We start from the raw sequence: 288,358 nt of genomic DNA, 5'->3' as shown, positions 1-288,358 counted from the left end.
CTCATTTTGGTTGTTCTATAATGATGAGGGAAAGGAAACATTTGCCTGTGTAATCACATTGTAGAATCTAGAACATTAGGATGCATAGTTTATGTTAACTTAGGAATCTGTCTGGATGCCGTTTGGCTATCTATTCAGGATGTAAAAGAACATTTCAAGGCTGTAAATGTATAATGAGGCATTAACTCACTGCCTCCTAAATATATTAAAAAAGAAATGTATTATAACTTAACTCATGTAAGTCCTTATCACCAGCACTGAGGTAGTATGAAACTAGGTAAAGGTTCAACAGAAGTAGAAGAAAATTCTACTTCCTCTCATCAGAAGATCTCACTTTAACTCCATTGTCCCTCCAAATGGACATATGGAAATAAGTTGTAAGGCTGAATTTTAAAAACATGTTAGAATTCTAATATCAAAATTCCTATTTTTTTCTCTAAAGAAGTCACTTTGGTATCCCAAAGTGCTTATTTCACAAGGCTACCCAGATTGTCCGAGTCAACAATTCCTTTTGTGTTCCCAAGCCCGACTCTGAGTACTGTGTCACATAGATGCAGGGGGCTTGCAGCCTTATTTGATGTGGGTTTATGTAGATTATTGGCTCTCTAGACCGTCATTGCAAAAGTCTGACACTGAAGTTAGATTAAGCAAGAACAAACTTCTCTATCTCAGAATCTCTGAGTCAACTGAGAACCCAAACTGTGGCATTATTTAGAAATAGATGGAACTTAGCCATGTAAATCAACAACAACTTAATCAACAACTTAAAAGTTGTTTTTTGCTCCAGATTTGAACCTAGGATAGAAGGACACTCTTATTTTTCTATAATAGAACTTGAAAATAGCAAAGAACAGTTCAATTAGAAGCAGGAGTCTAGGTCTAGGATGTCTTATTTTTTATCTTACAAAAATAATCTCAGTTTTGCATTGTATAAATATATAGATATTTGTTTAACATTATAGAAATAGTTTAAATATTACTATTTAAATTACCTTTGTGTGCTAATACTGGGGCTTGAACTCAGGACCTGGGCTCTGTCTCTTAGCTTTTCCACCAAAACCTAGTCCTCTACCATTTTGGCCAGAGGTCTACTTCTGGCTTTTTTGCTGGTTTATTGGAGACTCATAGACTTTCCTTTATGAGCTGGTTTCAAAACATGATCCTCAGATCCCCCAACCTCCTGAGTATCTAGGATTACAGATATGAACCCCTAGCACTTAACCAAAGATCTTCAAGTAAAACAGGACTGAGAAGGTGGCCCAGTGGTAGAGTGTTTGCCTTGCACGCATGAGGCCCTGGGTTTGATTCCTCAGCACTACATAGCAGAAAAAGCCAGAAATGGTGCTGTGGCTCAAGCACTAGTTATGAGCTGAAGAGCTGAGGGACAGCACCCAGGCTTAGAATCAGAGTTCAGGCACATGACCCCCACCACCAACAATAAAAGAACCTGATAGGAAATGGACTCATTACCTTACTCATGTAACTGTAACCTCTCTTTAAAGTATCTTTACAAGAAAAATATATATTAAGAACAAAATAGCACCTACCACACCTTAAGGAAAACTTGCCCTATGGTTTTGTGTTCCTTCTCATCACCTTTGCTACTCAGAAATATTCTTTGATGCTTAGGGTAACATTGGAGGCAAAGGGGAAGGGGAACATAGAATATGAGAGGCAGACGGTAAACCATTACACACAGGGAAGTTTCCATTCATAATATCAGCCACTCAGCTTTCATTTTCTGATATGTTCTTTTTTGTTTGTTTGTGTTTGTGTTTTTGCCAGTCCTGGGGCTTGAACGCAGGGCTCAAGCATTGTCCCTGAGCTTCTCTTTGCTCAAGGCTAACACCACTTCTGGACTTTTCTGTTTATATGGTGCTGAGGCCTCGAACCCAGGGCTTCATGCATGCTAGGCAAGCACTCTACTGCTAATCTACATTCCCTGCCCCTGATTTGTTCTTAAGTCGGGCAGAAACCACATAAACCCAAAGTAAAAAGAAGAAATCCTGTCTTTGTACCTTGTTTCCTTCATATTCCCTGCTTGCCATAGGTCAAAGGAAGTCAACATCATCCATCTCAGGAGAATCATACCTTAATAATCAAAAAAGCTCAAAACTCACTTATTAGGATCAGATCAAATCAATCCACATAAGGTAATTCTATTCTTTTGGTGAAGAATACCCCGCATCAAAAGGCAATTGAGATAAAGCCTACCATGAAAAAAGGAAAGAAAACTAGAATAATCCTACAGGGAGGGTCATGTCAAGATTTTAAAAGAAGCAAAAAGTAGTAATGCTTCTGGTTTTTTTTCTTTCATAACCTTAACATTTTGTATCAGAGGATGCTATAAAGAAACTGACAACTCCTGGAGTTGTTCTTAAAAAGTGTATCACTTTAGAAACAATCTGTCAATCACCTGACTCTTGTTTAATGAAATATTTGAGTAAGATTTTCCCCAAACTCTCTTCTGTCTCTAGTATTGATCTCATTTGCAACAATGTTGAAGATTCATAAAAAACTAAAGCAATGCTAGATTATCCCAAAGTTTCCTACGTGACCCTTAAATCGGGCAGGAAGAAAATGTACTATAACTTAGATTGATGAGGTTTCCCTCGTTTGTAATAATTAGTTTATGCCTAGGATAGTCCTGGCAAAGAATCATAGCTCAAAAGCTATGTGCATATGACCATACAAAATGATGCTAACTGAAATGAACTCCAAGACATGGAAACAACGGGTCTTTTTTTTTTTTTTCAGATGTCAACCTTGATGTCGCCAATGTACTGTATCGGGTTCTTTCTTCTTATTTTATTTCATTTTTCTTTTTCCATTGGTTTATCCCTGGCCATCTCTGTCTTTGATTCTGGTGCCCTCCATCTTGTATATACAATCTGATTTGGGGAAGGGAAGGGAAATAACAAAATGATAAAAGAAGTACAACAAATGACCCATTGCAACAATGATACTCACAAGACACTATGTGGGAAATGAACTTTATAACTTCAGGGGGGCTGGGGGAGGAAGAGGAGTGGAAGGAGGGAAGGGATAGTGGGAGAACAACAATGGAGTGGGTAACAATGTTCAACAAGACATGTATCTTAGTCATGTGACTGTAAACCCTCTGTACAGAATCTCTTACAATAAAATAGAATGTTTAAAAAAACTAACTACAGCAAAAAGTAGTAGAAATTGTTAGGTTTTTAAAAAGAGGTAATCGAGTAAGAACAGCACCAGCACGCACATGGTATTCAGGTAAGGGGTAGGTTTATTCAGTAGACCTGCTGGGACCAGGCAAGGTTTGCACTCCATGTGGCTGGGAAAGAGAGAAAAGAGAGAGGAAAGAGCTAGAGCAGAGAGAGAGCAGAGAGAGCTAGAAAAGAAGAGCAAGAGCAAGAGCTAGAAAAGAAGAGCAAGAGAGCTAGAAGAGCAAGAGCTAGAAACGAACAGAGAGAGAAAGAGAGAGAGTCTGGGCCTGGGCTAGGCCTTATGTAGGGTATGGGCGGGGAAAGGTGTGGCCACATCAAATTCAGATGTGACCTCAGCGGATGCAGATGTGACCTCTTCCAGGTGTCCCAGTTGCCTAGGTAACGCAGGTAATGGGTGGAGACTTTGCTGCGAGGAGGGTGGAGTCTGCTAGCCATCCAGGAGCGGACCTTACAGAAATAATGATAAGATTCTTTGAAATATTTAAAAAGATAGTACAGCGTTGACATACTCAGGTACACTAGCCAATTATTCACTGACTTTCTTATATTGCATATCAGTATTTATCATTTTATACTTTTAGCTTTATTTAATACTAGTAAATTCTGGATGTTTTCACTGGTCAGACTATCATCTTTCACTGAAACTATTGGCTTACTACAGAAGTCTTACAGAAGTCTGTAGTAATTTGATAATTGTATAATATTTAGCAGCTGATAAATCCTCACAATTCTGGCTCCTAGACATCAGCCCTTGCCCCATGCAATCTGATCTGAATGTCTCTTGGGAAATCTATTGATACAGACATCTTCCAAAGCAATCTTCAGCCTTGAAGAATAAATCAACTCCCTCCCCTCTGCATGAACATCTCAAATCATATATTTTTAAAAAAATTTCTTATGGTGATACTCTACATGAGCAGAACAGACTCTACCTTGCTGGTTTTCAACACAAAGGTAAGAAAAGGAAAAAATCATCACAATCACTCTAGAAGGTTTTTTAAGTACCTGTGCCATGGCAACTAAATGCAATGAGTGATCTTGTTAAACATATTTATAGAAAAGATTTAGAGATGAAATGGAAAATTTGGGAATTTACCGTGTATCAGAAAACATGAACTGTTATGTTGACAAACGAACTTTACAACTTTGGTGGGGGGGGGGGGGGAATGTAGTCATGGAGATGGGAGGGCAGACATGGTAGAGGAAAAACAAAGGAGGAGGCAACAATGCTTGATAAGAAATGTACTTATTACCTTGCTTGTGTAATTGTAACCCCTCTGTATGGTATTTTCACAATAAAAATACTTAAGAAAAAGAAAACATGAAAATATAAATACTAAAATTCTTAGTGTTTAAATAGTATTTGAATAATATGTGGTATTATTCTTATGTAATACATGCTTAATTGTTAAGAGGCATTTAACTGCTGTTGATAATTTACATTGAAATGAATTTGTTTACACTTTCTGTTCAATAGAAATCAGATGTTTTGATCTTTTAAAAGAAACTGAGATTGGATGTCAAGAGCAGCAGAAAAATAGAACAGATATTTAAGTGTTATATTTATAATATAAAGAAGAATCTTTGCACTAATGTTTCCAATTTCTGACAGAAGGAACAAGATGGAAGGGGAGAGGCCTAGCAAAATCTGTAACACAATCTTTATGAGATGCTTTAAAATCGATACTAAACTCCCTGAACTTTGATTATGAAGAATCTAAATGACTCTGAAACATCAGGAAAGAGGAGGTGAAACCCAATGATCCGTACATTTATGTTGAAAGGAAAATAGAAAGCTCAGAGAGGTTCCTGAGACAGTTAGAAAATGACTAAGGAAGTAAGCCTGAAGTAAAAATAAAGTGCAGCAATTTTTGCCATCTGTAAAAATGAACTAGCTCGCTTTTTGTTACAAGAAACTGGCCTCAAATACTTAGAGTTCTTTAATTCATAAAAAAGATAAATAAGCGTGGAACCCACCAAGCTTCATCCATATGTGCCAGACATTAGTAACCCCTTTCAAGATGTCTAACAACATGCCACATCCAGCTCAATTCCTATTCCCTGCCTACCTCTTACATTCATGTTGAATAATAATAATAACTCATAATAAATTCATCATGTCAGACATACTCCTGAGCATCTTCTGTGTTACCCATCTTCCCAGAAACCCAACAACCATCCTACAAAGTAGTAAATACTGTCCCACATCTTTTCTTTTATTGTCAAGATGATGTACAGAGGGGTTACAGTTACATAAATAAGGTATAAGTACATTTCTCATCAAACTTGTTACCCCTGCCCTCATTTTTCTCCAACTTTCCCTGCCCCTCCTAACCTTCCCCCACCCCTGCCTCTGAGTTATACAGATATATGTGCAAAATATGGTCTAGTGGATATTGCTGTTGCATTGGTTCTCCCTTTATCGTTTGTCCACCATTCTGCGTGCCCCACATCTCACAGCTGAGGATTTTACAATTTACGTACTAGTTTGCTCTCTGTGCTTAAGTCCACTAAACTGTCTCCTGTATAAAAATTTAGACTCCCATATCTTCCAACTTCCTGGCTTTCAGGTAACAGATAGAAAACTTGCTTGACATCCCTCATTTGCCCTGCTGCCCACAATCTTTCACTGATAGCACTCTACAGAGACCCTTAGCTTCTCATAGGTAAGGATTCAGGTAATAGAAGGGACTCCCTGCCCCTCAGACAGCAGAGAGCCTATCTTTGGAGGACATAGGCAGCAAGGAAAATCAATGTTTTAGCATGCCCTTCTCCAAATATGCTTGACCACAACTGTTTCTATTAATCTTCCCTACATAATCATATCTGATATGCTGTTTTACTGTTTCAGAAAGGAGACTTAATCGATGATAACTATAATTTTCCAATTAGTTTCTTAATAGCATTTAATAGCATTTTAATAGACAAGGATAATGCCATGGTCATACTTTTCAATAGTTAGGAACATTTTTCCAAATAAACTCAAAATGCCTCACTTGCCCTCATAAATCCCTACAAGGCATTATTTTAGTATTAAATGAACTATCAGATCAAGTTTATCTACACTTTCCAACTCTTCTTAAATTTTATTAATTACCTCCCTATAGGATGCATTTCTTTGCCAATGCCATATACCTGGTTAAACTCAGTCACTTATCTTTAAATATTTAACGCTCCTCTTACCACTTTGTAGTAGTTTGCTTTTTTAAAATACTATTGACCTACCCATGCCTAGAAGTGGTTAATTTCCAGCCAGATTTTCAGAGCTAATTGTATTAGACATGCTTGGAGAACATGCTCACTCCCTGCCATTTTCTTGGGAAGTCTTTCTTACTTATGGCTTTCGGTGAAGTGGAAAGCTGTGTTTTGCTCTTGCTTTAGCCATCTATGGTTGAATCAAAACTGAACACTTGTGGGAAACAACCATAGGCTTAGCAGTGGGCCCACCAAAGTTACGAAAGAAAACTTGAAGAGGCTTCTAAAAGAACAAGAACGGTGCAGATCTACAGAGAGAAGCAAACTGATAGAGACAGAGATGGTGTCTACTCATTTCTCTTGTTTCAAGAGGCTTGGCTCCGCTTTTAGCAGACCGACATTTGTTTCTTCTGTTGTTTTTAGTAGCTTTCCCACTCATTACATACATAAACAGAGTAACAAACATCTGTGCCATGTATGAAGAATACTTGCAGGGTTAGATGGCAAGAATAAAAACCAATGTGGCTGCAAAAATCTGATGATGGTCACAGTCAGGAAATCAGTCATTATAAGGAAAGAGGTGTTCTAAATTTAAGAATAGAAAGAAGTACTAGAATATAATCTTAATAATAACAATGAATAGAAAGCAGAGACCACATAAAAAATAAACAATAAAAATATTAAAAAAGAAAGTAGAGACTATAGTTGAGGAATCAGCATGGATATAAAGGAAATGTGTAGTAGGTGTGTGTAATGGAATCATATGTGTATTATAGAAGGAACATGTAAGCCATGCCAAGAAATTGGTTAGCAAGGGTTAGGCTCTAGGCCAAAAGTACAAGAAACACAAAACACTAAAAAAAATCTAATTAAGCATCAGATATTAAACATAGAATGGAAGAATTGGAGGGATAATGAAAATTATAATTGAGGCAACTGTTCCAGAAAGTTGTTAGAATTATCTTTAAAATAAGAGATCATTTGCTAAGGCCAAAAAAACACAATTAGAACAAAATGAGGAAAAAGACCTGTGGTTAGGAGTCAAAGCAACTTTGTGTGTGTGTGTGTGTGTGTGTGTGTGTGTGTGTGTGTGTGTGTGTGTGTGTGTGAGTGAGTGTGTTGGCAGAACGGGGCTGGGAGGGCGAAGAATGCTCTCTATTAGTTAATGAGAGATAACTGGCTGATTCGAGCAAAGTTCTATGGCACCAGCCAACAGTCAGAAGAGTGGAGTCCATCTAAGAATGATCAGGGTTAACATTGAAGAGACAAATCAGACAATATCACCAATGTGATTCATACAGAGGAAGTGGGAAAAGAGAAGGGCTGGTAGATCTCAAAGCTTATATGGGAACCAAGTAGACTCTGTCTCTCTGAAGGAATACACGCCTTCCCTGTTCCATGCACCGGGACCCCCTCTCTCCATCTTCTAAGTTTGCTGAAGCCAGAACAAACTTAGTTCCCATGTTAGCTCTGAGACCTAGCATTTTGCCTTGGTTATCCCATCAACACTAACTCTGACAGATTTCCCGGCTTTCATCTCTTGTCAAGGAGCAACTGTTCAGAAATACGTTGAGCAGATAGAAAGAGAACATATATTCCAGACAATTAAGATACAGCCTCTTTCTGTCCGCTTTGACACATGAATCAGGATTGTCACAAACTGGAAAGTGAGAGCCATCAGGGAACTCAAGTTCTAGGGGGGAGAAGTTAGAGACAGAGAAACACAAGCAGGAGGTGACAGCAACTCCCTGACCGCATCACCTCTTACTACCAACCATACCAGAATAAGAAGTATCAAAATTGATGATTGGGAGGAAGTGGTAGGAGCTGGAGACTTCTGGTGTATATATTATAAGTTAGTAAGCAGAAAGAACCCTAAGTTCATCATATTACCTTGCTCTTTGAGGTAAATGGTGCCCAGACCTATTTTCTCCAATGATCTTCAAGCTCAAGGATATCCTACTTTCCCAAGTATAATAAAGCACACTACAAGTTTCAGTGCTGACATTCAGTTTTCCCAGAGGCAGTTTTGACCATCTCTCAGATTTTCACTGCAAATTAATTCAGCTGGGTTGCAGATAGGCAGTTATTTATGGTGCATTCACACCTATGCAAACCACTCTACTCCTCTAGCTAATAAAGGCAATTGGTCCCACAGGCTTTTTGTACTTTGTCATTTTCAATTAACATCAAATTCTTCCATGAAATGATGCCAGTGGTCTCTGACTCAAATTTTATGCCAATGGCTCAGGCTGCACTGTATTGTCTTTCACAGTAGGTTGTATAAAATCACTCAAGGAAGCCTTCCTGAAGTCTTTGGCAAAAAGTAAGGATGTCTTCCTGATCTATTTTCTCTTAGCTTCTAATCACACACACACACACACACACACACACACACACACACACAAATGTATATACTATCACCGCCAAAATCAATACCACTTAGAAGCATCTGGTGGGAAATTATCTTGCCTGCATTTTCCTCACTTTGCATTGATAGCCTATATATCATGAAGTGACTCATTTCAGGGAAGTATTTTTAGTCGTAACTAAACAGCAACAATATTATCTATCTTTGGACAGAAACCTGGCATCTCAATGTGGGTTCTTAGGAGCTTTGTTGAAAATCAGTTTCCTTACTTACAGGTTCTTTATATTGTTCCATTAATCTCCATGTCTACTTTTATGCCAATCACATTGTGTTTTAAGTACTATAGCTTTGCAGTATATTTTTTTCAAGAAGTATAAAGATTCTCTGGTTGTTTTTATTTTCTCCCACAAGGTGCTTTGGCCAACCCAAGTTCTGTCTTTCTTTTTTCTCTTTCTTTCTTTCTTCCTTCCTTTCTTTCTTTCTTTCTTTTTTGTGTCAGTTATGGGGCTTGAACTCTGGGCCTGGGCACTGTCCCTCAGCTCTTCAGCTCAAGACTAGCATTCTACCACTCTACCACTCTACCATTCTACCCACAGCACCACTTCTGTTTTTCTGATGGTTTATTGGAGATAAGAGTCTTATGGAATTTCCTGCCTGGGCTGGCTTTCAATCGTGATCCTCAGATCTCAGCCTCCTAAGTAGCTAGGATTACAGGCATGTGCCACCAGTGCCCAGCTTCCAACTCAAGTTCAGTACCTACAGTAGCCTTGGTTCCAGAAAGAAAACATGAAGAATGAAAAAGGAAAATAGCCACAACAGAGAGCAGTAATAGTTAAAGGCTAAGTGGACTGTCTTTACAGTTCATGTTATAAGGAGTCAGAAATCCTCTTAAGCTGACGTTATGAGATCAGTTGTGCTGATTCTCACCTCTGATTTTTGCCTAAACCCTGCTAAACTACTCCTCAAGACCATTGCTCAAGAATGTACCAGTTGATTTAATTGATCATGAATTACTGTACTGTTAATCTCAATAACAGTATTTGACTTCTATTATGCTTCTTTTGATAGTTGGTCTCATAGCCAAAGAACCAGAAATGGTGCAAGAATTGCTGGTGAAAGTTTGAGCCTGTCCTTCGAATTTTTATTGCTGAGGTCTCATAAACTGAACAATATTGCCCATGCACCAAATCCACTATACTTGAGAGTACCCCCGGTCCAGCCCTTCACTAGCTACGTTACTCTCCACCAATCAAGGATTCTGTGGTACTAAGTGGTTCTTCCACATATATTATGGACATAAAAATTCCTGGTCAAAATATCCAAGTTCATTTCCAGGGCATACAAACAAACCATGCTTTTGATATGTGCAATCCCTAAATCAAATACACCACACTTGGGTTGAGATGTGTCTGCCTATTGGATGTTGCTTAGTGATTGGGGTTGAAATGGGACCAGAGATTGGATGTGGGACAGGGTATTCCCCCACTCACCCACATACATTTGAGGTACCACTAGGTTTTAAACAAAGAGGCAGTGAGAAGAATGGTAGAAAGCCTCATTAAACAAAGTGTTTATTTTGGACAAGCATCTTATAGTAACTATCAAGATACAAGACCCAGCCCACTGTTGAGATTTTCTGAAAACAAGTTCATAGCAACCAATCTCTGCCTGAGTCTGTGTGATAAGGAGACCCCTTCTGCAGTACATATTATTCATACAGACAAACTCAAAAGAAGAATTATATTAGTCTGCTTCTTTTAGGCTGAGAAGAGAAAATAGCATTAGTACTAATAGATACTGTTTACTGATTAACAAGAAAGAGGTGAGGACATGAATACAAAATGGTCTGTGCTTCTTACTGCTTGTTTTGTCAACCACCCTGATGTCAATCTCTCAGCTTTTCTTCTTGTTCTATTTATTGACCCTTCTTTACAAAACAAAAAATCACCATTATAGATGACATTTGCTGAATACTCATTCTGTTTGATAGAATTGTGTGTTGCCTGATTCTAGAGCCACAAACAAAACTCAATTATATCTTTATATTAAATTTATTATAACTTTGTCTTTTGATACCCCCCATATGAATTCTTTCTACCGGCTTCTTGAGGTTTTAAAATGCAAGCTCCCTTTTATCATATCTTCTTTTTCATAATACCATTCTATGGCATCTGACTAATAGGTACACACTCCCTTAAATTCATGGACAATCTACTTCCATTTCGTAATTTTCCTTCGTCCAATAAATAACTGTATAATATAGGTATGTTTCTTTAGAGAGGACATTAACTCAGCTTGAGCCATTTTCTTTTCCTCTGTTGGTTCAATTAGGTTACAGGGAGCTAACTTATATTTAGTATAGTTCAATGAGATTGGTTTTGTCCTTCTATCTGCCTCCTTCACCTAACCCATACATGTAAATGCTTCCTTGTGCCAAGCTAAGAGAGCTTAGATGAGAGGAAAAGCAATAGACTGGGTTTCTTTTATTCAAGTTGGACTGTATTTTCTACATTCTAGTTGTTCTCCACAGACAGACTTAAGTAACCCATGACTGAAAATGCATCAAATGAATCTAATGAGCTATTACTGTGCATATCATCAACATTGTCTGCACTATACTCACATCATGAAGAAGCAGAATGGTCGAATATGTAGGGTGTGCATACTGTCCATGTACAGGAAGCCTAGAAAAAGAAGTATTCTTGTCTGCTTCCTTCCAGCTGTCAGGCTAAAGTAGTATTAATGCTAGTAGATACCTTTTGTTGATCAACAAGAAAGAAATGAAGAAATAAGTAGGAGATTATTTGTGCTTCTTAGGGCTTCTAATGAGAAGAAAAAGTAAAGTAAGGAAAGCTCTGTGGTAAGATAGAATAGATAGTAAAGTATGTAAAGAAAACCATAAAGAAGGAGGCAAATGAACACAAGGACAAATTGGGGAAACCTCAACCATCACGTAGCATTATTTTTTTTTTCCAACATGAAAACATTTGCTGCATGTTGAATCATTGTCTACAGAGATGGGACCCATGCCATGTAGGTCAATAAAAATGCTTGGAAAGAAAAAGAATTACAAGCATCTCATCAGATTCAGAGGAGAGCTGTGTGTGGTATAACTGTAGGGATTTTATCATTGTCCATAGTGTAACAAGGTTGCCTGGAATCAGAGCACAGGCAGATACAACATATGTCTTCATCAAACAGCTTCTCCATGACACTAAAGGAAAACAATATGACCAGGTGTTGTTTGCTCACGCCTATAATCCTAACTATACTCATGTTCAAAGCCAGTCTAGGCAGAAAAGCCCATGACGAGCTTATCTCCAATTAACAAGCAAAAAGTTAGAAGTCAAAGTATGACTCAAGTGGTAGAGTGCCCTCCTTAATCAACAAAGCTAAGAGAGTATATCCTGACCCTGAGTTCAAGTCCCTTACCATAAAAAAGGGCAACATCAAAAATTATATTTACAAGTAACAGATAATACATAACAAAATGTATACTGTTGCTTTTTAAGAATCTGAGTAAAGTTCTTTTATAATTCTTTTTTTTATTGTGAAAATACTGTACAGAGGGGTTACAATTACATGGGCAAGATAATGAGTACATTTCTTATCAAGCATTGTAGCCTCCTCCTTTGTTTCTCCTTCCCATCCCATCTTCCCCCCCCCGCACCCCCCCCAACCCTACTCCCCCCCACCACCAAAGTTGTAAAGTTCATTTTCAACATAACGACTTGTACGTCTCATTGTTGCAATGGGTCCACCTGTATCCCTATTTAAATGACTTGTTTTTTTCTCTTCCCCTCCACAAATACACCTCAAACATTTATATTCAGCAAGTGGAGAATGTTACCTGTCTGGTGACAGAAGGTACAGTAGGGAAATTTAAATGAATTTCTCTAAGTCACAGTCTACACTAAAATCTAGCCTTAAGATTTCCTTACCTGCCAACTCTAACTGCAGATCCATAATAGATTCTAACATGTAGTGATTTTTGAAAACCCTACAAGTGAACCTACCTGATTCTTTTTACCTGAAGTTTGTGGCTCCTACACTCCAATAACAGATTCAGCCCTTTAGATTCTGTTCCTCAAAGCTTCAGAGGCATTCTTACTTTCTGAGATGAAGGAATTAGGCCGTTCTGTATAACAAACCCTGTGGAAATCGAATGATCAAATTAATTTAAATTAGTTCAACTGTGAGAAGTATCCTGAATGTTAAAGAGCGCCCTAAGTATTAGGAGGAAAAAAATTCCAAAATGGAAATAATTGAATTACAAAGAGGACTTTAATGAGCTACCATTGCAATCTTATTTAACAACTTCATTAAAGAACAATATGCAAGAATCAAAAGTAACATTGCAAAATTTGCACTAGACAAACTAAATTTGAAGCCACTAAATTAAAAATGTATAGAGAAACAAATGTAGAAGGAAAGATTCAGAAACGATAAACAGAACTTAGAGCATGAAAAAAGTAAGAGGCAGTTATTTTTCAGCAATAGCACAACACTTTATTTTGCACTGGTTCACACCATTTCTCGTCACTGAGTAACAGTTCTTTTTGAGATATTTGTGACAGGAATGGCCCAGAATGCCTCATTTCTATCATTCCACCCTTTTATCCCCTTTATGGCCTGGCTGAGAATAAAGCATAAAATCAGCACAGCTCATTGCTCAGGCTAAGATGGTTCGATCGTGTTTGCAGATGTATGATAGAATTTTGCTAAGTCTTGTGATCCTAAGGTCAGCTCACTCCCTGCAAGAGACATACCACAGAGTTTCTAAACTAGTCCAATAGGCTGACCTCAAAGAGAACAAGGTCAAGCCAACACTGTGTACACAAAAAAGTAGATGACTACTAGCTCCTTAAGAGCCTTAAGAACTGAATCTCCCTTCCCTACCAGGCCTGCTCAGTACCTGCAGTGGCATCATTACAGTGACCTATTTCAGCTAGTTACATTGCACATCCTGCACACTGCCTAAAAGAGGTGACACTTTTCATAGCTCAATAAATGTATTAAACAGGAAAGGTAGTCCCAGAAGAAACCAGATGAAAAGAGACACAACTCTCTCAGGCTGATCTAACCCTTGCATAAGTTGATTACCCTAACCTGTAACTCAAGTTCCCTCACCTAGAAAGAATGGCCCTTTTTAGAATAACAGGTTTGGCAGCATTTCCAAATGATTTACAATCTAATAGCAGCAAAAAGAGAACTGACTCCTAAAATGAATGCATTTCTACTTTTCTTCTCTACATTGGTTTCCTCTTCTTTCTATGTTCTAAGTTAAGTCATCAAACTTTAGGGGACATCAGTTTCACCTAGAGCGTTTGTCAGAATATAGATAGCTGGACCCCAAGGCTTTGGATCAAAAGCTGGTCTGAAGTGAAGCCCAACAGCCTGCACTTCTGGTTAAGTTTCCAGAAGTTGATGCCATGAGTTCAGTGACAATATTGGAAAATCACCACATTAAAAGATGGGAATGGGTTTCTTGGGTCATACCTCACATAAAACATGCAACTGAAGTAAACCATTATTCCAGACATTTGCATCCATCCTGATTCTTACAAAACCATTCTTTTCTTTGTATATTTTGTTGTAAAGATACTGTACAGAGGGGTTACCTTTACATGAGTAAGGTAATGAGTACATTTCTTATCGAGCATTGTTACCCCTCCTTTGGTTTTTCCCCCATCATCCCTTCCCGTCCCACCTTCCCAACTCCTCCCCCCCCAAGTCGTAAAGTTCATTTTCAACATAGTGTCTTGTACATGTCATTGTTACAATGGGTCAATCTCTATCCTTGTTTCATCATTTTGTTATTTCCCTTCCCCTCCCCAAATTAGAAAAATGTATATACAAGATGCAGGGCACAGGAATCAAATACAGTGAAAACAGGGGTTATACCATAAGGGAAGAACATACAAAAGAAACAAAAAAGAAATCACATAGTACATTAAAAACAAAGGTGACAAAGATAAAAAATCTGTGCTTACAAATTTGCAAAACCAAGCATAATTTATCAGCAGTTATGGTACCCAGTCCTGAAACCTAACTGAAGAAATCTAGTGGGGCTGGGGTACAGATTAGTGGGAAAGCACTTGCCTAGCAAATGCAATGGCCTAGGTTCAAGCCCCAGCACCAAATTAAAAAAAATCTAGACAAAAACTGTTATAACGGGTGCTCACTTTTAAAATCTCTTCTAAACAATTTAATTTATAGTCCTCTGGGTTCTCCTGTCATTCAAATAGGAAAATTACATAATTGGAAGAGAGCCTTCAAAATACATTCATTTTTTATACATATATTAATGCATTATTTTAAGAAAACCTACCAAACACATTTTTTGCACCAAGTATTATGACAAATGTTTGTCAAAAGGCCTAGAAACAATTAATGCCCAGTATTAATATAGAAACTAGAGAAAACTAAAGAAAAAAATCGGTACCTCAAGAAACTTTCAGTCTAGTATGAAAAGACAATTTCAAAAAAGTCATTATAATAGCTACCATTTGTTTAAATAATAAGTCAAATAAAGTACTTGCATATTTTTATCTCCTTTGATCCTCATGAACTGCCTAGAGGATTTATTACAAAATGAAGAACCTATAGATCTGAGACAGTAACTGACTTTGCTATTGTCATTCACCTGATAAGTGATTGGGTCAAGGTGAAATGCAAGCCTAAGATGCCAAAGCACGGGCTTTTGGCCTGACTCTGAGTTCAGTTCTCACCTTGCATGACATGTAAAGCTACCAAGAACTGACGGTAAAGAGGGTTCTCAGGCTGGACTCGAAGCCTGAGGGAGAAGTGAAAGCAAATGACTATGGGAAGTGATGGAAGCAAGTTGTCTTAGCCAGGGGAAATAAGGCAGAAATATTCCTCTCCAAAAAGCTTTGAACCATATTTCTTTTTAAATTAGTTATTTATTTTATTATAAAGGTGATGTACGGAAGTGTTACAATTACATAAGTAAGGAAATAGGTATAATTCTTGTCAAACATTGTTACCGGCTCCCTCAATGTCTCCCGCTTTCCCTCCCCCAGCTCTCCTCCCCGTCAAGTTGTGAACTTCATTTCACTGTCTTATATCACTGTTGCATTGGTTCATCCATTGTCCTTTGTCACACCCTTTCTGTGATTCCCCTTCAGATAAATTTACTATACACAGGGTACCAAAATCAAAAACAGTGACAACAGCAGGTAAACCAGAGAAAAAAGAGACAACTGCATACACACACACACACACACACACACACACACACACACACTCGTTTCTATATCTTGGGGTTCGTTTCAATTTGCATCATTTTATATATACATAGCTGTTGAGCTATTATGATCCTATGCTAGGACTATCCTAGATATATAATAATTATTACAAAGGAGGGAACCATGGAGCTTATGTTTCTTTGGGTCTGGTTTACCTCAGTTAATATGATTTTTTCCAAGTCTTTTCATTTCCTTAAGAATGGGGCAATGTTATGCTTTCTGACGTATATATCTTCTTTCCATTGTGTGTGTGTGTGTGTGTGTGTGTGTGTGTGTATGTATATATATATATATATATATATATATATATATGTACCGCATTTTTAAAAATCTGTTCATCCACTTAGGGGCATCTGGATTGATTCTATATCTTGGCTGTGGTAACGAACTGTTGTACAGGTAGCTTTAGTGTAGCCTTATTTGTGATCGTTTGGGTAAATCCTCAGGAGTGAGATTGCTGAGTCACAGGGGAGCTCCATGTTTAGCCTTTTGAGGAACCTCCATACTGCTTACAAGAGTGGTTGAACAAGTTTATATTTTTACCTACAGTGTGGTAAAGTTCCCTTTTGGCCACATCCCTGCCAGCATCTGTTAATAGTTTTGTTAATGGCCATTCTATCTGGGGTGAAGTGGAATCTCAATGTTGTTTTGATTGCATTTCTTTTATGGCCAGGGATGTTGAACATTTCTTCATGTGTCTATCTGTCCTTCTTATTTCCTCCTGAGAGAACTCTCTTTTTAAGACTTTAGCCCACTTATTAATGGGGTGGTTGTTTCATTGAGGATTTGTTTTAGGGAGGGTTAATTTTTTGAGCCCTAAGTATTTTAGATATGAGGCCCTTGTCTGTTTTACAGCTAGGTAAGATCTTCTCCCAATTTGTGGGCTTTCCATTTATCTTGCTAGTTATGTCCTTTGCCATGCAGAAGCTGTACAGTTTAATGCAATCTCCCATTTGTCCAACCTTTCCTTGTTTTGTTGTGTTTCTGGGTCATTATTAATTAAGTTTCAACTTGTGCCAAGGAGCACTGGTGTTTCCCCTATTTATTCTTACAGTATTTTCAGGGTATCTGATCTTACATTGAGGTCTTTGATCCTTGTGGAGTTGGTTCTGTTGCAGGGTGATATATAAGGATCCATTTTTTCAATATTCTGCACAGGTATGGCCAATTCTGCTAGCACCATTTGTTGAAAAGGCTGTCTTTCTTCCATCTAGTGTTTTTGGTTCCTTTATCAAAGATTAGGTGGCCATAGGTCTGTGGATTCATTTCTGGGTCTTCAATTCTATTCCATTGGTCCTCAGGCTTGTTCATGTGTCAGTACCAAGCTGTTTTTATAGCTATTGCTTTATAATAGAGTTTGAAATTTGGTATTGATATTCCCTCGGCACTGTTCTTCTTGCTAAGGGTTGTTTTTGCTATTCAGAGTCTTCTATTATTCCATATGAATGTTTGTATTGCTTCTTCTATTTCATTAAAGAATGTAGTGAGATATTGGTGGGTAGTGCATTGAATTTGTAAATCGCTTTTGGCAGTATTGCCATCTTAACAATGTTAATCTTCCCAATCCAAGCATGGGAGGTGTTTCTACTCCTTAAATCTGCTTTAATTTCCTTTCTCAAGTTTTTAAAGTTTCCATTATAGAGGTCCTTCACATCTTTGGTTAAGTTAATTAGTAGGTATCTTTGTGAGGCTATTACAAAGGAATTGCTTTCCTGATTTCAGCCTTGCTCCCCTCATTGTTGGCACACAGAAAAACTATTGATTTTTGTGGGTTAATTTTATACCCTGCCTCTTTGCCAAAGTTTTGTATCAGCTCAAGTAACTTGGAAAAGGAATCTATGGGCTTCTTTAAATACAGGATCATGTCATCTGCAGAGAGAGAGAGTTCTACTTCTTTCCCTGTTTGGATCTCCTTTATGTTTGCTTCTTACCTTATTGCTCTGGCTAGGAATTTCAGTATTATATTGAAGAGGAGTGGAGAGGGTAGGCCTCGTTCCTGAGTTTAGAAGAAATGTTTTTAACTTTCACCATTAAGTATAATGCTAGCTGTAGTTTTGTCATATACAGCCTTTATTATATTTTAGAATGTTCCGGATTCCTAGTTTCACCAGAGCTTTCATTATAAAGGGGTTTTGGGTCTTGTCAGATGCTTTTTCTGCACCTATTGAGATGACCATGTGGTTATTGCCCTTGCTACTATTGGTGTGTTGAATTACGTTAGTTGGCTTGAATATATTGAATCAGCTTTGCATGCCTGAAATGAATCCTGATTGATCACAGTACACGTTTTTGTTTGTTTGTTTGTTTCATTGTTGAAGTAAGCTGGCCAGAATTTTATTAAGAAGTTTTGCATCAATGTTCATTAAAGAAATGGGTCTATAATTCTCTTTTTGGTTTTGGAATGAGGGTTATCCTGACCATCAAGAATGAGTTTGGTATTGATCTTTCCCTTTCAATTTCATTGAAGAGTTTCAGGAGTAGTGGAGTGAGTTCCCCTTTGAAGGACTTATAGAATTCAGAAGTAAATCCATCTGGTCCTGGGCTTTCTTTGGATGAGAGATCTTTTATTGCCATTTCTATTCCAATACTTGATATTGGCTTATTTAGTTGGCTTGGATCTTAGTTTAGTTTGGGTATACCAATATTTGCTGGAAATTCTTCCATTCTTCCAGATTCTTGAATTTGTTAGCTTAGGTTTGCAAAATATTCCCTTTTAATTTTCTGAATCTTGTTGAACCATATTTCTTGATCAGATATTATTAAAAGCTGATGTTTACAAATTCCCTGTGTGTTAACCCATAACATTTCATTCAACTGTCTCACTGATCTTTGGGGGACCAGTTGTAACTTTTCCAGAAAAACTGGCAAAGAGGACATAGTTTAAATCCACAGTTGAAGAAGATTCTGTAAAAGACCCATGTCCTGAAAAATGTAACATGTATTTCACAGGTTATATACCAGGTATCCTCCCTCCTTCTTTGATGTTCTAGTTCATTTCTATCAAAAGAATTACATCATCTGGCTTATCTCCTTATTTAATACTTCTGAGAATGGAAAAAATAATGTCGTTCTCAAGTGATCATTGAAAAGAAATGCCTCCATGGAGTTCCAAGCCTGATCTTTCTTAGGCATCACGAAGGACAAAAATAAGTATATCTCTCAATATGGAGGTGTTTAGGAAGAAACCTCAGGACAAAAGCCACTCTGCTGTTTTCATGCTGCTTTAGTAATTTTTTTCAGCACCACTTAGGAAGCAAGAAGATCTGCAAAAGTGATCCTGAGCTTTAAGTCCAGGCCTTCAAACCTATCTGGTGGAGTAACCATCCCCCAACAAATCATACTCCTATTTAAATCCCAAAGTACAAGATATTACTGTATTTGAGATCAATGTCACAGATGTATGAATTAGTTATTGAACCAAGAACAAACTAATAATGCAAATAAAAGGGAATACTGTACTTTTTCATTTTATAGATGAGTAAAATGAGTAAAATTTAGGAGTTTCACACAAGGTTAAAGAGGCTTTGGCTAAGGAAGAAAAGGAAAGAAAGAAGGGGATGATAAGAAAACAGAGCAAGCAGTCTTTTAGTAAATTCACTGCTGTGTGCTGTGCTCTAAAATCTTTTAAGACATTACCATTCCCAAGCGGGAGAAATCATTTGAAATAACCAGAGTTGCTCTTTGTGAATGCTTTTAGCAAATTCACTTTAATTAATTCAGCATTGGTACACCTTGAAATGAAATACAAATTCTCAGTACAGGTTGGCAGGTCTGCTTTTATTGTTTTCCTTAGACTTGCAGCTAGTCCATCACAGGAGAGATTCAAAATTGTTTGGCAAATATGGCTTCTTGGAATCAGAAACAGGATCTCATTTTTCATGTCATTCTGAAGAGGAAATTTGGAATGTTTCCATTTTTACAAATTAGGATCTTTTCACAACTTTGCAGAACTGTAAACCATGGTTTCTCATTAAAAGAACATGGTGAAAAGTCAGAAGTAAAAGCAGCACTCAGTGCTCAGAACTGGGTAGACTCATCTGCATTATTTTCCCAGAAGAATGTCTTGTATTAATGTCTGTTCTATAAAGCAGAAGTTTCAGCTGAGGTTATTTGAAAGAAGGATGGGAGGGAGGGAGGGAGAGAGGGAGGGGAGGGAGGAAGGGAGGGAGGGACGGAAGGAGGGCAGGGAGGAAGAAAAAAGGAAGGAAGGAAGGAAGGAAGGATGAAAGGAAGGAGGAAAGGAGGGAGGGAGGGAAGGAGAAAGGAAGGAAGGAAGGAAGGAAGGAAGGAAGGAGGGAGGGAGGGAGGGAGGGAGGGAGGGAGGGAGGGAGGGAGGGAGGGAAGGAAGGAAGGGGCTTCTCTGTTTCTCTCTAGGTCTCTTTTCATGATCTCTTTGGGATAGCAGCTCCCAGATAATCAAGATTCTTAAATGACAGCTGAGAGATCCAAAAGTTTGTGTCCCAAGAAAGACCCAGATGGAAGCAAATAACAATCTATACATGAACATCAGCGATCAAGCAGCAAATCATCACATGTTTCTGGTGAGAGGGGAAGAAAATAGTGTTCAAGATAAAAGGGAAGGAACATGGATTCTAAAGTTAATCTGTGAGATTTTCCTTCTTCATCAAGAAGAAGCACAAATAATAATTCTTAGAACATCTGCAGTGAGTGACTTAGTTACAATTTACAAATTAAATCCTCTCAGGCTTCAGGAGAAAAGTTGGTGCTGTAATCTATGACTGTGGTACCTCAGAGCATCTGATATAGAACTTAATCAGAGTATTTGCTTGGCAAGGGTCTGTGGTCTGTGTTCTAGTGAGAAAATGAACTAAGCCAGAGCTGGGCTCTTTCTAGCTCTTCCCTAGCCCATGTCATATGAAAAAAAAATCTTATCCTCTCTGTGCTTTCAGTCAATTTGTAAAATGAAGACACACCGACTCTTCTTACCAATTACATGATACTTTTAAAAATTAACCTACATATTCATAAGTCACACAGATTTCAGACTACAGGAAGAGACCTAAATTGGCAGTAGACCTCAATTCCCTCTGTTCTACTGGTCCCATCTGTACAGTTTCAGAAATTCAAGCCCCATTCAAATTAGTCTTAATAAGTTTGGAAAGGTCCAGGGACACCGATTGCCATATGCTATACCATTTCTTTCTCTATGTTCCTGAATGTGATAGATTAAGATGAGTGCTACTTGGCCTCACGTGGGAACACCACTAAAATCTCCATTAGTGCAAATTATTCATAAGGAATGTTGCCTTGTGGCTCCCAAGGACTCAGTCCAAGGGTTAGACCAAAGAGAAACTTAGGCTAGCCGATACCCCATTCTGATTTTTAAACCATGTTTGTCCTTTTAAAACCGCAACCTGCGCTGCAATCAAGCTCTTGTGCACTGAACCCTCTTTCTTCTCCTAATAAACCTTTTACTCTTCTGTGTGACATAGAACGCCAGCATCTCTGCCCTCAACAGGCTCCCCCAAACATGGCCCAGAATCTCAATCTCTAGATTAGTTTCATGTTCCAGTGCTATTCCAACTGATCAGGAAGTGTTCACTTAGCGGTGACCTAGCAAAGGTGACGTCAGAGTGAGGAAGAACACGACTGTCTTGATTAGTTAATGTTTTCTACCAGAGGTGTAGGAGGAAGCAAATAGAATCAAGAACTCTCAGTGCTTTAAATTGATACAGCACTGATGCTCATCTTGAAGTCCTCAGCTCTCAGGAGATGACTCACACCATTCTGGAAGCTATGTCCTATATTTTAAGAAGTATTATGTAAATACCTGTGAGAAATATTCATGGTTAACTACAACCCATTTTTCTTTTTACTTTTACATGATTTAAATGTGGTAATACTAATTGTATAATACTAAAATTGCTTTTGGCGATTATATACTTTTGAAAGGTTAAAAGTAGAGAAACGTTGTTTGCTATAATAGATAATCATGTACAAGCGTGCAAAAATTCAAGGGCCAGGCTGGGTGGCTCAGTGGTAGAATTGCTGGCCTTGCATGCATGAGGCCCTTATTCTGATTCCTCAGCACCACATAAGCAGAAAACGCTGGGAAGTGGCACTGTGGCTCAAGTGGTAGAGCACTAACACTTGAATTGAAGAGCTGAGGGACAGGAGCCCAATCCCAGAGTTCAGGTCCCAAGAATGATTTTTTAAAAAATTCAAAGGGCCTAGATGGTGAGAGAGTCAAGGGCAGGAATTAGAAGCCATGTCAATAAGCATCTCTCTCTCAAGTTGCCTCAGGGATTAGAATTACAGATATTAGTACATAGCTTCTTTATTGTGATTGGCTCTATAAAACTAATTGTAAAAGTCATTATTATACTAATTAAAATATATTAAAATAAATACTTTTGTATCTGAAAGTGAACTTAGAGATTCCTATTTAGTTGTTATTTCTGTGAGGAAAACAATAAAATAAGCTTATTCAAAATAGTGAAGCATATTGGTATCAGTCTAGATAGCTTTAATACGATAATATAGAAAATAAACACACATAGAGGAAACGGATTATCTTGAAGCAACACACACACACACACACACACACACACACACACACAGAGCAAAAGCAATATCATTTACAAAAAATGAAACTCATATGAAGCGAAAATAGAAACAGATTTGGGTAAAATACATTCTCTCTCATATGTGGCATCTAGGCTTTTGAAAAACACACGACAGTAGAAAAGGAATTATTGGTGATGTGGCAAATCCTTCAAATACCAGTATCTGAGCTTAAAGGATTCATAACCTATCAACAGTAAATATAGAAGCAAATCTTACTGATAGAATTATTGGAAGTTTCGCTAGGAAATTTGCACAGACATCTCTGTTCTTCATGATGAAAAACTCAAATCTGAACATGAATCATTGGTCCTTCTATCTCCTCACTTGTGTACCACTAATAGTTCCTCATATTTTATGTCTGCCCAAGTAGTTTACATATATACAAATTCCCTAAAAATAAGAGCTTGAATTCTTTAAACTTCCCAATGTATTCTTTTATAGCTTTCTAGTTGTAATGTAAAGCCCAATATCAATCTGAGAACTCTAGAACTGAGCACTGACTTGTTTCCTTTTTTTTGCTTCTACCATACAGAAATAGTATATCTTTAGCATAAATTTGTATCATCTGATAAGTCTAGAGTAGCTTTTCTCTCAAAACATTGTTAGAAGCAAATAACGATGACATAAAAATGAAAAAGGCATCCATGTTCATGAATCAGATTATTTAATATAGTTAAACGTCAATACTCTACAACTTTTTCTAAAGATTCCAGTGCAAACTCTACCCAAATCATACTGAATCCTTAAAATATAGTATATATTTTGCAAACTACCAAAAATTATAACTGGATCCTTATAATATAGTGTACAATCTCTCTCTCTCTCTCTCTCTCCTCTCTCTCTTGCTCTCTCTATCTATCTATCTTCACTATCCCCTCTTAAGAAAAGAAGAAGCCAGCCTAGAAAGAAATCATCTCTATCACATTGTGTAGTCAAATGATTTTCCAAGTGATGTTAAGACAATTTTCTGCAAAGAAAAGTCCATAATAAAGGATTCTGGGATAGCTTGTTATCTATATGGAAGAGATTGAAGCGCAGATTCTAACTCATACCAAAAGCAAAAATGAACTTGAAAGGGTTTAAACCTAAATTAAAAATGTTAAATTATTGGAAGAAAACTGGATTAATTTCCAAGGCTTTGCATTAGGCACTAGCTACTTAAACTTTCACATCAAAATTGCAAGTCAGTTGGGGCACTGGTGACTCACACCCTGTAATCCTAGCTACTCAGGAGGCTGAGAGCTGAGGATTGTGGGTTGAGAGCCAAGCCCTGGCAGAAAAGTCCATGAGACTCTTCCATAAACTACAAAAAATAATAATAAATAAAGGCTAGGTAGTGAAGTTGTAGCTCAAGTGTAGAGCACTAGTCCTGAGCAAAAGCATAGCTCAAGGACAGTACCCAGGCTTTGAGTTCAAGCTCTAGGACCTGCCTAAAGAAAAAAAAAGAAGTACAAGACATTAAAGAAAATAGACAAATGCTTCTGACCTAACTTAAAACTTTTATATTCGAAATACATCCAAAAACCTCAATGAAAAACCAAGAATGAGAAAACTATTTGGAATCATGCATGTAAAAACTTACATACAACATGGATGAACTTTGGGAACATTATGCTAAGTTGAAGAAGTCAATCACAAAGAACACTTAGTATATGATTCCATTTAGACGTAATTTTCACAATAAGCAAATCTATATATAAAAGGGAGTAGGTTATTGGTTTCTAGGTGTGTTAAGGGTACTGTATTTCTTTGGGGAGTGGGGTAAAAATGTTCTAAACTGGATTGTGGTGATGGTTGTAAGACCGTTCTGTAAATATGTCCCTCCCTAGCTATTGACTTGCTCATTTGCAATGAGTGAATTGAGTGGGATGTGAACTGTATCTTAAGAGGGCTATTATTAAAAATTAGGAATGTAACTTTAAACAACAATGTAGCTTTAAACACAAAGAAAAAAACAAAATGTAGGTCATTTTAATGTTGTAAAAATTGTATATATACTATTTTTATTTAAAAAATTAAAACTCTTCACACCTCCAGCAGACCAGCAAGCTATCATTTAAAAACAATACCAACAACAACAACAATAACAGCCATGGTCTTAACTTGTTACATCCTTTGACAGTCTGGATTCTGCTTTTTGACCCAACTGCTAGCTGTTGCTGTGATAGAATGAGATTATATTTTCCTCAAAATGAATGATTTATGCTATACCCTTGTCAGAACACCTGAAAGGACCTTGCTAAGTATGCAGGAAAGATATCTCAATGTTTTGTGATTGCTAGTTTAAAAAGGAAAAAAAAAATCTATGTGGCAGCTATTTGTTCATCAGGCCATTTTCAACAATTCATGTAGTAGCAGTGTTGTAGATCAGGACACAGAGTTCCTATCTTGGCCCTAATTGCCAGAGGCTTCTGTTTTTGCCCTAGTAACTGACAGTTGTGAACAGTTAATTTTCCAACTAAATTTACAAGCCAAATATGGCACAAGATAACTGCTGACTACAACTCAATGCAGAATCTGTCTCTATAATACTGATACTTTATAAAGTGACAGGTCTGACTAATGAGGAAACCTTCTTACAGTGTTCAGAGATAAACATCTGGCTTGGTACAACTACTTCTCAAACAGTGTTTGAGGTATTAAAATGATTTACAATACTCAAGTACCAGTACTTCTGCCAGTATTGGTGTCACACCTGCAATCCTAGTTCCCCAGGGGGTTGAGATCTGAGCTCTAATCTGTGATCTGCTCAGGCAGAAAGTCCATGAGACTCTTATCTCTAATTAACCACCAAAAAGCCAAAAGTGCAGCTATGGTTCATTTCTTATTCTACTAATTTTAATAAATATGTACATACACCAATAGTTCTTCCCCTCCTCCTTTCTGTACTTTCTTGGTGATTTTATACGGAATTACAAACCTTCTAGTCCTATTTTCTCATGGCTAACAAGAAGAATTAAACCAAATGATTTCTACATTATATACTGGTTTTAACTACTCTGTTTTTTTAATTTTTTAAGCAGGATCTCACAATGTAGCCTCAAACTCTAAAATGCTAGGATTACAGGAAACCACTAATCTGTCATTTGTAAGGAGTAACAACCCTCTTGAACTAAGACACTAAGAAGGAAATAAAGTATAATATGAAGGGTAATTATAAGACTAAAGACTAAAGTGAGAGAATTTGTCTTCTCGAAATCTACAATGTAGAATATGAGGATCCTGCAAGAGATGTGACTGATTTGAGAAAATAGTGTATACTGATCTATTGTAATAGGGACTTTCAATAATTTAATAAAGAAAATGACAGTTGAAGAAATTTGGAGAGAGATAAGCATTTTGGCAGGCAGGAAAAAATGGCATGTGAAGACTGGAAATGAGTGATTAAAAAATAATGGACTGCAGCTTTATTCCTGGAATTTTTAATTCATATAATTTTTTTATGTTTACTGCCAAGCTGTTTGCAAATTTTCTACAGTTTTCCTATTTTAGGTATGTCACTGAAAAGGTTCAACATTGAACGCTGACAAAAGCTCTTGAAGAATGATGGACAAAAAATGTACTTATTACCTTACTCATGTAACTGTAAACCCTCTGTACAGAATCTTTACAATAAAATAAATTTATTTTATTTTATTTTATTTTTATTGTGAAAATACCATACAGAGGGGTTACAGTTACATGAGCAAGGTAATGAGTACATTGTTTATCAAGCATTGTTGCCTCCTCCTTTGTTTCCCCTTCCCATCCCTGCCCTCCCATCCTCCCCTTCCCCACTCCAAAGCTGTAAAAAAGTGAAGAGGGAGGAAAGGAGTTGCTCCTTGCTTTATATAAAGATTACTGCTTTCTACTCACAAAGGAAAAACTAAGAACAAGCCAAACTTGTCTGCTGGATCATAGTAGTTAACTGTAATTCAAGAATGGTAAGAATGTTAGCAGCCATTACTATTTGCGGGTCTATAAATCTAAGATAAGTGAATTTCAAGTAAAACTTTGTTAGAATGTTCTCTGTAGAGATAGAGTGTGTTGTGTGTGTGTGTGTGTGTGTGTGTGTGTGTGTGTGTGTGTATAAATGTATATATTGTGAATTTGTTTACTCATTTAATCCTACTGCTGAATGAGTGCTATTATCCCCACTTTATTGACAAGGAAATAATTTGTATAAAATTATTAATAACAAAAGACAGGGCCAAGTTTCCAGTCTGTGTCTGTCTGCTTCTAGAACATATTCTTAGAACACCTGCCTGCCTCTGTTTTCCTAATTATCAGAGACAGATGCAGTTTTTTTTCTTAATATATATTTTTATTGTAAAGATACTGTACAGTTATATGAGCAAGGTAGTGAGTCCATTTCTTATTGAGCATTGTAACCCCTTCCTTTATTTTTCCCTTACCATCCCTTTCCTCCCCACCTCCCCAATCCCCCACACCCCTATTCCCCCACCCCGACAAAGTTGTAAAGTTCGTTTTCAACATACTGTATTGTACATTTCATTGTTACACTGTGTCATCCTATATCCTTATCTCAGCATTTTGTCATTTCCCTTCCCCTCCCCAAATTAGAAAAATGTATATACAAGATGCAGGACACGGGAATCAAATACAGTGACAACAGGGGTTGCACCATGGGGGAAGAATATACAAAGAAAAATATTTGTACTCTGTTGTAAATTCAGAACTTGTTGGATTTATTTTACCTATTGGAGTGTCTATTTTGAATTAAAAATTATTACACCACTGCAAAAAAAAAGAAAAAAATCGCATAGTACATTATAAGTATGTTAAAAGGAACAGCAAGAAAGATAAAAATCTCTTGTGTCCCTATCTTGGGGTTCATTTAGCTTAGCATCAGGTTATATGGTCATATGTACATAACCTTTGACCTCTTCTGCTTATCCTAGACATATACTAGTTATTGCAGATAAGGGAAACCACGGGACTTATGTTTCTTTGACTCTGGCTTACTTCATTTAATATAATTTTTTCCAAGTCTTTCCATTTCCTATCAAATGGGGTGGTGTCATTCTTTCTGATGGAGGCATAGAATTCCATTGTATATCTATATATACCACATTAAAGAGAGACTTCTTTGAAGAGGAAATAAGAATGGCCAATAGACACATGAAGAAATGCTCAACTTCTCCAGCCATAAAAGAAATGCAAATCAAAACAACATTGAGATTCCACCTCACCCCAGTTAGAATGGCTATAATCAAGAAGTCTAATAACAACATATTCTGGAGGGGATGTGGCCAAAAGAGAACCATTCTGCATTGTTGGTGGGAATGTAAACGTGTTCAATTGCTTTGGAAAGCACTATGGAGGTTCCTCAAAAGATTCCACATACAGCCTGGCACTGGTGGCTCACTCTGGTAATTCTAACTACTCAGGAAGCTGAGATCTGAGGATCACAGTTCAAAGCAGCCTGGTCAAGAAAGTCCATGAGACTCTTATCTCCAATTAACCACAAGAAAACCAGAAGTGGCACTGTGGCTCAAGTGGTAGAGCTCTGGCCTTGAGCTGAAGAGCTGAGGGACAGCACCCAGGCCCAGAGTTCAAGACACACAACCGACAAAAACAAACAAACAAAAAACTTCACCAAAACAACAACAAAAGACTCCACATAGAACTCCCTATGACCCAGCAATCCCACTTTTGGTCATTTACCCAAATGATCACAAACAAGGTCATACCAAAACTACCAGCACAACTGTTTATCGCAGCATTATTCCCCATAACCTGGATGCCCCTCAGTAGATGAATGGATCAAGAAAATGTGATATATATAGATAGATAGATAGATAGATAGATAGATAGATAGATAGATAGATAGATAGATAGATAGATATACACACACACACATGCACACACACACACACACACACACACACATACAACAGATGCAGAGTTTTGCACCTGTTCTACCATATGTATAAAATCAACATCAAACAAACTGAAGGATGAGGTAACTCATAATTGTGTCTCCTGAGACTCAGTTCTCCAGGTGTAAATAATCAAAAAGCTGCAGGTACAAACCAGATGAAATCTGGTGTTTAAAGAGCCATGTAAGTATTTATAAATTTGAAGATGAAAATTCTAGAAAAGGGATTGAGACAAATGAGATGGCAATTTAAAACATATCTCAAGGAGATTAGTTATGAAAAATGAAAGTTGGTATTTTGTAAAATATGCAAATATACACACAGCATATATGTAGAGATAAGGTAGAGAACTGAACTTAGTTTTCAAAAATTATTTATTGAACATATTAAATAAAAGGATGTGGGGTAATCAGAAAGTACTTTTAGCAAAAACACTTAAGTATCTGAAAAGTGATAATGGCTGTGACATCTTCCAAGAATTCAACAATTAAGTACCCCTGATAAAGAACGGCTATTATAGGCCCTAATGGTGCATGCCCATAATCCTAGCTACTTAGGAGGCTGGGGATCAAGATTCCAAGCTAACCTGGAGAGAAAAGCTCACCAGAGTGGATTTCTAAAATAAACAGCATAAAGAAAGTCTGGATGTATGATTCAAGTGGGCAGAGTACCAATCTAAGAATCATAAAGCTCTGAGTTCAAACTCCAGTGTCTAAAATAAATTAGCTAGAAGCTATTCAAATTAATACATTTTTATGACTAGAATTAAAATGTTAAACCAGTTGATTAGCATGTTTATGAATTCACATAAATCATCCATGAAAGAAAATAAGATTAATAATTTTGATATATAAATATTTATGTATTTTAATAAAAAACTAGTTTCATGGATATATTAGACAATAAAAATATAATTTACTTTCTAACCCTCTGTGAAAATTATTTCCTGTGATAGTTCATACAAATAGCATTCTCAAGGTATTTTTCTATTTCCACTTCTAGAAGTATGCTAATAGCAAGCAAAAAAATAAATAGATGGTTTTGTGTATACTTATGAGCAGGATGGTCACAAAAGAAGTCCTATGAAGATTTTTGGGAAACTTGTTGTTCATATCAGTATATAATTGTCATTCAATTTTAAATTTTAAGATAAACTATACAATCAACTAAAGTTGACATCAAAATTATATGCAAAGCAGAAAAGCACCTATCTGACGTACTAAAAAGGGAAGGCTGTAGAATTTCTAAGACACGCTTTTAAGACACAAGCAGGCTGATGCTTAAATATTATGTTTGACAGCTGGGTTGGAGCCTTACAAGCTCAGTTAGTTAGTTAAAACCCCAAATTTCAATTTATTCATTTGCATCAGGGATATAACATCATGCAGAAATAAAATAAGGTATCAAGATGTCTCATGTGCCTAGACATAGTAGCTCTAAGCAAATAAATTTCTTTCCTCTGAAAAATTTTAAAAATGTTAAGAACTATAACCTTCGAGAGACTTGTCAACAGAGTGATGGCACATATAACATATATATAATATGTATGCATGTGTACACAGACATGCACCAGAGAAGACTATAAATGTTAAGTGCCCATCAAAGAAACTGAGGAAAGGCATAAAACATGCTACCTGTGTGGGTTCAAGGAAGAGGTCAAACCTAAAGAGGCTCCTGCTACACAAGTAGGATTAAATGTGTGAAAAAGCAGGAGAAGCCTTTGTAAAACTATTGGAGCAATATGATTTGATAATTAGTCCTATATCTTGATGACATAGGAAGTACCCAACCAAAAGCTTAACCTGAGAAAGGGGAAAGCACCCTCAAGACTCATCTCCTGGTCAAAGTTACTTCCTTCAAAGGACTTAGAGTGTTTTGTCTTTCTCATTCCACTACCAAATTCCCCTTATTTTCCAGCCAAGAACCTTTTACTCTCTTAAACAATGAAATGATAGCATAAGCTGCCCTCCATCAAAAGGTTGAGGGTATATCAGAATGCCCGGTGGACAGGGGAGCATGCACTGGAGAACTGGTATGAGTAACTCTGATATCCTGTACTCCAGCGGATGGCAACTCGTGTCTGTTATATACCATTCTAAAGAAATCAATAAGGAAGTGGTGCTGTGGCTCAAGTGGTAGAGTGCTCACCTTGAGCTGAAGAGCTCAAGGACAACACCCAGGCCCAGAGTTCAAGCCCCATGACCGACCAAACAAAGAAAGAAGAAAGAAAGAAAGTGAAATCGACAAGAGCCAAACATTTGGATTATATCAACAGAATAATGGATAAACACTGAAAGAAGAATAAATAGATCTGGAAAGTAGGACCATAGAGCAGAGATGCAAGAGGAATCTCTGTGATATAAAATAATTGAAACTTAAACCCTAAATACTGAAAAGTCTCTCGAGGGCTTTACCTATAAGGCTGAAATTGTCATTTTTTTTCTTTCCTAATCCAAAAACTAAAGCAATCCATTCACTTCCTAAAATAGGATGATAAATGACAACAGATTTCTCAAAATCATGGCTCAATTACGCAAAGATCATTTCTCATGCACATTGATCTGTCTCTGATTCCCCCATAGCTGTAGAGGTTGTTAGAAAAGGTATATAAAAATACTGACCACAACAGGTAAATGTTTACAAAATTGGAGTTCCCTCCCCTGCATGTAATTTTACATCAGCAAACGAAAGTGAAGAGAGATGCTAAATGTAGTATGCATACTGTGAGTACTTTTTAGCCTACCTATAAAATGGAAAATATGGTAATAGATATGCTTTCTCTTATATCTAAACCTACGTCCTCTGATTCTGTATGAGCAGAGTCAGAGCACACACTTGAGGTCAGTTCCTTCCATGGCAGTGATGGATTTGTTGGTAGACTATGACCAACAGCACAAATCAAAACAAAAAAAAAAATCAATCTAACCAGAAATGGAGCCTATGCCTTTGGCTTCAATGGAGCTTTTGTTGGTGGTTAGGCTTATAGAGATTATATGGAGTTATACTAACTCCCCCAACCTCATCTCCATTCTATTACCACCAAGAACACCTAGAAATAAGGGCAATAGCCAGGAGCCAATGTCTCACACCTGTAATCCTAGCCACTCAGGAGGCTGAGATCTGAGGATCATCATTCAAAGCCATCCTGGGCAGGACAGTCTTTGAGACTATTATTTCTAATAAACTACTCAGAGAAAGCTGGAAATGGAGCCATGGCTCAGCAGTAGAGTACCAGCCTTGAACAAAAAGGAAGCTTAGGATAGTGCCTAGCTTAGGACAGTTCAAGCCCCAGGACCAGCACAAAAAGAAAAGAAAAGAAAGAATGAAAGATAGAAAGAAAATAGAGGAAGATGGAAGGAAGGAAGGAAGGAAAGAAGGGAGGGAGGGAGGGAGGGAGGGAGAGAGAAAGGGAAGGAGGAAGGGAGGAAGGGAGGAAGGAAGGAAGGAAGGAAGGAAGGAAGAAAGAAAGAAAGAAAGAAAGAAAGAAAGAAAGAAAGAAAGAAAGAAAGAAAGAAAGAAAGAAAGAAAGAAAGAAAGAAAGAAAGAAAGAAAGAAAGAAAGAAAGAAAGAAAGAAAGAAAGAAAGAAAGAAAGAAAGAAAGAAAGAAAGAAAGAAAGAAAGAAAGAAAGACAGAAGGGAACTAAAGGTACTCTTCCAGAGTTCTGTTCTAATATGAACGCATAGTGAGTGGAGGAATGCCAGTTTACTTTTGCGACAGATGGCCTTTAGATCTACAGGATATTGACTTGGAAACATTCTCTGGTTTGTATACAAAACTTCCTCCCAACAGACTTTACTTCTTATAGGTTCCAGCACCTCCAATAACACCATGAGCTGGAGACCAAATCTGTAGCATAAGAGCCTTCAGCGGAGCTTATCCAAACCACAGCACGCCTTCCAAATAAAAGCCTGGAATATATTTATTCTGTTACTGGGACTTGGAATAAAATTATTTCACTCAGAAATCTATAGACCAAGGTCTTCTATCTGCAGGTGCTTTTGGGTATAAGAATCTATGAATACTTGAGTAAAAACAGTCATATCCAAATAATCACAATTATAACTTTAGTATAGTTTGTCTGTGTTCTACTGGGGAGAAACAAAATAACTAAGAATGTGATAAAACTGACCAAACAGAAAATGTTGTCATGTTTCTTGAATATAAAACAGAACATTTCAATAACCATTATCAGTGTGTAGGTAACAATAACAAATACTTGTTTAAGTTAAAATTTCTTATGAGAAGTATATGAAACATTTTAACCATCTGGAATTGAATATCATAACACCCCCCAGAGGACAGAGTTTTATGTTTCTCATTTTGCACAAAAATGGCTCCCCAAAGCCATACAAATCTGAAACAAACATACCAAAAATGATAACTCTACCTGAATTTCAACTTTTCCTCTCATGCATATCTGCCTGTTGGTTAATTTATGATTGCTAATATTTTGATGAACACCAATGTGAAGAAGAATTAGTCAAGATAACTGGAAAATTTCCCCCCTCCCTCTCTTAGGATCATTGGAAAGCTGAGAGGAGATAGACAGTAATTAAAGTTAGTTTCTAATATCTTGGAGAAAGACAAGTGCTATGAAAAGGATGTCAAAAAGAAACTCCTTTATGCAACTAATTGATGCTAATAAAATATGTGGGAAAATTAACTAGATAAAATATGAGTCACAGATTTCAATAGTTATTTAAACTTGTGAAATAATCAGTTTCAGAAAAAAAAAAGAGATGATAAGAAATCCTATTTCAGATTAATTTCTCACAGACAGTCTCTTCAATGACATTTGAGCAGCGACCTGAGTCTGGGGCACCAAGCTATATAAACATGAATAGCAAGAGATTTCAACAAAGTTTTTGTGTACCTGCCATTTAATATGTGTAGATTCTTCACACAATAGTTATTTATAGCTTTGCCATTCAACAACTGGATAAAGAAAACTCTGAATGTTGAGAAATGCTCTTATTTAAATAAATAAGGTTAAGATAATGGAAAGCAAAGACTAAATAACATACCTATCTCACAAAAGCAAACCCTGGGAGCTACTGTAATTTCTGCCTCACACAGACCTAGCTTTCCAGTACATAAGACTCCTTTCTGGTTTTTTATATTATAAAATCTTGAAAATTATCCATGGAGTCAGATCAAATAGATTTCATCCACAAGACACTTAGTAAAAGATATTGAAGAATTTTTAATAAAATATTTCCCACATATTATCAATTTGTATTGTCATGTTTGAAAACAATTACAACTATAGCTTCTAATTGCTCAGCATCATCTAAGAAAACAATTACAACTATAGCTTCTAATTGCTCAGCATCATCTAATAAGAAATAGTACTATTCATTTGCAATTTTAGAACTAAACCTTGGAGATCTTAATCAAGATTTCCCATGGCTTAGAGAAATAAAATAAATTAAGACCTATAATAGTTCAGGAAAGAAGTTACAGAAATAGTTATTTGAGACAATGAGTGAAAAATTGGTCAAGAGATGCCGAAGTCTTAATTTCTCTCTACGTGTATCCTCATAGTGTGGGAGTCTATGAAACTGCAGAAACCCACCACAGTAATGATTACAACCACTTATTTACCTCTTCCCATGGGACAGAAAATATGATAAGCACATACATTATGCCAGATCTCTATGGAAATAATTATCATTTTTATTCTGATAAAGAGACACTAGAGTAGAACATCCAAGGAACTGTAACTCCAAGAGCCAAGGTTCTCATAGGACTTGCTAGCCTGAGTCCATACCAGATTTCATATAGGTGTTTCCAGCCTTCCTTGTGTGTTATAATACCCAAATTGATGCTCGTTAAGCCATGGGGGGAAAATTTCAAAATAAAAGACAATTTCCAGGACATCCCAGCAGTTGAATGAAATATATATATATATATATATGAATTAGGAAGGAAGACTAAGGTTCAATTCCCCTTGAAAATTAAGACCCGCTGAGCCCCTGCTCTGTAGTCTACATCATATTCATATTTATAAATCTCATGAATGATGTATGACAAAATACTGACCTTCACCATGGCCGGTGCAATACTTGGGACATGGATAGTGCTTTCCTTCTGTGGGGAAAAATCAAGGAGGACCAGAAGTTCCTGTCAAGAAAGCAAGCCCACACAGAAGATGAGACTTGAAGGCATTTGTGAAATGACCCGTCAGTCTGTGCAGAGGCAGCAGGGGCTAATTTCAGCCACCCTGAGGCCTTGAGCAAATCTGAATCAAGAAACAGCACGAGCTATTGAGACCTACACTAGAGCAGTCCTGGAAGAGCTTCTAACTCCCTGATCCCCTATCAATACATGGCCTAACGGTGTTTCTCACAAGCTCTGAGGGAGTATTCTGACACATTATTATCATCTGTTAATTATTGTCTTTCCTCTGAAGAGAAATATTTTTTCTGACAAGTTAAAAAGACCTCTCACTGCAATAAAAATGTCTGCAACCTTTATGAGCCACCACTATAATTTGAAGACTCTCTCCTGGAAAGCAGCTACAGCAAAGTCTCACAGCCTTTGCCAGGCTAGCATCTGCCTATTAGCCAGAAGCTTGATGCTCAAATTAGGATGTGAGTGTTATCCTTGGCAACCATAGGAGATTCTCAGTATCTCCTGTCCTGGGTGCCTGTCTATTAACCAAAAATTCTTGAAGAAAAATCGGAGACAAGAAAAAAGTCTTGTGTACACATCTACACGTGTACATATTTACGTCCAACCCTTTTCTTTTTTCTTTTTTCTAATCTTGTAATGGGATTTGTACTCAGGACCTCGTGTTTGTTAGGCAAGTACTTGAGCCATGCCTGTAACCCTTCATGCTTTATTTTGCAGATGGGGGTCTTATGTGCTTGCCTAAATGGAGATTTTATTTATACCTCCTCCATAGCTAGGATGACATACATGACTTAGTGATTGAGTGCTTTGTCCCTGGTCTAGCCTCTAATTACAGTCATCCCAATCTCTACCTTGTAAAACAGTGCGACAAACATTTTTTAAACCTTGCATTTTCTGAAGAAAACATCAGGTTTAGCATAAAGTTTGTAAAGCCATGTTACCACATAGTGAAACAGCCACCTAGATAGCTGTGATGACTTGGCAGTAAAGAAAAAACAGGGAGGAGAAAAAAGCAGAGGAGCCGGGTATGGTCTGTTTTCTGAAAACAATGAATTTCAAAGAGCACCAAGAAAGATATAGCCATCATAAAACAACAGGAAGGAATCATGAAAAATAAAAACAAACAGAACTAGATGTAATACCTTACATTTAAGTAGGTTCTGGAGTTTAAAAACATGTTAAAGACACTTTAGAGAAAACTACAGACACTTGCTTTTGTTAAAAGAGGATTCCAAAATACTATTACTCCAAATGAAATTTTAGATAAAAAAAATCCCACATAACTGTTTATACGAGGGAAAAGTCACTCAGAAATCATTTTTCAGTTCATCCCAATCTACCTAAAATATAGTTCAACACAGCTCAGCCTCAAGCTAGTATCAGGGGCTCTCAATTTTTTGTGGTCCAGTGGAGAGAGCTCAAATTAAAAGTAAGGGATAAAGGCAAGAAGAAGGAAGAGCTAAATGTCTAATACATAGTAACGATCATCCAGGCAAGCCCAAGGGACCAATACATGCTTCCTTCTCATACAAGAAAAAAGGCTGCCCGAAGAAGCCGTGGCGGTGATTCATCAAGCCTAAAAACAATTTCAGTATTTATATTGATAAGAGGAAGAGGGGACTTTTAAAAAAATACATTGTTTTGTTAAACAAATAAATTATCTAAAATAATCCATCGCAGGCAGCGTTGACTCTGACTAGTTAGAATAAGAGAGTAGGGCAAGTTGCACAGAGAGACGGAAACTGAGCATCTTTGTGAGGAGTGGAGGAAAGTGAAAGTAGGAAACTGGTGGACTGGAGCCTGAGGGAAGCAAGGTCTTCCTTCATCGGCCTTCATCTTTTGATGTTTTCAATCCCATTTGAACTGTAGTTTAGATGATTTTCATGCATCAGCAGAGGGGAACAAGGGATAGTCCCTCTCTTTCCCAGGTATTTATTTGTCTGTAAGAGAGTATGAGTGAAACTTCTTCTAACTCTTCCTTCTCTCCCCTGCCCCCCACACACAAAAAATAAAGCCACATATCAAAAATATTTTTTTTTATTTTTATTTTTTGGGTCCAGTCGTGGGGCCTGAACTCTGGGCCTGGGCACTGTCCCTCAGCTCTTCAGCTCAAAGCTAGCGCTCTACCACTTGAGCCACAGAGCCACTTCTGGCTTTTTTCTTTTTGCTTATGTGGTGCTGAGGAATCGAACCCAGGGCCTCAGGCATGCAAGGCAAGCATTCTACCACTGAGCCACCTTCCCAGCCCCTCAAAAATATTTTTTAAACGAACACTTTACAATAAACTCATCAGGGGTGATTCCATTACCTGGAAGCTGGAAAAATGAAATCTTTTCTATAGAGTTCCATGTATAGCCTTCATTATCACCATGTTAATGTTGCATACATAATCATCATTTAAGTCAGCAGGAGGTAGACTTCCTCAGGAGCCAAATGTGTAAAGAGAGATCAGCAGCAATTATAATATTTTCTTTTTTTGCTGAAGTTGGTATAAAAGAGAGATTGTCTGTGCCAAATTTCTTCCAAGAGTAGAGAACCAGTATTTGAAGCATGTATAAAACCAACGCTGAGAGATCTTAGCAGTCAGCAAAGACACAGATGTCCATGTGGTTTCATCAGATAGTACTGTGATAGATTTTATTCAGTGCCTGTTACATGAGCATCTCTATGCCCTGTATTCCACATGTACCCCATGTGGAATACAGCATCTGTCATTGACAAGTTCCCACTAGTTGTCTAAGTTTGTCATTACAAGGTCTCTCTTTATGATCCCTAAGTGTCCCCAACAGGAAAACAGCCTGAACAAATGAACACCATTGACCAAGCTGGATTTGAGATCAAGAACTTTACATAGAGACAGACACACACACACAGACAGACAGTCACACACACACACACACACACACACACACACACACACACACACACACACACACAGATTTTTTATTCATAAACTGCTTTATTGAATGACAACTCCTTTGTAAAAAATAACAAAAGTATTAAGAACATCTCTTCTAACCAATTCTAAACTCATGGTATCTGAGGAAGAGATATTCAACTCAACAGGTATAGGCAATATAGGCTAGGAAGTTCTTGATTTATAAACACATATATAACTTCAAAGTTTTGCAGATTGAGGTACTTTCATGCATATATGAAAATAGGAATAATACAACATATGAGCAATTGTTTAAAAAAAAAGCAAGAAAGGGACAAGAACTACAGAAATACAGAGAGAGAATTTGAGAGAATATAAAGAATGGCATGTGTGGAAATACCACAACAAACTTCTTGGTGTAATTAATATATGTCTGGTAAAAAATAAACATTAACATAGAAAGAAGAAGAGGAGGAAGAAGAAGAAGAAGAAGAGGAGGAGGAGGAGGAGGAGGAGGAGGAGGAGGAAGAGGAAGATGGATGACTGGCACTGGCACTTGACCCTTACCTCCACTTCTGGTTTCTAGCTAGTTAATTGGAAATAAGATTCTCAAAGATTTGATGCATAGATTTTTTTTTTAAGTCAGAAGATCTCTTTATTTCAAACAAAATGTACATAACCCAGATCCTCTAATCCCTTTTCCCAATTTACAAGCTTACTTTGAACCTTTGAATTTCCCATCATGTGACAGTACAAAGACAAGTATGAATATGTGGAGACAGGGTTAACATGATCTCTTGGCTTGGAGACTCCTTCTACACATGCTTCTTTCTCCTGTGCTGTATTTGCGTGACTACATTGTCCTCATGGGTTTTGATGTTTACCACATTCTCACAAATCATCGAAGGTTACAATATTTCTTAATTATCAGAAAAACATAAGAGGTTCAAATTTGAAAATACTGCCTTCTAGAAAGTACTTTCTGTTGCCCTCCCCACAGGAAAACATTTCCTGAGCCCTTCGCCCTAACTTTCTACCATCTTATTATCTCCTTTGTTTAACCTCTGTGATTCTTAATACTATATATCAACTTGACTGGGCCACAAGAAGCCCAGATATTTATTAAATCATTATATAACATATGTTCATAAGGATGCTTTTGGATGAGATTAGCCTTTGAAATACTGGGTAAACTAAATGCCCTCTTCAGTGTGCTGGGCCTTAGTCAACTCATTAAGGGCCAAAATGGTCAAATGAGTGAGCAAATTGAGAATTTGCTCTCTGTGTATATTGATCTTAAAACCATGACTCTGATCTCTTGCCTTTGAACTCAGACCAGAACTCACAATATTAGTTTTCCTTGTCCTTAGGTCTTTGCCCTTAAGACATCTCCTTTTCCATAATCACATAGGTCAATTCCTCAAAAGAAAAATCTTTTTGTGCATATATACCGGTGTATAAAAATAAATGCATAGGGGGAAACAAAGGAGAAGGTAACAATTTTCAGACGATCAAACGAGATCAGGCGTGTTCAGGGTGGTATGGCCGTAGAGGGGTAACCATTTTCAATAGGAAATGTACACATTGCTCATGAAACTGTAACCCCTCTGTACAATATCTTTACAATAAAAATATTAAAAAGTAAATGCATGTGTATATATATATGCATTTGTGTGTACATACACATATACATGTACGATCATATATAGATATGTAATATATCCCAAGACTAGTAAATTCCCCTCTTCTTCCCTATTCTCTCATTTTATTCTTCCTGCTTCTAAGGAAGAGAAAAATGATTAGAAATCATTCACAAGTTTTCATGAAATGTAGTTTGACTCAAAGTTTTATAATTTAAACTTCTGCCATCCCTACCTCACCAATATCCATTTGTTGTCCTGATACAGCAACTCCTTTATATTTCCCATCTTTGGAGGAATTCCACTTCAGTTGTTGAGAAAATCATTTTCTTCATGGAGCAGTTAAAGGATAAAAGAGTTTATTGTCTGAGGGAGCTGTAATGAACCTAGAGCCTTCCTACTAACTCCAGCTGTAGTCCAAACACAATCCTGAAGCTAATGTGAAAATCTATGCAGACCATTAATTAAGCTTTTTTCAGTCAGCAGAGAGCAGGTACAGAAGAAGCACAGAAGCACAGAAGTTGTACTGGTTGAATGTCTACAAAAGAACAGATGCTATAAAGTGAGCTAAAGACAAAGCTGCTCAGGGCACCAGAATCAAATATAGTGAAAACAGGGATTATACCATGGGAGAAGAACATACAAAAGAAGCAAAAAAAAATCACATAGTACATTATAAGTACGTTAAAAACAATAGAAAGAAAGAAAGAAAGAAATCACTTGTGTCCCTGTCTTCTAATTTGGGGAGGGGAAGGGAGAAAACAAAATGCTGAGATAGGGATACAGGTTGACCATTGTAACAATGAGATGCACAAGACACTATCTTGAAAACGAACTCTACAACTTGTGGCAGGGAGGGAGGGAGGAACTGGGGAAGTGGGGAGGGAAGGGATGGTGGGGGAAAAACAAAGAAGGAAGTAACAACGTTCAATAGGAAATGTACTCATTACCTTACTCATGTAACTGTAGCCCTTCTGTACACATTTTTACAATAAAAAAATGTGTTTAAAAAAAAGACAACGATGCTCAGGAAAAACTTAAGAGGCAGAAAACCTCAAGTGGACTATAGGAGGAATACGGGAAAGAAAAAAAAGACTCCAATATTCGCTTATAGCTGGTCCTCCAGCCCACTCCTACACAAAGACAATTCAGTGAAGACTTGTTTTTTATTTTATTCCCATTTTGAAACCGAATAACACTATCAATAGTAGACATGTATGTAAAATAATTCAAAGCATAGTGTAAGATATATCTATATTGGACAGAAAACATAGTTGATGAATACGTATATGGCTTTTCTACCAAATTTGTGTATGATGTACTCTATTCTATAATCAAAATAATAATGAAGATACAAATGAAATAAAGGATATATTGAAGCTCAGCCTACTGGCAGACACGTGTAATCCTAGCACTCACTTGGGAGGCTGAAGCAGGAAGGGTGCAAGTTCAAGACCCCGTCTGAAAAAGACAGATGTTAGAGATACCCAGTGGTCTCGGATTCATTAGAGGAGTTTTGGAGACATCTGGAGGCAGCGAGCCTATAGTGACAATGACAGAGACAGCATAGTATAATGGCTAGAAGCATAGATTCTGGAACCAAAGTGTCTGGGTTGACGTCAAGTTCTACCACTGAGAAGCCATATGACCTTGGACAACTGACTTAACCACCCCAGGCTTTCATATAATACAGGTACATTATTACCTGGAAAGACTATATTGATGATTAAATGAGTTTAGGTTGTGAAGTGTTGAAATCACTGTCCAGCTCACAGAAAGGGATAGATTTATACTTATGTGCAAGGCTTGAGATTTGTTGGCAAACTATGGTATTCATTTTCATGGAGCTGATACCATAATGACTTCTAGAAGTCTACAGACCATTACAGGAAGAGCTCATTTTCCCAAAATAAATCTTACCTAGAAAAAGGCCTCCGTGCAGGGAACCAAAGTTCGTAATAATTAATACACTTTTATAAAGTAAGCTTTGACCTGATTTTAATATTTAAAAATGAAATTCAAAGGAATTTCCAAAAACAAATTTATTTATCTCACATTTGAAAAACAGACACTAATTGCAATGAAGACTGAATCCTATATAGGGTTTTCATGCATAATTTTTCTGTAAAATGTACATGATGACAACCTCTGCTTCCTATCTGAATTTTTATAACACTACCATAAAGAGATACTCCTTTGTAAAAATGTTAATGTGCCTCATCTATTTTCCTAATGCTTAGGTATGCAAATTAGTCTCTTTTGAGGCTCTTGGCATGATCCTTATTAATTTTATCTAAGTATAAAAATTTTTATCAGCACTTCTGTGAATATTTTTAGCACTTACCTGGGCATCATAATTTTCAGTACTTTGGTAGTTCTTGAAAATTGGCAGCAATCTACTCATATAATATCTGAATTGTGTTATGGGATGTTATCAACACCCAAATATCAAAGGGAAAATGTCACAGATTCTGTGATGATTTATTGTCTAGAATAAATGGATAAAGGTCTTAGAAAAATTGGTGTTAATATTGTAAGTTGGAAACAAACAATTGACAGTTTTGACACTTTATTAATTTTGTATCCACTTTATAGGCTCACAGCTTCAGAGGTTCAGATAATTGATCATTTTTTCATACAAATACAGAACAAGAAAAATGTCAAAATGGTAATCAAAGTATATACCAAGTTTTATAGGAGTAAACAATAACAAAAAGCAGTTTGATCTGCCTGGAAGAAGTATCCTACTTCACATAAAAGCCAGGACTGGCAAGGTGAGTAGGATTTTAACAAGGCAAGGATCTTTCCAAATCAGCAAAGGCAGCAATGCTCCTTGTCCATTTAGGGATTAGTGAGCAATCAAAGTCAGAGAGCCTCGGATAGTGAAAGGGCTGTGCTGGTAGTTTTGTGATGAGAACAGCATAACTGAAATTAAGATAAGTAAGGGAAGGGGTAGGTAGGGAGGGAGGTGTAAGATGTTCAAAGAGGTGATAATGATCAATGCATAGTATTCATAAACGGCTTTGGTGATTGGTGAAAAGAAAAAAAGAAATAGAAAAGAAGTGGCATTGTTTCATGCAGGCAGATGTATTAAATATTTTAAGATTCTATCATATGGTTGACATAACACCAAAGTATCATCAACATAGTGGTGACATAGTCATGTGTCTATTTTAGAAAATGACCCTGTCAACAGTGTTGGGAGAGGGAGTTAAAGGAACAAACCCGAAAACAGCAATTGTTGGGTCTTCGTCTGTCCCACGAAAGACAGACTGGGTCCGAGGTGCAGGGCTCGCCCGTTCCACAGCCTCCCTCAGCCCGGGAGACAATCAGACACAGCGCGGAGCCAAATCCAGCAGGTAGAAAACTCGTTTATTAACAGAGAGCAGCCCTTTTTAAAGCCAAAAAGGGCGGGTGGCATGGCAAGGGAGGAAGAGGAACCAATCACTGTCAAGGTCACACCCTGTCATGCACCTAAGCCTTCATGGGCTGGTTAGGCACTGATCATAAGGTGAATTGGGCTCTGCCCACTCTACCATCTCCCAGCGCCATCTTTGCTGCCCATATGCTCTACAGTAAATTGGGCTCTGCCCACTCAACTCCCTCTCAGCGCCATCTTTGCTGCCCATGTGCTCTGCAAGCAATCTGATTAGATGAGGCTGGTGCTGTCAGGTATGGATGGCTGGGACTCCTAGTTACTCAGCAGGCTGAGATCTAAGGACCACAGTTTGAAGCTGGCCCGGGTAAGGAAAATCTGTGAGGCTCTTATTTCCAATTGACCACCAAAAGAAAACCAGAAATGGTAACAGTGCTCTGGCTCATTCAGTGCCAAACTTGAGCATAAAATATCTAACTGATAGCACTCAGGTCTTGAATTCAAACTATCAGAACATGCTCGCTCTCTCTCTCTCTCTCACACACACACACACACACATACACACACACATACACACAGAGGATTGTGCTGAAACTAGAAGAAAGTAATAAGGACAGAAAATACTACATAGATATAAGATTGGAAAATAGAACTGATATAATCATGGACTGAGTGTGGAAGAGTGAAGGATGAAGGTGAGGGTTCTGGTTTGAGCCCTGTCATCAGCATAGACAGGAAAACCACCCACTGGGCTGAGGAATACAACAGAGTTCCAGGGGAAATAATATTTTCTGTTTAAGGTAGGTGGATTCAAATTGCCTCTAAGATACGTAAGTAAAAGTATTTATAATTTAGGAAGGAAATCAGACTAGAGAATGAAAGTAAATCTCACCAGGAAAGATGTATAAAATGGCATGATTTGAGGAGAGGAGGATGATCTCAGAAAGCCTGGGAAATAACTGAAAAGGAAAAGAGTTCACGGAGAGAAGAAAAGAGCTAAGGAGTGAGTGCAAGTGTCCAATATAGATTGCTTCCAATAAGTCATATTAAAAAGGATTGAATCATACTAAATGAGTTGGGTAATCTCTCTAGAAAGAGCATGTTTAGATAGAACCAGATTGTGGTGGAAGGAGGAGGGAGGAGAAGTCAAGACATAGAAGCTTCTAACATCAAATACAGTGAAAATAGGAGTTATACCATAGGGGAGAGAATACAAAGCAACAAAGAAATCATCTTATGAGTATGTTAGAAACAATATCAAGAAAGAAAAACCACTTGAGTCCTTATCTTGGGGTTCATTTTGCTAACATCAACTTATCTGACCATTTCTGCTTGTCTCAGACATATACTAGTTATTGCAAATAATGGAAACCTTGATGTTGGTATAATTTGGGGAGGGGAAGGGAAAAAACAAATTGTTTAAATAGGAATACAGGTGGACCCATTACAACAATGAGATGTACAAGACGTTATGTCGAAAACTGAACTTTACAACTTTGGTGCAAGGGAAGGCAGGGGGGAGGGAGACCACGGGGGTGGGGGGGAGGGGAAATGGGAAGGGATGTGAAGGGGAAACAAAGGAGAAGGCAACAATGCTTGATAAGAAATGTACTCATTACTTTGATCATGTAATTGGAACCCCTCTGTACGGTATTTTCATAATAAAATTTTTAAAAAGAAATAGAAGCTTCTGCTTGAATGCAGAAGAAAGAGCCTGGCATGGTAGTCTATATCTGTAGTCCCAGCCACTTGTCAGGGAATCTCTGGAACCCAGGTGGGCAAAGCTAGCTAACCTGTGCAATATAGGGAGATCCTGTCTCAAAGGAAACAAGAGGAGATACTAAGGAATACAGGACACTAAGCAGTGATGAAAATGAAGAGTGCCATGTGTCAAGAATATCTGGTGTGAGTGTGTTATCTAGACCCAAGGAGGAATATCTACAATTTAAAAGTTGTGAAAACACAACATGGTGTTTCTTGCCACTAAGAACTATTGGAGGAGGGAATCTCTTGACATGCCAGCAGGTGGGGACAAAGTCACAAAAGACATTGGTGAGAATGGTAGCTTGAAATCACAGCCAGGAAAATGGCACAAGTGGGTTGACATGGCAGAGTGGCCCACCTCACTTTCTCTTCAGAAAATGCTTTCAACTTCTTGAATATGAGATGCAGTGATTGAGTTAAACTGGATAGTTTTGAATGGTTATGGAGATTTTTCTCCTCATTTAAATTTTTGAAATACAGTGACAGAACTTTTATAATTCATAACAAATACATATATAAAAAGAAAGAAATACAAAAGACACCTTTCCCTTTTACTTCTATGACTTAGATAATAATTAAAATCAATCTTAGAGTAAATCCTAGTCATGTTAATCATTTTAATCTGTAGGATCAGAATTACAGGTAGCATAGACATATCAAATTTTCAAATTTAGTTGATGTTTACTTCATATCTGGAAAACAAAAGAGATCGGTATACTGAAGAGACAGTTGAATACTGAAAGCTAGTTGGGTTTTGTGGGGGTTTTTACAAAAATTTAGTTGTAATTGTAAAAAGCATTCTTTTTATGAACTTGGAAAAATACAATGGGAAAATTTATTTCCTATTACATATGATTTCCCACATATTTATTAGCATCAATCAGTTGTACAAGGGCATTGTATTTTGTCAGGTACATAAATGCATATAATGTACCTTGTTCAGAATCATCTTTCCCATTACTCTACCTCATCTCCCATCTCCCTTTCCAAACCACTCTCAACAAAATAGCCTGCTCCATTTTCACACACGTACAGCAAGTATTTTGAACACATTCACTCTCCTTTACCCTCTCCATTTGCCTTCCCATTTGCTCTCACTTGTACCCACACTCTGGACAGGACCTATTTGACATCCCCCTGATTTTTAGTGTATACTGATTATAAAAAGGAGCTTTACCATGATATTTCTCAGAGACATATATTGTCTTTTAATCAGAGAAGCTCCTCAATTTTAATCAGATAAGCTCTCACTTTCCCCATCTAGCCTATCCTCTATTATTCAACATTTTTCCATGAGTCTAGTGGTGCCATCTTCTCTCATAGATGCAGTGTATTACACTATTGTCTACCCTCCAATGTTCTCTTTTCCTCCCTACTTCTACTCTACTCTTCCTATAATTACAAACTTTCTGAATAGAACTCCAATAGCTAAGCAAATTACAGCAATGATTGGCAAATGGGATTGCATCAAACTAACAGCAAAAGTAATAATCACCAAACTGAAGGTAAAGCCATCAGAAGGGGAACTATACATATGGAAAGTTATTTATAACGAAGAATTAGATAATAAATAAGCAATTAATAAATAAGTAAAAGAACAGAACATTTTTAAGGGAAGAAGTAGAAATGACCAATTCGTACATTTAAAAATGCTGAACATCCCTGACCATAAAGGAAATGCAGATCAAAATGATATTGAAGGGCTGGAAAGGTGGCTCAGTGGTAGAGCGCTAGCTTTGAGCTGAAGAGCTGAGGGACAGCGCCCAGGCCCAGAGTTCAGGCCCCATGACCGGACCCCCCCCCCAAAAAAAATGATATTGAAATTCTACCTCTCTAATTACAATGACTGTTATAAAAAATACTTTAAATAACAACAAATACTGGTAAGGTTGAATGGAAAAGGAACTCCTCCTAGATATTCTTAGTGAAACCATTTTACAAATCTATTTGGAGGTGCCTCAAAAACTGAAAATAGAACTACCCTATGAACCAAACAAGACCACATTTAGGCATATGCAAATAAATTTAAGTCAGGATTTAATAGAGACATTTGCACACCAATGTTCATTGCAGCACTGTTTACAATAGCCAAGTTTTTGTTTCTTTTCTTGATTAAATAAATAGTTCTTTTGCATGTTAGTGTTCACATAACTTCAACAGACTCTAAAATTTGGATTTATAATTTATTCATATTGGTGTGTTGGCTGTTTGCATGGGTACATGTTTAGGGGCTAGAGTTTGATACATTTTTTTCATGAAATCAGCCTCTAGGTTTAAAAGGATATTTTGAATGAGCCAATTTTGTGTCACATTTTGAGGGAAGAATTTATAGAGGTATTCTTATTGAATGATAAAATGGTTTAGCAAATTGTACCTGGTATGATTTGATGTAGAAAAAGGTTTTAATAGTAAAAGCATTTCCAAAAAGGCTTTTTTAGTTAATAGAAAAAAATGGGAAAATATAATTTTTAAGATCAAATTGCTTTTAGGTACTAATTTTCCAGTATCCTCCTTCATTTTTGGACACAATAATCATATCCTGGTCATTATTTCTAAACTTTATTTTCTTGAGAATATATTCTTTTATTGGGAGGGGGGTCCAGTCGTGGGGCCTGAACTCTGGGTCTGGGCGCTGTCTCTCAGCTCTTCAGCTCAAGGCTAGTGCTCTACCAGTTGAGCCACAGCACCACTTCCAGCTTTTTTCTTTTTGCTTTATGTGGTGCTGAGGAATTGAACCCAGGGCATCATGCATGCAAGACAGGTGCTCTACCACTGAGCCACCTTCCCAACCCCCAAGAGAATATATTCTTTCTGATCTCACAGATTACAGAACTTCTCATAGAGCCTGCCCACAGAAAATCTTTCCAAGAAAATTCAGAGAGGAAAAGGTTATATTCGGCTAATGCAATCTGTAAGTAAGAAGTAAATAAATGCATAAAATTTCATTAAAAAAAAACAAAAAAACGGAATCTTATCTTCAGAGAAAGTGACTCCGAGTTCCAAAAGGCCCTCTGTGGAAACCCTTACAAACTTTGTCTTTGCAAAGTTTTTCAGAGAATGGCTTATTTCATACAGCGTTCAACTTCAAAAAAATTTGATCATGTGGAATGCCCTTAATCCAAGCAGTGGAGAAAAATATTCCCTGGGCATTCTGCAAACTTCTCTACCTAAAACGGGAACCCAAACTAATCTCCATGCCAGCTGTTACTCAGCCTTGCTTGATCAAACATAACAATTATGTGGAATTGGGGTAATGAGGTTACTGCCAGCCAACTGGTGGACATTTTAATACATCTACTTTTCAAAGAAGGTGAAATTATACTAGAGCAAATTAGAAGTGGAATCTGGCTTTGTTGTTGCTTATCTAATAAATTATTTTTATTGTTTAGTCTCCTGTGGGTTTTTTTTGTTTTTTAATTTTAATTTTTATTTTTTGTGAACATACTGTACAAGGGGGTTACAATTACATGGGCAAGATAATGCGTACATTTCTTATCAAGCATTGCAGCCTCCTCCTTTGTTTACCCTTCACATCCCTTCCCAGCCTCCCCACACACACACAATCCCCTCCCCCTGCACCACCCCCCCTCGGCACCAACCTTGTAAAGTTCGTTTTTGACTTGACAACTTGTACTTCTCATTGTTCCAACAGGTCCACCTGTATGCTTAAACGACTTGTTTTTCCCCATCTCCTCCACAAGTTATATTGACATCAAATATAGTGACAGCAGGGGATATATTGTGGGGGAGGGACATACAAAGCAACAAAGAAATAATCTTATAAATGCCTTAGAAACAATAGCAAGAAAGAAAAAAAACATTAAAATACATATCTAAGGGTTCATTTTCCTAACATCACATTATCTGACCTTTTCTGCTTGACTCATACATATACTAGATATTGAAATAAGGGAAACCATGGGACCTATGTTTCTTTGGGCTTGGCTTACTTCACTTAATATAATTTTTTCCAAGTCTTTCCATTTCCTAACAAATGGGGCAATGTCATTCTTTCTGATGGAGGCATAGAATTCCATTGTGTATATATAACAGATTTTCTTGATCCATTCATGTACTGAGGGGCATCTGGGTTGGTTCCATATCTTAGCTATGGTAAATAATGCTGCAATAAACATAGTTGTGCTGGTAGCTTTAGTGTGGTCTTGTTTGTAAACATTTGGATAAATGCCGAAAAGTAGGTTTGCTGGGTCATAGGGGAGGTCTATGTGAAGTCTTTTCGGGAACCTCCATACTGCTTTCCAAAGTGGTTGAACAAGTTTATACTCCCACCAAAAATGCAATAAGGTTCCCTTCTGTCCACATTCCCTCCAGCATCTGTTGTTGTTAGAGTTCTTGATTTTTGCCATTCTAACTGGGGTGAGGTGGTATCTCAATGTTGTTTTGATTTGCATTTCTTTTATGGCTAGGGAGGTTGAGCATTTCTTCATGTGTCTATTGGCCATCCTTCTTTCTTCTTCAGAGAAATTTCTCTTTAAGTCTTTAGCCCACTTATTTATTGGGCAGTAGTTTCTTTGAGGATATGCTGTTGGGGGATTTAATTTTTTGAGTTCCAAGTATATTTTAGATATGAGACCCTTGTCTGTTGTATAGCTAGTGAAGATCTTCTCCCAATCCGTGGGCTTTCTATTGATCTTGCTAGCTATGTCCTTTGCCATGCAGAAGCTCTGCAACTTCATGCAATCCCATTTGTCCAAACTTTCTTTGATTTGTTGTGTTTCTGGGTCTCTATTAAGAAAATTTCAGCCTGTGGCAAGGAGACCTAGGGTTTCTCCTATTCCATCCTGTAATGTTTTCAGAGTGTCTGCTTTGACTCCTAGGTCTTTGATCCATTTGGAGTTAATTCTGGTGCAGGGTGATATATAAGGATCTAGCTTTAGTTTTCTGCAAGTAGTTAACCAATTTTGTTAGTTCCATTTACTGAAGAGGCTGTCTTATTCCATTCTATTTTTTTAGCTCCCTTTTCAAAGATTAGATGGCTATAGGTCTGTAGGTTCATTTCTGGGTTTTCAATTCTATTCCATTGGTCCTGAGGTCTGTTCTTGTGCCAGTACCAAGCTGTTTTGATTACTATGGCTTTATATTAGAGTTTGAAATTTGGTATTGATATTCCTCCAGCACTATTCTTTCTGTTGAGGATCGTTTTTGCTATTCGGGGTCTTTTATTGTTCCATATGAATTTTTGGATCGCCTCTTATATTTCCTTGAAAAATGAGGTTGGAATATTGATAGATACCACATTGAATTTGTAGATAGCCTTGGGAAGTATTGCTACTTTCAGGATGTTAATCTTTCCAATCCAGGAGCATGGGAGGTTTTGCCATTTTCTAAGTTCTGTTTTGATTTCCTTTTTCAAGATTTTAAAGTTTTCATCATAGAGGTCCTTCACTTCTTTGGTTAAGTTAATTCCTAGGTATTTTATTTTTTGTGGGGCTATTACAAATGGAGTTGCTTTCCTAATTTCAGCCTCACTTTTCTCATTTTTGGCATACAGAAAAACCATTGATTTTGGGGGGTTAATTTTATACCCTGCTACTTTGCCAAAGTTTTGAATCAGCTTGAGTAATTTGGGAGTGGAGTCTATGGGATTCTTTAAATACAAGATCATGTCATCTGCAAAGAGGGAGAGTTCTATTTCTTCTTTCCCTATTTGGATCCCCTTTATGTTTGCATCTTGTCTTATTTTTTGGGGGGTGGGTCCGGTCGTGGGGCCTGAACTCTAGGCCTGGGCGCTGTCCCTCAGCTCTTCAGCTCAAGGCTAGCGTTCTACCACTTGAGCCACAGCACCACTTCTGGCTTTTTTCTTTTTGCTTATGTGGTGCTGAGGAATCGAACACAGAGCCTCAGGCATGCAAGGGAAGCACTCTACCACTGAACCATCTTCCCAGTCCCATGCATCTTGTCTTATTGCTGTAGCTAGGCATTCTAATACTAGATTGAAGAGAAGTGGAGAGAGTGGACATCCTTGTCTTGTTCCTGAGTTAAGAGGAAATGGCTTCAGTTTTTCACCATTAAGTATAATGCTGGCTGTAGGTTTGTCATATACAGCCTTTATTGTATTGAGGAATGTTCCATGGATTCCTAATTTTTCCAAAACCTTCATCATAAAGGGGTGTTGGATCTTGTCGAATGCTTTTTCTGCGTCTATTGAGATAACCATGTGGTTCTTATTCTTGCTCCTGTTGATGTGATGAATAATATTAATTGATTTGCGTATATTGAACCAGCTTTACATCCCTGAAATGAATCCTGTTTGATCGTGGTGTATGATTTTTTGGATGAGTTGTTGAAGTCGATTGGCCAAAATTTTGTTGAGAAGTTTTGCATCAATGTTCATCAAAGAAATGAGTCTATAGTTCTTTTTCTTTGATGAGTCCCTACCTGGTTTTGGGATGAGGGTTATGATGGCTTCATAGAATGTGTTCGGTAGTGAGCTTTCTCTTTCAATTTCATTGAAGAGTTGGAGGAGTATTGGTATGAGCTCTGCTTTGAAGGCCTTGTAAAGTTCCTCTGTAAAACCTTCTGGTCATGGACTTTTCAAAGCTGGGAAGTCTCTTATTGCTGTTTCTATTTCAGTGCTTGATATGAGCCTGTTAAGATGGTTTAACTCATCTTGGTTTAGTTTTGGCATGTCAATATTTGCTAGGAAAACTTTATTAGCATAAAGTTTTGAGAAGTATTCCCTTATAATGTTCTGAATCTTGGTTGTTTCCGTGGTGATGTTTCCATTCTCATCTCTGAGTTTATTAATTTGGGTGTGTTCTCTTCTTTTTCTGATAAGATTTGCTAAGGGTCTGTCAATTTTGTTAAGTTTTTCGAAGAACCAACTCTTTGTTTTGTTGATTCTTTCTATAGTTTTTTAGATCCTAATTCATTTAATTCTGATTTAATTTTAATTATTTCTTTCCATCTACTGGATTGGGGCTTATCTTGCTGCTCTTTTTCCAGTAGGTTTAGATGTGTCATTAAACTGTTGGTTTCAGATCTCTCCAATTTGTTGATGTAGGAGCTCAGAGCTATAAACTTTCCTCTGAGTACTGCCTTTGCTGTGTCCCAGAGGAGGTGGTAATTTATGTGTTCATTTTTGTTGAATAGCATGAACATTTGAATTTCCTTTCTAATCTCTTCCATGATCCACTCGGGATTCAACAGTGTGTTGTTCAGCCTCCACGTGATACCGAACTTTCTGTGGTGGCTTTTGGTGTTGAGTTCTAATTTTATTCCCTTGTGCTCAGAGAGAATGCAAGGTATAACTTCAATGTATCTGAATTTGGACAAGTTTGCTTTGGGGCCTAAAATGTGGTCTATTTTAGAAAATGTTCCATGTGTTGCTGAGAAAAACGTGTATTCTGATGCTGCTGGGTGAAATATTCGGTAGATGTCTGTTAAATCTAGTTGATCTATGCAGCTGTTTAGATCTGCGGTTTCTCTGTTGAGTTTTTGCCGAGTTGATCTATCTGGTGGGGAGAGTGGTGTGTTAAAATCCCCAACAATTAATGTCTTTGCATCCATGTGGGATTTGAGGGAAAGTAGTGTTTCTTGGATAAATTTGGGTGCTCTGTTGTTTGGCGAATAGATATTTAGAATTGTAATATCCTCCTGAAGGAGAGATCCCTTAATTAGTATGTAGCGACCTTCTTTATCTCTTCTCATGAATTTTAATTTGAAGTCTATTTTATCTGATATTAGGATTGCAACTCCCGTCTGTTTATGGGGGCCATTTTCTTGGTAGATTTTGCTCCAGCCTTTCACATTGAAAATGTGTTTGTTTTTACGGGCAAGATGTGACTCCTGAAGGCAGCAGATAGAAGGATCTTGTTTTTTAATCCAACTAGACAGTCTATGTCGCTTAATTGGAGAGTTAAGCCCGTTAATGTTGATAGATAGGACTGAGAGGTACTTGGGAGTTCCTGCCATGTTATCCACCTTCTTGGGGGCTGTGAAAACTGGGTTCTTCCTATGCTTCTTAGATTCTCAGTTTGGGTGCAGTTTCTTGGCCTTTATTGCGGTCTTGTTGGTTTTCTATGTGTAGGACATCTTTAAGGATCTTTTGTAGGGCTGGTTTGGTGGAGATGTATTGTTTCAATTTTTCTGTGCTATGGAAGGTTTTTATTTGGCCTTCAGTAATGAAGGAGAGTTTAGCTGGGTACAGTATTCTTGATTGATAGTTGTTTGTCTTTAGGGCATTGCATACATCATTCCAGGCTCTTTTTCCTTTGATTGTCTCTGCTGAGAAATCTGAGGTGATTCTAATTGGTTTCCCTTTGTAGGTGATTGATCTTTTCTCCTTGACAACTTCAAGGATCTTTTCCTTGGTCTGAATTGATCCTGTGCAGATTATAATGTGACGGTGGGATGTCCTGTTCTGGTCTGGTCTATTTGGGTTGCTAAAAGCTTCTTGTATCTGAATAGGCCTATCTTGTTGCATGTTTGGGAAGTTCTCTGCTAGGATCCTATTAAACAAATTTCCTAGGCCATTAACTTCTGTTTCTAGGTGCTCCTCTACACCCATTATCCTTAGATTAGGCTTTCTGATGGTGTCTTCCAAGTGTTGGATAGATCTGTCTCATTTCTTGGACTTGTCTTTAATGGTTGTATGTTCTTTCTCTATAATATCTAGGCTGTCTTCAATCCCCGAGATTTGATCTTCTGCATGGTCTAATCTGCTGTCAGGACTTTCTACTTTGTTTTTTATTTCTTTTCCTTCTAATTGGTCAGCTTTGATGGCTTCAAATTCATTGTTGAAGCTTTGTTTTAGATCTTGTATGAACTTCTTTACTTCCTTAATTTGGTGTTCAGTGTTTATTCTCAGATCACTTAGTTGATTGGTTATGGTTTCCTTGGACTCCCATTCCTTCTGTTGGGTTCCATTCAGCCTTCCCTTTGTGGTCTCCCTGACTTCCTTCAGCTCTTTGTTAATGGATCCCATGAATGCCTTTAGTGATCTTTGTGTATTCTCATCCTGCTCTCTCGATTCCTGAATTACTCTTTGCTTAGCTTCTTCCCACTCCCGTTCATGCCATTCCTGTAGTTCTCTTTGAGTGTTCTCAGCCTGTTCATGCCATTCCTGCCTTTCTCTTTGAGTATTCTCAAGCTGCTCACACAAATCCTGTATCAGTTTTTGAGTAGCTTCCTCACGTTCATGATATTCCTGTATAAACCTTTGGATTGCCTCCTCTCTCTCCCTATCACGCTCATACAGAGTCCTTTGTAGGTTTTCAATCTTTTCCTGCATTGACCTTTTGTTTGCCTCCTCTCTCTCCCTATCTTGCTCATACAGAGTTCTTTGTATGTTTTCAATCTTTTCATTTATCGCGTTTGCCAGCAGTGTTTGTAGAGCTATTTGGGAACTCTCCTCTGGATTATTCATTATCTGTTCTGTTCCCTGATTATCAAGAGTGGGAGTTGAGATACCCGGACTTGACATTTTTCTTGTGTTTTTTCCGGCTTACTCTGCCCATTTGGGATGAAAATAGAACCAGTTTTGTGCTAGAACACTATCTTAAGGCAAGCATCAACCAAAGTCTGAATTTGCACAGTCAATAGTCTACAGATGCAATCTAGTTCAACAGATACATCTATTCAACATCAAACAACTATATATTAATGGGCTATGAACCGCAAAGAATTTGGAAAACCAGAAATTATTAGGGTTAGGGAGAGATGTGGGTAAAAAATAGGAATAGAGTGATGTGGGAAGGCACAGGGAGAGTTAACTAAGTCCTAATGTCAAAGCAGGAAATAGGTTGGGTAGGATGAAAGAAGAGAGAGAGGAAAAAAGAAGAAAGAGAAAGGGAAAAGAAAAGAGACCAGAAAAAATAGAAAAGTAAAAATTAATAATATTATGCAGAATCGAAAACCATCTATTAAGAGAAGAACGTGAATATAATGAGAGAAGGGGAGGGCTATAAAGGAGATGTGAAAAACTTAAAAATAAAAATGCTTAAAATATTATATAGGTATAAAGAGATAGTACTGCTATTAAGGAATTTAAGTCTCAGAGGTTTTGAAATGAGTAACAAATTGGTGGGTTAAGTGTGTACACAATGGGGGATAGGGTCTAATAGTCAACTACGGGTTTATCTGAGGATGTGCAGGACAACAATTAAGTCACATAAAGAAGAATGAAAGAGAGGAAAAGGTGAAAAGGATAAGAAAGGAAGAAAAAAAGATCAGAAGTTCAGTAGAACTAAACAAAAAACAAAAAGATAATTTAAAAAAAGAGAGAGAAAGAAAACAAAAAAAGAAAGAAAATGCACACACACATGTATCCCTAAAATAAAAATTATAAGAGGGAAAAAAAGTTACTAGAAAACAATTTTTTTCAAAAAAGGTAAAAATTAAAGATTAAAAAAAGTTTTAGAAAAGAAAAAAAAATTTTAATATAAGGTACCAAAAAGAAGAAGAAGAAGAAGAAGAGAAGTTCTTTGATTTTTTTGGGAGGGGTGGGAAAAATCCTGTATCTCCCTTGTGTCTGTAACCAGCTTCTTGTTGGAGTCTCTGGTCTGCTTGTGGTCCTGTGGCTTGGTTGGTTCCTTAAGTCAGTTTGTTCGAACAGGCAGAAAATTGCTCTGCTTTACCAAGGATTTTGCAATCCTCCTCCCAGGCTAGTTCAATGGGAGGCAGATCTGCTTTGAGTATCACAAAAGAGGGAGATGCTGTGATGAGGCTAGGTTCTGGGTAGAGTTGAGGCCTTTCAACAAACAGTAGGTTTTCCCTGGGGCTAGTTTGTAAAAAACTCACAGAGCCCAGCCTGGAGCCATTCTCAGGGTTTCTGTTTACTGAATTTCAATTGATTGTGGAGGCTGCTAAAGGGAGGGGCAGCCTCTGGCTCTGATTACCCAATGAAGAAAGCCACTCCTAGGGCTGGCACCGGAGCTGGGTGACTTTTCCCTGGGTGGAGCTAAGTCTGGCAGGTCATGCCTTTAAGTTTTTGTGACCTGCTAAATGACTCATTTTATTCCAAGGCCTGAGTTGGAGCTAGCAGTTCCACCTAGCTTTGTTGGTATCCAAGATGGAGAGCTCCGGTACTGGGGGGGAGGGGTGGCCTTCCCTCCTCTGCTCCCTGAGAAGGAGTGAGAATGTCAGGCTTCTACTCACACTGAGTCTTGGTTCCTGGGTCGTCTCTGGTCTGCGAACTGCAGCATGAAGATGTCCGCTCCTTGTTGGTTCTTGCTGGTGTTGAGTAGAATCTGCTTGCCTGCTGCGTCTGGCTCCTTTGTTCTGGACTCTCTGTGATTCAGGTATGGCGTCTGCGGCTCCTGTCACCACCGCTGCCGCGGCGGCTGTAGCGACTGCTGGCAAGAGCTCAGAGCTGACTCCTTGCCTGGATTTTCCCTCTCTGGCCTAACTCTCTGACCTGTGATAGCACACTTGGTGTGATTCTCTGGCTTAGGACTGTTCACTGGAACTCTAAAACTGTTTTCTATGCGAGAGCTTGTTTAGCCTCCAGCTTCTCCTCCACCATCTTCCCCTCAATCTCCTCTCCTGTGGTTTTTCTTCTGAGCTCCAGTCTACATTAGATGCTCTGTCCCAGAAATTTAACTTGGACATTATACAGTGAATAGGGTGTTTTCTACTTTGAAGTCTTTACAAAAACATAAAAATCCAAGAAGTTGTATTTGGTTGAGGCTGACTCATTGTCAAAACTCAGTCACACAAGTGATCACATAAGTGATCTTCAACTCCACCACTTGACCATTTACATTTCTCTCTGGATTCTATCTAATAGTGTACTTCCTAAGAACTATACAAATCTAAATTCCTTTCAATACTTCTTCACTATCATCACCAAAAGAGAATAATTGTCTACTTTCACCCCACTGTTGAGCTAACATGTTGGTGTTCACAAATTGTGTAGATGAAGCAATAACCTACACAATGTAAACCGAAGATCATTTTTTTGATTGGTTGGCTGATTTTTTTTTTTTTTTGGAGTCCGGTTGTGGGGCCTGAACTCCGGGCCTGGGCGCTGTCCCTCAGCTCTTCAGCTCAAGGCTAGAGCTCTACCACTTGAGCCACAGCACCACTTCCGACTTTTTTCTTTTTGCTTATGTGGTGCTGAGGAATCGAACCCAGGGCACTCTACCACTGAGCCACCTTCCCAGCCCCTGATTTTTTTTTCAAGTGAATGCTTCACACTATAGATTTTGACAGTCTTATCACAGAATTGTATTCTCAGTCACTTTGTGTTCTCTTTTAAAATGCCTTAAACATTCTATTCTATGGAAGCCTAAGATTCCTTGAGGGGAAGGAGTAATCAAAGCAGGCTAATTCTATACCATTTATTCAGGGGATTAATTACTTGTATTTAAAATTCCACATAATTGAATGGAAAGGAAAACTTGTAACCACTGAGAAAGTCAGCTAGTGGGAAAACCACAGATGGTGGATTTGGGGTGTACCAAGAGGTTTCATGAGTAGATACAGCTGCAACACCTGTTAAGCAGTAGAATTGAATAATTCCAGCCATATCTCATTCTATGCAGCAAGGTATGGTTGCTACATTAGGAAATACAGTCCATGTTTTGCATACGACATTTAAATTCTGACATGATATACTTAATGGTGAAAAACTAAAGCCATTTCCTCTTAACTCAGGAATGAGACAAGAATGTCTACTCTCTCCACTTCTCTTCAATTTAGTATTAGAATGCCTAGCTACAGCAATAAGACAAGATGCAAACATAAAGGGGATCCAAATAGGGAAAGAAGAAGTAAAAGTTTCCCTCTTTGCAGGCGACATGATCTTGTATTTAAAGAATCCCATAGAGGGGCTGGGAAGGTGGCTCAGTGGTAGAGCACTAGCCTTGAGCTGAAGAGCTGAGGGACAGCGCCCAGGCCCAGAGTTCAGGCCCCATGACCGGACCCAAAAACAAAACAAAACAAAAAAAAGAATCCCATAGATTCCACTCCCAAATTACTTAAGCTGCTTCAAAATTTAGGCAAAGTAGCAGGGTATAAAATTAACCCTCAAAAATGAATGGCTTTTCTGTATGTCAACAATGAGAAAAGTGCGGCTGAAATTAGGAAAGCAACTCCATTTGTAATAGCCCCACAAAAAATAAAATACCTAGGAATTAACTTAACCAAAGAAGTGAAGGACCTCTATGATGAAAACTTTAAAAAGTTGAAAAAAGAAATAAGAACAGAACTTAGAAAGTGGCAAAAAAAAAAAAACTCCCATGCTCCTGGATTGGAAAGATCAACATCATGAAAATGGCAATACTTCCCAAGGCTATCTACAAATTCAATGTGATACCTATCAATATTCCAACCTCATTTTTCAAGGAAATATAAGAGGCGATCCAAAAATTCATATGGAACAATAAAAGACCCCGAATAGCAAAAACGATCCTCAACAGAAAGAATAGTGCTGGAGGAATATCAATACCAAATTTCAAACTCTAATATAAAGCCATAGTAAACAGCTTGGCACTGGCAAAAGAACAGACCTCAGGACCAATGGAGTAGAATTGAAAACCCAGAAATGAGCCTAGAGACCTATAGCCATCTAATCTTCGATAAGGGAGCTAAAAAAATAGAATGGAAGAAAGACAGCCTCTTCAGTAAATGGAGCTAACAAAATTGGTTAACTACTTGCAGAATACTAAAGCTAGATCCTTATATATCACCCTGCACCAGAATCAACTCCAAATGGACCAAAGACCTAGGAGTCAAAGCAGACACTCTGAAAACATTACAGGATGGAATAGGAGAAACCCTAGGTCTCCTTGCCACAGGCTGAAATTTTCTTAATAGAGACCCAGAAACACAACAAATCAAAGAAAGTTTGGACAAATGGGATTGCATGAAGTTGCAGAGCTTCTGCATGGCAAAGGACATAGCTAGCAAGATCAATAGAAAGCCTAGGGATTGGGAGAAGATCTTCACTAGCCATACAACAGACAAGGGTTTCATATCTAAAATATACTTGGAACTCAAAAAATTAAATCCCCCAACAACAAATCCTCAAAGAAACAACTGCCCAATAAATAAGTGGGCTAAAGATTTAAAGAGAAACTTCTCTGAAGAAGAAAGAAGGATGGCCAATAGACACATGAAGAAATGCTCAACCTCCCTAGCCATAAAAGAAATGCAAATCAAAACAACATTGAGATACCACCTCACTCCAGTTAGAATGGCAAAAATCAAGAACTCTAACAACAACAGATGCTGGAGGGGGTGTGGACAGAAGGGAACCTTACTGCATTGTTGGTGGAAGTGTAAACTTGTTCAACCACTTTGGAAAGTAGTATGGAGGTTCCTCAAAAGACACCACATAGAGCTCCCCTATGACCCAGAAATCCCACCTTTGGGCATTTACCCAACTGTTTACAAACAAAACTACACTAAAACTACCAGCACGACTATGTTTATTGCAGCACTATTTACCATAGCTAAGATATGGAACCAACCCAGATGCCCCTCAGTAGATGAATGGATCAAGAAAATGTGGTATATATACACAATGGAATTCTATGCCTCCATCAAAAAGAATGACATTGCCCATTTGTTAGGAAATGGAAAGACTTGGAAAAAATTATATTAAGTGAAGTAAGCCAGGCCCAAAGAAACATAGGCCCTAGGTTTTCTCTTATTTGCAATAACTAGTATATGTCTGAGTAAAGCAGAAAAACTCAGATAAGTTGATGTTAGGAAAATGAATCCTAAGGTATGTATTCAAATGTTTTTTTCTTTCATGCACATTTATAAGATTATTTCTTTGTTGCTTTGTATGTCCCTCCCCTGTGGTATAACCCCTGCTTTCACTGTATTTGATGTTGTTATAATTTGTGGAGGGGAAGGGGAAAAACAAATCGTTTAAGTAGGGATACAGGTGGACCCATTGCAACAATGAGACATACAAGTCCTTATGTCGAAAATGAACTTTACAACTTTGGTGGGAGACAGAGGAGGATTGGGTGGGGGGTGGCGGGAGGATAGGATGGGAAGGGGAAACAAAGGAGGAGGCTACAATGCTTGATAAGAAATGTACTCATTATCTTGCCCATGTAATTGTAACCCCTCTTTACAGTTTTTTCACAATAAAAAAATTGTGACATGAACCATAACTTTATTTTTTTAATAATTTAAGTTAAATTTCTTTTTAACTGAGATGCAAAAACGTAATGGTTGTACATATTTCTAGGGTAAACAGGAAACAAAGCAAACCTAATACATCCTGCTAAGTAAATCAGCCAGGTGCAAATAAAGCTCTAAGTTAAAATTGTCTTTCTCAAACCAGGACCAAGGATAAGTGTTCAGAAAGTCTAGAGAATAGTGCTCAGCTGTTCTGGTATACCCAGCTCTCTGGGATTTTCTGGTGTATAGCCAAGACTAAGAACTATGGAGTTGCACATGTCCTTTGGGGAAGGCAACTTCAGTCCTAGCGCAGCAGAGAAACTCATTAAACAGTGATATTCTTGACCCTTCTGAAGAAGGGAGCCTGACTGTTGGCGTTTTTCTTCTGTAATACTGTGAGCATTTTCCATGAGATACTGGTGGGAGCAGGACTGAAGGCCTCCATATTTCATGCATGTGTAATGAAGATGGCACCATTTACCACTTTTGTATGGTATAATGCTTGAGGCTAGCGCTCTATTTACAGAATGTACAGAACAGGAAATACTCCTGAATTTTGACTTTACGTAATTTTGTGGGAAAGTTCAGCCCAGTGTGACACCTGCTGGTACAACAGACCTAACACAATGTGACAGAGAAAGAAATGACAGCCAGAGCTGTGCCTAACAGCGCTGCCAAGCTGCCCTAGGTTTATTAAAATGCATACCCATGTAGACCTGGGAGTTCACAAAGCGCTGACTAGTTTTGCTCCCTAGGGATGCAAGTCTCCCAGCCAAGTTACAAAGGAAAATCTAGTGTTCAAGAGATTTCAAAAGAGTTTAAGGCCAAATTGAAAGTCATCACAACTAAACTAAAAGACTCAAAAGTAAGCTGAAGTCTCTCCCTAACTTCAAATAAAGAAAAGCATATGTCACTAGGACTTTCATTCACCTAAAGATGAATCATTATAACAATGCCATTATTCATTTATAATAAATAGAACAGAATCATGATAGAGTGTTTAGATATAATTTTAATTAACATAATGCCAATTCCTGTTCTCACAGTTGTCATCTGTTACAATTTTGCTCCAGTCCATCTTTTGTGAAATTAGGCAAATGTGTGTTGAAAATATGTGCAGTTATTTTAACTCTGTTAATATTAAAGAGGAAAGAAAATACTAAAGTACGTTTTCTTTTTTTTTATTGTGAAAATACTGTACAGAGGGCTTACAATTACATGGGCAAGATAATGAGTACATTTCTTATCGAGCATTGTTTCCCCTTCCCATCCCTTCCCATCCTCCCCCTATCCCCCCACCCAATTCTCCCCTCTCTCCCCCTCCCCTCCCACCAAAGTTGTAAAGTTCGTTTTCGACATAACGACTTGTACATCTCATTGTTGCAATAGGTCCACCTGTATCCCTATTTAAACGATTTGTTTTTCCCCTTCCCCTCCACAAATTATACCTACATCAAATACAGTGAAAGAAGGGGTTATACTGTAGGGGAGGGACATACAAAGCAACAAAGAAATAATCTTATAAATGCATTAGAAACAATCGCATGAAAGAAAAAAACCATTTGAATACATATCTTAGGGTTCATTTCCCTAACATCACCTTATCTGACCTCTTCTGCTTGACTCACACATATACTAGATATTGCAAATAAGGGAAACCATGGGACCTATGAACAGACCTCAGGACCAATGGAGTAGAATTGAAAACCCAGAAATGAGCCTACAGACCTATAGCCATCTAATCTTCGATAAGGGAGCTAAAAAAATAGAATGGAAGAAAGACAGCCTCTTCAGTAAATGGAGCTAACAAAATTGGTTAACTACTTGCAGAATACTAAAGCTAGATCCTTATATATCACCCTGCACCAGAATCAACTCCAAATGGACCAAAGACCTAGGAGTCAAAGCAGACACTCTGAAAACATTACAGGATGGAATAAGAGAAACCCTAGGTCTCCTTGCCACAGGCTGAAATTTTCTTAATAGAGACCCAGAAACACAACAAATCAAAGAAAGTTTGGACAAATGGGATTGCATAAAGTTGCAGAGCTTCTGCATGGCAAACGACATAGCTAGCAAGATCAATAGAAAGCCTAGGGATTGGGAGAAGATCTTCACTAGCCATACAACAGACAAGGGTCTCATATCTAAAATATACTTGGAACTCAAAAAAAAAATCCCCCAACAACAAATCCTCAAAGAAACAACTGCCCAATAAATAAGTGGGCTAAAGACTTAAAGAGAAACTTCTCTGAAGAAAGAAGGATGGCAAATAGACACATGAAGAAATGCTCAACCTCCCTAGCCATAAAAGAAATGCAAATCAAAACAACATTGAGATACCACCTCACTCCAGTTAGAATGGCAAAAATCAAGAACTCTAATAACAACAGATGCTGGAGGGGATGTGGACAGAAGGGAACCTTACTGCATTGTTGGTGGAAGTGTAAATTTGTTCAGCCACTTTGGAAAGTAGTATGGAGGTTCCTCAAAAGACTCCCCTATGACCCAGCAATCCCACTTTTGGGCATTTACCCAAATGTTTATAAACAAGACCACACTAAAGCTACCAGCACAACTATGTTTATTGCAGCACTATTTACCATAGCTAAGATATGGAACCAACCCAGATGCCCCTCAGTAGATGAATGGATCAAGAAAATGTGATATATATACACAATGGAATTTTATGCCTCCATCAGAAAGAATGATATTGCCCTATTTGTTAGGAAATGGAAAGGCTTGGAAAAAAATTATATTAAGTGAAGTAAGCCAGGCCTAAAGTACATTTTCTACATGATATTATAATAATCCTGCTCAATACCATGGTTCAATAACATTAATAAATAATGGTTATCATGTGTATTTTGGTAGTTATAGAATTTTCAGATTAGAGTTACATGCTAAAAATGTATAGCATTACGCTGTCAAGAATAGGTGTGGTGTGTGAGAGAGAGCAAACTAAGGAGGAGAAAGGGAGAGAGAGAGATAGAGAGAGAGAGAGAGAGGCATCTTTCTTAGTTATGGTTATATTTCTGGATCATCATGATGATGATTTTCTGATATTGTACTGTTTATGTATAGTGCAACCCATGAATTACATAAAAATAGATTTCAATCTTATCACTTCCATTTTTGTTTGTTGCATGGCCTTAAACAATCAAGTCCTGACTTCTTTTGCCCCTCAGTTTCCTCTTCTGTGAAATGGGAAGAAGACAATTTTCTATTAGAAAATTGACCCACAATGAGAAGAAAATAAATGAATTCAACTCAAGCAAACTTGAGTTGATTGCTCTGAGAACAGAGCTTCAAATATTTGAATGTTAGAATAGATTAGAAAGAAATAAACCCATCTGATTTGTTAATTTTTAAATATGTTTTTATTGTAAAAATAGTGTACAGAGGGGTTACAGTTACATGAGTAAGGTAACGAGTACATTTCCTATCAAGCTTTGTTACCTCCTCCTTTGCTTTTCCCCTACCACCTCTTCCTTCCCCAACTCCCCAACTCATCCCTCCCTCCCCCGCACAAGTTTTAAAGTTCATTTTCAACATAGTGTCTTGGACATCTCATTGTTACACTGGGTCAACAGATTGACCCATCTGATTTTATAACATCTCTAATGACAAGAACTATCTGATTGTATCCCCAGTATCAGCCATCTGACTTCGTGACTATCTTCAATAACAAGAACTAATATGTGAGAGAAACATAGTCCTACCTACCACAAGAAAGAACTTTACAATTACTGAAACATCCAACAATGCATAGGCTGCCTTTAAATGTGATGATGCCCTATCTTAAAATTTCCAACATTAAATGGTCAGCGCCCACTGTGTAATACAAGCTGTTTTCTGAACTGTGCAGAAAGAAGCAGGCCATGAAATATAAGGCCTTTTCGAACTTTAAGACTATGATACATTTGTAAACATTCTAGCTGAAAATTGTCTGTTGCTGTTATTGTTCCTTTAAAGGTACTGGAAGATCTCTGTCTTTTAAGGAGACTGGATAGGAATCGTTGACCAGCTCTTCAGTTGTCATGGCAACCAGCGAATGGGACATAGCAGAACAGACTGGGTAGCGATTAGAGTTCTTAAATAGCAACTGTTGCTAATGAGAAGAAAGTTGATAGTATGTAATAACCAGAAGAGCCCTATGTCATATCCATCATTTTTAGAGAGTTTATACAGCCAAACTGTAGGATAAAACTTTGAGAAACAAATGCTCACCCAAACAAAAGAAGAGATTTTATAAAGCCCTATGGCTCTGCATCAACAAATATCTATTTAAGGTAATGGTTCACAAACAGCATCTTTAATTTCCAGCCAAATGAGTATGTAAATGAGTCAAATATGTCTTCAGAGCCATTTGGAAATGCAAGTATGATGGCTTGGGTGCTGCTGCCTGAATGGCTGTGGTCAATGTGCTTTATATTGGCCAAAATTAAGCACAGTTAAAAAGCTATGTATCAGTGGTTCACACCTGTAATCCCAGCTACTCAGGAGGCTGAGATCTAAGGACTGCAGTTTGAAGCCAGCCTGAACAAGAAAAATCTGTGAGACTCTTATCTCCAATTACACACACACACACACACACACACACACACACACACACACTCGTCAAAAGTGGAGGTGTGGTTCAAATGGTAGAGTGCTTGCTTTAAACACAAATGCTCAGGGACAGAACCTAGGTTCTGAGTTCAAGGCCCAAGACCAACACAAACAGAAATGAAAACACAGCAGCTAAAGTGCCTCAAATGTAAAGATGTAGTTAAGTGTCAGAGTGATTGCTTAGTAAGCCTTAGGTTCAAGCCCCAGCACAAACACAGAGCACACACACACACACACACACACACACACACACAAAGGTAAGTCGTATCACATGTCTGAATGAGTCAAAAGTCATCTGGATGAAAGGGAAACCTATTTGAATTTAATAGAAAGGGAAATTAAACTCATTTCAAGATAATTGTTCATAAGTTCTTCTTTAAATGAACCTTTATCCATATACTTACCTCTTTTCTAAAAGTGAAATATGTAACTGAACTAGATTTGGAATTATCACATCATGCAACAGAAGAATTTCTGAACTTACTAAAAGTGCATGCAAAATTGATGTCTGTCTGCTTTTGCCCAGGAGTTGATAATTCCAAAAACATTTTTTTTGGTATGGGACTGGGGCCCATTAAAAGCAGTGAGTGCCATCCATGGCAACTAATCAGCTTCAGAAATATATACCTGCTAACTCAAAATTTTCTATAAAGCATATGAGAAAAGGACAAGGACACTAAAGATAATTGCTCAAATGAAGTCTAGGAGTGATGTGTGACCTACAACAGGAAGATTCTGCCACTATCAACTGCCACATACACACATAAGAGTCTCCTTCCCTCTGAAAGGCAGCTTGAAAGAGATACTTTCAAGACCTCCTTTGTAGCTGGGCCACTGCTCATCATGAGGGTCATTTCCAGTATGGCAAGGCTGAGAACCTTGGTTCTGAACCAATCCAATAACTACTTCATAGGAAGAAAGTACTATTTTTCAGTGCACAAATTAATCAAAGGGATGTGGCATACATCTCTGAATTCACCTTTTCTTTGGATTTATTTACCTCATTTCTGAAGAGATGATGGATAAATATAAATAGAAGTAAAATTACCAAAACACTGGAAATGAGAAACCATGAAAAATAGCTATGGACTTTCTGTTAGATGCTCTGCAGTTGATACTATCTTTTTCTTCAATTACACCAGTTCTTCTGACTAGGAGTGAAAATAAGTGTGTTTCCTTAAGCAAGACATTAACAGCATCACAAAAATATTTTAATGCATATAGACATTGAACACGTGGACTTGTGAAAATGAATTATTTATTTCTGCATGGCTTGCAACTTAAGAGGCTTTTCAAAAGATTTGTGTTCTTAAATGTTTCTTGGAGTCCATGAGATTTCTTTTTTTTTTAATTTTATTTTATTTGTGAACATACTGTACGGAAGGGTTACAATTACATGGGCAAGATAATGCATACATTTCTTACCAAGCATTGCAGCCTCCTCCTTTGTTTATCCTTCTCCTCCCTTCCCAGCATCCCCCCTCCCCCCCACCCAATCCATCCCCCCCACTACCCCCCCACAGACATTGTAAAGCTCCTTTTTGACATGACAATTTGTACTTCTCATTGTTGCAACAGGTCCACCTGAATCCTTAAATGACTTGTTTTTCCCCATCTCCTCCATAAGTTATACTGACATCACATATATTGAAAGCGGGGGTTATACTGTGGGGGAGGGACATAAAAAGCAACAAAGAAGTAAAGTTATAAATGCGTTAGAAACACATACATGAAAGAAAAAAAACATTAAAATACCTATCTAAGGATTCATTTTCTTAACATCACATTATATGACTTTTTCCACTTGACTCATACATATACTAGATATTGCAAATAAGAGAAACCATGAGACCTGTGTTTCTTCGTACCTGGCTTACTTCACATAATATAATTTTTTCCAAGTTTTTCCATTTCCTAACAAATGGGGCAATGTCATTCTTTCTGATGGAGGCATAGAATTCCATTGTGTATATATACCACATTTTCTTGATCCATTCATCTACTGAAGGGCATCTGGGTTGGTTCCATATCATAGCTATGGTAAATAATGCTGCAATAAACACAGTTGTGCTGGTAGCTTTAGGGTGGTCTTGTTTGTAAACATTTGGGTAAATGCCCAAAAGTGGGATTGCTGGGTCATAGAGGAACTCTATGTGAAGTCTTTTGAGGAACCTCCATACTTCTTTCCAAAGTGGTTGAACAAGTTTACATTCCCACCAACAATGAAGTAAGGTTCCCTTCTGTCCACATCCCCTCCAGCATCTGTTGTTGTTAGAGTTCTTGATTTTTGCCATTCTAACTGGAGTGAGGTGGTATCTGAATGTTACTTTGATTTGCATTTCTTTTATGGCTAGGGAGGTTGAGCATTTCTTCATGTGTCTATTGGCCATCCTTCTTTCTTCTTCAGAGAAGTTTCTCTTTAAGTCTTTAGCCCACTTATTTATTGGGCAGTTGTTTCTTTGAGGATTTGTTGTTGGGGGATTTAATTTTTTGAGTTCCAAGTATATTTTAGATATGAGACCCTTGTCCGTTGTATGGCTAGTAAAGATCTTCTCCCAATCTGTGGGCTTTCTATTGATCTTGCTAGCTATGTCGTTTGCCATGCAGAAGCTCTGCAACTTTATGCAATCCCATTTGTCCAACCTTTCTTTGATTTGTTGTGTTTCCGGGTCTCTATTCAGAAAATTTCGGCCTGAGCCAAGGAGACCTAGGGTTTCTCCTATTCCATCCTGTAAAGTTTTCAGAGTGTCTGCTTTGACTTCGAGGACTTTGATCCATGTGGGGTTGATTCTGGTGCAGGGTGATATATAAGGATCTAGCTTTAGTTTTCTACATGTAGTTAACCAGTTTTGCCAGCACCATTTACTGAAGAGGCTGTCTTTGTTCCATTCTATTGTTTTAGCTCCCTTATCGAAGATTAGATGGCGATAGGTCTGTGGGTTCATTTCTGGGTTTTCAATTCCATTCCATTGGTCCTGAGGTCTGTTCTTATGCCAATACCAATCTGTTTTGATTACTATGGCTTTATAGTAGAGTTTGAAATTTGGTATTGACATTCCTCCAGCAGTGTTCTTTCCGTTGAGGAGCGTTTTTGCTATCCGGGGTCTTTTGTTGTTCCATATGAATTTTTGGATTGCCTCTTCTATTTCCTTGAAGAATGAGGTTGGAATTTTGATAGGTATTGCGTTGAATTTGTAGATAGCCTTGGGAAGTATTGCCATTTTCACGATGTTAATCTTTCCAATCCAGGAGCATGGGAGGTTTTGCCATTTTTTAAGTTCTGTGTTGATTTCCTTTTTCAAGATTTTAAAGTTTTCATCATAGAGGTCCTTCACTTCTTTGGTTAAGTTAATTCCTAGGTATTTTATTTTTTGTGGGGCTATTACAAATGGAGTTGCTTTCCTAATTTCAGCCTCACTTTTCTCATTGTTGGCATACAGAAAAGCCATTGATTTTGAGGGATTAATTTTATAACCTGCTACTTTGCCAAAGTTTTGAATCAGCTTGAGTAATTTAGGAGTGGAGTCTATGGGATTCTTTAAATATAAGATCATGTCATCTGCACAGAGGGAGAGTTTTATTTCTTCTTTCCCTATTTGGATCCCTTTATGTCTGCATCTTGTCTTATTGCTGTAGCTAGACATTCTAATACTAGATTGAAGAGAAGTGGAGAGAGTGGACATCCTTGTCTTGTTCCTGAGTTAAGAGGAAATGGCTTTAGTTTTTCACCATTAAGTATAATGCTGGCTGTAGGTTTGTCATATACAGCCTTTATTGTATTGAGGAATGTTCCATGGATTCCTAATTTTTCCAAAATCTTCATCATAAAGGGGTGTTGGATCTTGTCGAATGCTTTTTCTGCGTCTATTGAGATAACCATGTGGTTCTTATTCTTGCTCCTGTTGATGTGATGAATAATATTAATTGATTTGCATATATTGAACCAGCTTTGCATCCCTGAAATGAATCCTGTTTGATCGTGGTGTATGATTTTTTGGATGAATTGTTGAATTCAATTGGCCAAAATTTTGTTGAGAAGTTTTGCATCAATGTTCATCAAAGAAATGGGTCTATAGTTCTCTTTCTTTGATGAGTCCCTGCCTGGTTTTGGGATGAGGATTATGATGGCTTCATAGAATGTGTTCGGTAGTGAGCTTTCTCTTTCAATTTCATTGAAGAGTTGGAGGAGTATTGGTGTAAGCTCTGCTTTGAAGGCCTTGTAAAATTCCGCTGTAAAACCATCTGGTCCTGGACTTTTCTTAGCTGGGAGGTCTCTTATTGATGTTTCTATTTCAATGCTTGATATGGGCCTGTTAAGATGGTTTAACTCATCTTGATTTAGTTTTGGCATGTCAATATTTGCTAGGAAAAGGTCCATTTCTGTCACGTTCTCAAACTTATTTAGCATAAAGTTTTGAGAAGTATTCCCTTATAATGTTCTGAATCTTGGTTGTTTCCGTGGTGATGTTTCCATTCTCATCTCTGAGTTTATTAATTTGGGTGTGTTCTCTTCTTTTTCTGATAAGATTTGCTAAGGGTCTGTCAATTTTGTTAAGTTTTTCGAAGAACCAACTCTTTGTTTTGTTGATTCTTTCTACAGTTTTTTTGGATCCTAATTCATTTAATTCTGATTTAATTTTGATTATTTCTTTCCGTCTACTGGATTGGGGTTTATCTTGCTGCTCTTTTTCAAGGAGGTTTAGATGTGTCATTAAATTGCTAGTTTCAGATCTCTCCAATTTGTTGATGTAGGAGCTCAGAGATATAAACTTGCCTCTGAGTATTGCCTTTGCTGTGTCCCAGAGGAGCTGGTAATTTGTGAGTTCATTTTTGTTGAATAGCATGAACATTTGAATTTCCTTTCTAATATCTTCCATGACCCACTCATGATTCAGCATTGTGTTGTTCAGCCTCCCTGTGATACTGGACTTTCTGTGGTGGCTTTTGGTGTTGAGTTCTAATTTTATTCCCTTGTGGTCAGAGAGAATGCAAGGTATAACTTCAATGTTTCTGAATTTAGACAAGTTTGCTTTGTGGCCTAAAATGTGGTCTATTTTAGAAAATGTTCCATGTGCTGCTGAGAAAAACGTGTATTCTGATGCTGCTGGGTGAAATGTTCGGTAGATGTCTGTTAAGTCTAGTTCATCTATGCAGCTGTTTTGATCTGCGGTCTCTCTGTTGTGTTTTTGCCGAGTTGATCCATCTAGTGGGGTGAGTGGTGTGTTAAAATCCCCAACAATTAATTTCTTTGGATCTATATGGGATTTGAGGGAAAGTAGTGTTTCTTTGATAAATTTGGGTGCTCCATTGTTTGGCGAATAGATATTTAGAATTGTAATATCCTCCTGAAGGAAAGATCCTTTAATTAGTATGTAGCGACTTTCTTTATCTCTTCTCACGAATTTTAATTTGAAGTCTATTTTATCTGATATTAGGATTGCAACTCCCGCCTGTTTATGAGAGCCGTTTGCTTGGTAGATTTTGTTCTGGCCTTTAACATTGAAAATGTGTTTGTTTTTACGGGCAAGATGTGACTCCTGAAGGCAGCAGATAGAAGGATCTTGTATTTTAACCCAACTAGACAGTCTATGTCGCTTAATTGGAGAGTTCAGTCTGTTAACGTTAAGAGATAGGACTGAGAAGTATTTGGGAGTTCCTGCCATGTTATCCACCTTCTTGGGGATTGCGAAAACTGGGTTCTTCCTATGGTTCTTGGCTTCTCAGTTTGGGTGCGGTTTCTTGGCCTTTATTGTGGTCTTGTTGGTTTTCTATGTGTAGGACTTCTTTAAGAATCTTTTGTAGGGCTGGTTTGGTGGAGATGTATTGTTTCAATTTTTCTTTGCTATGGAAGGTTTTTATTTGGCCTTCAGTTATGAAGGAGAGTTTAGCTGGGTACAGTATTCTTGGTTGATAGTTGTTTGTTTTTAGGGCATGGCATACATCATTCCAGGCTCTTCTTGCTTTGATTGACTCTGCTGAGAAATCTGAGGTGATTCTAATTGGTTTCCCTTTGTAGGTGATTAACCTTTTCTCCCTGACAGCTTTAAGGATCTTTTCCTTGTTCTGAGTTGATCCTGTGTGGATTATAATGTGGCGGTGGGATGTCCTATTCTGGTCTGGTCTATTTGGGGTTCTAAAAGCTTCTTGTATCTGAATAGGCCTATCTTTTTGTATGTTTGGGAAGTTCTCTGCTAGGATCCTGTTAAACAAATTTCCTAGACCATTAACTTCTGCTTCTAGGTGCTCCTCTACACCCATTATCCTTAGATTAGGCTTTCTGATGGTGTCTTCCAAGTGTTGGATGGATCTGTCATATTTCTTGGACTTGTCTTGGATGGTTGTATGTTCTTTCTCTATAATATCTAGGCTGTCTTCAGTCCCTGAGATTCGATCTTCTGCATGGTCTAACCTGCTGTCAAGACTCTCTACTTTGTTTTTTTTCTCATTTCCTTCTAATTGGTCAGCTTTGATGGCTTCAAATTCTTTGTTGAAGTTCTGTTTTAGGTCTTGTATGAATTTCTTTATTTCCTTAATTTGATGTTCAGTGTTTATTCTTAAATTACTTAGTTGATTGGTTATGGTTTCTTTGGACTCCCATTCCTTCTGTTGGGTTCCATTCAGCATTCCCTTTGTGGTCTCCCTGACTTCCTTCAGCTCTTTGTTAATGGATTCCATGAATGCCTTTAGTGATCTTTGTGTATTCTCATCCTGCTCTCTCAATTCCTGTATTACTCTTTGATTAGCTTCCTCCCATTCGTGGGATTCCTGCAGTTCTCTTTGAGTGTTCTCAGCCTGCTCACGCAAATCCTGTATCAGTTTTTGAGTAGCTTCCTCACGCTTATGATATTCCTGTATGTACTTTCGGGTTGCCTCCTCTCTTTCCCTATCACGCTCATACAGAGTCCTTTGTATGTTTTTAAACTTTTCATTTATCATGTTTGCCAGCAGTGTTTGTAGAGCTATTTGGGAACTCTCCTCTGGATTATTCATTATCTGTTCTGTCCCCTGATTATCAAGATTGGGAATTGAGATACCTGGATTTGCCATTTTTCTTGTGTTTTTCCGGCTTACTCGGCCCATTTGAGATGAAAATAGCACCAGTTTTGTGCTAGAACACTATCTTAAGGCTACCATCAACCAAAGTATGAATTTGTACAGTCAATAGTCTACAGATACAATCTAGTTCAACAGATACATCTATTCAACATCAAACAACTATATGTTAATGGGCTTTGAACCGCAGAGAAGAATTTGGAAAACCAGAAATTATTAGGGTTAGGGAGAGATGTGAGTAAAATATAGGAATAGATTGGTGTGGGGAGGCACAGGGAGAGTTAACTATGTCCTAATCTCAAAGTAGGAAATAGGTTGGGTAGGATGCAAGTAGAGAGAGAGAGGAAAAAGAAGAAAGGGAAAGAGAAATGAAAAGAGACCAGAAAAAAATAGACGTAAAAATTAATGATATTATGGAGATTCAAGGACAATTTAGAGAGGAACGTGAGTATATTGAGAGATTGGGGGGGACATAGAGGAGATGTGAAAGACTTAAAAAAATGCTTAAAATGTTATATAGGTATAAAGAGGTAGTACTGTTTAAGGAATTTAAGTCTCAAAGGTTTTGAATTGAGTAATAAATTTGTGGATTAAGTGTGTACACAATGGGGGATAGGGTCTACTAGTTAACTACCGGTTTGTCTGAGGATGTGCAGGACTAGAGTTAAGTCATCTAAAGAAGAACAAAGGAGAGGCAAAGGTGAAAAGGATAAGAAAGGGAGAATAAAAAGATCAGAAGTTCAGTAGAGCTAAACCAAAAACAAAAAGGAAATTAAAAAAGAAGAAAAAAAAGAAAGAGAAAGAAGACAAGAAAAGAAAGAAAAACACACCTTCACATCCCCCTAAAATAAAAATTTTAAGAGGAAAAAAAAAGTTACTGGAAAACTATTTTTTTTCAAAAAAGGCAAAAATTAAAGTTTAATAAAAGTTTTAGAAAAAATTTTTTTTTTCTTATATATAAGGAACCAAAAAAAAAAGAAAAAGAAGAAGAAGGAAGAAAAAAAAAAGTTCTTTGATTTTTTTGGGAGGGGTGGGAAAAATCCTGTATCTCCCTTGTGTCTGTAGCCAGCCTCTTGTTGGAGTCTCTGGTCTGCTTGAGGTCCTGTGGCTTGATTGGTTTCTTAAGTCAGATTGTTCGAACAGGCAGAAAAATGCTCTGCTTTACCCAAGATTTTGAGATCCCCTTCCCAGGTTAGTTTAATGGGAGTGTGATCTGGTTTGAGAATCACAAAAGAGGGGAATGCAGTGATGAGGCTAGGTTCTGGGTAGAGTTGAGGGCTTTCAACAAACAGTAACTTTTCCCTGGGGCTATTTTGTGAAAACCTCACAGAGCCCAGCCTGGAGCCATTCTCGGGGTTTCTGTTTTTCAATTGATTGTGGAGGCTGCTAGAAGGAGGGGCAGCCTCTGGCTCTGGGTACCCAGTGCGGAAAGCCACTCCTATGGCTGGCACCCGAGCTGGGTGACTTTTCCCTGGATGGAGCTGAGTCTGGCAGGTCACGCCGCCGTTAAGTTCTTGTGATCTGCTAAATGACTCTTTTTATTCCAAGGCCTGAGCTGGAGCTTGTAGCTCCGCCGAGCTTTGTCGGTATCCAAGATGGAGATCACCGGTGCTGGGGGGGAGGGGTGGCCTTCCCTCCTCTGCTCCCTGAGAAGGAGTGAGGAAGTCGGGCTTCTACTCACGCCGAGTCTTGGTTCCTGGGTCATCTCTGGTCCGCAAACTGCAGGATGTAGATGTCCGCTCCTTGTTGGTTCTTGCTGGTGTTGAGTAGAATCCGCTCGCCCGCCGCGTCTGTCTCCTTCGTCCCGGACTCTGTGGCTCAGTTATGGTGCCCTGCAGTCGCCACTGCGACCGCTGCCGCCACCGCGGCAGCTGCTGGCAAGCGCTCAGATGTGTCTCTTTGCCTTGATTTCCCCTTTCTTGCCTAAACCTCTGTCCTGTGATGGCACACTTGGTGTGGTTCTCTGGCTTAGGGCTGTTCACTGGAACTCTGAAACTGCTTTCTATGCGAGAGCTTGTTCAGATTCCAGCTTCTCCTCCGCCATCTTCCCGGAACTCGTCTCCATGAGATTTCTTTCACCAAAGTATTTTACAATTAATTGTTGTATGTGAATGTCCCTCATGCTTACAGCCATGACTACACCTAATGCCACTGTATGTGTGTGTTTATTGCTCAAGTCCGATGCTCTGCCCCACACAGACAAGTCCTTTGTCCCTTTCACTTGTGCTCCTTCTCTGATCCATAGCCTTGCAGCTGTAGTATCCTGTAATTACTAGAGGCACTTGGCCTCCATCTCTAGCCTCAATCCCTAAAGAAGATGAGGCTGTTCCCTCTCCTTCCTTTCACACCATCATACTTTTTCCTAGGACAAGTGTCCCAGTATACTAGAAAATATGCCATGCTGTACTCTAAACACCTTGACTACTGTTCATGTTTTATATTGCATTTCTTGGATTAAATATTTTCAATGAATTTTACCTCTTGTTATTTGTTTCTTCTTATTTTCTCCAAGCTATGCATCCTAACATTTATTTATTTGTTTGTTTATTTTACCAATACTGAAGTTTGAACTCAGGGCTTTGCACTTGCCAGATAGTTACTCTATACTACTTGATCTATGCATCAGTTATTGTCAAATAAGATCTTGAATTTTTTCCCAGTGCCATCTTTAGACTCCATCAGCCTTCCTCTGGCCTCCCATGTAGCTAAGATTACCAGTAACCAGCTCCACTCTAAAATTTTAAACACTAAATTACTAAGTACAAAATTATGATAGGGTATTTTCCTGTGCTTAAATCGATATCATTGCAAATCTGTTTGATTTAGTAATAAAATATCTAAAATTGTCTGAGAAAATTGTTCCCTTTATTCTGTTATTGATCTCACCAGTTCTTCCTCATCTTATAGTTGATTACTTTGCTTATTTTTGTTTTTATTATTTTTATTTTTGTTGGTCATAGGACTTGAACTCTGAGCCTGGGCGCTGTCCCTCAGCATTTCAGCTCAAGGTGAGCACTCTACCACTTGAGCCACAGCACCACTTCCTTATTTTTGTTTTTGCTCTGAAGTTTGAAACACTGATCTGTGCTTGAGGAATGTTTAATTAACTTCTAAATTAGCCTATAATTTCAGGGGAAATAATATTTCTCATTTATCTCTCTTTGATCCTCTCCCTTTCTTTCCCTATTCCCATTTTATCATATGTTTTAATTTTTGTTCTCTAATGAAAACATCAGATAACTTCATGACACAGCCTCTCTTACCTGTAATTTTGCTCTGATTCTGTTGTTCAGCTTGAGCAAGAGAAGTTCTGCTTGTTTGTCATGTTTGTCTACAGACTTTTAATATGTGGCTTGTTCTCTAGCTGTTTGGGAGATGTTTTGTTAATGTTCTCGGATTTATAGCAAGAGGATACATTTACACTCCAGCCTTCCTCCACCCAATCAGTGAGCTCCCAACTCCTTATAAGCTATTTTTGTGTACCTCTCTTCTGAAACAGGGACAATGCTACTGTTACTCCCTGGAACTGTGTTACTCTGAACTTCAACAGCAAAAGGAGCTCTTCCTAATGCACACACATACTCATACTGTTTGAACACTGGTAGTTCAATTTACATTGAATTCAATTTGCATTGTATGTTTTCCCCAGTTATCATTAAAATACCCAAAGATCAGCTTGAGGAGAGTGCAACAGGTAATAATTCATAGGATCTGATTTCATGAGTTAGGATAATCTTTAGTTTTCTCTCTTCCTCTATTTCTCTGCCTCTCTGATTCTCTCTGCCTCTGTGTCTATCTTTATGTGTAATTTCTTCCTTCCCTCCCTTATTTCTTCATTCCCTCCCTTCTTTCTTCCTTCTCTCCCTCCTTTCCTTTCCTTCATTCCTTCCTTCCTAATAATGTATTATTAGATTCTTGGGGGCATTGTAGCAAGTTATGATAAACTTGGTGGTTTAAACAAAAGAAATTATTATCACAGGAGTGGGAAGGTCATCAATCTGAAACCAAAGTGCCTGACAGAGCCATGCTTCCTTTAAAGATTCTAGAGTGGCATTCTGAAACTTTTGACTTCCTTGGCTGGTAGCTGCATGACCCCCAGCCTCTAACTCTATCTTCATGCTATCTTTCCTGCCTCCTCCTCTCTCTCTTTCTCTCTCTCTCTCTCCTCTCAATCCCTCCCCCAAAGAAAAAAGGTTATCCCCTCATCTCAAGATTCTTAATTTGCTGCAAATCAAAACAACACTGAGATACCACCTCACCCCAGTTCAAATGGCTATAATCAAGAACTCTAATAACAACAGATGCTGGAGGGGATGTGGACAGAAGGGAACCTTACTGCATTGTTGGTGGAAGTGTAAACTTGTTCAACTACTTTGGAAAGCAATATGGAGGTTCCTCAAAAGACTCCACATAGAGCTCCCCTATGACCCAGCAATCCCACTTTTGGGCATTTACCCAAATATTTACAAACAAGACTACACTAAAACTACCAGCACGACTATGTTTATTGCGGCCTTATTTACCATAGCTAAGATATGGGGCCAACCCAGATGCCCCTCAGTAGATGAATGGATCAAGAAAATGTGTTATATATACACAATGGAATTCTATGCCTCCATCAGAAAGAATGACATTGCCCATTTGTTAGGAAATGGAAAGACTTGGAAAAAATTATATTAAGTGAAGTAAGCCAGACCCAAAGAAACATAGGTCCCATGGTTTCCCTTATTTGCAATAACTAGTATATGTCTGAGACAAGCAGAAATGGTCAGATAAGTTGATGTTAGGCAAAATGAACCCCAAGATAAAGAGTCAAATGTTTTTTTTCTTTCTTGCTATTGTTTCTAACATATTTATAAGATGATTTCTTTGTTGCTTTGTATGTCCCTCTCTCATGGTATAACCCCTGTTTTCACTGTATTTGATGTTGGTATTCTTTGTGAAGGAGAAAGGAAAAAAACAAATTGTTTAAGTAAGGATACAGGTGGACCCATTGCAACAATGAGATGTACAAGACGATAGGTCAAAAAACAAACTTTACAACTATGGTGGTGGGGGGTGGATTGGAGGGCAGGGATGATAAGGGGAAACAAAGGAGGAGGCAACAATGCTTGATAAGAAATGTACTCATTACCTTGCTCATGTAATTTAACCTCTCTGTATGGTATTTTCACAATAAAAATTCTTATTAATAAAAAAGATGCAAAAAAAGATTCTTAATTTGCATCAATATTCTCAGGTTTCAAGGGCATGACATGCATTTATTTGGGGGGGGGGATGGTTGTGAGGCTTGAACTCAAGGTCTGGGTACTGTCCCTGAGCTTTTTCACTCAAGGCTAGTGCTCTACCACTATAAGCCACAGTGCCACTTCCTTACATGGATCATTTGAAAAAGTTTTTTGTTTGGTTGGTTGGGTTTTTTGTTTTTGTTTCCCTATCACAGCAGCAAAAGGTGTGAGAATAGGGGCAATAAAATGGGGTCCTATCTTCCTGAGGTTTTAGGATCATTATAAAGTCAGTAGGTGGGTGTATCATATAAGGTTTCAAATACAGACATCAGTTTGCACTACAATGTGAGTTCTTTCCAGAAGATTGGAGACCACGTTTGAAACAGTCTCTGGATCTGCCTTGTACTCCACAGCTGTGCTCATTGACTGCATATATTAATGTGAGAGAAATGTAGGTTGAATGAGTATCTGTAAATTAATTCAAATCAGACCCAATTAAGGATTACATGAATATTAATGAATTGACTTTGTCTAGCAATGCAGGATGGCCGTGTGGTACTACTTTGCAATTCCTTTAGCAGACTGCTTACAGTGGCTCCATGTTAGTCATGTTTAGTCATTTTCTGACACATAGCATAGACATATTACTTACATTCTTCATTTGTATTCTGAATTTCTTCCTTGCATTCTTCCAGCACTCTCCCCATATGAAAAATAATCTTAGCTTCTTTATTTGTCCTTAGTCTTTAAGGAAAAGCTCATGGCTCAATCTCTCACTAGGAGATGCCAGCTAAACACACCAGCTGAGATGAGGTCTGCTGGCAAATCACTGAATACCTAAATCTGTTCATTTTGGCAATTGGGTTGCTATCAGGTAATTATAACTTGTAAATTCAATTATCATCAGTTTAAATTGTACACCATCTGAGAATAGAATAAACATATAATAACCTCTCATTACTAGGCCATCAACACAATCCACTAAATGCTTCTATTGTTCAAAAAAGTTGCAAAGTAAGAATATTTAAGATCTCTCATACACAACATATACATATATAAACAAATATCTATTCAAACTTACATTTAGAAAGAGAGATTAGTTAGAGCCATGACCAAATAACTAAAACAGGAAATAATTTGTGTCAATTTTTTTAATCCTACCCTCTTTGGATTTGGAGAAGAAAAGCAAATTGGAAATATAGAAGATATATTTTATACACTTGCTGTGGACCGAATGTATCTCTTACCCCCTGCCCTAAAACAAAATGTTCTGTTGCTATCTTATTCTGAAAGTGATAGCATTTGGAAGTGAGGCCTTTGAGAGATGATTAGGTCATGAAGGTTGCCCCAATGAACAGAATTAAGTGTCATTTTCCAATGTTCTGTGAAGGAACATTGAGAGCTTGCTCTCTGCCCTGCTCTTTGCTGTGTGAGCACATGGGGAGAAGGCAGCAGCTGTGCATGAATCAGGAAAAGAACCCTTGTCAGACCTGTCAGGACCATGGACTTCCCGAATTCTGAAACTATGAAAAACAAAATATAGCAGTCCAAACTCACTTCAGTTACATTTCTACACTAAGCCATAAATGTGATCATTGAAGACTGTATTCTATTTTTAGTAGGACTTGCAACTTGCTGGGCAGGTGCTTTACGACTTGAGTCATGCCCCCAGTCCAAATACTATATTCCAAATAAAAAACGAAGCACTTAAATAAAAACTAGCATCATGAAACAAAACTATCACTTGTATTAAGAGTATAGTTAAGAAGATTAGTGACATGTGTAGATATTTATTATGCAGAGGATCTCAGTTTTGCATATGTAACTAGCTTATGGAACACTTTGAATAAAACATTTTATTTTCCACCAGCTGTTCCTCTCAAACGTAGTCTATGGGGTCAACTTCCCACGTTCACTGATGATATGCATATTTCATTTTAATGAGGACAATTCAAGTTTAAGTCTGTAAAAAAAATCCACCAGAATCAAACCAACTATGCATGCTGTCTCTAGTTTCATGTACACTAACACACTTAAGATAATGATCTCACTTTCTTCCAGTAGTCATCTCATATCCCTGGAAGAATTTTTGGGGACCTCTCTACATTGATTCAATGATAAGAAAATATTTTGTATTAGATTTCCAGACCTATCATAACAAAATATCACAGATTGAGTGGCTTAAACAACAGAAGTTTATTTTCTCACAATTCTGGAGGCTGAATGTTCAGAGTCCAAAAGTATTGGCTTCCCCTGAAAAGTCTTGGCGTCCATTCTCCACTCCATTCTTCTGGACTTTTCTCTGTGTACCATCATCCCTGAGTCTTCGTCTTTCTTCTTACAGGGACACTAGTCCTACTGGATTATAACCCCAGTCTGGTGACCTCATTTAACCTTAAATTTAACCTTAAATCTCTTTCACACTTTTACTTACATTCACTTTTTTTCCTTTTTGCAGTGTTGACATTTGAATTCAGGGCCTCATCCTTGCTAGACAGGCATTCTACCATGTGAGCGTGCTATGCTCCCAATCCTTATACTCACACTTTGGGAGGAGACAGTTCATGCTGTATCACCTTTGATTCCCTTGTTTGTGTGAGGGAAAGCAACATTCCAGGAGCATCTGAAAGTATAGTGGAGGAAGGTTCTCAGTGTGAGTTCAGCTCTTAGTAATCCATATAATCTAATAGGTTCTTCGCATTTTCAACATTCTTGTTGTTGTTGTGATGGTGATGGTGCTGGGGTTAAACTCACTCAGGACCTTGCCTTTGTTAGGTAGGTAGTCTACCTCTTAATCTACGCCTCTAGCCCCCCTTCATATTCTCTTTAGGCATTTTGTGTCTATACTTTTTAATTTGGCCAACTTCTATTAAAATTTAGAGAGAAAAAGCAAATCTAATTGAACATCCAGTTACCATTCTCTCTTCTTTGAGACATAGATCCTGCAAGTGAATGCCCTCTCTCTCTCTCTCTCTCTCTCTCTCTCTGGAATTTGGTTGGTGCCTTATACCCAATACTGATCATTCTCTCTAATTTGGAAAACAAAAGCATGTCTTTTATCTGGCTAAAGTTTTTATTGAAACCATGAGCTATAAAAATTTATATACATAGATATGTATATACATATATGTATATGTATGTATGTGTATCTATAGAGAGAGAGTTTAACATAGCACTAAAAGATGGCCAAAAAGATATGTCTAATAATTGAAGATTTGAGAGTTGAGAAAAGAAAAAGTTATAAATCTAAAGAGTAGGAATGAGGATCTAGAATCATGCTATAGCATGATAAATATCAGAATCCTTTGTTTGGGACATAAAGTTTATCTCTATGCCTTAATCCCAGCTACTCAAAAGGTAGAGGTAGGGAGATCATCATTTGAGGCAGTCTGGACAAAAATGTGGAAAAAATGAAGTACAAATGGGTATCATTTGTGTGATAGAGCACTTTCCTATCAAGTTTGAGACCCTAAATTCAAACCCCAGTACTATGAAAAGATTATAGTAATAATCCACGTGGCACAGTTATTGTCTCCAAGAAGGATCCTGCCTCACTCAGTAAATGTCACAGCCTCTCTTGGCATATCTCCACGCCCAGTGCCATTATCACCTGCTCTACTTTGCCACCATTCCCAGGGATTTCATCATTAATCAAAGACTACTTGAAGTTTTAAGGCTTGACAATCTCAACCCCTTCCTCCTATGTGATCACGTAGTTTCAACTACAAAATTGTTATAAATTTTGAAGTAAGCAAATCAACCCTGAAGTAAGCACAATGACATCCTATTTTATATGCAGGTCAAGTCAGTCCCATCTATGATTACTTAGCTATTAAATACTTTAAGTAGGAAGTAAGCTATCAAGAGATTAGGGGTTGACATTGTCTGTCCCAGCATTAATTCCTTGCTTAGTACAGTCAGCATAATACTGCAATGCTTTCTGTTAACTCCATATAGCTTCTAAAGCATCTTTAAACTCCTTTTGTCAAGCCTATTAAAGCTACAAACACCAGAGCTTGTATACTGTTGGTATATTTTTATTTTACTTTATCATTTTTTATTTGGTTGCTAGGTTTTAAACCCTAGCCCTTACACATGCTAAGTACATGCTATAACTACTGAGCTACCTTGGCTCCTCTATATGTTTTTAAGTATACTTAAGGATTTAAGGATACTCTTCATTACCCTTTGAATCAATCATGGGATAAAATAGTGGATTACATAAGATGCAGAAGTCCACTACTTGCTTCAGTTTCTGCAATAGTCCTTGGAACTAATCCTCTGGACACCATATGCAGTAGAGTCACAACTTGGAGACAAGCTCTAGATGACACATTTCCTTCAGAGGTGTTATTTTGTGAATCAATAGTTGATCACTGAAATGAAAAGATGAAATGATCATGGGAAAATTAGCTCTAGACCCAACTTCTTTCAAAGACCAACTGAAACTTGAAAGTGTGAAATAGGCCAGGCAGAATCCACTTACTACAAGGTAACAGAAGAAAACCACTCTCAGCATCCGCAACTAATTGCTCAAGCAGTTCCTACAAGTGAAATAAATGCATTGTCACTTCTGGTTTTTAAATAATGAATTTTCATTAGCTGCCCACATAAAGGAAAAGACCTCCATATACCCCTTAGTGCAAAGCCCTTACGGAGCAAGCATGAAAACTTCTCTTTCTCCGTTGTCTGAAAGTCAAGTATATTGAGCTAGAAATAGGATCACCCCAAGAAGAGACCAAAGACTGCTAACAAAAGGCAAGGGTTTTGTTTAGTTTCATAAAAGAAAGCCTATTAAGGACAGTCTCATACAGGAGAATGATCTCAGAAAAAAGGTCAGATTATTTTCCTATTTTTCTATGGAAGTGATCACAAAATTATTGACATATTGTTACAATGCCATGAGTTCACCTTGCACCAATTGGGAAACCAACAAACACAATCAGGAGATGAACTAATGAAGAGAAGGTTGTTGCTTGCATAAATAAAGTCCTGGAGATACCTATTGTGTATATTAGTATATATTATGTATACATTTTAATATATTTTATGTTATATATTATATAAGCATATATAGTATATAAGCATATAATTATAAAATCCTATAGGAAGGATATGCAGTTACTTTTCTTTAAATATAATTCCATTTTTCTATATTTTGTGGTATTTAAACTATTTGATGCCTTGAAATTCCTTTTGCTCTTCATTTTCTTTGTTTATTACTCTCAAGTTAGAGCTTTCCTTTTTCTTTCTTCTTCTTTATCTTTCTCTATTCCCTCCTTCTTTTCTTCTTACCCTCTCTCCCCCTTTCTCCCTCACCTCTCTCTTCCTCTGCTTTCTTTGTTTTTTGGGCTCATCCTAGGGACTTGAACTCAGGGCCAGGCACTGTCCCTGAGCTTTTTTGCTCAAGGCTAGTACTATACTATTTGAGCCACAGCTCCACTCCCAGTCTTTTAAAAATATTTTTGGTAGTTTATTGGAAATAAGAGTCTGAGACTTTCTTGCTAGGGCTGTCTTTGAACTGCAGCCCTCAGAATTCAGCCTCCTGAGCAGCTAGGATTACTGGTCTGAACCACTAATATCCTCTTTGTCCTCTAATATCTTCTTTTTTTTCCTTAAAAGTATATCCAAATATTTATTAAATAATATAGATTTAGAATTCATTTGGCATTTAAAAATGAATGTTGAGAACCAATAGAGAAGTATTTAGTGTATTTCACTTAACTGAAGAACTTTTATTTGTACAGAAAAGAGTTTCAGTGTGATACATTTTCACACCTGAATACAGCACACTGATCAAATCCAAACTCTTTTTCCATCCTCCCCTCCTCAGCACACCCTTCCTAAGCTTTATTAGTCATTATTCTACTCTCCAACTGACTTTTTTGAGCTTCTGCATATGAGAGAGAACATGCCGTGCTTGTCTTTTTATGTCTGGTTGATTTCACTTGACATAATGTCCTCTTGTCCATTTGTCTTGCTATAAAAAGCAGGTTTTCATTCTTTCCATTTTATTCTCCATTCAAATATTGCTGGGCACGTAGGCTGATTCCACAGATCCTACCTACTGTGAATACTGCTACAGAGGAAGGGGGCTGGAGTGACTGAGCTCATTTCCTTTGGACATATACCCAGGAGTAGGAGACCTACATCATATCACAGATCTCATACTCACTTTTTGAGAAACTTCTTTCCTGCTCTCCAAAAATGGTTCTGACAATTTATACTTCCACCAGTAATATGTAAGTGCTTCTTTTCCTCCTACCAGAATTTGTTCTTTCTCATGTTTGTTTTTTTTTTCATGGACTTCAAAAGTGATAGAGATTGTAGTTTTGACTGGACACTATGATGAGCATTTTTTCATGTACTTGTTGGCCTTTTGTATTTCTTGTTTTAAGACACTGCTATTCAGACAGTTTTCCCATTTTTTAATAAGATTGTTTTTTGATACCTGTTTTTGTTGTTTGTTATTTCATATATATTCTGGCTACTGGCCTCTTTATTCAGATGAATATCTGTTTTATTATAGAAGTGATGTATAGAGAGATGACAATTACATGGGTCAGATATTAAGTACATTTCCTTTGTACAGTGACATCTGTTCCCTCATTCTCTCCCAGTCCTTCCCTCCTGTCTCCACCTAAGAGTTGTATAGTTCATTTTCATCTATGTCCAGTGAGCTCCACTGCTGCACCTTTTCACCATTTTTTCCCTTAAGGTCTGTACCCTTCCTACCACACTTCCAAGGATATACATGTAAATACACCATACATAGGATAAAGAGAACAGAATTGTCAAAAATTAAAGCCTAAAGAATCTTTAGTTTCCATTTGCACATCAATATTTAACAATTTTTTATCCTCTTCTATAGGTTGTCTCTTTGCTCTGTTGACTGTGTCATTTGATCTGAAACAGCTTTCTAACTCGATGTAATAATTTACTTGCCAATTTTTTTGCTTTTGTTTCTTCTGATGTGGGAATCCTATCTAGAAATCATTGAGATAAGTTCTTATTAACTTTCTCCTTGGGTTGGTCTTGAACCACAGTCCTCCCAATCCCTATGTTCCAAGTAAATGGGATTATAGGTATGAGGTAATGGTACCTAATCTTATTCTTTTGAAAACTTTTTTTAGGGATTTCAACCATATTGACTTCTTTTGTTTCTGTTGCTAGGAAGTTATTATGTTATATTGGAGGTATCCTGTTATTTTATCCTCTGCATTGCTTGTCCTTGTTGAGATTTGTACATCTGGTGAATTTGTTATCTCTATCACTTTTAAGGATAGCCTTCTTAGTAAGTTGACTTCTCCTGAAGATATGTTGAAGAGTCAGTTTGCTGTGTAGTGTTGACTTTGTTACCATCTGGTACTGTAGTATCAGCTCCCTATAGGTGTTTTTAAAATTGTAATTAATGGGACTGGGTGGCTCAGTGGTAGAGTGCTTGCTTTACATGCATGCAGCCTTGGGTTCCATTCCTCAGCACCTCCTGAGCAGAAAAAAATGGAAGTGGTGCTGTGGCTCAAGAGGTAGAGCACTAACCTTGAGCTGAAGAGCTGAGAGACAGCGCCCAGACCCAGAGTTCAGGCCCCACACTGGCAAAAAAAATGTAATTAATGAAATTGATCCAGTGTATTCTGTAGTAGTGTCAGAGAGCTCTGTAGGCCATGCAAAAGTACAAACACTCTAGGGACTCAGGAAAGTATAGTACAGAGAGCAGAGGCTGTAAAGTTCTATCTGTGTGGCTCCTCCTAAAACAGGAGTGGTAGCCTCTGTCAGTCTGCAGTGATCTTTTCAGGTACTGTTGATGCTAGTTGAGAAGGCCTCTGCCCCTGGTGGGTCTCCATCAGTCAGGTGGGTCTCGAGGGCCTGTCCTTTGGGCCTGCACAGTGAGGCAGTAGAACAGGCCAAAAAACATGGTTTCCCTTGTGTGAGACTTGAACTCAGCCCTGAGGATAGTGTACAGTCAGACATAATGCACGTTTGAGACAACAGTAAAACTTGGATGGGTGGAGTAATAGAAGGAGCCCTTCCTTTTCTTTCTGCTATTTGGTTGGTAGTGTGTGCCTTGGACTGGGTCCATTGCTTGAGTCAAAGCTTTTCTCCTGACTCCTTCAGCAACAACATGCTTCCAAAAACAGTGTGGTTCTATAGAACCTCAGCAAAGTTCCTCTCAGCCACTTTTACTGGGCAAAGTGACAGCTGCCACCAGTCACCCAAGGCCCCCTCAGCTTGTTCCTATGGGTGGCTTAAGAGGTGGTAAGTATATGTTTGCAAATAAATTCTATGCATGTGTTTTTTGAAAAGTAAGCAGGGGCAGATCAAAGAATCCTAGTTAGAAAAATGAGAAACATTTTTGGAACTAAAAGAAATTAGTTTTATGCTGGGAGATGGTGGCTCATGCCTGTAATCCTAGCTACTCAGGAGGCTGAGATCTGAGGATCATGGTTCAAAGCCAGCCCAGGAAGGACACTCTGTGAGACACTTATCTCCAATAAACCACTAGAAAACCAGAAGTGGTGCTGTGGCTCAAGCGGTAAAGCACTCACTTTGACCTGAAGAGCTGAGGGACAGCGCCCAAGCCCAGAGTTCAAGCCTCATGACTAACAAAAAAAATAGTTTTGTAACATTTTGGTTGTATCAGCTTGAGCCCCACCAAAGTAGCTTTAATATAGCACCTTATGGTAAGCACCTTATGGATAAGAAGATGTCTATATTTTGAGGGCACCGTCAGTAGTATTTAGAACTTATCCTAGGGTTCTACTTTCCCAACTTGTCTTGTTTTCACTTTTTCAACTCCTCTACAGTCATACTTGATTTATGTGTAATTGTGAACAAATGATGGTCACTTCAATTTTTAAAAAAGCCATGTTGACAGGGGAGAATGCATGGGAAAAGTAATTAGGATGTATGCCAATAAAAACATTAAAGAAATGTTGCATAAATAATACAGACTTCTGATTTGCACTTAAATGAAAAAAGCTAGGAGGTCAAAACTTGTCCTGGCAACATGAAAAAGTCGAACAAACTGAAATTCAATGAAAATAGCTTTTCTTGGACTCATCAGAGCTCTGGGCTTATAGGGCAATCCAAAATGTGAAGGGAAAGCAATGAGCTCAAAAAGTCTCAGTTAAACCTATGGTTCTAGATCAGAAGCTGCTGAAATCCTTGGTTGGTTGATCTCTTCAATGATGATTTTGATGGCTTGTGGGAGGCTGAAAGGGGACAGACATGAAAACAAGAAACAGTGGGAGACATAGTCATCAAGTAGGACTTCATGGTTCTACCTTCAAGAACCCCACTACCCTTCTCATAGTGAAGATCTGAGAAAGACCTACATGACTCCATCAGGGGGAAGGAAGGAGTAACTCATGTGAAAAAGGCTTGGTGTGATATCAACATCAAGGCCCACTCAACATGCAAAAGACCACCAAAGCTTTTTCCCAGAGCTGAAGGAAGAACCTTACCTTCCTACCCAGTCAAGCATTTCTACCTTATCCAAAGAGAGACATAAAAGCTACAGTCAGAAAAAGAGATTGAGAAGTTCACAGGTGAGAGATACCTGGTTCACCACCACACCAGCAGGGCTCCAGATAAAAATATTGAACAATAGCCAAAACTCTTCCTAGAAGTACACAGGGAAGCCCAAAGGCAAGAGGAAAGTCAAAACAAGAACTCTAGAGTAGAGGACTTTGAAGATCTGGAAATCTGTAGCTGCAGTAGGCATTAAACATAGCAAAATTCCTGCCCAGAATATTATCAACCTTTATGGTAAAGGCTTTTCCACCTTAGTTCGTATACCTAATATATACATTCAGGCTTTCAACAGAAAGTTACACGCCATACCAAACTATAAGAATAAAAGCACAACGAGAAGAGATTAAAAACAAGCATCAAAATCTAACTCACCTGGGAAACCTTAATGCTGCAATAATCAGAAATGGAATTTAAAATAATAGTTTGATGAATATATATAGATATAGATATAGATATATAGATATATAGTAGAAAAGGAATACTATAGGAAAAGATGGGTTATATAAGCATTACTTTAAGAATCCAAAGGAAATGTTTGAAATTTAAAGCATTTCAATAGAAACAAAGAACACAGGATGGGATAATCAGTATACTGCACAAGGGCAGGTAAAATATTGGTCATCTTGAAGATAAACTAAGAATAATTGTATGTATGGCTAAGTACAGCAGTGCAAGATTCAGCAACTTTTTAGTCTGTAAGCTGCTAGGCAGACACTACTGGGGGTAAACTCCTATAGGTGCGATAGGGGTGCTGTTGTCCCTTGAAATGGCTATGGTAATGCCTTCAAAGTAGTTTGGTTGTCATTATTTCAGGTTAATGCCCACCAGAGGGAACAGCCAAAACCTTTGGCCCACCAGAGGGAACAGCCAAAACCTTGGAATCGCTTTGACTCACTCTATTTTGGTTGTCTAGAGTAAATTTTCTTTGTTCATTATAATTCTATCTTCCCCACACCAGGTCCTGTTCATTATTTTTAAACTTGCAATGTATGTCCTTAAGCATACTGGGAGTGTGCCTGTCTCTATATGTGAAGAATAAACTTTCCTACATGAGTACACATAAGTTGCTCCAACAAAACATCTTGCTTTTTCTTGTCCAGAGGAAAGATTGCACTGAGAATTAGCTCCTATTAACCATACTTTCTGGATATCTTTCACGTGCTCCCCGGCTTTGTACTCACCAATGGGCACGCCTATTGGTTATATATCATTAGATCATATACTTAAGAACCCCGGTACTTTTATTGGTCAATAAAAGTACTTATGTACTTAAGAAAACCGGTACTTTTATTGAACATTTTACTGATGAAATAAGCAAAGTCAAATTTCACATTTTGTCAAGTCCTATTGTACTCCACCAGTGTCCTCTATCATACACATGATTTCCAGGTCTTATATCAAGCATTTATAATGTTATCAAGCATTTATAATGTTATACAGATAAAGTCAGCTTGCTTTATTATCTCTATGTAGTATATAATAAAACTTTATCTACTTGTAAATGTAAAGTGTTATCTACTATAGAAGAAAGAAGCAAATTTTAGGGAGGAAGTGGGCAAGGGAGGACCTTCTTGTTAACACTGGAATAACATCTCTGACCCATCCATTAGACTGTCCTGCAGGTAACTCTCAGATACATTCGTTTCACCTGTGGATGAGAATAGAGCTCTAAGAATAGCAGTATTAGGAAAGTGAGCAGTGGAAGGAATAAAGAACAAGGACTCCTGCCATACTGAGACATATTCATTAATTTAGTGCATCCAATGACTGTTAGAGCCTGAAGAGAGTTTCCGAAAGATTAAGGTGGAATGAAATCCCATGTGAAAAGATTACACGAACCTGAATTGTCCTGCTTAGAGAAGAAATGGCGATAGGATTTTAACGTCAATAGGTAAAATGAAAACAGCAAGTAGTGGTCCTTTTCAAGAGGACAGAATTCAGACTATGACTTTAGAGCATGGTAAGATAGATTCAGAGAAGTATGCTGTTATATGTTTAAATGAGCTGCCAGAAGGGCAGTGGGAGTAGTTAATTACTAACTACTGTGTGGTTTCTGAAGGCTGGATGGAATATCTAAACCAGATCTCAGATCTTGATTAGATATGATCAGGCTTGCAGTTTGCTAACAATTTGGTGTTTTCTTTTTCCTTCAGCAAGAAACTTTGCTCAGCTGTGGATTGTAACCACAGTGAAAGCGCTTCTAAATCTATTCACCTGTAACTCATTTTTATTAAGGAGCAATTTCTGTCTTACATCCGTTCCTAAGAGCTGTTGATTATTGACAGGTCCAACGTATCATAGTATAATATTTTCTTATCTATAAAGCAATCTCAGAACACACAATTCGATCATAATGGCACAGTGTTCCTCACCAACATCATCCCACAGATGCAAATAGAATGCTGAATAGGAAAGATAGCCAAGCACCTTGAGAACAGAAAATAGTGCTTACCCACATTCACTTCCTTGATAAGTTTCAATTCTGACATCTTCTTTATTATCTTCAATATCCGGCAATTGGTCTAACAGACTTTGAGAATACCTCTGTTGTTTATTTTTTAACGGCAATTATTGGTCCCCTCAGGTTTCATCTAGTGGCCTACTTTTATAAGAATCTGTTTATCTTGCTTTTGTCAGTTTTCTAAAATGGTTGAAATTGTAGAGCTTATTTGAACTAAATAACTATTTCATGCAGAAGCTAAAATGTTTTCAGGTGTAAATGTTTTATTTTTCTATTCTGCACCCACAAAACAAACCTCAAATCAGCACCTGAATCACAAATGCAGCTCTCAAAAATTTTAGCCCAGGATTTTTGAATCAGAAATTCAGTCCAAGCAAAATATTTTAAAATCTATATGAACTTCCTAGAGTTGTTTCAAAAAAATTCCACAACACTTATTCTTCATTCTAATGAGAATAATTTTCAAAGCAATAGTAAAGGAGAGAGGGTGTAAGTAAATCTCAATATGAATCAAAGGATAGGAATATGAAATACTCCTAAGCAAAACAATGATCACTGGTAGGAAGATCTCTGAAATAAATGTTATATAAATGATCTAGGGAGAATGATTATTCTCCATTGCTGGATGTGCATAGACAAAGGATTAAAAGTAAAATCTAGTTTTGTTTATCATTCTCTTAAACAGAGAAGAGATGCTATAATATTTAATGTCCCTAATAAACTGATTATGCTTCAGGGATGGTAGAAACTGAGATACAATGTTAACTATGTTCAGTGTTTACAAGTGAGAACTTCCCTGAATTCTGTAGTGTCAATCTGGCAATTATAACTAATACAGATAATGCTTTCTGCAACTAGACACAGATTTTTTTTTTTGGTCAGTTGTGGGGCTTGAACTCTGGGCTTGGGTGCTGTCCCTGCACTCTTCAGCTCAAGGCCAGCGCTCTACCGCTTGAGCCACAGTGCCACTTCCGGTTTTCTAGTGGTTTATTGGAGATAAGAGTCTCACAGACTTTCCTGCCCCGGCTGGCTTTGAACCTCGATCCTCAGATCTCAGCCTCCAGAATAGCTAGGATTACAGGCGTGAGCCACCTGCGCTTAGACACAGATTTTAAAAATAACATTTGGTCAAACTAAAAGAAGAATGTTTAATATAAGTTGTTCTAAATCCTGTTTTGAATATGCCTAGAGCCAATTAATACACACTAATACCCATGTGATTTAGCACTGAACTATATTCCATGTAAGTTTTTATTAAATGAACATTTACTTCATAAATGTGCATTTGCATGAAAACAAAGAGAGAAGAACCACCTGAGAGACTCCTAGGTAGTAGGCAAGAATTTATCTAGGATTCTAGTCATGGCTAACCAAAAGAATCTGGACCAATTAAACACATACCTATAAAGAATGGCTATCAATAAGATATTAGCAAGAAAAATGCATGTTATTTACTAAAATTCCTGAACTTTTAAGACGTTTAACAAATCAGTGTGTTGAGATTTGTTTCTAAATGGTTGCCTTTACCTAAAATATTATTAAGTGTTATTTTTTTATCAAGTATCTCTAACTACTCTTTTTTATTTTTTTTTACCAGAAATGCTATCTTATTAGCTCAGATTCCCCGAGTGAGGCAAACTCTAACAATCCATAGAGGAAGTAAGAAATAGCCAGTCTGTCATATTCATGAGGGTCATTTTCCTCTCAAAAGAAATATAAAAAATTTAATATGATTTAACGTAAATATACATTTTTTCCCTTATACTTCATTTTTTCAAATGGTTCTTTAAGACCTTCAACTTGTTTGCGTGTTATACTTTATTTATGGTAGATAAGATATTGGGGATCAATCCCTGTGAGTTGTCTCTGTGGGTTTTGATTATTCTATTAATGGCCTCTACATAATCACCTGTGTTATTGAAAATAAATTGACAGCTGGATTCAAAACAAATGATAATAAATTTATCCCAGACATAAAACTCAGAGAAAGTAATAATGGGCAGGGTTCATAAAGGAGGGACAAAGGATGGATATTGGCAAGTCAGAAATATGGTATTCAGAAAAAAAAAAGAAGTATGGCATTGGGCTGGAAAGGTGGCTCAGTGGTAGAGTGTTAGCCTTGAGCAAAAAAAGTCCAGGGACTGCACCAAGACACAGAGTTCAAGCTGGCAAAAAAAAAGAGAAAAAAAAAGTGACAGAATCCTAATTGAATTTAGATTATACATACATAGAGAGAGAGAGACAGAGAGAGAGAGAGAGAGAGAGAGAGAGAGAGAGGAAGAGGAAGAAGACAGGAGGAGAAGGAGAAGGAGGAGGAGGAGGAGGAGAAGGGGGAGTAGGGAAAGAGAATTTATTGCAAAGATATTATGATAGCACTTAGAATCAAAGGAAGAGCTGTAGGGCCTAGGAAATTCACAGGAACTTGACACCTAAACAGGTCCAAGCGCAGTCAATTCTCTCTCCCTTCTTCTCTCTACTGCAGCAAGGTTTTCTTCATGCTGAGGGGGAGTAGACTTGCTGACCAAATAGCAAGAGAGTTTCTTCCCTCCAGCTATAGTTAACAGAGTTCTGGAACTGAAACTAGACTAGCTCTGGTTGGGTTATGTGCCATCTAATATGGAACCTTTTTTCTACTAAGGACTATTAGAATATTTATAACATCATTAGCAGCCATATAAAATTACCAGTACAGGAAGACAGTGCTGGGAAGCTATCAAGAAGCACACATGTCTGCCTTGTCGTCTATCAAGTGATATGGAGGGCCTTGTATGACCCACAGGCCAGACGTTCCCTGTTTTGCTTAGACAAACCACTTCAGCCAAAAGGACAAAATATTATCATTATTCCATCTAAGCAACACAATTTATGATGGTTAATGTTTTCAAAGGGAGAGTACAGGAGGTGTTCTGACAGAGAAGTTAAAGAGAACAGATATTTCCCCAAGGAAACAAAACATTCTGTCCAGTACTGTTTCTCATTATTATTGTGGTATAACACACCAACCCAAATTTAATGGTATAAAGCCACCAGGACATTTTCAGCCCCAAATTAGCACATTCGATATATATAATTTCAGATGAATATATTCTGCTATTAGTTTCTAGACTAAAGCTATTCTGGAAAAACCACAATATATATTTTTAAATTATGGGTCTTTTAATGCATAAGCAACATTGAAAGACTATGGGTAATATTCATATAGATTTGATGCCTCAACTTTCAGTCAAAGTTTTATCTTTAAATCAAAATTTCAAAAGACTTGTTGCTGGGACTGGGAAGGTGGCTCAGTGGTAGAGCGCTTGCCTTGCATGCATGAGGCCCTGGGTTTGATTCCTCAGCACCACATAAGCAAAAGGAAAAAAGCCAGAAGTGGCGCTGTGGCTCAAGTGGTAGAGTGCTAGCCTTGAGCTGAAGAGCTGAGGGACAGCGCCCAGGCCCAGAGTTCAGGCCCCACAACTGGACCCCGCCCCCCCCAAAAAAGACTTGTTGTTGCTATCAATATAAAATAATTTTTAAAACAACAACAGAAAGGAAAGCACTGATAATTGATGTTTACCTGGGAGGTACTGACAGAGGGTGGTAATGATAATGACAATGAAGAACAACTGTACATTCATTACTTTGACATATACAACAATGAGGTCAGATGGTCAGGAATTAATGGTAGCCCTGAGACCAAGGGCCATAAAATAGCATTATGGTTATTAAATTTCATTTAATGTTCTGTTATTTCAAATTGCTATTATGATGCTTGCTTATGACCTTCCTGTTACTATTTTGGGTATGCTAAATGACCAAGTTTTTCTAAAGAATTATTTCCTTATCAGTATGGAAGAATATTCGGTACCTATCAGAACATAATTCTTTTTCTAGTTTATAAAATGATATTCATAGTAGAGCATCATATAAAAAGTCAATGCAGGGCTGGGAAGGTGGCTCAGTGGTAGAGCGCTTGCCTTGCATGCCTGAGGCCCTGGGTTCGATTCCTCAGCACCACATAAGCAAAAAGAAAAAAGCCGGAAGTGGCGCTGAGGCTCAAGTGGTAGAGCACTAGCCTTGAGCTGAAGAGCTGAGGGACAGCGCCCAGGCCCAGAGTTCAAGCCCCACAACCGGACCCAAAAAAAAAAAAAAAAAAAAAAAGTCAATGCATTCCAAACTACTGTTTAATAATCCAGGATTGAGAAGTATATGTTTCTCTGGCCAAATACTCATTCTTATTCAATAGTATTTTATTGACATTAGTCAAATAAGGTCACATGCTTAATAATAATCAAATAATGTACATAGCAGGGTTCCAGTAGCTCCTGCCTGTAAGCCTAGCTACTCAGAAGATTGAGATCCCGGACCCCAGGTTTAAAGCCAGTATCACAGGACTTATCTCCAGGAGATTCTTATCTCCAATTAACCACCAAAAAAAAAAAAAAAAGAAAGAAAGAAAAGAAAAAAGAGAAAGAAAGAAAGAAAGAAAAGAAATTGAAGCTATGACTCAATTAAAACAGCAGCCTTAAGTGAAAAAGCTAAGAGACAGTTTCTGGGCCCTGAATTAAAGCCCAGTATCAGCACTGAAAAATAAATAAAGATAAAATAAATAAAAATAAAAAGCATTGTACTCACTGAGACTTTTTTCCTTTTGAATGAACTACCTGACCCTTTATTCTTTAGTATAGATTTAGTATATTTCATATCTGACTAAGGCCACAAATATTGACCTGAATTTTTAAATTTACTATCATTTGACACTATTTCATTTAGAAGAAATGTATTGAAACAATGGAAGTGAACTAGCACAAATAAAAACCGACTCTCCTATAAATTTGGGCATTTGTAATATTTCCTAAGAAAGGGATGTTACCACTAGATAAATGGTTTCCAAGCTAGATGCACATTGCAGTCACCTAAGGAGCTTCCAAAAGTCTCAGTGACAAGATGACAAGCATGTCAATTTATTCAGAATGTCTGGGAGTGAGAACCAAGCCGTACAAAGGTGTGGAAGACCTTAGGACCACATTATAAATTAATCCCTGAGGTCCTGTTGATTTTAGAATTCTGTGATGCTGTCGATTATTATATGTGACAAAGTCTACAATTTATTATAAAATCCATGAGAGGGAAGTAGAAAACTTAAGGGGAAAATGAAGATAACTAGGAACAAGGACATAAAGGAAAACCTTCATATGTGGCCTATAGAACAGGATAAAGCCTCTTGAGAGAAAAAAATTCTAGAGTGCATTTTATTTGTGTCCATCCCTGGACATTCCTACTAAAAATCAAGCAGTGAGACTATATAGTTCAAGAAGGAGTTATAGGAATTATAATTGCATTATATACTAAATTATAACAAGTTATTGAACTGTGACAAGAATTATATAGATTGATTGTATTGATTTAACTGATTGATCATAATATATGGACTCTCTACTGAAGTACATAAAGAGAAAATAAATGTGATCCCATTGTTTTATTCCATGGTCATTATTGGCCTCTCATATGTCTCCCCTTCTCTACCCTCACAGTTCTCCACAGAAGTCAGGAAAAGCCACACTGGTGGCTCACACCTAAAATCCTATCTACTCAGGAGACTGAGATCTAAAGATCACAGTTCAAAAGCAAGTGGAGCAGAACAGTCCTTGAGTTACTATCTCCAATTAACTATGAAAAAACTTGAATGGAGGCATGGCTCAAATGGTATAGTAACAGCTCTAAGTGAAAAAGCTAACAGCACAAGACCCTGAATTCAAGTCCTGGTGTTGACACAAGAGGAAGAAAAAGAGAAGGAGGAGGAAGAAAAGGAGAAGAAGCAAGAAAAGAACAAGGAGAAAGAGGAGGTCAAGAAAGATGTTGCATCTAGAGTACCCATAGTCCAGATCGTGGCTGCCTCTGGATAGTTCATTCTGGATTTTGTCCCCAAGGGTAGGTGAGTGTAATTTATTCTTATTTAGGATAATCAGTGATTCACTTGAAGGATCTACAGGGTGGACATAAAAACAATTATTTTAAGAGGGTCGTCTTCTGATGTAAGCTAATAGGACATGTAACATTGTTCTGAGCATTCCAGGACATTTCAGGTAGGTGATCCAGTAAGGAGACTGAATTGTCCTAGGCTCTCAATAAATATATTGTATTAGGAGGGTTTGGGGTGTGTGTGTGTGTGTGTGTGTGTGTGTGTGTGTGTGTGTGTGTGTGTGTGTGTGTGTGTGTGTTTGCCTATGACTCCCAGGGATTGTGGTACATACCTGTATTCCCACTGCTCAGGAGGTTTAAATAGAAAAATCACGGGCCAATGTCAGCCTTGGGCAAATTTAAAATGATATCTGAAAAACAATCAAATCAAATAATGAGCTAGGATGTGGCTCAAGTTCAAGGCCCTGAGTTTAGGAGCAGAGAGGAAAGAAGAGGAGAAAAGAGGAGAGAGGAGAGGAAGGGAGATGGGTGGAGAAGAGGGAAGTACAGGGGTGGGGAATGGAGAAAAGAGGAAGGGAAGGGAGGGAAGTGGAGGTAGAAGAAGAGGGAAAAGAGCAGGGGGAGAGGAGAGGAGAGAGGAAGGAAAGGAGAGAAAAGAATGGGAAGGGATAGAGAAAAGAGGAGATGAATGGAGAAAAGGGAGGGGAGGTTCTAAGAATGTAGACTCATCCACCATGGATTTTTTTTTAATTCTTGGAGAACACAGTTGGACTTGTGAATAGTTTTCCAATGCAACTCATCTGAACATGGAATGTATCTACAATAAAATTATTGACATTTTAAAGCATTTATGCAATTTCTTTTGTGTCTACTTGTCTCAATGTGAGACGAATATGTCACTTAAAGATCATACTGAATATATTCAAATGAATCTCCTGTCTTCAAAACATGGAAGCTCTCACAGATCAAAGCAGTTGGGTCAAACTGGGAGCAATAAGAAAAGCAATGTCTAAGTGGGTAGAAAAAGGAGTTCTCAGAGCCAAGAGCAGACAAAAGAGAGGCTGTCTTTTTCTTAATCTAGAGGGAGATACTGTGGCTGGAACAGCCCAGCGGGCAACAGCTCCTGAGGACAGATCTAGAGATACTGTTGTTTGCCCTCCTGCAAGAAGCCTTCAGTCAGTGTCCCAATTATAACTTATAAATCTGGGAGTGAAAATTAAAGTAAGAGCATTTGAGAAACCCCTGTCTACATTTTGCCACATCCGGAAGGATATAAAAGAGAAGTTATGATTCCTTCTCAGGGGAAGGCAGTCATATAAATTTGCAGAGAGTGCCAAGTACAATTTTAAAAATCAGCATCAGCAATAATAGAAACATCTTTGAGGACTTATCATGAGCCAGATTCTGTTTTTAATACTTGATTAAATTCTATTACCCATTTGAAGTCCCAGCACAAGCATGATCATTATTACTTGACACAGTTTTCAAATGGAGAAACTAGGACAGGAAGAAATTCAATCACTTGTCTGAAGCCACACCTGGAGAGTGACGAGATAATGACACGTAGAAGAAAACACACCAAGGAAGAAAAAAGAAGCTCTGAGCAGTAAGCTTTGTTATGTGTCAGTGTGAGTGCTTAGATTTTTCTACAAGAGAAATAGTATATCTTTTGGACATATTCTAATTATATTTGGCAAGAAATGGTGAGAATTCTGTGAATAGATGGTCATTACCTTTAATCCCCCACAGAATATGAGAAAACTGTTTCTCTGAGTTACTGAGTTACTGGGTGAGCTTCATTGGTCCTACAAATCCCCACAAGGATTTCTGAGTCAGTAGGAATCTTCTCAGATACTAGCAAATGGTTGTGGTAGAAAATTTAAGACTTGGGGCATGGCCTTGAAACTAAAGAATAGAATTTAAGTGGAAAATATCTATGAGGAAGTTAATGTCTACATACATGCATGAGATCAAAGAACTGAATCGGAATTTATAGAATACAGGTTAACATTCTTTATGAATGGTTGTTGGAAAGAGATGAGTACTCTAAGTGTATTCTTGCCAAATGATTTGCCGATCTGACCAAAAATGTTTTAATTGGAAATGAAGGGAGGGAAAAGTTTCCCATTTTAAAACTAAAAAAAAAAAATAGTTTAGATTATTCATTGTTGGAATAACCAATAACTTGTGGGCAAAATACTTTTCCATGGAGACGATTCTTCCTAGACTTAAATCTCAAGAATTTATAGATTGCTGGGCATAGTGGCACACACCTGTAATCTTAACACTAAGAAGTTAGAGGCTAGAAGATATCCGATTTCAAAGACAGCTGATTTCATAACAAGACTCTATATTTTAAAAGTCTGGACTGAAAATATGCCATATAGTTTAGAGGTATAAAAATTACATTGTGTGGAGCTGGGAAGGTGGCTCAGTAATGTAGTGCTTGCTTTGCATGCATGAGGCCCTGGGTTCGATTCCTCAGTACCACATAAGCAGAAAAAGCCAGAAGTGGCACTGTGGCTCAAGTGGTAGAGCACTAGCCTTGAACTAGAGAGCTGAGGGGCAGTGCCCAAGCCCAGAGTTCAGGCCTCACTACTGACAACATTAAAAAAAAAAAATACATTGTGTGTCCGAGGCCCTGGGTTTGATCCTCAGCATCTACCCTTCAACAAAATAATATATAGATTTGGGGTTGGGGGAAGGATATCATAGTCTCTTGTAAGAAATCTCAGGAATCCGGTTTCAACACTGAAACATCAAGGGTCAAGAGCAGTGCCAACAGTTAAAATTTCATCAAAATACCCAACAGATAAAGAAGCCCTGAGCAGGATGACTATCAGTCTGGATGTACTGTTGCTATGTTAGATGTAGATAGATGCTCATTGTTTTATTTGTTAGTTTACTTTATAGCGAATTGGTGTAATTTTTTTATTATTACCACTCCTTGACTGGAAAAAATGGGTTTCATTTTGACATTTCAATAATATGCATATATGTATACTTTCATCATACTAATCTCCATTATGATTCCCTTTCCTCCTCATTCCCCAAACCTTTCTTAATCCACCCCTTCTACTTTCTGCCATATTTTCCCTCTCATCTTTATGGTCTGTCTTATGTCATATCTATTCTCCAGAAGATGATATAAATTTATTCTTTGTGGTTGAATAATATTGTATATCCAACCTTTTCTTTGTTCATCTATTGCTAGGCACCTCTGCTGATTCTATAACTTTGTTGTTTGGATAATGTCATGAGAAGCATGAGTGCTCAGGCATCTTTCTTTTATGATTCCTTCAGTTATGTACCCAGGAGTGGTATACATGGATCATATGATAGATCTATTTTAGTGTTTTGAGGAAGTTCCATACTATTTCCATAGTGGCTGCACTAATTTACATTCAAACCAGCAGTGTGTATCGTTTCCTTCCTCTCTACATTCTTGCCAGCATTATCTACTTTATTTCTTTTTTATGAGGAGGGATTTATACTCAGAGTCTCACACATGCTAATCAGGTGTTGTACCACTTGAGCCACGCCTTTCAAATCATTTTGCTTAAGTTATTTCTGAGATAGGTTCTTGAATTTATGCCTAAAACAGCCTGGACTGTAGGCTTCTTATATATGCTCCCCATATAGCTGGGATGTCAGGGGTATACCATCATGCTCCACAGACTAGTTAAAATGGGCGCATTAATATTGTTTACTCAAATCTTTTCTCAGGAAGTTCATTACTGGTATTTACAGGTTGAATTGTTAATGCTGATACACTTTGCTGAATTTATCAGAAGATAACTTCTGTTAGAATATTTTAAGTACAGGTTTTGTTAGGATATTTTAAGTACTGGTTCATTTTTTAAATTTGAATCACATTTATTTCTTTCTCTTGCCTTATTCACCGGACTACCATTTCATGTAGCATATTGAATAAGGAAGTAGTGAGAATAGAAATATTTGTCTCTAGATTTTAGAGGAAATTCTGCTGCCCCCCCCCCAATTCAGGATGATGTAGACTATAATCCTGTTGTACATAGTCATCATCTAATTCTCTGTAGTTAATCGTATTACAAATGGTATTGAGGAGTTCGGAGGAAGATGGCTGAGGAGAAGCTATAAGCTAAACAAGCTCTCACATAGAAAGCAGTTTTAATGTTCCACTGAACAGTCCTAGGCTAGAGAATCACACCAAGTGTGCCATCACAGTACAGAGAGTTTGGCCATAGAAGGAAAATCCACGCAAGGTGACAGATCTGAGCACTTGCCCATAGCGGCAGCTGTGGAGGCTGCAGCCATAGCAGCCATACCTACAACAGAGAGTCTGGGACAAAGGTGCCAGACACAGTGGGCGAGCAGATTCTACTCAACACCAGCAAGAACTGAGAAGGAGCAGATATGTTTATCCTGCAGATGGCAGAGCAGAGATGGCCCAGGAACCAAGACTCTGGCTTGAGTAGAAGCCCGACATCCTCACTCCTTCTCAGGGAGCAGAAGAGGGAAGGCCGCCCCTCCCCCACCACTGGAGATCTCCATCTTTGATACTGACAAAGGCCAGGCTGAGCAGCTAGTTCCAATTCAGGCCTTGGAAGGAAATAATTGGAGCCATTAGCAGGTCACAGGAACCTGACCTGACCTGCCAGGCTCAATTCCACCCAGGAAAAAGTCACCCAGCCCAGCCTTCAGCCCATAAAAACAAACACATTTTGAAATTGAAAGGCTGGAATAAAACCTACCAAGCAAATGTTCACCATAAACAGGTGGGAGTTGCAATCCTAATATCAGATAAAATAGACTTCAAGTTGAAATTAGTGAGAAGAGATAAAGAAGGTCGTTACATACTAATTAAGGGATCTCTCCTTCAGGAGGATATTATAGTTCGAAATATCTATTCGCCAAACAACAGAGCACCCAAATTTATCCAAGAAACACCACTTTCCCTCAAAGCTTACATAGATCCAAAGACATTAATTGTTGGGGAGTTTAACACAGCACTATCCCCACTAGAAAGATCAACTCAGCAAAAACTCAACAGAGAAACCACAGATCTAAGCAACTGCATAGATCAACTAGATTTAACAGACATCTTCCGAATATTTCACCCAGCAGCATCAGAATACAAGTTTTTCTCAGCAGCACACAGAACATTTTCCAAAATAGATGACATTTTAGGTCACAAAGCAAACTTGTCCAAATTCAGAAACATTGAAGTTATTCTCTCAGACCACACGGGAATAAAATTAGAACTCAATGTCAAAAGCCACCAAAGAAAGTTGTGTAACATATGGAGGCTGAACAACACACTGTTGAATTACCAGTGGGTCATGGAAGAGATTAGAAAGGAAATTCAACTGTTCATGATATTCAACAAAAATGAACACACAAATTACCAGATCTCTGGTACACAGCAAGGCAGTATTCAGAGGCAAGTTTATAGCTCTGAGTTCCTACATCAACAAATTAGAGAGATCTGAAAACAACAATTTAATGAGACATCTGGACCTCCTTGAAAAAGAGCAGCAAGATAAACCCCAACCCAGTAGACAGAAAGAAATAAAATTAAATCAGAATTAAACAAATTAGAATCTGAAAAAAACATAGAAAGAATCAACAAAACAAAGAGTTGGGTCTTCGAAAAAATTAACAAAATAGACAGACCCTTAGCAAATCTTATCAGAAAAAGAAGAGAACACACCCAAATAAATAAACTCAGAGTTGAGAATGGAAACAACCAAGATTCAGAACATTATACGGGAATACTTCTCAAACATTTATGCTAATAAGTTTGAGAACTTGGCAGAAATGGACCGTTTCCTACCAAATATTGACATGCTGAAACTAAACCAAGATGAGTTAAACCATCTTAACAGACACATATCAAGCACTGAAAGAGAAACAGCTCTAAGAGATCTCCCATCTAAGAAAAGCCCAGGACCAGATGGATTTACAGTGGAATTCTACAAGGCCTTTAAAGCAGAGCTCACGGCAATACTCCTTCAACTCTTCAATGAAATTGAAAGAGAAAGTTCACTACCGAACTCATTCTATGAAGCCATCATAACCCTCATCCCAAAACCAGGCAGGGACTCATCAAAGAAAGAGAACTATAGACCCATTTCTTTGATGAACATTGATGCAAAACTTCTCAACAAAATTTTGGCCAATCAACTTCAACAATTCATCCAAAAAATCATACACCTTGATCAAACAGGATTCATTTCAGGGATGCAAAGCTGATTCAATATATGCAAATCAATTAATGTAATTCATCATATCAACAAGAGCAAAGATAAGAACCACATGGTTATCCCAATGGATGCAGAAAGACCATTTGACAAAGATCCAACACCCCTTTATGATGAAGATTCTGGAAAAATTAGAAATCCATGGAACCTTCCTCAATACAATAAAGGCTGTATATGACAAACTGATAGCCAGCATTATATTTAATGGTGAAAAACTAAAGCCATTTTCTCTTAACTCAGGAACGAGACAAGGATGTCTACTCTCTCCACTTTTCTTCAATTTGGTATTAGAATGCCTAGCTACAGCAATAAGACAAGAGACAAACATAAAAGGGATCCAAATAGGGAAAGATGAAGTAAAACTCTCCTTCTTTGCAGATGACATCATCTTGTATTTAAAGAATCCCACGGACTCTACTCCCAAATTACTCAAGCTGATTTGAAACTTTGGCACAGTAACAGGGTCTAAAATTAACCCTCAAAAATTAATAGCTTTTCTGTATGCCAACAATGAGCAAAGAGTGGTTGAAATCAGGAAACCAACTCCATTCGTAATAGCCCCACAAAAAATAAAATACCTAGGAATTAACTTAACCAAAGAAGTGAAGGACCTCTATGATGAAAATTTTAAAAACCTGAAAAAGGAAATCAAAACAGAATTTAGAGAGTGGAAAAACCTCTCATGCTCCTGAATTGGAAGGATCAACATCATGAAAATGGCAATATTTCCCAAAGCTATCTACAAATTCACTGCGATACCTATCAATATTCCAACCGCATTCCTCAAGGAAATAGAAGAGGCAATCCAAAAATTCATATGGAACAATAAAAGACCTTGAGTTGCAAACACGATCCTTAACAGAAAGAACAGTGCTGGAGGAATATCAATACCAAATTTCAAACTCTACTACAAAGCCGTAGTAATCAAAACAGCTTGGTACTGGCATAAGAACAGGCCTAAGGACCAATCTGGAATAAAATTGAAAACCCAGAAATGAACCTACAGACCTATAGTCATCTAATCCTTGATAAGGGAGCTAAAAAAAATAGAATGGAAGAAAGCTTCTTCAGTAAATGGTGCTGGCAAAACTGGTTAATCACTTGTAGAAAATTAAAGCTAGATCCTTATATATCGCCCTGCACTGGAATCAACTCCAAATGTATCAAAGACCTCGAAGTCAAAGCACACACTCTGAAAAGATTACAGGATGGAATAGGAGAAACCCTAGGTCTCCTTAGCACAGGCTGAAATTTTCTTAAAAGAGACCCAGAATCACAACAAATCAAAGAAAGGTTGGACAAATGGGACTGCGTGAAATTGCAGAGCTTCTGCATGGCAAAAGACATAGCTAGCAAGATCAATAGAAAGCCCACGGATTGGGAGAAGATTTTCACTAGCCATACAAGGGTCTCAAATCTAAAATATACCTGGAACTCAAAAAATTAAATCCACCAACAACAAATCCTCAAAGAAACAACTGCCCAATAAATAAGTGGGCTAAAGACTTAAAGAGAAATTTCTCTGAAGAAGAAAGAAGGATGGTCAATAGACACATGAAGAAATGCTCAACCTCCCTAGCCATAAAAGAAACGCAACTCAAAACAACATTGAGACTCCACCTCACCCCAGTTAGAATAGCTATAATCAAGAACTCTAATAACAACAGATGCTGGAGGGGATGTGGACAGAAGGGAACCTTACTTCATTGTTGGTGGGAATGTAAACTTGTTCAACCACTTTGGAAAGCAGTATGGAGGTTCCTCAAAAGACTCCACATAGAGCTCCCTTATGACCCAGCAATGCCATTTTTGGGCATTTACCCAAATGATCACAAACAAGACAACACTAAAACTACCAGCACGACTATGTTTAATGCAGCATTATTTACCATAGCTAAGATATGAAACCAACCGGATTCCCCTCAGTAGATGAATGGATCAAGAAAATGTGGTATATGACATTGCCCCATTTGTTAGGAAATGGAAAGACTTGGAAAGAATTATATTAAATGAAGTAAGCCAGGCCCAAAGAAACATAGGTCCCATGGTTTCCCTTATTTTCAGTAACTAGTATATGTCTGAGACAAGCAGAAACAATCAGATAAGTTGATGTTAAGCGAAATGAAATCCAAGATAAGGATTCAAATGCTTTTTCTTTCTTGCAATTGTTTCTAACATATTTGTAACATGATTTTTTTGTTGCTTTGTATGTCCCTCCCCTACAATATAACCCCTGTTTTCACTGTATTTGATGTTGGTATACTTTGTGGAGGGGAAGGGAAAAAACAAATTGTTTAAATAGGGATACCTGTGGACCCATTGCAACAATGAGATGTACAAGACGTTATGTCAAAAAACGAACTTTACAACTTTGGCAAGGGAGGGGAAGATGGGAAGGGATGGAAAGCAGAAACAAAGGAGGAGGCAACAATGCTTGATAAGAAATGTAGTCATTAGGGGGCTAGGAAGGTGGCTTAGTGGTAGAATGCTTGCCGTGCATGCATGAGGCCCTGGGTTCAATTCCTCAGCACCACATAAGCAAAAAGAAAAAAGCTGGAAGTGGCGCTGTGGCTCAAGTGGTAGAGTGCTAGCCTTGAGCTGAAGAGCTGAGGGACAGTGCCCAGGCCCAGAGTTCAGGCCCCACGACCAGACCCAAAAAGAAAAAAGAATTGTACTCATTACCTTGCTCATGTAATTGTAACCCCTCTGTATGGTATTTTCACAATAAAAAAATTGGAAAAAATGGTATTGAGTTTTGTCAAAGGCATTTTATCTATCTATTATGATGAGCAATTGTTTTTGCTTTTGATTCTGTTTAGGCACTCTATATTAAAAGCTGAATCAGATTAGAAGTTATTGGAAAGTTTGCTTGGGGAAAGGCAAACCTGCTGATCAATGAAATGAAAACCATAAAATAGAGTGGTAAAGGATGACTCTGGGTGAACAAGTGAACAAAAATATTCCACTCTTAAGCCTACAGTGTAAGCATCCAGTAATCTCATGAAATACGAGATGCACTGTGTTTTCTTTATTGTTTGAGGAAGATTTTCCTTCTAGTTTTGTGATAATTTTCATCAGGAATGGATATTAGAACTTGTCTAAGTGTATTTTCATGATCTTTTCATAGGATCCACTTTATTTTTCTTTTTGGATTATCAGTTTAGTAACTTATATTGACTTTAAAATATAAAAACAGACTTGAATTTCTAGAATAAATTCCACTTGGAGGTAATATTTTTTATTTAAATCACTAAAATTTCATTGTAAAATTTTTTTCATCTGTGTTCAAAAGAGATATTAGCCTGAGGTTTTAACTATATCATTCCTGGTCTTGAAACAGAAGACACTCCCTAAAGCACTGAGGTAAAGTGACTCAGATGAAGGTCTTATTTGTAGAAACGTATGCAGCATAATCCAAGTCCAAAGTTGTTAAATTCCTTAAACATGAAGGGAGCAAGAAGTGCTGAGAGATGCCAAGAGCTGGGCCACAGAAGATGTGCCAGCATCTTGAAGTTGTGGCATCAAGTCATACTGGGCTGCCAGCACCATGGGGAGAAAAGGGAGGGTAAATATCTCAGCTTTTTCTTCTTTCCACTCTTTGATCACCCGCCAGTACTTTCATAATATAGCCAGAAGCCATAAGACAGGAAGCCCAGTCTGTATAAGTCAGCTTTCTGAGATACCGTACAAAACCCAAGAGAACAAGATAGAAGGAATTCAGGGGTAGTGTAGCAACTGGTGAGAAACCAAAACTGTGATCTGAGTCAAGGAACCAGCCAGCAGTTGGTGGCAGATGCCTGTGCTGGTTCATTAAGTCTGCACAATGCTCTGACAGGCATATACTTGGTTCCAGTCACCTTCACCTGGTATAGTTGCCTTTACATAGTACATGATTATCTGAAATTATTTTATTTGTCTGTGGGGTTGTCATCACTAAAATGTTGGTGTCATGAGAGGAAGAAACATGGTCTAACTAACTGCTAACACTCAAAACAATCCCTGATACATAAGATTTAAAAAGATTGTTGGCCTAAGAATAAGTGTGCATGTTTGCCTAATTAAATCTGAACTTTAAATCTGAATAAAGAGACTTAAACGCATTGTCCTATATAAAAGTTATTTAACAGCTAGACAAAGACCTGCTAATAAAAATAAACATAAAGAGAATTAACATAAAACATACAATGGCCCAAAATTCTTAGGCTAATGATTGCCTAGAAACAAGTGTAAGATTAAGCCCAGAAAATCACAGCAATAATTCTTGGTAGCAACACCATGGAACCACAGAGTTAATTTCTCCCTGAATTCTCATTCAAAACTAATATGAAGAGCCAGAAAGTCTCCACAAGAATAAATTTCCAAAAGCCCTTTGATGTGAGTCTTGCCAAAGAGCAGCTGTGAAGAATAAAGTCTGACAGCTCTTCAGATGCAATCTGTGTTGGCCAACTAAAATCATGTCAAATGAAATGAAAACCTGGATGGCTATTTTATAGTCCAAAGTGGAGTGGAGAGATCTTTTCATCTTTCATTTAAAGTCACCTAGATGTTAAATAGCATATGAAATTATTCACTTGTAATTTATTCAACATAAAAGTTGTCCAAATGAAAAGCGCATTGTTGTGTTATAGCACAAATGGGACATGTTCATTTAACTGCTTATTGAACACTGACTATGTGTCATTAACTGCCACCATGCATATAAAAAATGTCTAAAATTTACTCACTGTCTTCTGGAGGATTATAGTCTCATGGTAGAAAGGATGAAAGCTCACAACAAGAGCAATCAATACTGTCCAGAGATAACAAAGTGATGGAAATATGTTTTAAAAAAGAAGCAATCAGCATGGTCCAGAGATACCAAGAAAGACTCTGCCAGAGAGGATTGGTGTTTAAATTCAATCTTAAAGAATATGTAAAAATTTTACAAGTGAAGCTGGGTACCGGTGGCTCACGCCTGTGATCCTAGCTACTCAGGAGGCTGAGATCTGAGGATTGCCGTTCAAAGCCAGCCTGAGCAGGAAAGTCTGCAAGAAAACCAGAAGTGGAGCTGTAGCTCAAGTGGTAGAGCACTTGCCTTGAGCAGAAGAGCGGAGGGACAGCGCCCTGGCCCAGAGGTCAAGCCCCATGACCTGACAACAAATAAATAAAAAAATAAATGATTACGAGTATGTAAATTGGGCGGGGATACAAAAAGCTGTCTTTGGTAGTATCTCCCCACACTAACAGCGTCTAACCTTGTGTTCACAAGCCTGTGGCGGCTTGAAGCTATTATAATTATGAACTAAGGAGAAAATGGCTGAGTTGGAATTAATTCATGAAGGATACATGGTAATTAGATAACGTACGATAACTAGACATTTTACAGAGAGGACTACATGGACTATAGCTTCACAACACTTCAGACAGACAAATGTAGTAAAGCAAAAAGTCATCATGCATGGAGTAGTAAAATGGGACACTGAAGACAAAACTAGCATCTATCATGTAGAACAAATGCTCATAATTTTATCTACTTATGGGGTATATTCCTAAAAAAGAATTATAACCACTCTAGATTTTTCTTCTGATGTCCTCTTGGTATTTGATTTTTAATACACATTTTTACCTAAACATTTCCAAGTAAGAGCTCATATTCTTCTCTCTGTCATCCTTCCTCCAATCTGTCCTTCCCAAAGACTTCTCTTATTCAATAGTATCAACTCCAGCTGTTCACCTGTTCAGCCATCTAGTCATTCTTTAGCCCTCTATTTTATGTTCCTCATTCCAGTACTTGGCAACTTTTTATCCTCAACATAAATCTACAACATGGCCGTATGTTGCCAGCTCCATTGTACCTGCAGATCCAGGTCATTGTTATGCCCTCTTCCCTCAGAGCTCTCCCTTCTTGCCCCTTGTCATAGTTCATCTATTATTTATGCAATCCTCAGACTGATCTAATTAAATATGTTATAGATCTCTCCCATTCAAAACTGCCCAATAGCTTCTCATATAATTCAGATTATATATATTCTATTATGTATGGACATGTCTTTATGTGTGTGCATCTATATCTAATTGCACATCTGTGAATGCAGATGCACCTATATAGGTATATATATATATAGTTACAAGTCCCTGTATAATCTGCTTCTCCTGCCTTGCCACATTTAACTCTCTAATCTACATGTCTTCTCTGCTGTAATTTGGATCTAGTTCATATCTCAGGAAGGTCCATGTATTAAAAGCTTGGTCCCCGTGGCTAGGAAGGTGGCTCAGTGGTAGAGTGCTTGCCTTGCATGCATGAAGCCCTGGGTTCAATTCCTCAGCACCACATAAGCAGAAAAGGCTGGAAGTAGTGCTGTGGCTCAAGTGGTAAAGCACTAGCCTTAAACTGAAGAGCTTAGGAACAATGCCCAGGCCCAAAGTTCAGGCCCCACAACCAACAACGACAACAAAAAAGCTTGGTTCCCACTCATGGCATTATTGGGAATTGGTGATACCTTTAAGAGGTTGATGTTTAGTACAAGAAAGTTAGGTCACTGAGGCTGTGAGTCTGGTCTCTTATTCTTTCTCTCTTGGTTTTATGGCTGCCATGACTTTCCAAAAACAATAGGGTTATGTGACCATAGACCTGAAACTCTCCACCAAAACAAACCCTTCTTTGCTATATGTTGAGTTGTGTCAGGTATCTATTACAGGGACAGAACTTTGACTCATATTGTCAGCCTCTCTGACCACTATTTCAGCTATGTTGGCCTTCCTGATGCTCCTCGTACATAACCAAGCAGCCTCCTGCCATTTTCTTTGTGTCAAGCCACTCAGAGTGCTTCCCTACACCCTCCTGAAACTGAAATGTCCCTCCCACCTATCTCCATTCCAAACTTGAGCCTACTTTGCCACCTGTTTTACGCATTTCTTGTCTGTTTCCTCAGGCTTTAAAAAAGTACAGATTTTTTTTTGCTTGTGGTTCTCACTGCTTTGTCTAGAGTGTCCAATATTTCCAGCACATAGAATTTGCCCAATACATAGTGTTATTGTTTAGATCTAGAATATCTCCCACTTGGCTTTGTCAAAGGTTTTACCCTTATATTGCAGTGATCAGAGGTGGGAAAGTAATGGCATGATGAGGGCTCTGGCTTCATTATGTATTAATAAATTCATAGATTCACAGTTGAATGGACTGTTTGGAGGAAGTGGAAGCTTCAGGAAATGGAGCCTAAATGAAGGAAGCAGATTATTGAAGGGTGCCCTTGAAAGGCAAATCTAGTCCCCATGCCTCCTCTCTTTTCTCTGCTTCCTGACTGCCATGAGATGAGCAGACTCTTCTTCCATATGCTTCTACATCAGGATATTCTTCCTTGCCTCAGGCTCAGAGAATGCAACCAATCAACCATGAAATGAGCCTGTGAAAGACTGAGTCCTTTCATCTGTCCTTTTTAATTTGTTTCTCCCCCCCCCCAGTTGTTTTGTCACAGTACCAAAAGCTAACTAACACAAACAGTATTTTATTTTCATTTTAATGCAGCATTGCACTGGAAAAACATAGTTTTAGTACCAGATTTCATGAAACAATTATTTGTTGAACATTTAAGCCAGGAGGGGGCAGCAAAACTTCACAAGCCATCTTGTTTGATCAATAATTAAGAGAGGCACTTAGAAGAAAGTTGGGCAAATTTTGACAGAGTGGGAGCTGATAGAAGTTAGGCCAGAGAGCTGATTACTACTGTGTTTCACCAAAAAGCAGACTAGAAGGCCCAGGGTAAGATATAAAGCTTGTTCAGGAGAATGAGATCCACACTGGAGATATAAAAAATAAACAAGTGAGCTATCAGAAAATGGAATCTGATGCCAGAGAATTCGGCAAATTACACCAACAAACCTGTTGGTAGTAGCAACAGGACACCCCTCTCAGGTACAGTAGGAGAATAACAAAGTACCTCCTTCTAATACCGGTGGGGAATAGGCAGGTCCAAAACTGTGGTAACTCTTCCTTGAAGGCTGTATTTCTTTTCATCATGAAATGTTCCACTTCTTACAGATTATTAAAAGAAGACAAGCGCTGAAAACTAGGGTATTGTAAAAGACAACAGGATATTGGTACTTTTTAAGTATGAAAACAAGTTAAAATATATTCCGTTGTTATTTTAGATTTGGGTATAAACTCTCAAAGAAACCATCATTCCCTAAATGAAACTATGTAACACCATAAGTTATAAAATATCACTATTATGTCATAGCCTCTTCACTAGTGCATGTGACTAAGAATCAGCGTGTGTGTGTGTGTGTGTGTGTGTGTGTGTGTGTGTGTGTGTGTGTACCAGGGCTTGAATTCAGGACCTCATTACATATACTTGCACACGGTTATCATCCTACCACTTGAACTATTGCCTCTAGTCCAGCATTTTACTAATAAATTGGAGATGGAGTCTCTAAGACTTTACTGCCCAGACTAGCAGTAAAGGCAGACCCCAGCCACCTGAGTAGCTGAGCCTGTAATCTTTAAAGTTCATACTTGAACCAGTTACTGGAAAATTTAAATGTTTTTGAATAATGAGTCATTAATATACTGTCAACACACACATACAATTATATGCTCATATATACTATATATGTCTGTGGGGTTATTTTTTTTTTTTTGGAGCCCAGATTATATGGGTCCCCAGACTTTCCCAGCCTTTTCCTTTTCTTCACAAAGGATGACTCACGGCTGGACAGAATCTGGAAGACTTAAAGCAGCAGGCAGAATGCCTAGTTCCTTCTGTTCTCCAATTCAGAGGTCAATGTTCTGTTTGTTCCCCCTACTCAACCATGCACATCATTCCCCTAGGGGCACAAACTGAAAGGAACAGCCCAGTGAAATAATGAGCACAATCCAGAATGTAAAAGAAGACTCCAAAAAAGATATAGAAAGCCTGAAAAGTAATTGAATTGAAATTCTACAAGTAAGAAGCTTAGGAAGTCAAGTAAAAACTAACTTGATAGTCTTACCAAAAAGTATTAGATCATGCTAAAGACAGAATATCAGATCTTGAAGAGAAGAGATGATTGGGTGAATTACAGCATTCAACAAAGGATACAAAAGCAACATGCAAAAATCAGTAGTTTGGGGGGGAAACCAATTATACAAAACAATGTTACCCCATTGGTAACAGTCCCCAAAATATCTCAGAATACACTTAGGAGGTGAAAGAGGTATCTATTAGGAGGTATCTATTAGCCATTCTTTTAAGAGTTCTTTTAAGAACTGTCTGATCAATTGGCTTGCCTAATAATTGGATTTGTCATTTTGATATTTGATTTTTTTGAGTTCTTTATGTATTATGGATACAAAACTTTTGTCTAATGAATAATTGACAGAGAGCTCTACCATTCCATAGGTTATTTCTTTATGTTTATAATTGTTTCTTGAGGTGTATAGAAGCTCTTTAATTTATTACCATCCCTATGTAGATTTTTGTTTTCATATTCTGAACAGTTAAAACTCTATTCAGAAGGAAATTTCTTATAGCTATAGCAACCATTTACTGCTTTCTTATAGTTGTTTCAAAGTTTCAGGTCTTATCCTGAGTCTCTGGTCCATTTTGAGTTGGTTTGTATACAAGGTGAGAGATACAAAATCATGTTTCATCTTCTACAGGTGGCTACCTTAGAACCATTTGTGGAAGAAGCTGTTTTCCTTCACGTACACTTGATAACATAATCAAAAATAAAATATATCTGGTTGTGTGGGTTATTTCTGGTTATACTACTTCATTGCTGTATGCGTTTATTTTGTGCTACTTTTATTATGACTCTGTAGTATAATTTGAAGTCAGTTATTGTGATCCTTCCTGCATAAATGTTTGTTTGTTGGCTTGTTTTTTGCTCAGTATTCCTTTGGCTATGTAATATCATTTATGTTTTTATATTAATTTTGGGATTTTGTTTTCATTTCTGTGAAGAATGACACTGAACTTTTGATGGAGATTTTATAGAATCTGTTGTGCAGCAATTTTCAATGTTAAATCTGCCAATTCACTAACATGGGAAATCTTTCTTATAGTGTATTCTTCATGTTATTTCTTCAATATTCTATAGATTTTATTATAAAGTTCATCTACCTCTTTTCTTAAAAGTAAAAGAGTAGGGTGACTAGGACAGAACATTTTATGTGTATGGAAATATGAATGATAAATCACTTTTTGTAATTAATAAACAAAAACAAAGGCACAACATTCACCACTTGAATGAAACCTTGAGATTTTCTTTTTCCTCCCTTTCTTTCTTCCTTCCTTTCATTGTTTTTCTTTTTTTATTTATTTTGAGACAGTATCTTTCTATGCAGCCCATGGTGTTCTCAGATTTGCAGCTCTCCTGCCCTAGTCTCCTACGTGCTAGTATTAAATACAGATATGTACCCCACACCTTGTTGACGTGTTCTTAAAATGTGAAATGCATGGTTCAAGAAAAAAATATGAAAACCATCTCATTAATAATGTGTATGTCAGTTGTGTGCTGAAATCACAAAATTTGAAGCCTTCTGGATCAAATGAAATACATAATCAATTTCATTTTTTTGCTTTTTTGAAAATGGCTATTAGAAAATATATGATTATATGTGTCATATTTTGTTTCTACTTCAAGATTATGGTTTAGGACCTTACTACTCAAACTGAGGTCTATGTATCAACATTATAAACATTACCTACAAACTTCTTAGAAATCACTAAGAATTTGCATTTTCGAAGAAATTCCCTGGTGAGTGGGGCAGCTTCAGCCAACCACCATGAGCAACACATTCTTTGTATCTTTGGCACATGGAATCTGCTCAATCTGTATTTTTTGTTGTTGTTGTTTGTTTTTTTTTTTGTTTTTTGGGTCCGGTCGTGGGGCCTGAACTCTGGGCCCGGGCGCTGTCCCTCAGCTCTTCAGCTCAAGGCTAGCACTCTACCATTTCCAGCTTCTTTCTTTTTGCTTATGTGGTGCTGAGGAATTGAACCCAGGGCTTCTGGCATGCAAGGCAAGCGCTCTGCCACTGAGCCACCTTCCCAGCCCAATGTGTATTTATTTTTTAAAGATTAAAAAAAAATTAACAAAACAGGTTTGATTTAAGAACGATTTTGCACTTCTTCATTATATACTTGGCATTCCCCTAAAAATGGCCTATGTACTTCCTCGGTTTCCTCTAGCCTTCTTGCCTGGTTGCTGTCCACAATCTAGTTCTAACTATTGCACATATGCGAATCACAGATTTACAGAATGCTAGTTGTGGAAAATGACTGTCTTAGGTTCATTTCCCCAGAAGCATAGCCTGAAGCAAGGATTAATGATTCAAATAATTGATAGCAGGAATGACATCAGGAAAGGATGGGTACAGGAGGCAGATGAGGGGAGGCAGAATAATTTAGAAAGAGTGATGGCAGCAAATAGACAGGTCCTGTTTGAGACTAGTTTTATTTGGATCCTGCTAGGACCAGCTGGAGCCCAAATTTTACTTTACCTTCTTTCTGTCTACACTACACCTTCAGTCTACTCAGTCATTGGCTAATGTTGGAGTAAATGCACAGCCTCCATGCAAGTTGGCTTCTGTTTAGTTGAGACAAGTTCTTTGTAGAAGAGAGTAGTTGTGAAGCTACTGCCAGTCAACTCAGCTGTTGGATGAAGAGTGCATGGGTCATTCAAGATATATGAGCCAAGGACTAGCAGCATCAACAACAGCCAATTCCAATGCATCTCTCAGATTCACTTGTTTTCTATAATGGTTCTCCTCCATCCAAACACAGCTTATTCAGGATCTCTGGCTGGACACCGTTTCTGGAAAATCATACCAAAAAAAAAAAAAAGATTGGGGATTGAAACACAGCTGACTGGGCTTGAGACTATGCCTTCAAATGAGACATATATCACAAAGAGCAATGTCCACCAGCACTTGTATCTGTTATTTTGAGCACTAGAAAATGGAATCTCAGCATGTCTTGATTGGGTTAGTTCTGAAAACATGAAACAGAGAAGAATTTGGTGTCAAAATTGTTTTAACTTCTAAATGCCTACCAAAATAAAAACAGCCATCATGAGAACAGATCCTGATAGAGAGAATTAAGAAGGAAGGACTAGAAGGTGGGATAAGGGACAAGGTGATAAGACAATAAAGCAAGTAAATCTTTGTCTTCCAAAAAAAGTGAATAAGATCTTACAGGGTAGAGCACTTAGCATAGTCCAAGAGTTCAGGATTCTCAAAGGTTATTGTGTGCTATTTAGATACTTCATCCCGAATCCAAAGTCACACTTCTATCAGACTGCTAACATTGGTGTAAGATACTGCTCTTCATGGAGAATTCAATCTCCTCTTGTCACAGGATACAGGTAAGGATTAGCGAAGTTTTCCTTTAAATGTAGGAACTCTTCACTAGGGTTTCCTTGGCTTTGATGACAGAATAAGAATTTCTGGACAGTCAGGATGGTAAAAAAAAAAAATTGGCAGAGTTTTATTGAATATGCAAGCAAGAAGGCAAGCAGACAGACAACAGACAGAAGGACAAGGGCACACTTTAACAGAGAAGAGATGGGTGCTCTCACAGGGAGATAGAGACATACACATACAACATTCAGCTTCTTGGCTGTTAGGGTATTTATATGGTAAAGGCAGGGAGTCTGGCTTCAAAGTTATGTAAAGATAGCTGCTTTGTCTTTGCTCTAATCACACCTGGTGTTACTTTCTGAGTTTTCAGATAAGCAAGCCCCTTGCCATAAAGCCAGCCTTATCCTTGAGATAAGGAGGTACCCTGCTATCTGCATTTTGGGCAGGAGGTTGTTTAAGATTGGGGGAAGCAATTTTCTCAGGAAGGCATACACCTTGTCAGACAAGTGTTAAGTCTTGAGGTGAGAAATGCGTCCCTCAGGAAGGAATGCATCCTGTTGTCTCTCTTTGAAGCTAGATGGCACTTCTATGTTTCTAAATATCATATTTCTGAATTTCCTTCACCAAGCCTCAGTTTCCTTAAGTTATCCTGTTTCACTCTGACATTCTTCTACTCTTACAATTCAGTCTTGAGTCTGGATTTCAATGTGTCCCCTGGCTGCTGGAGATAAGGAAGGCCCTCTCCTCTTGCTTCCAACCTGTTAATAGAGATGAGTTTGTCCTGTCTGGAAAGCAAATTAATAGCAACACAATTTCACAGTCTTGGTGGTTATTTCTTCACATTGCTCATTATCCTGCAGAAATGGTATTGTAACTGAAAAAAGGAAAGAACCAAGGAGAATGACTGCTAAAAAGGAAAGGGAAAAATCTTCTCTTTGGTTCCTCCATTTTCATGTGGATCAGAAGCCCTAGAAATCTATGAAGAAACACAGTTTGAGGAGTTTCACAAACAATTTAGTAAAGCAGGACAAAAATAGGGAGAACTAGGTAAGAGGAAGAAGAACACATTTAGCCCTACAAGCAGGAGGTAAGAACCAAGAGGTGGGAAAAGGCACCTAGTCCTGTTCCAGGTGTAGCCATGCCCTTCCCCTTCCATACGGAAGGATTCCAGTCTGAACTCCTACTTTAACACATGCGCTCATGGCCACCATCATTTTGCTAAGCCCCTGTTTGTTGTTATTACTGGAAAGTGGAGTAAAGGTGTCTATTATTACCCAAAATACGGATGTAAAAGGTCTTGAGTAGGTCTGTTTTTACTGCAAACATAGAGATGTTTAGCCACTCTTTTCTGGTCTAAGAATTAACTCACCAGGCTTATTCTTTATTCTTGGGCAGCACAAACTCATGCAAGCAGAATGGAATTCACTTTGTGTCTAAAGAAAAGGAAGATGGAAAGAATGTGGGGACACATTCTATTACTTGCTGCTCCAGTAGTTTTATCATTCCTTCCTGGTTCTATTGTTGTATGGGAATTCAGTTAAGAGAAAACAGAGAAGCCACATTTTGAGAGGTCGAATTAGGGGTGTTTATTGGAGAGTCAGTGTCTGTAAGTTGACTTCTATCTCAAAGTCCTATGGCCCAGAATTGAGCTTGAACAAAGCTTTTAAAGACAAAAAACAAATGGTTGGGGTGGAGGCCCATCCCCAACAGAAGCAGACAAGACCATATAGGGAAGTAGCTCAGGTACCAGCAGAACTTTCCATCTAGGGAAGTAGCTCAGGGGTCAGCTTAAACTTTGCATATTAGGGAGTACATCTCAGATTTTCCACACAGGGAGATACTTAGAGGCTACCCAGAGGCTAGTGAATCACACCATTTAGGGGAACCAAAGGCCAGCATTCTCTGTAGCAAAAGCTCTCCTCAGGCTAAACAGCATACTATCTGCAATTCAAGGAATGGCCTCTCTCACTTTGTCTTTGTTGTTTCATATTATCTATATCCTGTGTCAAGATCAGACAGAAGATTTCTTTTGACCTATATTTCAAGTGAACTAAGTAAGGTCTTGGCAACATGCCAAGAAATTCAATTTCTAATGAGCATCAGTGGTAACCACCTTATTGTCATCGAACTCCAGAACAATCTACAATACACACTCTACTCTAGAAACTTGACCTTATTGTATGCATGCTAAAGGCACTTTTCCAGACATAGAATATTAGAACTCCAGGGTGTATGTCTTATTCCAGTTCTGTGAAAGCTGAGCCCGAGGTAGGCATTCCTATTCAAGGATAATGCTGGGAGCAGAAAGCTACTCAAGAATATGGTCTCCTTTAGGGACTCACTTTGATGTGATCACACTGGAAAGTTCTGGAGTTCAGCTTGCACCACAGTTGAGATAAGGTCTACCCTTTTGTGCCTATGGCAATTAGTTATTGGTTGATCAAAGTCTGTCCGGCCTTGGGCTGGGATAGTGGCATGATGGTGTGATCCTACCAGAAAGGCAGCATCTATTTCACTGAGGGTACTACATTAGAGAATAGAGTAGCTATGATTCCTGCTAACAGGTAACAGCTGAGGGGAGAGAACAGCCTATCAATAAGGATACTTGGACACATATCTATCACAAAGCATCTATTATAAAGCCTTAAAGATGAACTAGGTAATGCCCAAACTTTTTTTTTCCTTTTGTATCAATGTGTCTTTGAGAAGCTATAGAAAGTTGTGAATTGTCTCCATAGAAAAAGTAGACCTGCACACAGATTTTTGCATACAACTAAAGGAGGTTGACAGATTAGTTAAGACCTAAATAAACTATATGATTTGTATAAAATAGTTACTTTAAGTTAGAGTAGAATGATCTGAAACATAACCCAACTTTTAAACACCAAATTGACTAGTGAAAAAATGTATATTAATTGTGCTTTAAGAGATTGGATCAAAAGCCATTTGAAACCTCCAGGTATAAACACTCATCATTATATTTAAGTCATAGATGCAGGACTTTGTGAATCGTATGCATTTGAATTTTGCTTACAACTTAAAATAAGTAGAAAAGCTTACATGAAAGAGAAGCAGTCTCCTCGTGACAAGATTTTTGAAATGACTTCTGAATGTCAACTTTATGCATTAGAAGTAACTAGGAGAAGGCTGAGAAAGAAGAAAATATTTGTAAGATCTGACTATATCACTGACAAACTGAGACATTTGAGATCTTCATGTTTCAAATTTGATATTTCATCTCAAAACAAAATATTGCTTTAAAAAGAGAGATCTGGGGATGGTGGTGGTGGTGGTTTCAGAATTGTAATCTGAGCTGTAGGAAACTATTTCTAATTCTGGCATAATAAGCTTTGGTAATCCAAATAAGATGTACATAGAATATATTTAGCTGTATAGTAAGTGTACAAACTCTTCTGCTTTTCTGTAGCTCTACACCATCCCTTATCTCAGGTCTCTCAGGGAATCTTCCCATTGAAGATGCCCAAATTTATTGTGTGACAGAGGCTTGGTTCTTTCTAGTGCCTTATAGAATGCCAAACAAAAGATCTGTCCTAGTGAGGGATGAACTTGGAAGACCAATCTTCATGTTACCTCCTTTTGCAACCAATGTTTGGAATATGCTCAGGCTTTTTTTTCACCCATTACCTCTTCCTACTGGGTATATGGAAGCAGAACACTGGGAGCAAAGGTTAGTTTCATGCATGGAGGTATCCTTGCTCTATACATCATCCCTGACTAAGATCTCTATGAGACATGGGAACTGTTGCTCCCTCAGAGGTCTGTTTTTATTAGTGCCTATCTTTCCCTCTGTCCTTTGCCACTAAAGGAAATGCAATATTCTAAATGCATCTGTTTGATTTTGGCCAGTCTCATAACCATCCCATTATGATGACCCTCTATAAATAAAATCCAAGTCTTAATACTGAACTAAACCAAAGTTAGAAAATAATGGCAGAATTTGTTGTAAGAGAACATGATAGTGCTCCATAAATGTATTCAGTATATGTTAGTGCACTCTTCATTAAAGAAAGCATTATTTTCAATACATTTTTCAATTCTTTTCTAAGCACTTTATATCATAAAGTTCACATTTTCAAAATTATAATTTGTTTTACATTGAAACCCTAGATATAGACTATAATGAACACTAATTTGTCAGCTTGATCACAATCTTTTTTTCTTATCTCCAATTCTTATCATGTTTTCTTTCTTTTGCCAAAATTTTCTATTTGATTTCTTTTATTGTCCCATCTCTTTGTTCTCCCTGATTCCTCCTTGGGCTCTTTTTCTATTGCTATGATAATGTAGAAATAAAAAGCTCTTGACACAGAAGAACAGCAGAACATGCAAATGATTTATAAGGAAAATTTTCTTTGTTCCCCTCCACACACTGTAAGCTGTGCAAACACACACACGCACACACACACACACACACACACACACACACAGACACCCCAGTCAGAAAACCTTTATCAGTCAAATTTCTTTAAACAATTCCAATTCCAATTCAGCAATCACAGATTAACTGGTATAGAATTACTTAGTATTACTTTATGTATTTAATTTAATTTTCTTATTGCTAAGACAGATACTTGATGGAAATGAGTTGAGGAAGCAAGGGTTTCTTTTGGTTTATGGTTTAAAGGCCTTCATTCCATGATTGTTTGACCTTATGTACTTGGGCTAAACAATGGTGGCAGGATTGCTCCCTTCATGGCAGATAGAAAGCAGAGAAAAAGGACCAGAGCCATTAATAAACTTCTAAGGAACATGTGGGGAGATAGGAAGCAGAAAAAAAGCGACCAACACCATGTATAAATATGTAAGGCGCACCCACAGTGACCTAGGTCCACTAATGGACCTTTGTCCATTAAGCCTCACCTCAAGTGCCCACAATCTCTCAGAATAGCACTATCAGCTGGAGCCAACTGGTCAACACTTGGGACATTTTATGTTCAAACCATAAAAAGCCAAATCAAACCAATAATTATACAATTAGGCATTTTGATAATAAGTATTTCCTAATTGTTAACATAAATATCCTCTAAATATGAGCATATTTTAATTTTCTGAGGATTGGTTTATAAGATTTAATAAATAAACACTTACAAGTGCTGATGTCAAAGATGATAAACATCTTTAAGGTTAATAACTTAGCATTATTAGTACTTTTTGGTAAATAGCAATAGCCTGGTTCACTAGAGGTATGTGAGAACTACAGATTTCCTTCTGAAACCAGAACTTTTGATCCTAGGCCAAAAATTCCAGGAGTCCCATAAATCTACATGTCCATCTACTCACCACTATGCACCAACTACAAAGATATGGTAAAGGGCAGAGAAAAAAGATTTATTACCTGGCAGCCATGGGAAGACAGCACTTTTGTACATTTTCAGCCATCTTCAGGGAAACAATAATTTGCCTTAGGTTATATAGGGAGAATTCAGCATATGAGAGAGCAAATTGCACAAGTGACACAATCCCAAGTCACAGATGTGCTTAAGATTGGTCAAAGGTGGTGTCAGGTAGTCTTGTTACCAGAGGATGGATATGAGAAAATCCCTCAGCTTCTACTTTTCATGCTGAATCACAAATCCCTGAGATCCACTCATGAAAGGCATTTGAATGTCACACCAAAAGGAGAGACTGAGAAGATGCACCGATTTCCTTTCTATTTACAAGCAAGGAGTATTGGGATTTTTCAAGCCCTGCTGTACCAGCAGGACAGGCTCTTGTACCCAAAGAATTCTCTTCTGGTGAATAAAGTGAGGGGTGAAAGTGTCTAGTAGAAAATAGAGAAAACAAACTACTATAAAACCATACTAATCAAAATAGCTTGGTACCAGCACAAGAACACACCTGAGGACCAATGGAATAGAACTGAAGACCCAGAAATGAACCCACAGACCTGAAAGACAGCCTCTTCAGTAAATGGTGCTGGCAAAATTGGTTTAAGACCTGTAGAAAACTAAAGCTAGATCCTTATATATCACCTTGTACCAGAATTAACTCTGAATGGATCAAAGATCTCAAAGTCTGAAAACATTACAGGAAGGAATAGAAGAAACTCTAGGGCTCCTTGGCACAGGCCAAAATTTCCTTAATAATCACCCAGAAACACAACAAATCAAAGAAAGGTTGGACAAATGGGATTGCATGAAATTGCAGAGCTTCTACATGGCAAAGGACATAGCTAGCAATATCAATAGGAAGCCCATGGATTGGGAAAAGATCTTCACTAGCCATACAATGGACAAAGGTCTCAAATCTAAAATATACTTAGAACTCAAAAAATTAAATGGGGGAGGAGGAGAATTGGGGGGGGGACATAGGGGAGGATGGGAAGGGATGGGAAGGGGAAACAAAGGAGGAGGCTACAATGTGTGATAAGAAATGTACTCATTATCTTGCCCATGTAATTGTAACCCCTCTGTACAGTATTTTCACAAAAAAAGGATTAACACTAAAAAAAAATTAAATCCCCCAACAACAAATCCTCAAAGAAATAACTGCCCAATAAATAAGAGGGTTAAAGACTTAAAGAGAAACTTCTCCGAAGAGGAAAGAAGGATGGCCAATAGATACATGAAGAAATGCTCAACTTCTCTAGCCATAAAAGAAATGCAAATCAAAACAACATTGAGATACCATCTCACCCCAGTTAGAATGGCTATAATCAAGAACTCTAATAACAACAGATGCTGGAGGGGATGTGGACCGAAGGGAACCTTCTGCCTTGTTGGTGGAAGTGTAAACTTGTTCAACCACTTTGGAAAGCAGTATGGAGGTTTCTCAAAAGACTCCACATAGAGCTCTCCTATGACCCAGCAATCCCACTTGGGCATTTATCCAAGTGATCACAAACAAGAACATACTAAAGCTACCAGCACAACTATGTTTATTGTAGCATTATTTACCATAGCTAAGATATGGAACCAACTCAGATGCCCCTCAGTAGAAAATGTGATGTGTGTGTGTGTGTGTGTGTGTGTGTGTGTGTGTGTGTGTGTGTGTATGTATGTATGTATAATGGAATTCTATGCCTCCATCTGAAAGAATGACATTGCCTCAATTGTTAGGAAATGGAAAGACTTGGAAAAAGTGATATTAAGTGAAGTAAGCCAGGCCCAACGAAACATGGTTTCCCTTATTTGCAATAATTAGTATATGTTTAGGACAAGCAGAAATATATGATGATAAGTGAAATGAACCCCAAGATAGGGACACAAGTGGTTTTATCGTTCTTGCTATTGTTTTTTAATGTTTTTATAATGTACCATGCATTTTTTTGTTTCTTTTGTATGTTCTTCTCCCACAGTATAACCTCTGTTTTCACTGTATTTGATTCTGGTGCCCTGCATCTTGTATATGCATTTTTCTAATTTGGGGAGGGGAAGGGAAATAACAAAATGCTTAAATAAGGATATAGGTTGATCCCTTGTAACAATTAGATGTACAAGACACTACGTTGAAAAAAGAACTTTACAATGGGTGGGTGGGGTGGGGAAGTGGGGAGGGAAGGGATGGTAGGGGAAAAACAAAGGAGGAGGTAACAAAGCTCAATAGGAAATGTACTCATTACCTTACTCATGTAACTGTAACCCCTCTGTACAGTATTTTGACAATAAAAAAAACACATAAAAAAGAAAATAGAGAAAACACTGCATTGCTTGGTAGGGATAAGAAGCAAGGAGAGACTGAAAGCACTGGAGGGAAGTGGGGCTAGGAGTTCAGAAGCCAGAGAAGTTGAGCTGAGACCCAAGAGAAGAAGAGAAACCCAATGGTTGCATGTCTAGGAGCAGAGACTCCTGAAGGGACATGTTTTCAAGTGAAATACTATGTGTAGTGAACTGCTGACAAGGAACCATTAGCCATGAACAACTGGAAATACAAAGGAAGCCTAAAATGGAGGTGGGGGATATATTAGAGTCTCTGAGAGAACTTAAAAAAAGAAAGCATTGCAATTAAGCTTCTCAATTTACAGGCAACCAGCCTATGTGGCCACCAGAGTTATAAAATGTCACAAGATAGAATTTTTGAGTTCTGGAATAATAGTTCTCATTCCACCCAAAAGTGAGTCAACAAATAGTTCTAACACAAGAGATATTCAGCTTACCTATGGAAGCCCGCACAACATTCCCTAGAGGTCCAATGTAATTTAGTAACTGCCCCATCCAAGGACTAGTCCTGAAAGGGACATAATGCTCTTGTATCATTCTCTCTGCAGTCACATCTGCAGCCACCTTGGAAGGCCAAACCACCTGCCAGAAGGCAAAGACTCTTATTATAGGCCCTATCTGGCCAATCTTGAGACAATGGACTATCAGATTATCACAAGTCTACCTCCAGCCCTGCCTGTGACCTAGGACTATTTTAACTATGCCTATCTTCTACTCTGCCCTCCACTCTCCCTATTTAACCAAAGACCAATGTTTTCATCACTAAAGGTGGCTGAAGATGGCTAATGGTAATCTGGAGTGCTGTCTTCCTCTCCCATCTTCTTTCTTTTCCATATTTAAAAACTTTCATATTACTTTCACTCTATTTGAGTCTAACTTGAATTCACATACTGACTATAAGAATTAAGGTTGATCATCTGTGTTAAAGTTCTGGTAACAATGAAAAGTACAAAACTACCAATGTTGCATTCTACTTAGTGTAGTTGGGCTTCATATGAATCCAATTTGAAGATGGAAGATTGAGGTTTGAAACATGAATGGGAAAGTGGGAGAGATGGAGGCAAAGTTAATACATACACACATATATGATACCACACACATATATGTTACCACACTAGGACACATTATATTCAATGACAGAGTTGCCTAGTTTGTCAGTGAACAATAACAATATATTGTGACTATCTGATGGCATTTGTCCCTTAGCTGTTTTACTGTTGAACTTTTAAAAACATTTGGTGCCCGAACAACAGGAACCAATATACATGGACACGTGCACCTCCATGTTTATTGCAGCACTGTTCGCAATAGCTAGGATATGGAAACAACCCAGATGCCCCACCACAGATGAATGGATCCAAAAATTGTGGTATCTATGCACAATGGAATATTATGCAGCCATTAGAAATGACAAAATAATGGCATTTGCAGGGAAATGGATGGAGCTAGAAGGAATCATGTTGAGCGAGGTAAGCCAAGAACAAAGAGACAAACATGGTCTCCCTGATAAGTGGATGCTAAATCCAAAATGTTAGGTGATACGACAAAACTAACAGGACTTAAGAAACAAAGAACTCCCACTCATCTGGTTGAACCACTACTAAATATCCCCATGCTGCTGATCACATATATGGTATATAACATGTGAACACCGTTATATGTTACAGACTGTGATAGACAATTTGCTCCAGGAAAGTTAGAATGAACTTGTGACTTTAAATGAGCATGATTATTCCACAATACTGTTATTTCTGGAAATTATGTAATCACTTAATCACAATCAAAAAAAAAAAAAAAGAACCTGGGGAAGGGAAGGAGGGAGGGGATGGTAGGGGGAAAACAATGGAGGGGTAACAATGTTCAAGAGGAAGTGTACTCATTACCTCACTCATGTAACTAACCCTCTGTATAGTATCTTTACAATAAAAAAAAAAAACATTTGGTGCCTTAAACATTCATTATTTCTTCATTTCCCCCTGCATGTTCAGTTCCCAGTTTCACCTTCTAAGTATATTATCCTACCAAGAGTACATGGAAGAAATAGGGGAGACACATATAATAAGGAAAAGAAGAGGGCCTAAGAAGGGTGGTGAAGAATGTCAAAGATATGTTAATAGCCTAGAGAACAATCTGTTTCGAAACATAGTAGCCTCCTCTCATGATACAAGGTTCCCAAACCTTGTGTCTATTTGGATTTACAGCTGTCTATTGAATGATCATCCAGTGCAATACAAATACACAAAAAATATTATCAAATTTCAAGCATTACAAAAGTAAAGGCAGCAGTTAATATGCTCTCAATTGAATAGAATCCAGATTATTATTGTTAGGCTTGTCTCAAAGCAAAATCAATATAATAGTGACCAGCTACCTATATTGTGAAGTAAAGTGAGGCCTGTGGTTGAGGTCTAGACCCACATTTATATCTTCCCATGTGACCTCTTTTCTTATGTTAACTCTATTCTATATCTTACATGGGCTTACAATTCATATAGTATATACCCCAAACTTGATGTTCCTTCAAAGTGTATTTTTTTTCTCATGCTCTTTATTTACTTTGAATGCCATCATTGTTTAGCTAATTATGAATAGCTACCATGAACACCAACTTCTCCTATGTGTCTTTGTCTCCTTTTACAAAAGTAGCTTCCATTGTTATCCCAATGATTTCCCTCTTGGCTACTATAGTAGCCACCTCATTAATATTTTTCAGTCCATTCTTACCTCTCCCCAGTTCATTCTCCACAGCTCTCTCTGAGTAATCATTTTAAAACACAATCCTCACAAAATCTATCCATTTGCTTAAACTCTTCAATGGCTTCTCACTACTTTAGGGATAAAGAAAAAAATGTTTCCCAGAGAACTATGGCCAAACCCCTTCCTATAATTTCAGGATCATCTCTATTACACTCTCCCGTGGTTGTGTATGAACCTTATTAGCTTCCTTACAGTTCATAGTGTTATAAAGTGAGAAAACAGAGAAGTCATATTTTGAAAGATCAAATCTTGGAGTCTTTACTAAAAGGCGGCGACTGCCTAGTGGACTCCTATCTCAAAGACCAGCAGCCCGAAAATATACTTTAATAGTTAGGAAATTGAGTGGTGAAGGCCAGAGAGGAAGGAAAGAACAAAAACCATACCAACAAATTCAGCTCCAATGGAGAGCTGAAGTAGAATGCCATGATGACTGGAGAAGACCCAGGAGACAGGAGACACGTGGCATGGCATAACAGCACCTGAGCTGGTCTGGTCCTAAATAGGGTCACGTCAGGGGGGCTGGGTCACAGGAAACTCCCAGTCCCAGGCACTGGACTGACAGGTTTAGTAACCTATCACCAAGTGCCTACCCTTGCCTCCAGGGATGCAGGCACCCTCATCATCTGGGAAGTAGGGGCTAAATCTTGCTATACCATGAAGACAAGATGCCAGACCCTACCTTGCACCATGCAGCCAAGATGGCACCAGCCAGACTCGAACTACCTATTTCAATAGGATGTGTGATTCTTAACCCAGGCCAGAACTTCTCTTTCATTCCATAATTCTTTCAACCTCCTGTTACACCAAATTGCTATTTTCTTTCATATACATCTCAATCATTACTTCCCCAGAGAAGCCTCCCTTAAAATTGATCACTTTCAAGGTTGGAAGTAATTTTCCCCCAAAATTTATCTATTTGTGTTTACTTTGAGAAGTTCGATGTCCCTTTGATTTCTTAATCTTCATAAATCATTTCTTGTATTTCCTTCCATGGAAGCTGTTAGGTCTCTTTGACCACATTCTTTGACATTTCACAATTCACTTTGGTTTGAATAATGTATGCCCATGAAACCGAGAGCTTCTGTGCTGTTGTCCTTGGTTCTGAGGCTATTGCCCTGGGTTATTTGTTTGTTTGTTGATAATTCTTTTTCCTCTGCTTATTCTACTAGTTGTTATAGGTTCAAATTTTTCTTGCCTAATTGGCCTGGCTAGAGCCTACAATGCAATATTAAACAGAAGTGGCAAGAACTGACAAGTTTATTCCCAATTTTAATTGCAAGTATTCATTCAGTATGACATTATGGACTTTTTATGCCTTTTATTAGAGCCATACCTTCAATTTCTACTTAGTATTCTTGAGATGCAAAATACATGGTCATGTTATTCTAATTCTTTTTTTTTTTACATTGCTCAATTTGTTCTGCTAGTATTTTGTTGTGGGTTTCACATTACTATTATTCATAAAGCATCTTTGTAGTTTTCTCTCAGCCAATTACCAGGCCTGACTCTGCTTAATTTTGGAGATTAGACAAAGTTGGGAATATTTAGGGTGGGGTGGAGTAGGCCTAGCTGTAGTTTTGTTCATTTCCTTATCCTTTTCGTTGGTTTTCGGAGGAGTGTCAGGGATCAGAAGTCAGGACATATAGCCCTAGTGTTGTGACAAGATTCCAAATATGCCATTTTAAGCAAAATGAAAACTGTATTTATGGGGGGAGGGTACTGGGAGCTGGGGGGGGAACAAGCTATACATATTCTGGGGGTTTCTTTAGTTTCTGTCCCCATTCCTCAAGTCAACTTATGAAGCATGCTTTCGATCGTCCAAATCTTATTTATAGTCCTTTGATCATCTATTTTCATTATTCTGAACCTGGAGTTTTATGACTTTCTCTAAAGACTCCCTCGCTCCCTGAATAAGCCTTAAACATTTGGGGGGGGGGGTTTACAATTACACAAGGTAATGAGTGCATGTCTCCTAGAATACTGTTGGCCCCTCCTTTGTCTTTCCCCCTCTCTCCCTTCCCTCCCACTCCCCTCCCCCCCAAGCTGAATAAGCACTTTTGATTTGCCTCCAGTCACCGACTCGTTTCCCAAGTGTAATTTTCCAGGAGTCAGGTCGTGATCTCCATTGCACGGGGGTGGGAGAACCTCGGGGTCTGGGAGGGCGGGCTCCCCTGCATGCCCTACCGGAGGGAAGCAACTGAGGCCAGGTAGCGATGCCGCCTGCGGAATTGTCCTAGGCGTGCGGATGGGTGTCTGGGGCGCCCGGCCCATTTTCAGCGGGAACTGACCCGCAGGTGGACCTGGAGCCGGCAAGTCGGTCGGGGCTGGGCGAGACTCGGGTGGCTGAGGTAAGGGGATGCGCGGAGAGGGAAACTTTCCCACGGTTCCTCCGGGCGAGCGCGGCGGGGCGACGCGGGGTCAGGGCCGGGCGCCGCCCACGCGCCGCCGGGGTGGGAGCGGAGGTGGGGCGGGCCAGCCAGCGCGGCCGGTCGAGCACCGCGGCGCCGAGTCTCAGGCCGTGGGGTCCGAGCTGCCGGTTCCCTGGGAGCGCTTTCCGCGTGGTTTGGCTCCTGTCGCTTCCCGTCTCCCCGGACCCCGCATCGCTGCCGCGGGAGCGCCGCCGCCGCCTCCTCTGCCGCCGCTGCCGCGCGGGTCCTCCGAGCCCGGCGGCCGGGACCCGGGCGCGCGGGGCCGCGGCGCGGAGCGGGCGGCTGAGGGACGCGGACGCAGGTAAGGGCGAGGCTGGCCTCGCGCGCGCCGGCGCCTCCTCCCCACCCCGGGCGGCCCGGCCTGGGCCACGTCCGGCCCGGCCCGAGAGACCCAGGCCCAGGCGAGGACCTGCGGCTGCCTCCCGCCCCGGCCTCAGGTGATGCGGGCCGGCTTAACTTTCGCACCTGAGGCTGCGGGTGGCGGGATTTCAGGGGTGCGCCCGGCGGGGAGGCTGGAATTACCCCGGAGTCTGGAAACCCGATCCCTGGCCGCGGGGCGCCCCGGGGCGTGGAGGAGGCCGCGGGCCCGGGGGTGGGCGCCGGGGGTGCGCGGCCGGCGGCACGCTCCGCGGGTCCGCGCCGGGGAGCTGCGGGCTGGCTGCCCGGGCGGGCGGGGGTGTGGGGAGCCGCACACACCCCCCTCCGCGCCCGGAGCTCCCCCGCACCGATCACTTTCTTTTGTCTGGCCCAGTTCTGTCTCGGTGTTTCTGCTGCTTTTGTTGCAGCCCGGAGTCCCGAGCGTGCAGACTTCGTTCGCTCTGAAAAATCAGCCCGGGCGCCGAGGGGAGGGAAGGGTGCAAGGGGAGTTGATCGTTAATGAGGTTTAATTAGCACCGACCCTGTACACCCCGCCGTGTTCTTTTCGAGATAACACTCGATATTTCTGTAGCTTCTAATAGTTTTAAGTGCACCCCTGAGAGCGTTTATTAGTTCACTTCAAAGGAGCGCCGTGCGGGCAGGTCACTTATTAGCCCATTTTACAGACCAGACACCCGGGGGCACCCCCCGAGAGGAGTGAGTGCATCAACACCGAACAGCCTTGGCGGGGGCTGGGTTCGAACTTGACCCATACATCCTCGGGGTCCAGCCCAGGCTCCGCTCAGCTAATATTTCGTGCCTAAAGACTACCAGTTAAATTAATTTACTCATTAATTGTTAAGGTCATTAAACACAAATAGATTCGAATCTTCTCGGATTCCTCCACGAGGGCTTCTAGAAGCGGTACTTAAAAGATCGGAATTATTTCCATCTTTGAAGAGGATCCCTAGAGTATGAAGTACAATTTCTTGGTGTTTTGCCTTTTAAACCGTTCATTTCCTCTATTAATGTGGTGCTGGTGGTGATCATCATTGACACCCTAAGTAATAACAAGTAGGAGAACAAGGTGCCAGGTCACCCTGAATACGCAGTGGAACTGGCCATCTAGGAAAATAGTCACTTTAGAAAATGAGTTTGTTCAGTAATTGCATGCATATAGAATTGTGTTTTCCTGTCTTCCCCTATCAGTCTACCTAGGTTTACCTAGAGTCTGCTCTTAAATAGTTTTTCCAATGAATGTTTTATGGACTCACTTTTCCTGACTTCCATTTTTATCTATTTGGTTTTTCCGAGTGAAGGGTTTCTTTTTTTAAAAAAAGCAACAAAGAACATTGGAAAAAACAAGTCTTCTGCCTCTGTAAAGTGGAGTTAATTAGGATGTTAATGAATGTATGTGAGGGCAAGGTTATAGGCAGTTTAGTAAGTAATTTTCATACATCAAGCAGGAGTTTTTTCCAAGCAAGTATGCAATGAATTAATAATCACTTTTAATAGGCCTCTGTAATATTTTATGATACATTTACCTGAATAATAGTAGTGCTTTGTACTTATATGGTGTCTTTTTAAACCAAGGAGCATAAGGCTAAATGAATTTACTTAAAATGTGCCACATAGCTGGCACAAATTTTAAGGATCAGAATATTGAAGCTTACTTGTTCTATCACAGACTAGGAAGTTTTCTTTTCCTTAGATTATCTCTCCTCAACCATCTGCAGAAGAACAATAATGTATCCTTTCCTCCCTAGGTATGTTTGAAGAATTAATGAAGTAATGTCTAGAAAATAGTTTGAACTCCATGGAAGAAGGCTATTCTGTATCTTCAAAGGGTGGCTATTCCGCTAGTAAACCCTTTCTTGCCTCAGATAGTACTGTAACTTTAAAGAGATGATCATTCCAAGAAGTCACCTGAGGAGGCTAAGAACTTACTGGAGTAGTGCTACTTCTATTTATAATTGTAATTTTCAAGTCAATTTACAAGCAATCAAAAAAAACCATAATTACTTTCTATAAGCACTTTTTTGGTACTTTATCAAATCACAAAAGTATATAATTCAACAAGGGTAGCAATTTTATTTGCTAAATTTGATCAAATGATTTGTACATGATTGGAAACTTAGTTTTACCTTTAAATTTTTCCTCTATTGAAGACATTTAAAGATTACTTGATACCTATGAAGGCAATTTCGGAAGAGCAATTTAAAAACAGTTTAAGGATAGCTATAGTTCTTAGTGATATAGCACACATCTAGCATGTGTGAAGACTTGAGTTGAAATATCAGCATCAAAAATAAAGTAAAATTTAAAAAAAATGTATGTTTACAACTTTCCCAGAAAGCTACTCTGATTGAGGGCATTCCTGACTTTTAGGCTGAAGTTCTGTACCTGTATGCATATTGCTTTGCTGTTTGGTGCTTTGGAAATGAATCCATTTGTATTATAATCTGTTACCTCTTTTATCACTTTTTTTTCTTTGAGAATCACGTGTTTCACTTATATGTTAAGTAGATTATAACAAACATAATCACTTATTTTATTGGGACAGTATTAGGTTCAGTGTTTAGGAATATATTTCATACAGGAGTTTGAAGTTTGCATAAATAGAAGTTTAAATCTTTGGAATGATGTTAGGTTATGATATTAGGCTCCATATTATATGTTTTGAATCTTATACAACTAGGCCCAAATAGCCTTAGCCTGATGTAGACTTACTATTTTGAAATATAATTATTGGCAAACTGTGTGTACAACAGATTTTACTATCTACAACACTGATAAGAATTCAATAAATACAGTGTAAAATTTTAATTGGCTTTTATTAATGCTTCTAGAATCAGACAGCTCCTCTTTCAGTCAGGGAGAGTGACTGACTACTCCAGGGGGCATGGCAGAAGGGTGGGATTTCTTTTAAGGCAAGAATTAGGAAGGAATTAGAAAAGTAGATGCTGTTACTCTTCTGTGCTAATGTAGAGGGCACTTGCCTCAGGTTTCAGCCCAGGCTTGATTGAGCTCCCTGAATTCATTACTAACTCTGTTTTCAGGAAAAACTACTCTCTTTTCTTCTTTAAAGTTTCCTTTAGATTATGTGGCCCTTGGCCTGAATGATTTATTTGGTTTGATCTCTCAGAGCTGAGTACCGGAGCTCACTGCAAAACATTGATGTTGTGTAAACTTTATTTAACTCCACTTACCAGAGAAACTTACTTTCTTCATTTCTAGGCTGGAAATATTTATAGTTGTATGAGAACATTATATATTATCTTAGTCTATTTGTGTTGTTATGATAAAATAGCCAAGGCTGTATCATTTATCAACATCAGATGTTTGTTTCTTGTAGTTTGGAATCTGGGAAGTCCAGCATCAAAGTACTGGCAGGTTTGGTGTCCAGGTTCTGGCCTCTGCTTCCAAGATGATCACTGTCTCCTAACATGGCACAAAGTAGCAGGGTAAAAAAGGGCCTAAGTTAGTGCATCTCAGCCTTGTTATAAAACAGTAATCCCTGAGATGAGGACCCTCATGGCTGAGTCACTTCCCATAATGCCCCATCACCACAGTGAAGGTAAAGCTTCTGCATACAGTTTGGAGGAGACACAGCTGAGGATTAGAATACATTGTATGTTTGTAAGTACCAGGTGACGGTTCTAATAGTATTAACAGTTAAGGAAGTCTTAGACTAGTCCTGCAAATCATCATGAAAGATTGTGATAAATGTAGGAACTCATTTTCTGAGGTAAGAAGAAGAAGGGATTTCTATAGTCTTTCTGTAGTTGAGAGCAGGTGATGGTATTATGGCTGCAAATGTACTTCCTTCCATGGAGTAAATCAGTGTACAATTAGGGACACATTTACAAAAAGGAGTCGATATCTTTTGATAGTCAGGGGGAAAACATTCCCTTATCTACAGCCAAATCTTAAATTGAGAATAAATAAGATCTTTGAGAGAAATCAAAGATTTTGAAATGCAGACTAATGAAGTTGATTATCAGCAGAAAAGCAATTTTCCCATGCACTGGCCCTTTATAAGGGAGCAAGTGTAGTAGACTTCCTAGTTATGCTCATGGTTTGATTCCCAGCTAATGTCCATGTCTATCTCATCCCATCTATTTATTTTATAATTGTCATCTTTGGAAAGAAGAGAGCCAAGTTATGAAGAGAGACTCAAGGAAAGAGTCATTGTATCTGTTTTTACAAAGCATTTTTTCTTTAGTACTTCTCTTTTAAAGTCTAGTCGATACTTTATCTCATCAAAATAGCCCTCTAAAATTGCCTTAATAAAAGTATTTTGTTTTGGCACTAGTCTACAATAGAGCATATAAAAAGTGAAATAAAAAAAACTAGTAATCAAGTATCTTTGGTACAGTAAGCATTAACCATATCATTACCAAGCTATCATCCTGTTTTCTTAGAATTCAGGAATTTTTTTTTTTTGAGAAATGACACAGATGATTGTGTGTCTTCTAAAACTAGTTGAAGAAACTGGAGTAGTTACATTTTTTCAAAACTTCACCCACATACACTTATAAAAATTTTATCCTGACATAACTGTAAATAACAAGAAATTTAATCGAACTGCCCTTGTGTTTTGTTATCTACCTGATTATTTCACTGATGGTTTACTAGATGAGAAATCTTAGAAAAATCTACTAGATCATTAAAAATGTATATCAAAACAGCTCCAAGACATTCTTTCTGCATAGCATTGCAAAATAAGCATGAATCTTACTGCCTGACCTGTTCAAAAAATTGTACAAAAAAGTACCCAAGGGACCAAAATTGGTATGGATAGCAATTTGGGGTGTCATGGAATGGATGACTTAGACTATGAGCCAGTGATAGAGGTAAATTGGATGCTGTTTCTTCTCAAAGTTTAATGGAGATAGAAAGTAAAACTAAAAGCTATCATCCTGAAAAAAATACTGTCAGAATTTTTGGCTTTAAAGTAGAACCTACAGTTTCCCAGACCATTTGTCTAATGGGAAACACATAACTTTTATATTTAAGTATTTACAATAGCCTCATCTGTAGCTAGTGTCAGAAATAATGATTCAGAAATAACATCAAGAATTCTTATTATTATTGACCATTAATAATAATGTTAGTGTTTTGACCTGCTTGTCTACTCCTCATTGTTGTGTCTGTATGTGTACTCTAAAGTCAATCTTTTACTAGCTCAACTCTGCCAGCATAGTGGTACACGCCTGTAATCCCAGCAACGTGGATAGAGAGTAGAGGAATGGTGATAGAGACCAGCTCAGGCAAAATTAGAAGACTCTATCTAAAAAATGAAAGATAGTATATATGCATATGTACATATGTGTACATATACGTTTATATATTTGATTTTTCTAGATCTTGCATTTTTCTTTATACAATGCCTGTGCTTAAACTTCCCTATAGCAGATTACTAGATTCTTGTTACTGTATATCATTTTTATAGTTGTTATTTTAAGATCATTCATGTTTTCTGTTGTGGCTAAATACTTTTCATTTGATAGATAGCTCTTGTGTTTCCTCTTCTGCAAATTTTATTTTCATAACTTTTGTTCATTTTTCTTTTTGAAAATTATCTTTTGAAAAATTTGTATTGAAGAATTTGCTAGACACCAGTGGCTCACACCTGTAACCTGAGCTACTTAGAGGCTGACATATGGAATATCACAGTTCAAAGCCAGCATTAGGCAGAAAAGTTTGTAAAACCTCATCTCCAAAATAACTAGAATAAAGCCTGTCAAAAGAGTTCTTCAACTAATAGGGTACCAGCTAAATAAGCAAGCCAAATAAGCACAAGCCCCTGAGTTCAAATTATTGTACTGGTTTATAAACAAAAATAATTGCCAATATTAGCTATTTGCTCCTATTCACACAACTATTCCTCTAGAATTTGAGTTTATTTGTGTTTTTTCCCTATGCAGAAGTTAAGGAATGACTACTATTCCAGTTTATCAACCTTGTCATCTCTACTTTCTGAAATATTTTTATGACTGGACATATAGGCTTGGGATTCCCATGTTTCACCACTTTCGAAGTATATTTTACAAGATGTTTGTAAATGAAGAAGGGATGAGTAATTCAGTGAAGATATAAACATGCTACCCACCTTCTTGTTGGAATGTACATACAATTCTCAATTTTAAAAATGTACAGGAGAGTCTCTTGGTTCAAAAAAGTCATCTAACTAGTAACTTTCAGTGTAGCCTTTTCTCATTTAGTTTAAGCTCCTCTAAAGATATGGTTTACAATGAAAACTCAACCAGTAAATATAGTGCTAAAGGAAAAACCTTCTAATCCAAAGAAGCAGATAGTTGTAGGTCTCAGGTGAAGAGGAATTCCTTCATAGCAACACCTGCACAGCCTACTCTTGCCTTGCCATACAGACTGCCTGATACACACAGGACTTTAGACAAGACTCTCACCAACCAGCAAACTGAACAGACATTCTTCTCTGCCTATCCCATGCTTCTCTGTATGGCGGGAACTGCAGCATTGTCCTAGCAATCTCCTGGAAGCCACTAGGCAGAAGGAATGTTTATAGTGGGTACTACAAAGCATTGGAAAATCTGAAACACAACAGCCTGGATGGTAATACGTGAGCAGTGTCAGTTAGCTTTTATCATGGGTTATCTAAGTTCTCCTCCTGGTGAAACAGGCAGTGAAGAAAGTATGAAGATATGTGCGAAGCCGGCTGGCTCAGCCATGTAAGGAAATGGAAAGACTTGGAAAAATCTATAGTAAGCAAAGTAAGCCAGATGCAAAGAAAGATAGGTTGCATGGTTTCCCCCCATTTGTTGTAACTAGAATGTGCCTATAAATCTACAGGCAATGCCCAAGCCCAGAGTTCAAGCCCCATGACCGACCCAAAAGAAAAAAGAAAAAAAAAAAAAAGAAATCTACAAGCAAACAGACTGGATGGTAAAAGACAAAAAATATATTTGGACATGATTTATACAGATTCTAGACATTCATGCAGTGAGACCAAAGGAGCGTATTCTCAGGAGAGGATCACAGAGGCTTAATAGCTATGGACATATGATCATATAAAATTATTTTTTATCAAAATGAAGTCCAAGGAATGGAAAGAGGAGGGCTTTTTTTGTTATTTTCCTTTTTGTTTTTTTCTCCTTGTCACTTCTTGCTTTGTCTCCTTTTGTTACTGTCTTATTTCTGCACCTTCTGTCTTGTATGTAAGTTCATCTATTTGTGGGGGGGGGCAAGTAAAGGGGAGCAGATATGGTGGTACAAAGGGTAAACAAAGGAATCAGCCATGCTCACTAGACACTATGTTGAAAATGAACTATACAACTTGTGGGGGGCGGTGTTGGAAGAGAAAACCTGGGAGAAAGCTAGGGAAGAGGTGGCATTGTTCAAAAAGAAATGTACTGATTACCTGACTTAGGTAACTTTAACTCCCCTGTACATCACCTTTACAATAACAATGAAAATAAATGAACTGAACAATGGATCAGTGAGCAGAGAGCCAGGTTGTGTCAGAGACGGGAAAGGGACTGAGTGCTTTGAATGTTGGTCAACATTGACACTAGATCTGAGCAGGTGAGCCAAAAAGCACTCCACTCACTGGCAGTTTCCTTCACTCCTTTGTTTACTGTCAAGATCCCATTTGTTTGATAGGCAGATCCCCCTGTGATTGAACAGATACGAGATGAAAAAGTATTAAGACATCCTAAAATAGGACTTCTGAAATAAGAGAAAATTTGTCATCAAAAGGAATTTTATTAAGCCAGTAACTTGATTGGTTGTAGCTTATAGGATTTTATATGAAGGGATAGAAAGTGCCACCACTGCTCTTTTAAAGAATGCAATTCTCAGATAACTGAATTTTAAGAAACTTCAGAAAGTGAAGCAGTCTGATTTCACTAGGTGAGCCTCTTTAATCACCACAGGAAGTCGTATTACAAAATGATTGGTGCTGGATTTACTGAGGGTTGTGGCTAATTTCAGAATATAGAAAATGATTAAAGAAGGTAAGCTAAGCCCTATATATGTCAGCAGCCCCTCGGCACTTTACCCGGTTTACAGATAGAACAACTATTACAGTTCGGCCAGTTTCGTTTGTAAGCCACGTTTTCATCTTAGTATATCAAGCAAGAGTCTCTCTGAAGCTCTGGGAGACCCAGGCTGGAGGCCTATGTGGAACAGCTGTCTATAGAATGCTGGCAGTTGCTGGCAGAGATTGACAAAGTTAGAAACACAAGAGGATAAAATTGCAAAACTGGATATGCCTTGATCTATATTCCATAAAGAAAAGAAAGTACAGAAAAGATATAGAAGTTTACAGTGAAAAGGGCCACCTGTGTCCACATGTGTGCAGTTTCTGTGGACTCTGACAAATTAATATCTCCTGTTTTATTTTTAGAGTGCGTAAACAATCTTTGTTTTCCTTTTGTTTTTAACTTTTAGGTAGTTACACAAAGGAGTTGTTATTCAATAAACTGGTATATGAATATAATGAATACTGATCAATATTACCCCTTTCATCCTTTTCCCCTGTCCCTTCAAACCCCACCCTGCCCTCAGTTTCTTAATTTTGTGAAATATGCTTTGAATTTTTAACTGGATTTTTCTCCTCCTCTTCATTTTCTAATCCTCTCCCTTTGACCTCACCACTACTTTTGAGTACTGATTTCCTACAGTTTGTTTTGATGGACTTTGAGTGAGCCTTTCCGAGAAATTACATCATTTGACTTTTCTCCCCTAAATCTACCATATTTCAGATAATATACTAGTGCACACTAGGCTGCCACCACAAAAATGTATTTATAGATCTATAGATGAGCATTCACATATGATAGAAAACATATATCCTTTGTTTCTCTGGGTCTAAGTTACATTACTTACCGTGATTTTTTCCAGATCCTTCCATTTCTTTGCAAATCATGTAGTATTATTCTTTCTAATGGATCATTAAAATTCCATTGTGTGTATATCACACATTTCTCTTGATCCATTCATCCTTTGAGGGGCATCTAGGCTGATTCCATAGCTTGACTATGGGGGATTTCTAATGTCACGTAAAAGATAATCAAGACTAAGTGTTGATCTTAAATTTTTACTTTGGAACTAGTTGCTGCTTCCTGGTTCTACTTACCTAACTATAGCCAGCTAATAGGCCAGCAGGTTGGAACAGCCCATAGTGCTGGTTTCCTGGGTGTTATTAAGTGAGCATCTGAGAGTATTACCCTCTTCCCACTGAACTCCATCAGGATTTCCACCCTGGTTACCCATCTTACCCATGAAAATGTTCAGGCTCCAAAAAACAACCACCTCCTCATAGAATTTCAAGAATAATTTGAGAACTTGTTTCACTTCATCAGGCCTCAGTTTTCTCATCTATAAAATGGAGTTAACCACCCTGTCACATAGAAATGTCTTCATGATTAAAGGCCTTGGTGTCATTTAATAAGTACTGTCCTCAAAATTAATAGCTACCTTTAAGATCATCATACGTACTCCTTGACTTCATGTGACTTTAGTTGAAATATTTGGAGGCTATACAAGTTTTTAGCTCATTGTTAATTGAAAAGGGGGAACATACATTTTTTTGATAGTTTATTGAAGAGATTATAATGACAGTGCATTTAATAGTATAGAATCATCAAAACACACATGATATCATAGAAACACTGTAATGATGTTACTAAAAAGTCAATTTTCACAGTGGCTTTGTGAGGCTTATAAGAGCAGCTTCTCTTGGTGGTATTTGCTAAATATATCCTGGCAATGCCAATAAATGGTGCCCTGACTTCCACAAAGTAAGCCTGGATGATGCTTATGCTTGCATCTCTACTAGCAGTATGATAGAGCCAGATCTCTGTGGAGTCAGTGTCCACAAATTCAGCCAATCTTGTGTTACAAATATTAGAAAGCACATCTTTACCAAATTTGTGCAAACATGACTGGTTCAACATTATAGTATAACAAGTACTTACATGGCATTCACAATGTTTCTATATTATAAATAGTCTGCATATTATTTAAAATATGAAGGAGTGTATGTATAGATCATATGCAAATATGTTTCATACTGTTTAAGGGATAGAACATTTTAGTATTTTGGTATCTGCTGTTAGGACACAGAACCTATCCCTTGTAAATACTAAGGGGTGAAAACTGCAACTCAGTATATACATCCAACAGAAACATGGAAGTAGTGGTATGATTATTGTTCAAAAAGAAATCCAACAAAGGGATTTGAAGAAAATAGACTGTCATACCTAGGTTAGCAAAGACCCACTCCTAACAGAAAGGAGCGTTAATTAAGGCTGAAACCTGAAGGAACACCTGGCAGCAAATTCCCCAGAGGCTGTAGACCAGCTTTCCTAAGACTGCCTTGTACAGATCCAAGGACAGGAGTAAGAGGGAGTAGAATGGAGAAAGTGAAGGACTTTAATATTGCTAGACTATAGGACAGACTAGGCCAGCCACCTGGTCAGCAGAGGACTGGGATGCCTCTGAAAGAAGCAGGAAAACAAAATGACTTACTTTGCATTTCTAAAACTTAAATATAAAATCCCTCAATGATTTTGAAGCAGTCCTGAGCCTTGAACTCAGCACTTGTGCACTATCTCTGAACATTTTTGCATAAGGCTAGCACTCCACCACTCGATCTACATACAGGTCTACATCTGCCTTTTTTGGTAGTTACCTCCAATGGTCTTTTATTCAGTGGACTTTGTTTCCCAGGCTGGTTTTGAACCATAATCCTCGGATTTTCATCCTTCTGAATAGCTAGAATTATAGAATGCCTCAAATTTTAATAAAGTAAAATTTGATAGCTAGCACCATAATTATTGTTTGATCTCATGTTTGTTATTGTTTATAGTATTCATGGAATGATATTTCTCCCTTGGTCTGCAAAGAGAGAACTTTAGGTCAGTTAGAGTATATAAGGTAATAGCCTATACCCTACAGAGGATGTAGCTCAAGTATTAGAGCTCTTGCCTAGAATGCTTGAGTCCCTGGGTCCAATCCTATTACCCCACAAACACACACAACTTTAGGAACCTATGGAACAGAGTAGAAAGTACCTTGCAATAAGTGTCAAATTAATATTGCTTTTTCATCAAAATGGATGATGCATTGTATAATGCTTAAGAACTCAGTAATCCCAGGGCAAGGATAAAAGAAATAGAATTAAAGAGTGCAGGAGGTAGCTGGTTGGGGATAAGGCAGTTTGGTTATTGAATATTACTTTATCAAGAGACCTTGGACACTTTACAGGAAATGGGTTTATGGATATGAACACTGAGGTGTATACTCAGAACTGTTGAAGTTTGACTTCACTTTACTTAACACCAATAATTACTGAAGAGATTAAAGTCTACAAATTTCATGATTTCAATGGTTTTAGTATTCATAGATTAGAAGCTTTTGATGTCACTGCAGCTGCTAAGCTTAGAAATATAGAAAGAACCCTGGGTGCAGATGAAGTGTCTGATAAAGACTGAAAGCTAATGGAAAACAGATCTTGGATTGATAACCAACTTTCACTACATAATACAGGCGACAAAAATATTTTTTGAGGTAAGTAGAGCCCCTAAATTCCACAGGAGTCTAGTTATAACTGTAAAAAGTTACCTTCGTTTCTACTTAACATAGTTTCCTGATGCATTCTTAAATGGTTCAAAAGCAAACTGAGTGTTGTTTTGGAAACTCAGTCGTTTACATTTATAGCCCTTTTAACATTTCACAGATCATTGATTAAAGTGCTATCACTGTTTTGCTGTGGCCTGCTTGGATGTGGCTGCTTTATATTCCTTTTTGTGATCACAAATACCAGGAGGATCAGCAATATTCCATCCCACTCAATGGTCAAGGGTGCCAAATCCACTTCCGCAAAGTGGTGGGGGATTTTTCTAAGATCACTGTGTCCTCCCTAACCATGTGATTCCATCTTACACTGAAAAGAAAGGATTACTATTTCTTAAATATTTTACAAAAGCAAGTCTCCTCATTTCACGGAGACCCTTCTAGTGATACAAGCTTTAGGGGATGGCATATGCCACAGTCTAATGGCTGTAAGTATATTGTGGTGCCTACAAGCAAAAATAAAGTAACATACTGGGCAGCAGAAAGGAGGAGAAAGTGAAGAAGGAAAGTAAGGAGGAGGAGGAGGAGGCAGAAGAGAACATATATTGGTAATGGACACATGAGCTCCATATGCCTTGGTCATTTCATTTTTTAATTTTTTTGTTTTATCTGATTCTTTCACAAGTGTTTTTTTTTTTTTTTTTTTTGGTCAGATGTGGAGCTTGAACTCAAGGTGCTGTCCCTGAGCTCTTCAGCTCAAGGCTAGTGCTCTGCCACTTGACCCACAGCACCACTTCTGGCCTTTTCTGTTTATGTGGTGCTGAGGAATCAAACCCAGGACCTCATGCATGCAAAGCAAGCACTCTACCACTGAGCCACCTTCCCCACCTGCAAATATTTTTTTTCTTTTGGGAAATTATAACTTTAATATTTTCCTCTTTTATGTTATGCATTTATGCATAGCTTATACCCAAAAGCACACAAAGTAAAACATGAGCACTCTAACAATATTACAACCGAGTGGATTGATTTGAATTGTTTTGGCATGAACTGAATTGTGTCCCCATTTGAAAAAATGAAAATATTAAACCCCTCATATTGCTATATTTGGAGATAAGGCCAGGTAGGTAGAGAAGTCTCAGAAATAAACACTAATCTAGGATTTCCAGCTTCCAGAGTGTGAGAAAATAAAATTATGTATCAGGAATCCAGCCTGTGACAATGAATTGTGGTAGCCCATGCACAATCATACTGAATTTTGGTATTGTGAAGTAGGATGCTGCTGTAACAAATACCTAAACATATGAAGTGATAGTGTATCAAGGCTGGAAGGATTTTGACATATCTGTTAAAGAAAACAAAAGTACAGATTGTCAAGAAGGAATATGGATGGGAATATGAATGTTAAAGGTAATTCTGGTGAAGTCTTCAGAAGAAATCAGGAATGTACTATGCAACGTTTGGGAGAGAAAGAGCAGTACTTGGTATAAAGAGACAAACTTGACTGAATTATATTCTGTTATTTTGTGAAAGGTAGAATTTAGGAGTATTGACATCAGAAACTTAAATGAGATTTCTAAGCAAAGAGTTGATATATATAGCTTGGTTTCTCTCTTTCTGCTTATGAGCAGATATGAAAATGGGAGATAGATTTGTTAAGTGTTAAGCATAAAGGAACACTAAATTAGAATTGGGAAAATCCTTAGCATTCCCACATTACAAAAAAAAATAGAAGCTTTTTCTGAAGAATTTCTCTAGTAAGAAAGTGCACATAATTTAACAAGCCTTCTCAGAAGAAACTAGGAATAGAGACAGGCTTATAACATCAGAGATACAGCCAGATTGGATTAAAAAAGACATGGAAAGATTCTATCACATCTTTTAAGGTGTCAGCAGCCCCAGACGGTGATTCAGCAAGGTTTTACCAAGTTCAGAGGGTGAAGCCAGTTGCTTCCTCCATTTCAGGTTATTCCATCTTTGGCCTTTGGGGCAAAGTTGTTGCTTGGAGCCAAGACAGATGACTACCCAGAAGTAGGCAAAGAATGTGAAGTCCCTGTCACAGTGGGCCCACAGGAATTCCACCCAAAGAGGACTACTGGAGGTTTTGTGATTTGTTTTTGTTTGTTGGTCAACATTGCTTCTACTCAGCGATAAGTTAACTTCCATAGTATAATACACTGTTTCTCAAGATCACCTTTGTTCCTTCTGTGATCCTTTCAGTAGTTCTCTGGTTGCTACTCAGAGTCCTCATGGTATTAAAACCATGTGGTCTGTACGACCCAAATTTGTTTAGACTCCAAAGTTTCACAGAGTTCAGAAAACAATCTCAGTTGTTTACTTCTATGATTCTCTCTTCCTGCAAGCAACACTATTGCATACAATGCTGAATTAGAAATAAATTTGAATTTGCAGCCCACAAATAAGTTCCTTAGATTGTGTAGAGATAGGTCTCTCTGAGTATAACTTCTCTGACAAAAGCCATCTCAGTTCTTCTATACGTTAGTCACTATTGGACAGTCTCCAGTATCTCTTTCAACCCAGATACACATAAACACAGCTATGCATCTTTCCCAGTAGGGTCTTCTTGTCTATTGCAAAATCACTCTATTTGGTTCATCTCTGTAACTGGCCTGAGAAAATTAACATGTAGTATTGGGGGAGGAGGGAGACAGTGTAAGCTGAGCTCTCTGCCATATCTTGTTCTGGGAGCTTTTTCACTCAAGGCTAGAATTCTATCACTTTGAGCCACTTTGGATTTTCTGGTGGTTAATTGGAGATAAGAGTCTCATAGACTTTCCTTCCTAAAGTGGCTTTGAACTTTAATCCTCAGATGTCATCCAGCCATATCTTATTCATTTGTTTTCAGCAATCATTGATGTTTTTGTTTGCTTGTTTACTGTTAGGTAGGTACCATGTTTGATGTTGAGACTGTGGAATATGTAAAGTGTGGTCCTTTATAGAAGCTCAGGGTTCACACACAGGGGTAAGTGTGATACCACATGATGAGTGGCACATGGAGGTGGATTTAAAGTGCTAGGAAACACAGAGGGAATAATTGTATTTCCCCTGGCAATGACTACAAAAGAAAATTTGGCTTCAGCGTTAAAGGATGAGAACTATTATTTAACAAAAATTCAAGGGAAAGGGAAATGCCATTGTAAAAAGAGAATTGAAGATAGAATAACAGAGAAAAATTTTAGTGAAATATGCAAAGACTTGCATAGGAGTATTTATAGTAAAGGACTATTATTTTAGACAGATGAGGAATTGAATTATCATTATTCTTTCTAGAAGATATCACAACGTTGTTATCATGACAAAGCAACCAAAATCACATGGCCAAAAATATGAGTGAAAAGTTAGAAAAGTATACAGTTATGTCAGGACAGTTAGTTGATACATATATGGCTATAATTTTGAGTTTGCAAGGTTTTGTGATTAACAAAACTTTCAGATAACGTTAAAAATCAATTGTGAATTGTGAGTATAAAATTCACAGTGATATCATACACCTTCTACTCATTTATTTAGATTCCACAAGTTTCATATACTCTTCTGATATGTATTTAGTTCTATGCAATTTTTATCACATGTAGAGACTGATTACCACACTTAGATTCAGAGAAGTTCTATCACAAGGGGCACTCATGTTACTGAAAGAATGTCTTTGACATAAGAAGGAGCTTAGGCTATATTCTGAAGATTGGTCTTTTTCTGTGTGTGGTCATCAGATCACTGTAACAGAATCACCTAGTGTGCTTATTAAATAAGCAGACTTTGGAGTCTTACCCCGGAAACATTGAACTAGGATCATGCGATTGTGGCCCAGTGACCTACATCTAAATAAACTCTCCATCCATTCCTTATACCATATCATTCAGGAGATGACAGATGAGATTTTACTTGTGAGAAAGAACCAAGTATTTGAAGACACAGCATACAAGGAGGTCTGGATCAGTACTATCTAGTAGGATATTATTGTAAAGTTGGCCTGGGCACTGTCCATGAGCTCTTTTTGCTCAAGGCTAGCACTCTACCACCTGAAACCACACTGCCACTTCTGCTTTTCTGGTGGTTAATTGGAGACATCAGTCTCACAGACTTTCCTGCCTGGGCTGGCTTTGAACCACAGTCCTCAGATCTCAGATTACTGAGTAGTTAGGATTATAGGCATGAGCCACCAGTACCTGGCTGTTGTTACATTTTTTAAAAATCTTATTTTATTGTAAAGATGCTGTACAGAGGGGTTACAGTTACATGAATAAGGTAATGAGTACATTTCTTTCCGAGCAGTTACCCCTTTCTTTGTTTTTCTCCTACTATCCCTTCCCCTCATCCCCCCACGTTGTAAAGTTCCTGTAGGTTTTCTCAGAGCCATACTGAATGAATCAATCATCAGTATCAAAGCCATGATGGAGAGTCACGTAGAGTTGTGCATTTGGTATCCATAAGTTGAAAGTATTGGTTTAGATCCTTGGAACAAGATCAAAACTAATATTTAGATTTAGAAGACACTAATGTGTCAGGGTTGTCACACAGATCAGGTATATTTTTCAGTGACTTTCAATAGTTTCCATAGAAAACTATGGGCTTTTTTTCTTCTATATGCAACTTAAGTAGACATGAAAGAATCTTGAGAGGAGCAGGCATCTGGGGATGGGGAATATCCCCATCTGGAGTTTCTGATCTGACCCCTGCCTGATGTTTCTGTTTGGCTAGAGAGAAGATGAGGATAAAAGAGTTGAAGAGTGTATATAGTGAGAGAAGGTGAACTGGGGGGATAGGTGCTTCATCTGTGGAGAGGAATGTAGACTATTTGCATCTAAAGAATCTAGTGATGGGGCTGGGAAGGTTGGCTCAGTGGTAGAGCGCTTGCCTTGCATGCCTGAGGCCCTGGGTTCAATTCCTCAGCACCACATAAGCAGAAAAAAAAAGCCCGAAGTGGCACTGTGGCTCAAGTGGTAGAGCAGTGGCCTTGAGCTGAAGAGCTGAGGCGCCCAGGCCCAGAGTTCAGGCCCCACAACCGGACCCCCCCCAAAAAAAAGAATCTAGTGCTGATTGGAGATAGTTTCATTAGAGTGAGCAACTGGGTTTTCATCGTTATAAACCTGGGCCCGTGAGAGGAGAACTGGAGCCTAACTAGTGGAAGATCAGACCTGTATTGAGTACGTCAAGGGGTGGGGCTTATTGTCCCTCCCAAGAACAGTTCCTTTAAACTTGGTTATAATCTATGGTCTTTCCTTGTTAGTTGTGACATGCATATCTGTCTTCACCCTAACCACACAATTGGTTACCTTGCCAATTGTTGTTGTTGTTTTTAATTATACTTTTTCCTACTCCCTTGCTCATCTTAGAATAAATTCCTCAGAGTGGGATTTATATATCACTATTATATTAAGCTTCTGAGGTGGTTCTGATGTGCCAGGGTAGAAAGCTACTGATCTATATAGATAGCACAGTTAGTACTTCCAAGCCAGAAAATAAGTTTTGTTTACCTATGTGTTCCCCAACTTTGACCCTTCTTCAGCATGTAGTTAACGTTCAATAAATGTTGCATGAATGAACAATGAAAGAACAAACAAATGGAGAAATGTGATCAGGATGGACTCAACATTGCCTTCCTTTATGCTGAATAATTACCAGGCAAGTTGTTAAGTGTACTGTAGCTGACTTGGGAATCCTCACATCTTAGTGTAAATACATTCCAAATTGATCCAAATCGAAGTACTGACATAAATTCTCAGGTATAAAAATGCAGTAAAAAATTGGTTAGTGTATTCTGAGTTTTGGTGTTTGATGTAATATAGAAAAATTCCAGAGTCCTATGAAAGAGAAGTTATTGTTTTCAGGAAAAAGAATTGTCACTATAAATGTAAAATCCTTCCAATTCTCACAGGATTAATTAAAAAGTAAAGAATTTTTTATTTCAGTTTTAATGCTATAGCTATTCAAAATACCATTGTGTGTATGTGCATGTGTGCATGTATGCAGGTCTGGGGCTTGAACTCAGGGCCTAGGGCTCTGTCCCTGGGCTTTTTTGTTCAAAACTAGTGCTCTACCACTTGAGCCACAACTCCACTTCCAATGTTTTGGTGGTTAGAGATGAACCCATAAAGATGAACTTTCCTTCCTAAACTGCCTTTGAACCCCTATCCTGACTAGCTAGGATTATAGGCATGAGCCACTAGTGCCTTGCTCAAAACATTCTATTTACAATCCATTGTCATAACCCTTTTAAAACCACTTCAATAACTTGTTGAATTTACTCTTCAACTAGTGTATTTTGTCACTTTTAGTGAGAGGCAAATGGAAAGGAATCAGGATAAAGTCAGCTTCCAAAGAAAATAAGCCAAACACAATGCATCATCATCATCATCGTCATCATCATCTTCATCATCGTCATCATCATCATCATCATCAAGTGGAATTTTCAACCTGGTAACCTGTGCACATGTTTCACCTCGCTGTTCCCACTGCTGAAGCTGCCCATGAGGGGGAGTCCAGAAACAGGGCAAGTTATGGTTCCACAGACAGCAGCACTCAACCTCAGGGTGCTGAGTGTGCAGCCTTTCCTAGGTGCCCTTACTGCGTGCTGCAGCTTATCATCGACTATCGCAAGAGCAAAGAGATATCTGTCTAGAGGCAAAGCATGTGCCATCTTGGTATGTCAACACAAAGGGACCAAGTAAGGAGTTCATATACAGATTTCAAGAATTTTGGCTTAAAATAACTGGCCAGAACCAATGGCTTTCGCTGATTTTGGACGTATCTTCATACTTTCATCAATGTTTGAGAATATCCATAGCCCTCTCTGGGCTCAGGTTACTGGAAATAATCTTTCATATGGCTGTGTTGAGAGCAATGAAGACACTCTGAGATGTTGGGTCAAGACACAGACAGTGGTAGTGGTGGGGAGACAGGGAACTCTAGGCACTTCCATGAATGATTTATTTTTTTCTGTTCAACAAATAGCTACTGCTGTCGTATGGATTTGGGAATAGATTGGACATACTTTAACATTCTAAAACTACTTCCCTGTTTCCACAGATGAAAAGAAGTGAAGAATTTACAACTAAAACACATAATCCACAAGAAAGAAGTATTCTTCGTTGTTGGAAATGTAGAAACTGTATAGCAACTTCTGGTTGCTTCATGAATTACCTTGAGAACCAGGTGATTAAGGTGAGTATCAGTCTTCACCAGTCTTTTAGTGTAGGAATGCTGTAGGCATGCTATACCACAAACATGCTTTACCCCTTTGTGCTTCCTTGAGATTCTACCTTATCTGTCACAAGGGAAAATGGTCTAAAATGGCATTCAAAAGGCATCTTTGGGGCTATAGGTGTGGTTCAAATGATAGCTCACCAACCTGGCAAGTTAAGAGTCTCATGGAATTTCCTGCCTGGGCTGGCTTCGAGCCATGATCCTCAGATCTCTGCCTCCTGAGTAGCTAGGATTATGGACAAGAGGCACAGGTGCCAGACTCACATGGTTTTTTTTTGCATATAGAAAAACAAAACTTTGTGCTAAAGACTTTTAATTAGATATAATTTTGATATGATTTTTATAGAATAAAAGTTTATGTACAGCTTGATACATTTCTCCATCTGTGATACAACACCAAATGCAGCATTTCCTTCATCTCCACAATTTGTCTTGCCTGTTTTGGGGGGTCACACTCTAGTCCTTGGAAACAACTGTTATCCTCATGTCTGTTTCTCTAGACTAGAGCTTCTGGTTCATGTTCTTCATTCAAATGGAATACAAGAGCATGCAATTTTTTTGTGCCGGGCTTATTTTCCACACATTGTTGTGGGAACATTTTTGTGTTTTGTGTGTATCAGTAGTTACTACATGCTAAACCCTTTATGAATATAACACAAGCATCTTTTTTCCTGTATGACTATATACATTTATTCTGTTATAAATTAGATATGCGTATTCCAGTTTTATGCTATCAGAATTCGTCCAAGTCTTTCTGTGGTTATGTATTCTACTTCTTTTGATATTGTCATAGCAATATTTTTTCCTTGGGTCACAGGTTAAATTCTTTTTTTCAGAAGTTTCTGATAGGTTTTAAAAGTGAACATTGACTTCCAGTAATAGTGTGTGAGAATTGCAGTTGCTCTACTTCTTTTGCCAGCACATAGTATTTTCAGTCTTTATGATTTTAGTCATTCAGACTAAAAGTTTACTTTGCATTTCCCTGATGATAAATGATGCAGTGTACTTTTTATGTGTTTGTTGATTACATACTCTTTCATAGGCTTTATTTATATTATTACTAATAATAATTATTTGCGGAAGATAATCTATCATCTGTACTTCACAGATAAATTGAGGCACAGAGGGTTAATTAATTTGCCCAAGTTTTCCATCTGCCAGGCAGTATGGCTTCAGTGGGACTGGACTGTGGGATTAAGGGCCAAGCTTAACCTTCACAGGAGCTATGATGCCCTTTGTGCTCAGGATATCCTGAACCTCACACACCCACCACACAGAGTGCCTGGCCCTCTTTTTAACTGAAGAGCTCTCACACATTCATTCATTAAGCAGAAATCATTCAAGACATTGATGCATTGGGATATGCAATGGAAGAGAATAATACAGAAAAAACAACAACCACCAGCACCACATTTCCAATATCTAGGAGTTTTAAACTGTACTTGAAACTATGCAAACCTATAAAGCCTGATTTGATGAATACTGTACTGTAAATGCCTGCACAGTTCAGCCTGGGCTAATGTAATCCAGTAAGGCTGTGACACTGCAAAGAAAGAGACCATGAAAACGCTAAAAGAGAAAGCCGTCTGCAAGATAGGGAGCCCTTCCTAGATTACGGATATGTTGGCGCTCAGAGCTCAGATTGCAGCTTCTAGAACAATGAGAAAGTAAATTCTGTTGTTGAAGTCATTTGGCCTAGGGGATTTTATTTTAGCAGAAGATTGCACAGGTCCTGCCTGTTAACAGGCAGTGGAAACTGAAGGGTGAACAGAAAAGAGATGATCTCTCCTTGTGAAGTTTCCAGGATATATATTAATATTAAATAGTATATTAATTGACATCATAGGATCATAATTGTCATTACATTATAACCACCAATCTGTTAGAATGATAATAGACATGTTAATAATGTAATATTCAATTCTTGATTGAAATTTAAATATTTATAATATTAATCAATCATAGAACAACTATATATGATTATATTAGTTAATCATGTAAGTAGTCCATTATGTGGCAAAAAAGAAAAGGATAGGGAACCACACAAATAGCACATAAGCCTCTCTGTGTAGAGAAGGCTGTTGTGGAGAAATGACCGTGCGCAGGAAGCATATCCCCGGAGGTAGAGCTTTTCAAGCTTCAGGACCTGAATATTCAAAGGTCCTATAGTGCACTAATGGAGCTAAAAAACATTGTTGTGATTAGCAGGAGTGAGGTTGGCAACGCGTAAGGCTAGATAGGTTGTGGTTTTGTAAAGTCAAATTATAAACCAAGATTGGACTGGAGGTGTGGCTCTAGTGTAGGCAGTGAGCAAGCAAGTGAGAAAGAGTAAGAGGCCCTGAGTTCAAGTGCTGATACTAACACTGTTGCCATGTGCACGCGCACACACACACACACACACACACACACACACACACACACACACACACACACAGCAACAACAAAAGCAAAACAAAACACAAAATATGAAAAAGAAGCAAAAAGTTGATACAAGGTATCTGTCTGCTCTCACCCTCACCCCAGTTCTAGAGCTTGAATTCAGCCTTTAGCTCTCACCTGGCTTTTTCACTCAAGGCTGGTACTCTACCAATTGAGCTTCATGTCCAGCCTGGCTTTTTGCTGATTATTTTACAGATGGAGTCTTTATGACTCTTCTGCTTGGGCTTACTTTGAACCTAGATCCTCAGATCTCAGCTTCTTCCTGAGTAGCTAGAATTGGTTATAGTGACACTGGCACTTGGCTAAGAGTTATGTTTAAAAAATTCATTCTGGCCTTTTAATTTTTTTAAACATGTAATTGGTAATGCAAATCTAAATTCTTGCTGTATATTTTCTCTTTTTATGCCTACAACAGTTAGTTACTATATTTGTTTCACTTTTAATTAATTAGCTAAGGAAAATCACTTCTTACATTACAAATTCTGTTTTAAGTATCTTTCAAAATATTATATAAAATCACTAACCTATACTGCCTAGTTAAAAATCTTAAATATCATATAGTCATAAAAATATAACCACCAAATTTGTAGTTTGAAGGTTAGATATTATTCTTATGCTACACAGCAACTGAAGCCATTAACCACCCTTAAAGAAACACTAGTGATGCATTAGCGCCGCCTGCTGTTTGAAGAAATTATTTCACTTACAAATAATGTCCCTCTTCCTGAGAGCAGGTTGTGAAGTCAGCTGTTAATTTCTGTATCCTTTTTCCTCCTTTACCCACATATAAGTCTGAGACTTATTCTTTTTCTCTGATGAAATAAAATTTCAATTTACTGTTTCTAAGGAAGATAACCAGTTATGCCACTTTTCTAAAGGCATTAAATTCCTCAAATTGGGTTGTTTTTCTGTTTCACCATCCATCTGAAAACGTCCATTGAGGAGGAACAGAAGAAGGAGGGGGAAGAAGAGGAAGAAGAGAGTAAGAAGAAAAAGAGAGGAGGAACAGGATGAGAAGGAGGGGAGAGGAGAAGGAGGAGGAGGAGAAGGAAGAAAGAAAATGAGGAGAAAGGATGAGGTAGAAGAACAGAAGAAGGAAGAACCAGGTGGAGAGAAGGAAAATGAGAAAATGAGAAAAGAGGAAACGGAGGGGAGAAGAGGAGGAAGAAACCATGGTTCAAAGTACTGGATACTTTTTTTGTTTTGCAGTTGGACATGATTAATTAAACAGTACTCTAAACATTCACACAGTGAGGAGAAAGGAGGATATTCTTAGTAGTGGATCACAAGGGCTCCATACCTATGTGCATATCATTATGTAAAATGATGCTATCTGAAATGAACTCCAGAAAATGGAAACAAGGTTTTTTTACAGTACTGTTTATGTTTTTTTCATTTTTCTTTTTCTTTGATTTATTCCCTTTTGCCACTGTTTTTTATTTCTGTATTCTTTGTATTGTATATAAGTTTATCTGGTTTAGGGAAGAGTAAAAGAAGCACAGTGATACTCACTAGTCACTATGTTAGAAATGAACTATACAACTTGAAGGGGAGGCGAATCAGGAGGGGAAAACTGGGAGAGAAGGACATTGTTCAAAAAGAAATATGCTCATTACCTGACTTATGTAACAATAACCCCTCTGTACATTACCTTCACAATAAAATACGAATTTTTTTTAAAAGCTGGACACTGGTGGCTCATAATCCTAGCTACTCATGAGGCTAAGATATGAGGATCACAGTTCAAAGCCAGCCTAGGAAGGAAATTCTTGAAACTCTTATCTCCAATAAACAACTTGAAACAGCCAGAAGTGGCACTGTGACTCAAGTGGTAGAGCACTCACTTTGAGCAAAAAGAAGCTCAGGGACAGTGTCTGGGCCCAGAGTTCAAGCCCCAGAACTGGCAAAAAAAAATTAAATAGAAAGTTTAATTTTTATATCTCTAATATCTCAAATTATAACATATTAAAAATAAGTAAGTGAAATAAAAATATGCCCATGAAAACTTATTTTCATGTCCCATGAAAACAGGGGTAGGGGCTAGCTCAATGCTAAAGTCTTGATTATCATGTGTTATTAGGAGTGTGATCTCTTGCACCACAAATAATTTTTTTAATGCTTTGTTTTTTGCACTTAGAATTTGTATGAGTACTTAAGTAAGTTAAAAGATATAAACAAATTTAATGGTTGATATGTCTCATTTTCCTTGTTAATTTATATTAGCTATAAGTAGTTTATTTATTATGGTACTAGTACTGAGGCCTGAACTCAGAATCTGGGCACTGATCTTTAGCTTTTTGCTCAAGGATGTTTCTCTACCATTTCAGATACTCTCCCATTTCTGGCCTTTTGATAATTTATTGGAGATAAGAGTCTCATGGATTTTGTTACCTGGGCTGGCTTCAAACCTGACCCTAAAAATCTTAGCTTCTTAAGTAGCTAGGATTACAGGTATGAGCCACCAGTGGCTGGCCTTTCTTTCCCTCTTGTTCATGGGTATATAATCTTGAAAAGTCAGAAAAAATCCAATAGGGAAAATGCAACTTTGTTGATTCCAATCCCCTTTGAAGAATATCTATTGGTTGGGCGAGGGTATGGCTCAAGTGAAAAGAGCCCTGAGTTCAAACTTCATTCCTACAAGAAAGGAAAGAAAAATTCTTGGAGTTGCATAATCTGTACAATTGTCACTTTCTAATGGAAGAGGTGAGGAAGTACGAATATGTTAGTATATCTTCAAAACTCTTATTTATATGTTTATTTTATTTCAGCAGCAAAATACATAAAATTACACTGTCTTTATTGAGTCACCTCTAATAGAGTTTTCAGGTTTCTTTTGACATTAGATTTTATAGTTCACTTAAATTTTTACAATGGATCTTGAACCCACATAGAAGCAAATTATTGAGAATTAACATTTCTAATGAAAAATGTCTAACAAAACAGAAATAAAATTAAGTAAACTATTAGCAGTACACCATTTGATAGATTGCAAGACTTAAATGAAACTCTTTTGAGAAAACTAAAATGACTAGGAAAAGTAACAATTGTACTGAATAATATACAAAATAAGTACTTTTCATCCATTCACCATTAATTACTCTGTATTATATATTAGATATTAATACATTATGATATGTTTTGTTTCTGACACTATCTTATGATCTGAAGGTTCAAACAAGCTTGAATGTGTGCCCCATGGAGCTTACCAACCATGGAGGTTTGAACTGGGAATTAAAGCAAGAAAGCTTGCTAATTTTCCATTTGAGATTTTTCAGGAGATGAAAGACAATTTCAAGCATGAAATCAGAACCATAAGTCCTAACATGTAGATAAAGTAAAATTATATTTTAATTATTCTGATAAACAGTCTTAATTATCCTTTGGACACTGCAGAGGACTGGTACCAGGATTCCCAATTGATAACTAGCATCTACAGATGTTTGAGTTTCTTATATAAAACTCACATAGTATTTCAGCATAATCCATGCACATCCTCTTGTATATATTAAATCATCTCCGAATCACTTTAAACATGTAATACAATGTAAATACTGTATAAATAATTGTTACCTGGTATTTCTAGGGGTAATGTCATTACCTGGGAATAACAACTGCATATGTTCAGTAGAAATGTATTTTTGCTATATTTTTAAAAATCTATATCTTGTTGAAACCAACTATATAGAAGCAAAGAATAACTTATGTACAAAATAATGATGTACTTAGAAAATATTTTCTCTTCCTGGAAGAACGTTGTCTATAACTATGTTAGCATTTAAATGCTAACATGAAGTAGACATGTTTAAACTCTGGAATACTTGAAAACCTTTAGAAACATTTAAAAATTACCTTTTTATTAAAAAGAAAACCACAGACCTGTTTCCATCTTTTGTGTACACTTCTTTTATTTATTTTATTTTATTTTTTTGGTTAGTCATGGGTCTTGAACTCTGGCCCTAGGCACTGTCCCTGAGCTCTTCAGCTCAAGGCTAGCTCTCTACCACTTGAGCCACAGCGCCACTTACGTGTACACTATTCTCAAAGAAAACTTTTTCAAAGTTCTTAATTCAGGAAATTGACATTAGAGAAAGTTTTTAGGTTCTCTCCCTCCCCACAACTGATCCCAATTTATGAATTGAAGAGAAATGCTAGAACTTTAGATGTTGGAACCAAAACACAAAATCGGATATTGAAACATTCTTAACTTTATTGTATGCAAGACTCATTATGACTTATTTAGAAGGCAGTCAATCTAGCATATGGAACAAGAGTATACTTTTTGTTGTTGTTGGTCATGGCACTTGAACACAGGGCCTGGGCACTATCCCTGAGCACTTTTGCTTAAGGTTAGCACTTTACCAATTTGAGTCACAATTCTACTTCCTGCTTTCTGGTGGTTAATTGGAGATAAAAGTCTCAAAGACTTACCTGCTCCAGCTGGCTTAGCATCATAATCCTCAGATCTCAGCCTCCAAGGTAGCTAGGATTACAGGTGTGAGCCACCAGTGAGCAGCAGGAGTATAACATTTTACTAAGTGTGCCAGAGGACCTGGGGAAACACACCTGAAAGCATTCTTCCAAAGTAGCCCATCACTGAGCTCAAGACCTTGATCTGGATTATTTGCTTCATTGCTAATCAAAAGAGATGGTTGCCCGAGTAGTGTTGTTCTTGTGCAAACTCTACAATAATTGGCCTCTGTAGATTTTTTTTTTTTGTCAAAGTGGCGTACTGAGGGGTTAAGGTTACATACATAAGATAATGAGTACATTTCTTTTCTTTTCTTTTCTTTTTTGGGGGGGGATCCGGGCGTGGGGCCTGAACTCTGGGCCTGGGCACTATCCCTCAGCTCTTCAGCTCAAGGCTAGCCCTCTACACTTGAGTCACAGTGCCACTTCTGGCTTTTTTCTTTTTGCTTATGTGGTGCTGAGGAATCGAACCCAGGGCCTCAGGCATGCAAGGCAAGCGCTTTACCATTGAGCCAACTTCCCAGCCCATTATTTACTCTTTTTTTTTTGGCGGGGGGGGGGGGGGCGGTCTGATTGTGGGGCCTGAACTCTGGGCCTGGGCGCTGTCCCTCAGCTCTTCAGCTCAAGCAAGCATTCTACCACTGAGCCACCTTCCCAGCCCCATTTCTTTTGAACATTGTTACCCCCTCCCTCATTTTTCTCCCACTTTCCCTCACCCCCAATTGCCCTGTCTCCAAGTTGTAAAGTTCATTTCCAACATAGTGTCTTGTGAGTATCACTGTTACTTTGGTTCACCCTTTGTCCTTTGTCTCACCATTTTGTTATTCCTCTTCCTTCCCTAATTCAGAAAAATGTATATTCAAGACACAGGACACCAAAATCAAATACAGTGACAGCAGGGGATAAAGCAAAGGAAAAAAAAGAAATGAAAGAAAAAAGAACTAACTTCATGCAGTATATTAAAAAACAACAACAACAAAGAAAAACTTCTTGCTTCCATGTCTTGGACTTCATATGCTTAGCATCATCTTATATGGCCATATGTACATAGCTATTGTGTTATTGTGATCCTCTGCTAGGACTATCCTAGACATATACTAATTATTACAAATGAGGGAAACCATGGAGTCTATGTTTCTTTGGGTCTGGCTATTTCACTTAATATGATTTTTTCCAAGTCTTTCCACACAGATTCTTTAGAATGAAGAAGCCTTAGAAATACTAACTTCCAAACAAGACTAGAATTTCTCCTTGACGTGGCAAATTTGATAATATTGTATGGGGCTGGAGGTTGAAGGAAAAGGAACTAAGCATGTTGGCTTGTTTCCATGTAGTCTGGTTGCTGCTTGGGGAACAAGTAGAGACCCATTGGGCCTTGGAAGTTCTCTTGCTAAAATTGAAAATGCATTACCTCAGGATTTCTGAAAGAGGAAAAGTAGTTTCTACCTAGAGTGGTTTCAGTCTGTGACTTAAGAGCCTGGCAGTGAAAGGCAGGGCACACTTTGTGTGTTTAAACCCCAAGGGGAGCTGCTACCTCTCAGCCGTTAGCCTGGGGGAACTTATTTCCTTTCCTAATGGCTCAGTATTCCTGTCCTTGGGACTAGCTTTGTAACAGTAACTCTGATGGAGTGAGGTGGCTGAATAAGAAAGCATAAGAAAATCAATCAACCCTATTCCTGGAACACGAAGCATAGATCCTGGTCCTTGGCCTGGTTGCATTTCTTTGAAGTCTTTGCTCTCTGTTTTTCCTACTTCTTCACTAACTTTTGAAACCTGATTTTATCTGACTTTTTAAAAATTTTAACAATATTTAAAACTTGAAAGCTTTAGGAGTTAGGAGCTATCAGCAGACAGACTTTTCAAAAATACAGTTAGTCATGTGTCATAATGTTTATCCTCCCAAAACCTGTACTGTACCCCAAACCCCTCCTGCCTGCTCAGTTTATCAGATTTAAGAAACTGATTTAGGTCAAGCATCAGTACTGAACCTGACCAACTCTGGAGCAATACTGGGGCTTGGAAAAAAGGCCTTACACATTAAAATTTGTTTAAATCATTATTTTAAAGGTGATATACAGAGCTGTTATAGTTATGTAAGTCAGTAATGACAACATTTCTTTTAGGACAATGTCATCCCTTCCCTCATAGCTTTTTCACTCAAGGTTGACATTCAGCTACTTGAGCCATAGATCCACTTCTGGTATTTTGCTGGTTAAATGGAGATAAAACTCACATGGACCTTTCTGCCTATGCTGGCTTCAAACTGCGTTATTCAAATTTCAGACTCTTGAATAGCTAGGATTACAGATGTAAGTTGGACCATAGTTTTGACAGAATTACCCTCTTAGAGAACCAAATTATGATAAACATTAAGGGGAAAAATCCAAACAGTTTTTAAGTCTCCATTTGCAATATAATTTAATCTGAATAATTTATATTGTACTCTGTGGTACATGTGAAATAAATGCTTTTGTTTTTGCATTAGCAAAAATGCAGATAAAATGGTACCATTTTGCAAGTGATTCTTGATCACTTTTCTTGAAGAATATTTTTATTTGTTATTTTTGGTTTTGATAAGTTTTATTAGGGTATAGTTTACAGATAATACAATAGACATTTTGTTGTGTTTAATCAATATATACATATTCATGTAACTTTCCCATTAAAAGCTAAATAACACTTCTCTTTCGCACTTTCAAAAAATTATAAAACATACACCTTATTAATATAAACAAATGTACATCATTGTCAGTTGTTGTAGTTACCAGGAAGAGTATGGGTTCCAGCACTTGTTGCAAATGTCCATTTCTTCTAGCTCTTTCCTGCTACCCTACTATTATGTTATTTCTTTCTGACCCAAGTATTATTGTTTTCCGCCTGGGAAGAGACAGACTTCAATCAACCAATTGTAGTTTTGCTAGAGCCATTCCCCCCCCACATTACTGTTGTTATTATTTATTTTATTTTATTTTTGGTGCCGATACTTGGGCTTGAGGTCAGGGCCTAGGCATTGTCTCTTAATTTTTTCACACAGGGCTGGTACTGTAACACTTGAGTCACACTTCCACTTATGGCTTTTTGCTGATTAATTAGAGTTGAGAATTTCATGCTTTTCTTCCAGGCTGGCCTTTGAACTTTGATTCTGATTCTCAGATCTCAGCCTCCTTAGTAGCTAGGACTACAGATCTGAGCCACCTGTGTATAACACCCAGGATTCTTTTTGTTCTTTGTTTCTACCATATAGCTTGGATCATTCTTCATGTTATTCTCATCTATTCTGTACTTGAATACAGTGCAAATTGTATTGAATACAGAGAAAAACCATGCTGTTTTAATCTTTCAAAAGTTCATTATAACATCTGGCACACAAAGCTCCTCATCTATATTTTCTACTTCAACCATTGAGTCTTGTTTTAAAAAACATGTTTTCTAGATGTTTTCTGCTTCAATAAAGTAGATTAGACAAGGTAAGCATTATGCCATCTTCAAGCCAATAGTTTTATCCTTCTCAGTCTGGGTTTTCCCTTTATCACTGTAGCAGGAAACAGTCAGATAAACCCTTGCATGTATTCTTAGCACTTTTGTGAGGAGACATGTTAAGGAACCTTTAGGTGATTTAGCTAGAGATTAATCCTTGCTTTTCCTTTTTTTTCCCCTGACCTTGCCTCCATTCAGCAATGTTTTCTCTGCATTTTTGTGTACTTTCCTGACCCTCTCATACTGTTCTCAGTGAAAGTTGGGAAAGTTATGTTCTTTGAAGAAAATTAAAAGTTCAGATATGATTTGTGAGACTACCATTTCTTGAGCCTACTAGAACCCTTTCCCAAGGACTTCCTGTTTCCCTCTAAAATTTGTTCAGCCCATGTTGAAAATACTTTAGAATTGGAAAAAATTCAAAACCTTTCTTTTTTCCCTTTTTAAAATCAAATTTAGTTTATTTTTTTAATTGTGAAAATACTGTACAGAGGGATTACAATTACATGGGCAAGATAATGAGTACATTTCTTATCAAGTATTGTAGCCTCCTCCTTTGTTTCCCCTTCCCATCCCTTCCTAATCTCCCCCCGTCCCCCCACCCAATCCTCCCCCCCTAAAGCTGTAAAGTTCATTTTCGACATAACAACTTGTACATCTCATTGTTGCACTGGGTCCACCTGTATCTCTATTTAAACGTAACTCAAATTTATTTTAAACTAATACTTGAAAACAAAAAAAATAGTACATGTTCATAGATAGGGTAACATGATTTTTCTATACATATATATTCTGTAATATTTAAGTCAGGTTAAACATGCCCCTTGAAACTTTATGACAGAAAGCATTCACAGTTCTATTACATTTCACAATGTATGGTACATTGGGCACTGGTCAATAGCACATCAGAACTTCTTTCTCTTGTGTAGCTGTAACTTAATACTCACTGATCAGAGATTAGCCCTGATTATTATTCATTGTGTATGAAATATTGTTGGTGTACAGTATGAGAAATAATATGTGAAAATAATAATAATAATGATAATAATGTGTACCAGTGGCTCATGCCTTTAATTGTAACTACTCAGGAAGCTGAAAATTGGAGGATTATGGTTCCAAGGCAGTCTGCAGAAAAGTTCTAAAAACTCTGTCTCCAGTTAACTATCAAAATGTTTGACTAGAGGAATGGATTAAGTAGAAGAGCATCAGATATGAATAAGACAGCCTAGTAATAGGTCCAGGTCCCTGAGTTCAGCCCCAGCACACGCACGCGCACGCACACACAGACACACAAAGAAAATAGTGAAATCTAGCCTAATGTAGAACATTAGATGAACCCTTTTTCTCCTTTTAATTTGTCTTCTTTGTAGATTTAGCCGATATACAAATAAACTATACTGAAGCTTTTTTTAATACCTGAACTAAGATCTAATGATGGAAGAGATAAGCAGTGTAAGTGTGTGTGTGTGTGTGTGTGTGTGTGTGTGTGTGTGAGTGAGAGAGAGAGAGAGAGAGAGAGAGAGAGAGAGAGAGGAGAGAGAGTGTGTCCAAGTTGGGAAATTGAGCCTAGAAATTCTGGGTGGCCTTGGTGCCATGACACAATCTAATGTGAATTGTTCAGGGAAGAATTCTTAAAGGAAGTCAGCTCTACTTCTTGTGTCACTTAGAATACAAACTTAATAGATAAGTGTGTTTAAAGTTTTTCTTGTTAGGTTGTTAACCTGGCTTTATTATAACCGCTTGAGAAATATGGGAAAACATTGTGTTTTGGTAAGTTGCACAGCTATTCAGTGAAACATTTGATCCTGAGAAAGTATTAGTGGGTGGAATCATTGCCTTGTCCCTGTTCCTTTCAACGAATTCCTTCCAGTCACTTCATAGAGTGGAATTTTGTGGCCCACAAAAGATTTCCTACCCTTAACCAATTATCTACCCAATTACAGGTAAAGAAATTGAGACCCAAAGAGGAAAATTAGCTGGCTTAAAATCACATATGTAGAAAAGATATACACATTGCTACTCTGGTCTGCCCAGTATCTTTCTGACTCTTGAGAAGCTATTTTATCTCTGTATCACATTTATTTCTCAAATCTACTTCAGAAAGATATCTCTGTTTAAATTATTGTTGATCATGTACAGGTGAAGTCTAATCAGCTTTTTTTCAGCCACTTACAAAATTGTTTCTATAAGGGAGATTCATAGATTTAAAAGACATATTCACAAGAGAAAATCATGCAGACCTATTTAACATAATTTTATGTGACAGAAAAGCCTTGGTAAGGAAATGAGACTCTGCAGAAATATTTAAACCTGTGTGCTGTTATGTAGGAGAATGTTAACAGATGGTCATGAGGAAATACGAAAGGGAAGAGGTATTATCTTATGTTTGTAACAAATTTAGCATGCTCTGTCTGTTCAGAATATTCTCTGTGATAAGATTGTTACTTTCCTCCTGGCATAAGTCGGAGTACCTCTCACAGGAGCGCATCATGGCCTACTTTAGAGAAGGTCAGAAATCTTTCCTTAGTTTTGTCCTGCTTCAGGGAAAAGGGCAGGAAGAAAGCCAGAAAGATCTCCCTGCTTCTGTTGCTTTTCAGTATGTCAATGTAGCATGGTTTGGGGTATTGGGTTCCTTGAACCTCATTGTTTCTCTCCCCCATCTCCTCTATGTTTATTGATGATTATGATAGAGAACATGGCAGCTTCTTTATTTTGTCAGAAGTAGAATCTTGATGGAATCAGACTTTGAAGGTTTGGGGTCATTACCACAAATGGTACTTTTTTGTCTTACACACAAGAAAATAAAGAAAAGAAAAGAAAGCACTTTACTAATAAATTTTAGACTTCATTTGGTAATTTCAGTAATTGGAGCAGGGTGACTTTTATTTTATTTTTACCAGTCCTGGGGCTTGAATTCAGGGCCTGGGAGATGTTCCTGAGCCTCTTTGTACTCAAGGATATTGCTCTACCACTTGAGCCATAGTACCACTTCCAGCTTTTTCTGGGAAGTTTATTGGAGATAAGAGTCTCAGGAACTTTTCTGCTCTGGCTGGCTTTGGACCTCAGTCCTCAGATCTTACCTCTCAAGTCACTAGGATTACAGGCATGAGCCACTGGTATCTGGCTGGCTTTTATTTTTAATTATAGGTAGTTCTTTCCTGTAATTTTTCTCAATCACTGTGGGTTTATTTTCAATCATGGAACAAGGGAAGGAGAGGACCGTGAGTAGTTCTTTCTAGCAAAAATTGAATTTGTGTTTTTGAATGTTACTTAACTATCGACCTGGTGAGACGACTTGGGAGGTGATCATTACTAACAGCGTTTGTTTGATATACCAGGAGAGACAGTCACTGGATGCCCAGCATAGCTGTCACCTGTGGCACATGAATGCAGAGGCCCTTCCAGAATGGATAACCTGCCTGGTACAAAGAGTAAGTTTCTTCATTTTGAGGTAAAGTAGGAATATACAACCACTGAAATATCTTTGTCCTCCTTTTAGAGCTTGTGTCTTTGATATGTTGTTTTCAAAACACATGAGCAAGGGCTGGGAAGGTGGCTCAGTGGTAGAGCGCTTACCTTGCATGCATGAGGCCCTGGGTTCGATTCCTCAGCACCACATAAACAAAAAGAAAAAAGCTGGAAGTGGCACTGTGGCTCAAGTGGCAGAGTGCTAGCCTTGAGCTGAAGAGCTGAGGGACAAGCGCCCAGGCCCAGAGTTCAGGCCCCACAACTGGACCCAAAAAAAACCACCACCACCAACAACAACAACAGACACATGAGCAGGGTGGTGACACCTGACTATACTTACTGGATTGTTCACTGTAACCGGGGCATTCGTGGCACTTTTCTGTCTCAGGTTTTGAACTTGGTCTTTTCTCTTCTTTGAATGTTCCTCCAATAGGTACACATCCAGTTCTCACATTTCTACATTTTTTAAAAATTATTGAGACCTTGCCTAGCCAACTATCAACTGTCCCTTCTTACTTTATCCTTCTATCTTCCCCAATTTTATCATATACCTCTCTATACTCTGTAGACCATTCACACAGTAATACTCATTATTTGCAAATATACACAAGCATGTATATGACACAATATATACTTAAATATACACACATAACATATACATACAGAGATTACTTACTTTGTAAACCACTTAGTTACCATACTAGGACTCAGAGAATTTTGTAGTTTGGTCATTAGTATATCCTCAGCACCTAGAATAGTAACCTGCAAAGTGAATGAATTGTCTTGTGTGTGTGTCACACACACACACACACACACACACACACACACACACAGAGTCAAACATAAACATAATCTGTATAAGTAATAACTCTTATTAGTATAACCAAAATGAAAATACTAAAAAAGAACAAAGAAAAGAAACTACTACATGTTAAGAAGTTGCATGTTTTTTCTCATATGTGGAAGCTAGAATTAGTTTATAAATATGTAAGTAAATGCTTTGAGTGGTATGCAAATATACATATATTTATTACCTGAAACAGGCTAGCTTTAGGGGAGAACTTAGAGTAATTTCTTAGAAAGGCTAAATTCAAGTTCAACAAAATAAACACCAGGAAAGAGGTACTTGAAAGAGGTTGGGTAGTGGCAAGGGAAGGAGAGTAGATTAGTGAAGACAAGAAGAAGAAAAGAATACAGTTGTTTTTTTGTTTTTGTTTTGTTTTAAAGCAGTGCATTTCCTGCAACATTAAGAAAAGTGTAGGATGGAATGGGTTGGGAAAGATAGGTGAAAATCTTGAAAGGGGTGACATTGATGAAGACCTATTGTATTCCTAACCTGCTTTATTGTAAGAGCAAGAACTCATCTTGTTAATATGATAGTTACTTTCGCACAATATAAAATGCCTTTTAGAAAGTACATGGTTTTTGGAGAAATATAATTACTTTCTCCATTGAATATTTTGGTTTAAAAAATAGCCCTTAAGTTTTAGTAGATAGCTCTGTATCCATTCTCATACTGTAATAATTTCTGGGAGAATGCCCAGCGTACAGCTGGTAAAGTGTCCTGAACTTTATAAGGCATATTAGAATACTACAGATACTCCATTTCCTTTGGGGAAAAGATAAGTTTAAGGCGAGTTCATCATTAATTTCTAACCCACGTCTGGAAAATGCACCATGTGATGTATGCAGTCAAGATCTTTGGGTTGCCTGTAAAAAGCCAGGAAGATCTTTATTCTGTTGGTTGGGAAGTTTCCCTCCCCCGTGCTTGGTATGCAAGAAGGGTATCAAAACAGACACTTTTCTGTGAGATTTTACTTGCAAATGAAGCTCTGTAGACTAATTTGCTTCCTAGTTTCATGGAGTATTTCTCTTCATTAGTTCACACTGTATCCATATTCAACCTATTGTTTAAGAGACGCTCTTTTGGAATTTTTAGGCGTATGGTTGGTTAGGCATGATTTGCAATATGTTATCATTCTAGAACGTTGTTTCTGCTTATCTCTATTAGAATGCTTGTTTCCATTTGCTGTTCTGTCTGCTAATCAGAAAACAGAAAGCTAGTCTTTTCTGTAGCATTAAAAACTTCCATGGGGTTGGCTTTTGTCTTTTCTTTTTTTCCCCCCTAAACTCACATTCTCTCTGGCTACATTACAATGAAAGCATTGTCTTCCTTTTCTTTTATTACCTGTAGGCCCAGTGGACAGTTGGAAAACTGAATTGCCCTTTTTGTGGGGCTCGCTTAGGGGGCTTTAATTTTGTCAGCGCTCCAAAATGTTCCTGTGGCCAGCTTGCAGCTGTCCATCTCTCTAAGAGCCGTACTGATTATCAACCAGCACAGGCAGACGGACTAATGAGACCATCGCTGAAATCCATGTCACATCCCAGAGTTCAGTCAGGTTGTGACAAGAAAACTCTGCCGACAGGTGGTAGCTCCAAAACCAGAAACCATAAGCTTTTAAATATGGCCCAAAATAATAATGGTCTTGGAAGATTAACAGAAGCACTCTGCCTAGAGGTACGGGCCACATACTTTGAGATGAAGAATGAAAAACTGCTCTTCAAAACGTCAGATCCCAAATACCAGCGTTTTGTTCCCCAGCTGGTGACTGGCAGATGCACTAGAGCGTTTCATAGGAAATCACATAGTTTAGATTTGAACATCAGTGAGAAACGGACTTTATTACCCACTTTGTACCAAATACATAGTAAGATTACAGCTTACCCCAGGCTAAATGAAACACAGCCCATCGACCTTTCAGGACTGCCTTTACAGTCTAGTAAAAATAGCTGTTCTTTTCAGAATCCATCCCGTTTTGATCCTAATATGCTGCTTCAAAGGTTTTCAGTGGCTTCCCGTGAGACCCAGACACAAAGAGGAGAATTTCAGTGTGGACTAGAAGCTTCTTCAGTGTACTCTGACCACACTACTAATACCAGCAACCTGACTTTTGTGATGGATCTGCCCTCCACTGGGAGGAGCATGCTGGAGGCCTCAGAGCAAGAAGAACAGCTGTCTCCTCTGGACTTCCTGCATTCCGCCAGTTTTTCACTAGGCACCATTAACCAAAGGCTGAATAAAAGAGAAAGAAGCAAGTTGAGGAGTCTGAGAAGGAGGCAACGGAGGCATGAAAGATGGCTACAGAAGCAGGTAATGTTAATGTTATTTTAAAAAAGAAAAGAAAAATTTACTAACAATTCTGCATTTGTAAATAGTGGGGCTTGAAGGGTATAGCTAACTTTGAACAACTATATTACAGAAACTCGGTTTTAATGTTGAAAGTGACAGTTTTCTCTAGGTACATTTAATAATCATGTATCCCTATTATAACTCACAATGTGTAATCATTTCTGTGTTTCACATATGGTTAGAAACACCTCTCTTGCTGTATTTTAGTTTCCAATTTTGCGGTTTCAAGAGGGAACTAAACATGTCATGATATTGAGACTGGATGGCTTATTATAAATATTTTAAATTTATTACATGTTGTCCTAGCTTTGCAGCAATTTTAGGTTGAGTGGAAACAAATTGTTCACTTTTCATCCTGCTTATTTTAATCTGATATTTTCAAGGAACCTTATTTAATTATGTGCCTAGGGATACAGGTGTGATCATGAATGTAATTGTGCCAAATTATAAATGTTACTCAAAGGATAATTTCCTCTTTCTGTGATTTTTGTAGGAGTGTTTGCTTCTCTATTATTTGAACTCTTGCACTTCCAGAGAATGATCTCAGGGTTGTGTGTGACAGACCAAGTAGTAAGTTTTAGATTCTACAAAAGCCAATTTACACACTGACTGAAGTGCTATGAATATTTGGAAGTTTGAGGACTTGTCTGTTTCTCAATAAACATTGCTTCGCAAACTTCCTTCTTACCTTCTTACCTGTTTCTTACTAATCAATGGTAGTTCTTGTTAATTTGTGTGTTGAATATTAACAATACCCAGAGACTTAAAATACATAAAGCAGCAATTTTGTCTAATAATTCACTGTAAGACAGCTGAGTGAATTTTTCCTGATATTATCCAAAACAAAAAACAGTGCAATGAGTGCTTCAGTCAGATTTGGATATGTTTTACATATTTTAGTTAGATAGTATAGTATTATTAGATATAATTGTGTCTTGTATTTTTGGCTGGTTAGTATAGGAGCACTTCAGTTTTTTAAAAATAAATGATGGTTAATGTGGTCAGTAGTTTTCAGAAATGAATGTATTTTAGCATCATTAGATATAATGTAATTGATTGAATCCATGAAATTCAAACTATTTGAGAAGTTGACTTCTACCTAAATAAGTTACAGATGATCATGTGTTGAGTATTCAGAAAAAAAATAACTTAAAAACAGAACCCCATTGTAAAGGAGAAATATGAATTATCTTATAAATAAAAATGTAAAAGAAGCATGAAAGCTATACTTACTGTATTCTGACAATATATGCAGATAACATCTTTGAAATTAAGTAAATGTGTTTAATTCTAGGGATAAATCCTTTTGAAAACCTCAACTGTATTAAAAACTATTTTAAAGCATAGAAATGTTCAGTTTACACAGTTTAGAGGATGACAATAGCAAAGTTAAGTTTGGGAAAATTTTTTAATAGATAACATTATTTTTATTCATTCATATACCTATAATTTGACCAATCTGCTTAGCTAATTAATTTTTTGTGAACATTTATTGAACGTTTGTTTAGGATACCAGTGCATTGCTTAATGATTTCACTATAGATTTTGTGTTTGCTGTTGTTGTTTTGTTTTTTGGTGGTGCTAGGGATTGAACTCAGGGTCTTGTGCATCCTAAGTAAATGCTCTACTATTGAGCCACATCTCTAGCCCCAGATTCTACCCCTCTTACATGAGAAGACAAACAATAGTTACCATAAGTTTTGATCATCTTTAATGTTTCATTGTTTAATAGAAACAAAAATTAGCTATTCTTAAAACAGATTTTGTGGCTTTTCGCTATTCAGTTTTTACTTTCTCATCTATTCTGGAAACCACCCTTGCCAGTACAGTTTGTGAATGTTCTCTGCCATTCTGTAGGTTGTGTCTACATCCTGCTGATTGTTTCTTTACGGTGCAAAAGCTACTGAGCCTGATACACTCCCATCTGTCTAGATTTTTTTTTGTTTTTCCTGTGCTCTGAAAATCTTATTCCATAAATGTCTGCTCATTCCGATGTCCTCGAGTATTTCTCCTATGCTTTCTCTCAGTAGTTTAATAATTTCAGGTCTAGCTTTAAAAGTCTTTCATCCATTTTGAGTTGATTTTTGAAACTGTTAGAGAAAGGGTCTAATTTTGCCGGGCGCTGGTGGTTCACACCTGTAATCCTAGCTACTCAGGAGGCTGAGATCTGAGGATCACGGTGCAACGCTAGCCAGGGCAGGAAAGTCCATGAGACTCTTATCTCCAATAAACCACTAGAAAACCAGAAATGGTGCTGTGGCTCAAGTGATAGAGCATTAGCCTTGAGTTAAAGAGTGCAGAGACAGTACCCAAGCCCAGAGTTTAAGCCCCACAACCGACAAAAAAAGAAAGAAAGAAAGAAAGAAAAGAAATGCAAAGGGTCTCATTTTATTCTTTTATACTGTGGGTGTCAGAGTTGCCCAGCACTACTTACTGATCTTTCCCTAATGTGTGTATTGTCACCTTTGTTGAAGATCCATTGACTGTCAATGTATTGGTTAATATGTGTGTCTCAATTCTATTTGTCTACTTGTTCTTTTTTATATATACATTCTTATTGTAAATACTGTACAGAGGGGTTACAGTTACATGAGGAAGGAATTTAGTACATTTCCTATCCAGCATTATTGCCTCTTCCTTTGTTTTACTCCTACCATCCCCTGCACCCCCCAGTTCTTTTCAACATAGTGTTTTGTACATCTCATTGTTACAATGGGTCAACCTGTATTCCCTATTTAAGCATTTTGTTTTTTCCCTTCCCCTCCCCAAATTAGAAAAATGTATATATAAGATGCAGGGCACCTGAATCAAATACAGTGAAAACGAGTTATAAGTGGGGGAGGAACATACAAAAGAAACAAAAAAAAATCACATAGTACATTATAAGTACATTAAGAAGAACAACGACAAAGATAAAACCTCTTGTGTCCCTATCTTGGGGTTCATTTCGCAGCAATCCCACTTTTGGGCATTTACCCAAATGATCACAAACAAGGCTATACTAAAGCTACCAGCACAACTATGTTTGTTGCAGCATTATTTACCATATCTACTTGTTCTTACAACACGTTGCTTTGATTATTAGAGCTTTGTATATATTTTGAAGTGAGGTCACATAGTGCCTTTTACTTTGATTTTTTTTTGGTTCAAGATGGTTTTGGGGTGTGTGTGTGTGTGTGTGTGTGTGTGTGTGTGTGTGTGTGTGTGTGTGTGTGTGTGTGTGTGTGTGTGTGTGTGTGTGTGTGTGTGTGTGTGTGTGTGTGTGTGTTTCTGTAAATTTTAAGGTATTTTCTACTTCTGTGAGGAATATTATTGGTACTTTAATAGGTATTACATATATTTGGTACTGTACTGGGATTTGAACTCAGGACCTGTGCTCTTGCTTAGCTTTTTCACTCAAGGATGGTGCTCAACCACTTTAACCATATTTCTTCTTCCTCTTCCAGTTTTTTGCTAAGAATTAGAAGATAAGAGTCTCTCAGATTTATCTGCCAAGGCTGACTTCAAATGATAATCTCAGCCTCCTGAAAGGCTAGGATTACAAGGATGAGCCATCAATGCCCTAAATATAGACATTTTAATCCTCTCTTTCAATCTTTGAACACAGGATGTCTTTTCATGTTCTCATGTGATCATCAACTTTATGTTTTATAGTTTTTGTTGTAGGGAGCATATTAATTTTTTATTTTTTAAAAATTATCAGAAAGTTTATTGTTTCATACATAAACAGTTTTGACACAAGATGACTCAGTACAATCAGAGCTTAAGTTCTTTTCTATTTTTTCCCTCAGTACTGAGGTTGGAACTAGCCTTGTGCTTACTAGCCAGGTGCTCTTGAGCTACAATCTTACTCTTTTTTCTTTAGTTATATTTTAAATAGTCTTTCATTTATACCCAGCTCCAGTTTGAACTATGACCCTTCTATTTATATTTCCTGATAGCTGGGATGATGGGAGCGCATTGTTTAATGTTACTAAAACATGATTACAGTTTACTGAATTGATTTCATGGCCAACTATTGAATTATGACTCATAATTGATTAAAAGAAAACCTAGTCTAAAAAACAGTGAAACACTGGTAAACCAAGAGACCTGGAGACTTTCTGTCGGAAGTGGATGTTCTGTGGAAGTGTTTTGATAGGCTTAAGCAATTTCTTTTTTCTTGCTTTAACAATAATTTTGTTGTTATTAGTAAAGTGTTGTACAGAGGAGTTACCATTTCATAAGTCATGTTATGAGTTCATTTCTTTTTAGACAATGTCACCCTTTCCTTTGCTTTCCCCGTTTACCCCTCCCCTCCCTGGCCACAGTTGTATAATTCATTTTCCATAGGATGTATACTTAATTTGCATCGATAATAATTTAAAATTCGGATAACTAGTCAGATTTTCTGACTGTTACTTGCCATTTTATTTCTCTAGACCTCACTTAGCTTTTTCTGCTCACAGCTGACTTTCTACCACTTGAGCCATGTCTCCTCTGCCAGCTTTTTGCTGGTTAATTGAACTGTCAAGTTTGTTTGCCCAGGCTGGCTTCCGATTGTGATTCTCAGATCTTAGCTTACTGAGTAGGTGGGAGTGTAGATGTGAGTCGCTGGCACCTGCCTTATTTGACCTTTTAAATGAATTTTTGTGTAAGAGATGTAATTTAAAAATACATTCTCTGAGTCCATAGCTTCTCTTTTTCATTGTCTTGATTTTTTTCCAGAAGAGCTAAGTTATTCAATTTTAAAGAAGTCTAATTTCTCAAAAAGAAAAATTAAAGAATCCTGTTTTTATTGTTATTTCTAAGAAGGATAAACATATATAAACACTAAGGTTATGTAAGAGAGAGAGTTTGTAATTGTGGGACCATTTGAGAGGATTTAGGAGAGTAGCAAAGAGAACATGAGGGTGAACAAAAGCAGAATATATTGCATCTGCCAATGAATGTGGCAGAACCCAGCTCATTGCAAGTACTGGAGATGGGGAAAGAGTAAGGGAATCAATTTGATTAAAGTACTGTAGATACATTCATGAAATATCTTGGTGAAACCTCTTTGCATAATTAACACTTGAAAAAATGAATGATGGGAATGTAAAACAGGTTCTGTTCCAGGGTATGGGAGGTAGTGGGAGGGGGAGGGGAGAACAGAGAGGCTGAAAATGGTTGAAATACTTTATGTACACATGTGAAATGGAATAATAAAGCTTGTTGAGATTGGCTTTGGGAGCAGGCAGAGGGATGAGAGAGAGTGATTGAGAGGGTGAGCACAAATGCACTTATGCACTTACACATTTATGAACATGCCAAAATGGAACCTCCTTGTACAACTAATGTACAACTGATAGCAAAACGATGGGGAAAGTATTTTCTCCTTTTGTTTTTCCTAAAAGGTTTATGTTTTACATCGATAGTTTTGATTTTTTTATTGTGAAAATACTGTACAGAGGTTACAATTACATGGGCAAGATAATGAGTACATTTCTTATCAAGCTTTGTAGCCTCCTCCTTTGTTTCCCCTTCCCATCCCCCCCCCCCCGATTTATTTTAAGTGACTTGACTTTTTTGATATTTTAAAAATAAAAAAGTTCAAGTTCACGTCCAGTTGTTGGAGCATCATTTATCAAAAACACACTTTTCTCCTTGGAAATACTTTTGCAACCTTCACAAAAATTAGTTGGATACCTTACCCCTTTTCTGATAGCCCGTTTTCTTTTTGTTATAGTTAAGTCATGAAAGAGTATATGTGAATCTAACTTCACTGTTCTTTTTCAAAATGTGTTAGCTATTCCAGTACCTTTCATTCTCCATGTAGAAGTGTGTTAGTTACAAAAATGTCCTTTTAAGGTTTTGATTGAAATTATGATACAGTCTTTATTTTATTGTGGTATGTGATTTCTTTTACCGATGTTGCGCAGATTTCAGTATTCAGAACCTGTGTGTGGTGATGGACATTGCTATTTGTTTCTTTTGAAAAAATTTAAGAGCGTACATATTTTATTTTCAAATACTGATTTTGATTATGTATCTGTGATGTTGTAAGTACAGGTTTATGATACCTTTTGTCATATTAATCCTCAAATACTAATATATTGACCTGAAATTTTCTGGATATTTTTGTTTTTATTTATTTATTTCTGTCATTATGTGATCTCAGTATCAAGGAAATACTAGTCTTAAAAAATGAGTTAGTTCTTTCCTCTTCCATTTTCTGGAAAATACTGTGGAGAACTAATACTATTTTATTTAAATATTTGTGACTAAAATTACCTGCCTAGAGATTTCTTTGTTAGAAAGTATTAACTGTGAATTCAGCATCTTGAATAATTATAGAACAATCCAGGGAATCAATTTCATAATAATAAGTTTTGGTATTTTGTTGTTTTCAAGGACTTATTTATGTTGTCAAAATTATATGTATAGCAATGGTATTAGTACTTTATTATCCTTTTAATGTCTGTTAGATCTGTAATGATATCCTCTTTTCAATCCTGATAATAGAAATTTCTGTTCGCTTCCCTTTTCCTCATCCTCTTGCTCTTCCTACTCCTCTTTCTTTTTGTTCTTCTTCTCTCCTTCCTCTTCCAGGAAGAAGCTATCAATTTTATATTCATAAAACAAAACAAAACAACAATGAAAACTTAGCTGTTGGTGTCAATTGTTTCTGTTGTTTTGTGATTTCACAGGCCATTGATTCCTGCTCTTTATAATTGACTGTCTTCATTTTGAATTTTCCTGGCCTTTTCCAAATTTTATTGGTTTGAGATCTTACTTTTTTTATCACGTAAACATTTGGCACTATAAATCTCCTTTACTACTTTAACTAAAAAGTATAAAATTTATTCTGCTCTAGTGTTATTTTTATACAGTTCAAACTGCTTTGTAGTTTTCTTTGAGATTTCTTTGGCCTACCTAGTTTGCATAGTATTAGCATGAAGAAGCAGAAATACCAAAATTTTCAGGAGATTACTCAAAATATAATCCTGGTGCATATAATCCTGTTTTAAGAAGTAGTGAAGCTACCACTAGTATGGATTTATTATATTTCTAAACATTTCTATTCAAATAGCATTTTAACACCTATGTTGACATTTGTGTACCATGGTCCTGTTTAATATGAATAAAAGAAAATGTTTCTTTGAAGACTAGAGAAAACTATTGTTAAAAAAGAGGTTCATGTGTTTAAAAATTATTGAACTTTACATCAGAGATAATAAATCTCTAATTCACTATGATAATTCCAATACATCTTTATCATACTAAGCTTAATGAGTTTGATAATTCCAATACATCTTTATCATACTAAGCTTAATGAGTTAAGATTAAAAATGTTGGTTAGGAACTGATAAACTAGAAGCCAATAAATTATACTAGAGAGCTTCTTACTTAAATTCATCTAGGAAAATATACATGCTCCATAAATGTACTAATTTCTTTTTCACGAATTTGCACAGATGAATCACTTTAAGTTTTTCATGGATTTTGAAGGAATTCACTCGATATCTTATTACCCTAATACATTGTCTTAAAATATATAAATTATACTGCAATATCTTTGGCTATTTGTAATTTACATTTTTCAAAATTTTTTCATTTTTTGTCAGTTGCAGAGCTTGAACTCTGGGCCTGAGCTCTGTCCCTCAGATCTTCAGCCCAAGGCTAGCGCTCTACCACTTGAGCCACAGAGCCACTTCTGGTTTTCTGAGTGGTTTATTGGAGATAAGAGTCTCAGGGACTTTTCCTGCCCAGGCTGGCTTTGAATCGCGATCCTCAGATCTCAGCCTCCTGAGTAGCTAGGATTACAGGCATGAGCCACTGGTGCCTGGCTGTAATTTAAAATTTTAATAATGATCCAAATATTCAAATCATTCTGTGTTTATTTCTTTTTCCTCAAGCAGAAAATTAATCGTTTGGTGAAAAAAAAAGCTTCAAGAATGAAAATGTGATACTTTTAATGTAATGATATGGATTTCTGATGCTTTTATTAAACATGGACATAGTCATCAAATTGTCTTTTAGGAAAGAACACAATAAGAGTAAAAGAACATCACACATTGACAGAGATCAATGTTTATTGCTCAAATCATTATTTCAGCATGTTTGCCACTCCACTTATGAATATAAAAGCACTTCAGCATTAGTCAATAGGTTGACATTTCTAATTTGTCTCAGCCTTCCAGGAAGTCAGCATTTAGTGCAATAATAAGATGTAATTAGATAGTCAATTAAAATAATATAATCAAGCATATTTATTTTACCTTTCTTCTATCTCAAGTAATTTCACAATCTATCTCAAGTAATTTCACAATCATAAAATGAGTAGATATGGAGTAAAGTTACATGAGAACTGATGTCTTTACCTCCAGTAAACACATAAATTTCTAGTATATAGTACAGTACATGATAAATGTTCAGAAATTATATATATGTATATGCATGTATATCATACACATTTGTGTATATATATATACATATATACATTTGTGTGTACATATATTCATTCAAATTTTAGTTTGATTTAGGTTTATAAAGAGTTGTAAAGATCCATAACTAAGATATGGGACGAATCCAGATGCCCCTCAGTAGATGAATCGATCAAGAAACTGTGATACACACACACACACACACACACACACACACACAATGGAATTCTATGCCTCCATCAGAAAGAATGACATTGCCCCATTTGTCAGGAAATGGAAAGACTTGGAAAAAATGATATTAAGTGACGTAAGCTAGGCCTAAAGAAACATAGGGTCCCATGATTTCCCTTATCTGCAATAACTAGTATATGTCTAGGACAAGCAGAAAAAGTCAAAATCTAGGTACATATGACCATATAAGATGATGCTAAGTGAAATGAACCCCAAGATAGGGACACAAGAGGTTTTATCTTTGTTGATGTTGTTTTTAATGTACTTATAATGTACTATGTGATTTTTTGGTTTCTTTTGTGTGTTCTTCCCTCATGGTATAGCCTCTGTTTTCACTGTATTTGATTCTGGTGCCCTGCATCTTGTGTATACATTTTTCTAATTTGGGGAGGAGAAGGGAAATAACAAAATGCTTAAATAAGGATATATGTTGACCATTTTAACAATGAAATGTACAAGACATTATGTTGAAAATGAAATTTACAACTTCTGGGTGAGGGGGAGGGAGGAGTTGGGGAGGTGGGGAGGGAAGGAATGGTAGAGGAAAAGCAAAGGAGAGGGTAACAATGCTCAATAGGAAATGTACCCATTACCTTACTCATGTAACTGTAACCCCTCTGTACAGTATCTTAACAATACAAATATATATTTAAAAAGAGTTGTGAAGATACTGAAAGAAGTTGCTATATGCATCATACCCAGTCTTTTCTACTCTTAATAGCCTTTGGTAGTCATAGCCAATGGATTAACTAATGACACTAACATTACTGTTACTATTTTTATTTTGTGTATGTATGTGTATATGTGTGTTGGTATGGAGATTTAAACTCTGGGCCTTGTACTCGTCCTTGGATTTTTTTTGTTCCAGGCTGGAGCTCTACCTCTTGAGTCACATTTCTAGTTCCAAATTTGTTTTTGTTTTCTCTTTTTTCCCTTTTTATTGTCAAGATATTTCACAGAGGGGTTACAGTTACATAAGTAAGGTAATAAGTGTATTTCTTGTCAAGCTTGTTATCCTTTCCCTCATTTTTCTCCCATTTTCCCTCTCCCCATCCCTCCCTGAGTTGTACAGATTATTTCCAACACACTGTCTTGTGAATGTCACTGTTTCATTGGTTTCCCCCTGGTCCTTTGTCTCACCATTCTGTTGTTCCCCTTCCCTTCCCTAATTCAGATAAACATATATTCAATTGCAGGGTATCAAAATTAAATACGGTGACAAGTCCATGGACTTTTCTGCCTGTGCTAGTTTTGAACCATTATCCTCAGACTTTCAGCCTCCTAAGTAGCTAGGATTATAGGTATTAGTCACCAGTGCTCACCTTGATATGTTGTTAATTAAAGTCATAAATTATTGATATTTCATAGTTCTTACCCAGGTTTTGTTTGTTTGTTTTGTTTTTGTATCCAGGATCTCATCCAGCATACCACATGACATAAAACTAAGTAGTTTTATGTCTCATTGGGCTATAAATTCCTAAACCTTTTTTTTGTTGAGAAGACCATGACAGTGTTAAGGAGCACAAGCTAGGAATTCTGTACAATGTCTATTCTCTGGGATTTATTAAAGGCTTTCCCCAGGATTAGACTGTAGTAATACGTTGTGTCATGGGTTTGTCAAACCTTCTGATAGTCAGAGATTTCCCAAGTGGATTCATGGAACCCAGCATACTCACAGCGATGTTTTTATCCATTGCCATGATACAATCAAGATTATCAAAGGGAAAGGATATATGGGGCAAAAATCTTCAGGAAAAAATGATCATAAATGTCAAAGGGTGCTCTCCCCTGAAGGGACACAGGATGTGTCCCAGGCAATAAGCGGCATGTGAAATGCTGTATATCCAACAAGTTCAGACATTCAGTTGCCTAAGGTTTGTGTACCCCTGTCCATGGAACACTTTTTACTTAATACATACCTTGTCTGCTTCAATCACCTTCAAACGTGTCCTGGGCTCAGCTGCAAGTGTCCTCTGCTCTTCTCATAGGTGAATGACATGTAAATGCTCCATGGCGTCAGCTGCCATGGACCCTCACACTGGCAGTGGGTGTGGGGGAAGTCTGTATTTGGCTTGATGTGCTTCATTTTCATTGGTTTTCTTTGTAGAAAATAATACTTGAACAAGCTCATTTGCAATATTACAAGCAGTATAACCATGGAGTGCAGAAAACTGAAAATTATGTTTAAAAATAAGTTACTTAAATGCCAAATTTAAGAGAATTATTATCTGTTGAGGGAAAAGGGAATAGTATCTGGTTTGCTTAGAAATGGGTTCCAACTTCATTATGTTTAGTTTCTTATGCTGAGTAATATCACAGATGTCACCTTTCTGTTCTATTGTATATCTGTTATATTTTAGAAAACATTGAAGAATGTGTTAAATCATACCACACAAGAACATGATGTCATCTTGCTCTTCACTTGGCATAAAGCCTTGATGCCTTTCCCTTGCTTCTCTCCTGCAGTAAATTTAAAGGAGGAATATCAATGATGCAGTCAAGTCTTTTACTTAAGAGTCTATACTTCTTAATGATGCTTTTCTAAAACACCATCAGAATGAAAAGTACTAGTTAGAGTTTCTGACTAAAATATCCACCTAAAATAATTACATATCAATGCTATATTAAGACAGGCTCTTCAGCTCTTAAATTCTCAAGATCCTCTCAAAAGTGCTGGTTTTCAGATGAAACCCGACACCAGAGGGCACTAAATGTCTGCTTGGAGTAAAATAAATACAAGCATTTCTTTCCACCAACAGATTTCATGTCCTGGGTTAGAAAATGGAATAGTATATTTTTAGTCCCTTGGCTGATCAAAACAGAAGGGACGTTGCACTTTGTGAGAAGGAATTTCAACAATCCTAGGAAGGCTTCCTCTCACTGCCATCAGCTAGCAGTCTGTATCCTGCTACCTTGTGTTGCAGGAAGCATTTGTTACATGTTTGTACAGAGAGAATCAAAGATCTACCTTGGGTTGATACTCGGGAGAATTTATGTGTGAGACCGTATGAAGTTAATGATCCATTCTGGTTTTAACTTTCAAATGTCACGTGCAGTTTTTGGAAGTAGAATGCTGTCCCCTGGATTCAGGATAAGGTCAATAATGAGTGTTCAGTGTGGAGAAGGGCTGAAAGGCTGGCAGAATGATGTAAGCCAGCTGAACACAGGGAGCCATTCATACCTCAGTGGTCCACTGAGTTTATTAATTTGCATTTGAGAAACCATCCTTTCCCCAGTCTTGAATAAAAGAATCATTAGAACAGTCTCCAGTAACCAACCAACAATTCTTTCCATAAATTATACATTTTGTCTAGCTAAATATTTTAAGATAGTTTTATATTACTTGTTCATTCTTTCTAACTATTGGATCTTCCTTTTATCCATAGCCAAAACAATTCGTAACTTATTTGTTGTCTTATAACTAGCAGATACAGATAGAAATTCTGTCTAAAGGAGAAGCATAATCCAGTGGAATGGAGCATGTATTTTAAGGAAAGAAGTTACCACCACTATCCGTAGGCTTTGATGGTATATTTGTCTCGTGTTGCCATAATAAGTTTATTCTGGATCTGGAGGTCAGAACTTCGAAATAGGCTAAAATAATTTATGTCACTGGAATAAAACTAAGGTATTGGCAGGGCTACTTTCCTTTCTGGAACTCTAGGGTGAAATCTGTCTTTCTGTATTTTTCTAGCTTCTGGATTTTGTATCTTTGCTCATGCCCACATTCCATCTTCAGAGCCAGCTTGTTAGCCCAGTTTTTCTCATAGTGCCTCTGTCTAGTTCTTCATTTTCTGCATCCCTCGTCCTCATTCAAGGACCTCTGATTATACTGTTTCCTATCTCCAAGTTAATCCGTGATAATCTCTTCATTCTAAAATAAACTGATGAGCAACCTCAATTCTGCCTCAAATTTTAGTTTTCCATTGCCATTTAACACAATCAGATTTTAAAGATTAAAGTATGGGCATCTTTTATAGGGTGGATAATATTCTGCCTTCTAGATTTTTTTATATGCCAGTCCTGGGATTTAAACTCAGGGCCTGGGCACTGTCCCTGAGCTTTTGGGCAGCTTTTTTGGTGGCTTGTCTCTCCTTTGTAGAAGGAATAGAGCACTCAGAACTTGGAGGCCTAGAAACAATTTAGTTTTAAGGTCCCCAAGTTCTGGGCTCAAGGCTGGCACTCTACTACTTGAGCCACAGCCTCAATTCCAGCTTTTTTTTGATAGTTAATTGGAGGTAAGAGTCTCAGAAGCTTTCTTGTCTGGGTTGGCTTCAAACTGCAATCCACATATCTCAGCCTCGTGAGTAGTTAAGATTACAGGTGTGATCCACCAGTACCCAGTTTCTTAGTTTTTTATTTTTTTTGGTCGGTTGTGGGGCCTGAACCCTGGGCCTGCGCGCTGTCTTCAACTCAAGGCTAGCACTCTGCCACTTGAGCCACAGCACCACTTCCAGCTTTTTCTTCTTATGTGGTGCTGAGGAATCGAACCCAGGGCCTCATGCATGCAAGGCAAACACTCTACCACTGAGCCACCTTCCCAGCCCCTCTTAGATAATTTTGAAGGAACCGTTGAGTTCAGTGAGTCTTGAAAAAGAAGAGTAGTGTAAGTTGTAAGTCTAGATAACTTCCAGACAGATGGGTACTTTCCTTGACCTCCAACATTTGCACATTACTCACTTCTTTGTCATTATGGGGTTCTAAAAATGAGTATGTGTTCTAGCAGACATAATTCACTAATTATGTATTCATCATTAACATCATTTGACAGAAACGTTGAGAATGAGTCCACTGAGTCCCACGTAAGTAAGACAGAGGAAAATTAAGTTTGGGTGGGGAGCTGGGTTGGGAATGATAAGAGGCATAAGATATTATTGGAAAAGGTTTAGTGGACCCTGACAGAGAGAGCTGCATGAGAACACATACCATTTAGATAGAAGATAGGGGTCTGATGATTAATACTTACTACCTTGTGTTGTCTAATTGAAGAATCATTAGACAACAAAATACATCTTCTTGGTAAGTGAGTAACTCCCAAGTACCACATGACAGTGCCAAGGCCTCCGGTCTTAGAGAGTCCACTTGAACCCACAGAAATATCATCCACAAACTAGACATCTATTGGTAATATAGGGAATAACAGTCATTCCAGTGGCCCTGTCTCATTTTTTGAACTTATAAGTAAAGTCTAGAATGTCCAGTTTTCCTTGTGTTATTTTAAATTAATAAAGTGTCATATAAAGGACGCTCAGTTTCTTCTCAGACTGTGTAAAGTTAATGAGAAATAGATTTCATGAACTTGGCTGAGTTTGATAAAGAAGAAATGAGTTTTCAGCCCATTAATTCATTAGTCATTTAGGTCTCAAATCAGCCTGCTAAATATGGAATCTGTAGATGAGTTAGCCTTTAAATGAATCAGTAGTTGTTTGGGGAATAGTACATGTGGTAACATGTCAAGAATTTCTGCTTACTCAGAAGTGACTGCTGAATTCTGCTCTCCTAGCAGGCTCTAGTGTATTCTGTGCATTTCCTTGCTTTCACGCTGCACCATTAGCTATCCTAGATTAGATGAATATGTTCATTATTGTGGTTAAACGTAAAGAGGATGGGAAAAATAAAGTGATATTCCACATTTCCAAGAGAGCAAAAAAAATTCTTAATCACAAGAATCCTTCCTTTATACCAAGCTTTATTTTTTTAGACGTCACAGATAGTAAGTTTGTTTTGCCAAGTTGAAGACTTGGGGTAATCACAAGTTCAAGATTGTATGAGCCATTTTTTGAACAGCATGTACTTGCTTCACGTTTTTGTGTCATATTTTGGTAATTCTTACTACAGTAGTTTTTTATTATGACTGCATCTGCCATGGTGATCTTTGATGTCACTATTGTTGTGATGTCAGGAACCATGCCCATGTAGAATAATAAACTAAATCAATCACGGTTATATTTATTGTGACTGCTCCACTGAATTCATACTTCTTCATCTCTCTTTGTGTACTCAGGATAATATTAAAATTGGCTGATTTAAGCATTTTGTTTTTTCCCTTCCCCTGCCCAAATTAGAAAAGTATATATACAAGATGCAGGGTACCGGAATCAAATACAGTGAAAACAGGGGTTATACCATGGGGAAAGAACATCCAAAAGAAACAGAAAACTCACATACTATAGTATAAGTATGTTAAAAAAAAAAAAAAACAATAGCAAGAAAGATAAAAACCACTTATGTCCCTGTCTTGGGGTTCATTTCACCTAATATCATCTTATATGGTCATATATACATAGCTTTTGACCTTTTCTGCTTGCTTAAATAGGGATACAGGTTGACCCATTGTAACAATGAGATGTATAAGACACTATGTTGAAAATGAACTTTACAACTTGTGGGTGGGAGGGAGGAGGGGAAGGAGGAAAGGGATGGTAGGGGAAAAACAAAGGAGGAGATAATAATGCTCGATAGGAAGTGTACTTATTACCTTACTCATGTAACTGTAACCTCACTATACACTATTTTTATAATAAAAATGTATTAAAAAATATTCTGTTAATCCAGAGAACAAATCTTTTTTTAAAAAAGAAATTGGCTGATTACTAGTATTACAGTGGCCCCTAAGTATTCAAGAGAAATCAAAGGCTAGAGATGATAAAGCTTAATTAAGATGATGTGTTGAAAGCTTCCATTGGTTGAAAGCTAGGGCTCTTGTGCTGGTTAGGGCCTCCTACTTGCTAGGGAAATGCTCAGCTGAAACTCAACTAACATCTCTCGTTATAGCTACAGAGTTTCACAGTCTGGCCTGCAAGGATAGGCTGACTCTCTTGTTAGTCACTAATGCATCTGGTGAGTTTAAGTGGAAGCAATGTTCATCGACCATTCCAACAATTGTAGGCCCCTTAAGAATTATACTAAATCGACTCTGCCTATGAGCCATAATGGAACAAGAAAGTCTAAATAACAGTACATCTGTTTTACTGAATATTTTATGTCTACTGTTGAGACATGCTTAGAAAAAAAAATGTTCATTTCAAAACATTACTGCTCATTGCTTGGTCACCTAGCAGCGGTAACATGGATGTATAACAAAATTTGTGTTTGTTTTAACACTTACTACCATAACACCCCTTCTATTGGCACAATTTTCCTTTTGAAATCTTACTATTTAAAAACTGTTCTGTAAGAGTACCGTAGGCATGATGGATCCAGGCAAAGGAAACTGAAGAAGTTATAGAAAGACTCTCCATTCTAGATACCAGAGAAAATTACTGCCTGATTCATGGGAGGAGACAAAACGATCAACTAAGTTTATTAGAATTTGATTCCAACCCTCACGGATGCCTTTGAGGGATTCCAAAAGAATATGGGGGAAAGTGCCAAAGATGTGGCAGAGAAATAGTGAGGAAACTGAAAGTAGAGGTGAGCCTAAAGACATGACTGAATTCCTTCAATTCTATTACAAAACTTGATTGCATAGAGAGTTTCTTCTTATGGATGAGCAAAAGAAATGGTTTTTGGTGATGGAATGGACTCCTCCTGTCCCCTCCATTGACAACAAAGGATCTAGAATGTTCCATAAAGCTGGTCAGAGGGTTTAAAAAGATAAACAAGAAATTGTCCAGTGAGGAAATGCTTTTGCATAGCATTCCATGCTGCTCAAAAATTCTCAGCGAAAAGAAGAATCAGTCGACATAGCAAACTTTCTTGTAATCACTTTCATTGTTGTATTGTTGTTGTTGTTATTTTGTCAGTCATGGGGCTTGAACTCAGGTCCTGTGTGCTGTTCCTGAGCTTTTTCACTCAAGGCTAATACTCTACCATGTTGAGCCATAGTGCCGCTTCTGGTTTTCTGGACTTAATTGGGGATAGAATCTCATGGACTTTTCTTCTCAGGCTGACATCCAACCTTGATCCTCAGATCTCAGCCTCCTGAGTATCTAGGATTACAGGCATGAGCCACTGGCCTGTTCTATTATTTTAAGAAAAAATTATAGTTACATTTTTGATCATGACCAGCCAGCACCCTAGATCAATGAGCTTCACCATCAAGACAATGTCCTCAACCAGTAATAAAAGATTACTACTTGGTGAAAGCACATTGATATTAATGAGAAGCTGGGCACCAGTGGCTCACACCTGTAATCCTAGCTACTCAGGAAGCTGAGATCTGAGGATCTCGATTCAAAGCCAGTCCAGGCAGGCATGTCTATGAGACTCTTATCTCCAATTAACCACCAGAAAACTGCAAGTGGTGCTGTGGCTCAAGTGGTAGAGCACTTACCTGAGCTGAAGAGCCAAGTTCAAGCCCCGACCAAAAAAAAAAAAAAAGAAAGAAAGAAAAGAAAAGGAAGGAAAGAAACTAACAAGAACACTTTTTTAAAATTAATGTACAGAAGGGCCTTTGCTCCAGACTTTTCCAGGCCTTTCCCTGTATATTTCTTCATCAGGATGTTCAGTTGGATCCTTTAAAAAGAATCAATAAGCAAAAAGTATTCTTTGAGTTCTGGCAGCCAGTCTAGCAAATTAATTTCACTTAAGGAAGTTGTCTGAAGCCCCAAAGGCCTGCATTGTGCATTGGCATCTATGGTAGAGGGCAGCCAGGTGGAGCCAAGTCCTCACTCTGTGACACTGCTTCCCAGTGGAGAGTCTCTGCATTTAATTGGGTTAGAGAACACATCACTGGTGCTTGCCACAGCTTCCTAGCTGGTGGGAAAAATCCCCACATATTTTGGGACCGCAGAAATTACCTGTGTTGAGAAACTAAGTTTGTTGCTCCTTCATATCTTTGGACATGCATATTTTTAATAAACAATGCTGTTGTCTATACACTGGAACGAAGTCTATTTTAAACAATGTTATATGCAGTGGAAAATTTGAAACTGCTTATCATGAGCTGTATTGTGATATCCATTTTAATGTGTAACCTGGAAGCAAATCTAGAGCATCATCAAGGTGTGCCTATACCTACATGATGGATATGTATGAGTCAAAGAGCAGTGCTCATTTTCATTCAGCATGTGTGAAAGTATAGCTGAATGTTCCTTTTTAAGTGACTAGTCTCTGTTGGGATGCTCTGCTTTTTTAGTAACAGATTGTACCAAAATCTGCCATATACTTAAGAAGGATTATTTACTTGAGAAGTCAAAAATCTTCAACACACTGCTTCAACACACAGGCCCTTGGTAGGTAGTTATTAATAGATGCTAAGCACTGGCAGTTTCTTGTCCACTGAGTAGTAATAAGTGCTGATCTGTAATGAGTTCCTCTTCTCCAGGGTCCCAGAATACAGATGTTTACATTTCTAGCCTTTTGGCACAACTTACCCTGAGAAACATGTTTAAGAATGTGATGAAGATTTTAAAGCCTTAAAAGAAATCTGCAGGGTAGTGGTTCTCAGCTACTCAGCCAGTTGCATCATAATCATCAGGGGACCATTTTAGTATTTCTTCAGTCATTATGGATGGCTCTGGATAATTTTTGAATGGATCCTGGTTAGTTCCAGTATGAATGCAGGTTTAATAACTCTAGATGTTTGCCCTAAAGTCAATTGGTATTAACACTTAAGAGACCACTGAATCCTACTGAACACAAGTGAATCATGCTGTAAGCCTAACTACTTGGTAGGTAGAGATCAGCAGGATCACATTTGAAAGCACACAGCACAAAGTTTGTAAGACCTCATTTCAACCAATGTATGCTGGATGTGGTGATATGCGCCTGTCATCCCGCTACATAGGCAGCATTTATTGGCTAATTTTGGTTCAAGCCGACTAGGGCATAAACAAGAGAGCCTATCTCAAAAATAACTAAAGTAAAAAGGACTGATATTGCAGCTCAAATGGTAGCATGATGTCTGACAACCTTAAAGGCCTAAGTTTAAACCCCAATACTGCCCAAAAGGAAAGAGATCACTTAACCCAAGGTCATAAAATCAGAATTGAGGAATGAAAGTTTATACAACTACTTAACTGGTAGGCTACATTAAGGATTGACTTCAAAGATAATACTTTTACATTAGAGGCCATTAGATGATGATGTCATCATCATCATCATTATTAGCAACTCAAGCAATAAAGTTACACAAAGCTTGCTAGGCACCAAGTACTTCTCCAGTCCCTATAGGCATATTACTTTATGGAAACTCTACCAGTACTTTATTCCTGACATTTTTACAGGTGAAGTTAGGTATGGCTCAAATCAAAGCCATGAAGCTTAAGAAGCTGTGCCCTTCATCGTTGTGCTCCATCTTCTGCTTTTCATTATCACATTATAGATTCCCATATGTGAAAGAGAAACTGCACAGCAGTTGGTTTAAAACCACAGATTTTGTGAGCAAACTGTGCATAGCACTGGTTATTGATCACTTAGTGAACTGTTTATTCCCCACCCCATTCTGGCTGTGATTTCTTTACCCCTCTAAAGAAAAAAACCCTCAAAGTTTATACAAAGTAATATGAACATGTGCATTTTTACATAATAAACACCCAATTCTTTGTAGATATAATATTATAAGTTTTGAGATATCACATAGTCTAAAAGTGACAAAAGAAACGATTGTGCTGAATGTATTTTGCAATTATAGATCTATGTAGATAATCTCTTAATTGAGACAATAAAAATCTGTTGTTAACTATGTACAAAGTGTCTACATGGGCTATCTTAAACCAGCAGTACTTCATGTCCTGTGGTTTAGATTTTAGCCATAGTTGGCGTGTCTTAAAGTCAAAACCACATAAGTACCAAGGCGTCCTTTCCTAGGGACACTGGAACAAAGCTATTACCAAGAGAACCTGCAGGGAGTTCAATAAGGAAATGCCCAGGGAATGACTCCAGACTTGAGTGGCCAGTGGTGAGAACTTCCAAAACGTAGGGAACAATAGCTTTAGAATAGCTTTGAGGCAAGTTCTAGGTGTCCTTGATAAACTTACATAATTTCCAGATATGAAATTATCTTCAACCTAGCACCAAGGAGGACAGAGAGCTTCCAGGGCTTGATTTCTTACTTCCAAAAAGTTATTTTTCCAAATATCCTGGCATCTGGGATATTTTAGCTGTGGAAAGGTATTACTATCCTTATAACTTCTCTTGGTTTCTACCTACATACCTTCCTAATCTATGCCATTCTCTGATTCTTTAAGACTTACTGCTTATTAGAGATAAGATTTGTCTTATGTGGACTATTGTGTTTGCATCCCAAGTGACTTCTTTACTGGCCTCTCCTTTTTGGTCTCTAGTAATGTGGCTATAGTCCATACTTTCCCTTTCATACCATCTCCTAATCACACTGACTGCAGATCCATCCTGCATAGATTAATATCAAGGTAATATTTGAGACTTTCTTTGACTTAGTGGCGACTGTGTCTGACCATTTCTGTAAATATAACCTATATTTTAGCTAAGTTTGACAACTTACTATATTATGATTTTTTAAAAAATTTCCTACCCATCTGTTTTGGTTACTTGCCTGGATTCTTTTCCTAGACCAGACCAGAGCATCCTGTGAAATGCTGATCCTGTCTTACACATGGACACATTTTACTTGGCATCTTCTGTTCTGCTTAGGTAGAAGTGATTGTTTCTTTATTTTCACATTTTGTCTTATTTCTTCTATTGTATGTTCTGTCAGTGAGAAATTATTAAACAAGATATCTTTGTATCCTCCATGAATAACATCTAACCCAAAGATTTGCATTATGTGCACTCAATAGTGTGGTTAAATGAGTAGATTTAATATAAGATCCATTTAGTGAACTTTTGTTAAAAGACAACATATTGATTCATTACCTAGTTTTGAGTAATTTCATGGATGAATTTACATAGTATATACTTTGGGTTAGACTAGTTTTATAAAGAAAATAAGTATTGTTTTAGGATTTTTAAGTCCAGCTTTATTTGTGTGGCAATTGACTGCAGTCATAAGTCAATATTACTCTGTCCATAAGTCTTAAGGAGGCTCTTACATTCTTTGCATCTAAGATTAGCTAACATGAAAGGAATATAGTCTTTTATCCCTTGAGGATGCATGCTCACACTCAGATAAAAAACTTTCCTTTTCAACCATACAATATGTAAACTCTTTTGAAACACTAAGCTGATCAAAACCTGCAGTGTGAAGAACACTGTTCTAATTGTTGTTGATAGATTATACCTGTGCCTTCAGTTTGGAACCCCCATATCATCATGTCTCTGCTCAAAGTTGGTTGCTTTGTGAGGTGAGGTTGCTGCTGCTTTTATCCCAGCACTGGCAGTCCAATCATCACAAAGAGCTGGACAAGGAGGCCAAGTGAGGAATTCCGTTTAATTCAATACAGACTTGCTGATTCAGCCCTTGCCATGGTCAGGTCCTGTGCTAGATGCTGAGCGTGTGAGAATAAATTCAACATGACTTCTTCCTTAGAGAAGCAGGGCTCATAAATGTAGACAAGTGCATTCAATAATGGACATGGTATGAGTGCAGAAAGAAGGCAAAGGCAGAAGAGATCAGTTGTATCTACGAAGGATTGGAATGGTTCATGGACACGGTGCTTGAGCTGTCTGGCAAGTAGATATTATCATAGAAGATGCAAAGGTTATTGCTGCTTAGATAAAGGGTGAAGGGCACTCCTGTGAGAGTAAGTTGGAGGAAGAATAGAGGCAGCATAGGTTTGCTTGGTTCTTTCTGTAATCATTACATAGTTCAATATGACTAGACAAGAGACATGTGCAGAAAGAGGTGGGATGTGAGGGACAGCAGGGGCAGCTCAGGCCATGTGAAGATAGGTAACAGAGGACCTGACAGTTGGTTTGCACCCCAGAGACACTGATAATCTGGAACCCACGGTGGAGACTGAGACCCCGGTCTAGAGACCGGGTGATCAAAAAGTAGAATATCAAGGTAATCCTGTAAGAACTGTAAATATTATAGTATCTGTCTGATGGAGAGAAAGTAAGAGGAATGGTAGAGTAACTATGCCAGGGTAGAATTAGGGCACTTATTTCAAACCTGAATTCTCCAAAAGTACTGAATACACTCAATAGACTCAAAATAGGAAATGGATTATCCTTAACAGTTACTCTATCAGTAGATTTTTGAGAGAATTGTCTCAACCCTAAGGTATTACAATTTAGGATGAATTTGGTATTACTGATTAATACTCTGTTTGAGGCATACCATTTTCTTTATTATCTTATTTCCTCAAAGATCAACAAGGCCAATCCACTTTTAGTCAGAGATTAGAATTTCCTTGATAAGATATGTTCTGGCCTTTCTTGAACTTCATGTCATTTTTACAGCATTTCTTTTGTTAAGAATATAAAATCAAGGGGAAACAAAGGAGGAGGCTACAATGCTTGATAAGAAATGTACTCATTATCTTGCCCATGTAATTGTAACCCCTCTGTACAGTATTTTCACAATAAAAAATAAACAAAAATAAAAAAGAATATTAAATCAACCCTCCTAGCAAAATTTTAAGCCTATAATATATTATTGTTTATATGTATAAAATAGTAACACCCCATCTGTCTCCTTCCTTAGTTCCAGAATTTGTCTCAGTGGAATATGTCTCACTAGGACTGGCTTATTTCACTTGGAATAATGCTCTTAAAGCTCATGCATTTGTTGCATATTGCAAAATTTCTTTCTTTTGAAAGACTGTGTAGTATTTATTGTATATAAGACCCACATTTCCCGTACCCATTCAATCCAGCCAGTGGAGTGAATATAGGATGCCAATGTCCTCCTGAGATCCTGAATTCATTTCTTTTTTTCATTATAAATATGCAAAAATGGGATTTGTGGATTTATTTTGAAATAATACACTGAGGATACATGCTGTTTTTCACAGTGAGTACACTATTTTGCATTCCTGTTAACAGGTATTCACATCCTCACCAACGCTTGCTGTTTACGATTTTTTTGGTAATAATCATTACAACTCCTACAAAGAAAATATAATTGTGGTTTGGTTTTGAATTTCCTTGAGAAACTGAGCATTTTTCATGTACATGAATCATTTCATTTCTTTTTTGGAGAAGTATGTATTTATCTCTCCTTACCTCATTGTTTCACTACATTGTTCTTATGACTATTGTGTTTTAAGAATTTACATGTATTTAGATGATTAACCCCTAATCAGAACTATGGTTTGCTATTATTTTCTCCTGTTGTATGGGTTGTACTTTTTTCACTGTTATTCTCTTCATATGCAGAAGCTTTTAACTGATTAATCAATCATTTTAGTTTTTATTGCCTTTCCTTTAGGTATTACATCTATAAAGTCATTATCAATAAAACCTTGGAGTTCTGAGTATTCAAAATAGTACTTTTTTCCGTTCCCTAAAATTTTACATTTTTTAAAAATTTTGAAGATTAATTTTACAATGATGATTAGCACTTCATGGGTGTTTGTGGATTTTATTTTGTGATATTTCTTCTACCAGATAAACATTGTACATTTTTAAGGAAAATAGTTGAGGATAATTTTGACTTAGGAATATATCTCAACATCGCAGGAGAACTTGTGAGAAGTAAATCTTTATAGTCTTGCTTGCCTGCTAACCTGGAACCTGAATGTTCATGAATTCTCTAGGCCAGTCATGGGCTCAGTACTGCTCAGGAATCATTATTTTTGCCTATTTTGTTCCATCTTTATAGACAACCTTGTCCTTAGAAGTAATTGCGTAGCTTTTGACCTATGGTACATTTTCCTGTCAGCGAATACTTCCTTTTCTTAGGAATAGCTTATCTTAAAAAAAAAAAAGGCTATTTCTAAACAAGAACAAAGTATTCTATATTATATCTTTTAAAGTATTATTCCCAAGTTGAATTAAAAACTGTTGTATTGATTGTGGCATTTTAGAGCTAGCTGAATTATTCATTTGGCTTCATTTGGCAAGAAAAACATTTTAAAATTAGTGATCTTATGAAACATAGTGCTGTCTGCCATAGATCTGTTATCTTAAAGATGTACTAGTGATAATGAATGTTTTATAATGTACCTACTTATATGTGAATAAGTAGCTATTATGTTTAAAAAGTAATTTAATACACAGGCACTATCATCTTTTGAAAATGCTTACTTTGCAGCTTCCTGTTTCCAGAGCAAATCTTCACTTCAAATGAGAAACATGATAAACATTTTTACTTGGATTACAGTTGTTTGCTGAATATAACAAAATATATTCTTAGATATTACTGTTTAAAATCTAAAATGAAACAGCTATAATACTGCTGTGTATCTACTGTTTCAACCTAGGAACTAAACAGATTTCAACACTTTTCTTTCTTTCTTTTTTTTGATTTCACGATCTGTTATTTAAATTATTATCTTTGAATAGTTGTACAAGGGGATCCCAATTTAATATGTCCATTTATATGTACAGTACATCTTGATCAGAGTCACTGTCTGTGAATCTTTGGATATAAATTACATTCATCATGTTCCTCTGTATTAAAAGTAATCTATGAGCTGGGTGCCAGTGGTTTATGTCTGTAATCCTAGCTACTCAGGAGTCTGAGATCTGAGGATGGCTGTTCAAAACCAGCCTGGGCATGAAAGTCTTATCTCCAATAAACTACTTAGAAAAAGCAAGAAGGGGCACTGTGGCTCAAGTGGTATAGTGTTAGCCTCGAAGGAAAAAAAGCAGCTCAGGGCCAGTGCCTGGGCCCAGAGTTCAAGCCCCAGGATAGGCAGTCAATCAATCAATCAATCAATCAATCAAAGGGATCTGTGACTTCCCATTGCTCCATAAAGTATAAGCCATAGGATAACATACCAACCACTTAACGTGTTCTTTTCAAGGACCACTACTTCTTTACATCTCCCTTGACCCATCTGCCACCCTCGTCCCTCTGTTCACCTCCTTGCTATTTCCTGATTATATTCTAATGTAACACAACTTTCAGGCCTTTAGCTCTGCTCCTTCCCCAGTCTCTTGGTATCATATGCTGTCTTCTCTGGGAGGCCTTTCCTAATACTCATAGCTCTTGCCTACATCTCTCTTATTTTCTTCATACCATTTATGTTGAAATCACTTTATTTTCCCTTACTTCAGTTGGTTGTTGTCTCTCACTTCTGTTAGAAGCTAACCTCCATAGGAGAGTATATGTTACTGTTTTAGTCCTGTAACGTTAGTATTTAGGACTGTTCCTGGCTCATTATAGTGTGGACACTATAATAAATATTAGTTCAATCAGTGACCTCAGTGTATATGCATAACAAGGAAATGATAAATCACTTATTTATATGATAAGTACTTTCAAAAGCAGTAAGAAAAATACCTTGGTTGCTTAAAAGTTATTTACATCAATGCATTAATACATCTCAATCTTAAAATTAATTACCATGTGGTTAAGCAGTTGAAGAGTTTCAATGGCTTAATATAGCAACTGAGAACCTAGACTGTGGGCTTTGACTAGGTCAGTTGCATACTGGCTCTTCTAGCCATCAAGTAAAAGTGCTCTGAACTGTAAATTAGGGGAAGAGGTACCCATCCCCTTCAGTTAATGGGGATTTAAATGAGATGATGCATTTTAATTTTAGGAAAGTGCTCTCTGTCTGTGCATCTGTATTTATCTATGTATACATTTTCCTATGAATAATTCATATTTGTAAAGAAATATCAAAATTGGTTTTTGTCTTGCTTTGTTTTGTTTGTTTTGCAGGTCCTAGGGCTTGAATTCCCTGTTCCTAAACTTTTGCTCAAGGCAAGCCCTCTATCACTTTAGCCACAGTCCCACTTCTGCCTTACTCTGAGTAGTTTATTGGAGATAAGAGTCTCACAGACTTTGTTGCCCTGACTGGCTTTGAACCATGATCCTCAAATTTCAGACTCCTGAGTAGCTTGAATTATAGGTGTGAGTCACTAGTACCAAACTTCACAACTGTTTTAAACTACATTTTTGAAAAAAAAACTTAACAAAGCTTAATCAGCTATGATTTGCATTTCATTTATGACCAGAGATGTTCAATTTTTCTTCATGTGTCTATCGGCCATTTTATTTCTGAGAAATCTCTCTTTAAGTCATTAACCATTTATTAATTGAGTTGCTGTTTTTTTGAAGGTTTGCTTTTTGAGAGTTTAGTTATTTGAGCTCTTAAGTATATTTTGGATATTAGGCCCTTACCTTATGTATAGCTGGTAAAAGTCTTCTCCCATTTTGTTGGTTTTCTGTTAGGTTTGTTAGCTATGTCCTTTGCCAGGCAAAGGGTTTTATGTTTGATACAATTTCTTTCTTTTTTTCTTTCCCTTTTTTTTTTTTTTTTTTTTTTTGGTCAGTCATGGGGCTTGCACTCTGGGCCTGGGCACTGTCCTCAGCTCTTCAGCTCAAGGTTAACGCTCTACCACTTGAGCCATAGCTCCACTTCTGGTTTTCAGGTAGTTTATTGGAGATAAGAGTCTCACGGACTTTCCTACCTGGGCTGGTTTTGAACCGAGATCCTCAGATCTCAGCCTCCTCAGTAGCTAGGATTATAGGCATGAGCCACCAGCACCTGGCTGTTTGATACAATTTCATTTATCAAGTCTTTCTTTGATTTGTTGTATTTCTAGATATTTTCTTAGAAATTTTTCACCTTGTGCCTAGGAGCCTTCAAATTTCACCTACCTCTTCCTCCTGTAACAGTTTCATGGTTTCTGGTCTTTACATTAAGTTCTTTGATCCATTTTGAATTGAGGCTTGTGCAGGATAATATATACAGATCTGCACCATTTGTTGAAGAGGAAATGCAAGTCAAAACTCCACCAAGATTTCACCTCACCCCAGACAGAATGGCCAATATCAAGAAAACTTACAATAACAAATGCTGGCAGGGATGTGGCCAACTATATGGTTGGTGGGAATGTAAACTTGTTCATCCACTCTGGAAAGCACTATGGAAGTTCCTCAAACTACTAAAGAGCACTACCTTATGGCCCAGAAATTCCACTCCTGAGCATTTATCCAATAGAGCACAAACAAGGCTACACTAAAGCCACCAGCACACCATGTTCATTGCAGTATTATTTACCAAAGCCAACATATAGAATCAGCCAAGATGGCCCTCAGTGAAGAAAATGGGTATATATACACAATGTAATTCTACTCATCCATCAGAATGAATGATTATTGTACCATTCTTTTTTTTTTGGGTGGGGGGGGAGTCCAGTTGTGGAGCCTGAACTCTGGGCCTGGGCGCTGTCCCTCAGCTCTTCAGCTCAAGGCTGGCATTCTACCACTTGAGCCACAGCGCCACTTCCAGCTTTTTTTTCTGCTTATGTGCTGCTGAGGAATCAAACCCAGGACCTCAAGCATACAAGACAAGCGCTCTACCACTGAGCCATCTTCCCAGCCCTGATTGTTGTACCATTCTAGAAATGTAAAGACAGGGGAAAATTACATTAAGTGAAGTCCCTCCTTTGTGGTAGCTAGAATATGCCACTAAATCTACCATTGGGTGGTATGGAAGTAGCTACAAGTGAAGTAAATGAAGTATAATAGACACTGTGGTGAGCTCAAATAGTATAATTCTTTAGAAAGATTAAGCCAAAGCCAAACAAAAGAAATACCAGGAAATGGGTACTTGTAAGAGGGCAGAGTAGGGTCCAGAGAAGAGGGCTAGAAAGGGGGGAAGTGGGGAGACTGCAGGCAAAAATTCATCGTATATACTGCAAAATTGAGAAAAATAAGGATGGGGTAGGTCAAAGCAGGGTGAAGATGTTGAAGGGATGACATAGATTAAGATACACTGTATATAGAAACTGCTTTGTTAAATGGCAAAAAATTCAATACATAACCTGAAAACTAAGAAAAATGAGGGAAGGAGTGGGTTGACAGGGGTAGGTGAGAGTGTTGAAAGGGGTGACATGGATCAAGCTGCACTGTATTCGTAAACTGCCTGTTGAATGGCAACTCCTTTGTACAACAAAGATAATAAAAATATTCAAGAAAGTAAAAATTCAAAAACATTTATTCAGGGATACAGTAAATTATACATCCTTAAATTGTTAAAAATTGTTAAACTGTATTCATCCAAAAAATCAAAAAAGTTGACATTGAGTAAAAGTTAAAAACTTTTTATTTATTTTATGCATTTAACATCTTCTCAATGGTTTTTATATGCAATACACTCTGATTTAATGTTGGGGAAGGAAGAGACACGGAATTTGCTCTCTGGGCTCTCAAAACACTTGGAATGGAATTAAAGAGTCAGTAGCATAATTTGGCCAGTGGCATATAAGAAACATGTTGAAGGTACAGTAGATGTTTACTGGGAAAGAGAGTCAGATGAGGTTTTTCCCTTTGGGAATTTGTGCATGAAATATTTAGGGACAGTCAAGAGTTGACTAGGCAGGTGAGTCCGAGATGAGGGAAGAAAGAACACATGGCACTTTGGGGGTTTAACTACATTGTTTTGCATATCGGTGGAAGAATGAACTTGAGGACATGATGGACAGTATTAATTCAGGTGAGATATAATGTAGAGATTAAACTAAAACACCATATTGTGTTTTTCTAGGAAATTCAAAGGTAAGAGTGACCTGATAAGGTTGTTTTTTTGAAGTTAATCTAACATGTTGTAGTTGCCCATTTCTCTTCAGTGCTGCAGCCAGAAGCTTGATCCAGCCTCTGCTGTCTTATATTTGGGCTGCACTAAAGAGGCTTAGGAAAAATGTCCTGTCTTTAGTCTCTGTCGGTTTCTGTCAATTTTATGCCAAAATATCAACTCTTCCTTAAATATTCTCCCTTAAATAGTCCTTTTTATTATAGGAACCCTTCCCTGAAGCTTATTCTGATTCACAGCACAGTGTCAGAATTCTCTAATGGGGAAATGCCAATGCACATTTATCTCTTAATTTCTTCCTGTCACATCTCCAGTATGTGATGCATACTTCTATTCAAACTGCCACTTCTCTTGTCCACACCATCTTGCTCATGCTTTTCTTATCTCTCCCATGTTCTTTGTTCCCCTCAAGAGCCCACACATGTAACTTCCTTTGAGAAATGACTTCAAAGAACACATCCAGTGGATACATTGTGAAATCAACTCCAATCTACTTGAGTCAGTATTGGACTTGCATTTTGTACTTTTATGCTATCTGCATTTCTGTATCTTCCCTCATTGAAAATTATGACACTTTTCCTGTCATAATTTTCAAAGGAGATGTAAGATGGTTTTGTTCTCACTAAAATTTGCCCTGTGATGGGCTGACATTGCCAGCAGCAACCCACACATGGCAAATCTGAGGAACCTCTTCTGGGTCTCCTGGTTCTTTGCGCCTCATAGAACATGGCAGACTCTTTGTTAGTACTCCTGTGTGGCCAGGTAAAAACTTACAAATGGTTTGTTTCTTCCTTAGTAGGAATGCAAATAATTTTCCAAAAAACTTTACTATAAAAATCATGATGTAATTATTTGGAAATTGCTCTTCTAATAAGCTCTTCTAATAAGTTCAGCTAAGCTGTGGGACATCAGTGTGACGTTCCTTTAAAACTTCAGAGGAGTACCAAACATTTTGCTATGTATTCGAAATAATGACCTACTTTAAAAAAATTCAGTTTGACACTTAAAAATAGCCATCAATTTCAGTTATTACAGGATTTGCTATAGAAAACACCAAAAGCATTCATTGCCTAGATAAAAATCCATGGAACCTATAAATCCTATGCCATGACCTGCTGGTAAGACTTATCTCCTTTCTCCCTGTTTCTTCCCAAGACTACTACAAAATAGAAGCTAAATCAAAAAACAAACCCACTATAAAAGAACTAGTGTGTTTCACTGGAATACAAGAGAAGATCTCTGTGGTTGGAGCACTGCAACTGTCTTATCTATATTAATGTTTTTAGAGAGGAGTGTAGTTACAGATACAGAAAAATACAGCACTTACCTGTGGCCTTAGCTTAAGTACTTTTTTTCATCAAAGTTATCTGAATTCACAAATTTCTAATATAAGCACAGGAATCTGAAATCATGTCTTTTCCCCATTAACAAAAACTTAATTGGAAGGGAGAAATATAGGTAAGATACAGAAATAAAAAATTTAAATCCTTAAAAATATATTTCTTCAGAAAGGCTCAAACCAAATGTTGTGCTTTGCCACTTAATGAGTTTTTAAAATTTTAGACAAATAATTTAATCTGAGTCTTAATTTACTCACATGCATAGTGGAAATAACACCATCTATCACAAAGGTATAAGAATCAAATGATTTCATATATACATAAAGTAATGTAAGAAAATATTAAATTCATGACCCCCTTTACCACATATATAATCCAGAGCAGTTTCTGGTAGTGGTCTTCTTAGTGGCCAGATGGTTGCTCGGGGAAGTGGGTAGTGGTCACCTTTTACCCTGTCTGGTTCTACCATAAAATGAAAGGAGATAGATACAGCCTAAGTGTGCTTTGCTAATATAAAATAGGGCACTGCTGAAGCCCATCACTTAATTTTACCCCACTGGGTAGTATATTTTTCCGTTTACATGTTGCTATTAAGATTCCCATTTGGAGTCTTACAATACTTTTGATTTCTTTCAATATAATTCTTCATCATTGTTAAGGAGACAAAACAGATTTGAGCAACAAAATAGAATAATTAGATATTTTCAAGAATTTACAAGAAACAGATACTTTCTGTGCTTGGTAATGATTGATTTTCTTTAATTATGTATTAATTGAAACTAAGATTAAAGAGATGAATTTGTGAGTTCCAGGAAGATGGCAAAGGAGAAGCTGGAGGCTAAACAAGCTCTCACATAGAAAGCAGTTTTAGTGTTCCAGTGAACAGTCCTAGCCCAGAGAATTACACCAAGTGTGCCATCACAGTACAGTTTGGCCAGAGTGGGAAAATCCAGGCAAGGAGACAGATCTGAGCACTTGCCAGCAGCCAGGGCTGTGGTTGCGGTGGTGCGGCAGCCCTTGTAGCTGCCATACCTGCAACAAGGAGCATCCGGGACAAAAGCACCAGATGCAGTGGGTGTGCAGATTCTACTCAATACCAGCAAGAACTGACAAGCAGCAGACATCTTCAGCCTGCAGATCCCATACCAGAGACAACCCAGGAACCAACACTGCTGTGGCTGGAGTAGAAGCCTGACATTCTCACTCCTTCTCAGGGAGCAGAAGAGGGAAGGCCACCCATCCCTCACCCCGCTACCAGAGATCTCCATCTTTGATACTGACAAAGGCCCAGCTGAGCTGCTAGCTCCAACTCAGCCCTTGGGAGAAAATAAAAGTCATTTAGCAGGTCACAGGAACCTGACCTGACCTGCGAGGCTCAACTCCACCTCGCAGGTGGAAAAAGTCACCCAGCCCAGGTAGAGGTAACTCCGCCCCTGAGGAATGGCTTTTTTCACGGGGTAAACTGAGTCAGAGGCTGCCCCTCCCTATAGCAGCCTTGACAATCAATTGAAATTCAGTAAACATAAACCCTGAGAATGGCCCCAGGCTGGGTTCTGTGAGTATCTCAGAAACTAGCCCCTCAGGGAAAAGCTACTGTTTAATGAAAGGCCTCAACTCTACCCAGAACCTAGCCTTATCTCAGCATCTCCAAAATAGAGGACATAGCCATCGCCCTCTTTTGTGGTACTCAAAATAGATCTCCCTCCCATTGAACTAGCCTGGGAGGAGGATCTCAAAATCCTGGATAAAGCAGAGCATTTTTCTGCCTGCCCAAACAAACTGACTTAAGTAACCAATCAAGCCACAGGAAAACCAAACACCACAAGCAGAGCATAGACTCCACCAAGAGACTGGTTAGGACACAAGGGAGACACAGGATCTTCCATCTCCCCCCCTCCCCCAAAAAAAATCAAAGAACTTTCTCTTTTTTGTACCTTATTTTTAATATTTTAATTATTAATTTTTTTAATTTTATTTTCTATTATTTTTCTTTTCCTCCTCATATAATTTTTATTTTAGGTATATATGTGTGCTTTTTTTCATCTCTCCTGACCTTATTTTTTCTTCTATCATTCTTTTCACTTCTGCTCTTTCATTCTTTTCTGTGTGACTTAATTGCTGTTCTGCTCATGCTCAGATATATCCATCATCATCAATTATTAGATCTTATCCCACATTGTGTGCACACTTAATCCAGAAATTTATTACTCAATTCAAAACCTCTTAGACATGAATTCCATAATAGCAGTATTACCTCTTTATACCCATATAATATTTAAACATTTTTATTTTTTAGTTTTTCATGTCTCCTTTCTATTCCTCCCATCCCCTTTATTCTCTGAATACTACTTCTTCAGACTTGCAGTTTTTAAGGGTTTCATTTTTTAATTTTAAATTTTTGTTTTTCCACTTTTTCTTGTCTCTTTTTTCTTTTTCTTTTCTTTTTCTGTTTTTTCTTTGTTTTTTCTCTGCAATCATTCTGTCCAATCCACTTCCCTCTTTGAAGTTAGGACTTCGTTAATTGCACTGTCCCATCACCTTTCCACCACTGTCCCCTCACCTTTCCACATCCCTCTAATCATATTTTTCCCCACATTCTCCCTACACCTAATAATTTCTGGTTGCCAAATTCTTCGCTGCTGTTCTCAGGCCATTAAGATATAGTTGTTTGATGTAGAATAGATTGTATCTCTTGAACTAGATTGTATCTGCAGACTTTGGACTTTGCAACTATGGAGTTTGGATGATGCTTCCCTTAAAATAGTGTTCTAGCACATAACTGGTGTTACTCTCATCCCAAATGGGCAGAACAAGATGGAAAAACACAAGAAAAATAGCAAGTCTGGGGAGCCCAACTCTCACTCATGACAATCGGGACAGAACAGATAATGAATAACCCAGAGGAGAGTTCCCAAAAAGCTCTACAAACACTACAGATAAACAGGTAAATGAAGAGAGTGAAAACCTGCATAGGTCTCAGTGTGAGCGTGATTGGGAAATGAGGAGGCAAACCAGAGATCAATACAGGAGTCTCATGAGTGTGAAGAAGCTATTCAAAGATTGATACAGGAATTTCATGAACAGATTGAGAACACTCAAAGAGAAATAAAGGAATTGCATGAACAGGTTGAGAACAGTCAAAGAGATAGGAATTGCATGAGCAAGCTGAGATGAGTCAAAGAAATAGACAGGAATTGCAGGAGCTGGCTGAGAACAGACAAAGAGAAAGTCAGGAATGGCTTAATTTTAAGCTGGCTGAGAACAGACAAAGAGAAAGTCAGGAATTTTGTGAACAGGAGGAAGCTAATCAGAGAGTAATACAGGAATTGAGAGAGCAGGATGAGAATACACAAAGATCAATGGAGGCACTCATGAAGTCTACAAACAAAGAGCTGAAAGAAATCAGGGAGACCACAAAGGGAATGCTGAATGGAACCCAACAGAAGGAATGGGAGTCCAAGGAAACCATAACCAATCAACTAAGTGATATGAGAATAAACACTGAACACCAAATTAAGGAAGTAAAGAAGTTCTTACAAGATCTAAAACACATCTCCAGCAAAGAACTTGAAGCCATCAAAGCCAAAATTAAAAGGAAAAGAAATAAAAAACAAAGTAGAAAGTCTTGACAGTAGGTTAGACCATGCAGAAGATCGAATCTCAGGGATTGAAGATAGCCTAGATAATACAGATAAAGAACATACAACCATCCAAGACAAATCCAAGAAATATAATAGATCTATTCAACATTTGGAAGACACCATCAGAAGGCCTAATCTGAAGATAATGGGTGTAGAGAAGCACCTAGAGACAGAAGTTAATGGTCTAGGAAATTTGTTTAACAGGATCCTAGCAGAGAACTTCCCAAACATGCAAAAAAGATAGGCCTATTCAGATACAAGAAGCTTTTAGCAACCCAAATAGACCAGACCAGAAAAGGACATCCCACTGTCACATTATAATCTGCACAGAATCAATTCAGACCAAGGAAAAGATCCTTAAAGCTGTCAAGGAGAAAAGATCAATCACTATAAAGGGAAACCAATTAGAATCACCTCAGATTTCTCAGCAGAGACAATCAAAGCAAGAAGAGCCTGGAATGATGTATGCCATGCCCTAAAGACAAACAACTATCAACCAAGAATACTGTACCCAGCTAAACTCTCCTTTATAACTGAAGGTCAAATAAAAACCTTCCATAGCAAAGAAAACTGGAAACAATATACCTCCAGCAAACCAGCCCTACAACATTCTTAAAGGTGCCCTATACATAGAAAACCAACAAGACCACATTAAGGCCAAGAAACCACACCCAAACTGAGAAGCCAAGAACCATAAGAAGAACCCGATGCTACAGCCCCCAAGAGGGTGAATAAAATGGCAGGAGCTCCCAAATACCTCTCAGTCCTATATCTCAACAGTAATGGGCTTAACTCTCCAATTAAGGGACATAGACTGTCTAGTTGGATTAAAAAGCAAGATCCTTCTATCTGCTGCCTTCAGGAGTCACATCTTACCCATAAAAACAAGCACATTTTCAATGTGAAAGGCTGGAACAAAATCTACCAAGCAAATGGCTCCCATAAACAGGAGGGAGTTGCAGTCCTAATATCAGATAAAATAGACTTCAAATTAAAATTAGTGAGAAGAGATAAAGAAGGTTGCTACATACTAATTAAGGGATTTCTCCTTTAGGAGGATATTACAATTCTAAATCTCTATTTGCCAAACAACAGAGCACCCAAATTTATCCAAGAAACACTACTTTCCCTCAAATCCCACATAGACCCAAAGACATTAATTGTTGGGAATTTTAACACAACACTTTCCCCACTTGATAAATCAACTAAGCAATAACTCAACAGAGAAACTGCAGATCTAAACAACTGCATAGATCAACTAGATTTAACAGACATCTACTGACTATTTCACCCAACAGCATCAGAATACACGTTCTTCTCAACAGCACATGGAACGTTTTCCAAAATAGACCACATTTTAAGCCACAAAGCAAAGTTGTCCAAATTCAGAAACATTAAAGTTATACCTTGCATTCTCTCATACCACAAGGGAATAAAATTAGAACTCAACACCAAAAGTCACCAAACAAAGTCCTGTAACACGTGGAGGCTGAACAACACACTGTTGAATTACCAGTGGGTCATGGAAGAGATTAGAAACGAAATTCAAGTGTTCATGATATTCAACAATGAACACACAAATTACCAGCTCCTCTGGGACAAAGTAAAGGCAGTACTCAGAGGCAAGTTTATAGCTCTGAGTTCCTACTTCAACAAATTGGAGACATCTGAAACCAACAATTTAATGAGACATCTGAGCCTCCTTGAAAAAGAGCAGCAAGCTAAACCCCAATCCAGTAGACAGAAAGAAATAATTAAAATTAAATCAGAATTAAACATATTAGAATTAAAAAAAAAACCATAGAAGGAATCAACAAAACAGAGTTGATTCTTCAAAAAAATTAACAAACCTGACAGACCCTTAGCAAATCTTATCAGAAAAAGAGATTACACCCAAATAAATAAACTCAGAGATAAGAACTGAAACATCACCACAGAAACAACCAAGATTCAGAACATTATAAGGGAATACTTCTCAAACCTTTATGCTAATAAGTTTGAGAACCTGGAAGAAATGGACAATTTCCTAGCAAATATCAACATGCAGAAAAAAACCCAAGATGAGTTAAACCATCTTAACAGGTCTATATCAAGCATTGAAATAGAAACAGCAATAAGAGACCTCCCCTCTAAGCAAAGCCCAGGACCAGATGGTTTTACAGAGGAATTCTACAAGGCCTTCCAAGCAGAGCTCACACCAAAGCAGAGGTCACTCCTCCAACTCTTCGATGAAATTCAAAGAGAAATTTCACTACAGAGCTGTTTCTATGAAGCCATCATAACCCTCATCCCCAAACGAGGCAGGGACTCATCAAAGAAAGAGACTAATAGACCCATTTATTTGATGAACATTGATGCAAAATTTTGGCCAATCGACTTCAATAATTCATTCTAAAAAATCATACACCTATTGCCTTCTGATTCCCTTTTGGATTGAAAGAGTAGGAGATGTTTCTGGGAACCTAAGCAAAATGCTCCTCCATTAGAGTCACTGGGAAAACACAAAAACCTCAAAAACACAAATCAAAGATCTGCTGCTTTAAATTGCTAGGTGATGCCTTAGATTTAAAAGAAATAAAACTAACTTGCAAGAAAGTAGAGACCTAATAAAGCTTTACGTTATTCAAAAACACATGACTATGTTCACTTCATTGTATCCACTGTGTGGTATTCTGGGTTTAATCTCCTCTCCAGGAATAAGGAAGCTTTGTTGACAAGTAAGTATATAAGGCAGAAAGGGGAACAATCCAGTTTTCCTAAGCAACTCTTTCATTTTAGGGAATGTTCTGTGGCTCATTTTTGGTAGTTATATAAAAAAGAGAGACACATGCTTTATTCTAGCTCCATGGAGACCAATAAAAATTAAATTCACACCTACAATATTTACTTCAGGCTTTCAAGCATAATACAGTGTGTATTCAAGCATATTCAGTGTTAAAATGATAATAACTGGATGACTGAAAGCTGTTGAATAATACCAGGATAAGGGGGACAATGGAAAGATGGAGCAATAAAGGTGATTAATCTCACTTAAGTATAATATAAGCATATGTAAGATGCCATGCTAAAATCCCTTTGTATAAGTAATACATACAAAAGAAAATAAATGACAGAAATGCTTAACGGGTTCTGTTGGATATTGCATGCTAGTAAGAGGGGCAAGGGCATATGAAGAAGGTAAAGGAGAGTGAATGACGCCAAAGTACTTCATAAGCATGTGCAAAAATGGAACCATAAAACCTGTTGAAATTGTTTTAAGAAGCAAGGGAGCCAAATAACTGTAATCCCAGCTATTCAGGAGGACTATAATTTAAAAACAGCTTGAATCAAGAAGTCCCTGAAACTCCAGCAAAAAACTGAGCTGGAGGAGTGGCTCAAGTGGTAGAATACACCAGCAATGAGCAAGTAAGCTAAGTGAGAGTGCTAGGGCAATAAGTTCAAACAATAATATTGACAAAGGAGATGACAAAGAACGAGGGAAGGTAGTGGGGGGGTGAATTTGATTAGTGAATTTGACTGTATGACTGTGCACATGGAAGGCCCTATAATAATAAACCCCTCTTGTATAACACACCAACAAAAAAGATCATAAATGTAAAAAATCCACAAAATAACAATACTACAAATTACTTTAGACTAATGAACTTGATAACAGCTATTAATATTTTATGTCATTTGAGTTTATGTGTACATAACAAATATTAAAAATAAGTGATTATTGATGTTAATGAAACAATATTCAAAAGCAATATATATGCCTACTATGTCAAATATTCAATATTAGAAGGAGGGCTCAGAACTAACATAACACAAACTCACACTCCTTATACTTTGAAATACTTTTAAAATAATAATTAAATACCAAAACCTGAACTCACAGCCAGTAGCATGGCAAAATTAGATGTCTCAACCCCACAAATTCATCTCTCTCTCTCTTTTTTTAATTGTTTAATAGGTTTTTTTGTGTGTGTGAGAATACCGTACAGGAGAGTTACAATTACATGGGCAAGATAATGAGTACATTTCTTATTAAGCATTGTAGCCTCCTCCTTTGTTTCCCCTTCTCATCCCTTCCCAAACTGCCCCCCTCCCCGCACCCAATCCTCCCCCCCACCACCAAAGTTGTGAAGTTCGTTTTCGACATAACGACTTGTACATCTCATTGTTGCAATGGGTCCACCTGTATCCCTAAACGATTTATTTTGCCCTTACCCTCCACAAATTATACCAACATCAAATACAGTGAAAGCATGGGTTATACCGTGAGGGAGGGACATACAAAGCAACATAGAAATCATTTTATAAATATGTTAGAAACAACGGCATGAAAGGGGGAAAAAAATTTGAATATGTATCTTAGGGTTCATTCTCCTAACATCAAGTTATCTGACCTTTTCTGCTTGATTCAGACATATACTAGTTATTGCAAATAAGAGAAACCATGGGACCTATGTTATTTGGGCCTGGCTTACTTCACTTAATATAATTTTTTCTAAGTCTTTCCATTTCCTAACAAATGGGGCAATGTTATTCTTTCTGATGGAGGCATAGAATTCCACTCTGTATACATACCACATTTTCTTGATCCATTCGTCTACTCGGTTGGTTCCATATCTTAGCTATGGTAAATAAGGCTGCAATAAAAATACTTGTGCTGGTAGCTTTAGTATGGTCTTGTTTGTGATCCTTTGGGTAAATGCCCAAAAGTGGGAGTGCTAGGTCATAGGGGAGCTCTATGTGGAATCTCTTGAGGAACCTCCATACTGCTTTCCAATGTGAATAAAGAAGTTTACACTCCCATCCAAAATGTAGTAAGGTTCCCTTCTGTCCACATCCCCTCCAGCAACTGTTGTTAATAGAGTTCTTGATTATAGCCATTCTAATTGGGGTGAGGTGGTATTTCAGTGTTGTTTTGATTTGCATTTCTTTTATGATAGAGAGGTTGAGCATTTCTTCATGTGTCTATTGGCCATCCTTCTTTCCTCTTCAGAGAAGTTTCTCTGTAAGTCTTTAGTCCACTTATTTATTGGGCAGTTGTTTCTTTGAAGATTTGTTGTTGGAGGATTTAATTTTTTGAGTTCCAAGTATATTTTAGATATGAGACCCTTGTTCATTGTATGGCTAGTGAAGATCTTTTCCCAATCCATGGGCTTTCTATTAATCTTGCTAGCTATGTCCTTTGCCATACAGAAGCTCTGCAATTTCATGCAATCCCATTTATCCAACCTTTCTTTGATTTCTTGTGTTTCTGGGTCTCTATTAAGAAAATTTCAGCGTGTGCCAAGGAGACCTAGGGTTTCTCATATTCCATCCTGTAATGTTTTCAGAGTGTCTGCTTTGACTTTGAGGTCTTTGATCCATTTGGAGTTGATTCTGGTGCAGGGTGATATATAAGGATCTAGGTTTAGTTTTCTGCAAGTAGTTAACCAATTTTTCCAGCACCATTTACTGAAGAGGCTGTCTTTCTTCCATTCTATTTTTTTAGCTCCCTCATTGAAGATCAGATGGGTCTGTGGGTTCATTACTGGGCTTTCAATTCTATTCCATTGGTCCTGGTGTCTGTTCTTATGCCAATACAAAGCTATTTTGATTACTATGGCTTTGTAGTAGAGTTTGAAATTTGGTACTGATATTCTTTCCAGCACTGTTCTTTCTGTTAAGGATTATTTTTGCTATTCGGGGTCTTTTATTGTTCCATATGAATTTTTGGATTGCCTCTTCTATTTCCTTGAAGAATGAGGTTGGAATTTTGATAGGTATTGTATTGAATTTGTAGATAGCCTTGGGAAGTACTGCCATTTTCACGATGTTGATCTTTCCAATCCAGGAGCATGGGAGTTTTTGCCACTTTCTAAGTTCTGTTTTGATTTCCTTTTTCAGTTTTTAAAGTTTTCATCATATAGGTCCTTCACTTCTTTAGTTAATTCCTAGGTATTTTATTTTATTTTATTTTTTATTTTTTGGGTCCAGTCATGGGGCCTGAACTCTGGGCCTGGGTGCTGTCCCTCAGCTCTTCAGCTCAAGGCTAGCGCTCTACCACTTGAGCCACAGCGCCACTTCTGGCTTTTTGCTTTTTGCTTATGTGGTGCTGAGGAATCGAACCCAGGGCCTCAGGCATGCAAGGTAAGCACTCTACCACTGAGCCACCTTCCCAGCCCTAGGTATTTTATTTTTTTGTGGGGCTATTACGAATGGAGTTGCTTTCCTAATTACAGCCACACTTTTCTCATTGTTGACATACAGAAAAGCCATTGATTTTTGAGGGTTAATTTTATACTCTGTTACTTTGCCAAAGTTTTGAATCAGCTTGAGTAATTTGGGAGTGGAATCTGTGGGATTCTTTAAATACAAGATGATGTTATCTGCAAAGAGGGACAGTTTCATTTCTTCTTTCCCTATTTGGATCCCCTTTATGTTTGCATCTTGTGTAATTGCTGTAGCTAGGCATTCTAATACTAATTGAAGAGCAGTGGAGAGAGTGTCATCCTCGTCTCATTCCTGAGTTAAAAGGAAATGGCTTTAGTTTTTTACCATTAAGTATAATGCTGGCTGTAGGTTTGTCATATACAGTCTTTATTGTATTGAGGAAGGTTCCATGGATTCCTAGTTTTTCCAGAACCTTCCTCATAAAAGGGTGTTGGATCTTGTCAAATGCTTTTTCTGCATCTATTGAGATAACCATGTGGTTCTTATCCTTGCTCTTGTTGATGTGATGAATTATGTTAATTGATTTGTGTATTGAACCAGCTTTGATCATGGTGTATGATTTTTTGGATGAATTGTTGAAGTCGATTGGCCAAAATTTTGTTGAGAAGTTTTGCATCAATGTTCATCAAAGATATGGGTCTATAGTTCTCTTTCTTTGATGAGTCCCTGCCTGGTTTTGGGATGAGGGTTTTGATGGCTTCATAGAATGAGTTCAGTAGTGAACTTTCTCTTTCAATTTCATTGAAGAGTTGAAGGAGTATTGGTGTGAGTTCTGCTTTTAAGGCCTTGTAGAATTCTGCTGTAAAACCATCTGGTCCTGGGCTTTTCTTAGCTGGGAGGTCTCTTATTGCAGTTTCTACTTTAATGCTTGATATGGGCCTGTTAAGATGGTTTAACTCATCTTGGTTTAGTTTCGTCATGATGATATTTGGTAGGAAGCGGTCCATTTCTGCCAAGTTCTCAAACTTATTAACATAAAGGTTTGAGAAGTATTCCCTTATAATGTTCTGAATCTTGTTGTTTCTGTAGTGATGTTTCCATTCTCATCTCTGAGTTTATTTATTTGGGTGTGTTCTCTTTTTTTTCTGGTAAGATTTGCTAAAGGTCTGTGTATTTTCTTAATTTTTTCGAAGAATCAACTCTTTGTTTTGTTGATTCTATGCTTTTTTGGATTCTAATTCATTTAATTCTGATTTAATTTTAATTATTTCTTTCTGTCTACTGAATTGGGGCTTATCTTGTTGCTCGTTTTCAAGGAGGCTCAGATGTCTCATTAAATTGTTGGTTTCAGATGTCTCCAATTTGTTGAAGTAGGAACTCAGAGCTATAAACTTGCCTCTGAGTACTGCCTTTACTGTGTTCCAGAGGAGCTGGTAATTTGTGTGTTCATTGTTGAATATCATGAACACTTGAATTTCGTTTCTAATCTCTTCCATGACACACTGGTGATTCAACAGTGTATTGCTCAGCCTCCATGTGTTACAGGACTTTGTTTGGTGACTTTTGGTGTTGAGTTCTAATTTTATTCCCTTGTGGTGTGAGAGAATGCAAGGTATAACTTTAATGTTTCTGAATTTGGGCAACTTTGCTTTGTGGCTTAAAATGTGGTCTATTTTGGAAAACGTTCCATGTGCTGCTGAGAAGAACGTGTATTCTGATGCTGTTGGGTGAAATAGTCAGTAGATGTCTGTTAAATCTAGTTGATCTATGCAGTTGTTTAGATCTGCAGTTTCTCTGTTGAGTTATTGCTTAGTTGATTTATCAAGTGGGGAAAGTGTTGTGTTAAAATTCCCAACAATTAATGTCTTTGGGCCTATGTGGGATTTGAGGGAAAGTAGTGTTTCTTGGATAAATTTGGGTGCTCTGTTGTTTGGCAAATAGAGATTTAGAATTGTAATATCCTCCTAAAGGAGAAATCCCTTAATTAGTATGTAGCGACCTTCTTTATCTCTTCTCACTAATTTTAATTTGAAGTCTATTTTATCTGATATTAGGACTGCAACTCCCTCCTGTTTATGGGAGCCATTTGCTTGGTAGATTTTGTTCCAGCCTTTCACATTGAAAATGTGCTTGTTTTTATGGGTAAGATGTGACTCCTGAAGGCAGCAGATAGAAGGATCTTGCTTTTTAATCCAACTAGACAGTCTATGTCGCTTAATTGGAGAGTTAAGCCCATTACTGTAGAGATATAGGACTGAGAGGTATTTGGGAGCTCCTGCCACTTTATCCATTTTCTTGGCGGTAAGGTAACTGGGTTCTTCCTATGGTTCTTGGCTTTTCAGTTTGGGTGTGGTTTCTTGGCCTTTATTGTGGTCTTGTTGGTTTTCTATGTATAGGACATCTTTAAGAATGTTGTAGGGCTGGTTTGCTGGAGATATATTGTTTCCATTTTTCTTTGCTATTTAAGGTTTTTATTTGACCTTCAGTTATAAAGGAGAGCTTAGCTGGGTACAGTATTCTTGGTTGATAGTTGTTTGTCTTTAGGGCATGGCATACATCATTCCAGGCTCTTCTTGCTTTGATTGTCTCTGCTGAGAAATCTGAGGTGATTCTAATTGGTTTCCCTTTATAGTGATTGATCTTTTCTCCTTGACAGCTTTAAGGATCTTTTCCTTGGTCTGAATTGATTCTGTGCAGATTATAATGTGACGGTGGGATGTCCTGTTCTGGTCTGGTCTATTTGGGTTGCTAAAAGCTTCTTGTATCTGAATAGGCCTATCTTTTTGCATGTTTGGGAAGTTCTCTGCTAGGATCCTGTTAAACAAATTTCCTAGACCATTAACTTCTGTCTCTAGGTGCTTCTCTACACCCATTATCCTCAGATTAGGCCTTCTGATGGTGTCTTCCAAATGTTGAATAGATCTGTTATATTTCTTGGGTTTGTCTTGGATGGTTGTATGTTCTTTATCTGTATTATCTAGGCTATCTTCAATCCCCGAGATTCGATCTTCTGCATGGTCTAACCTACTGTCAAGACTTTCTACTTTGTTTTTTATTTCTTTTCCTTCTAATTTTGGCTTTGATGGCTTCAAGTTCTTTGCTGGAGATGTGTTTTAGATCTTGTAAGAACTTCTTTACTTCCTTAATTTGGTGTTCAGTGTTTATTCTCAAATCACTTAGTTGCTTGGTTATGGTTTCTTTGGACTCCCATTCCTTCTGTTGGGTTCCATTCAGCATTCCCTTTGTGGTCTCCCTGACTTCTTTCAGGTGTCTGTTTATGAATTTCGTGAATGCCTTTATTGATCTTTGTGTATTCTCATCCTGCTCTCTCAATTCCTGTATTACTCTTTGATTAGCTTCTTCAGGTTCACACAATTCCTGTAGTTCTCTTTGAGTGTTCTCAGCCTGCTCACGCCATTCCTGACTTTCTCTTTTTCTGTTCTTGGCCAGCTCTAGCATTTCCTGTCTATCTCCTTGACTGATCTCAGCCTGCTCACGCCATTCCTTTATTTCTCTTTGAGTGTTCTCAAGCTGCTCACGCAACTCCTCTATGGGCTTGCTCTGCCCATTTGGGATGAAAGAACACCAGTTTTGTGTTACAACACTATCTTAAGGCAAGGATCAACCAGAGTCTGTAGTTGCGCAGTCAAAAGTCTGCAGATACAATCTAGTTCAACAGATATGTCTATTCAGCATCAAACAACTATGTATTAATGGGTTCTGAACCTGAAAGAAGAATTTGGCAAACCAGAAATTATTAGCTTTAGGGAGGGATGTGGGTAAAAATAGGAATAGAGGGATGTAGAAAGGCAGAGGGAGAGTTAACTAAGTCCTAATCTCAAAGCAGGAAATAGGTTGAATAGAATGATAGTAGAGACAGAGGAAAAAAAGAAGAAAGAAAGAAAGAAAAAGAAATAAGAAAAAATAGAAAAACAAAAATTAAAAAGTGAAATACTTAAAGTGTAATATTCAGAGTAGAATGTGGATAGGATAAGAGAAGGGGAGGGATAGAAAGGAGAGGTGAAAAACTTAAAAATAAAAATGCTTGCAATATTATATAGGTATAAAAAGGTAGTACTGCTATTAAGGAATTTAAGTCTAAGAGGTTTTGAATTGAGTAATAAATTTCTGGATTAAGTGTGTACACAATGGGGATAAGGTCTAATAATCGACCACATGTATATATCTGAGGATGAGCAGAACAGCAATTAAGTCATGCAAAGAAGAACGAAAGAAGAAAAAGTGAAAAGAATGAGAAAGAAAGAAAAAAAAGGATCAAAGGGTCAGTAGAGCTAAACAAAAAAAATTTTTTAAAGAAAAAAAAGCACACACAAATATACCCCGAAAATAAAAATAGAAAACTATTTTTTTAATTAAAACTCTTTTTTTGTAGCTTTTATAATAAAAAATGTTTTAGAAAAAATATTTTTATAAAAGCTACAAAGAGTTCTTTGATTTTTTGGGGGGGGGAGGGGGAGGTGGGAAGATCCTGTATCTCCCTCGTGTCCCTAACCAGTCTCTTGTTGGAGTCTCTGGTGTGCTTGTGGTGTTTGATTTTCCTGTGGCTTGGTTGGTTTCTTAAGTCAGTTTGTTTGAGCAGACAGAAAAATGCTCTGCTTTACTCGGGATTTTGTGATCCTCCTCCCAGGCTAGTTTAATGGGAGGGAGATCTGCTTTGAATATCACAAAAGAGGGAGATGGTTGTTTCCTCTATTTTGGAGATGCTGTGATGAGGCTAGATTCTGGGTAGAGTTGAGGCCTTTCAGCAAACAGTAGTAGCTTTACCCTGAGGGGCTAGCTTCTGAGACACTCACAGAACCTGGCCTGAAGCCATTCTCAGGGTTTATGTTTACTGAATTTCAATTGATTGTCATGGCTGCTATAGGGAGGGGCAGCCTCTGGCTCTGTTTACCCATTGAAGAAAGCCACTCCTGGGGCTGGCTGCCTGGCTGGGTGACTTTTTCCTGGGTGGAGTTGAGCCTGGTAGGTCAGGTTAGGTTGCTGTGACCTGTTGAATGACTTTTGTTTTCTTCCAAGGTCTGAGTTGGAGCTAGCTGCTCAGCCAGGCCTTTGTCAGTATCAAAGATGGAGATCTCTGGTAGTGGTGGTGGGAAGGGATGGCCTTCTCTCCTCTGCTCCCTGAGAAGGCATGGAGATATCAGACTTCTACTCTCATACTGGAGTCTTGGTTCCTGGGTCATCTCTGGTCTGCGAACTGCAGAATGAAGATGTCTGCTCCTTGTCAATTCTTGCTGGTGTTGAGTAGAATCCGATTGCCCACCGAGTCTGGTGCCTTTGTCCCGGACTCTCTGTGTTGCAGTTATGGCGGCTACAGCCTCCACTGCAGCCGCCATAGCCATGGCTACTGGAAAGTACTCAGATCTGTTTCCTTGCCTGGATTTTCCTCTCTGGCCTAACTCTCTCTACTATGATGACATACTTGGTGTGATTCTCTGGCTTAGGACTGACTGTTCACTGGAACACTAAAACTGCTTTCTATGTGAGAGCTTGTTTAGCCTCCAGCTTCTCCTCCGCCATCTGATAGTTATTTTATGATGTTTGGCTGCTACAGAGAGAAGAAAAAGAGAAAGATACCTGGTAGAAAAGGTTAAGACCAGGAATTCTAGTGTGTTTTTTATTCTTTTTGTTTTTTGTGTGATGACAATAGTGATGATGATGATGATGATGATGATGATGATGATGATGACAACAAGGATGAGACAAATAGAATTTATCTTCTTGATTGATTAATTATGTTCCTCTTCCCTCAACCTTCCCTACCCCTAATGATACTATTTTTTTTTTTTTATCTCTAGGCCTTGTGCTTGCTCAGCCATATCCCTTCTTTCCTTTATTTTTCAGAGAGGGTCTTGCATTTTTCCACCGTTGATCATTATTCTCCTAGTACCATCACCTTTGTAGCTGAGACTCCATTTATGTGCTACCCCTTGCTTGCAAACTGTAAGGATGACCTTGAACTGCATCCTTCATGGCTCAGAATTCCAAGTAACTGAGATCACAGACTGTATGTATATCATCGTGCTCAGCTTCTCCTTCAAAATCTTTTCTGACACAGTAATTAAAACTTCTTACATAGTTTTTCCATTTTATAAAGTTTTTCAAAAGTAAATTCCTCCATTGACACCTCTGACAATACTTTTTATTTGGCCCTCTGCTTAATGACCCACTGGGTAAATTTTTACAGTGAGCTCTGTCTTTAGTGAGAACTGTTTCTGATTGAGTCTCTGGTGTTCTGAACTGTGAAAATGAGTCGAGCTGTTGGTTTTGTGTTTGATTTTCCTCTGCTTGTATGACTTTCATCAGTGAAGAACTTATTTCTTTTCTGTTTAGGACTTAACACGTATCTTCAGTGCCAGAGTTGCTACTACTCTCTTGGAGACTGTTTCTATCTTGTCACTCTGGACAAGATAGTTCACTTCTGTCCATTCCTGGGGCAGATGCCTTTCTAAATTGCTTCTATGCATAGAACTTACAAATTTGACTCTCAAACTGTACCTGCAAAAGCCTTTCATTAAGTCTTTCATTAAGTAGTTCTATTTAATTAGCACTGGAGGACATTTACTGCGATCACTTCGGCCTCCGTGTTGACCAAATGGGTTTTTATTGGTCTGTATTGAAACCATATATATATATATATATATATATATATATATATATATATATATATATATATATATACATATAGATACACATACATACATATATGAGTATGATATATATGTGTGTATGTTTGTAACTGATGGGGAAGCTAGCATATGTGCACTTCAAGTTAATTTCAAGTTAACCTTTAATACTACAGAAAAACTTAACAAGTGCTAGAATCTTACTTGCAATGTAGAATATGACATGTGATACAAAGAATATAACATATATTAGCTTTAAATGGTCTTCTATATTAAAATGCATTGGTCTGTCTTTGCATTTTGAATAATTTATTTCTCTTTGTGTGATTTTGTACCATCATGTATTGGGCAATGGAAAACTCCAGTATACTGAGTTATACAGCTTTTCTAAATGCCCAAATTCCAAAACTTCTTATATACTTGTTGATAGCACCATGAGTCTTCAGAAAAGTCTTAAATTATTAGGAAACTATAAGCAAATACAGATTTTCTAAACTTCTTATTTTGCTTGCATCTTCCAGTTTTGTCTTTTGATTGGAAACAGATACTGTGGTTGTTTCTCTTGAAATGATAGATTTGTATTGGTCTTTTTGGTGAGATTGTCTGACAAATAACCAAATCTGAGTAATCAGATTTTCTGACAATTGTTCTTTTAGGTAAAAATAGTATTCCATGAAAAAGCAGCCTATTGTGCTCACAAACTTAAAACAATAACAGAAGTGCATTTTCTCAAAATAGCAGAAATGCTTTGTTAGTGCATCCCATTTCCGACACATAGTGTTATAGAATGTATAGGCAACAGTGAAGGCTTAACAAAAGAAGAATTTTCCAAATTCATCAAGGAAACTTCTAGGGAAGTTTTTATTTTCTCCCTGCAAGTGCATGGTGATGATGAATAAGATAAGTTTGGTCCACTGCTTTGATGCAGGCCAAAGATCTAGTAACTAAACTCACTTTTTCTTAACCCATTGAAACACTTGTCAGCAGAGCAAACAGGGGCAAATGACCCTCAGTTTATTATTGTGAAATGATTTTTGTCCTCCTGGATGTCCTGGAAAGGTAAAGGATCACACTTTGAGAATTTGTGTGTGTGTATGTGTGTATGTGTGTGTGTGTGAGAGAGAGAGAGAGGGAGAGAGATTTGGGGATTTTTATTGCTTTAATGACTATGATTCTACTATGATCATAGTCTCTTGTAGAACTCAGGATGTCATGCTTGCTGGTTGCTTGCTAAGTTGGCATTGTACTCCTTTTTTTATTTGTCAGTTGTGGGACTTGAACTCTGAGCCTGGGTGCTGTTCCTCAGCTCTTCAGCTCAAGGCTAGCACTCTACCACTTGAGCCACAGCACCACTTCTGGTTTTCTGAGTGGTTTATTGGAGACTCACAGACTTTCCTGTCCAGGCTGGCTTTGAACCAGGATCCTCAGATCTCAGCCTCCTGAGTAGCTAAGGTTATAGGCATGAGCCACCAGCACCTGGCTGGCACTGTACTCTTAAGCCATACTTCCAGCCTTGCATTTTGCTGATTATTTTGGAGATAGAGTCTCCTGAACTTTTCTGCATGAGCTGGTTTATAAACTGTGATCCTACAGATCTCAGCCTCCTAAATTACTAGGATTATTGACAGGAGCCCCTGTGCCCACTTGGTTATTTTTTTGGTGCTATTTTTGGTTTGTTTTTCTCTTTTTGTCATTCAACAAAGAATTTATGAATATTATACACCTTTTCCTCCATGCTTTGAGAATCTGCTTAATAGTTCTAAAATGTAGAACATTAAAATTTTATCAACAAATCATGGGAAGGACACTTTGTACACAAAGCTCAATTTACTTAGCTACTATCTGCAATTTTGGTTTCTAATTTATTTTGTGTTGAAGAACACACTACTTTTAAGCCTAATTCTATTGCATTTTAGTGAGTCTGAAGAAGGAATAAATGTGAATCTTGTTGCTCAAAGCATAAGTAAAATATTTAGATTTCCAAGTATACCAGACAAAAATAAATCCTTCAATGAAACAAATGTGACCCTCAGCTTTACTGTGTATGCTTGTAGTTAAAATTGTTTCTGCATGTTGAGCTGCCTTGCACATCTCTTATATGATGTATCAGTGAATACGATGCATCTTGATCAATTTCACCCCTTTCAATGGTCTAAGAAAAGTTTTCTTTATCTACCTTAGGCTGGCCTTGAACTCATGATCCCCCTGCATCCTTCTCCTAAATACTGGCACACATATACTACCATACATGACTAAAAGTTCCTAACATAAAGCAGAAACTGTAAAGAAAAAAATCTAATTAACAAGTAATATTTCCTAACAATTAGGGTGGTGTCATTCTTTCTGATGGAAGCATAGAACATATATATATACCACATTTTCTGGATCCATCCATCTACTGAGGGGCATCTGGGTTTGTTCCATATTTTAGCTATGGTGAATAATGCTGCAATAAACTTAGTTGTGCTGGTAGCTTTAGCATGGCCTTATTTATGGTCATTTGGGTAAAAACCAAGAAGTGGGATTGCTGGGTCATAAGGGAGCTCTATGTGGAGTCTTTTGAGGAACCTCCATACTACTTTCCAAAGTGGTTGAACAAGTTTATACTCCTGCCAACAATGCAATAGGGTTCCCTTTTGGCCACATCTCCTCCAGGATCTGGAGATTAGATTTCTTGATTATAGCCATTTCAACTAGGGTAAGGTGGAATCCCAATGTTGTTTTGATTTGCATTTCTTTTATGGCCAGAAAGGTTGATCATTTCTTGATGTGTCTATTGGCCATTCTTATTTCCTCTTCAGAGAAGTCTCTCTCTAAGTATTTAGCCCACTTATTAGTGGGTTGGTTGTTTCTTTGAGGATTTGTTTTTGGAGAATATAATTTTTGAGTTCTAAGTATAATTTAGCTTGTGACCTTGGAAAAAAATCATATTAAGTGAAGTATGCCAGACCCAAACAAATATAGCTCCCATGGTTTCCCTCATTTGCAATTAATTAGTATATGTCTAGAATAATTTTATCAGATGAGCAGAAGAGCTCAAAAGCTATGTACATATAACCTTATAAATCATGCTGAACAAAATGAACCCCAAGATATAGACACAAGAAGTTTTTCTTTGTTCTTGTTGTTTTTAATGTATTATGTGATTTATTTTGTTTTCTTTTTGTGTTCTTCCCCCTGTGGTTTATCCCCTGTTGTCACTGTACTTGATTTTGGTACCCTGCATCTTGTATATACATTTGTCTAATTTGGGGAGGGGAAGGGGAATAAGGAAACCAAGGACACAGGATGACCCATTGCAACAATGTTACCCACAAGAAATGAACTTTACAACTCCTGGAGTGGGGAGGAGCAAAGGAGATGGGGAAGGGACGGGATAGTGGGAGAACAACCAAGGAGGGGGTGACAGTGCTGGACAAGAAATGGACTCATTACTCATGTAACTGTAACCCGTCTGGACAGCATCTTTACAATACAATAAAAAAAATCTTTAAAAAGTAACAACTTCTTTTCCTCATGATGTGAGAAATGACTGAGAAAAAAAACAAAAAAAGAAAATAATTATTTATAACATATGTAGCCAGTATCAACAATACTAGGTTTAATAGAAATGCCTATGTGTCTAAGAAAAATCAGACAACCCAATTGGCCAAAGAGACCAAGGGAAAACAAAGGCAAAGAACAAATCAAATAATAGTTTAGTCAGTGTTATAACAGGACAACTGGACCATAATCACCAAAGATGAGATAATTTCTAACAAGAGACATTTATTATATTTTATAAGCTAGAACGCCTAAGATCAGTCCCTCAGTATCTGGCAAGGGCCCCATCCTTGCAGTCAGTATGGCATCTTGCAATGCAACCTACTTGTAGGGACCCATTCTGTGTCCTCATGTGGCAGAAGAGTGGAAGTGCCAGAGGGGTACCAGCTGTTCCTTCAGCCTGCATATTCATGCATAAGGGTTCTGCTCCCTGGGAAACTTCACCGCTTAGTAGTATTGCATTTGGACTAAAGTTTCAGCAATAAGTTTGGAAGTGACAAGCTTTCCAATCATCCAAAACGCTTTACTATATTCTCAAGGTTATTTTGCCTCATTTACCTGAAATGCATTTCACATAACTTATAGATGTTTCTTAAATCCAGAGCCCAATCAAATATGAATCCCTGATTTCCTTATCAAAGTGAGGAGAAAAATGAGTAAACCCTCCTGTTACGGCTTCAACTGAGGCTAGGCCCCATTTGAGGACAATGTTCTAAAGGCTTCATCAAGAAGGGCAGAGCTTTCAGGGAAGAGTAGGAAAGGAGGGAGGAGACAAAGAGAATGGTTGGATGGCCATGGTTAACAAGTATTAAATATTATATATCAGGCATTGGGCTGAATTCTTTAAGCAGATTATTGCATTTATCCTCACAACTTCACAGATGAGAGAATTGTGAAGTCAGAAATTGTACCAGACTTAGTGTTACTAACCACAAATCTACCTCTTTTCTGACAATTGCAATGGGAGGAATACAGGAAGGGGTTTGTCATATTTTCTAGCTCTGAAACAAATCCTGTAATTCTAAGTTACTTTGCTAAGTTACTCTGCCTCCTTATCAATATCCCCTTGGTTTGGCACTTTCTTGACTGCGTTACAGGGAAGTTCCAAGGCATAGAGTGAGGAGAAGCAAGGCATCCTGCTGCCCTGACCATCCGTCACCTGCCACTGCAGGCCCATGTCCACATAAGGCTCTTGAATCTTCTGACAAGAATATGTTTGTTTGGTGATTGAGGGTAGGATAGCTGGAAAATCTAATTGTGGCAGTTACTTCTTAACTAGTGAGGTTAATGACACAAGTATAGTTAATGTGTCTAGGTATATTTTAACATTGTGTTAAAACACTAGACAATAAGCAGGCTTTAGGTGTTTTCATATATGTTTAAAGTTTCTTTTTACTTCTAAAGACAGCAGTTCTATCATGTTGACATATGTCACAAGGAAACCAGTCTTATACTACATGAAGAATCATTTGTTTCTTATGTTTTGCAGACCTTGAATAATGAGATGAGTACAGATGATGACAATGAATATGCAGAAGAAAAGGATGGCTACATCTGTGCCGTGTGCCTGGATGTTTACTTCAACCCTTACATGTGTTACCCTTGCCACCACATCTTCTGTGAGCCCTGCCTACGGACTCTGGCCAAAGACAATCCTGCAAATACTCCCTGCCCACTGTGTCGGACAATTATTTCTAGAGTCTTTTTCCAGACAGGTAACCTGTTCTCTTTCTTTAACCTAATTATCTTATATTTCTGACTACATATTTTTCTAATTTTAAATGAATTTACAAGTTATTCTGGAAAAATTACTATGTGTTACTCTCCAGTTCATAAAGCAATAGGAACTCAACCCATATAATTACGTTAGAATCTTAGATGAAACTAGATCCTATCTCTGATCCTCTAGCTGTATACTCAGTTCTTTTCTAAAACATCTCAACTAGTTGTTGTTCAATCTTCACACGGACATCTCCAATATAAAGGCGATTCCATTTGAAGCTACACTGTGGATTTTTAGTCCAATTATCAGCCTTTCAGCCACTTCTCTGTGGCCCTTGTTATTTCCTCTGGAGTCACAGAGAACAAGTCTGTAAATATCTGAGGACAATTATTCAGCCCTTCACCCAAACTCCAAGTCTTCTCAACTATGTTAATGTTAGGGTCTTTCTTCTTAAGCAAGAAAAAAGTGATACTGGAACAAGGATTTGTTTTCTGAGCTGCTGTGTAAAGATGGAATATAATGCACATTAATGCAGAGAAAAACTAATGATTATGTTCCAAAGTGACCTACGGTAAAAATGATAGAGCATACACTACTGGGTATTGGTATTAGGGAGCAGGTAAGATTACTTTCCTCAGTCATTGTGGAGCCAAATGAAGATTAAACAATGACTTTATTAACAGTAAAACCAGCCAGATGCTGGTGGTTTATGCCTACAGATTCTGGAGAAATCAGGAGAAGCTCAGTTTGAGACCACAGTGGGGGAAAAAAGTTTACCAGGCTCCATCTCAACAGAAAAAAAAATAAGTGCAGTGTCATATGCCTGTGATTGTAGCTATGGCAGGAAATATAAATAGGAGGATCATAGTCTAGGCAACTACTAGAGCAACAATGGGCAGGATATATGACTCAAACTATTGAGTACCTAACTAAGAAGCATGAAGTTTTGTGTTTAAATCCCAGTACCAGAAAAGTAAAATTGAAGAAAATGAAGATTTCTCCTCCTTAAATAAATCCAAGGACCCTCCTGCATAGGAGTGTCAGATTACTAGTGTAATTAGTGCTTTGCAGTCCAAGTAATGAGCAAGGAAGAGAAAGTGAACTCATGCCTCTCAAATCTGCCCAGTACCCATGCACTTGTGCATAGAAGCATTGCACCAGGCTAGACGAAGCTAATGATACAATGCTATGCTGTTCACAGTGGCTCTAACCTGTAGAGAGATGTACTCAGGACCAAGACTGTCACTGGCCGCCACAGCTGTATCAGTGACTCCTCCTCTCAGGGGTAAATGAGGTGGAAAGAAGAACACACAAGAACTTCCATGAAAGGGTCAAACTTACTGGAACTTCATGTACTCTGGCCTATGGCTGGAATGTTGAGGTAGGATTAGAAAACAAAAACAAAAACCACAAAACAGTTCTTTCTCAAATGCCAGATCCACAGGGTTCTTTGGGGGTGAGCAAAAGAGGAAGGCCAGTAATGCCATGTTCTCCATGTTATCTCTGGACAGCTATAAAAAAAATTATTTACTAAAAGCTTGTTTTGATGGAAAGTAGCTAGGTGGAATTTGGCAGTTTTCCTGCTTTGCAGGATCTCATTTAACACTGTTGGAAATTATAAAATATATTTTCTTGATATCCTAAATTAAGAACACTAAGGTTGCTTTTGGTTTATGAAAACTATTTCCTACTTTGTGTGTGTGTGTGTGTGTGCGCATATATATGTGTATAGTGCCAGTGCTTGAACTCAGGGCCTCACACTTAACCTTTTTCACTCAAGAATGATGCGCTATCAATTGAGCCATAGTTTTACTACTGGCATTTTGATTGGTTAATTAGACATAAGAGTTTCTAGGATTTGTCTGCTAGGCTTGCTTCAAACTGAAAGCCTCAATTCTTCACTTCCTGAGTAGCTAGGATTACAGGTGTGAGCCACCAGTGCCTGGTATACATTCATTTTTATAAAAAAAAATAGTATTTCTCATATAAATCATACTATGAATACTTAAGAGTCTCTTCTGATAGAGACTATATTTGTTTTTGTCATTCAGAGGCTGATAAAATAATGGGAATCGTCTGCCTAATTATTTATATCCTAACTTAAAAGAATTTGAGGCCATTTCTAGAATATATTCAGTGAAATAAAAAGTCCAGGGAATTTTGAATTGGGATGGACTATAAAGACAAACTAAATGCAAGAAGCACACAAACCTTATAGCCCGACATAGCAGCTATACTTAAATGATTTGTTTGCTCTTAAGTGTTCAGACTACCTAAAGAATAATAAAAGTGAACACACAGCTAAGTAATTCTCAAGATACATCAGAAGCATGTTATCATGAGACATATAGGTCACTCTAAGCCTTTATCTTCAAAAGGAATTTTTATGCAATTTTTTTTCCTCTGGCACTTTTCAAGAGACAGAGTAAACAATGTCCTAGAAAGCATCCTCAAAAAAATGTAATGTCATGTTTTCTGGCATAGTTATTATTATTACTATTTTAAAATAATTGTACAAAGGGGTTTTAGTTCTTGTCAGTTTATGAGTACAATGCACCTTGATCAATGTCATCCTTCCATCATTCGATTTGATGGTATTCTTTCATAAAAGCTAATGAAATATCAGAATACAAATTACTGAGAACAGCATTGAAGGGAGCCAATAATATAGTCTACTTTTCTTGTTAAAAATAACTTAAAGTTCTAATAGTAAATTGTAAGTAAATTATATAAATCACCCATATTACAGCCATTTAAAGACAATATTTGATGAATTTCTTTCCAGAACATTTCATACATTCATTAAATTTTTGTTGTGTTGTTATCAAAAAGAGCCATATTATCCAATGTTTCTTTAATTTGCTCCTTTGTTCCTAATTCTTATGATCATATCATATTTTATTTAGCCAATCTATTCTTGGGGATATTTGTTTACTCATTGATTTAATGATATGCATGAATAAATATCTGATTACACTAGAATGTTTCCCTAGAATGAATTTTCACAAGTAGGTAGTTTTAAGGCTATGGTCCATATGGGAAAATTATGCTCTTGAATTATTGTTAGCATTACTTTATGAAGAGGAGAGTCGGTAGTTAAAAGTCTTTGGCCATCCCAACTTTCTTTTGTAACTCTCTGACAAGGAGGGTTCTTTTAGATGTAGGATCAACTTTTGACATCTATGGTACTTTAAGTTTGTGGCAGGGTTACTTTTCTGGGAGGCTTCTCATTAGCAAGTAAAGAAACAGCATTAGTATGAAGCTTTTACTTTGGAGGGAAGACCTGAGCGTAGACATGAAATGGGATTTTGATGGCTTTGTTAATCCAACCCGTGAGTCAAACAGATTTGAAGCTTATTCTAGCTATGAATTTCTTTCTTTTTTTTTTTTTTTTTTTGTCGGTCGTGGGGCTTGAACTCTGGGCCTGGGCGCTGTCCCTCAGCTCTTCAGCTCAAGGCGAGCGCTCTACCACTTGAGCTACAGCGCCACTTCCGGTTTTCTGTTGGTTTATTGGAGATAGGAGTCTCACGGTCTCTCCTGCCCGGGCTGGCTTTGAACTGCGATCCTCAGATCTCAGCTTCCTGAGTAGCTAGGATTACAGGCGTGAGCCACCAGCGCCCGGCCTATGAATTTCTTTTAACACAAAATATTAAATTTGCTTGTAAACTAAGGCAGTTTGAATAAGCTTCCTGTTCATTTCAATTAATAGCATGTTAATTGACAAAAGCATAATTGTAAGGAAACTAAAAACTATATGATTCAAAACAACTTCACAGGTAAGAAGAAAAACGTAATGCTAAAAATTCTTAAATCTTCCTAGAAGGAAGTCAAGGTACATTAAATTAATAAATTAAGAAATGGTGATGTGGATGTCTGGTATGAGTTCAGTGTATCCTCACTCTGTCAGCACAACTATTTAGCTGACAAAAATTATTTAGTAATTTCTGAAGATTACCCTAAACACATATAGTAAATGGGGAAAGATTTATTTTAAAATATCTATTAAAACCCAGGTACAAACCACCTGTAGCATTTCAGATATGAACAACTTCCAAATCCCCTGCTTCTAGCTTAATGTGACACAGGTTGGCTCTAGACAATTACATCCAGGAAGATGAGCTCCTTCTATTTTCTCTGCCCTCATCTAGGGTCTAAGTTTTGCACGAAGAAAAGCAGACCACTGATATCTCTCCTTACTCCAAGTTACATCAGAAGCTGTATTCCAAATAGGCATACGCAAGAGGACTGTCACTCCCTTCCTCCTATTTTAGGGTAACAAGAAGTTCTATTTTAAGCACAGCAGTCCAAGTACCATGAGTCCTGATTTCCTCCATCCAAGTGTGTTCATCGGGCCAGAACTCCAAGCCAATCCTAAAATTGTCAGGAGCTACCATCCTTGTCCAATGTCACTCCCTAAGCTCAGCAGCGTTACAGAGCTTCTGCTAAGGGATGGGAATGAGAGGCAAAAAGAACATTGAGTTCTGCAGCTCTAATAGAACTGATTTTATGTACCACAGGATGTGGGAAAGTTCATGCCTAAGTGCGGTACTGAAAACAATAGATTTCTTGGTGAAGGAATTAAAGAGAAACTGAACCTCTATGACTCTGGTAGCAAACTGCACCTCTACGACTCTACCTTTATTTACTCTGGTAGTAAATAGAGTAGACATTTAAAACAAAATTAAAGAATCAGGTGTGGGGAGGCACACTTATACTGCCCGCTACTTGATTTTGTTTTATTTTATTGTCAAGGTGATGCACCAAAGGGGTTACAGTTACATACATAAGGTAGTGAGTACATTTGTTGTCCAATTTGTTACCCCCTCCCTCATTTTTCTCCCACTTTCCCTCCTCCCACCAATCCCTCCCAAGTTGTACAGTTCATTTCCAACATATTGTCTTGTAAGTATCACTGTTGCATTGGTTTGTCCTTTGTCCTTTGTCTCACCATTCTGTTGTTCCTGTTCCCTTCCCTAATTAATACCCAGGGTACCAAAATCAAATACAGTGACAACAAGGGATAAACTGTAAAAGCACACACACACACACAAAAGAAAAAAAGAAATCACATAAAGACAAGAACAACAAAGAAAAAACTCTTGTTTCCATATCTTGGAGTTCATTGTACCACTCCGGGCATTTACTCAAATGACCACAAGCAAGTCCATTCTAAAGCTACCAGCACAGCCAAGTTTATTGCAGTATTATTTACCATAGCTAAGATATGGAAACAACCCAGATGCCACTCAGTAGATGAAGGGATCAAGAAAATATGGTATAAATAAAGATATATCTCTATCTATCTATCTATCTATCTATCTATCTATCTATCTGGGTATCTATCTATCTAATGGAACTCTATGCTTCCATCAGAAAGAATGACATCACCCCATTGGAAAGACTTGGAAAAATCATATTGAGTGAATTAAGCCAGGCCCAAAGAAACAGAGATCTTACAGTTTCCCTCACTTTTAATAATTAGTATATGTCTAGGCTAGTCCTAGACAATGAATAGAATAGCTCAATAGCTATGTGCATAAGACCATATAAGATGATGCTAAATAAACTGCCAGCTACTTGTGAGGCTGAAGCCAGAGGATTGGAAGTTCCAGATCTGACTGCTATACTTAAGAAGATCCTGGGGGTGGTAGGAGGTGAGGGATGACCAGGGGAGAAAGGAGACCAAGGGAGAGAAAATAACCATAAAAGACCATAAAGGAAAGAGACAGCTAAAAAGAGCCTTCCTATAGTACAAAGAGCCATTTGTGGAAAATAATCATTTGTACATATTAAGGTTAGTCTCCAGAAAAAAGTAAATCCAACACTTCAGTTATCCAGGCTGAACTCAACTTCCTAGGCTCTAGTAATCTTTCCATCTCACTCTCCCAGGTAGCTGGAACTACAGTTATATGCTACACCACAACCTTTTTCCTTTTTTTTTTTAGTGGTACTGATCTTTTTTGAAGTCAGAGTCTTGTGCTTCTTAGTCAAGTACTGCATCACTTGAGCCATGCCACCAGTCCCTTTTACTTGGATATTTTTCAGGGAAGTTCTCACCCTTTTGCCTGGGGCATTCCTTAGAATAAGGTCTTCTTATCCCCACTTTCCACATGCTGGGATTAGAGGCATCTAACACCATGCCTGGCTTGTTTTTGGCTTGTAGTCCTAGCTACTCAGGAGTCTGAGATCTGAGGTTTACAGTTCAAAGCCAGCCCGGACAAGGAAAATCCACATGATTCTTACCTCCAATTAACAATTTAAATGAAACCAGAAGTGGAACTGTGGCTCTAGTGGTTGAGTGCTAGCCTGGGGCAAAAAAGTTCAGGTACTCAGTTTAGGCCCTGAGTTCAAGCCCCAGGACTGACACAAAAAATAACTTTAACAAAATGATATCCTTGAGTATATAGTGTTAAGGGAGAATAATGCACTGCTTCTGTTCACTTAGAATACAGGGTTGTTTTAAAACCCAGGATGGTTGTAACAATCACCTTTAAAGTGACATTAATATATCTCTTTTAATAGCTTCCCAAAAGCTTTTCCCTAAATTCTAAAATGTAACGTTATAAACAAAAACAAAAATCACTTCTGTGTAAAAAGCAGTATCCTAGTAAGATCTCAGTAAATGTTATGGTTGAATTGGGCTTAGTTTGATAGATTTCCTTTTTGCCCTCTAACTGCAGGCAGATCCGTTATTCTTGACTAATGACACATTTGTGGGAATGATTTCGTAATGCTTCAAAGGCACTAAAGGACATCAGTAAGGCAAAAGTTGGAATAAAAATCTAACCCAAGAAAGCCTTTCTCTTGTGCCAAAAGGAAAAAAAAAAGCCCTTCCTTTATTCTGGCACAACACTATATTATATTAGGAAAACAAAATAATTTACTTTCAGATGCTAAATGAAATCATTGCATCAAAATGGACACTTTTTAAATATATATTTTTATTGTAAAGATACTGTATAAAGGGGTTACAATTTCATGAGTAAGGTCCTGAGTATGCTTCCTATTGAGCCTTGTTACCTCCTCCTTTGTTTTTCCTCTACCATCCCTTCTCTCCCCTCCTCCCTAACATCTCTCCTCACCCATAAGCTGTAAAGTTCATTTTCAACATAGTGAAAATGGACACTTTTAAATGAAAAACATATGTAACAAAATAAGAGCTCCTAAATATTAACCATGTGCTAAGCAAGGATTATTCTCTACAATATCAGACACATAACATTTCTAATTCCATTTTAACAATGTGACATCATAATTGGGGGCTCAACTATTTTGGTCACTGTTTTTCTTTGTTTGTTTTGTGTGTCTCTGTCATCGGGCTGCAGATTGAGCTGACAATGGCACTTTGCAAATGCGCTTTCAACCTTGAATGGTTCCCTAGGAAAAGGTATCAGAATCATGCTCACATTTACTTTCAGAGCACACGTTGACAATTACTTGTCAGAACTGTATGAGATATTCTCCGTTGACCTCTCTTGCCCCTAAATGCCTTAGGAAATGCAGTTAGTGGCTAATCTTCAACTACCACATGGAGAGAACCTGTCAGGCTTCACAAGATGGTCCTGTTATTGAAGTAGTTCTGTTTTATATTTTGAAATCCTATGATTGAAACTGGTATTTTTCTGTTGAATATAAACTGTAACAGCCGGCTCTGATTTTCCCCTAACTCCTGTTGTTCTCCTTAAGCATTTCTGAATGTGTGGTGTACATCAAAATGAATTTCACTCGAAGGAGCATTAGAGTCCCTTGCAAGTGAGATGTTCTTGCCCTTCTTCTACAGCTTGTGGATGCTCATTGCTACACAGGAAGGTGGGAAGTGGGTCCAATGTCCTATATTAACTCTCCTCCATTTTTGTGTCTAGGAAGGACTGCAGATACCCTTAACACAGCATTCTAACTCAACCTTATGGTTTCTGACACTCAGTAATAAAAATGGATTATATATTCCTTAGATAATATATGGTGAGGCTAATCTAAAAGCTTTGAAGATCATTTCACAAGGTGTTACTAAACCAAAAGCAATGGTAAGTAATGAGGATTTAACAACAGTTGGTAAAGATGACCGTTTTAGAAAGTTTTCCTTTTTATATAAATGTTTATTCACTGATACTCTAAAACTCTAGTCTTGTTTGTTGTTCTTTACAAATACTCTTTACTGTGCATTAAATTTCTGGAACCAAATAGTAATTATGAATAAGTAAATACAGTGTCTGTGCTGTGTATAGAATATCAAGGCTATAATTTCAGCTACTTAAGGAGATGAGAAGATCATGGTTCAAGGCTGGGCCAGGAAATAAAAAACAGCGAAGGAGACCTCATATCAATCAATTAAAAAATTGAATAAGAGGAAACAGGAAGTAATTGAGGGGCTTAATCTGATTAATATATTCACGTGTGAAATACCATAAAAATCTCTTTGAACAATTAACATAAACCTAAAAATAAATGACAGGAATGTAAAGCAAGTCTTGTAAGGGGGACAAGCATTAGTGGAGGAAAAAGAGCAAACAGGATGAATAAGGGTGAATGTGGTTGAAGTAATACACACACAAACACACACACACACACACACACATACACACACACACACGAAAACATAACTAAATTCTAGTACAACAGATTAAAAGGACATCAGAAAACTCATTCATTATATATATATGCATAAAATAAAACAATGAAACCTGTGGAATTGTCTTGGGAAGGAGAAAGGGGAGGAGCGAGACAGAGGGAGAACGTTAATCTGATCAGGAAACATTATAGAAGCAAACAGTATTGCTCCTTAGTGTCTGGCACTCACCTCCTAGCTTCACAATTTCCTTATTTACTACATACGACTTAGTAGAGTTACTACTATTCTATAGTTTCAATGTATACACTTAGTAGAATGCTTAAAACACATCTTAACAAATATTTACTTGATTATAATGAATTGTTAAGTATAAAGTTAGATACATCTAAGTATAAAGTTGAAATCACAATATAGGAACAAGCTTGAGTTCAATGTAGGTACAATACAGGTGCAATCTTTAATTCAAAATTATCTTAATGCATATGTACTTATGGGCTTTTCTTACTGCTACTGATGCAATGTCATGAAGCCGCATGGCAAAACCCCTTCAGTGTGTGCATTCTGCTTGAATGTAGCCCTCAGCCACGTCAAGACTGAATGCATTTATCCTGATAGTCACTTATGAGATGAGGGCAGCACACCAGGATGCTGCTATTTCCACAGTGACTACCTCCACATTTCAATAAGTGAATCATCTGGACAGCAGAGTCCTCATGGCTTTCACTTTTTATCTTTTTCTAATATGTTTGACAGGATCAAAACATTGCTTATGTCCAGTAAGTTATAAATTAAGAAGCACTGGTTGATAAGGGAGTACCGGGGCTTCCATTGCCTGTCACACAGCCTCCAAGTTTTCTTCAGTGTTTGTTCAGGCTATTTTAAGAAATGGAGTGTTAAATATTCTATTTACTGCTAAATTCTGCATTTCCATGCTCTGCTGAAATGAGGCAACACAGATGTACAGATAGAACAATATCCTTGGGTAAAGTTATTATAGATTTATAGAGTAGCAAGAGAGAGCTTTTTTTTAAAGTACATTCAAGTAATTTTATAACAGAAAAGAGTTTCATGTTATTTCATCCAGTGTCTACCAAATGTAGCTGTATATTAGAGTCACTCCAGGAGCTCACAGGAAGCACCAACTCCTAAATCTCATACACAGCAGTATTACTTGAACAAATGCTAAGATTTGTCTTTGTAGCAATACTTTAATTTTGATGCATTGCTAAGCATTTGAGAAGCACAGATCTAATACAATGCCGTACAGACCAGAATTATACTTAACTATCTCTATGTCCCTAGGTAGATTACCAAAGCATCAGGTATATAGCAGATACAAAAAGAGTGTTTGCAAGAGATAGGGCAAGAAGTAAGTAGAAAAAGGTACTCAGTAGGGGGAATACAAAGGAGGGGATAACAATGCTCAATAGGAAATGTAGTTGTTACCTTGCTTATGTAACTGTAACCCCTCTGTATAGCATTTTTACAATAAAAACATAGAAAAAAAGAGAAAAAGGTACTCAGTGACTTGTGGAACTTCTCATAACTAAAATGCATTAGAACCTTTTTTTAAATTTGAGGTAGCACTACTGGGGAAGAATTTCTATACCATTCCTTCTTCAAAAGACTGGTTTCCCCTTATATGCAATAACTAGTATATATCTAGGACAAGCAGAAGGTCAAAGCTTATATGACCATATAAGATAATGCTAAGTGAAATGAACCCCAGAATAAGGACACAAGAGGTTTTATATTTCTTGCTGTTGTTTTTAATGTCCTTACAATGTACTGTGTGATTTCTTGTTTCTCTTGTATGTTCCTCCCCATAGTATAACCCCTGTTTTCACTGTATTTTATCCCAGTGCCCTACATCTTCTATATACATTTTTTCTAATTTGGGGAGGGGAAGGAAAACAACAAAAAGCTGAAACAAGGATACAGATTGACCTATTGTAACAATGAGATGTTCAAGACACTATGTTGAAAAAGAACTTTACAACTTTGGGGGAGGGAGGGAGAGAGGGAGGGAGGGAGGTTTTGGGAGGTGGGGTGGGAAGGGATGGTAGGAGAAAAACGGGGGGGATAACAATGCTCAATAGGAAATGTACTCCTTACCTTACTCATGTAACTGTAACCCCTCTGTACAGTATCTTTACAATAAAAATATATATTAAGCCTTTCTGTCCAATAAAGTAAATTAAATCATCCCAAACTGTCAGTCTCATAAGATTATATTGTAGACATTCAGGTGTATTTGTAGGTACAATTTCTATCTCATCTTAGAAATTTTAGTAATTTTTGTGATCATAGTTTTCTTAGGTGTTAAAAGCATTATTTCCTATTTCCAAACCCTTTCTCACAATAGATCTTAATACATAAGTTCATTAAATAGCCTAGAAATATACTATGTACTAAGTTCCTTGAAGCCAAGAAACAAAGTATCACAAGCATTATTGCTGAATTTAATTCTTGTATCTGTACCCTAGAAAAAAAAATTACAGCAAATTATTAAAACTGCGAGTAATGGATAACTTTTCTGATTTTTTTAATCTGTTGTATTAGAATTTAGTTATGTTTACAAATGTTATTTGTGGTACTAGGATTTGAACTCAAGACCTTTTCACTTGCTTGCCAGGTGCTCTAACGCTTGAGCTACTCTGCCAAGCCCCTCCAATTAATTTTCATAAAAGAAGTTTATGCAATGATATTATCTGAATATTTGATTGTTTTAGAATGTGGCTACATGATTTATGGGAGGAAGAAGAGGAGGGAGAAAGAAAGGGAGGAAAAGGAGGCATAATAAGAATTCTTGAGCTTATTATCCTCATATAAAATCTTTATTAACCCACCACATGGGATCACTCATATAAGGACATGGAGAAAGTTAGTTTTCCCAGTGGCTAATTGTTAACAGTACCACTTATTTCATATAGTTTTCAGTTACTCAGAAATGTCCCCAGATTTTACACACCAACACTTAAGGGTAAGTCTACAAGACCATTGTTATTTTCAGTGAATGCATATAAATATTTCATAATAAGTATTTCTTGATCGGTATGAATGTCATGATGAGCCCTTTTAAGCAGGTAATAGTACCTCAACTGACTTGAACTAAGAGTCCATTCTTGTGCTTTGTTAGCATGGAAGTGAATAAAACAGCTGTGCTTTGTTGCAGAAACCAGCATGAGAACATCACCCTGCAATAATTTAACTATTGAATGTATATAAAGGATAAAAATGAGTAGCTATAACAACCCCAACTTACATAATGAGCACACAGACTGAGAAGATCTTTTTTTTACTTGTATACTTGACTTACTGTCTCATGTGTGTGGAATCAGCAATGGAGTTGCAATTTTAATACATAACTAGACTTGCCTAGACTAATTTTTATTGTTTCTTTTGTTGTTAAGTGTAAAATTTTTGAATCAGTTTTTGCTTTGAATTGGGTAAGAATCAATCTGAGGCAGTGTGTAAGAAAAAGAAAATGTGGTGCAACTATTGTGAGCTGAAACTCAAAACAAGTGGCATAGGAAAGAAACTGAGGAAATGATCATTGTGATCATTGTGGCACAAAAGTAGGAGGGGCTAACTGTGGAAACCTTTTGTTTCTTAGCAGCTGCATACTGGGCTCTGTAGGAGAAGCTTCTTCCTAGAGCAGCCTGACTGATTGCCCCTTCCTTGCTAGGGCTCCTCTACACAAATACTGTATTATTGAAAGAGTGTGTGTGGCCCCTGATTGGCCTGTGCATACTTCAAATAATTTTTTCTCTATATAACTTATTAGGAAACCTTCTGAAAGGTTGAGAATTTATTTGTACATTTCTGAACCCCTCACATCCATAGTATCAGCCTCCATTGATTACAATCCATGATGTCAAGAAATACATATGGCTGGAGCTCATGCCTATATCCTAGTTACTCAGGAGGCTGACATCTGACGATTAACATTTGAACACAGCCAGGGCAGACAAATCCTAGACACTCTGACCTCCAATTGATTAGCAAAGGAAAACAAGCTGAAAGTCATGGTGTGACTCAAGTGGTAGAGCAGCAACAAAGCAAGAGCAATATTCCCTGAGCTCAAACCCCAGTATTTGCATGCAAGCACGCACACACACACACACACACACACACACACACACACACACGCAGTACATAAGGAGTCAAAAACAGGAAAATGAAAGCTCTGAAATGCTTGATTTTTTTTTTACTTTTACTCGTAAGCTCAATTGTCCCCAATTATTCACTCACTACACCCACAACACACAATTCCCTTTGTTGTCTCCCTTATTATTTCTATATTCGAGTCTGCAGTGTTGCTTTTCTTTGAGGGCAGGGACTATATCTTGTTCATAAATGTGTCCATGCATGATATGGTGCCTGATATATGAGGTACTCAGTGAATATCTGTTGGTATATCAGAGTTTCATCAAACGTGAAGTGTATGAGTTATGTGTGTTTGAGATTTCAAAAAATTAAATCCATTTTAATCCACTTTCGTTCTTACAGATAGAGAGATCTGGATTTGATTTCAAACCCTACAGCAAACGTGTTCTCATCTTCCTCAAATTAATGTTAAACCTCTTTCCTTTTGCTTTACTATAGAACTGAACAATGCCACGAAAACATTCTTTACTAAGGAGTATTTGAAAATAAAACAAAGCTTTCAGAAATCCAGCTCTGCAAAATGGCCCCTACCAAGCTGCAAAAAAAGATTCCATCTTTTTGGGGGTAAGGAAACAAATACCAAAAACAAAATAAAGCCAAAATCTTGTAACTTTGTTTTCTTCTGCTCATTTCTTTCTTAAAACTGTTAGTGGAACTATATTTCTGTGTTTATCAATTTTAAGTAAAGGCCTTGGTAAATACCTTTCCTGAAAGCTACAAGTGTATTAAAATCAATGATGAGGGAATCTGTGTTTGGTTTCTCTGTTGTCCTTGGGAGTGGAGTAGGGAGGAGAGTTGATGAATAGGTACTAGGTTATAGTCCTAAAGCAAGAAGTTTTGGTGAGCAGTTGCACAGTAGGGTGATTATAGGTAACAATAAGGTACTAATTTTGCATGTTTGCCGCAATAAAGAAACAATATTTGAAGAATATGTATGTTTAATGTAATTTAAATAGTGCACATGGCCAGGCATGGTGGCTCAAGCCTGTAATCCTAGCTATGTGACAAGCAGACACAGGAAGATCATGATTCGAGGACAACTCAGGCAAAAGAAAAATGATAATTGTGCACGATTCCATTTCAAGCCACAGCTGGGCACTGTGGTGCAACCTGTTATCCCAATTACAGGGGAAACATATGGCTGGGTGCAATGTTGGTATCCTCCAGCAACATGGCAAATCTCAAGTATGAGAATTACAACCCTGGTCAATACAGTCATAAACAAAGACTCTACCTGGAAAATAACCAATGAAAATAGAGGCTGGAAGCATGCTTAAGTAGAGTGTAAAAAGGGCCTACCTTAGTAGCTTGAAACCCTGAATTTAGTTACCACTACCACTAAAATTACTCATATATGCATGTATCAAAATATAAACATAGTAACGCATTAACATATAATTACAATTATGTATATTTTCATGTATGAGTTAAAATTAACTTAATTAGCTGCTAAATAAGAATAAATTTCCCTGGCCTTCTTATCAGCTTTGGAGGGTTTTTTGGTGAAAATACCTATTTTCAAATTTTATCTGTTTATTTTTAAATTTGAGAATTAAAATATTTTCTGGTGACTATTTTTCATGTTTACTATATGAACAATAACTATCTTCTCCAAGTTTGTGGTTTATCTTTGTCTTTTTATTTCATGATAGCTTTTTGTTTTTTCATGTTGATGCCAGTCCTTGGGCTTGGATGCTGTCCTTGACATTTTCTTGCTAAAGGTAGTGCTCTACTACTTGAACCACAGCTCCACTTATGGCTTTTTGGTAGTTGATTAGAGATCAGAGTCTCATGGACTTTTCCTGGTGGAGCTGGATCCAAACTGTGATCCTCACATCTCAGCCTCCTGAGTAACTGAGATCACAGGTGTGAGCCACCAGATCCTGGCTGCTATATATTATCCTTTAATGAATTAAATTCCTTACTTTTTACCATTATTCTGCTGCGTATTGCTTGTTTACGGAGTACCATATTACCCATTCTATTTCCAGGGTGACAAAGTTATTTTTTTTCAGAGTGGTAAAGGCCTTTGAAATTTATGTTATGGTTATTTTTTGTAAATACTCATTTTGGTAGGTTATAGACAAAAACCTAATTTCTTTGAGACTTTCTTGTCATTTTTTTCCTACCTCAGCTTATTGAAAAATATTCTCCAGTGATGTGTAATCTCTCCAGTAATCTCTCGTGTAAATTGCTATGTATATGTGTCTATCTGAGGTCACTTGGTTCCATTGGTCTATTTGTCTATCTCTATGCCATGCTATCTTCAATACTAAGGCTAGATGAATCCTCATGTACCACTTTCAATGTGTTTTGCTTCAAGAGTTCACTGGCCAGTTTTTGTACTTCTCATTCAAATGAATGTTAGAATGAGGTTAAGTCCATGAAAAACTTGGTTGGATTTGGGAAATAAGATCCTAATAAATATACCAGTCAATTTGGGGGGAAATTTTATTACATTAATAGCTTCTCTACCTAATTTGTTTATAGAGATTGATGTTTTATAATTTTCTTTATAAATGTCGGTCACTTTTTGGCTTGATATCAACACTGGATTCAGAAAGTGGTTCCAGCCATACTTCATGTGTGGCTTCTCCTGAACACTGACCCATATGCTCATTTATTTCCTTTTGTCCTCATATCCTGCTTTCGACTCTCTTGTCCCAAGGCAACCACTTGTATTGAGATTATTTAACCTTTTGTTTGTGCTCTTACAGAATTATCCTTTTTTGTGTACATATCTTAATGGAAAGGTGTTATATATTGCATTACTTTTTACCTGCTCCACCAAGCTCTAGCCTTTTCAACCCATCCAGTTGGCTATGTGTATCTCTGTTTCTTCTAGCCAATGTTCATATTAAGTTGGCATCTACTACATTTTATGTGTCTAATCAGTGTAATACAGAAAACTTCCAGTTCCCTGTCATTACTTCTTGTTTGCACTAGTCCTGAATATGAACTCCAAGCCTAGGCACTGTCCCTAAGTTTGTTTGTTTTTTTTTGGGGGGGGGGAGGGTTGGTTCATTTGTTTTACTAAAACAGAGCTGGAGAGCCTTTATTAATTTCAAACAAATCAGATTTAAGAGGGTCTATAGTTCTCTTTCTTTGATGTGTCCCTATCTGGCTTTGGGATGAGGGTTATGCTAATCTCATAGAATGAGTTTGGTAGTTATCTTTCATTTTCAGTTTCATTGAGGAGTTTGAGGAGTTTGGGAGTGAGTTCTCCTTTGAAATCTTTATAAAATTCAGTTGTGAATCCATCTGGTCCTGGACTTTTCCTTGTTGGGAGGTTTATTGCTATTACAATTTCAATATTTGATATGGGTCTATAAATAGACCCTTATTTAAGATCTTCTTGGTTGAGTTTGGGTATATCAATACTTGATAGAAAATCATCTATTTCTTCCCATTCTCAAATTTTTTAGCATGAAGCTTTACAAAGTATTCTCTTATACTGTTGTGAATCTTGCTTGTTTCTGTCATGATGTTCCCATTGTCATCTCTGATTTTATTTGGGTGTTTTCTGCCTTTTTTGGGCCAGATTTGCTAAGGGCTTGTTCATTTTCTTAATTTTCAAAGAAACAACTCTTTGTTTTGTTGGTCCTTGATATAGGTCTTTGAACTCTAATTCATTTAATTCTGATTTGATTTTAATTATTTGTTTCCCTCTACTGGATTGGGGTTTTGCTTGTTATTAATTTTCAAGGAGTTTCGGGTACCTCATTAAATTGTTGGTTTGAGATTTCTCCAATTTGTTGATGTAGGAACTTAAGGTATAAATTTTCCTCTGAGTGCTGCCTTTGTTGTGACCCAGAGGAGCTGGTATTTTGTGTGTCCATTTTTGTTAAATAGCATGAACATTTGAATCCTTTCTAATCTCTTCAATGACCCACTGGTGATTCAACATGTTGTTCAGTCTCCATGAGTTACAGAACTTTTTATGGTGGGTTTTGGAGTTGAGGTCTAATTTTATTCCATTGTGACCTGAGAGAATGCAGGGAATTTCTGAATTTGTACAGATTTTCTTTATGACTTAAATGTGGTCTATTTTGGAGAATGTTCCATGTGCTGCCGAGAAGAATGTATATTCTGATGCTGCTGGATGAAATATTCTGTAGATATCTGTCAAGTCCAGTTGGTCTATGCACTTGTTTAGTTCTGAGGTTTCTCTGCTAAGTTTTTGCTGGATTGATTTGTCCAGTGGCTGCCATTTCTGGCACTGGATTGTGCCCAAATCTGTCTTCTTAACCAGGCTACCTGAGTTTTTCCACTCTGGGCAAAGTCTCTGTACTATTATAGCTCACTTGGTGTGATTTTCTAGCCATGGACTTTTCACTGGAATGGGAAAACTGGTTTCTTGGAGAGAGCTCAGCTAGACCCCTGCTGTACTCTGCCATCTTCCTCGATTCTCCCCGTTGAGCTTTTTGTTCAAGCTTAGCATTATGCCACTTGAGCTACAGCCATACTTCCTGGGTTTTTGATGGTTAATTGGAGATGATTCTTAGGGACTTGCCTGCCTGGGCTGGCTTTGAACTGCAATCCTCAGATCTCAGCCTTCTAAATAATGATTACAGTCATGAGCCACCAGTGACTGGCTTTGAGTAAAAATCTTGGTGTAGACCCAGAAGCAGAATATTAGACACAGAATATAAATATATTTTGTTTAATAAATCCTATAGTTCTCCAAAATGTCCAGTCTAGATACTGGTAGTGGATACTACCAGTGAATTTCCAAATGTTTATTGTCAATAAGAATTGGAAATTCTTGGAGAAGCTAAAACTTTGGAAAATAATATATTAGGAGGGCATGAAAATGAAGAAGCTGTTATCAGACATACTTGCATATGTCTGATCTCTAATGGTTTGAGATCCCTTCAAATGTTTATTAAATTTTGAAATGCTTCTTTTATAATTATTTTAGTCATTTTTTGAGTGGGGATTTCTATCTTGTTGATTTTTCAGAATCTTTTTGTATGTGATAGATATTGTCAGCTATAAACAAATTATAAATTTCTTATTCTATTTTGCCATCTATCTATTAAAGTTTGTTCACAGTGTCCTTTTAAAAAAATCTTAGCTTTGATGTAGCTAAATGCATTTCTACCTTCATTATTCATGTTTAAGTTTTGCTTAAGTAGTTCTCCATTTTCAGGTCACAAAGGTTCTCAGTTTTTTTCTATGTTCATATTGTGATTTTACCTCTCACATTTAGGTCTTCATTTAGAGTCTACCCTTTACATGCCATGTTACAGAGTTTCACATGTTTTTGAAGAAGTAGCTTGAATAGTAAACATTTTTTCTAAACATTATAAAATGCCACAGATTTTGTAAATCATTTCCTCTTATGTAATTGAATATGAGGTAGTTGTTGCACTTCCTTACTAAATTATCAAATGTGAATATTATTTCTATGGTCTTGGGAGTGAAGACAATTGTAATGTCTTAAGGACAATTTTATAACTTTCTAGCTAATGCCTGTTTTTTTTTTTCAAAAAATTTATTTCCTGCTGGAGTTTCTCACTGGATAAAACTTGTGTTTGATTTGGAATATATATAATTTTCAGCACTTGCTTTATTTTTAGGATAAACTCAGCTTAATCACTTTTATACTCCTCTATATACTCCTGGTTTGCTAATATTTTGTTCCAGAATTTTGTGTTTAAATTTATGAGTGAAACTATTCATTTTTTATTTTTTATTTTTATTTATTTATTTTTGTCAGTTGTGGGGCCTGAACTCTGGACCTGAGCACTGTCCCTCAGCTCTTCAGCTCAAGGCTAGCGCTCTACCACTTGAGCCACAGGGCCACTTCCGACTTTTTCTACGTATGTGGTGCTGAGGAATCAAACCCAGAGCCTCATGCATGCAAGGCAAGCACTCTTCCACTGAGCCACCTTCCCAACCCCAAAACTATTCATTTCTAAAATTCATACTGCTTCTTAATTTCTTTTTACTTCAGTTTATAAATACATCTTCTTTGTTCATATTTGTCTTTAAATTTATTGAGGTAAAATGTTGTAGTTCTCTCCTGTAGCTATTGCTAATATTCCTTATATTCTTACTACTATTTACAAATACCATGTTTTATTCTTTGTACCTGATCTTTTCAGATATTTGCTAATTTTATTATTTCTCTAAAATTATCCATTTTTGGAATTGAATATCATTTCTTGATTTTCTGTTTTCTTAGTTTCTGCTTGACATTAAAATCTTACCTTTACCTTTTGGATTTATTCTGTTCTTTTTGTACCTTAAAAGTGTCCTTTAAGTCATTGATTTTTATTGCTTTTAATTGTATTTTTTTAAGGCTATACATTTTCCTACCAGATGCATTCTGTTATTTTCATGGCTAGTTATTGTTGATAATCAATCATATTATTATAGAATTGAATAATATCAATAAAAATAATACAAGTTTGCAAGATCAGGTTCATAATGGAAAATTAATATCTATGATTTCTTACAATACACTTCTTAATATACCTGCCATTGATGCTATGTCAGTGTGTTCCCTTAAATTTATTTTTCAACTTAGTTTTTTGACATTAGCAGAAGGAAGTAGTTAGTAAAGGGATCTTATGAGAAAGAACAGATATTCCTCAAGATGCCTTTGGCTGCAATGTACTAGCATTTTTTTTCAAAAGACAAAAATACTTAGCAGTTATAGATTTCCCAACCTATGAATCACATTTACCTCTTTGAACACACTCAACCATAAAACTAGCTCACAGTTTACCTGTAATCGATTCATTAGTTTTCATCCTATGAAATTGTATCTTGAATATACTTACAAAGCAGACATTTGTGTTTCAACAATACATACTTGCTAGGCTGAGATTTGAGGACTGCAACTCGAAGCAAGCCCAGACAGGAAAATGCATGAACCTCATGTCCGGTTACCACCAGAAACCCAGAAGGAGAGTTGTGGCTGACGTGGTAAAGTGCTACTTTTAAGCATAAAGCTCAAGGAGAGTGCCAGGCCCTGAGTTCAAGCACCAGGACTGGCATACACATGTGCACGCACACACATACACACAAACACAAATACATAACATTTTATGTATAAAATTAGTACGAAAAAGATGGAAATATTCTTAGTAGCTCTAAATATGAGCTAGCAATTATGTTCCTTATCAAGTGTGCTTGCACTGAAGCCTGTCATCGTTATTTCTTCTGAAGTAGCTGCCATTTCCAGGCTCTTCGTCCTCAGTTTATCAGTGTTCAGTTCAAGTTGTTCGAAGCCATGCTGTGTTGTTAGTCCCTAAGAAACTAATTATATGTGTATATACATGTGATATATATATATATGTACATGTATATATATGTATATGTGTATATATATACACAATCAAGTATGTTTGTGTATCTGCACATATATACACAAAGTTATGAGATTTTATTTAAAACTTCTTGCTGGAAAAAAAGCTCTACATTGTTTCCCTAAACATGCTCAGGTGAAATTGGGGTTTAAAATTCTTTACCCTAATTTTACTAGCTATAACCAACTTACACAGCTGAAATGCAGGTGTCTGGGTATATATTTTTGACAAATCCATCCATTTCTCAGGAAAGCCTGGGGAATTGTCATATTTGGTCATTAGTTCTTCTGAAGGTGTTAGATTGAGTCTGCAAGCTTAAACACATTCAGTATAAATCAAATAATACCCACATGGAAAAGGATGCTTGTCTCTAATGGAAGACAAAACAGCATGCTCAAACAGCAGGCATTTGACTATAGCCCAGAAACCTGCCTTCTCAGAGAATTGGAGGTAACTCAGAGAAATTTTAAAATCTGCTATAGACTTGACATTGCCTTTCAGCAGAAATATGCATTTGCCATAACATTTCTCTAAAACTGCAACAATTTTGTTATTTTTTTTGCAAAGGCCTGTGAATTCTAAAATATCTTTTTCTTTGATTTTATTTTGTCATAAGCAGGTACCATTTTTGCTATGAAATATACTGTGTTGAAAAGTTATTTAGAAACCCTTTCACAAGTCCTACATTTTCACAAACTACTTTGCAAACAATTATATGCCGTCTCTAAAATGGAAATGACTCAGACAAAGTAGAGGGTGCATAGTGTTACTTCCCCGACCATGTTAAGAAAAGCCTCAACTAGGCTTAGAGATAGACTTGGAGACTCCTACCTCATGAACTGATAGGAAGCTATCCACCTTCAAAAGTAAGCTTGTCCTAACAAGTCTGTCAGGCAAAACTGTCCTCCCAATTTTTCTCTTATTGCTTCAAGTCTGTTTCAGTGTAATCTTCACCCACATGACCTTTCCTCAGATATACAAAAATACATATGATAACCCCCACAACTTTTTAATCCACCCCACTCACCCACTTTCCTTCATGGATTTACACTCAGCTTCATGGATTCCAGGATCCTTGGTTGACAGTTTTCAGAGATACAAAAAAAGGTTCTAAGTTCTATCAGCTGGATATTGAAGGTGTTCAGCTTAGAAATAGTTGATACTTCAGGGAAAACAGTGACTGAATAGAGATACAAAATGCTAGCTCACATTTATCTCATTCATTTCTATCTCTTTGTTGAAGTACCCTCTGTTATTTTGGTGTTGGGTCACTGAATTCATGATCTCTGTCCAAGGCTGAAAATAGCGTAAGTTGGGCATTAGACTCAGAATTAAAACTTTTTGCTTCTATATTAAGACACAAATACATTCTCAAATACTATATGTTGTCCATCTATCACCACTCTATAGAGGCTATTTAAAAATTAGCAAGTGTCTTCTTCCTCCTCTTCTTCCTCGATTTCTGTTTCTCTCTCTCTTTCTCTCTCTTTCTCTGCTTCTCTCTCTCTCACACACACACACAAAAGTACATATACTCACAAAGCCCATCTTATTCATTGATTTACATATATAGGATTTCTGTAGATTTATATATAATTGGATAGTGGTAGGAAAGCAACTTTCATTTTTAAAACACTTGCATATATAACATGCATCATACGGTTCATATATTTATGTTTGAATTAGAAATTCACCCAATGAATTCCTCAATTAACACTAAAAACAAATACTCTCATAGGAAAGTGTACTCCTGACCTGGACCCTAAGTTCACCATCTTAATACTATACATTAAAGCTTTCCCTAACCATCCTGCAGAACAAATGGTATCAAGTAAAACTGTTTACATATGTAATAAACTTAGACTGGACACTGGATTTTTGAACATCTGAAAAAGAAAGGCTAGAAAAGAAGGAGCTCAGCATAGCCAAACTCAACCCAAACTTTTTTTTCTTTTTTTTAAATTTTTATTTTTATTTTTTTGTGAACATACTGTACAGAGGGGTTACAATTACATGGGCAAGATAATGCGTACATTTCTTATCAAGCATTGCAGCCTCCTCCTTTGTTTACCCTTCACATCCCTTCCCAGCCTCCCCCCCACCTCCACCCAATCCTCTCCCCCCCACACCAATGTTGGAAAGTTCGTTTTCGACATGACAACTTGTACTTCTCATTGTTGCAACAGGTCCACCTATATCCTTAAATGACTTGTTTTTCCACATTTCCTCCACAAATTATACCAACATCAAATATAGTGAAAGCAGGGGTTATATTGTGGGAGAGGGACATACAAAGCAACAAAGAAATAATCTTATAAATGTGTTAGAAACAAATGCATGAAAGAAAAAAACATTAAAATACATATCTAAGGGTTCATTTTCCTAACATCATTTATCTGACCTTTTCTGCTTGACTCATACATATACTAGATATTGCAAATAAGGGAAACCATGGGACCTATGTTTCTTTGGGCTTGGCTTACTTCACTTAATATAATTTTTTCCAAGTCTTTCCATTTCCTAACAAATGGGGTAATGTCATTCTTTCTGATGGAGGCATAGAATTCCATTGTGTATATATACCACATTTTCTTGATTCATTCATCTACTGAGGGGCATCTGGGTTGGTTCCGTATCTTAGCTATGGTATTACAATAAATAGGTATTAATTTTTTTAGACTTCAAAATGTTCAAGTAGTCTAAAGTTTGACTACTAAAAAGTCATGAATGTGACATATGGTGTCATTGGAAGAGAAGCAATCACACTTATCAACAATGGAGATGGTATTGGCAGATAAAGAAGCCATATTAGGAAGACTCATTATTAACACAATGAGAAAACAATTACTGTGAGGAATATCAGAGAAAGATGGACATTGAGCTTCTTGCTCCTGACAACAATACCAATGAAAGACTGGAAGTCAGGGATGCCACATTGGCCAGCTCCAGAAAACACCTTTTAAGTGAACTCTGTAAAGGCACTGTATGGAGTTCCGTAGTACACAGCAGAAATATCCATACATGGTCACTCTGGTCCTTATTTCTGATAAATGTGTTTGTACATTGTGTATTAGCTCCTAGATTCTGAGGCTCAGGATGGTTAACTATTCTTCACAGAGGTATTTGCTATCTTCCATGAATGAATTTATCACACAAACCCAGTAAAAATGCCCACTATTTTTTTAAAAAAAGAAAATTCTCTCTTTAGCTGGGCATCCATGGCTCACGCCTGTAATCCTAGCTACTCAGGAGGCTGAGATCTGAGGATTGTGGTTCAAAGCCAGCCTAGGCAGAAAAGTCTGTGAGGCTCTTATTTCCAATAAGCCTCCTGAAAACCAGAAGTGGCACTGTGGCTCAAATGGCAGAGCACTCACCTTGAGTTGAAGAGTTGAGGGACAGTGCCCAGGCACAGAGTTCAAGCCCCATGATCGAAGAAAAAAATCCACTCTTCTAGAAATAAGGAGAGAAATGAGAAGTGCTCACTGATAAAAATGATTTATTTTCAGTAGATTGAAGTAATAATAATTTAGGTAGATACAGTACATAATTCTTTGAGTAATTCCTTAGGGAAACATTCCTCAAAATTCAGATAAGCGTGATTTCAAAACTAGAATTCCCCTTTAAAGGTTATATCACGTCTAACAACTTGTCATAATACATATTAAAAAGAGTACATCACAACAGCTTTCTTTCCTTCATACAAGTCTGTTTAATAATCTGAGGCCATTTATGTAACTGGCCAAAAGCCTCTATTAAGCATAGCCTATTGTATTAAATATAGAGTGAGATTATAAATTTACTTCAGAACAAAAAATTCCTGAAGTTATAGAAGATTTGATTTGAACAGTTTACGTATTTTCCAAAAAGATATAACTACCTTTCATGAATTCTTACTCCTTTATGACTATATTATATAAACTACTCAGAATCATTTCAACCAAGTGATCATATAGCTATGATAATAATAATAAAGCTAATAAAGAAGTTAAAAAATCCAGGAGACCTAACAGCCCTCATAATCTTTTTTTGTGTGTGTGAAAATACTGTACAGATGGGTTACAATCACATGGGCAAGATAATGAGTACATTTCTTATCAAGCATTGTTGCCTCCTCCTTTGTTTCCCCTTCCCATCCCTTCCCATCCTCCCCCCCCTCCCCGCCCCCCCAGCCCTAATAATCTTAATCCTGAACTTTGGAAATGAGGCTTCCCAGATTAGAACAGCTATAAAATAATAGAGATGGTATTGGCAGATGCTAATATGAAACAGAACTTTATATCTCAGCCTAAAAAATTAAGAAGTCCTCAACTAACTTTCAGAGATAAAAAATACTGATTTTTTTTTTTTGCAAGAGAGAACAGAAGTGATAAGGTTTGGTTTGGTTTTGCTTTTTGAAGCAAAATAATTTCCAACATGGCTTTGTATTCTTTCACTCCGAAGATCTTACATAAATTACAATGTCTTGGGCATATTCCACACCAATTAATTCTAAGTCTCTGGAGGTAAGTCCCAAATGCAGTGTTATTTAAAACACCCTAGGTGATTCCAAGGTACAAAGTACTGAAGCAAATACATTCTTCTGTAGAAGAAAACAGGACTTGTGAATATATACAATACAATAGATTTGAGAATTCAGAATGGAAAGAGATCTTTTTGTTTATTCTGACTTCTAGGCAGAAATTCATTATTAAGAAATTCCACAATGAACATAGTTGTGCTGGTGGCTTTTACTGTGGCTTTTTTTTTTGTGTTCGTTTGAGTAAATGTTCAGGAGTGGGATTGCTGGATCATAGGGTAGCACTGTACATCACCTTTTCAATAAAATTAAATTTTAAAAAATGAATATACGTGTAATAACACATCATGCATATGTATTTTTTGAAGACTAAGATATAATGTTTATATTGTATTACATTGTTTAAATATATCCTATCTTTAAAAATATACTGTAAATTGTTTTAAAACATCATTTATATCATTGCATGTGTGAATAAATAATATTTCTTATTTTTAGAAAGAAATTACACATTATTTTGAAAATTAGAATTATTTTATTAAAATTAGAAGATTTAGTATTAAAAATAAAATTTATCTGAGGGAATGCAATGCTATAAGCAAACAAGATGAACAATGATTATTTCGTCTCAACCCTGAAATGAAGTTAGCACTGACATAGTATGTTGACAGGAGTATTGAAGTTGTCCATTTTTTTGAATAACAAATGCAAATCTGCAACTACAATCCCAATTTAAGATGTCTGCAAGTAATTACATAAATTGGGGCTAACTCAGTATACTGAAAATAATGCTATTCTGGGTGCTAATGGCTCATGTCTGTAATATCAGTTACTAAGGAGGCTGAAATGTGAGGATTGCAGTTCAAAGCCATCCCATGAAGAAAAGTCCATGAGAGGGGTTGGGAAGGTGGCTCAGTGGTACAGTGCTTGCCTTGCATGCATGAGGCCCTGGGTACAATTCCTCAGCACCACATAAGCAGAAAAAGCCAGAAGGGGCTCTGTGGCTCAAGTGGTAGAGCACTAGCCTTGAGCTGAGGAGCTCAAGTGCCCACCCCCAGAGTTCAGGCCTCACAACCAACCAAAAAAAAAAAGTACATGCGACTCTTATCTTCAGTTAATCACCAAAAGGCAAGAAGTGGAGCTGTGGCTCAACTGACAGAGCATTACCCTTAAGCAAAAACAGGGACATTGCCCAAGCCCTGAATTCAAGCCCCAGTACTAGCACACACACACAACCATGCAGGCATGCATGTACACAAACATTCAAAGAAAAGAAGGAAGGAGGGAGGGAGGGAGGAAAGAAGTGAAAGAAGAAAGGGAGGAAGGAAAGAAAGGAGGGAAGGAGGGAGGGAAGGAAGGGGAAAAAGGAAAGAGAGAAAAGAAAAAGAGAAGTACTTGTATTTTGTATAAAAGACCAGTATTTTTGGTAATACAATCAAGGTGAACTGCACTGCATTATCAATGACAAAATATAATCTACTTTTCTGACTATTCTGAAATGCAAGGACTACTTTTCTTTCTACTCTGAGGAAAAGAAAGACCACAACATAGCTTTTCAAAATATTTGAGAATTTTAAAATAAGAATTTGAAATAGAAGAATTTAAATGACTTGGAACTTTGATTTGGTTCCAAAACTGGTATTATGTTTAGGATTTTTAATCTATATTCCTGTGTGGTATGTCCTGAATTCACACATACCAAAAGAATAGGTTAGCAAATCAATTTTTAAAAAGATTATACAAAATAACCTGGCAGTGATACATGAGGCTTTCCAGCTACTTTGATAACATGATTTCCTGTCTAGTGGGCACTGACTTTTTCAGGAACTCTAGCAGATCTCTGAAAAGATAAAGCAGAGTTGAAGCAATACCACCTTTTTTTAAAAAAAAACTTTCAAGAGGAAAATCTCTCAAGCACATAAAAAAATGTTTTCCCAAGTTTATTAATTTAGGGAACCTTACTTTTGTGAACATTTACCATTAGAATGATATTCAAAATACTTAACAACTAGTGACAACCACCTAGGTATAAATGAAAAAAATAGAAAATCTCTAAACAATCTAGTAATAACTCATAGAATAAATTATACACCAAGTCGTTCTAATAATTTATATTTAAAATTCAGAATTTTTATTTGATATGGCTATTACTATTATTACTGCCTGAGCTGTAATCTGACAAGGTCAGTTTATTCAATAAGAAGATTTAATTATGATTTTAACCCTACGTGGGTTGTTTTCTTCTTAATTCATTATTTTTTAGAAGACTGTCAATAAATGAGACCCCTTTGTTATTTCCAGAAGGGGACTCACTAGTCAATTCAAAACAACATTGCTGAAAACAATGCAGCACTGTAAACACTGGCAAATAGCACAAGAAGTGGATCTCATATGTAGTGTACCAAACAAGAGTGTGCCATGTATATTAACTAATATATATATCTTTTAAATATATATTCATATGTACTCACAAATATATGTTTATATATATTAGAAGAAAATATATTTGAAAACATTTATATTTGGAAATAAACTTTAGTTAAATCTGAAAAGTGTATTTCTGAATACTTTTTACCACCATTAGAATAGTTAAGGTTGTAAATAGGTTAAATATTAAAGTTTCTCATCTTTCAATGTCAAGAAAAGATTTTAAAATGAGATATATTTATGATATATATCCACAGAGAGTAGATATGATTTTTAAAAAGCTGTCTTCTTAGCAATTTGTCTGAAATATTTTTATATAAATGACTACTAAGATTTTTGAATTGTCTTACAGCTTTGTAATGTCTAAAATTTATAGTAATATCACTGATATATACAGAAACTGACATCATCACTTATTTATATGTGACCTACTCTTTTAATTTTTATTTTTATTGTCTTTAAGTAGTTATTCAGACAACCTGCCATTCAACAAAGAGGTCTGTACATGCAATATATCTTGATCTGTGTCACCCCTTTCATCCTTCTCCTCCACCCCATGGATGGGGGGAGGAGATAGAAAAGGATACTATACGATTGAGACCCTCAAAATCCGTGTGTGTGTGTGTGTGTGTGTGTGTGTGTGTGTGTGTAAACAGCATAATGAAACTGATCAAACAGTTATGTATGTGGAATACCCATTATATATGTATTTTAAAATATCACAATTATACAGTAAATGTGTACAATTATTACATTTCCATTAAGTCTATATTACTATATTTAGTTACATTACTCCAAGTGGATCAATAACCCAATAAAAAAAACAAAAATTACAAAATTTCAAATAAAACATAAAGGTAACTGTATAACCAATACATTCTTGGCTATAGTTCTGAAAACAGAAGCAACAAAATAAAAATAAGTAAATAAAACATTAAAATAGAAAATGTTGTATAAAATCTATTTGTCAACTAAAAGAACAAGAAAACATGGAGTTTACAGAATGAAAAAATACCCAATGAGATTATTCCCAGAATATATAAAGAAATCTTATAAGTTAATAACAAGGATATTAATTTTAAAAATGAGTAAAGAATATGAATTGACATTTCTTCAAAACTATATTAAATGACCAAGAAGCAAACGAAAACATCATTTGACAAATTGGAACCAGAAATAAAAGCCACAGAAAATTCAAATGAACCAGGATGGCAACTAGCATAATAAGAAAATAAACCTTGCTGAGGGGAAATGTAAAGTGAAACAACTTAATTTAAAAATCATTTGGAGGTTCCCTCCAAAGGTAAATGTTCAGTACAGTCCATGTGAAAATTACTCTCTGATTCAACAGGCCTCCTGCATACATTACAACAGAACTGAAAATATGACCTCAGATAACTTGTACACATATGTTTGTGGTAGTTTTATTCATAATAGCAAAAAGATAGAAACAACTTAAATTCCTTTCCATCAGCAAAATGTGGTATATAGTTAAAAGGAGCAAAAACTAATAAAAGAAGGAAATACAAACCACAGTGTGGATGAATCTTGAAAAGATACTAAGATACTAAGCCAGCCCCAAAAGGACAGATATTCTATGATCTCACTCTGGAATTGGCAAATTGTGAGAGATGGAAAGTACTTTAGAGATTACCAGGATCTATTGAGGCAGGAGGGGGGAGGGAATAGGGAGTAATGACTACAGTTTCTGTTTGGAATAATGAAGAATAATGGAATATACAGTGGTAATGATCGCACAATCTTGTGATGTAATTGATGCCACTGAGTAAATTGTGCATTTAAAAATGGTTACAATGACAAGCCTTAACCATGGTGCCAGTGGCTCACCCTCAGTATTAGCTACTCAAGAAAATGAGATCTGGAAGATTGCTGTTTAAGGCCAGCCTGGGCTGAAAAGTCTTCAAGATTCCATCTCTAACCAGCAAAATGTTAGACTGAAGGTGCTCCTCAAGTGGTAGAACACCAGCTGTGAGCAAGCAAACAAAGCAAGAGAGTTATTCAAGCCAAATACTGGCACTTAAAGGGAAAATAAAATGAAAGGCTTTATTTTATATATTTTACACAGTAAAAATATTTTTAGAAGGTATGGCTTTTTTTTGTTGCTGGTTATAGGGCTTGAACTCAGGGTCTGGGCACTGTCCCTGAGTTCTTTGCTCAAGGCTAATGCTCTTATCACTTTGCACCACCAGCACCACTTCTATTTTTCTGATGGTTACTTGGAGATTAGAGTCTGTTACAGACTTTTCTGCCTGGGCTGGCTTTGAATTGCTATCCTTAGATCTCAGCCTCCTGAGTAGCTAGGATTACAAGTGTGAGCCACCAGCATCTGGCTTAATATAATAGCATTTCTTACTTGGTTATAAAACCCAAATATAAAAAATTATTATTTTTCCTGATAACTTTAGAAATTACTTTGAAATTTACATGGGTGTTCCAGAGTGGTAAGTAATCTATTATACCTTTCAATATCCAATATAAAGATTAATTTTTGCAGAGTTAATAGTTCAGACTCTGGGGGCCTAAAGACATGAGAGATGAAGAGATGACATTTAACTTTCAAGTATATTAACACAGCAAGTCTATACCTATTTGTGACTATAAATATATTATTCCACCTCTGCTAAGACCTACTTATATCAATCAACATTTGATTCAACAAAAATCCTTATGTAATATGAAGAATATATGCAGTAATACACTATACTTTAACCTATGTCCCATAACATATTAACGAGGACATATATCTCCTTTTTAATACTGGTTTTAGGGCTCTGAATAAGGCTGTCATAAGTTTTTTTTTCTTTAAGGACTACAAAATGTCTCCCAGATATATTCAATTCCTGCTGAAAATACATTTGAAAGGCACATTCTACAAAATATGCTAATTATTTTATTCACTGAAATCCTTACATACAGGCCCTGTACATTCATCCAGCGGCAAGCATATTGAGTATCCACTACAAGAATAGTGCAAGTCTGGAAGGAGCTTCACAATAAGACCTCACTCTATATACAGATTTTAATCTGTATTTTTGGCTTTTTTAAAAATTTTATTGTAAAGTTGCTGTATAGACGGGGATATTTTGTTTTAAAAATAAGGAATTATTGCATTATTTCCTATTATGATAAATTGTTTAAACTTTTTTCACAAAATAAAATATAAAAAGAAAAGTTTTTGGGTTCAGGAGTGCTAGTAGTAAGTTCAATATATATACAGATATATAGATATAGATATAGATACACACACACACACACACACACACACACACACATACACGATTGCAACTTGGAGGTTTTCTTCCCAAGTCTTTCTTGCTTTTGATTTCATTGCAATTAATTTCCTCAAGAGTTTTTGTTTCATGGAGAAAACTAGTCAGATTCAATTTTGATTTTTATCACCTATTTCATGAAGAGTTTTGTGTTTTACTTTATTAGTAGTAATCAGAACTCATAGTAACATGGAAATAATTTTCTCTTAACTGCTAGGTCATGTTTCATGTCATCCTAAACTTTAGGACCCATGATGACAGAGCATCCTCTGTCTGGTACTTTGTTGGTTATTGTGGTCAAGGAAGAGAGATCCCTACATCATCTTAAACTGGTAAAGGCTTCTATCCAGAAACAACACACCTTATATTCGCTGGAAAATCATTTTCTAGTCACGTTTCATACACAGCAAAATACAAATAAACAATGTCCTAAGTATAACATCCCTACGAAAATTTTAGTTCATTTGAAAATTTGAAAATAGAGGATAATGTATAAAAATTTATAAAAAGTAACTCAAGAAATGGAAAATGTGAATACATCGCATTGTTAAAGAAATCAATTGATTTTCAAAACATATCCTTATGTCTGGAAAGACGACAGACTCCAATGGGTTTACAGATTTACCAAGTTTGCAATGATATAATTTTATGCAAACTGAAAAGTATGAAACTGAAAAGTATCACAAGATTACCAATGTCAAGAACTTGTTAAGGGTCAGAAATTATATCCATTTGCAAATTAGAAAGTTATTTTCAAGATGGTGGTACAAAGCATAAGACCTGTGATCAGTGACTAAGGACAGAGTAGAAGGGGACAGTATCTACACATGCAAGGGGTGACTGACATGGAGAAAGCTGAGATTATGAAATTCTAAGCCTTTATAACAGGCATTAAAGGTACTGTGTTCCAAATGTGCTTTTTATAAACACTTTGCTCCAGAGATATGCATTTATCTTCCCCAGTTGTTTGCCATACAAACATCTGTGAAGAGCTTATCTAAAATAAGGGTAGTTATTAGTCATTACTGTTCACAAGCTGTGAGAACACATAGAGATCAATGGAGAACTGTCACCTAACCATCACCTTACTTTAGGAAGCATAAAAGCATGATGCACAAACCAGGTGAAGACATCATAAAATAACATTATAAGCCAATCTCCCATTTAACATATGCATAAAATACCATATAAAATAGTACTAACAATATTAGCCTGGGTATAAAAGCCAATATGTTCATGAAGGATTTACCCCAGGTATGGTAAAATATTGAGAAATCTAACGATTTGATGTATTTTAAAAGATACTTCAAATTTTAAAAACCTACTAATTGAATTCATATAATAGCATATAAACATATGCTAAAAATGGAGAAGTAACTTTGATTTGGCAATGAGTATTGTCAATGGAATAGTGTCACAGAACCAAGTCTTTATGGGTCCAGTCGTGGGGTCTGAACTCTGGGCCTGGGCGCTGTCTCTCAACTCTTCAGCTCAAGGCTAGCACTCTACCACTTGAGCCACAGCGCCACTTCTGGCTTTTTTCTTTTTGCTTATGTGGTGCTGAGGAATCGAACCCAGGGCCTCAAGCATGCAAGGCAAGCGCTCTACCACTGAGCCACCTTCCCAGCCCCAGAACCAAGTCTTTAGATGCCTTTAAAAGTTGAGTTTCCACTGTAGTGTTCTCTTCCCACACAGCAATAGAGGAGGAACCCACACATCTCATGTATTTTTACTGTACTCTTTACTTTAAATCAGCATAACAAAATGTTTAAAAATTGGATACTTTTTAAACCTTGTCTTCATATCAAATAATAATTACCAGCCAAAAATAAGTTGTAGGTTTTGTTGAGTCTATAAAAGTCAATTCTAGTGTATTAATTCCAATACAGATCTCATTCTGGAATGACCTGGTGTGTGTGTGTGTGTGTGTGTGTGTGTGTGTGTGTGTGTGTGTGTGTGTGTCTGTCTGTCTGTCTGTCTGTCTGTCTGTCTGTCTGTCTGTCTATCTGTTTGTGTTGGTATTTATAATGATTTAGGTATGCTATTCCTTGACTATGTATAGAGCAATAATTGGTTTCTGGAGAAACCAATTGTTTGTGTCCTTCAGAAGCTGAACCTACCAGGACAAATCCTTTCCTTACTATGTAATTTTCTTACTGAAGGAAAACCAACTCTAAGTTAAACAGTAAATAAATCGTCTACGCTGAGGATGAATTTTTTTTAATATTTGAGAAACAGTCCTACACTAAGAGTTTCTTTAACACAGGCATATCTGAAAATATCTTTAAATCTTCATCCAATAAAAGATAGCACATATATTCTCCATAATGTTTAATGAATTCTCTAGTTTTGGTATGCAATAGTGAAACTATTGGCAATTGATTTATAGTTAACTAACTTAGGAAAATTGACTCATACTTGAAGGAAACAGTCATATAGTCAATTGTTTGAACAAAGAATATAGTAAGATTACTGACAATCAGAAAAAAACACAGTATGAAAATCAAGCACTCACAGGAAAAAACAGCTTCTTTCTCATATTAAAACTAACATTAATCATTAAAATAATAAAATCTCTTAATTGAACATTTATTAGGGCCAGGCATGTATTTTACATATATTCATTTAATTCTCATAATAGCACAATCAACTCAGTATTTTCTTACCCTCACTTTATAGTGGAACCTGCAAATAATCACCATGATTCATATTCTGGTAATTTTTGTAATATGATTATTGATCCAATGCCTATCAACAAATTTCCATTCAATTCCTCTTATCAGAATTAGCAGAAATTAACCAACTAGTGATCTGTATCAACTGGTAAGAGCTTGTTGCATAAACCAGAGTGGGTCAACATCACCTTCTGGAACTGCATTAGTATCTTCCTCCTTGACCTTTCTCAAGAAATTGTGGTGTGTGTGTGTGTGTGTGTGTGTGTGTGTGTGTGTGTGTGTGTGTGTGTGTGTGTGTGTGTGTGTGTGTGTGTGTGTGTGTGTATTGGAATTCTATGCCTCCATCAGAAAGAATGACACCACCCCATTCGTTAGGAAATGGAAAAACTTGGGAAAAAATTATATTAAGTGAAGTCAGCCAGGCCCAAAGAAATGTAGGTCCCATGGTTTCCCTTACTTGCAATAACTAGAATGTCTAGGACAAGCAGAAAAAGGTCAAAAGCTATGTACATATGACCATATTTGATTTGCATTTCTTTTATGGCTAAAGAAATTGAGCATTTCTTCATGTGTCTATTGGCCATTCTTATTTTCTCGTCAGAGAAGTCTCTCTTTAAATCTTTAGCCCACTTCATGGGGAGGTTGTTTTTTTGAGGATTTGTTTCTGAGTGATTTAATATTTTGAGTTCTAAGTATATTTTAGATATGAGGCCCTTGTCTGTTGTATGGCTAGTGAAGATCTCCCAATTCATAGGCTTTCTATTGATCTTGCTAGCTATGTCTTTTGCCACGCAGAAGCTCTGCAGTTTCATGAAGTCTCATTTGTCCAACCATTTGTTGTTTCTGGGTCTTTAATAAAAAAATGTTGGCCTAAAGTTTCATTTCTTTATGGTGTCCTTCTTTCATGTTTTAAATCTAAATAAAACAAATTATTTTGCTGTTTATGTTTGAAAATAGTATTATTATTGACTGAAGAGGTTTATCTGTAACAGATAGCCTAGGTTAATGTAATCCATCTGTCTGAATAAGCAGCCTAACTTTGAGCATAACATTTAACATCTCTTAATTTCAAAAGGTATTATTCAGAATTTGCTTGGAGGTAGAGCTTCACAAAATTTTTATCACCAGAGTTGCCAGCAAGTATTAGGATTATGTATTTTCTGCTTATTTTATATATTGCGTCCATCTCTAACTCTAATATAAATACTTAAAAGTGGTGGATAAGTAAAAGGCAAAAGATAATCAACCACTAAAAGCTTATTTCATTTTGTAAATACTTTATATTTTACATACACCAATCAACAAAAGAAGATAGCCAATGGACATATTTATACTCAGGGTTTAAATAATTACATTTATGAGCCCAAAGAAATTTTAACACTTCATAGAATGTAATGTTTCTCACAAATACAATAAGAAACTACTTGTGAGATTTGCTTTTAATATACCCATCTAGATTCTAGTAGGTTGTTACCCATGTTTTACCATTATTTTTGATATATGGAAAATCAAAGCCAAATGTCTTGAAATGAGTAGTGTTATGCTTGTCCAGCATATATATTCAAGGCTAAACCAAGAGATATTTTTGTCATAGAACTTTGTTCAAGTATCTGAAATTCTCAAGGCATAAAAAGCCAGTAATTAGAAGTTACAAACAGTACTTACAATACCAATTGTATAATGATTAATAACTGAAAATTAAATATAGAAAATGTTTCATGTGAAAAGAATTACAATTAATCCTCAAAAGTAGAGATTAGATGGCAAATATGAGAAATTTGAGATTGAAAGCCCTTTATAATGTAGCCCAGGTAGTAATAGTGCTAAGTTTGTCTGTTGCCCCTATCTTTAACATATCATCCTCGATGGTATTTTTGATAGCTCAAGAATGCAGTCAAAAGTTCAATGCATTCCCTACAAATTTAAGAAAAGTGAGGAAGGGGCAGATCAGGAGGGGTGAGTGAAAATATTGAAAGGGGTGACAATGATCAAGATGCACTGTATTCATAAACTGCTTTGTTGAATCATAACATATATATATATACATTTTTATAACTTATATATATATATCTTTAAAGTAGTTACACAAAAAATATATAAAGTACATATATACTTTCATATACTTTCTACAGAGTAGTTGTAGATATATATATATATTATATATATATATATATACACACAAGAGAGAGAGGGAGAGAGAGGGGGGGTACTTAATTACAAAGAAACTGTCAGAAACATACCAATCAATGAAATCAATGATGGCCTTGTATTCATAATGCACCTTCTTTCCTGAGCATGTATTTGAATGGAATGAACTTTTTTTGCCTGTCTTCTAGGTTTCCATAGACGTGCAGCTCCAGTTACACGAAGGCAGTTCCCACATGGTGCACACAGGATGGACTATCTACACTTCGAGGACGATAGCCGTGGATGGTGGTTTGACATGGATATGGTGATCATCTATATTTACTCAGTGAATTGGGTCATTGGATTCATTGTTTTCTGCTTTCTTTGCTATTTTTTCTTTCCGTTTTAGGAATTGTCATATCTTACTACAATTGAACAATCGTAAATGTTGTAAATAACAATTGCTTAAACATTTTTAAAATGTGTTTTTAAAATGTGTTTATAATGTTGTTATATGCGACAATTTATATGATTGTTGGCATTTTTAGAAAGCCTGGGAATAATGGATTTATTTATTAATGTCTTTCATGTAACAAACTAAACTTTATTCAATAATTAATGTATCCAGAATTTAGCAACAATGACCTATTAATTTTATACTTCTTGGTTTGGGATTTGGGAATCTTATTTTACAAGGTCACTTTGATATTTTGATTGTAAAAGGCTGCAGTTTTCCTTCCACTTAAAAATAGTGAAAGTATAAAGTGAGATGATAATCTGGGTAGGTAGTATCTTTATTGATAAGCTAGTCAATCACTACTTAGGCAAATGGATGCATTAAAGATTAATGATGTTCTCTGGGAACTAATCTAGCAGGGTATATTGTTTAGGTTTCCAATTATCTCTACTTATGTCCCTTACTACTATCAAAAACTGAGTATCCTTTTTGTATAGATTTAAAAATAGGTCAGTACAAGATTTTTAATTGTAATAAGCAACACAATAACAAAGAAAATGAAACTAACCCCTAACAGCAGATGCTTTAGAGAGCCATATTAACCCTTTCCAATTTCAGGATGAATCACTTGAAGAAACAAAAAATAACTGATTTTAGTCATCTAAATGAGTAATGCATGCCCAAACTGTAATTAATGATTCACTTAACTAGACTATTGTCAAGTATATTGTAAATGTGCAATAAAGAGTGATTTTTAATTTTTATTGTTAATAACTGAATTACTGTCTGAAATAAAATTATTAGAAATATATTCATGAGTTTATAGAAAGAATAACTGACATTTATTTTTACTTATAGCACAAAAAAACTTTATAATTAATTTTTCTTTATTAAAATAAGAAATGATCTGAGTTATTCCAATGGGCAGAAATAGGGCAGGCATCTCAATTTCCAAAGTGAGAAAACTGAAACAAAAAGAAGCGTAAGCTTATTTATTCATTTTCCCAGGTGGTTTTTTGAAATCTAGGACAAAATAGTTATTACTGGTATATACTAATTATGCACAGTAAGGGGGTTCGCTATGACATTTCCTTACATACATATAATATGCTTTGATCATATTCACTTCTCCCTTGCCCCCTTTTATTTTCTCCTGTCTCCCCACCTCTCCCTCTCCCTTCTCCCTTCCGAACACTCCACTCGCATGACTGTGTTCCAACTTCCACAGTTGCCATAATTGCCTTTGTGGTATTGGCTTATTTTATTTAGCATGATGATCTCTATTCCATCCTTTCACTACAACACTACAAATTTTATTTTTATGATAAGTGTTAGTAACAGCATTTTAAAGGACACATAATATTCTTGTAAGGTATGATGTGTTTTTTATTGGCTTTACAGATGTCATCTTGCCTCTCAATGAAACCATTTAAAAGAAAATGGAAGTGACAAAAGACAGTAGCTAACATTGATAAAACTTTCATATCTTAGATACTTTCATAGTCACTCTAACATGTTATTTAATTTAATGTTCTCAGTACTCTGAATCAGATGATGCATCTGCATATTAAAGACAAGGAAGAGAAATAATGTTACCACATTCAGAATGTTTAGAAAGCAACTTCAATTTTTTTTGTCCAATTTCAAAGCTGGCACTCTATCTCTCTATATTGTTTGTAAGATTTGGTAACTTTCTAGAGTTGGATATTCACTGAGGAAACTTTGCTAATAATAATGCTGCTAAACAAACAATAGGAAAAAGGCACAATCTGGTGCAACAGTGAACCATTTATATCTTATTTAGGACAAATTTCATTGCTTATATCTGTGAAAACCTACTTGATACATGCAGATCACAATTTAATATGGGCTATTTCATTCAGTAGCTTTCATTCCCTGTCCAACCTTTTATCTTTGGTGGCTGCTTAGAGAAGCACTGATAAAATTATGTTATGTCTTAGTGCTTCTCGACTTCTGTTATTTATATGAATGTTATTAATATGCAGAACTGATTCAGTAAGTGTAGGAGAGGGTCTAAAATTGTGCAGTTTTATAAAGCTTTCATGTGGAACCAATGCTGCATACACCAAATAAATCTGTATTACAGGACAACAAACTCTGTAAATGTCTAAAAAGGTAAATATTTTAGGCTTTGCAGGCTAAATATAAATATGTTTCTGAAATATATTCTTTTTCTGTAAACTACTTATTACTTTTAAACCTTCTTTACTATAATATACACAAGTCAACAGTTAGATACAGCCTGTACATCAGTTTGCCAACCACACATCTATGGAACTGGTTCTGAAATTTTGTTGTGTAAGACAATCATTTGGAGAACCCTTAAAAACACGCCTACCATTATGTAGTTCCATATTTGGCTTATGACCAAATATTTTAAGTTAATGGGAACTGACATAGAAATAAGAATCCTTAAAAGTTTCTCATATTATTTCTAATATATGTTGAAATTTGAGAACAGTGACCCCATTACTTTCCATTTCTACCCATTTGAGGCTTTGGAAGACATTGTATTTGTAGTAATTTGGCTGACTGTGCCCAAGAGACATCATGAATCAGTAAAAAATGAAACTTGATACTACACTAAAGGCTGATTGAAAGTATAAGTAAGTAGGTTACTAAAGAAAAAAAGGGAAACAGAAAACTTGAAATAGAATAATAAATTGAAAGGCTATGAAAAGTAGAAATCACTATAATTACAATCAATTCAGGATAATTAGAGGAAAACTTTAAGAGGAATCAGCTAGTAGAATTCTGTTTTAAAGATTAAAGTATGCCATTATGAATAACTTCAGAAGTTAGCATAAAATATTCTGTTAAGAATTTTAAGCCATTAAACATACTTTATACTATATATTTTCACTATAAAGGCTTTCCTAAGGAAGTTATAAATTTTTATTCAGCTGTCTGAATAAATATGGATTCAAATTAATAGGCACTTTTCAAAAACATTGATAGCATTTGGCTATTTCTCTCTGAAATCCCAATGTTGATTAGCACTGTGGAAACCATACTTCTAACTCTGTAATTCCTACATTAACAGATTGAAAAATTACATCTGTTATCCCAGGTAAAATTATTTACTGCTGTATGGTATTTGTTCAAAGTATTAATACATTATTACAGTAAGTTGTAATATATAGATACATATCTACACATAGGTACTTTGACCATATTCACCCTTGTCCACCCTCGCCATTCACCCTTCTCCCTCCTGTCCCTCGACAGTACAACAGCCTGTTGTACTACCCCCCTTTGAATGTATATATTAATTGAGTTTCACCATTGTTTTTCACACAAGCATATATTATATTCAGATTAACTCTCTCTGATACTTTGGATTTTTCCTGCCCTGGTCAATCCCCTATTGTTCTGCAGCTTTTAGTGAGATTCTTAATACTCTTTTCCAACAAATGTCAAGGAAACAATAACAAATACCAGAGAGGATAAGGGGATAGGAACTTCATACACTGTTGGGAATGTAAGATACTGCAACCACTATGCAAATCTGTATGGAGGTTTCCTATAAAACTAAAAATAAACTACTGTGTGATCCCACAATACTACTCTTGGGAATATATCCAAAACAAGAAATACACATCTATATATCCATGTTTATTGCAGCTCTGTTCACAAAAAAACAACACTTTATTTTTATCTTGACTGATATTCTTTTTAGTTTTCATCTAGAGATAATGCTGTTTGTGGTTTTAACTTCCTTGATTACGTTCCTTTCTACAAAAAAAAACTATCAGGTTAAAATAACACTTCTGCATACAGTAAAACTGCATAGCAGCATATAATATTTATAAGATACTTTCATTCATTCTTATTCAACAAACAAAAACATTACATGCTCAAGAAATATTGATTGATTGGATGAATTAATGACCACTTATTCTATAAATTATGCTCAATTTAAATTCTATCCATGAGTTAAATCCCACTTAAATGGCAACCGCATATCCTAAGGATTTCAGAACACTTCTTTGACTTAGGAGTCCGTATGCTCCTTCTGATTAAAAAGCAGAAGTTTTAAAAAAAACTTATCTAGTATCCTGTTATTGAGATGAAAGCTGAGAGTATATTGGAAGCCAAGTTTTCTACCATGGTCTGCTTTCTATTATCATGGATTCATCAGAGATAGTAAATGTATATGTCAGTACATTCATTTCTGCATATGGCTAATGGAGGAAAAAAGTAGAAAATTAAATGAAAATAGTATTACCAGAGTTTCTTCTATCAGATAAAACTTCAATTTACATTAACTATCCCACAGTACACTTCATGTTTTTTTACTAACGCAAAGACAAACTGAATGTCTTTTTCTTTCTGTAAATAGGAAAAGACAGTCGCAGTCACAGGTCTCTTAAAATACAAATGTCCTTTCCCTTTAATTATGATATGCACAACTTTTAATGGAGAAGTCAGAATGTCTTACAGCGTTGTACATTTTACTTGCAAAAATTACAAACTTAGCTGGGCACCTATGGCTCATGCCTGTAATCCTAGCTACTCAGACGGCTGGTTTCTGGACTGTGGTTCAAGCAAGCCTGGCCAAGAAAGTCAGTGAGACTCTTATCTCTAATAACCTACTCAACAGAGCAAAACTGGAAGTGGCACTGTGGCTCAAGTGGTAGAGCACTCACCTTGAACTTAAAAGAAGCTCAAGGACAGCATCCAGGCCCAGAGTTCAAGCCCCAGGACTGGCAAAGTAAAAACTATCAGAGATGAGACATGTTAAGAAGGACCATCAATCAATAACTAATTACAAATCCACTATGCATTTGATCCAAAAAGACTTTAAATAACTTTAAAGTATATGTTTAAGTATACGTATTGATAAAAGCATTATTCCCTCTTGTTTCTGCTTTTAAGATTGCTTTAATTGAAATGATAACAACTAAGCATATTACATAAAAAGTCTACATTGTCTAAGATGAAAAACTCAAGACTTCTAAAAATAAGACATTTATTATCACATTGTTATGTTTTACATCTTCATCAAAATTATGAAGAATACTAATGATCAGTACTAAATACATTTACCTTATTTTCCCAATTCTGAATCAAATTTGGGTCATAATGCTAAAAGACAGTAGTATTAAACCAAACAAAGAATAAATGTATACATATGTAGTTCATTCAGAAAGAAAATATAAAGCAAACTTTAGAAAAAGAATATGCTGTGAAAAAGTAAGCATAGAAGTCATTTAATCTGAAAACATTATACATTGTATATACTTGAGTTACAAACATGTTCCAAGTGTACATATTATTTCTTGCATAACACACTGACAAGTCAAGTTACATAACCTGATAAGAATCAAATAAAAACACTTAAAGTAATATCCCTAGCATTAACATCAATTCTAGAACAGTATTAATCAAAATTATATTACTACAGTTAACAATGTTAAAGTTTCAGTTTGTTATTAATTAGTAAAAGGTATTATCTATATTATATTTCAGTCAGAATCAGAATTTTCAGATGTCTTATCACTAATGGTAGGGAAAGTTCTTAAGCCTTGTTTTCTTTCAGTTCTGAGTTGGTGCAAATGTTCTTTCATATCCTGAGAAATATGGCAAATCCGTCCTTCTATGCCAGGAACTGCAATTATTGCTGAGGGCTTATCTGAGTCTTCCACAAAGGCTACAAGTGAGTAAAAACAGTTTTAAAAAAGTCATGGCCCTAAAAATAAATATTCTAAAATTGTGTCTAGGGGTTTATTGGAATAAATGATTTGAAATTCACATCAATAATTTAAAAGAATCTTTCCATTCTCTACATCAACTGTTCAATGATGAATAAAGGTTTAGAGAACAAATTACCAAGTTTATTTCAAATCAAAAAGACATCAATTCACTCAAAAGACCTGCATCCAAAAATGGGAGTGTTTGGGGTAGGTATGTTTAATTGACTTGAACATTACACAGTGTGTACATGTATGGGAACATCACATGGTGCTCCATAAATATGTACAATTTTAATGTGTTAATTTTAAAGCTTTCTAAATATTGTTATCTATTATCCAAAAAGGATTATAAGATAATATATATTTTAAAGAAGGTATTTACTTAATTATCTATTTGATAATGTGATTTTTTTGTTCCATCTTCTCATTTTACCTGTTTGAGAAAAAAGTAGGTGGACACAAAATAACATTGCACTATAAACTGTGTGAAAACATATAAAGATGTACTAAAACTAAACGATGATGTTTTACTTCCAAAATTACAAATATACTTTTCAAAAATTGAGCATAATGATAAGGATAATTATTCTATCAAACAATTATGAAACTTCATTATGAATTGGTCCAATTTAGTCTTTTGTTCTATTTTTGGGAGTGCCATATAACAAAGCAGTTCATAATTACAATGGGTCTTGACCAATGCCACCCCCTTCAACATTCTCACCCCCATTTGGCCCACTCTTCCCTTTTCTTAATTTTGTGGTATATACAATTAATCGTAACTGTGTTCTCTCCCTTTCCCCCTTTCCTTCCATACCCCTCCCCTATTGGTCTCCCCCCCCATAGGATGTACCCATTTCCTGGCATTGATTTTGTTGGGTTTTGACCTAGTCTTTTTTTTAAATTTTTATTTATTTTTATTGTGAAAACACTGTACAGAGGGGTTACAATTACATGGGCAAGATAATGAGTACATTTCTTATTAAGCATTGTATCCTCCTCCTTTGTTTCCCCTTCCCATCCTCCCCCCCTGCCCCCCCCCCACAATCTTCCCCGCCTCTCTACCAAAGTTGTAAAGTTGGTTTTCGACATAACAACTTGTACTTCTCATTGTTGCAATGGGTCCACCTGTATCCCTATTTAAACGACTTGTTTTTGCCCTTCCCCTCCACAAATTATACCAACATCAAATACAGTGAAAGCAGGGGTTATACTGTGGGGGGAGGGACATACAAAGCAACAAAGAAATTATCTTATAAATGCATTAGAAACAATCCCGTGAAAGAAAAAAAAACATTTGAATACATATCTTAGGGTTCATTTCCCTAACATCACCCTATCTGACCTTTTGTGCTTGACTCAGACATATGTAGATATTGCAAATAAGGGAAACCATGGGACCTATGTTTCTTTGGGTTTGGCTTACTTCACTTAATATAATTTTTTCCAAGCCTTTCCATTTCCTAACAAATGGGGCAGTGTCATTCTTTCTGATGGAGGCATAGAATTCCATTGTGTATATATACCACATTTTCTTGATCCATTCATCTACTGAGGGGCATCTGGGTTGGTTGGCTCCATATCTTAGCTATAGTAAATAATGCTTCAATAAACATAGTTGTGCTGGTAGCTTTAGTGTGGTCTTGTTTGTAACCATTTGGGTAAATGTCCAAAACAGATGCTGGAGGGGATATGGACAGAAGGGAACCTTACTGCATTGTTGGTGGGAGTGTAAACTTGTTCAACCACTTTGGCAAGTAGTATGGAGGTTCCTCAAAAGACTCCTCATGGAGCTCCCCTATGACCCAGCTTGACCTAGTCTTTTTTAACAGATTACTGATACTAGTTTAGTGCTCCACAGAATGCAAATCTGTAAGTAAACATGTTGGAAGGTATGCAAGTGGTTAAAAAATGAATTAATTGCAGTATAATAGACTCCAATTTAGTATTGACTGATGACAAAGCAACTTTATAAAAGAATAATACTTCTAGACCAAATGTGCTCTTTGTGACAATGCACAATGTTTATCAGGTAGGGAAAGATTAAATGTTTTATGGGAAAAACTAAGGCATTATGATAGGTTAGAATGTTTCATATAGAGGGGCTGGGAAGGTGGCTCAGTGGTAGAGCCTTTGCCTTGCATGCCTGAGGCCCTGGGTTCGATTCCTCAGTACCACATAAGCAAAAAGAAAAAAGCCAGAAGTGGCACTGTGGCTCAAGTGGTAGAGTGCTAGCCTTGAGCTGAAATGCTCAGGGACAGCGCCCGGGCCCAGAGTTCAGGTCCCATGACCGGACCTCCCCCCCCCCCCCCCCCCGCCAAAAAAAAGAATGTTTCATATAGAAAAGAAAATATGTAAAAGGAGGTGAAGTAAGATTGTAGAAAAATATATTTTTTAGAACTTTTTATGCTTTTTAGCTTTGAACTTTTATTTATGCTCTTATAATCTCATTTTCCGCACGTGTGGCTTTTTACTTTAGTAAATAATGCAGTCTTGATTGTATTCACATTGCCTCAAGCATAAGAAGAGAACATCAAATATTATTCCATGTCCTGTCCAAAGTTATTCAAAAAGGAAGCCCTTCTAATAAAAAAAACCTGTCTTATCACCTGTTAGTGATGGTGATTTGTTTGTAGTAGTAATTAAACTCATCCGATGGCCTGAAAGGCATTTCTTCCTTCCTTGCAAAATTTTGATGGATTCAAAGTGATTCATGACCACTGTAGAGAGGATCTGTGCGGTTTCTGTATCAAACATCCGAGGGCAGCTTTTAAGCATACTGTAACCATCCTTCCCCTGAAACATAAAAGATACCGCAATGTTCCAATCCAGAAACATGAATAAGTCAAAGTGCATTTTTAAATTTGCTGTTAGCACTGGCTCAAAAATTTAAACGGTACCAATTTTTGGCACCGTTTAAATTTCTATCCTAGGCCCTGGATCTGAACATGATAGCCTTTGAACTGTTGACCCTTGTTCTGTTGCCTAGCAGCCTTAACAATGGGCCAGCCACCTAAAATCCCTGTTAACTAGCCTACTGCCAAGTCTGTTTAGACCAAAGCCCATCTGATACCTAATAAATGGCTCTCATTATTAAAACTATGGAATCTACTAACAAGTTTCCTGCTACTGCTGACATTGCTCCAGTCTCCAGTATTTAAGAACTCTCTGAATTAAACTGTAAAGTCCTGAAAGAGTAAGGCGATCACATTGTATTGCATATACCTAAATATAAACATAAACAAATTAAAATAGGAGCCATAAATGTGCTAGAAGTGTTTATCACTAAATTTAAAGTTCAACCATTAGACATTTTTTGTCTAGCCATTTCTTGCTGTATGTCAATCATTTCGAAAATAATAAGTGAAATTTTTACATTCTATATTTTTATAAGTCTGATAATATAGAAAATGTAGCTATATGGCATTTAATGAGATAAAATAATTCATCAATCATAAAAAATGCAGTGGGTCTGAAATCATCACAAGAAAATTAAATGTATTTACATGCATGTATAAGAACATATGAATAAACAGAAGACAATAAATTTATAGAAGGTTTTCAAAAGAAGGTTCTCACATTTGCAATATACTCCTTAATGGCAAGAAGGTAGACTTTTTTCTTCTGTAAGTACTGCCCTTGAACTTTCACAGTGTCTCTTATGATTCGGTGTCCTGGCTCTGCATCTGGGTCAAATCCAAACTCTATTCCAGCAACTTGAGGAAATCTGAACATTTGAAATACATTGTTAAATAAATATATATGTGGGTATATATATATATATATATATATATATATATATATATATATATATATAGTTGAATAATCCTGCAAAAGACATACTAATAAAAAGTGAGAGCATTAAATTTTAAGTAAGGACATCCTATTATTGTACTTAAAATGCCAAGGTGTACAGGCTAGGAATTTATACAGCTGGAAAGATTTTATCAAATTATCTGTCTTTTTCAGAAATAAAAGGAATGATAATAATTCAAGGAACTAACACTGAATCTTCTGTTGTCTCAGCTTTCACTCTCAATTCTAAAGGAATAAAATGAGGAGATAACATGCACATCTACTTAAAATATTGGCTTTCTCACTGGTTTCAAATAAGCCCATCCGACTGAAATATTTTAAGGAAAGTGAATTCATTCTTTGGTGAAGGCTTGTACTAATATTTGCATACAGTTGTATCTTATGCACATTACAATGCCTGAAAGTTATGATAATGTCCTTGAGTAATTAAATAAGATAAACTTTAGTGATATACTTGAAGGCAGAAAAGAACACAGTACACATATTTTAGAATGTTTTCAAGTACATAAAAGGATAAAATTTAAGTTCTAGTCCTTAATTTATTTTTAGCTGAAAAAAAAACTAGCTTTTCCTAATAACAGACTCAGGGTCTGTCTGAATCACTGAGGATTTTTCTTCAGGTGCAATAGTAACTAACAATAAGTAATTTAAAAGTATGCACATGGTAGTTTCATGATTACCTTTGATTACTGAAGACAGGAAACATGCAAATATTTTCCCCAAAGCTATTACTGAGAAGATCTGGGTTGATTTGTGCATTTGACTCAGTTTCCCAACTAATTAATGCTGACAGACAGAATAATGCCTATATTATGGAGTCCATCTCCAAACAACAGCATTGGTTAACAATGTTGATGAATTTTACTCCTTAAACATCTATTAGTCACTCTGGAAAGGAGGTAGGAAGGATTTCTACATGTATGAATCACTTTTTATTACTGCTTCTTTCATAATGTTATCCTAACTATACCAAAATAACATCTTAATGTTTGGTATAATCTACAGATAACAAAGTGGAGTATGAAATACTACAAAATAATTTTTAAATATTGTTAGTCTTGACTAATAATAAAACAATGTCTTGCCTCAATGACATCCTCTCTCAACTTTTATTAGATCAAAATAGGCCAAAATGTTATTAATCTTTAACTATTCTTAAATCCATACTATCCTATTAAATCAGTTAGCAAACTATGAAATTGCTTACTGTGTACCAGATACTATTTTCAGTCCTGTAGATTTTCAAAAAGGCAAATTACATTCACTAACTTTATACCAGGGAACTTCTAAAGAAAGATAAACTGTCTTAAGGATCATGGAATGAGCAAACCTCATAAAATCTATTTCTACTGAGCTTTGATACTTCCCTGAAGAAAATGATTGACATTGAGAAGGAGGACATAGGATAAGAATCTGCAAGTTTAAGTAATAGGTATGTACAGGTTGAAGGAGAAAAGAACAGCAACTAAATAACGTTAATTCTGAAACCTAGGCTGAATTGAAATCATATTTGAAATTCTTTAGTGGCTCTATTCCTCTATTTAATATTAAGAAATCATATACTTATGAAAACATTGTTGGTTACATCTTAAGTCTTCTGGCAATACTAATTGTAGGAAATTTGCATTTCTACTTTTGAAAACATATTTACAGAGCTTCCAAAGCCACTTTATCCTAAATTGTACACACAAGAATCCAGGTACAAGCCAGGAACTTGTGGCTCACATCTGTAAGCCTAGATACTCAAGAGTGTGAGATCTAAGGATGGCAGTTCAAAGCCAGCCCAGGCTGGAAAGTCCATACGACTCTTATTTCCAATAAACTACACAGAAAAAGCTGAAAGTGGCACTGTGGAACGGTGTTAGCCTTAAGAAAAAAGCTCAGGGACATCACCTACACCCCAAGTTCAAGCCGTAGGACTGGCAAGAAAAAAAAAAAACCAGGTATACTACAATAAGTTTCGGCATTTTTAATTTATCTATTAGCACCAGATTGGTTTGGTTTTAAAGCATAACAGATTCAATGCTCTCAGCTACAAACATCAGTCATTCTAAAACTAAACAATGAACAGAAAAAAAGAAAAGAAAAAATTCTATCACAAATCATCTAAAGTAAGATACAAAGGAATAAATGCTATAAAAGAAGTCTAAGAATTATACTCTGAAAACAACCATTACACTAAGAAATTAAAGAACTAAGTATATAGTAAGATATTAAAAGCTGTGGACTATAAGTTTTGATATTGTTAAGGTGGTCATATTCCCCAAATTGTCCTACAGACTGAACTTAGTCCAAATCAAAATCTTACCTGCCCCCCTTTTTTTTTTTTTGCAGAAATTAAGAAATTAATTCTAAAGTTCATTTTAGGATTTTCACTTTAAAAAATGCTGGAGGAGCCACATGGAGGGCCAAGATGGCCTGGTGCCAGCCGGAACGATGAATAAACCTACCCCTTACCTGAATGCCACATGCGTGGCGCTGTTCTTACTCGGCTACCTCTTTTTAAAAACCTAACTTAAATGGTGCCGACCTGGGAAGGGCTTCAAGTCAGAATAGGTGGGATTCCTCTCCGTTTTTTTTTCTTTTTCTCCCCCCCCCCCTTTTTGCTCTGAGAAATACCCACAGTTCTAACGGCCTTTTGCAAACCCGTCTGTCTGCTGTGGACACAGCGCATCGATACCATTGCTGGCCTTCACATCCACGTCCACACCACTTCTCTACTCTGGTGAGTGAAACTACTCTCTAGAGTTCTCTATTGCTCAGTCTCTGTTCAGACATGGCGCCACGCCAGAGAGCTCCTACGGCCTTTAGCTGAAAGGCCACTCACCTCTGAAGCCCAGTACGCTTGATTTTGGGGGCTTGGCCATTTCTCTCTAGAGGGCTCTGGGGGAAGTTGGGATGCTGCTTCTGCCTGGTCAGCTCTCCTTCACTCACCAGACTGACTCTCCTACACATTTAATGGGGTGCTGCGAGTCATGCCTGAGCCGTGAATCCCCTTTGAAATGCCTCCTGTGCTCCCTGGAAAGCCAGAGTGCCTCATTTTATGCCATTCTCAGATGTACACAGTTTTTGCTACTGCAGTGGTAAATGGTCAGAAGTCTGTTTAATTTCAGACTCTCTTTGCTCTCTCTCTCTGCCATTCATGTACAACTTTCCCTATCTCTCCCTTTCTCTTTTCTACAACATTTTGGCTTGTACCCTGAAGAGTGTGACTCAGGCTGGGTCCCGGGGACCCCCCCCTCCAGGTTCCCTCTTAAAGGCTAGCCAATGTAGGCTTGATCTATTTGTTCAGGGTTTCTTTGCATTCTTTCAGAAATTCGCCATCTTGAGTTCGCCATCTTGGCCACATGGTGGGTTAAGGGTTTGGCCCCATCTGACCCTTAACCTTCCACCAAGCTTACTATTCCATCCATCTATTCTAAGGTGCCTTGCTAACCAGTTACTCTTTTCACAGGCCCTGGTAAGTGAGGCCCAATCATACTATGTGCTTTGTTAGCAAAGATGTCTACTCATTGTTGTCAAAAATTTTAGGTTTTGAGTTTTGCCTTTTTTGTTTTGTGTTATCTATTCTACTACTGACTACGTGGTTCTAAAATACTGGGCATATCTGTGCTGAAATTCTCATCACATCTAACAAGTTCTGTCATTGCAGAATATTTGTTGGTCAATTCTTGATAAGACCAGGTAAGCTCTATTCTATTTGATCTTTTTATTGCTTTAATTGGAAATAATAAAGGGCTTTTGTGGTGAAGATTGCAGTTCAAAGCCAGCCCGGGCTGAAAAATCCCTAAGACTCCATCTCCCAACTAACCTGCAAAGAGCCAGGCTGGAAGCATGGCTCAAGACTCTTATCTCTAACCAGCCAAACTCTGCAAGTGGTACTGTAACTCAAAGTGGTTCAGTGCTGGCCTTGAGCAGAAGTACTCAGGGACAGTGCCCAGGCCTTGAGTTCAATCCTCCTTGAATACCAACTGGGACAAGCCATCCCCGCAATGAGCACCTAGACTCAGCCAGTTTGGGGAACAAGGGACCATGGAGTAAGAGGAGTAAGAGGAGATGATGTCACAGCAGCAACTTTGTGCCTGCCCTTTCAAAATTAACCAGAGCCAGGAGGTCAATAGAAGTAAGAAGCCTGCCCATCTAGTGTCTATACCTGTCTACCTATTAACTGGACAGGAATTCATATTTTTACCTTTGTTACCTGACTTCTCCTCTATCTAATCACCAGATGTCAGAAGTAGCTAGGGACATTTCTACCAATATTATTCAGCCCCAAGTCCTTCCTCTTGCCATTTATTAGCTCTCTAGTATTTTTCAGCCCCTCAATGCCTCATGAGACTTCTCCAGACTTCATCTAAGGACTCACGCCACCAAGGGACAGCTGCTGCTCGCTGCCTTCTCTGGGAGGGGACCAAATTCCAGCCTTTTACCCCGAAAGTCGGTGTCCCTTGTCAACAGGAAGTAGCCAGAGAGAATCTGCATCCTATTTCATGATTATTAAAAGGCTGGAATGTAAGGTCCACTCCTGGAAGGCGAGAAGACTCCATCGTCCTCGCAGCAAAGTCTCCACCCAGTACCTGCATTACCTAGGCAACTGGGACACCTGGAAGAGGTCACATCTGCATCCTCTGAGGCCATCTGAATTTGATGTGGCCAGACCTTTCTCCCTCCATGCCCTAGGTAAGGCCTAGCCCAGGCCCAGATGCCCTCTTTCCCAGCTCTCTCTCTTTCCCAGCTCTCTCTCTTTCCCAGCTCTCTTTCCCAGCTCTCTTTCCCAGGCCTTTCCCAGCTGCATGGAGGGCCAAGATCACTGGTGCCAGCCAGAATGATGAATAAACCTACCCCTTACCTGAATAAAAAAAAATGCTGGAGGACTCATATTTCTCCATGTTAAAACTTTAAAATGACAGAATAATCAAGTATGGGACTGACTATAAAAACAGAAATACACAGATCAATAGAATGCAATTATAAGTCCAGAAATAAATCTTTATATTTATGGTAAACTGCTTTGTGACAAGAATTTTCAAAAGTGCTTTGATAATGGTCTCTAACAACAAGATACCTACATCTAAAAGAATTCTTTGGGCCACTCCACATACATACTTGGCACTGGTGGCTCACACCTATAATCCTGAGTACTCAGGAGCCTGAGATCTTAGGATCACAGATGAAGCCAGCCTAGAAGAAAAATCCAAGTGATTCTCTCCAAATAACCAGAAAAAAAATGGCTCTAGTGGTTGGTAAGGTGCTAGCTGTAAGAGGAAAAAATAAGAGCATGAGGTCCAAGTACTAGTTCAAGCCCAAGTAATAGAATACACACATACACACACACACACACACACACACACACACACACACACACACACACACACACACAATTAGTTCAAAATAGATTAAAGGCCTAAAGAAAAAAACAAATCATAAAACTCTTGAAGAATCAGGTGTAACTATCTGTGATATTGCTTTAGGAAATATTTCATAAATTGATAGTAAAAATATAAGAAACAAAAAAATAGCTGGATTTCTCAGAAATGTTTCAGGTGATGCTATAAACACCACCAACAGAGTAAAACAGAAAACCATAAAATTTTAGAAAATATTTTTAAACTGCATGTCTGATAGGCTGATTATTTAGATGAAAAATTATTATGTAACTATATAATTATATTATTGTATAATACTCATTTTTAAAGAGGCAAAATATACGAACACACATTTCTCAAAAATACAAAAAAGTAGCCAAAAGACACATAAAAATGATTCTCAACATCAACAGACATCAGAGACATGCAAATTAAAATCAAGATGAGTTACCATTTCACATTCCTCAGATATTATTACCAAAAAGGTAGCTTGGAGCTGGTGGCCCATACCTATAATTATAGATACTCTGGAGACTGAGATCTGGGCAGGAAAGTTTATGACACTCTTATCTCCAATTAACCACCCAAAAGAGCCAGAAGTGGAGCAATGACTCAAGTGGTAAAGCACCAGGCTTGAGCAAAAAAAGCTAATGGACAATGCAAAGGCTGTGAGTTCAAGCCCAAATACTGGAATATGCACATGCATTTTCACAAGGAATTGGAGAAATTGAAACTTATTAAAACACTTTGGGAGCAGGTCTATGTAAAATGCTTCAACCATTTTGGAAAACAGTCATCACTATATGATATTACCAAAGAATTACCATACAACTCAGCTGTTATAATCCTAAGTATATACCCACGAGTCCAAGCAAACATTTGTGCATGGATTTTTTATTTTTTTGTCCTTTCCTGGGGCTTGAATCCTGGACCTGGGCTCTGTCTCTCAGCAATTCAGCTTAAGGCTAGCACTCTATCACTTAAGCCACAGTGCCACTTCCAATTTTCTGGTGATTAATTGGAGATAAGAGTCTCAAGGACTTTGCTGCTCTGGCTGGCTTTGAACTTCAGCTATCCGATCTCAGCCTCCGGAGTAGCTAGTATTACAGGTGTGAGCCACTGGCGCCTGGCTTGTGCATGGAATTTTACAGCAGCATTATTCATAACAAAAAGTCCAAATGACCACTCACCAATATATTGACAAATGTGTTTTTATACATTTAATGGAATGCTACTCAGCAATATAAATGAGTAGAAAGGAAGTGCTAACAAATACTACAACATGAACAAACCTCATTAAGTATGCTAAGTTTAAAGCCTGGTGCTGCTGGATCATCCTTATCTATAATCCTTTGTTGGGATTAACCTCTCAGGTGGCTAAGATCTGTAGGATCAAGCTAGGCCAGCTGGCGTAGAAAAGTTTGAGAGATTCCATTTCCAAAATCAACAAGAAAAGGCCAGACTGGAGATGTGGTTCAAGTAGTAGAGCACTTGAGCTCTGAGGAAGCAAGCTGATCACAAAAGCCCCAAGTTCAAGCCTTGGAATTCACAAGAAAAGGAGAAGAAACATGGGATATGATTTCATTTGCATGAAAGATAGACAAAAACAGAGAAAATAGTATCTGTCAAGGGCTGGGGGGCTTCGTGAGGCACTGGTGATTTACTGCTAGTATATGCCCTTTCTTTTGAGGACAATGAAATTTTTCTAAAATTGATTATGACAAAAAAGTGTGTGACTCTGAACATAATAGAAAATAGTTTTACAATATAAATTGGTGAATTTCATGTGATTAACTTCTCAGGACAGCTTTTTAAACAAAATGAGAGATTTTATAAAACAAAAGATTTTTCTATAAGGTTTCGTCCTAGTTTGTTTCAGTCATTTTTCTGTTTATTCTTGCCACTATCATACCCTATATGTGTATAATATAATAACACTGTAGATTATATTCTGTTTAAGGTTTAAAGGAGAGAAGTGCTCCTACCTTTTAAGTCTATTACTTTACTCTCATCTATCGAAGAGTTCTAGATTTGGATTTGGGCATAAAAGATAGCCAACAAAGTAATGATTTACTTCTCACATAAGCAAGTAAACTTGAAAACTGAAATTCAAGAACCATCCAAATATATCCATATACAACTAAAATAATCCTAATATTAAGTATAATTTATATACCAACACTTCACCAAACTCACACTATTTAGTAAAGAACTTGATATTTTAAAATCACACTTACACATTAGCATTTTAAAACTTTCTAAATTTAAAATTTGTAAATGTTAAATCATATTTAAGTATGGAATGGTCATTATATGAAATATAAACAATAGTATACTAATTAGTAGAAAATGTATATACATACCTCCCATCTAAAGCTGGGTATTTGTAAACTCCATTTTCAAGTGCATCAAGCAGCTGTGCACCTGTTACCCTGACAACTAAAACTGGGTCTACTATGGGAAGAACAGCCAAAAGATCGTGCAAAGTGAAATTCCCTGGTGGATGTATTCGGTCAGATCTGAGAGTGCCTATATTAAGAAAAAAAACATTGTTCATCATAAAAAAAACTTTTATGACTCAATGTTATGCTTAAAACTTCAGTGTTATCCACCACATTGACAAAAGTTCCTAATCATGTATTTAGTACCTCCCTCTGTGTTACCTACTTGATAATCATAGTTATATCTAGTATATTCATTTTTAAAAGAATTCATGTCATGGTAACTACCATTTTCTCTGTATGTTACAGAATATTACAACTGAAAAGCCACTGCCTCTCTCATTGTTTTCAGTCAGGATTATGCCTAAAGCCATTCCATAAAAGATCATCTACTTTCAAAGACTCCACAGGCAATACCTCCAAAGATTTCATAAGTCAATAATACTAAACTTTAACAAATTTCACATCTACAAAATGTTCCCACAAACTATCAGAAATTATTCATGTATAAGACAAAGGGTCCTTGTACTTTCAGTTACAATATCATTGCATGAAATTAAAATGTTAAATTATACTACATTATAAACTTTTGAAGCTTTCAGTTTCCTAGAGAGTGACATCATCCAGGCCTATTACCCATCATAATCCTAGACAGAACAACTTCATTCAGATGATTAATACACAAAGATGGCTAGGCTAGGAAGTTTTCCATTCACCTTACACAATTTTGCTTGCCACCTCTTCTTACTGCACAGGTATAAAAGGAAAACTGGTGAAAGAGCAAGCATTTGAGTAAAAGGTTTCAACTCACCACTCCTCATATAGTCAAGGCGTAATAGCACACCACATTTTAAACAGATAATGACAAAGACTAATGTTCATTTGAAACTTCTTTGAAAACAAAAGTTAAAATTTTTTAAAAAGTTAAAAACTAAAGCATTTAGTTTTCAAATAAACTGCAATATCTAATTACAAAGGTTGTACCTGAATACAACAGAAAATTGTAAACTTATCAAATAAAAATGAATTTCTAAATAGGATTTGCATTTATAGCTATTACAAATTCTGAAAACCTAATTTATTCTATGTTTATTTTTAACAACTTTAACAATGAAATCACCTGAATTAAGTAGTGCTACATCAGCACGAGTAGCCTCCAACATTGCATTAGTTACCAGGTTTCCAAGATTGCTCTCGCTTCTTCTTACAGTAATTTCACGACCATCTAATTCCGTATCAATTGGGCAGAGAACTTCTTCTAACATGTACTAAAAGAATTAAAAATTAGCTATCTAAGAATAAACATTTATATTTTATTAATTTTTCTCCTTCTGACCATTTTCCCTATCTCCAAGTGAAAATCAAATAAATTACTGCAATCTTTCCTCTCCAATTGAGTACTAAAAAGATGCAGAATATTACATATATCAGCAATCATTTATATTTCAGAACCACTTAGAGAGTCAGGTTATCAAATTGCAGGAGCCATCCTCCCATCTGGGAGAGCCAGAATACTGCTACTAAATGTCTATATACCCAATACCAAGCTAATCCAAACATAAAGCTATCTATTTATTCTTTAACCAAAATCAGAACTATATTCTCATCAAACCAGTTGGGGTACCAAACAGTACATGAACAGTACATGTACTTGTTGAACCTAGTCCATATTTCTTATCAGCTCTTGAAAATGTGAAGTTTTTGTTTGTTTGTTTATTTTTGCCAGTCCTGGGGCGTCAACTCAGGCCCTGGGCTCTGTCCATGAGTTTCTTTTGTGCTCAAAGCTGGCACTCTACCACTTGAGCCACAGCACCACTTTCAGTTCTGCAAATGTAATTCACTCCCTCTCTCTCCCTCCCTCTCTCCCTCCCTCCCTCTCTCCCTCTCCCTTCCTCCTCCCCCCCCCTCTCTCAGAATTACTGTGTGAATAAGGCCTTGGGAAGTAAGCTAAGCAACAAGTCTTCAAATTCATAATAAAAGTTTAAGTGGCCTCATTAGAAACTACGCAAATATGGAGGTACTTAAATAGAAAGCAGAAAAGAATTCCCTTTCATTGCAAGCTGATATAAACTTGTTTTTTTAAAATATACTTCTTAAGAAATTTGACTAATTTCTTTGTTAGAGAAGTAAATTCTTGGTGAATCTGAGTATTGAAAAATATTTTCACAAAATTACTTAACACACCTGGGAGCCAGTGGCTCACATCTGTAGTCCTAACAGATCTGCGTCAGCTTGGGCTGGAAAGTCCAGGAGACTCTTATCTCCAAATAATCACAGTAAAAGCTGAAAGTGAAGCTGTGGCTCAAGTGTAGTATGTTAGCTTTAAGCTAAAGGAGTTCAGCGGCAGAACCCAGCCCCAGAGTTCACGCCCCAGGAATGGCAAAAAATTAAAAATTAAAAAACAAAATAAAACAAAAAACCAGCCAGGTGCCAGTGGCTCACGCCTATAACCCTACCTACTCAGGAGGCTGAGATCTGAGGATTCGGTTCAAAGCCAACCTGAGCAGGAAAGTCTCTGAGACTCTCATCTCCAATGAACTACCAGAAAACCAGGGGCTGTGGCTCAAGTGGAAGAGCATTTACCTTGAGCTGACAAGCTCAGGGACAGTGCCCAAGCCCAGGGTTCAAAAAAAAGCCCTATGACCAACAAACAAACCAAACAAACAGAAAACTTAACACAAATCTAAACATTAATCTTGGTCTAAATTCCAATCATACATAAGGCCAAATAAAATTACTGAAAAATCAAAATCCAAATAAGGCAAAACTAATATATTACATTTTAATACTGTCTAAAAATGTTCATGTAAGCAATCCGCTCTTTGCTAAATAATGTAAGTAATATTCACCTACCTGTATGTTTTGGGTAAACTCTTTTACTATCGCTTTGATATATGAATCTTCTTCCAAATAACTTAAAATGTCCACTTTCTCGAATATGCATTGGAAAGATGAATCAAAAAGTCTTATATTTATTTTTGTCAGGTTTTTAAAATCAGATCCACTTTTGACAATCCAAGTTTCATTTACTTTCCTGATTCCATATTCATGGTCATGGCCTCCAAGAATCAAATCGACTCCTTCTGCTCCTTGGGCAAGCCTTGTATCATTTCCCCACTTCATGTGAGTTATTGCAATAACAAGATCTGCTCCTTCTTCTTTCAGTTCTACTGCTATTTCATTAGCAACATCAACATAATCTTTATAGTCTACATTTGACTTATTAACAGTGGCCAGAGTATCTAGCCAATCTTCTTCAACTAATCCCATTAAGCCAATTTTTATATTGTTCCAATTAACTAATTTTTTTACTACAGCATGTCCAAGAGGTTCAGAAGTAAATCTGTCATAGACATTACTGAGAAACCATGTAAAATGCATTTGTTTCATGTATTCTTCTAAAACATCAACACCAAAATCAAACTCATGGTTTCCTAAAATGAAAAAGTTTTACATGTAATTCACAAGCTTGTTATTCTATTTCCACATTAACTTTAAGTTTTCCAACTAGAAGAGTTCCGTATTTGAAAATCTATAGGTTAAGAGCTTTCATTCAACTATCCCAACTCCTCTTTACAAATGATTTTTTAAAAATTAAGAGGCCTTCATTCTAAAGATTTTCTCCTTGTAATTCAGATAGTCTTGAGTTTTTAAAGAAATTCTTCAGAAAAGCTATACAATCAGGGGAAATGCAATGATATGATTAATGATATTTATTGATTAATAAAATAATGACATAATGATAATAATGATTAATGATATTCGTTAATTAATAAAATTAATTAGGGCAAAACACTTTATATAAAGATATATACTTTATAAAAAGCTTTACCTCTACTGCTAACTGAAGTATCATTTTAAAAAGCCAATCACACTGTAAGAAATAGAAACCCTGAAATAGTTCTACTGCATTTTCTGCAATACTTGTGTTCCCTATGAAGTATAAAGTAATTACAGAAATCAAATTTGAACTCGGAAGTCACTAATATTTAAACTAATTCTGTGGTAGATCCTCTTATCAATGAAAAAACTCCAGTAAGATTAATAATTTTCTACTGACATGTATTTTTCTCATTTAATATTTTAAAGCATAAGATTCATCTAAAGGAAGCTTGAACAATATAGTGAAATTTTTTATCCATTTTTAGATTAATCAGCATGCTATTATGCAAAAATCAGGTGTAAGCTAGTTTCATCTTTCTGAAAATGTGTTGACAAGTGATGTTAATATATCAGAATTATAGATGTTTATGAATTATATTTGCTTTCATGTCATTAGAGAATTTTATAATTGTTGATTTGGTCGAAACCTTTTATTAGCAACATCTTCAATATTTCTCCCCTCCCAACATCCTTTATTGAGAAAATTCTTTAATGAGACTCTTACAGATAATACAGCAAATATTAGCTTCCCAATTCTGAACATCTAAGATGCTGCAAAACCTGAAAATATTTTGAGCACCAACATGATGCCATAGCAGATAATTTCATACCTAGACTCAGGTAACATGTCACGTCAAAGCACAGAGCATTTAGTTATGCAGAATTATCTTCAATTCAGGTATGTAAGGTATACATGAAACATAAATGAATTACATGTTTAGACCTGGGTCCCATCTCCTAAGATATTATTATTCTGTATATGCAAATATTTCCAAATTTAAAAAGTTAGAAATCCTAAACATTTCTAGTCCCAAGCATTTTGGATAAGAAATACTCAACCTGTTATAATTAAATAACCACTTATAGTTCTTTACAATAATACTTGTAATGTACACAAATCTTAATATATAACTATGGAATTAATAAAAGTATCATGATAAAGCTATAGGACCAAAGGTTGATTCATATAGATCACTTTCTTATGTATCAGCAATGAACAATGAGAACTGGAATTAAAAACACATACCATTACATTTATGTCCCTCCAAAATTAAATACTTAGGTGCAAACCTAACAAATATGTATACAATCTATATGAGAAAAAGTACAAAGCTATGATGAAAGAAATCAGAGAACTAGAGAAATTTACAAACAGACTCAATATTTCCAAGATTTAGTTCTTTCCAAATTGGTCTTTAGATTCAATGCACCAAAAGAAAGTTATTTTCTGTATGTAAGCAAAAAAAAAAATCTAATTGTATATGGCAAGCCAAAGACCTTGAGTAGGCAATACAATATTGGAAAATAACAAAAATTTAAAAACTGACATTAATTCATTTCAAGGTATGCTATAAACTACAGTGTTCAACATAAAGTAATACTGGTTAAAAATTCCACAAATAGATCCATGGACCAGGGTAGAAAATCTTGAAAAAGGTTCAAATAAATACAATAGACCTTTGACAAAGAAGTAATGACAGCACAATGGAGAAAACACTCTTTTCAACAAATGATGCTGAAACTGGGCATCCTTTTAAAGCTAAATATCACAAACTCTTAGAAGATAACATCAGAGAAAAACCTAAATAACTGTGTCATTGGAAATGACTTTTTAGATACAATGCTAAATAGGTAAAGACAGTGGACTACATTAAAAGTAAACATTTCTGCTCTAAAAAAGACATTATCATGTGAATGGAAAGCCAATCCAATGACCAGGAAAATGCTTACAAAAGACAACTGATAAAGAACATTTATATAACATATTCAAAGAATTCATAAAGCTGAATAATAAGAAAATCAAGAAACTAAAACGTGCCAAACACTTTAAGATGGCAAGTAAGCATATAAAAAGATGAACCACGTTGTACATCATCATGAAAATTCAAAACAAAAGAATATTACTTCATACCTATCAGAATGGCTAAAATTCAATTATAAACACTGTCACATATGGATGAGAATGGGAAGCAACAGGAATTCTCATTCATTGCTGGTTGGAATGCAAAATGATATGGCCTTTTGGAAAACTGTTCTGCAATGTTTCTTGACTTTTTTTTTGTAGTGCTAACATTTGGTAGTTTTCTTTTTTACCCTCTTTGTGTTATCTTTAAAAAGTTGTACAAAGGGATTTAAATCTGACCTGTCCATTTATGTGCATGATGTATTTTGATCAGAGTATGGCTTTGAACTCAGGGGTTTCACTTCCTATTCAGACATTTTACCATTTGAGTCATGCCCCATCCCCTTTTCAAATAAAGTCATCTTCATTGTTTCCCAGTCCAGCCTCAACAGTGCTCTCCCTATTTTATGTTTCCAATATAGCTGCAATAACAAGCACATATCACGTGCCAACCTTTTTATTGTTTGAGATGGAAGTCTCGTGAACTTTTTGCATACTGGTCCTAAACCATAGTCCACCTGATTTCAGCTCCCCAAGTAACTAGGATTACAGCCACTACACATTGCTCAGTTTTCTTAAAAAATAAAAGTAAATATATGATTCAGCAATCACACTCCTTGGAATATAATCAAAGGAGTAGAAATTTTATGCTTACAAAAACACATAATGATGTTTATAATGGCTTTTTTCTTTCACTGTGGCAATTTAGCAGCCACCAAGATGCTTTCTGGTAGAGGAATGGATAAATAAAATGTGGTTTCTCCAGACAAAAAAAGCATTAAAGATATGAGCACTGGAGTCAGCACCATTGGGCACAGAGGCATACAGCACCAGTGACCAGCTTATAGTTCACTTTAAATCTAAAGTTAGCTATCATGACTTTAGTTATTATTTTAGACACCAATGTTTTTAATGGCATTCACACCCCTAAATACCTGATCCCCCTCACTGTGCCTATGCCCAGTCACTCTGCTGGACTAAAAGAGAAACAATAATCAAATCTCTGGAATAACCTGATAGAAGAACAGATAGGACCCTCTGTGTCACTCCTGAGCACTTGCTGAGGTAAAGGCTTTTACTTCCCAAGAGGAAGGAAAACTCAGTTTCCTGGGAACCTACAGCCTACAGGAACAATTCCAATGATAACTCCTTGTATTGAATCCTACCCAGCACAAAAATATTTTAATGAGAAAATTATCAGGCAAAGCACAACATTAAAATACAGTCTTCCCACAGTAGATACTAAAATTGAACAAAGCATTGCCCAATAATTTTAAATAAAATTAAAGACGGCCAAAAAGCAGAATTTTTTGATGGGAGAAAAGAAGAAATGATAAAACTCTATTGTAAATATGCTCCTTTGTGTAAAAAGATGAGGGAATAAGTATGAATTGTTATATCTGTTTATATGACACAAAAAGATGCTTGAGGAAAAACTAAAAAAAAAAAAAAGATTACTCAAAGAAAGAAGGAAGTAGGAAAAGGGCCAAGCACAGAAGTTTTTTACTCTATAATAAAAATGTTTTGGTTATGAATGTATTTAGGTGAATATATTATCTGAATAGATATTTATTTGTATCATACAATAGAGCCTATGATAAAAGTACAAACAAAAATATATTGTTGGAGCATAGTTCAAAAATAAGAACAAACTTCAATCACTTAGATGTTATTTTGCTTGAGGTAAGAAATCATAGTCTAGTCATACTGCATTTAACATTCACTTCTGAATGTAAGAGAAAAGGTTCTAGGCTGTGTTTTAAGTTTTATCAACAAGTGTTGATATTCTGTGACTTTTAGTGAATTATTACTTTTAAATATCAATAATCACCTTAAAATATCAAGTTCCATTAATATTAATTAGCTCATCATCAATATCTCAGAATTAAAGCAGTAAGTAAAAAAATTAAGGATATTCAAATGTTAAATCAAGGTTGTATACTTCACCATCAGTATAGACAAAATATATTTATCTTAAAGTTGGTCTTTAATATTACTTTTCAAGTATGAGGATAAAGTAGTCGGTGTCAAAATTCTATCAAGTTTTAAATTTTGAAGCCCATTTTAAAATGCTCATCAATGTACTTTATTGCTATTCCAATCAACAACTGTTTGAATCAGTTTTACTTACTTTAAATGCAACCATATATCCTAAATAATTCCCATACTTGAATACATTATGGCTTCTCCCAATAGAGTGACAAAACAATATCATACATAAAATGGAATGTTTAATTTGTTTAATTGTATTTATGATGTATGTTAACTAGGTAACATGCTGGATATCTTTTTTTTTTTTTGGTTGGTTATGGGGCCTGAACTCTCTAGGCGCTGTCCCTGGGCTCTTCAGCTCAAGCCTAGCATTCTACCACTTAAGCCACAGCATCACTTGTGGCTTGTTCTGCTTATGTGGTGCTGAGGAATCAAAGCAGGGACCTCATGTATGGAAGGCAAGCACTCTACCATTGAGCCACCTTCCCCGCCCTGGATATTTTCAGTAAACTCTTCCAGCTTCACCCCTATCTTTTTCTACCCTGGTATGGGTACTCCAGTTTCTATGGGCTTCAATACTGGCTCCTTTGTCTGTCTTCCTACTGAGTTAAACCAATGGTAGGCACAGATATCAATGTGGAGAAACTGGTTGGGAACAAAACAGTTTCAAAGTACTTATTCCCCACATTTTCTTCTCCATTCCAGATCAGTATAGACACACTGTAATTTGTACTGAAAGTCATGTATCTTACTAGCTGATCTGTCCATGGCAGTTCTTTCTCTTTCCAGATTAGAGGTTCTAATAGAAATCAAGTGTAAGCAATAATCTAATTTAATGTGATATATATGCATATCTCCACCTCAAATATTATTTTATCATGTGATCAATATAAAAATGATTGCGATATTTTACAAAATTCTGCTTTCATACTGACTTATAAACTGCAGTGCACATGAAGTTAAACTTAAAACAGACCAGTTTGGAGATTTTCCTTCTTTTATCTATACCTTTGTAAATAGCTTTTTTATTAGACTCTTCTTAAATTTCTCATGTGGATGTGTCACCTATTTTCAGCCAGGGTGAGACTGATATGTATAGATAAATGCTTGACAATTCAATAAAAGTAGTATGCAAAAATGATGCAATCATACAATGATCTCCGCTACAGGAAAAACATACATGAAAGAATATGGAAGCAAGTATCACAAAATATTGATTAAATAATAGCATCATAATTAGTTTCTGCTTTTTGGTATTTTTGTACTTTCTAAATTTCATTGAATTTATTAAAAATTTACAAAATCAAAACAAAAATATAGCATAATACTTAGCAAAACTGAGAAGCTGAAATAACCAACAAGGATCAGCTATTTCTTCTCAACTTCTTAAAACATAGTTCATCTAAAAATAACGTCTATAAAAAGAAGATTGAAATCAACCAGATACAGATTTGTGGTACAATGTCAAAGTTACTGAAAATAATAACATCATTTACAACAAATGTATACATTCCTTGGGGTAAGGAGTTCAACACTAAGAAGTCAGTGTGCTACCATGAGAACATAATACTAGAACATGAACAATAGTAGAACATAAACAAGTTAGGACTTTTGGTCCAATCCAAGTGAAGGGACCTTACAGATATATACTGGATTTAAGTGTGGAACGTTTCTAGACTGTAAACTCTTAATCCACATAGTAAAGAGTCCCAGAATTATTTCTTGGTCCTTGGTAGACAAGACAAAGAATGGAAGAAGAGTTAAGCCAGGCACAGTGGCTCTCTGTAATCTCAGCTACTTAGGAGGCAGAGATTAGAGGACTGCAATTTCAGGTCATCAGAGGCAAGAGGTTAATGAGATCTAATACCAACCAATATGCTGAGCATGGTGCGATTCCCTGATTATCCCAGCTATACAGGAGATATAAACAAGAAGATTACAATTAAGGCTACCCCAGGTGAAATGCAAGACCCTATGTGAGAAATAGGTAAAATTAAAAGGGTTGGAGGCAGGGCTCAAGTGGCAGTGCTCATACCTAGCACTAAGTTGAAATGACAGAACTAGGAAGTAAAAAAAAAAAAGAGGACTGATTCTTTTTTCAGTGATTTTTTTGTCTTTTGACACCTAAAGAAAAAAAGTTTGGGGAAAATGGCATGAATGACTGGATTTTATATAGTCATTTTGTTCTTTACTTGGTTCTGCCATCTTATCTACTTTTACAATAAATATCCCCTACTGCCTATCTAGAATGTCTCAGTATCCCTTTTTTCCCCTATGTCAAGCTCTTCATACTTCCAGTTTTATTGTGGAAACAAAAAGAAAACAACCTAAATATGTAATAACAAGTTCATTAAATAATGAAATACCCAATGATTAGAATACTATGCACCACCAATATAAAAATTATTTCCTGAACAATGAATGTGTACATTCAAAACTAATTAAAATGATAACAATTTGATGTTTATATTATCATAATAAAAAGGCTTTCATAATGAATGAAAATATTTACATTGCATTGTTCTTTTTAAAATAAATGTGATTAACCAATAGGAGAAAATGCTTATTAGATAAGTATAAATCCTAATCAATGATTCTCAGTGCCTAAATACAGAAATGTGCTTATTTCAAATAATCTAGTAGGAGTAGTACGTAAATTATAAAACTTGAATAAGAGTTAAGAGGATCAATTACAAATACTTACCAAAAACGGCAAAATGGACTCCCAATTCATTTAGTATAGAAATCATATGTCTTCCTTTTGTTATTGTACTTAAGACGGAAGGATTTAGGCAATCACCACTAAAAATCAAGAGTGGGTTCAGGAAACTGAACTTTTTTAGAGCTGTTGCAAATCTAAAAGAAAAAATGTTAAATACTGTAATTTTATTCCTCTATTGTGTACTAAAGACATTTTATTTACTATTGTTACACATGAAGTTTATTTCAGAATTGCTAAGGTCATCCTACAAACAGATATCACGTATAACCATTAGTAAATTTACATTTTAAATAGTAATGTGAAGATTTTTCCTCAAAATTAAGAGTAAAAACTAAAGTGTACAAGGCATGGATGTTACAAGAATACTTTCTATAACCAGTGTACCTCACTTTTTAGCATAACACATCTTTAATTGATAGGCTAAAAATTTCTTAAATCATGTTTTTCCTTTAAATCTGAAATATACCACAAATGATATCCTTCTACCCCATGATGTAATCACTTAAAATATATAGGGACACTCAAACTATACTACAAAATACAAAGCCTTAAATGTGAATTATGTCCCCTGAGAGCAAAAGGAAAGATTTCTCTGACGTGTAACTCGGTTTTTAAAATTAAATTTCTTCCATCAGGTTTGATGTAAGATAATGCTTCCTTGTAGTCTTGTAATCTAATGTTCCACTGGTAAACAAATCTCTTCAACCTCATTACTAAGTACTTCCTTCATTTTACTGCCTCCCTTGCTTTCCCTTGAAAACTGAACTTCCCCTGAGAAAAGCCTTTCCTATATCAGCCCTCTCAGTGGCTACTACCCATTCTCTGACTCGTCACAATGAATGAGAGTGTGGAGACTGAAAAGAGAATGTGTCCTCTATGCTAATTCCAGGTTGGATAGTTTTCCTTTTTAAGCCTCAGAATATCTGAACTGACCTCTCTTCATATCAGTAAGTTCTGGTGTCAATCAAATGATCCTAGTGCCAAGAACAGACCTTGGACAACTCTCTCAAACTTCTATTTTGTATGTTTTGTTCCTTCCAAACTAGACTACTCATTCCCAACCAATCTAGAAAACTTGTGACTTCTCTAAAACTGTTTAAGGCCTTGTCAGAGGATGAAATGTGTTCCTCTCTAAAAAATTATGTTCAAGTCTTAATCCCAATACTTATTATATAACATTATTTGGAAATAGATACTTTGCAAATGCAATCAAGCTTCAGAAGAGGTTATTATAGTAGGCTTAACATAAAGACTAATATCCATACATGCAATTTGTGTCACTAAGACACACATGAAAAATGCCATGTGAAGACAGAACCCCAAGACTGCCATCACACACTTAAAAGCCAAGAAATGCCAAGGATGCTAACCTTCACCAGAAATAGATTCTTTCCTTACAGTTCTTAAAGGAGCCAGTCTTCCAACACTTTTGACTTCACACTTCCAAACATCCAGATGTTAGAGAAAAGATTTCTTTTATGTTAAGCCATCTATGTTGTACCAATCCTTGAAAACTATTGCAATACTGATATACATGAATGACTGATTAAATAAGTACCAAGAAATTCCCTACTCAGGACTACAAATATTTATGTAGATATTTTGACCTTAGGAAAGTGTATAGTAACTTTCCTTTAACTTTGAGCTGTGCACAATGACTTCCTTCCAAAAGTATGACAATGGGTGAAAAAAGGAGGTTTACAGTAGAAAACCTGATAGATCAATGTCAACAGTTATGTCATGTTGGTAACATGTGTCCCAGAAATTATATGATTAAAATGAGCACTTTACTTCTAAGGTCTTCCTTGAAAAAATGAAAAAAAAACAGCCCAATCTAATCATAAGAAAAAATATACCAAATATCTGACAAGCAATCCCTAAAACCAGCATGGTTCTTAAAAACAAAGTCTAGGAATCAGGAATATCAAATGCAACATAGTATCCTATATGGGATATTGAAACACAAAATCACATCATGTATCAATTGAAGATATCAGAATACAGTTGTTGGTTAATAACAGTGTCAACTTTGGCTCATTATTATACCATACTTAATGCAAAATATAAGTAAGAGATGTGTGCGCACTTTTTGGACTATCTTTGTATTTTTTCTGAAAATCTAAAATAGTTTAGAAATTGCTTAATGACCAAAACCCAACAAAATTCTTTTCACTACTATCACCACAGGAAGATTGTGTCATTATTCAGGACATATTCATCCATTCAAAAGTATTCAATACTCACTTTCCATTAGACTCTGATGAAAATGCAAGCATGTGCTGGGAAGGTGGCTCAGTGGTAGAGAGCTTGCCTTGCATGCATGAGGCCCTGGGTTCAATTCCCCAGCACCACATCAGCAAAAAGAAAAAAAGCTGGAAGTGGCACTGTGGCTCAAGTAGTAGAGTGCTAGCCTTGAGCTGAAGAGCTGAGGGACAGTGCCCAGGCCCAGAGTTCAGGCCCCACGACTGGACCCCCCCCCCCCAAAAAAGAAAATGCAAGCAATATAATTCTTAAGAGTAATCAAGGGAGTATGTAATGTGTTCACAAATCCTCAGTCTATGATACCAATTATACATCACACAGTATATCAGACCAGATACTCCACTGAAAACAATGGGCAGATTAATAGATGTATGAAAAACTAGCCTGTCTTTTCGAAGAGATACTCAGTAGCCTCCAAAATGCCTATATAGTTCAAATTAATTCCTCTACAGAATTTAGGCAATAAGATTTTTCTTTGCAAGATAAAGAAGAGCTAAACATAAATAGATTGTGGATAGAATGGGGAACAGAACTGAAATACTGAAAAAAGAAAGGATAATTGGAAGATGTTACTCAACTATTTTCTATTCACTCCTACCTACATAGTCAGCCAGCCTCTCGGTACCTTTTCAGGACCATCATACTAGCTACTGAATCAGAAATAGTTTTATTGTTGAATTAAAACCACTTTGTAAAACTATTATTGAATGTAGTAATAATTTAAAGGTTCTGTTACCCAGAATTAAACAAAAAAATGCAGATTCTTTTCTTCTCTTTCTGGATATGTACATAACACACATTGTTGGTATACTGTCAAATAATTGTCTTGTTTACAGTATCTGTCTCCCATTTCCACCTGTTCCTTCTAATTTTTACTGCCACACTTATTACTCCTCTGAGACTAATTTTCCTTACAGATTTTCTATCTTTTCTACTCAATACCAACCTTAATATCTTTAAAACATCTCTTAGATCTGGTCACAACCACATTTTTGACCACTTACTAAAACCTACACTAGAGCAGCTAGCTATGTATTCAAAATCTGGTAGGGCATCAAGTTTTAGATATCACTATTCTTTTACATTAGAGCCATACTGCCTTACCTTACCACACACTGCAATTCCTAGTATTTTCCATCTCTGACTCTCTAGACCAATCAGGTCCATGGACCCCAGACTCCCATATTTAAAGGGAAAGGGTGAATAAAGCCTGGAGTAGTGACTAAGGTAACTTACCAGCAAATATCACCCAAGCAGAAAAATTTAAAAAAGAATCTAAGCCTTCTAAACATCAATCCTGAAACTTCCCATCTTCATTTAATCACTCCATGTTAAATTGCTAAATGCCCTGGCGGTGGTATCAAGGGTCTTGCACATGCTATCTCAGTGCTCTACATTGAGCTACATCTCCAAGCCTACTGTGCTTTCTAAATCACTCTAAGGTCATGAGTCCATAAGTCTCAGAAAAAGAAGAGGACAAGTCTGTATTTTAGGTCTTTAATAATTAGTAGTTATAGATGCCAGCCAGCTGATCCCTGCTAAAATACATTTAAGGGGGAATGCTAGCATTCATTAAATGTTTACCACCAGTTCAACATTATTACTGATTCTTTCTATAACCTGCCTTTTTACTGGGGGTGGGGGCAGGGAGTGATGGGTCCTCTCTTTTTTACAAATGATCCAACAGGGGGTCAAGAAGGAAGACTTCTCCAAGACACAAGCAGTGGAAAAGCCCGGTGTGTACCTGGGTCTGGATAAAACAAGTCCACCTCCCATGCTATCTACTTAAATAGGGCCCCCTTAGGGCCCATGCAGACTGAGCCGCAGGGCCTCCCTCCTTGGCCCAGCCCCTGTCCTCCCGGGGGGCACCAACACCAGGTTTGCTAACCAGGCCCAGCAAGGAGGCCAGTCGGTGCCCAGGAGGGTCTGCGTGGTTCCCAGAAGCCCAGCCCGCGTCCACGACCCTGGCTGCCCGTTTTCTCTCCTTGCCCCGCACCACCCCGCATTTCCCCCCAGGCCCCGGCGGGGAAGATGGCGGCCCACACCTCGCAGCGCCTCCCACGGGCTCCTCGGGCCGCGGGTCCACGTCATAAACGTCGTTGAAGTGAAGGATGGTCAAATCGCAGGGGCCCAGGTCTCCAGGCCGCTCCCCCCAGGTCACCAGAGCGGGCTCCGCCTCCAGCCCAGAGGACTGCGGCGGTGCCAAGGCTGGAGGCTTCTCCGCAGTCTCCATGGCCCGGGGAAAGGACTAGGCCGAGGCTCAGCTCCGCAGCCTGTAGAATGGAGGCCGGAGCATGCGCAGTACATGACGTGACGTGCAGTGGCGCGGGTGACCTAGAGTGGTGGCCTAGAGCTCGTCTGAAGCCTCTGGCCCACTTGGAGGACCTAGATAGGACTGGAGGCCCTGCCATGGCCTTGTGGGCCTTGAGGACCACTCAGTGCCCTTGTTTCTTAGCATGAGTGAGGCAAGTGTCAGACTAGCAGAGCTCATAGCTCTGAAAGTCAACGCCCATAACTTTAAAGTCGTCGTGAGAGGTTTTCCCCCTTGTGATCCTCACACCTCTTCAGGGAACTGTACCTGTTCACAGGAACATAGGGTGGAGGCTAGCCATCAATGACTTTTGAAAGACAGCTTTTGTCTACACCTGATTCTGTGCTTCATCCTGTGACTGAAGAGGTCTTTCCATTAATCTATTAATTTAAAAATAATTAAATACCATATACCAAGCATTTATGCATGGAACTGATTGTAATAAAAATAAAGTCCACCTTTACTCTCGGGCACATGATGGTTTTTATTTTATTGTATTTGTGTGTGTTTTGTTTTGTTTTTACTTTGTCTTTACCACGTTCTTTCTAGACTGTGTTATAATACCCAGAGCCTTTTTCTGCTTCTACTGTAATCCAGGTGACCTTTCCTTCTTTTGGCTTTACTTAAGACGCAGGCAATTCACAATTTGTTTTCTTGTTTACCACAATCCTTCGTTTGTGGTTTTCTATCACATCTGCTATGACAGTGAAATGCTACTGTCTTTTGTTGTGGTATGAGCTCTGACAGTCCTATGAGAAGGGACCAAGTGAAAAACTAATGCTTCTATTCAATTACATTTTACACCAGTTATTGTGGGCTGATGGAATCCATCCAGTCAATCAATAAGGTTCCTCAGAGTGCTGCAACCCTTTGGAATATTGCCAGTTGATCATTTGCTCAATTGAGATTGGATTAAATGGATACATCTGGAAGAATACAACGTGTCAACTTTGATAAAATAAGAAAAATGAAACTTGGAACAAATAAGTTAAGGAAATTAAAATAGTAGCAAAGACTCTCCTTTTAAAAAGCTACAGGCCAACAATGTTCAACAAGTGAGTTGTAATGAAGTGGCTTGTTCAGTCTAGGGTTATGAAATTAGTGCAAATCAAGGTACTACAGACAGAGGAAGATAAACCAATAAACATTTTATTTATGTTATGGCTATAAAATTAGTTAAAATATAATTTCTATAGTCCATTTGAAACTAGCATTGCTTTGAGCATTGATCAGAAGACTATTAAGATTGCCTTAACAAGAGAAAAAATATATCATTGTAAGTTTCTATATTATTATGTGGAAATAGAAAATTAAATGAGTATTGGTAAATTGTGTAACAATGTCTTTGATTAAGTTAGTTGTTATTAATCCATCAGCATGTAAGGAATAAAGAAAACTTTCTTGACTTGGTAAACCAACCTTAAATATGTTCCCTTTAAGACTAGGAGTAAAGCAAGGCTGACCTCTATCACCACTTCCATTTAACAGATTACTAAATATCTTGGAAAGTACTGCAAGGGAAAAAAAGAAATAAAACAAGAGGAAAAAAATCACTGAATATACTAGATTAAGAAAATAAACGACAAAACAAGATCACCCAATAGAAACAGAAAAGGCATTTGATGCAAGCCCATGGACATTCCTAATCAAATGTCCAACAAATGAGAAACAGAAATGAAATCTAGCTGATAAACAGCATCTGTGTAAAGCTTAGAGTGAAAAAATTTGGAAAGACAAGGATTCCCACTTTTATCACTACTGCTCAGCTTTTTTCTGTCTTTGTAAGAAAGGTTTATTTTTATTAGCATGATAATTTCCAGTGTTATCCATTTTCTTGGAAATGATATTATTTCAATCTTTTTATGACTAAATAAAGCTCTATAGTGTACATATACATATTTTTTACTTTGTCCTAACCAGTATAATGAGGCAAGAAAGAAACTAAGACCTAAACTGGGGGAGGGGAGAAATTAAGTAAAACTTTATTTTTGATGACATAATTTGACACATATAAAATTTGGAGGAATCCAAATATTCAAAATATATATTGATGGACTATATGGATGGAAATATTTTATTCTACCATCACATATTTTGTAAATCTAATTTTTAAAAATTAAGCTTGTTTTAAAAGTCTGAATACCAAATAAAGAGGTTCAACAAAACTGCAAAATCACAAGATACACAATCAATTTACATACATCAATAGTATCTCTTGACACTATCAATGATCAATCTGAAAAAAATGAAAGTAAGAAAATCCCATTCACAATAGCACCCAAAGGAACAAAAGTACTTAGAAATAAATTTAACAGACATGGCTGCCTGTAAATCAAAAATCATAAAAACATTCTTAAATTCTTAAGAAAAATCAAAGTAAATAAATGGAAAGATATTATTCATGGATTTAAAGACCCAATATAAGTATCGATTTGATATAAAATAATTTATGGCCAACATAATCTCTGTCAAAATTCAAACAGGTCTCTTTATAGAAATTCAAAAACTAAGTTTAAAATTTATATGAAGCTGGGTGCAGGTGGCTCACGCCTGTAATCCTAGCTACTCAGAAGGCTGAGATCTGAGAATAACGGTTCAAAGCCAGCCTTGGCAGGAAACTCCATGAGACTCTTATCTCCAATAAACCACTAGAAAACCAGAAGTGGCGCTGTGGCTCAAGTGGTAGAGCTCTCGCCATGAACTGAAGAGCTGAGTAATAGTGCCCAGGCCCAGAGTTCAAGCCTCACAACCGACAAAATAAATAAATAAATAAAAATTTATATGAGACTGAAAAGGACAAGAATTCAAAAAACTAAAAAAAGAACAGGATCATTTATTTTCCATTCCATGAGGTATTTTTCCTCAACTCTGTGAAAATATCATAATGATTACTTTGAAGTCTTGATCTCTGCTACGTCAATATCTGCATTCATTTGTCATTTTTAAAGTTGATTCCCATCTTTACTGATGCTTTCATGTACTGCTCCTTGCATGTCTAATAGTATTTGGTTGAAAACTAAACATTATATAATGATCATCTATAGTAACTTAAATCCTGTTGTGCATATCAATATAATCCTTTTGTTTTGAAGAATACTTTCTTGAATTCGAATTGCAAACTGTCTCTTCTCTGTTTGGCAATTATTGATGTACACATGCTTATGAAGTACAAGATCCTGATTCAACTTCAAGGGCACAATAACTGGAAGGAAACTTAGCTTAAAAAGCATGTTTGGAGAAGAGCTCAAGTATTTTAACTTTTAGGATACATATTTGGTTAATTATATTTTATTTTTTACACTGTATTTTTTCTGGTGTGGTCCTTCTTTCTGTAAGCTCAGTTGGACAATGCAGGTGATCATAAATCATGATAAGAAGTAGAATTAAAAGTCAATTCCCAGACTAATGTTTAAGAAAGCTTCAACTTTATTGGCTATGGCATTGTTTTTGATCATTTTAGAAGTCTCTCAATAGGAATAAACAAACAAAAACCAAGGAAACAGCATTTGAAGTTGTGTATAGATTTCTCTGAGAGCTCTTTGATTTCCCTCTCCAAAGGAAATGAAATCATATCTTTGATAAACAAGTAGGCTATTTTAAAGCCCTCTGCTTAAGAGAATAAAGTTTAAAAAATAAATTGTAGGTCTCAAGGGAAAACAAATAGAATGTTCTCCATTTCTTCATATGTACACATTCTTCATACCACCCTCAGGAAAATGACTTCAACTATTAACCAAGGATGGAAATATCTAATTGGTCATTTCCATTTTGTAATTGTCATGTGTATAGTTAAACTGTCAAACTTACAGAATCTAGACAAATTTGTCATACCACACATGATCATATGACTACAACATTAAAAAGCCAGTTTGCAGGGGAGGGGGAGGTTGCTCTCACTGTTACTACAACAGTTAATATTTTCAATTACTTTCAAACAAAAGCTGAGAAAAGTGAAGTAAAAAGTAATAATGATTGCTTTTTTTTTTATTTTTCCAGTTGTGGGGCCTGAACTCTGGGCTTGGACACTATCCCTGAGCTCTTCAGCTCAAGGCTAGTGCTCTACCATTTGAGCCACAGCACAACTTCAGCTTTTTCTGCTTATGTGGTTCTCAAAAATTGAACCCAGGGCCTCATGCATGCAAGGCAAGCACTGTACTACTGAGCCATCTTCCCAGCCCTGCTTTTCTTACTACACATGTTTCTTCCAAAAAGAAAATGGGAAATTATTATTTGTGGGTAGAAAGCAGAAATAATTAACAGTATAGAAAATGATAATATTGCCAATGTTAGACTTCTTAAGTTACAAAGATATTTGAACTATCGTAGGTTAATGGGAAAGGCAATAATAAAAGAATATACACAACTATCCAAGTGTAAGAATGAAAAATATTCAATTTCAGCAGTAATGAACTAGCAAAGAATTATGTTGTAAATTTCTTGAATTTAGGCTCCTCAGTTGTAACAAATGCATACTTTAGGTAGGGAATATTGATAATGTTACATACATGGATGTAGGGGAGTATATACAAAGTCTCTGACCCTTTTCATTTTTCTAAAAACTACAACTGCTCTTTAAAAGGGAGGCCATTGAAAAAAATCCTATTGTTAAAATAATGTATGAAGAGATAAAATTCTACCTCCATACTCTTATGTCCTGGCTAACCTTGATAATTTAAACTGACTTAAGGTAGTTTGACAAAAGGCACACACACACACACACGAGATATATGATACAGCCCCATGTGACACAAAAACCTTCTTTGGGAAAGGAAAACCCAGAGGATTTTTTGAGTCAATCAGTGGTATAATGAATTGCTTAAAGAAGCAAATTATGAATGTGATAAGGCAAATAGCTTGAGCTAAAGGAAGTTAATTAAGAGTTATTACACAGAATCTCCTCTGCTTCAATCTTCCAACCTTGATAAGAATTTTCTTCTCTTCTTGGTATTGTGAGTTCTCTTACATGAGAATTTCAGTCCCTGCTTTAAGAAACATAGCAGAATCAGACTAGAGTGTTGTTGGGCTAGATGGTGGACTAGAAACTTCCGTTGACTCTGTGAATGTGAAGAACAAGGCTAACAAAGAATAGATTTGAGTTAACATCAAGAAAGAGAAATATTGAGGAAGAAAGCTGAAAATACAAAAGGAAGGTAAGCTAGATGCCACTGGTGACAGACTAGCAATTCTACCTGCAGGCTAATCCTACACTCCCCGTAAACCTTAAATACAGGGCAGGAAATTAGGTGATAGCGACTATTCCTAGTGCACTCCACTTCGACTCAGAAAGCTTCAGCAAATCACCAATTTTAAAAAAGGTATATTATTTTAGACTGAAATACTCTGGATACTTGAAAATGAAGAACATTCACAAATCAAGAAACTTTAGCGAACCCTTCCACAGTGTCTGTGGGAAGACAACCTCAGGATGTAGTTGTGGAGAGCAAGAATGTCTGTCATGTACCATGTAAGACATTTAATCAGCTGAGAGTTCAGTGAAGGCCATAGTGGTCAGTAACTCTGCCCTTGCTGACAAGAAGTGAGGCCCAACACTTGAGGATCACTGAGGATACAATATACCAAGCTCATGACAGCTTGGCCTCCAGGAGCTGCATACTATTTGCATGTGTTTACTGCTATGTGTGAGTGAGAATTCTGAGGCCAAAGAACTATATGATTTCCCCAATCTTCTTCCTTTCCATAGGGTGGAAATCTTCTAGGTAAGCCTGGTGAGTTGGGTAGCCAGAGTGCCTGAGGCTCCTAGTTCCCCTACAAGGTCAAAACACTGCACACTGTACACTGTCATCCTCCAATGCCTTTTGAGGATACCACTAAGCTGAGGCACTTGCTCCTGCCATGGTACAACATGGTGGGGAAGTTTGGGCAGCATGTGGTAACTTTCCTCAACAAGTAGTGGCAATGTGTCTTGTTGCCAGGAGTAGCCTAGGCTTGGAGGCCTGAGAATGTGAGCTCCATTGTAACAATCTTGTCACTATAATGTTAAGTCCAGCCTCAGCAGTGAGAATGCTTCAACTGAAATACTACAGGTGACTGAAACTGTCAAATGATTTGGCCTCAGTTGTAAAAATCCCAATGCAGAAACATAAGAAATATGAGAGTGAGTGAGAGAGTGAGTGAGCAAGAGAGAAAAGAAAGTGAGTCAGAGACAGAGACAGAGAGACAGTGAACTTTTCCAAAAGTCAAAAACTCTACAATCATGGACACTAATGAGGATGAATCTCAGACAGAAAATTATTATAATAATGCTCAATGAGAAGGTTACATGGTAAAACACCTGCACAGCAACTAAAAATAAGGTATCGATAACATTAAAGAGGAACCCAAAAGCACTTTAATGAATTTTTTTAAAGCTGAATGAAATAAGAAAGAAAATATAGGACATTAACTCAACAAACATAAAGAAATCCTTTTAAAAACTGAAATTCTAGAAATTAAAACTTAAACAGGAAAATCAATTGAAAGGCTTGCCAATCAACTGAATTAAATTGAAAGCAGAATACAGGGCTTGAAGACAAAATAGATGAATTATACCATTTAAAAAAGTTTTAAGTACTAACAAAAAATGCATTTCTCTGGAACACAATTAAAATACCACACTTAGGAATCATGAGCATAAAAGAAGGATAAGAAATACAAATTAAAGTCATAGAAATATGTTCAGTAAAACAATAGGAAGAAAATTTCCAAATCATGAGAAAGAGATGGTCATCCAAATACATGACACTGATAGGATAACAAAGTGAAAAAATAAACAAAAAAATTAGACTGTCATATTCTAGGTAAAATACTAAGTATAAATACATGAGAAAGAAATGTTGAGAGAAAAGTGCCATTTCATATGAAAAGTGCTACACCCCATTAAAATAACAGATTTTTCAAAGATCTTTAAAAGCAAGATGAGCACAGAATAATGAATTTCAAGTACTGAAAATAATGTAGACTACTGCATCCAGTAGCTCTATTATTCATAATTGAAGGACAAATAAAAACCCTCCCCAATAAATAAAAACCAAAGGACCTTGTGACCAGTACACCACAATTTTGGAAGACTTTTAGAGGAATCCTACACACATAATAGGAAAACAAACATAATTATAAAAATAGATAGAAAATTCTCAATAAAATACTTGCAAATCATATATAATGCAGTCATTATAAATCATACATAATGCAGTCATTGTTTTTAGTGTACACTATGTAAAAATTGAACTATGTAACGTGAAGAAAGGGACAGCAAGGAGAAAGGGACAGGAGAATGAAGAAAGTGTGACATTGTCAGGAATCATTGTGCTCATAACCTGACTTATGGAATTATAACCCCTTCATACAACTACTTCATAACAGCAATAAAAATACAGAAACTACGCACTATGAAAAAAGTTTCAGGGG

At 37.1% G+C, this 288,358-nt stretch overlaps 2 protein-coding genes across 2 annotated transcripts; one reads left to right on the top strand and one right to left on the bottom strand.

The window, feature by feature from the left end:
* The first annotated feature begins 125,878 nt into the window (after positions 1–125,878).
* On the top strand, positions 125,879–249,350 carry Rnf180 (ring finger protein 180). The gene is made up of 7 exons (XM_042690907.1): positions 125,879–125,918; positions 144,584–144,718; positions 158,479–158,571; positions 160,803–161,759; positions 212,756–212,981; positions 226,167–226,292; positions 248,292–249,350. The coding sequence occupies exons 2-7, from the start codon at positions 144,584–144,586 to the stop codon at positions 248,489–248,491; spliced, it is 1,737 nt and encodes a 578-aa protein (XP_042546841.1). The 5' UTR covers positions 125,879–125,918; the 3' UTR covers positions 248,492–249,350.
* Positions 249,351–254,028: 4,678 nt separating this feature from the next.
* On the bottom strand, positions 254,029–280,873 carry LOC122117370 (snake venom 5'-nucleotidase-like). Its single transcript, XM_042691115.1, has 8 exons — positions 280,686–280,873; positions 276,361–276,512; positions 268,733–269,313; positions 267,000–267,147; positions 265,802–265,967; positions 257,836–257,983; positions 256,866–257,052; positions 254,029–254,213 (listed from the first exon to the last, which is right to left on the bottom strand). Exons 1-8 carry the CDS (start codon positions 280,871–280,873, stop codon positions 254,029–254,031), a joined length of 1,755 nt encoding a protein of 584 aa, XP_042547049.1.
* Between the last annotated feature and the right edge of the window lie 7,485 nt (positions 280,874–288,358).

The sequence above is a fragment of the Dipodomys spectabilis genome, unplaced genomic scaffold (genome assembly GCF_019054845.1).
Source record: "Dipodomys spectabilis isolate Male_0828 unplaced genomic scaffold, ASM1905484v1 ptg000140l, whole genome shotgun sequence".
NCBI lineage: Eukaryota > Metazoa > Chordata > Mammalia > Rodentia > Heteromyidae > Dipodomys > Dipodomys spectabilis.
This window is presented reverse-complemented; position numbering and strand designations above follow the sequence as displayed.

What these genes read in the sequence shown, in the direction of transcription:
- LOC122117370 (XM_042691115.1), bottom strand. Translation starts at nt 280,873, where the DNA reads ATGGAGACTGCGGAGAAGCCTCCAGCCTTGGCACCGCCGCAGTCCTCT. An exon ending in AGTCCATTTTGCCGTTTTTG is followed by an intron (nt 269,314 to 276,360) that starts GTAAGTATTTGT and finishes TTTTCATTTTAG; the next exon opens with GAAACCATGAGTTTGATTTT. An exon ending in TGTAGCACTACTTAATTCAG is followed by an intron (nt 265,968 to 266,999) that starts GTGATTTCATTG and finishes TTCTTAATATAG; the next exon opens with GCACTCTCAGATCTGACCGA.
- Rnf180 (XM_042690907.1), top strand. Translation starts at nt 144,584, where the DNA reads ATGAAAAGAAGTGAAGAATTTACAACTAAAACACATAATCCACAAGAA. An exon ending in TAACCTGCCTGGTACAAAGA is followed by an intron (nt 158,572 to 160,802) that starts GTAAGTTTCTTC and finishes TATTACCTGTAG; the next exon opens with GCCCAGTGGACAGTTGGAAA. An exon ending in TAGAGTCTTTTTCCAGACAG is followed by an intron (nt 212,982 to 226,166) that starts GTAACCTGTTCT and finishes GCTTTACTATAG; the next exon opens with AACTGAACAATGCCACGAAA.